Source organism: Schistocerca piceifrons, chromosome 1 (assembly GCF_021461385.2).
Source record: "Schistocerca piceifrons isolate TAMUIC-IGC-003096 chromosome 1, iqSchPice1.1, whole genome shotgun sequence".
NCBI lineage: Eukaryota > Metazoa > Arthropoda > Insecta > Orthoptera > Acrididae > Schistocerca > Schistocerca piceifrons.
In genome coordinates this window covers 259,362,931-259,651,288 of record NC_060138.1, presented here as the reverse complement: position 1 = coordinate 259,651,288, position 288,358 = coordinate 259,362,931, and positions in this window count along the sequence as shown.

Genomic DNA, 288,358 nt, shown 5'->3' with positions numbered 1-288,358 from the left:
ACATTTAATAAGCAGCTAAAGGGTTTGCAGCATGGTTCTTTTTTTTACTCACACATACAGTTTCTGAGGTCAAACACGACTAATGTCTCTAATCATTTTACACATCCACGGATTTTGTACTGTTCTTTGTCTGAGTGATTTTCTCCTGCTCAGTCATACGCAAGGTTCCAGTTATTCTTGATATACAAACGTATAAATAATTCTAACTTCAGAAACTCATTCACCCTCAGATATACAACTACATAAAATGTATCATCTGTTGTGCAAATTTCCTAGGGCAGTGAAATTGTCTCTTTGATCACATAGACCTTTGAAAATCACTGTCCTTAAATTACTTAACAATTACTTGACAAATTACTTACGTTAGATTATTTGTAAGAGCTTCACAAGGAAGTACACTGGATTACATGAGTGGTTCAAAATGGTTCAATGGCTCTGAGCACTATGGGACTTAACATCTATGGTCATCAGTCCCCTAGAACTTAGAACTACTTAAACCTAACTAACCTAGGGACATCACACAACACCCAGTCATCACGAGGCAGAGAAAATCCCTGACCCCGACGGGAATCGAACCCGGGAACCCGGGCGTGGGAAGCGAGAACGCTACCGCACGACCACGAGCTGCGAACGATTACATGAGTGACCGAAACATGAATTGTCCAAGTACTCCCTCCACAAGGGTTCCCGAGGAGATATGTTGCATTTACAAAGACACACAGATGGAACATCGCACTACACAAACACAAATGTTCCCTGGGCCAGCTGAAACATCGAGGTGCCGCAAGGTTGTGCCAATGTGATGGTCGCTCTTCGCTCAGCATCTAATGTAGAAGCAGCAGCGGATCAATCTGGTCGCCCATCTGGTTCATGACAGAATAACTGAGGCAGCTGGGCTGTTGGTATCATCTCGCACTAGCAGCGATTGGGCACTCTGCCAATGTGTTGGGGATGACCAAAATGACACCTTGTGGGAGGGAATTAGATACTGGTGTGGTTGTGTAGTGCCCACAATTTCCAGTTCAGGTAGTGATGTGTCAGCCTTTGTCTCATCTCCCTATCCAATAGCTCAAAGAGTGCAGTCTCCCCTGGGATTAGTGGAGAGATGGCGTTGCATTTTGTGTGCAGACCATCTGCTAGTGAGGATTTCTTCTCTCCTACTGCTCCAGTGTATCAGTGGCCAAGCAAGTGGTCCCGACAGTCGGGATACCAGTTACTTTGGAATAAGGCTGGGCATCTCGGACATACTCTGAGTCGTGGTCACCTTTGTGCTCATACGGCTAAGACTAGTAAACCCACCGGTTAGTTCCTCAACCGTCAGGGGTAAAACTCAATGGGACTCAGGGCAAGTAAGGCTGGCAACCTGCTTCCCTGGTACTTTAAATATGATGTTGGCAACAATCAGAGCAAAATGCCTCGGACCTTTGGAGGTGATGGAGTCCCACCTCTAACTGACAAACCAGGGACTCCTAAGATACTACTTGGCAAACAAATGGTAATGAGATGGGGAGCTATTAATATCAATGGGGGCTACTCTGGGAAGAAGGTATAGCTGGCAGAGGCTGCAAGTAAGATGGGGCTGGACGTTTTAGCTCTTAGTGATATTCGGGTAAGGGGTGAGAAAGAAGAGGAAGTGGGAGAACACAAGGTCTACCTGTGAGGAGTCAAAGCAGGAATAGCACAATGGGGTGTATGGCTTTACATCAGGAAAGAAATGGAACCAAGCGTAGTAGCAATAAGGTATGTAAATGAAAGACTGATGTGGATATATTTGACAGTGTTTGGCAAGAAAATTAGGAATGTGTCAGTATATTCGCATTGTGAAGGGACAGATCAAGATAAGATGGATAGTTTTTATGAGGCACTCAGTGATGTAGTTGTTAGAGTAAAGGACAAGGACAGTGTTCTGCTCATGGGTGATTTTAATGCCAGGATTGGAAATCGAACAGAAGGGTGTGAAAAGGTTATGGGTAAATTTGGAGAGGATATCGAGGCCAGCAGGAACGGGAAACAACTCTTGAATTTCTGTGCCAGTATGGGCTTAGTAATCACAAACTTCTTTTTTAAACATAAGAACATTCACCGGTATACTTGGGAAGGCAGAGGAACCAGATCTGTCATTGACTACATAATAACAGATCAGGAATTCAGGAAGGTTGTGAGGGACACACGTGTATTCAGGGGATTCTTTGATGACGCTGATCATTATTTAATCTGCAGTGAAGTTGGGATTGTGAGGCCGAAAGTGCAGGAGGTCAGGTCCATATGTAGGAGGATAAGAGTGGAGAAACTTCAGGATAAGGAAGTCATGCACAAGACCATAACAGCGATCTCAGAAAGGTACCAGTTAGTTGAATGTAGTCAATTACAGTCATTGGAAAAGGAATGGAAAAGGTACAGGGACACAGTACTAGAAGTGGCTAAAGAATGTCTTGGAACAGTAGTGTGTAAAAGTAGGATGAAGCAAACAGCTTGGTGGAATGACACAGTCAAGGCAGCCTGTAAAAGGAAAAAGAAGGCGTATAAAAAATGGCTACATACTAGAACTCAGGTAGACAGAGAAAGTTATGTTGAAGAAAGAAACAAAGCCAAACAGATAATTGCAGCATCCAAGAAGAAATCTTGGGAAGACTTTGGAAACAGGTTGGAGACTATGGGTCAAGCTGCTGGAAAACCATTCTGGAGTGTAATTAGCAGTCTTCGAAAGGGAGGTAAGAAGGAAATGACAAGTATTTTGGACAGGTCAGGGAAACTGCTGGTGAATCCTGTGGATGCCTTGGGCAGATGGAGGGAATATTTTGAAGAGTTGCTCAATGTAGGTGAAAATACGATCAGTAATGTTTCAGATTTCGAGGTGGAATGGGATAGGAATGATGATGGAAATAGGATCACATTTGAGAAAGTGGATAAAATGGTCAGTAGATTGGAGTGCAATAAAGCAACTGGGATGGATGAAATTAAGTCGTAACTCATCAAATACAGTGGAATGTTAGGTCTTAAATGGCTACACAGGATAATTGAAATGGCCTGGGAGTCGGGACAGGTTCCATCAGACTGTACAAAAGCAGTAATCACACCAATCTTTAAACATGGAAACAGAAAAGATTGTAACAACTACAGAGGTATCTCTTTAATCAGCGTTGTGGGTAAAATCTTCTTAGGTATTGTTGAAAGGAAAGTGCGAGTATTAGTTGAGGACCAATTGGATGAAAATCAGTGTGGGTTTAGGCCTCTTAGAGGTTGTCAGGACCAGATCTTCAGCTTGCGGCAAATAATGGAGAAGTGTTATGAGTGGAACAGGGATTTGTATCTATTCTTTATAGATCTAGAAAAGGCATATGACCGGGTTCCTAGGAGGAAGTTATTGTCTGTTCTACGAGATTATGGAATAGGAGGCAAAATTTTGCAAGCAATTAAAGGTCTTTACATGGATAGTCGGGCAGCAGTTAGAGTTGACGGTAAATTGAGTTCGTGGTTCACAGTAATTGCAGGGGTAAGACAAGGCTGCAACCTGTCTCCACTGTTGTTCATGTTATTTATGGATCATATGTTAAAAACAATAGACTGGCTGGGTGAGATTAAGATATGTGAACACAAAATAAGCAGTCTTGCATATGCGGATGACTTAGTTGTGATGGCAGATTCGATTGAAAGTTTGCAAAGTAATATTTCAGAGCTAGATCTGAAATGTAAGAACTATGGTATGAAGATTAGCATCTCCAAAACGAAAGTAATGTCAGTGGAAAAGAAATATAAACGGATTGAGTGCCAAATAGGAGGAACAAAGTTAGAACAGGTGGACGGTTTCAAGTACTTAGGATGCATATTCTCACAGGATGGCAACATTGTGAAAGAACTGGAAGCGAGATGTAGCAAAGCTAATGCAGTGAGCTCTCAGCTACGATCTACTCTCTTCTGTAAGAAGGAAGTCAGTACCGAGACTAAGTTATCTGTGCACCGTTCAATCTTTCGACGAACTTTGTTGTATGGGAGCGAAAGCTGGGTGGATTCAGGTTACCTTATCAACAAGGTTGAGGTTACAGATATGAAAGTAGCTAGGATTATTGCAGGTACTAGTAGATGGGAACAATGACAGGAGGGTGTCCACAATGAGGAAATCAAAGAAAAACTGGGAATGAACTCTATAGATGTAGCTGTCAGGGCGAACAGGCTTAGATGGTGGGGTCATGTTACACGCATGGAGGAAGCAAGGTTACCCAAGAGACTCATGGGTTCAGCAGTAGAGGGTACGAGGAGTCGGGGCAGACCAAGGAGAAGGTACCTGGATTCGGTTAAGAATAATTTTGAAGTAATAGGTTTAACATCAGAAGAGGCACCAATGTTTGCACTGAGTAGGGGATCATGGAGGAACGCTGAAAGGCATTATCAGTCTTAAATGATGATGATGATACAGCTCCAGCGGTTAACTCGTGATGTCTCCACCGTTTCTGGTGCCCACCTTCTTATGGTACATAGCTGCGGGAGAAACTCATCCTAATCGTGGCCATCTGATTCTACACGCCATGTGTGGAGGGGGTTTTTCCAAGTGGGGAATCCCGCTGGGCCGTGTTGTGGCGTCAGCTTGTCTGCAGATCCTCCTAAGCATATTGTGACTTCAGGCAAGTGCTCCCAGTCCAGCAACCCCATTCACAACCCCTTAGAGGGTGGATGCTGTCGGTTGGCTCTTACTCAGCTCTTGGCCCGTCTGCCAGGCTTTTGACGAAGTGACATGGCATCAATGGCAGGTCACCCTTGCCTGGGGCGCCACCTACATTCACTGTCACCCAGGGCTGGGTGGTTTACAGCAGCCACAGCGTGGGGCACAGCTCATCTTCTGCTCTCACATGCGCATGGCTGCTAAGGCGGCAGGCAGCCCCCAAGCTGCCCTGTCACTTGTACAGTGCTGGCGACCGGCACTCTACTCGGTAGCTATCTGGGCCGTGCCGCCTCCGACGTTTCCGTTCAGGCTTCCACGTGGTCACTGTCGCCAGCCGCAGAGTGTCGCCTTGCGACGCCCTCAGGATGCCTCGATGGTGGGTTCGACAGCTCACAAAGTCAGCACAGTTCTCGTAGTACATTTCAGCGCCTATAATTTACGAAGTTCAGTATATATATTTCCTTATGCCTAAGGTAGAAACCCTAAAATAAGTTCTATGAATGCATACATTGAAATTCCCTATAAAATTACTTGTGTGACCTGAATAACAAAATAAATGAAAACAAGAAGTATGTGTTACCACATAGATTAAACATGACGTCCTTAACATTTGCAATTATCCTAAATACACACATCCAAAGAAGTTTTCCATCACCCCGGTTCCCAGAACGCCCGAAGATAGGTGTTTACTGTGGATATTCACAGACACAGTCCCACTGATTTTTCAGAGATGTCGCTAAGCCCGCCCAAAGGTATAAACAACCATGAATGAGCAGTGCCTATTAGACGGAGGGAGACCGGCAGCCGATCAGTTCCAGTCATTCCACCAGGAAGGAGGTACACGGCTCTTGTTGTCAGTAGTTCAACCATGCCTAGACGTCAATACCGTGGTTCGATCGCGTCCACATTGTTACTTTGTGCCAGGAAGAGCTCTCAACAAGGGAAGTGTCCTGGCGTCTGACAGAGTACCAAAGCGATGTTGTTCGGACATGGAGGAGGTACAAAGAGACTCAGACCGCCCAAGGGCTACTACTGCACTGGATGATAGCTGCCTACGGATTATGGCTCGGAGGAAACCTGACAACAACGCCACAGTGTTGAATAATGCTTTGGGTGCTGCCACAAGACGTTGTGTTACGACTCAAACTGTGTGCAATAGGGTGCATGATGCACAACTTCACTTTCGACCTCCATGGCGAGGTCCAGTTTTGAAACCACGACACCATGCAGCACGGTACAGATGGGTCCAACCTACGTCCGCAATTATTTGCTTGACGTATTCCAAACTCTGTCTTCCTCTACAGTTTTTGCCCTCTACAGCTCCCTCTAGTACCATGGAAGTCATTCCCTCATGTCTTAGCAGATGACCTATCATCCTGTCCGTTCTCCTTATCAGTGTTTTCCACATATTCCTTTCCTCTACGATTCTGCGTAGAACCTCCTCATTCCTTACCTTATCAGGCCACCAAATTTTCAACATTCGTCTATAGCACCACATCTCAAATGCTTCGATTCTCTTCTGTTCCGGTTTTCCCACAGTTCATGTTTCACTACCATACAATGCTGTATTCCAGACGTACATCCTCAGAAATTTCTTCCTCAAATCAAGGCCGGTATTTGTTATTAGTAGACTTCTCTTGGCCAGAAATGCCTTTTTTGCCATAGCGAGTCTGCTTTTGATGTCCTCCTTGCTCCGTCCGTCATTGGTTATTTTACTACCTAGGTAGCAGCATTCCTTAACTTCATTGACTTCGTGACCATCAATCCTGATGTTAAGTTTCTCGCTGTTCTCATTTCTACTACTTCTCATTACCTTCGTCTTTCTCCCATTTACTCTCAAACCATACTGTGTACTCATTAGACTGTTCATTCCGCTCAGCAAATCATTTAAGTCTTCTTCACTTTCACTCAGGATAGCAATGTCATCAGCGAATCGTATTATTGATATCCTTTCACCTTGTATTTTAATTCCACTCTTGAACCTTTCTTTTATTTCCATCATTGCTTCCTCTATGACAGATTGAAGAGTAGGGGCGAAAGGCTACGACCTTGTCTTACACCCTTCTTAATACGAGCTCTTCGTTCTTGATCGTCCACTATCATTATTCCCTCTTGGTTGTTGTACATATTGTATATGACCCGTCTCTCCCTATAGCTTACCCCTACTTTTTTCAGAATCTAGAACGGCTTGCACTATTTTGTATTGTCGAACGCATTTTCCAGGTCTACAAATCCTATGAAAGTGTCTTGATTTTTCTTTAGCCTTGCTTCCATTATTAGCCGTAGCGTCAGAATTGCCTCTCTCGTCCCTTTACTTTTCCTAAAGCCAAACTGATCGTCACCTAGCGCATTCTCAATTTTCTCTTCCATTCTTCTGTATATTAATCTTGTAAGCAGCTTCTATGTATGAGCTGTTAAGCTGATTGTGCGATAATTCTCGCACTTGTCAGCTCTTGCCGTCTTCGGAATTGTGTGGATGATGCTTTTCCGAAAGTCAGATGGTATATCGCCAGACTCATATGTCCTACACCTCAACGTGAATAGTCGTTTTGTTGCCACTTCCCCCAATGATTTTAGAAATTCTGATGGAATTTTATCTATCCCTTCTGCCTTATTTGACCGTAAGTTCTCCAAAGCTATTTAAATTCCGATTCTAATACTGGATCCCCTATCTCTTCTAAATCGATTCCTGTTTCTTCTTCTATCACATCAGACAAATCTTCACCCTCATAGAGGCTTTCAATGTATTCTTTCCACCTATCTGCTCTCTCCTCTGCATTTAACAGTGGAATTCCCGTTGCACTCCTAATGTTACCACCGTTGCTTTTAATGTCACCAAAGGTTGTTTTGACTTTCCTGTATGCTGAGTCTGTCCTTCCGACAATCATATCTTTTTCAATGTCTTCACATTTTTCCTGCAGCCATTTCGTGTTAGCTTCCCTGCACTTCCTATTTATTTCATTCCTCAGCGACTTGTATTTCTGTATTCCTGATATTCCCGGAACATGTTTGTACTTCCTCCTTTCATCAATCAACTGAAGTATTTCTTCTGTTACCCATGGTTTCTTCGCAGCTACCTTCTTTGTACCTATGTTTTCCTTCCCAACTTCTGTGATGGCCCTTTTTAGAGATGTCCATTCCTCTTCAACTCTACTGCCTACTGCGCTATTCCTTACTGCTGTATCTATAGCGTTAGAGTACTTCAAACGTATCTCGTCATTCCTTAGTACTTCCGTATCCCACTTCTTGGCGTATTGATTCCTTCTGACTAATATCTTGAACTTCAGCCTACTCTTCATCACTACTATATTGTCATCTGAGGCTATATCTGCTCCTGGGTACGCCTTACAATCAAGTATCTGACTGGACTCGCATTCGGGAGGACGACGGTTCATTCCCGCGTCCGGCCATCGTGATTTAGGTTTTCCATGATTTCCCTAAATCGCTACAGGCAAATGCCGGGATGGTTCCTTTGAAAGGGCACGGCCGACTTCCTTCCCCGTCCTTCCCTAATCCGATGAGACCGATGACCTCGCTGTCTGGTCTCCTTCTCCAAACCACCCAACCAACCAGTATCTGATTTCGGAATCTCTGTCTGACCATGATGTAATCTAATTGAAATCTTCCCGTATCTCCCGGCGTTTTCCAAGTATACCTCCTCCTCTTGTGATTCTTGAACAGGGTATTCGCTATTACTAGCTGAAAATTGTTACAGAACTCAATTAGTCCTTCTTCTCTTTCATTCCTTGTGCCAAGCCCATATTCTCCTGTAACCTTTTCTTCTACTCCTACCCCTACAACTGCATTCCAGTCGCCCATGACTATTAGATTTTCGTCCCCCTTTACATACTACATTACTCATTCAATATCCTCATACACTTTCTCTATCTGTCCATCTTCAGCTTGCGACGTCGACATGTATACCTGAACTGTCGTTGTCGGTGTTGGTCTGCTGTCGATTCTGATTAGAACAACCCGGTCACTGAACTGTTCACAGTAACACACCCTCTGCCCTACCTTCCTATTCATAACTAATCCTACACCTGTTATGCCATTTTTTGCTGCTGTTGATATTACCCGATACTCATCTGACCAGAAATCCTTGTCTTCCTTCCACTTCACTTCACTGACCCCTACTATATCTAGATTGAGCCTTTGCCTTTCCCTTTTAAGATTTTCTAGTTTCCCTATCCCGACTCGTAGAACGTTATCCTTTCGTTGATTATTCAATCTTTTTCTCATGGTAACCTCCCCCTTGGCAGTCCCCTCCCGGAGACCCGAATGGGGGACTATTTCGGAATCTTTTGCCAATGGAGAGATCATCATGACACTTTTTCAATTACAGGCCACATGTCCTGTGGAGACACGTTACGTGTCTTTATTGCAGCGGTTTCCATTGCCTTCTGAATCCTCATGTCGTTGATCATTCTGATTCTTCCGCCTTTAGGGGCAATTTCCCACCCCTAGGACAAGAGAGTGTCCTGAACCTCTATCCGCTCCTCCGCCCTCTTTGACTAGGCCGCTGACAGAATGAGGCTGACTTCTTATGCCGGAAGTCTTCGGACGCCAATGCTGATTATTCATCAAAATTTAGGCAGTGGTGGGGATCGAACACAGGACTGAAGACGTTTTCGTTATGAATCATAGACGCTACCCCTAGACCACAGTTACCATCAGTGCAACCATATCGGCAGCATATTGGCGAGGCATTCGTCTTTATGGACGATAATTTGCGCCACCATCGTGCACATCTTGTGGATGACTTCCTTCATTATAACGGCATCCTTGACTAGACTGGCCAGCATGTTCTCCAGTCATGAACCCTATCGAACATGCCTGGGATATATAGAAAAGGGCTGTTTAGTTTTGGTCGACGTGACCCACCAACCACTCCGAAGGATCTACTCCGAATCGGCGTTGAGGAGTGGAACAATCTTTACCAACAGTGCCTTGATGAACTTGTGGACAGTATGCCACGACGAATGCAGGTATGCATCAATACAAGAGGACTTGCTACAGGCTACAGAGGTACCGGTGTGTTCAACAGTTGGACCACCAACTATGAAGGTCTCACTGTATGGCGGTACAACATGCAATGTGTTGTTTTCATGAGCAATAAAAAGGGCGGAAATTGTATTTATGTTGATCCCTATTCCCATTTTCTATACAGATTCCGGAACTCATGGAACCGAGAGGGTGCAAAACTTTTTTTGATGTGCGTGTTATGTATGAACTGTGTCTATTCTGTAGGTGAGAGTTGTATTTCTACCACTTCCCATTATGCATTATCCCTATGATGGTCTGCATCCACTCTTTACTTAACTTGCTGTCTTCATACAACATTTAGTATTGACTAATTCTCTTTGCCCAACACCCGTGAATTTTATTTCTAGGCCCTGTTTTCCTTTAGATTACGACTATAATACTTATACTCCTCCTGTCTTGGTATTTCCGGCACCATTGACACCCGATGATGATGTGGCCTGGCACCATGCTTCCATTTGTCTGTATAGATGCTTTTTCTCTGGGCCCTGCTCCTGCATCCGCTGGTCTGAAACTTACAACTGTGAATGGATCCCACTTACTTGTTGCTCCGAATTTACAAGAACCCCTCCAGTTACCTTGTGTGGAATCGCCACTGCAATAACATACAAAAAGGTAAATTTGGTTCTCCTATGTAGGTCAGTGCTCATTCTTAGCAATAGTCTCTTGACTGCTGTTGCTCTTCTTTATCTGAACCTGGGGTACCTACCGCACAGTGACTCGCACTGTACATTCTCATTCGTCATAGTGTGCTTTGCCTACGGCTCTATATAGGGGCCAGCAAAACGCAAAGACCTCGAGAAAGACTTCATCGCACCACGGCGATGGTCCAGAATCCCAGTACACTTAGCGCCTCCGCACATATAACGTGTGAGGAGCTGATGCCACTCATAATACATCCGGAAATCGAGACAAAGATATGCAGTGGCATGGCCGCCATCTCATCTTTGCTAAGTAGCGGAAAGCAACGTACACCAGCCTCTTGGAAAGATAACGCCGTAAAAGGAAAGAAATACTCTCACAGGCCTTAGTAACCTTACGGAAGACACTACTACGGGAATTACACAGCTGACTTTGATGTTCATAATGCAGTCGTATCTTTAGTAACATTCTTATACTCCTTGGAGTGTGGTAAAGAACAGCGACAGTGCGGTCCAAAGTCACTATGGCCTTTTTCGCATAAATGAATGCAGTTTGGGCCTCGGGCTCACTTCAGTCACGTGTAGAAGTTATCATTCTATACTGAGGTATCACTTAATACGAAGAGCTCTCAGTTATAACGCATTTCTGTACAATCCTGACTTTTTCAAGCAGGAGGTGAACACATTGGTATGATGATGTAACAGCTACGCTACATACTCGACCATATTACTCAAGGAGTCTTACCATAATCCATGGTATAGCTTATGGAAAAGTTTTCTGGGGTAACTCACCACTTAGACATAAAGTATTGATTCCACAAAGGAGAGCAGTGAGAATAATTAGTGGCGTTCACACAAGGACGTCATGTGGGCACGTATTCAAGGAGTTAGGTACTTAAACTGCACCATCAGAGTACATATATTCGCTAATGAATTTCGTTATGAATAATCCATATCAATTCGCGAAGAACAGTGATGTTCATACGTACAGCACTAGAGGGAAAAATGACCTTTCCTATCCGTTATTGAAGCTATCAGTTGCCCAAAAAGGAGTTCATTATTTAGCGAATAAAAATTTTTGATGCTTTGCCCAACGACATAAAGTGACTGGCAGGTAGCAGATCAAGTTTAAAATCTAGCTTAAAATCATTTCTTATGAACAACTCCTTCTATTCCATTGACTAAATGCGTATAACTAAAAATTTGAGTAATATGAATAGTGCTATTTATATGTTGTAATCTGGCTTGTTCCACATCATATCGATAAAATAATCGTGAAAATGATCTACGGAACATGGCATAATTAAAGTAAACTAAACTATTACAAATATCAATTTCAGAAATTCTATAAACGAATGATGTAGACTTTTTATAAAATGTGTTTAAACCTTCAGATGTTTATTTGGCCCATTAGTCATCTACCGGTTTCGGTGATTAACCATTATTCAGGATGTTGGGTGCAACAGATTTGTTGAAAGCATCCTATATTCCTCTGAACAGTATCGAAATTATCCAGTGAAATTGTAGATACACTTGACATAATTTATCTTAGAATACCGACAGTCATATCCCATCACAGAACGTTTGCGACCTTGTTTTGAGCTGTGTCCGTAGCAGCTAAGCGTCATTTTCTATTTATGGTTTTCCTTCGTTCCCCAGTGACCGGGTGGGTGGCATAAGCTCAATATTATGATCTTGTTAGTTTTCTTGCTGCCATCAAGTTTTGTTCTCCCAGGTGCTTCTTTGCTGCTGTGGTTCACCAGTATCCCACTGGACCTGTTGTAGACTTCGTTGTTCTCCCCAGTTTCTTTTCTACCGTTCGTTGTGATTGTCTTATCTACTCCTGTTTTCCCATGGTGGCTGGTTACTCCCTCTGTGGTTCCAGTTGTTGCTTTCCTGTTATCGATAATTTGCCCCACTTCGTCTGTTGCCGTTCCCTGCAGACGAGCCTTGCCAACTGCTGTCATTATTTATGTTTCTGTGTCTTGCGTTTAGTATCACGATAGCATTATTTAATTCGCGTAGCGTGCTCTTGAAGGATTCAGTGGGGAATTGTTGGTTGTGTATAGGTAATTTGACCATTCTTATCAGTTATCGACTCAAAGAACTTCTCCTGACTACGGAATCCTGATACTTCTAGATCTCTGACCAGCATAGTCACCTGCTTGATTCTTTCCTGTTTGTCTTGCTAGCAATATGCGTCAAGGAAAGCGTCCCTGAGGTCTTTATACGAGCGGCAGACCTCAGGAACACTGCGCATATGTTCTGCAATCGATCCCTCTAAAAATCCGCTGGTAAATTCCAACTTGTGTTTCAGTGGCTACGATCCCTGTGGCACTTATTGCACTGGCCTATCCAACTTTTTGGATCTAATGTAACCTTATTATCTTTGTGCACTTGGAAGTACGAACGAATTTTCCCTCGTTTTTACAACGCGTGTCCATATTTCGGTGCCCAAGCGATGCTTGTCCACTGTTAGGGCATCCTCATATGTTGACGGAGCTTGCTCTGACGTGTTCCCTATGGCGGCTGGTGTGATCTCCTGCGGCATTCGCCTTTCCGCCGATAAAGTAGCCTCATGTTGCGGATCGAAATGTCGTAATGTATGCTCCTCCCTCCTTTGCTGATCATGAGAGAATGCTGCTACATGAGGCCGTGATTCTCACTGTGCAACCCACTGACATACTTGCCGTACACCTTTTGCTAGCCCACTTTGATGTGCGGTGATCTGTGTCTGCTCTTCTTTAACCTCTATATTTCGGCCTGTTTGCTCTCGGTCTGCTAATTTACTGCAGTGAGTAGACTGAATTTCAACATGTCGAAACGGAAGTCTTGTAAAGGAAACCTCATCTGACTGTCACAGAATGTGCGATCAATTGAGGATCACCGCAGGCCCACCAAATTGCAAGAGTACACTGGACTTGCGGCATGTTTTGGAAGGCGACAGACGACTCTTCGTTACCGCCCTGACTACCTTCCCCTTGACTTCATGTCAGATGCGTCTGTTAAATTGATGTTACCCTTCAATTGTGTTTCGTCTTAACTGCCTTCATCAGAGGACACACAAGTATCAGAACCTAAATGAACGTGACTACTAGAACAGTGTCATCGAAATGGTAGCCCAGCCTTTATTTATGTCAATTGTTGATGGCTGATTAATACATCAACACAAAATTTCTCGTTTGTAAAAGTTATCACACAAGTTTATTGGTAGAAATTTAACAAAAGTACGCGTTAAACGTGATGACGAAAATAATTATAATCTGATGGTAGCACAAATATGCAGCGAGCAGTTGACAAACCTGTATGGCGGCTGGTTGGCAGACACCAAGGTTTGTTTGACTGATGCATTTACTCTGGCTCTAAATATGGATAACACAATCTAGAATCAACTAACACTGAACAGATGTTGATGGATTTATTCTACCCGGAAGTTATACTAAGCTGGTGCAGTTGGTGAGATTGTGATCTTGTTTGCTCTATCAAGCCAGAGCACCAATCCATTTATCCCTTTCTCAATTTGCGGCGCAGTTTTAGATGATGTTCGTGGTTCCACCGTCTGCAAAGCAGCAATGTGTGGCATCTGTAATGCCCTACCGTGGGCTCGAAGTATGCAAAGCTGAGGTTAGCAGTCTGTTAGACGGATCGTAATTACTGTACAACGGAGCTCTGAAATCTCGGCAGATTCCAGCGTGTGACACTTCTTTTCGACCGTCATACCGTGGACCAATTAACTCACTAATATGGCAATGCATTCAAGGAGATCAAATGTCGGAGTGGCAGACTGTCACGAATAAGGGTGCCCTCGGCACAGTGAGTTGTCGGAGATGACTGAGGTCTTAACCGTAGGTAAAACGAAGTCCTCATCATAGGCTCCCCGTATAAGAGCAGTGAAATTATAATGTCAAGGCAAGTTTCCTTAGTGCACCCCACTTATAACAAAACTCCAGACCAGAATCCTTTCCAGGCCAGAGTCAGAAGCAGATGACCCACTCCAGACTGGATTCAAAATCTGGAGACACACTCCAGACAGGAGTTTGAATCATCAGTAAAAAAAGTACTCCCACAACTGTCTCCATAGAGGATTCGTGCCACTCACAAGATTACGCGAGCTCCATGTCTCTCTCTAACTTGTCTGCTCCACTCATCGACCCAATCGTAATCAAAGGTAAGCATATTCTTTTCTTTTCACGAGAAGTGGACAATCCAAGACTCGAAAATTCCCGTGCAGAGTGAAGGAGACGTTGTGTTCCCGACTTTTTTCCCAATGGCCACCGTAGGCAGCGTTTTATTTTGATTTCTGTAAACTTCTAAAGCGAGAAACACATTCATCAAGGAAATCATTGCTGTATGGCCTAAACATTACGGCGTGTCTGAACAGAGCCCCGGCTAAACCAACAGAAGTGGTTTTCTGTCACAACATAATTCATTTCAGAGCTGCCGCAAATATTTTTTTACTTGTAAAACTGTTCTTAAGGCTTGAGGCATCGCAGAAATCTCATCAGGCTTAGGGCCGTATGATACCACCAGGTGGCTGCCGCGATGATGTCCCACTGACAGTGAATAGGGAAACTGTTCAAAATAGGCGTTTACGATGCTATCATAATGAATTGGACGGGTGACCTAGATTTCTTGCACACACCCTGCCTCTGCTGTGGCGACAGGTACCAACCACGTAGAGGCAGGTAGGCAGGTCTTCCACCTCGTTGTCCAAATGCATTGTCTGCACAACGTGGGAGAAATTATTGGACCCGCCATTCCGTCACCAGTAAGTGCCTCGAGATGTTCCTTTCCCTGATAGCTGCACGTGGGTTTCAAGCCCCAAAACACCACTGCAATATTTACTGTTAAATAACGAAACCGTCTGCTTGTTATCAATATCAGAAAAATTCTATTCGAAGGAGATCCACCACAAAGACCCCACATGCATTAACAATGTGCACGCTTCCATCAATGCCTGCTCATGCTGATAGCTTCCTATCGTCTTACGAACACGATGTCTTGGTTGAAAAATTAACATTAAATTGTGACGCTGAATGTGGAGGACAGTGAGCGAGTGACCCGTAGTCTGTCAGCCTGTATACTGCCCGGATCCAACATCTGAAACGTGGGTTCATCCTTCATGGAGACAACTTCAGACACTTATACTCTGTAAGACCACTCATCAATAGGTGAGCTCGTTTTACATACCGAAATCCCTTGGCTTTTCTTTGGCGATTGGCTACATAGACTGTGTGGTACTGGCTGAGCCTGCTGCAGTGGACGAGCGGTTCTAGGCGCTACAATCTGGAACCGCACGACCGCTACGGTCCTTAGGTTAGTTAGGTTTAAGTAGTTCTAAGTTCTAGGGGACTGATGACCTCAGATGTTAAGTCCCATAGTGCTCAGAGCTACTTGAACCATTTGAACCATTTGGTACTGGCTCCCCCACCCAATTACTGGCCTAGGTACACTAATCCCACTGAACCCATAGCTAAATTCTTCTACGTTAAGTTTCCTAGGATGTTTGATTTTGTACGAAGCGTGTAGCTGACAATACTTCTGATCTGAATGTCCTCGCTCTCACTTCATGTTCCAAAAAACTGCCGTTCTATGACACTTCCTCCTCGCCTCCCCTCCTCGAAATGTAACCAGGAGTCATGTGTGGCTAAACATGCGCTATATTGCTGCTCTCTTATTTCGTTTGGTTACATCATCGACAATTTAATATTTTTCTGATGTTGCATATGGAGTATGTTGATGCAGTTTCTGCAGCTATAGTAGCCGTAGATTTTGAATAAAGTACTGGAAACAGTTGCACTTTTCCATTTAATTCCGAAAATTCAGACCTCAAGGCCATCATCCAGTATTGTTTACTTAGTATCGAAAAACGATGTATGTTGGAATTAGTCCCACAGACAAGAATGAAACAATAGGCATTATCAACAACAAGCATAATACAATAATGTTGAAAGACGACTCGTGCACAAACTCCATTAGAGAAGCATTACATAATATGCTGCGTCAGCTGCAGTGGGAATCAGCATGGAGACAAACAAGGAAGGAGAAAAGTTGCGGTGGTCGGAATCCCACAGGATCTGTGCATTAAACTTTCTCATTAATAAGACAGTTTCTTTCTACAAAGAAAATAAACATAACTTCACCTGCTTCCTGTGCCTCCTGTATTCAAGCACTCTTCAGTATTACTACTCGCAGAACGCAGGCTAAGTATCGGCTTTCTATTGCTCATTATTGGTACTGCCGAAGTCTGCAACCGAACTGGGCGACCAGTGAAAGGTGCAGCGGGTTAAATTAGCTGTGACAAGGGCACTGAACTCTTGTATTCCTAGAGCTGCGGCTCTGCCTGCTCTTTCCATTGGCGCGTGGATCAGCACCTTCTTGATTCTGCTTCGGAGCGATGTTCGATGTGCAGTCGGTTCTTTAGGAGTGCATAAAATAAATTATATTGAAGGCCTCTTTCATTTGCTAACTCCTTTTGCTATTCTTATGTGTAATCTAAAGGAAATAATTAGAAGGTATATTTTGGGCCAAATCAAGATTATCGCCTCTCTACGAAGCCACAGAAGAGTATAGTCACTGTATAACTCATCGACGAACGAGAAACTCCGTCGTAGCCACCACATCTTCTAGGGCTTTGTTACGCCACTGTAGCCTATGGTCTACTTACAGTGGAACAGAAGAACGCCAGCCCAGTTTGCAATCATCAATCAAGATGACGGAAGTCTTAGATGGAACTCCAGTGTATTAAATGTCTTAGACAGAAATTAATTTTTGACATCATATCAGTTGTTCTCTGAGTGAAGAGTCTAGTAAATTTGTCTGCATCAAGTGATACATTAATATTCAGTGACACCTCTAAACACACGGAATCTCTTGAAACAGATTGTACAAAGTGAAGTATATCTTTCTGTCTATATAGTAATAGACTGAACTAGCAACTTAACATTTTAAATTTCCGCTCAATATCCTCCCGGTGCAACCCAAAGAACCAGCTGTTGGCCGGAGAGTGTATTTTTGTACGGCTCCACAGAGACTATTAAATGGAATATGGCTCTGTACTTTATTTTACTTTCAAACTACTGTATCTATGTTCTTATCATTGCTTGTCTGTCACTGCTTACCTCCCTGACCCTAAGAGACCCTCCCTGTAAATTGTCCTTCCTCTAAGCTCCGCCTCCTCACGCGTCTCATCAGTCGTTCTGTTTTCTCTCCGGACGTTTGCGTTTGTGGCCACGTTAACTACATCGATCTGCTAAATTGTAGACGAGTTTTAACAACGTCAAAATATGCCGTTTTTATTATGTTTCTTTACGAGATGTCCTTCTGCTTGAGTTAGCTTACGTTACATGTCCCTGTTTCTACAATAATGGGCAAGATAAGCCAATACTATGTTGTACATTAAGATCCTCTTATGAAATTTGTGGATGAATTGAATTTCAGCATTATTTTGTTAAACTTGCGGTTCATCATACTTATTGCTACATTCTTCTCTGTATGACTAATTTCACTGTACTTTTTTCATCGATCGCATGCAGACATCGCTGGTTAATAACTCTGGGGGCTGAAACTAAACACTGTGTTCAAAATGAAAAGAGGAATTGTTGCTGGCGTTACATTCAAAACTTTTATATAAGATTAAAGTTGCCTCATAATCGTAAGTCCAGCTTTGTAGTGATGAATCGAAATATTCGTATCACTGTTGTACGAATATTATGTCAACAGGTTAGAGCTTGTTTCTGGCTTCTGGAGACCTATTACGACAGTGAGCGTTCCAGGTTTCAACAGGATGGAGACACCTCGCACATTGGCCAACAGTCTAAAACACTTGCTTTAAGTACCACGGAATCTTAGGGGAAGCTATAACGCCTCCAACCTTTACACTAAATTTACCCAAACTAATGCAACTATGCCAAACACTTCTGGATAATATATCCCTAATTATACACATATCACAGTGTGTAATTAGTATAAATAGTCGTGAAAATAGGGAACCTGTCTTTTCTTTTTTTGCTCTGCTGTTTTGCTCTTTACTTTTTGTCATTCTGATTGCTCTCTCAGTTAGCTTGATTGATGTTACGGCATTAATTTTGCGCATCCTGCGAAATGGTAATTTAAATATAAAAGTAATTCACAATCCGAAATTGCCTGTCACATTAATTCCAAGTAAAATAATTAAATCTCAATTAAAGGGCGGTGACGTTAAAAGGCTAACAATACTCGGTTTCCTCTGCCTCCAAACCTTACGGACTGTGACTTTATTTAACTGGAACATCTCCAGAGCGTCGTTTATCAGATTACATTAAAAAACCTGACTCATGTCAACACACATATAGAAGAAAACATCCCTGGTGACCGATTACTATGTGCTATGCCATATGTACACGAACGACGGAATGAATTTGTGCCGGACAATGGACAGAATTTAGTTGATAGAATGCTTTAAAAATAGTGCCTGATGCATTTTCCAGTTATGTAAAAATATTTTGAGCCTCGAATACTTTGGTAACGTTGTTTTTTAATTTTTTTCTAATAATTACAGATTTCTCCGTTTCTCTGCATCTGTACTTGTTCCAAGATGCAGAGCACTTCAATGAAATGCGCGCAGTATGAAACTGAATAACGCCCACACGGTCATCACGGAACCGGTGAACTATCGCTGCCGGAGGCTTTGATTTGGATCGGCCAAGGTTAATTAAACGGCAGTTCGGACTCGCACGCTCTGCTATGCCAATCGAGCGATACAAAGACGGCTTTAGACACTGCGTGTGTTCAATCACTGCGCAGTCGGGAGATGAAGTTACAGTGCATTCATTTGAAGGATTCACGGTCGTACAATTCCGACAAACGTTTCCAAAATTAAATTTTCTGTCCTATTTTTAATCTGCAGTATTTATTATTGTAAATATTTCTGTTTTGGATTAAAACAATCGACTTCATTTCAGATGTTTTCAAGTGGAAATTCAATAAAACTGCATTCAGGAACCAGCAACACGTAATTGAAGACGGAACAGTTGTGTGTCTATTGGGTGGCGGTCATGCTTCGGTAACGCTTTACAAAGAACTGTCTAAAATGTTGACAATGCAGTGGACGATTTCACGCGTAGTTCACGATTATGCAGTTTATTTCCCTTATATTTCTCTTGCACAAATTTCAATAACCACTTAGACGAATAAAGACACTCGGGAGAGTATTCATGATCCACCGACTAATGATGCAAAAGTCCTTTGCACTGTATATCTGTTTAAATGTACCTGTGTCGATAAATGTTTCGAAAGTAGTTAAAAATATTGGACAAAACGTAGCAAAAAAATCTAGAACTAAATATATTTTCATTTCGTTCAAATAACGACATGTCATACATCTCTTGATGGAAGTCGGTGGTCTCCGGCTGTTTGCCGGCCTAGTGGCCGAGCGGTTCTAGGCGCTTCAGTCTGGAACCACGTGACCGCTACGGTCACAGGTTGGAATCCTGCCTCGGGCATGGATGTGTGTCATGTCCTTAGGTTAGTTTGGTTTAATTAGTTCTAAGTTCTAGGGGACTCATGACCTCAGAAGTTAAGTCCCATAGTGCTCAGAGCCATTTGAACCATTATTTTCTCCGGCTGTTTAGCGTTTGTCAGATTCGGAATGTGTCTCAGCGCTTTGGTGCTCAGTTGTTATCTACAACTATGCATAGAGAAGCCTAATCCTCATCGTTATCAAGTGTTAAAGCACAAACTCAGCACTCTCATCATAGAACTAAAAAGCAAATGACGACGCGTTTACCTGAAAGACGGGTTCTTGGAGTACGCAATATAGCTCTAGAGACGACTTAGCAGATAAAGGATTTATTTCTTTGAGATTTCTGGCTTGCAAAGCTGCTATGTAGAGAGAGGTCACAGTATTAAAAAAATGCTAAGAAATATAAGACGATTTCAAGTAGATCAGCGTTTGTTCTATAAAGTAGCATTTCATTAAGCGAAAAAGTACAATAAAACTTTGCAGTAGAGAGGCTACCCGACAACGTCTGATTTGACAGTTGTCGATTACTCACTGGCATCGATTCGATCGTGAAGTGAATAACAGTAAGTTTTGAGAACACTTAAAGACAAAACACCAGTCTCAATTGTACAAAATGGAAGACAAGTAACTGGCTGACATGAATCAGAAGAATCCTTAGGAAGCGTATTTCACTTACCCGGAGGTGGTTTACAGTACACTTCATCGACGAGGTTTCTGCTATTTACTATACTGAACTTTCCAAGTTGAAGTAACGGGACAGTTCAGTTAGCTTGAGAGGCTCACAAACATTGTGAAAACTCTCAGTGGAAGATTCTGAAAGGAAGGCGTTGGGTATTCCGCAGAGTGTTACAGCCATATTTCCGACAACCTGTTGCATTTCGTGATTTTTTTTCCGTTTTCTCATTCCCTACTCCTGAGAGTTTGGCGGGCTTTTATAGAACCACCATTGTTTTATTGTTTATATTTGCAGACATTGTTCCTCAGTTGCTAACTTTATTTACGTTTATCACATACGCAAGAATAAATGTTATCCGTCTTGTGCAGTTGAATATTTATTTTACTGTAACCAAACATGTTTCATCTACTTACACAAAGCCATATCAGGGCCTATGGAGTAAAGAATATTATGCAATGATACATATTTTGTTACGAGATACGTACTGTTTCATGGCTAAACATTTAAATTATTTAACTCTCTACAATTACGAGGTAGAGAACTACAGGTTTCTGAAAATGGTTGCACTTCAGCAACTGTGCGTGAAAGAAGTTCAATGGATTGGAAATAACAGCCAACTGGTCGCATAAAACACGTTTGTTAAAACTGCTTCATTTAAATCATGTATTTTAACTGATGATTAAGCGGAGTATGAAGCTGTTGAAACCAGAGTGAAAGTTTAGTAAACCTGTACTTTTGCAACTGGTTGGCTGTTATTTTCAATCTATTGAAGGTAGTGAATTATCTATTTGCCTCATTTTGCTAATACGTGCGTGTGAAAAATGAAGTAGGTGATAATATGAATGAAATAATTATATACCCTTGGTTGAGCTCCCAGGAAACACAAGCACAGAAGGACTCCGTCTTGGGAATGTTTTAAAGAGAGCTGTTAGTTCCGGTATTCGCATGATAACTGATGGGAAGCCTCCTTAACATCTTGGTCGTTATGGCCTACAGCAACCATTACAATTTATTTACCCGTTGACCATTGCTTCTTTTAAAAATTTATCCTTGTGACGTATTTCATTCTCAACTCGTCGTAGTAGTAAGGAATCTTGTGGGACTTCATTCTATTCAGATAAATATCCCACCTGTCTGTCAGTGGAATAGGAAGAATCCCAACTGGGGATATTTGGGACTGTGTTTGCCAGCTGCAGAACTAGCTTGGTAACCAAAGTTGACCTCCACTGCCGGCTGGTGGCCGTACGGTTATAGGCGCTTCAGTCTGGAACCGCGTGACCGCTACGGTTGCAGGTCCGAATCCTGCCTCGGGCATAGATGTGTGTGATGTCCTTAGGTTAGTTAGGTTTAACTAGTTCTAAGTTCTAGGCGACTAATGACCTCATAAGTTAAGTCGTATAGTGCTCAGAGCCATTTTTTTTACCTCCATTATTCATTGATCGAAGCAGAAGCCTGAAATTGGTTTAGTTTACTTCTAGGTGAATTTTGACTACTGTCCAAACCAAAAGTTAACTACTGCATACTGTCATTAACAGGTGGTGAGAGTAGACCTGGCTGTTGCAGGACTTCGTTCAATGAAGGTAAATATTTAAACAGGTTGGGAATGGGGTAGACAGAATCTCCATTATTGTAAATGATTTGGAGTTGATTATTAGTGAGAAGTGACGGTTAGCTACTTTCATATTAATTGATGAAATGTATCATCTGTTCTTCATGCTTGTGACGCTATATTGAGTGCGCCATGCTAGGTGCTGGATTCGAATTCCGGTCGGCACACATTTTTGACCCTTCCTGTTGATTCCTGTCAACTTCCGTACACAGCTGATGTTTCTAATTGACTGAAATTTCGTTCTTCATGGCTGTCACGATCCGCCATGGTGCCTGTTCTTTCTTACATATCCGAAAAAGCAGACACTATACACTTACAGTATAATTGGTGACTTTCGAATTTAACAAATTTTGCATTCTCCCACTCCAGAGTACCGTATTCTTTGCTCACTGTCATCTGTGTTTGAAACATCAGTCATAATCTAGCAGAGATGCGTGACTCTCGGGTTTCTACAAGTTATCTAAGATGACCATCATGCTTCCGTCCCATGCGCAACCACCACGACATTTCCTCCTCGCATGAGTGAAATCAGATGTGTTTACAGAAGAAATATGTTAGAGGTACCACAGCTAACTGTGCAACGTTTCACTAATCATTCATTTTGCTTGATCTCGATCTGGTGTAGTTGACGATTTCTCTAATAATCAACGATGTCTAACGAAAGCTTTGTAATGCTAAAGCAATCAGAGATTCTCCTCCACGCCATTTTTCGCCACCTGCACTCAAGAAGTCGTGGACATTGCGCTAGAATTTGATTATTACTACTTAGGCCTCAATTTAATCACTCATCCTAATTTCCCAAGTCGCAGGGAAGGAAACTGAGCTGGAGGAGCAAACATAAATTCATATGCCATTTAGCATATCAAATTGAAAGCCCTTTTAAAACCATTACATACTCGGCATAAGTATATTCAGCGCCGTTTTCCTAGCAGAATGAATTTTAAAGAAGGAACAATAGCCTTTCACTAGTTCCGGCATTTGCCTGATAAACAAAGGAAACTTCTACAACATATCGGTCAGACAGCGAGGATGGAAATATTTTAACTGATCTCTGTCTTAATATTTACCATTCTCCCAGTAAAAATTTAATTTCTTGTTTCGTGTTTCATATACAGCCCGTGGGAGCAGGGGGACTGTCCCAGAACCTTTTCTATTCAGATAAGTATCCCAGAGACCTAGGAGTAGGACAGTGTGATTACGATTGTGGACGTTTGAAAGGAAATTGCCAGTTTCATCAATTGCCTGATAACCAATGGAGACCTTGGGCGGAATGTGTGATGGAAAATTTTTATGTTCACCACAGTCCCAGTCTTAAGTTAATTCTTTATACGCCTTTTATTCCCAGCGCGTGAGAGCAAGGTGGACTGTTGTAGAGCTTCGTTCTGTTCAGATGAACTTCCTAGCAGGCTGTGAGAAGGAGAGAGCTTGACCTAATTGGTATGTTTCGGAGGGAATCACCGGATCCGGAGTTCGCATGATGATGAAAGGAATTCTACCGAATACCTTGGTTGGACTGGAACTAGGTAACGTTATTTCTGGGACATTGTACCTCATTATGTTATGGAAATATCGAAATGTACTGTATGTGTATGTATCTCATCGACAAGAAACATGAAACTTCTTCAGTCTTGCGTCTCCTTTAATCACTAAGAGAGCTTATTAGCACAAGTTTGTACATGTACCAACATGCAGAGACAACTCACCTTACCGCGCATTATCTTTTAATGGAACAATAAGAAGGTAGTGTGGGGTGAAGAAGTGTTCCAGGTATATCTTGAAGTCTTCGACACCGCATATTGTTAGTGCCGATTACACATAAGCGCAGACTCAATTTTCTTCATGTTTCTGAAGTAAATCACTTTTTTATTTGTATATAATTTAACTAGACCTTTGACTAGCCATTTTACTTTGTTAGTGCCTGATATTGAGTCATTTCTTTCCTTCTGTTTTTATCTAATATTTCTTTGCGGTGTCTATCATTTGGGAACAGACTCCGATACAGTTCAGCGAAACATTTTTTTACGTTTTTTATTGTTGTATCAAACATCCAAGGCTTTATTTCTTTCTCTCTGGAAAATTCCCTGCTTATGATGAAATCAAGGACGCTGGAAAACCTTGCTTTCAAGCTGTATACTCTGTAACTTGATAACAATATGGCTGCTCTACAGAAAGAAAATGGACAGGTTAAACTTCCATTGAATTGCAGTAAGTGAGTGCGCTGGTAGATTTTTTTGTTAGATGAATCGAAGACATTCTACACATGTAAAATTGGAACGGGTATCACCTACTACAAATACCACAGTGAACGCATTATCACAACAAAGATCGACACAAATACAAAGCTCATTACAATAGTACATGTGCCTGCTAGTTCAGCAAATGAAGATAAAAATGTAAATGTGGCGGGAATTTCAGGTCAATATGGGGACGAAAAATAGCACAGGAAAATTAACTCGGGAAAAGAAATTGGGAAGGAACCCGTCTGACGGAACTTGCAGAGAGCCTAGTGTAATTATTACAGACACGTATTTTAAAAACCATAACAAACTGGTGTACACGCGGGAGGTATACGGAGGCAATGGAAGGTTTTCAGGTAGATTATTTAGTGGTTAGATTTAAATACGAAGAAGCAAATTTTTAATTTTTGGACCATTCCTACTATTTCATATGGACCCTAACCGTAAGTTATTGACTTTGAGCTGCGGGTTGAAAATGGAGACTTTTCAGAACGTTTGGATATTAAAGAGATTGGTTTCGTATGAAATGAAAGAAGCAGAGGTTGATGAGAGTTTCAGAGCCAGTATTAACCAACAACGTAATGAAGCAAGGCAAAGGAACAGGGTAGGAGACGTATGGCTAGCCCTGTGGATAAAATAGTGAAGGCATCAGAAGATGAAATAGGTGAAAGGACAAGGTCTAGCAGAGATCCTAGGAAAACATGGTAGATATCCAATTGAGTTGACGAAAGGGGAAAACATAAAAATGTTGCAAATAAATGACGCGAAAAAAACACAGAGATCTGAAAATTATATTGACAGAAAATAGGAATAGATAGAGACCAAATGCAAAGCTATTGAGGCATGCATGACTATGAGAAATATAAATTTCTCCTAAAGCAAAATTAAAGATGGATTTGATGGAAGGAGTATTAGTTACATTAATATCAAAAGCTCACATGGCAAACTAGTACCAAGCCGGTTAGTGCAAGGAATAAATTGCAGAGATATGCTAAGAAAACGTACTAGAAGACAATATTTAGAGAAGGAAAGGAGAAGTGGATGAAGATGAGAAGCAAGATACGATACTGCGAAGAAGTTTTGACAGAGCGCTGAAAGGCCTTAGGAATAACAATGCATTTAGAGCTTTTGAAAACGTGTTTGACAATGTTATTGGGAAAAGCCTCTTTGGAATTCTAGCTGTAGCAAGGATGAATTACGGGGAGGTAAAATTTATCGGCAGCATTTACAGGAATCGTCATGTAGTTATAAAAGTCAAAGCCCATGAAAAAGAGGGTAGTTGAGTAGAAAGTGATACTGGTTTGTTAATGCCTACATTGAGCAAGAAGTAAAGGAAACCAAAGAGAAATTCGAAAGGGAGAGCTTTGAGAAGAAATCAAAACTCTCAAGTTTCTTGATTACATTCTAATATTCCTAAAGCCCGCAGAGTGCTTTGAAGATCATCTGAAAAGAATGTATAGTGTCTTGTAAAAAGATTATACGTTGAAAATGAATAAAAGTAAAACGAAGGCGCTGGAATGTAATATTGTAATCGAAACAAGTTGGATGATGCTATTGGAATTCCTTTACCGAAAAAGATACAGAAAGCGATAGACGATTTCGGCTATTTGTATGGCAAACTAACTGGCGATGGTAGAAGGAAAAAGGCTATAGAATGAACAAGAAAAACTTTTCTGAACAAGTGAAATATTTTAATATACCTTATAACTTTGTCCGAAAGTACCTGTCAAGGGTATGTCTTATACGGAAATGAATCGCAGGGAATGAATTGTATAAACGAGATGACAACAGCAGCTTGAGGAATGTGGTGTAGCTGAATAATTGGCAAGTTGTGCAACTGATGGTGCGGTACAGAAACTTATGGTAGAGCTTAACGAATAGAAGGGACCTATTGGTAGAATACATCCTGAAGCAGTAAGCCGTCGCCAGTTTTGCAATGGAGAGTACTACTGTGGGTAAAAACTGTAGAAGGTGACGAAAGATTGGCTACAGTTGGCAGTTTCGAACAGATATAATTACGCTGAAACGAAGACAACTGCATTTGATTGAATGGCTACAAGAACTGCTTCAAAGAAATCTTGGGACTGAAGACAGCTCGAGTGAAGTTCAACAACCGATGCTCATTTTTGTTCTACAATCTTTAATATACATATAAAATCACCTTTTAGGGTGCTTCAGATTTGATGTATCTTTCGCACCTACATACGATTTGTAACAATTCAGACAGAGGCAGAGCAGTGGAACTTGTTCGCGGTAAAAGAATGCATTGTATGACAATGAGCGCTGTTGGAATCTGGATAAACAGAGCCGAAACGCCAGGAAGAGCAGAAACGTAGCTACGTGATCGCCCACGATTGGAACGTCCTGTCATAGCTACTGCTCCTGACATGGTGAATCGAGCTGATGCCATTATTCGTCCATACCAGCACAACGTAAGTCGAGATTTGCTTCTAAGCAAATCGGCGAGCATTGGCAGGGAAGTGTGTGTAGAATGATTAAGATTTTTGTAAATTCAAAGGCAAGTTCAATTCGGGTTCCTCGAATGCTCGAAGTAGACCACATGTTTCGAGGGAAAAATCTAATGGGGCAGCTGTCATAGAACGCTAGGGAGGGCTAAACCTGGGTGCATCACTCTGAGCGAAAAGAAAAAAGGTAGTCACTGGAGTAGCTCAGCCCGCAATCACCAAGAAAGATGAAATTCAAGGAAGCTCCCTCTACTAGCAAAATCTTGATGGTGGTGTTTCTGGATGGTTATTGTGTCATTTTTGTTAGTATGTTGCCAGAACAATCAAGCATTATTCAGAGATGTATGTGAAGCGTCAAGAATTATTCCATTCCGTTTCCGACGAGTTGGGAGTGACAAGAACTCAAAGGAAATCTTGCTCCAGCAGGACAGTCAAAGACTGTACACATACTCGCCTTCCCCTACCAGGTGTTACACACATTCACAGCAAAAGAAAAAAATACTTCACATTTATTTATGAAGAAGAAAGAAAGAGAGAGGGAGATTGAACCATGTCAAGAATACACGTTCGTGCTGGTTGGGTGACGCAAACACAGAGGGACGTGGGGAAGCAGTGGGTTATAAGTAACAAATACTGTGCCAAAAGAAACGTTAAGTGACTGACCGAAAATGGAAACCGAACTGAAGCATAACTTGATGTTAAATAGTGGTTGTATTATATTAAATGGCGATAATATTAAGTTTTCGTGAAATAAGATATGAGGAAGAGGGTAGGACTTGAATTACAGTTTTGTAAGATGCAACGATGTGCTGATTTTGCAAGGAAAAACGGAAATTGTTTCTTAAAGATTTTCGGTTTTATATATGGGTACAATCAAGTTACTTTACATCATGATAGATCCTTCTCGTATGAGGCTTGTTACTTTGAATTATGAAAACTGATAAACCGATTAGATAATTTAATGGTAGGCAGGTAGGTGGTCTGGTCACAACCACCATTGGTATGTGAGCCACTGACGAACTGAAACATTTTGCAGACGTTAGCTAACCATGAGGAATTTTCAGTGGTGTCGTGTTTGCTTACACCAGAAGCAATGAATTAACTCTTTAGCTATTGTTTGTTAGAGTACTAAGCCCTCGAATGTAAGTTACGAACGTATATTCGTTCATTTCATCCCTTGTTATAAGAAAAAAAAAAAACATCTGCGGACACTGTTATGTTCACCATTTAGGTTTCTAGAGCAACACAAGGGAAATATTATTCTGAGAAAGATAAATTTCTCATTGAAAATAGTTAATAATTTGACCGTAGCCAATTTAAAAGTCTCATCTAAAGTATTCGTAAATAAGGAGCAAGTTCACTGTAGCCACCAAGTTAGAGAAAGTTTATTTAATAAAAAGGGATATACTGAACGAAAATACGCTCATAACCTACATTCGATGGCGTAGTACTTTAACATACAGTAGCTAAAAGTTAATTAATTAATTAATTTATTCATTTTTGTGCAAGCAAACACGACACCACTGAAAACTCCTCACAGTTTGCTTACGTATGCAAACTGTTTCAGTGCGTCAGTGGCTCATATACAAGGTAATATTTCAGCCAGCTCGTCATTTCTTTTCAACCAAAATGTAATAAATCTCTCAAGAGACACAGACATCGGCAAAATTTTTAACCTTCGGGACGGAAGCTTCACATTCTGCTTTTACCCTGTGAGACGTGACTAGATAGATGTCTGACGCACGCGACAGCGCTTGTGACGTTGTTGCCTTTAAAACATTACGGCGTGGCACCCTTGACGCTTCTTACGTTCCACTCTCACTTGTCAGAGAGGCTTCGGCGGCTCCGTTCTCAGTCGCCTCCTGTCCTCGTCTACCTGTTTTACCTGAAATGTGGCACTCAGAAGACAAACGAAACCCCTCCTGGGTGCCAGGCCTGACGTTTTTGCCGGAGCACCATTATAGGATGTGTCGGGAATTTCGCTGCCATTTATGTTAATGACGTCACATATTCACTTTCGTGGAAAGGAAATGCGGAAGAACGGGACCAAACGACATAGCTATGTTTTACTAGACATGGAACACACATATCAGTGTTAAAATAGTGTTGTGCATTGTCTGCACCTGTTTCATTAAGTTTCAAAACATTATTAGAAACACTGGGAAATTTTAATTTAATTTATTTTGAGACACCATAAAAGGTGAATATAGTATAACAATTATCGAACGTGAATAATATTACCATTAAAATGAAATGGAGTGAACAACCTGTTAAACAGAAACCATAATGGTAAGATAGTAAACGATATTTCGTATTAATGGCCGCAGCCCGACTAATTATTTTATGCGGCGTGCCAAAATCAATGCTTGGACTGAAAGAAGTGAGTTTTCTTGTGTGTTGTTTATTTGATTTCTTATTAACGTAACATTTAATAAATATTTGTTGATGAACTATTTCTTGTCCCGCAATACTCGATTATGGAACGAATGTTATATTTGCACAAATGTTATTACCTTCAATCATCTTTGGTGGCATGTATCTATCAATAACAGTCAGTAAACGTGAACATTCTCCAACAAATTACCTGTACACTCAGTTTGGCAAAGTATTTCCTCCTAAACAGAAACAGCTATTAAAAGAGTCAAATATCGTTACGAATCTGCAATACTATGATGTAGTTCATCACTAGACTCCAGGCACGTAGAAGTGCTTATATGGCATATGTAATTAATATTCCGTTACTTAATCAGGTATGTCTTTATTATATTCAGATTGAGTCGATGTGACTAGGCAACCGATAGGAATTTTACACGCTATTTATTCTACCTTTTTTTCTTATTCATTGGTGTCATCAACGTTTCCACTCGCATACTGAACACAGGTTATCTTGCCGTAACAGAAATATAATCTCCCATACATTCAGCGTGTTGAGAGTATCAGTGTATAACTACATATTTTTCTATTAAATACCACAGTCATTCGGACGTCTCTCGAACAAACGATCAAGTAACCTGCCATGGTCCGAAAAAACAAACGTTATTCAAAGCGAGATTAGAGCATTTTTAGCGGGGTTCCTTCCTTATCTGTGTATACGAGCTGTGTTCCTCCTGCCCAGTAGTGGTCTACAATCCTTATGACGTTTTCAACATTCTTCTAAATTCCCTCACTCCAATCTATAGCATTATATTTTCTTTATCGTCATGCCCTACAATTTTTCCCAATTATTTTTCGCTATTCCATACATCATTGAACTTGTATTCTACAATTACATGGTAGTAGCACCATGCCTTTTCTTACTATTTCTTTACTGCCATTCGTATTATGTGAAATAAACTTAACATAATGTTACTGGGAGTGACATTCCTGTGATTCCTACGTTTCTAACTATAACTGTTAGAGTGAAATGTAACCTGAGTAGTACGCTATTTGCATCATGAAATTTAAACTGAAGCTCTTATCCCAAAAGATATTAATCACGCCAAGAGGAAGAGACAACTGGAAGCAAAAAAGAAAAAAGAAATCGCGTTTCCTTCTTCTCCAAACACAAGTGTCAAATCTTACCGAAACAGTGAAATACCGCCACCACACGAGGGTTCAGATTGTTCACGTTCGATTTTTTTTTTTTTTTTTTTGTAAAAACAGTGATTGAAAATTATTGTGACAATGACAGGCCGGTTCCCTTCATTTAGCCACTTGAGTTTCATGTCTTATTGGCAGCTGTTGTATGTATCGCGCCGTTAAACAAATTACCTATCGAAGGGAGAGGATATTCATCCACGATAAAGTCATCTGTGCCTTCCATCCCCAGCCTTGTACAAACAGTTCGTCGACGCTGGAAAATTTCAAGTGTTACAGGCTGTATACTCGTCCCATTTTCTCTCGTAAAATTATTGCGTTGTGACTGTTCTAATTTCAGTCAAACATGACACAAATATTTACTGCATGAGTATGATAGAGTATTGAATCAGTAGATTTGGGAATGCTTGGCTGATTTGTCGTTGTCTCGATGATATCAAATTTTAGTCGAATAGACTCGTCAAAACTTTTAATAGTTTATAACCTGTCAGGTTTTTCTTACTTGACTTAAAATCTCCGTCCCTGTGTATCAGGTTTTACATCTCGATTAAACTGTTTCAGAATTGTAGCGTTTGTTCCAAGGCACTAGTCCCACAATATTTCATTTCATGATTACATTGCAGACAGTGTTCGGTGTCAGCTGATTTGGATGGTTGTTTTATTCTGGCGCGTCGCCGACGGTCCTTGCATCTTCCCTCATCATTATTAATAGCCTGTCATATTTAAGCAATGACACATTCACATTACAATCAGTTTCACGGTCTGAAAACTTATTTCTTCGGAACATTATTCGTAGGTGTTCTAAATCTTCGGAGGGGCATTCATTGACTGAAAGTTTTCAAGCTCTGAGGAGCAAAGTCTTTAGCACCGAATATCTTGGTGACACATGGTGATGGGTCCTTTCCCAAGACTGTCATGAGCAGATTCCAAGGGATGATACATTTCAGTTCTAGCTGTAGTGTTATTTGGGCACCTTTCCCCCGTATAACACAGTGAGGATTGTTATAACTGCTGTCTGATAAACGTGCTAAGGTTTTCTGTACCTACTGTGGAACAATTACTTGTAAAGGCATTAAGTGCCCCAACTCATTTTCAGAGGCTTTAATTCGTAACACTGTCATTACTACTGTAATGATCTTTACCAAGAGAGCTAATTGTTGAGTCCGAAGCAGAGGAGTCGGGTTCTGCAGTAGAAAACTTAAGTATCTCCTTTTTAAACCACGGTAACGTAGCCTGTTGCGCTCAATCTCCATAAGTATTTCTTAGTCTGTCCACGAGTCGGTAAAAAGTGGTATGAACGACTTGCAGTAAAACTGATCGTTTCTCCTCACTTGAGACTGCAAAATTAAAGATACACCTTCCCTGAATTACCGATGTCAAACGCCGGACACAGGTTCTTCCTTCCTGTTCTGTTCCTTGCTGGGGTAGGCCCTTGTCTTAGATCTCGTAACTTAATGCATTCTTTCGTAGATGCTTGAAGTGTACATACGTAGCTATCGGCTGTGCGACAAATATATCAGATTTGGAGTTCATCCTAACGCTGACCGACATACCTGACACGCAAGAGGAATTTCTAGACCACTGCGAACAACAGTGGAAAGATTCGTACGTTCTCGGTAGAATATTAATTCATTTACTTACTGATATAAAACTTTTACTGCATAGTGGAATTGTTGTAAAAAGCGTCAGTAAACTTAGGCTCCCTTTCGCATTTATAATGTCACAATTTGATTCTAACAATTAATACTAGTTTTAATTTCACGCCTAATTGAGTAAATGTCGGTATTTCCTCTTCGTTTACTTACAGAGACTCTCATGGCTTGTTCCAGCTCTCCATCCCATTGGATGGAACACTATAGCAAATTTATACCACCGTTTAAGAGAGTGAGTTATTATGCTTACCTTGAACGTTCCAATACAGTGCTAGAAAAGCTAACAAATGGTGTTAAAATCAAGAGGAATCTGATAACAATTCAGTACCGCAACAAAATATCAACGTCGATTTAGAACAATTGAATACTATCGGTGCTACCTTTTAAGGATCTTCGCTTCTGCGAGACGTATCTTCGATTGAAGAAGTTCCCATGGCTCTGAACGTACGGATTTTGGAGCCCATGTCTACTACACGATTTCATATTGTTTTGATGCACACTACTTTCTGGCAAAATACTGTATGAAAATCAAAGAGCTTACACTAGAAGAGATGAGTTTCACAATCACATAACTCTTAAAATGTGCATTTTAGAGTCCATGTTTGCAAGAGTTATTTGTTTCGAGTGATCGTTCTTGCCGTATCCCTGAACACGACTTTGTCCTATAGGCCAAAACTATTGAACAGCCAACGAATTCCTAGTCCTACGCCGGCCAGAGTGGCCGAGCGATTTTAGGCGGTACATTCTGGAACCGCGCGACCGCTACGGTCGCAGGTTCGAATCCTGCCTCAGGCATGGATGTGTGTTATGTCCTAAGGTTAGTTAGGTTTAAGTGGTTCTAAGTTCTAGGGGAGTGATAACCAAAGAAGTTAGGTCCCATAGTGCTCAGAGCCATTTGAACCATTTGAACCTTGTACTACGCGACTCACTTCTGAATCTCCCTGTATAATTTTTTTGAGTAATAAAAGCGGATGGAGGGCTGTTGTTTGGAAATGTTATGTAGACACTGACTTTTCTTTTGTTAGAATATTGTGTGCAAAAATTGCACTAGAAATAAAACTGTAGATTTCTACAACAAACATGGAGAGGCTGATCTTTATTTATAGGGATGCGTGTGCGCTGTGAGATGGACGGCGTGGTCGTTTGAAAGACTTGATGCATTTCAGCTTTGTACACTCGTTCTTTCATTGTTGAGCTTGCGATCTGCAGGGTTTACCGCCTGGTCTCTCAGAAATGCAGCGTCATTCGTTGTAAGCGTCACATTCGTATCGACTATTCAGACTGGTGAGGGGAATCGAGTTTTATTTATGTCGTTGATTTGTTTTCAAATTGCTTTCATGAACTTAATGAAAACAGGCATGTCAGTTCCGCGGACCCTTCGTTTGATCTCCATGGAACCCCAGGGTTCCACAGAATACGGATTAAGGAATGCTGATATAGATTATAATACTTGGAAAATCAAATCAGATTAAAATTGTGAAACACTGTATATTAAGTCTACAACTTTGCTTCAGCCGTTTTGCAATAGACGGCAGTAGGAGCAAGTGGGGTCCGGGTGGTTGGTCATAGGTGGGATAAAATAAGCTTAGGCATATGTAAACATAATGCCATAAAATAATTAGTCGATTTATGATTGCATTGTAAGGTTATTTTCGATTAAGTACGTCAACTTACGTACCCATTTCTCGCCATTTGCGGGAAGTTTCAATTTTCTGCTTTAACAGGACGAAATCTGTGGCTGTGGCTCTTAAAATGCTGTGTGAGTTGTTGCCCACAGTATCCTAACAAAATGAAAGTCAGTGTCTACATAACATTTCCAAACAACAGCCCTCCATACACTTTTACTACTCAACAAAATTATACAGGGAGATTCTGAAGTGATGTCGCGTAGCACAAGGTAGAAATGGCGAGGGAGCCATTAGTGGAAGAATGTGCAGATAATGTTTCAACGCCTTAAGAACGGTGATTTTGATGTCGAAGACCGGCATGGCGGTTGAAGACAGAACGTTTCCGTAGCTACTGAAACAGACGAGGACAGTCATAGGACATCATTATCGAAAGCAATTGATGCGTTCGAGCCCAGCGCTGGAACACAAACAGAAACAATACAGCGATAGACACGTGAAGGTAATTTTGCTGCAGGTCAGTGATCGACCCCATGTCGCAAAACCCGTCAAAATATACATGGAAACGTTGAAAAGTCCTATCCCTCCCTCCGTATTCTCCATACCTTTCTCGAAATGGCTCTGAGCACTATGGGACTTAACTTCTAAGGTCATCAGTCCCCTAGAACTTAGAACTACTTAAACCTAACCAATCTAAGGACATCACACACATCCATGCCCGAGGCAGGATTCGAACCTGCGACCGTAGCGGTCACGTGGTTCCAGACTGTAGCGCCTAGAACCACACGGCCGGCTACCTTTTTCGATCAGTGGCATACAGTCTGGATGACCAGCACTTACGATCACATGAACAAGTGCAAAATCGAATCGACTCATGGATCCCCACAAAAGACGCCTAGTTCTTCCGCCACGGGATTCCTATGGTATCCGAAAGATGGGAGAATGTAGTGGTCAGAGATAGGCAATACTATAAATCATAATATTTTTCTAAGTTTTCACAATAAAGCCCCAAACTTCGAGGAAAACGATGGAAGCAAAGTTGTAAACCTAATGTAGACTTAATTGTAGATCGTATCATAAGCACAAAAAATTTTAGCTGCTTCTGTAGTTTGTGAAGTGTTGGTTCATGTCACACTATTAACCAAACTTCTACAGAAAAAAAACAGTGAACGTAGGAGTTGGATCCATTTATCAATGGCAGGAAAAGCAGTATGCCGTAGGAGGCAGTAGCAATGCAGAGGTATCGTAAAACTGGAATCAATAGCACAAGCGAAATTCCTGCACGTCTATCGGTGATGAATCTTGCATATCGGGGCCGCCGTGCAATATTCATGGCACGTAATATGCATTGAGCGGTCGGCGCGCTGCGGTGCGACGTGGCGCGGCTCTGTATTGGCTGCGCAGGCAGTAGCCCGAGGCTAAATATCGCAATCAGTGGGCCACTAGGTGTCGCGTAATGGAGACTTACGGCTGCCGTGCGGTCCGCGCTGTCATCGAGCCGCGATTTGCGCGCAGCGCGCTCCGCCCGTGTCAACAGCGCAATGCCGGGGATTCCGCCAGCAAGTGTTTGCCACGGCCCGTTCAATCTCCGCCACCCGCGTCGCAGACAGGCGCCCTCGGAAACCAGACACGGGCTAGAATGTGGAGGGCCAGGGGTCCCGACGTCAGAGCGGAGACTTAACGCTTCGGGCACGCGAACACAGATATCGGGGCTTCCGCCGATAAGCGACAACAGGCGAAGACGGCCGATCTCAACGTCCGGACATGCAGACATCTGACGACGGTCGGACAAGTTCAAATCGGATTCTTTTCTTCGATCGGATGGAGAGACGTACCAACTCGCAAAACATGCGTTGAAGGAGACGTGTTAAGAATAATACAGGAAAGAAGAAGTTTTTGGTATACCGAGGATGAGAAACATCATTAACAGACTTATTCCTCGGAATACATGGTCTGGAACAGGAGCCACAGGAATATTTCTGAGCCTGAGCTTCGGAAAGATTCAGATACCCTACATGCACTACATGGAGCTCAAATTTCTGATTTACATGGTATAACAGATATTTATTTGCACGAATTAGAAATATCTTTTCTACATTGTTAAATAACTTAAAAATTAGAGTTCCATATATCTGTATTAAAATAGCTTTCGTTCAATCGCCGCTGAAAAATTGCAGCGTTAATTTTTTTGCTGCCTGCGAAATGTATTTACCATAAGAAAATTACAATTTCTCGTAGCCATTATCTCACTGCATAAATTGAAGAACGTAGGTGATTTGCGAGCCGGCCAGAGTGGCCGAGCGGTTCTAGGCGCTACAGTCTGGAACCGCACGACCGCTATGGTAATAGGTTCGAATCCTGCTTCGGGCATGGATGTGTGTGATACCCTTAGGTTTGTTTGTTAGGTTTAAGTAGTTATAAGTTCTAGGGGACTCATGACCTCAGAAGTTGAGTCCGATAGTGCTCAGAGCCATTTGAACAATTTTTTTGATTTGCGGGCTCATTCAGTTAAAAATAGTTTCCTGTTCATATTAAACCACCATTTCTAATGTGAGGTACTGTTTCGAATACTACTTGACTGAAATAGCGGTTAATAACATACATAAAGCAATCTCAATTTCTTGGCCATGTTATTAAGCAGAATGAATATCATACGGTTAAGATAAGCTTCTATTTCACCGAAAAGCGTTTTGTAATGTTGATATGCTTTTAATTAAGAACATATCATCTCGAGTATAGCCTTTCTTTCCTGAGTCTGATACATTCGTAAAACCTGTGAAAGCCCATCTGGCATTTCTAATGACTGAGAAAGAAGTGTATGTCTATGTATTGTCCACAATTCTTCTTGCGACAGATATACTTAGCTAATTCACATGCATTCGGCGCCTTTATGATAGAAAAGGCATCAATTCAGAATTCGTCTCTCAGCTCAGAAGGTTCGTGACATCCATCCCTGCAACAACTGACAAAGGAGGCCGGACGCATTGTGACCTAGCTGTCGGCCAAAGCTATCCGACTACCTATGGACCGAGCGAGGTGGTGCAGTGGTTAGCACACTGGACTTGAATTCGTGAGCACGGCGGTTCAGTCTCACGTCCGGCCATCCTGATTTAAGTTTTCCGTGACTTCCCTTAATCGCTTCAGGCAAATATCAGAATGTTTCTTTTGACAGGGAACGGCCGACTTCCTTCCCCATGCTTCCGGAGACCGATGACCTCGCTGTTTGGTCTCTTCCCCAATCAAAACCCCAAATAACTATGGCGATGAGGGTGATGAAAATTTATTAAAAATTAATAAATGACAAAACCGAGTTATAACACATAGAGGTGTTGAAAATACAATCATGATATGGTGAACAACGTCAAGTAATATCAATAAAATCAGACAAGCATAATAACAAGATAACACCAAGGATAAAATATCAGGACGGACACGGTGAAGAAGGGGACTTGAAAATCATGGGTCACTAAGCTAATCTATGACACATCAGAAACTCACACCCAAAATTTTGAGAAGATGTCTAGACATCACACAAAACCACAAAATCTTAAAACACGAACCACACTAGCCGCATTATCAATTAAAATTAATGCCATGTCCTGTGAGAGATCTATATATGCTGAAACGTCCCCTTTTTAGAACAATTATACCAGACTGTGCTTAAACTGATACACAATATTTTTTAGCGCAACGCAATCTGACTTTCAAAAATCCCTACAAAAGAATGGCCCTGACTAACATTAACCTATATGTTTCACAAATCACTTACCTCACAAAAATCTTCGTTACTCGAACTACTGCAGTACAGCGAGCGCCACTACTGCCAGCTAAATAAAAGATTCAAACTACGGAAGGCACTAACTACTGACAGGCATAGTTAACAAATGAAAGATTTTGATAGAGAACAAACAATGTATTTACCTTACTAGTGTTCAAAAGTCATAATATATATAGCAGTTCATGACATCCAGTCTTACAAATTTCAAAACTCCTCCATTTCTCTCCCCACATCCACCACTGCTGGCGGCTCACCTCCAACTGCGCAACGCTACGAGCTGTTAACAGCCAACTGCCCAATGCTACAATGGCGAGTATTACAACAATGACAACCAGCCACAGACTGCACACAGCACAGCCAGTGATTTTCATACAGAGCGCTACGTGGCATTACCAACAAGAAAACCTAAACAGCCTACTTACATAGCCCCCATACTCCCCACAAAAAATTTTACGAATTCACTAACTACTGGTAGGCATAGTTAACAAATAAAAGATTTTGATAGAGAACAAACAATGTATTTGCCTTACTAGTGTTCTAAAGTCATAATATATATAGCAGTTCATGACATCCAGTCTTACAAATTTCAAAACTCCGCCATTTCTCTCCCCACATCCACCACTGCTGGCGGCTCACCTCCAACTGCGCAACGCTACGAGCTGTTAACAGCCAACTGCCCAATGCTACAATGGCGAGTATTACAACAATGCCAACCAGCCACAGACTGCACACAGCACAGCCAGTGATTGTCATACAGAGCGCTACGTGGCGTTACTAATAAGAAAACCTAAACAGCCTACTTACAAAGCCCCCATACTCCCCTTTTTTTTATTGGTAACGCCACCTCTGTATGAAAATCACTGGCTGTGCTGTGTGCAGTCTGTGGCTAGTTTGCATTGTTGTCTGCCATTGTAGTGTTGGGCAGCGGCAGCTGGATGTGAACAGCGCGTAGCATTGCGCAGTTGGAGGTGAGCCGCCAGCAGTGGTGGATGTGGGGAGAGAGATGGCGGAGTTTTGTAATTTGTCATGAACTGCTATATATATTATGACTATTAAGGTAAATACATTGTTTGTTCTCTATTAAAATCTTTCATTTGCTAACTATGCCTATCAGTAGTTAGTGCCTTCCGTAGTTTGAATCTTTTATTTAGCTGGCAGTAGTGGCGCTCGCTGTATTGCAGTAGTTCGAGTAACCAAGATTTTTGTGAGGTAAGCGATTTGTGAAATGCATAGGTTAATGTTAGTCAGGGCCATTCTTTTGTGACACTTCCACAGAGATTATCTTACAGCAAGACGCACATTTAGCGCTACTGGACACGCATTTGAGTGATTAATTTTGTACTTAAAACATTTATTTATAAAGATATTTGAAGTACAATGATACATTTCATTCGATTGCTGTAATCGGTAACACCTGAGGGTATTATTCATTAAGCGTCAGAGGGGTACACGCCTACTTTGTGTATCACGCGTTTGGCAAGCACAAGGAGCCCTGGCTAATATGGTATTTGCTTATACAACTTTACACATCAGTACCATATTTCTCTAACACAGAATTACACAGCTATCTGATTATTTGACAGAGAAACAAACATTCTCTTTACTACGTCAGTGACAGATGTTTACATAATTACACAGTAGGATAACTTCACACTTATGAAATTGTATTTTGTCTGTACTTTGTGAAATGCTTACATTTTTCGGAACCATTGTGATACTATGAGAGCTTTGAATGATGTATTTGGTATGGGATTATGATTTTTAAAGTGCGTTTGAGGCAGATGACACTTTTGACATGAGCAGAGAATTTTTTTAGGTTTTGAAATTATTGGAGGAAGCTACGACGATTTTGAGAGTTGACTGAGGTGTTATGATGTTATTATTACGATGACTATGTGTATTATGCTGTTGCGGTATGTTTATGATCAGTAAGCTGATGCTATATGAGTTATTTGATTATGCTACATATCTGTTATGATGAAATATTGAAGAAGTGTTGACAAATAAGGTAAGGAATAATGACAAGTGGTTAGGGACTCTGGTTTGTGAAAAATTTTGTTGGAAACCAAGAATCGTACTTTAAGAGTTATGAAATGTGTGTGTATATCCGTGAATGTATCACAATGCTGGCGAAAATTTTTTGGATGCTGTTATATTTACAGGATTTTGTTTCTACACATTTGCAATGCAAATTCTCGACCTGTGAAATATTTTTATATGCGACTGTCACTGTAGCGAAAACTGCTGTCGTAAATATTTCGGTGAGAAAGGTAAGTGACCGTGACGTAATTCGTTGTGAGTGGCCAGGTGTGCCAGCCGCCTTGAGAAAAAGCCATTAGGTGGTAGAAAAAAAAAGGAGGCCAATATTCTCGCTATTGACATTACTTTGTAGAAAACACCGCAAATACGACACGCTCATTACTTGGAAAGATACTTACATCTGCACACCTGATTATGACAAGCTCTTTCTCGAGAATTGAGAGAAATTTTACTGCCTTATGAAATGCCATATGGCTAATGAATGATGTTTCATGCCGTCCTTTGTACATATTTGCTCATTTTCTTTAATATCTAGTTTCTAGCTGTACTGCAGCATTGGCTAAAATAAAATTCAATATATGTACTAATATAGTTATTTTATGCCTACAGATCCAGTCAATAACTAATTTACAATCTACTCCCAAGAAAACGAGGGCACATAAATAGACATTTCCCTTCACAGGAATTGCATAAATAATTTCTTTACGATTTGGTAACTTATCTGCTAGTGTAAGTTCTTGTGATGCTTCACTCTAGTGTTAAGATGTGACATAGGTATTATACATGGCCATTTTTAGTGTACTATTTTTTCTGCTTGAGCTTCGTCATATTTAGGTATAAGTTATTTCATTTTCTGCTGCTGGTTGCCAGGCATAGTGCTACTAAATTTCACTTTGTATTATTCTTTTAAGCCAGTTTTACTACTGATTTATTTTTCTTGTTTGCTGCACAGTGTCTTATATTAGTTGTAATATTGCAATTGCTTTGCCTATTTAAATTTTTTGTCATTGATTTTTGTGTTAATTGTTTTGTGCTGCTGCATTGCCTCGTCCCTTAGTTTAGCATCTGAGTTCAGTAGATTTAAGTTAGCTTAAGAGGGGGTAGCCTATAAGAGAATTAGTTGTGATGAATTTGAAGAAATGCACTGAGAGGTTATATGAGAAAAATACAGAAAGCATGCTTGGATAGGATTTTTTTTGGTGGAAGCAAAGGTTGAAATAATACGAAAGATCTATGGAATGAAGTTTTGGGTTGGACTGCAGTACCAAATATTACACTGAAAACAAACCCTACCCTTTCCTCTTGTGTTATTCTGCTATGTGTTTGTGTACACTTGTGTATTTGTGTTTTTCCTGTCTTTATCTGTTTAGCTGATGAGACTTACGTTGTAGAATTTTTCTAATACTATGTTATTTACTTTGTAAAGATCTTTAGACATTATCTATCTGTTCTGTTTTGTTGCTCATTTGTGAAGTTGATGTTTCAAAAGTTATTCTGATCTTTTATGTATGAACTTATGTCATAATACCTGTAACACTGATGTATAGGTATATTTCTATTCTTTTGTAAAGCCTGTATTACTACAAATGTTATCTGTATTGCTATGTTTTTAATGATGTTTTCTGTATCTTTGTAATTGTATCCTCATGTTATAAAATAGTAATTGTCACCAGTTCATCATATTAAGTAACTTGTAAGTTACATTTCACTGCACACGTTTCTGTTGGTCATAGTATATGGACAATATGTGAGAAGTAGAGACTGTTAGTGTTTGCACATGTGTTAATAATTCAGCAAGGGACTGGATAACAGCATTGCTGGTTCTAAGGACAATTCCAAAAAACTTCGTGAGTGTACAAGTGGTGGTTTATGGACTTGCTATATTGTCTGCAAGACTTCTAAGGACAATTCCAAAAAACTTCGTGAGTGTACAAGTGGTGGTTTATGGACTTGCTATCTTCTCTGCAAGACTCTTCGATGGTGCTTGTGCACCTGCACAGTCGCAGCAGATGGCTGCTGGCCATCTCTACAAGGACTACATTGGGGCTGCATCTTTGATGGCCCACCAATACCATTATTTCTACAAGGACTACAGTGGGTCTGCACCTCTGGTGGCCCACCAATATCGTAATCTCTACCAGTACTACAGTGGGTATGCTCTGTGATGACCTACCTACCAATATTCTTCATAACATCAACTGACTCTGCTGTGGGTTTGCTCTGTTGTGGCCCATTACCTGTCTGCATGTCAAGAGTCAGCACTGTCTTTCCGTTGGAAGGACAACACTACTTCTTCAAGACTGCATGGAAATCCACTACTTCCGTGTGCATTTTCTTTTACTGCTCAGACTTTGAGAAAAACTGTGACGAATGAGCAGGACTGTCTTTATGGACTGTGAAAAAATTTTAGCTTTGACCAACAATGTATCAATAAGTGTGTGCATTTGATATCTTTGTTACTGTAATTATGAAAAATTTTATCAAATCATTATTGGCCACTGCCCAAAACAATTTGTAAAATTTTTTGTGGGGAGCATGGGGGCTATGTAAGTAGGCTGTTTATGTTTTCTTATTGGCAACGTTACATAGCGTTCTGTAGGAAAATCACTGGCTGTGCAGTGTGCAGTCTGTGGCTAGTTTGCATTGTTGTCTGCCGTTGTAGTGTTGGGCAGCGGCAGCTGGATGTGAACAGTGCATAGCGTTGCGCAGTTGGAGGTGAGCCGCCAGCAGTGGTGGATGTGGGGAGAGAAATGGCGGAGTTTTGAAATTTGTCGTGAACTGATATATATATTATGACTATTAAGGTAAATACATTGTTTGTTCTCTATCAAAATTTTTCATTTGCTAACTATGCCTATCAGTAGTTAGTGCCTTCCGTAGTTTGAATCTTTTATTTAGCTGGCAGTAGTGGCGCTCGCTGTATTGCAGTAGCTTGAGTAACGAAGATTTTTGTGAGGTAAGTGATTTGTGAAAAGTACAGGTTAATCTTAGTAAGGGTCATTCTTTTGTAGGGATTTCTGAAAGTCAGAATTTGTTGCGCTAAAAATATTGTGTGTCAGTTTAAGCACAGTCAGGTATAATTGTTTAAAAGGGGACGTTTCATATGGCGACCCTGTAAGACTTATACCTAAACATGACATAGCTCAAGCAGAAAGAAATAGTACACTAAAGATAACAATGCAGATAAGGGAAATGTCTATTCACATCTTAATATCTATGTCATTAAAGTGGTGCACCACAAAAACTAATTCTACAAAAAGTTACCAAGTACTTGAAAAGAAAATTATATATGCAGTTATTGTTATGAGTCCCTTCTTATTGTTCTTTCCATTCCAAGACCTCCCTTTTCGAAGAAGGTGGATCATAAACTAATTATTTAATAGATCTTTTGACAGAAAGTGTTCACATTAGCAAATGCATCTAAGTTTATTTTATAAAACTAATGCTGCAACACAGCTGGAAACCAGATATCAAATGAAATAAGCAACTATGTACAAAGTAAAGCATAAGAACATCATTCAGTAGTCATGAGGCATTTCATAAGTTAGTAGAAAAATTTCTCAACTAGAGAGACAGTAGTCATAATCAGGTGTATAGACATAAAAATATTTCTCGTCATTTCATTAGGCATTTCAGTAAATATCATAAATTAAGAGCTCCACAGTGTAATCATATGTTTTCAAGTTCGACCATGTCGTTTTTGCGATGCTTTCTACAAAGGAACGTTTAATAGCGAGGATAATGGCCTCCCCTTTTTTTTTTCTCCACCTCAGGGTTGCCATATGAAACTTCCCCTTTTTAGAACAATTATACCAGACTGTGCTTAAACTGATACACAATATTTTTTAGCGCAACGCAATCTGACTTTCAAAAATCCCAACAAAAGAATGGCCCTGACTAACATTAACCTATACGTTTCACAAATCACTTAAATCAAAAAAAACCTTCGTTACTCGAACTACTGCAGTACAGCGAGCGCCACTACTGCCAGCTAAATAAAAGATTCAAACTATGGAAGGCACTAACTACTGATAGGCATAGTTAACAAATGAAAGATTTTGATAGAGAACAAATAATGTATTTACCTTACTAGTGTTCAAAAGTCATAATATATATAGCAGTTCATGACATCCAGTCTTACAAATTTCAAAACTCCTCCATTTCTCTCCCCACATCCACCACTGCTGGCGGCTCACCTCCAACTGCGCAACGCTACGAGCTGTTAACAGCCAACTGCCCAATGCTACAATGACGAGTATTACAACAATGCCAACCAGCCACGGACTGCACACAGCACAGCCAGTGATTTTCATACAGAGCGCTACGTGGCGTTACCGATAAGAAAACCTAAACAGCCTACTTACAATGCCCTCAGGTGATCATATAAGACACACTCAATATGAAAATTTCGTATCGACACCCGTTTCCGACATCTGTGATACTGTGATAATTGTGGCAGTTGGGGAATTTCTTGCCATGATGCCCCTCATTTGCTCCAGTAACCTCAGGAAAGCAAATATTGCGTAATAAACTGAAAACTACTCTGGTAGCCCTATCCTGAGGACGCTGTCGGTGTATACTATTCAGCAACAAATAAAATCCTCCTGCTTACATCCATCCTGTCGTTGTATACTATACAGCAACAAATAAAATCCGCCCGCTTACATCCATCAGTAGGAACGGTAATAAAACCTGCGTTTCAATGTAATATCTCGTTAAATATAATTTTGAAAATATGGTTGGTTATAATTCTTCTTCTAAGCAGTCAATTCGAAAATCAATCTGAGCCGCTTCAGTAGCCTGGCAGATCCCCTGGCTTAGAATCTTAATGCCGTCCATCTGCAGTAAATGAAGGATCTCTCTCACACGAATCCCAAGTAATCTCGTTGCCATGGACGGTCGCTAAACAGTCATTTCAATGGCGGCGCTGCCACGGAGATGGATGCTAGTGATTTAGAAACGGACAAAGCCTTGCATGCCGGCCGTACCATGTAGAGGAGACGCCGAACAGACAACAGAGATTCATCAGTCATGTGGCAGATTGATCCAGATGACGAAGCATTCGAGTCCATGAAGGACGTCATCCACTTCCCACTGAGGAATCTCTATCGGAGCAGGCGAGCAGGAGAAGAGGTCTATCGCTTTAGTATAGACGACTTTTAGCTGAGCTGAAATGGCTAGATATCAGTTTGTATGATATCCTCGGGTATATGACTTATTAGGCAAGAAGTGTGGTATCCCCTTAGTGTATGGGGCGGTTCAGCGACAAGGTATTTGAGGAGCTCACGGTCGTTGGGCTCGTTTAGTGAGGTTGTATAGGGAATACATCATTACATTAACATGGATCATTATGCCAACGGCGAGGGCTTGTGGTCATGTCGTTAACTGCACAACTCAGGAATGGAATGTGTCCTTGACGAACACCACAGCTCCACCTTTCGCCCTGTCAGCAGAATCGTCGTGTTTCCAGAGAAGGGATAGCCTCCATATATGGGAGATAGCCTACCTGTACAAATACTCGAAGTTCCTACAAGATGAGTCCTGTATCTATTCACATTTCATTGGAGTGTGGGTGCCATTTCAGCGACACAGTTTCATTTTAGCTCTATATTGGTGTCCATATGATGAAGCACTTGAACTACAATTGAGTGGGAAGAGGCTGTCTGGATCGAGTGACGAGTCAGCTAACTCTAAATAAGTGATACAAAACTGCAACCAGTCACTTTTTTGAATAATTATGTTTTATTCCATGAACCGGTTTTCGAACCGATTCAAGTTTATCTTCACATGGTTTCAGGAAGTTACATCATCAATGCTAGCATAAAGCTGGGTGCTGGCTCTATGACGAAAAGTTGGAACACACTTTATGTATCGCCATGACTATAGCTTATCTGTCGATGTGAATGTAAATTTAGTTTTTTACTTACTGCGACAGTATAGGCGGCTTTTCTCGGTTAGTGTCCATCTGTCTGCCTCCATTTTGATGTCCAGTTGTTATATCACTACACACACTTCCAAGCAAACTATATTAATTTACACTCTGACAGCGAGACTTTTCTAGCATCCAGCATGTGCTTTACAACTATTTCTTGTAACAAAGATCTTGACAGAAAGATATGGCATAGGCCTACTTTCCACAGAGATGTAATTTGTTCTTCATTACAGGGCTAATATTTTAATCAGACTGTCGATAACATGAGAGTACAAAATAAAGTAAATAAATAAATTACGACACGAAGAAACTTCAGGTGATCTGATATCTTATTTCTATTTGTATATTACATATAATACAGGCAGTTTTTAGCATTTTTAAACGTGATTGGCATTAACATGAATACCCAGGAATCAATGATACAGAGTTATTCTATCTGCAGTGAGATGCAGCTATCTGTTAGACTAGAACCTTTATCTTTAAATTTAAATTAATAACAAACCTTCAGATGAACTGTTGACTTATTTCTGTTGTTATGTTAACATGATCTGGGGTATTAGCAAGAGCAGATTCTGTTTATTTCAGCTAAAGGTATATGTATAAAAGTTATTGTAATTGTAATGGACTAAAGCTGTTTGTATGGCTGTACACTTTAGACTTAAAAAACAATGAACAAAAGTTCTTTAACTGTTGACTTATTTTTATTCTAGCATTAAAGTGATCTGATTGTTCCAGCTCGAAGTAATATGTATAAAAGTACTTATTTATGTTAGCAGTAGAGGGCTTTAACAATTAGAAATATAGTACAGGTTTTATTCTGTGGTAGGATATTACATTGACACCAGTGTGGTTACGATGTAAGGAGAGGGAAGGGGGTCGTTGGGGGAGGTGACGGGGAGGCAGTGTTGTGTTCGTTGAGTGGTTATTTGTTTTTAGCTAGTAGATCTTCAAAATTCTGAAGGAATAATTTGTTTCTCAGTTCAATTTGATCATTGATTAGGGGGTCAGGTGCTGTATTTGTGTAGATACATATTTCAGTTTCTTCCAGAAGGTCAAGTACTGTGCCTTTGTCGGCAAAGTGAAGTATTTTGAGATTCTGTTCTATGTTGTTTGCAGAATGATTGTGTTGAGCAAGATGTGAGGCAAAGGTGGACTTATTCAGGTTGTTAAGACGGAGTGCACCTATGTGTTCTCTAAATCTTATTGTGAAGCTTCTACCAGTTTGTGCAATGTCAGAGCTTGGACATGAGTTGAAAATGAGCTTGTACACACCTGACTTTTGATACTGTTGTATGGTGGTTTTGGTGCTGAGTATGATTTTATTTTGTATTTTGTTGTTGGTGAAGAAACTTATTTTTATGTTGTATGTCTTGAAGAGGTTGGCAATTTGGTGAGAAATCTTCCCCAGGAAAGGCAGGCTTATTAGTGTGTTCTTCTTGTTTGTGGGTGGTTGTTCAGCAGTTGGTTGATTTAATTTTGCTGTATGGAGTAGTTTATCTATTATTGCAGTGTTGTACCCATTGCTGGAGGCAATTGATTTAACAATATCTGTTTCTCTTTGTCTTTCATTTGTGTCCATTGGGATTTTAAGCATGCAATTAACCATTGTTCCGAAGAATGCTTTTTTATGCTGGTTTGGATGGCAAGAGCATTTGTGTATGGTAACATTGGTGGTTGTTGGCTTTCTGAAAATTTGAAATTTATGCTTTAGATTTTATTTGAGCTTGTTAGTTCAAGATAGTTAATGCCTTCTGATGTTTCATGTTCTACTGTGAACTGAATTTTATTGTGTATTTTATTAAGTTCTTTGTCTATATTATCTATTTGTTCTGTTGTTCCATTGAACAGAATGAGAATGTCATACAAATAGGAATAAGATATCAGATCACCTGAAGTTTCTTCTTGTAGTAATTTATTTATTTATTTTATTTCGTACTCTCATGTTATCGCCAGTCTGATTAACAACTGGACATCAAAATGGAGGCAGACTCGTCGACACGAACCGAGAAAAGCCGCCTATACTGTCGCCGTAAGTAAAAAACTAAATTTACGTCCATATCGACAGGTAAGCTATAGTCATGGAGATACATTAAAGTGTGTTCCATCTTTTTGTCATAGAGCCAGCACCCTGCACGCTAGCAATGATGATGTAACTTCCTGAAACCGTCTGAAGATGAATCTGAAAAGGTTCGAAAACCGGTTCATGGAATTAAACATAATTATTACAAAAATGAGAGGTTGTTGTTTAGTATAACTTATTTACATTCAGTATACAGTCACGGTTCTAAAATATCCGTAGCGGATAAGTATAATTCTATTGTATTTCCTCGTCATCTATTAGACATACCATGATTGCGTCTGACGTCGTCCGGGACGGCTTTGAACCCGAACGCGATGATCCTTTTCCTACCGCATTTCGCTTTGAGGAAGAAGAGGGAGGGTGATGTAAAGAGGCACACTGCTGTTGGGGTGCCTTTTCCACATGTGCTGTTAAAGTAGTACATTCCTCTTCATTCGGAACTACCCGGATGGCAGTATTTTACTTATCTGTCCATTGGCAATGTAGGTCGTAGTGCAGGTGCTGATGGTGGTTAATAGGACGCTTGGACGTCGTCTGCGTCGAAGCGTCTACCTTCGGGACAGGTTTCTTCATCAAGGAAGCGAAAGAAGTGGCAAAGTCACGGGGTTTCGTCTCCTCATATTGTTCCTAGGCTTCTGCATAATGGATCTGCTTTGTCACCTTTGCGTATTGAGTTTTGCGTTCCTCGGCGAGAACTTGGCAATCTCGGCTCTAAACTTTGTGACTCCCAGAGCAGTTGATGCATATTGCTGAAGACGTGCAGCCAGTGCCAGGATCACGTTCTGCCTTTCCACACTTCCCGGAGTTCGCTTCACATTCGGAACTCAAAAAAATGGTTCAAATGGCTCTGAGCACTATGGGACTTAACATCTATGGTCGTCAATCATCTAGAACTTAGAACTACTTAAACCTAACCTAACCTAAGGACATAACACAACACCCAGTCATCACGAGGCAGAGAAAATCCCTGACCCTGCCGGGAATCGAACCCGGGAACCCGGGCGTGGAAAGCAAGAACGCTACCGCACGACCACGAGCTGCGGACTTCGGAACTCAGCGTTATGTGGTAGAATCACTGGAATTTGTAAGATTTTATAAACTTGTGTATGTAAGGCCCAACCGCAAGTTGGAGGGACACTGCCCTATCTGTTCAGGCAATGTAGGAACTATGAAGGTGGGTGTCTACTCAATCTGTCCATTAGTTCTTCACTGCCTTTGTTCGACATCGACTAGCCTATTTTATGTCCATTTGTCTTTCAGCTGTGTTACGTTCACGTCCACAAGGATGTGGCGACATCCTTGCTAGGGTTGAGAGAGGTGAGAGATCCAGCAATGATACCATACTCACCCAACTCGTGAGACTTCATAAGAGGCTAGACCTCCTTTGAAGTGTTAGTTAGTTTCGACCAACGAGGAATTATTACGCAATCATTTAAATGTCTTTAAGGTTCCAGCAAGCCCTCCGAAGCCTGTACAATGATAGAAAGGGGACATTTTTTCTAACGCCCAGCCTGCCGGAGTGGCCGTGCGGTTCTAGGCGCTACAATCTGGAACCGAGCGACCGCTGCGGTCGAAAGTTCGAATCCTGCCTCGAGCATGGACGTGTGTGATGTCCTTAGGTTATTTAGGTTTAATTAGTTCTAAGTTCTAGGCGACTGATGATCTCAGAAGTTAAGTCGCATAGTGCTCATAGTCATTTTCTATCGCCCACTCCTTCTTCTTGATCACCAGAAAAAATGTTGATTTATGACTCGGTGATCCCCGTTACTAATGATCGACTGGTTATTTGGAGGGCTAGTCCCTCCTCATTCGTTTTGATGAGTAGGCGTGACTACTCCCGAATGGTACACCCACCACGCTCAGAAATGAAGTGCAGTATGCATTCTGTTATTAAATACTGAAGTAATCTTAACAAACTCAGAATCTAGACAGCTAGTCACAAGAGTCCTGCTGAGCGACTGGGTATCGGTACCTACGAGCGCCCACCCATTCCACTGGGAGGGGGACGAGAAAATTTCGAGGGTTTCGTCTCGGTCCACGAGCAGCTATGTAAATAAGAGTCTTCTGAGACAGAGCGCCTATTGCCTGAGTAAGCCTTATAAAAATGAGATGCGACAAGTCACTAGAGGTCCTTCGCTAAAGAATCTTCGGCTTCGAAAGCCGTGTGTCTCATCGGTTCGCAGCACGCCTTAGGACTGAAGATTTATTTACAGAGGTCTCTACCGTCCTTGAGAGCCAAGCTGTTAAGGCGAGATTGCCGCTTGATGTAGCACACAATGTTCCACCGCCGAGCCGCGCGAGGGTCGCTGAGTGTTACGAATGCAGGAAACACGCGAGTGGCGAAGGGATTAAAAGGGTGATTCAAATTAAAGACATACTACCACACAAATGTTTGAATGCAGAGCCGGCTCACAAATTAAAGTGATCGAAAATAGCACATTTTTCACTGAAAAACAATTTTACATCTATTATCTACACCCATACTTTGCAACCAACATTATGGTGTTTGGCAGACGGAGGGTTTTGCAGCACTCTCACGTCACGGCTTCCCCGATGCAGTCGCGAATGGTTCGTAGGAACGGCACTTCTTGGAAAGGCCCTCTCCGAGTACCGATATCCCTAATTTTACCGTCAGGGCCTTTCCGAGAAGAAAGTGATAGGGAGGAATACAGATTTTACAATTGAAAGTACTTGAAAATATATCATTTACTATAACATATTTATTGGGAGTCGCTTTCGCAGTGCTTAGTGCCGTGTCACTGGAAAACAGAGCACATCATTCCTATAAACAACAGAGATAAAAGGTAATATACGTCTAATTACAGACCAATATTGGTGACTGTCGTCTGTTGCAGCAGCATGAAGCATGTTCTGAGATTCATCTTTAACGCATAATCAGAAACAATCGTCCATGTGAAACATAGCTTCCTTTATTCATACGCGTCATGTTGCAAACAGTGCATGCGATGAACGAGTAAATTTCGTCTTTCTATATTTCCGAAAGAGTACACGCAGATAAAAGAGTACATTTCGTCTTCCTATATTTTCAGAAAAACATTCAAGACTGTACCATGTAGTCGTCTAATAACGGATGTATCATCATAAGAGAATATCTTCTCAGAAATGTGGACAAAAATATATAGACACCAAAAACACAACTCATTACCATGACTTGTAGAGTGTAGTGCAATCTTACTCTCCCACACATTACTATTAAAATTCTCTTAGTCTCTTCTTTATTTTCAAAAGCTTCGTGATGCGTAAGATATACAAAAGAAGTTTTTTTTTTTACTTATGTTAATTTCCTCTTGCTGCAGTGGGCTGCAGTTATTGTGTCTAGGGGTACATTCTTGCTGCTGAAATTTTGATTTAATGTTGTGGGTTCCTAATGACTAAATAACTGACGAAAATTTGCCTGCATATTTCTTGAATTTTGCCGGCCTTTGTGGCCGTGCGGTTCTATGCGCTTCAGTCTGGAACCGCGTGACCGCTACGGTCGCAGGTTCGAATCCTGCCTCGGGCATGGATGTGTGTGGTGTCCTTAGGTTAGTTAGGTTTAAGTAATTCTAAGTTCTAGGGGACTGATGACCAGAGATGTTAAGTCCTATAGTGCTCAGAGCCATTTCTTGAATTTTATTCTTTGTCACATTATTAAATATCGCACCAGTTTTACAATTTCCACTTCATATTCCAAATTACGTTGTCAGTGTCGAGTATATAAATACGTCTGTCTCCATAAGAGGCATGCTCACTACTCCTTACATTCTGCGGTTCTCACAATATTCCAAAGAGTGTTCAAAGCAAAAGAGTTTAACGTCTTTCTTCTCAAAAGAAGAATCCTCGCCAGAATACATAACTACTTTGTAAATGAGTCTAGAAATAAATTTCATAATTATCACCAGATTGTGCAATTAATAACAGAAAATTTAAGTATACCACATATTTCGTGGTTTCAAACATTTCTAAAAGAAGAATTTCTTTTAACCGCACGTACAGATGGTAACAAATTAATTTCTTTTATACATTTTAGCCTGAAATGTAATACACCGCATTCAAAATCAAACGAAATACTATTAGTAACACAGCCGGGAATGTTCACATACAGATGGTAACAAATTAATTTCTTTTATACATTTTAGCCTGAAATGTAATACACCGCATTCAAAATCAAACGAAATACTATTAGTAACACAGCCGGGAATGTTCAACGACACCCGAATCGCGAATGGTGATCCATAACAGTATGATACCTGCTAACACTCAGCTTTCATTTTCTTTATTTATATTTTATTTTATACTGCAATTCACTTTAGAGGTGTGGCGGTGGGACTTGTAGGAACGAAATACTATTAGTAACACAGCCGGGAATGTTCAACGACACCCGATTCGCCAATGGTGATCCATAACAGTATGATACCTGCTAACACTCAGCTTTGTATGATACCTGCTAACACTCAGCTTTCATTTTGTTCAACGACACCCGATTCGCGAATGGTGATCCATAACAGTATGATACCTGCTAACACTCAGCTTTGTATGATACCTGCTAACACTTAGCTTTCATTTTCTTTATTTATATTTTATTTTATACTGCAATTCACTTTGGAGGTGTGGCGGTGGGACTTGTAGGAATGAAATAAGAATTTCTTTTAACCGCACGTACAGATGGTAACAAATTAATTTCTTTTATACATTTTTGCCTGAAATGTAATACACCGCATTCAAAATCAAACGAAATACTATTAGTAACACAGCCGGGAATGTTCACATACAGATGGTAACAAATTAATTTCTTTTATACATTTTAGCCTGAAATGTAATACACCGCATTCAAAATCAAACGAAATACTATTAGTAACACAGCCGGGAATGCTCAATGACACCCGAATCGCGAATGGTGATCCATAACAGTATGATACCTGCTAACACTCAGCTTTCATTTTCTTTATTTATATTTTATTTTATACTGCAATTCACTTTGGAGGTGTGGCGGTGGGACTTGTAGGAACGAAATACTATTAGTAACAAAGCCGGGAATGTTCAACGACACCCGATTCGCGAATGGTGATCCATAACAGTATGATACCTGCTAACACTCAGCTTTGTATGATACCTGCTAACACTCAGCTTTCATTTTGTTCAACGACACCCGATTCGCGAATGGTGATCCATAACAGTATGATACCTGCTAACACTCAGCTTTGTATGATACCTGCTAACACTCAGCTTTCATTTTCTTTATTTATATTTTATTTTATACTGCAATTCACTTTGGAGGTGTGGCGGTGGGACTTGTAGGAACGAAATACTATTAGTAACACAGCCGGGAATGTTCAACGACACCCGATTCGCGAATGGTGATCCATAACAGTATGGTACCTGCTAACACTCAGCTTTCATTTTCTTTATATATATTTTATTTTATACAGCAATTCACTTTGGAGGTGTGGCGGTGGGACTTACAACACAGCCAGGAATGTTCAACGACACCCGATTCGCGAATGGTGATCCATAACAGTAAGATACCTGCTAACGCTCAGCTTTCATTTTCTTTATATATATTTTATTTTATACTGCAATTCACTTTGAAGGTGTGGCGGTGGGATTTGTAGTCCTGTACCACTCACCTTTCAGTGTTCACAAGATTCTTATAGCGCCATTCCTACTAAATAGCTGCAAGTTCAAGTTACAGTGTCAGACGTGGATCGTGATCTCGCAGTCATATCTCCTGAGTAGAGCACAGAGGCTCATTAATATTTAGTTATGGCGACTGTGGTGGCCAGGGGATACGCAACCATTCACATTCGGGCTCACAAAACCAATACCAGTCCTAGACGGCGCGAGTCTTGTGAACTGGACTAGAGTCCTCTTGGAATCATCACTGGGAAACAAGGAGCGTACCATGGGATAGACTTGATTACCCAGGATCGATGGATATGTTGGGATGGGCGCTCGACAGCAAGGTCTTCAGTGCCCATGCTGAAACAATTAAATTCAAGTATCAGAAAAGACTCGAAACAGTAGAATTAACCATCATGGAAAATAAAAGGAACACAATGCCGAAAACGATGTTTGACCCACACAGAAGCACGAAACTATAATGGCAATATTAAGGCATTAACGAAACGAAAGGAAGATACAATGTATCAGATTGACGTGGCATGCTGACCGCAAAGATACAAAAGGAGGAGCCAGCCACTCTGCAACACTAAAAGCTACATCCTAAAATTTTAGACCAGAGTCCATACACATCACGAAACTTTAATACTTTAGTGACACACGTCTCACCATCAGGTAAAGTAGAGGGCAGATCCCCACCGACATTTGCCTCTGCCTTTGCATCACGGTATAATGTGATCTCTGTTAAAATATGACGTACTGTGATTTGCACGCCACAAGCATCTCGCTGTAGTAAGAAGCCATGTATAAGAGATCAGTGCCCGATCCGGAGACGTATGAGGGTCACTTGACCGCGCCTGAGCAACAGGCAGGAGGAACGCCATGACCTGATAGTTGACTTCACCAACCGCAGCTTATCGTCCGTCACCGCCATCAATTCCTCACTCCAAAACTGCATGAACTCCCTGTATAATTCAGAAACGGCAGTCTGCAAGGAAATAGCAAAGTATGCTACATCTTGCCAACAGCAGGCCTCCTTGGCAGCCCAATTGGCCTCTTCGTTTTCCCACATTCCCCATATTCCAGAATGATACCTGCTTTCCTTGCCATTGGAGCAAGTATAGTTGGTCATATAACAGATGGGCCAACACCTCAGCTAGATACAGATTGTGTAAGGACTGTAAGGCACTGAAGGAATCGGAACAGGAGGGAAACCGTTTGCCTTAAATACGACGCATCTGCCCCAGTGCCTTCAGGATCACTTGGAGCTCCGCTAAGAAAACGATGTAATCGTCAGAAAGGCGAATCCTGGTGACATGGTCGGGGAAAACGACAGAGCAGCCAAGGAAATTCCCTTTTTTTGAGCCATCAGCGTACACTAATGTGAAACAGTGATGCATTCTAAAATATTAACAAACAGAGATTGAAATGTAAAATCTGGCCTACTATCTTCCTTAAAACTGGTGAAGTCTAAAGTAAATTTGGACCTCAGGAGAAGCCAAGGTGGAAATCTGTTCCAATCGCTTTATGCAAAACATGAAGACCGGCCACTTCAATTTCTAGAAGGCAATTTTGTGCATGAATCCCCCAGGGGCCTCGTTGCTCGTTGACGGTTATTAGAAAGCCTGTGCCAGCAGAAGCCGAGCAACGGCATGGTGTGGACTGTGTTTAAGTGCCTAGCGCACCGTAGGTAGCTGTCACCGGATGTGAGATGGCTGTTCATCAGTCTCAGCACACAGGCAGCGGCCAACCGAATCCCTTCATGGTGCACCACGTCCAAAATTTTTAAATAGACCCACATACCGAACACACATAATCGAGCCGAGATCATACAAATGCCCTGTAATACTATATCATACTTGTTCATCCACCATGGCCACAAAAAACCTTGGTAGTAATGAGGCATTTGCGATTGACCATGGGGAGCATGGAATACCTCGGTCTGACTGCCCAGATCACCACCGAACGTCTTCCAAGTACCATGCTGTGGACGTAAACTCTTTCACAATTAGGACACAGGGTGAAACATGACTCATCTAACAAAATCACTCTCCCATTGCTTCATAGTCCCTGTTTTATGGCTTCAATATCTGAAGTGTGTTCCAGCGTCCATTTAAAGTTTATTGTTGTATTAATAGTAGGATGAACCCGCCCGGCAAGCCGCGCGGTCAAACACGTGGCTTCCCCAGCGGGAAGGCGTGCCGGTCCCCGGTGTGAATACGACCAGCGGAGTAGTGACGCGGTCCGGTGTGCCGGCTAGCCTGCGGATGGTTTTTAAGGTGGCACTAGGTGTAATACAGACCTTCAGCTTCGTAAATTAAAACAAACATTATTAACATTGTGTACCTTTATTCTTTATTTCTCAACATTGTAACAGTGGCGACAAACACATTTCTATCAACGAGAGGCCTGTTGCATGATACCGTCACTGTAGATTGTTTAACGTTGTTCATGGAGCCATAATCCCATCTCTGCTTGCACAGCTTCACCACAACTAACTTGAAGTCCCGGAAGCTGTGCTTTAATTTTCGGAAACAGGTATAAATCGGAGTGGGGGAAACCAGGACTGCATGTAAGATGATCGATGACTGTGAATCCAAGGCCACTGACTGTTACAGATGTAGCAGCAATTATGTGTGATCTTGCATTGCCATGCTGAGGAAGAAGGTGATCCATATGTAGACGAAATCTTCGAACTCGATATTCTATAGCAGCACGCTGTTTCTCACTCACCTATATAGCCACATTGCACGTCACCATGTTAGAAACAACAATCCAGGCTTCCTAGTGGCCGGGGGCTGCAAATATGTAGATATCGAGAGTTAAGATGCAGAATGTTAATACAGTGTCTTTTACAGAAAAATCTTTAAGAGTTTTCAAATAAAAATTTCGAGGACATTACTTTTCAGCACTTTCACATACACTAGGTGATTAAAAGTATCTGGACACGCCCAAAAACATACGTTTTTCGTATTAGGTGCATTGCGCTGCCCCTTACTGCCAGATACTCCATATCAGCGACCTCGGTAGTAATTAGACATCGCGAGAGAGCAGAATGGGGCGCTCCGCGGAACTCACGGACTCCAAACGTGGTCAGGTGATAGGGTGTCACGTGTCATAGTTCCGTACGCGAGATTTCCTCACTCCTAAACATCCGTATGTACACTTTTCTCGATGTGATAGTGAAGTGCAAACGTGAAGGAACACGTAGAGCACAAAAGCGTACAGGCCGACCTTGTCTGTTGACGGACAGAGACCGCCTACAGTTGAACAGGGTCGTGATGTTTAGTAGGCAGACACCTACCCAGACCATCACACAGGAATTCCAAACTGCATCATGATCCACTGCAAGTACTATGACAGTTAGCCAGAGGGTGAGAAAACTTAGATATCATGGTCGGGCGGCTCCTCATAAGCCACACATCACGCCGGTAAATGCCAAACGACACCTCTCTTCATGTAAAGAGCCTACACATTGGACCATTGAACAGTGGGAAAACGTTGTGTGGAGTGACGGAACACAATGTGGCGATCCGATGGCAGGGTGTGGGCATAGTGAATGCCTGATGAACGTCATCTGCCAGAGTGTGTAATGCCAACAGTAAAATTCGGAGGCGTTGGTAGTTGTGCTTTTCCTAGAGGGGGCTTGCATCCCTTGTTGTTTAGCGCAGCACTATCGCACCACAGGCCTACATTGACGTTTTAACCACCTTCTTGATTCCCACTGTTGAAGAGCAATTTTGGGAAGGCGATTGCATCTTTCAACACGATCGAGTACGTCTTCACAGTGCACGACCTGTGGAGGAGTGTTTACACGACAATGACGTCCCTGTAATGGACTGGCATGCACAGAATTCTGACCTGAATTCTATAGACCCACTTTGGGATGTTTTGGAACGCCGACTTCGCCCCATTCCTCACCGACTTACATCGATACCTCTCCTCAATGCAGTACTCCGTGAAGAATGGGCTGACATTCCTCAAGAAATCTTCCATCACCTGACTGAACGTATGCCTGCGAGAGTGGAAGCCGCCATCACGGCTACTGGTTGGCCAACACCGTATTGAATTCCAGCATTACCGATGGAGGGCGCCACGAATTTGTAAGGCTTTTGATCACACAGTGTATAGTTAACATATTTCACATAGATCTGTGCACATGTGTTACTTGAGTCTCTAGTGAATTTTGCCCTTCAGTTTAGTTTTCACGCAGCTCATTGTTTATAAGGTCATTTCTGCTGGACCATGTGTGATATGTGGATGTTTGTTTTGCATATACATCCAGCAGTACATGGAGATACTGTCAGCGAAATGAGTTGCGAATGGAGTTTGTAGTAAAGAAGTAGTAAATTAAAAGGTCGTGCTTAGTGCGGCAGTTTCACCGCATGAACAACGAAAATGTAGAACGGGTCAGCTACAAACTTTCGTCATTTTGTAAGGGACAGCATGGTAAAATTTAGAGCTTTATAGAAAGTTTGTTGCGAGTAATTAAATGCTTTCATTCTCAAATATTGAATGAATATTCTCTAGCTATTGGCTATTTATTAACCACGTCATCAGATGTAGGTGATGGCAAAGAAAGGTATGCAAAATGTCTCCTCACGGTAAGAAGTTGCTTTACATGGCACATTACACTCCAGATTGCAGTACAGTACTAACCGTGATGCTTGTAATGAAGTCAGTCACATATGTGGAGAAAGTAGGACTTTCCATCAAATATCATAAAGAAACTTCTTTTGCAAAAATATTCATAAACGTAGTTGCTAAGGTTGTGCGATGTCGACCGAGCCACTCCTGAATCAGAGTTGTACAAGTGGCTTCCCCACCTGGACCAGCGGGCTCGACGGATGGTTCAATGAACTCAGGTGTGAGTATCGGATGGCTACTAAACTGTGAGTGAATTTGGCGTTAAATTGCAACAGAAGACGGGGCCCAAGTAATTGGTTACGGTGTCGGATAAAGTACATTGAGTCTCTTGTCAGGCTATTCGAAGGGACCTTCAAACAACCAGTCTTTCAATGTCCAGTTAAGATTACACATTTATTGACAAAGAATCACTTACAAGGTTCCAACAGAAATCAGCACAATGAGTAACGCAATGTCAGTAGCGATATCGAAAGTCACACTCAAGCACTGATACAAGTAACCATTATAATATATATTTTGCAAGACTATTCGTTAGATGCATATAGTAGGGGGATACTAACATGCTAAATTCGCTTTGATGCAATGGAGCCCATGCATTTAACAAATTTGGTTGCGTAGTCTGACTGCGATTTTAAATCTACCCCCAAGTGCCAAACCGGAACCATGTTACAGGTGAGCCCCGAGAGCACTGAAATTGGGAAGAAGTGATAGCTACCGAATAACACCCCATGACGTAATCGTGTCTATCTTTAGATTTAGTTTTGAGACACCACGCCACAGACACAGCTTACGCTAAATGTGCTACTACTGCTGCCACATAGGATGAGCTGCTGCCGTCGAAACTCCGCCACATGCCAATGGTGTGATGGCCAGTAGCCCAAGTCCCCGTCCTACGGTCTGCTCTGCAGTACCACAGTGCCTGTTATCTTAAAAGTCGCTACCTCTCCCGGGTTGGTTTCCAGAAGGGCCAAATACTGAAGCGCTTTTACTCAAAGAGTGCCTAAGCCAGAGCCCTCCTCTCAAGAGCTCTCCCAGGCTCCACCGGAGATCTATCCAGTAATTGCTTTCCACGTCCTCAGCCAGTCAGAGCGGAGGTTGCAAGCCGCGCTTCTTCTTCCACTGGCCAGAGAGGTTGCTGCACAAACGCGCGAAGGTGCCATAGAGTCCGACCTGCTATTAAAAAGCCGCCACTTCCTCCGAGAGAGTATTCCGCAATCACCTATCTATGAGGTTTCTGAGTACGTAGAGCGCGAAAACCGCTTTCTTATCATGGAAACCAGTTTGACACCTTCCTGTTGTCTACGGTGGAAAAAAAATGCAATATTACGAAATCTGTAACTCCTCTGGCAACCAGTTCTGCAGTATGTGCGGCCTTTCAGCTACACGGTACAATTCCATCTGCTGCCTACACAGACAACGCCAGCTGGTGGTTATAATTAAATTGCGGCTACTCAGGGTGGTACAGAGTGGGATGCAAGTATCGTATGGCAGCGAAACTTGACAGCTAGAGAGATGCGTTAATGTGGAACCGATTTCAGCTAAAAAGAAAACTTATTCCAATTTTGCCAGCAGGTACATATCTGGTGCTGTACAACATCTCTTCGACGTCTTCTATACTTATATTGAACACATTCATATTTTGTAACACTCTTGTTTATAACAACGTCAACATTATGCCTTTCCGCTCGTTTGACTTTCTCTGCCCATATCCCACGTCCTAATCCCTTAGCTTCAAATGGTTCAGATGGCTCTAAGAACTATGGGACATAACATCTGAGGCCATCAGTCCCCTAGTCTTAGAACTCCTTAAACCTAACTAACCAAAGGACATCACACACATCCATGCTCGAGGCAGGATTCGAACATGTGACCGTAGCAGCAGCGCGGCTCCTGACTGAAGTGCCTAGAACCGCTCGGCTACCGCAGCCGAGAATTCCTTAGCTATGGAAACATTTCTATTCGCCTTTTTTTACATTCAAAGCGCCACATTAGGACCTGGTGGCCAAAACTGTGATTAATTTTTTCACCTGAAATCGGTTCCACAGTAATGCATTGGAGTGCCTACCAAGTTTACCTGCCATATTCTATTTACAGCCTACACTGTACCTCTTTGAATGTGTGTGTGTGTGTGTGTGTGTTTGTGTGTGTGTGTGTGTGTGTGTGTGTGTGTGTGTTTCGATCAGCGATGTCATCAGCGCCCTTATTGAAACATTTATTGAAGCAAACGAATATGGAGATGATCTAAAATTATTGTAAACGCATGCAGTCATTCTATCTCACACGCACTCCCTCATGTATTAAAAGCAATTAGGAGGGAAGATAGCTAATCAAGGAATTAAAACAGAGGGAAAACAAAACACAGAAGACCCAAAATAAAACCACAGGGAACTGTGATTCGCTGACCAGGTACAAAAAACTAGTGACCCAGCCATCCTGTTGACGCATTAAAAACACCTCCCCAAAATCTTGTAAAAAACGTTGGATAATTCATAAAACTTTAAAACTCCAACCACATTCGTTTGATCATTTTGTATAATAGACTGCCTATCCGCCGGCAAAGCCACCTCAGTCCGCCGGTCAGCAAATAAAATGCAGTTCCATAAAATGTGGAGCATCGTGATCTGTACGCCACAAGCACCGCTCATTGGAGGGTCTTCTCGCCGGAGTAAGAGTCCATGTGTCATAGGGCTGTACCCTATGCGAATACGAGTAGAGAGGGCCTCGTCTCGTCGACGTGGCTGGAAGGAAGTACACCATGGCCGAGTTGTGGGCTTGACGACACAGAGCTTGTCGTCCGTCACTTACAGCCGCTGTTCTCCCATCGACATAGAACTCTACCATCAACAGCTAGGTGTCAGAATGGAGGGGAACAGCACATCGAAATCCCTGACAGTCATGACACGCCTTCTCGGATGCCCGATTCGCCCTTTCGTTCCCCACAATTCTCATGTGCCCTGGTAGCCAGCAGAAAGACACCTCCTTCCCCAGTCGATGTAGTTGGAGGAGGGCGTCCTGGATATTATCTGTTACTTTATATGCTGGGCACGAACGTTGGAGAGAACAAAGGGCGCTCAGAGAATCTGATGAGACGAGAAATCTAACACTGGGAGAACGTTTCAACTGTTCCAGTGCCCGCAAGATCGCATACAGTTCTGCAATGTTAAATTCTGGAGGTAGTCTGATTTATACCTATCTATAAAAACGGCTTCATGGTTGCGGTGCTCAGATAAAACGGCAGAAAACATCGCATTATGAGCGGAGGTAGGAGTGTTATCTCTCCCGTACTGTTCCATAACTAAAATCACTCCGGTCATCTCCAGTAACCAGGGTGGTAGATGGTTAAAACCCTTGATTTGGGATCGAACTGGCTCCACACCGAGTCACATGCTGCATGCGAATCCTAAATGGCATCGTGGCTTCTAGACGAGTGGAAAAAAGGCGCCCCAGATGCAGACGAGCAACGGTATGGTGTGCGGCGGAAGTCAGAGCTGCGGGGAACTTACATGCTTGACTCATCATGAGGAGCTGGCACCGGATGGTAAGAGGAGCTTCCCCCACCTCATCACAGTGGCTCGATATGGGACTGGTCTGATAAGCAGTCGTGTCCAGCCGAATCTCCTCATGGTGGACAGTGTCAATGATGCGCAAATAAGAGAAAACTGGAGGAGACGCTCCCTGCCTGCTCCCCAAGACCTGTGGCTAAGGCACGTGATGACGTTCAAGATTACGGCTTTAAGATCTCGCAGGTGTGGGCAAACATGCAAATCTGGAGTCGAAAATTAGCCCCAGAAAGAGCACTGTGTCTCTACAATGTAGGATGACGTCCCCAATATACAAGGCAAGCAAATTAAAAATACGATGAGAACGATTTAAGTGAACATACACATACTTACCCACAGAAAACTGAAGAACCCTCTTTGCCACAAACTCCCCTAACCTCCACACTGTAAGTTTGAACTGACAACTCACCGTTGCGGCACTGGAGGAGGACCAGAAAACAGCAAAATCGTCCACAAATAAGGAGCATTCTGCAGGACTTCTTACCATAGACGTGATACTGTTGATGGCTATGGCAAATAAGCTAACACTTATAGCACTACCCTGAGGAACAGCATTCTCCTGCTCAGACCGATCAGACAGCGGGTCACCAACTCAGGTCCTAAAAACCGTTGAGACATGGAAGACCATATGAGAACGTGGCCAACAAAGCCACATTGATGCAGCTGTGTGGGAATACAGTGTCTCCAAGTAGTACCATAAGTCTTACTTATATCAAAGAATATGCTGATACAGTGATGCATATGGAGGAAAGCCTGAGGAATAGCTGCCTCCGGGACGGTCAGATTGTCGACAGTGGACCGAAATTATCTGGCCTCCAACAACCAGACCAGACGACAGTTAATCATTCGCTCCAGAATCTTTAGTATGCAGCTTCTTAAGGCGATACTCATGTTACAACTGCAAGATGTATGGATCTTTCAAAAGAAATGTCAGAGCCGCCTCCCTCAACGTGTTTGGGAAGTTGCCTGTCTGCCATATAAAATTAAAACATTTGAGGAGGATTTCCTTTGACGCCACTGACAAATGGCGAAGCATGCAGTACCGTATTTGGTCGTGACTGGGAGCAGTATCACGAGTCACAGACGGTGCCGATTCGAGCTCCCGAATGGAGAAACGAGAGTTGTAGGCCTCAGAAAAATTGGACCTGAAGTCTAATTTGCCACCCTCGACAGTTTCATGGTAGCGACTAAATGCCAAATTCTGGCTTCCATCAGCTGTAGTATTCGCAAAATGTTTCGCCAGTGTCTGAGCGATGGCTCTGGGTGTCGTCTGGAGACGCCCATGCTTCAGCCTTGCCTCTGTTGGTAAACGATGGTTTTTATTAGATATCCGCTGGATGGCTTCCCATACTTTTGTAGCAGAAGTGAAATGGTCGATGGAGTCCAGAAACTCTTGCTATGAACGTTTTTTGCTCTCCTTGATGATGTGACGAACCTTGGCCCTCACTATTCGAAAGGCTGAGAGGTTGTCTGTTGTTAGGCGTCATTTAAATCGATGAGGAGCCGCACTCTTGTCCTGGATGGCTGACTGGCACTCTTGTGTCCTCCAAGATACAGGTCGCCTCCGGAGAGGACCAAAAGACTTTGGTGTGGATAGGTCAGCATCATGATGGATCACATGTGTGATGTGCTCCACCCATTCCTGTATGCCATCACGATAATGAAAATAAGCCACCTGGCTGACCAGCGCCCAGTTAGACCTCCCAATAATCCATGTTGCGGATTTCTGTTCCGGCAATCCACCGTCCACTAGGTGAATACAGATTGCGAAGTGGTCACTGAAATAAAGGTCGTCAAGAACCTCCCAGTGAATAGCATCAGCGAGGGATCCAGAGCGGAGAGAGGTCGGTGGCTGAGAATGACCCAATAACAGTACAGAAATGAGTGTTTAGGAGGCAAAGCTCTTGAGATGTCAGGAGGCTCTCCAAAACTTGACTCTGAGGGCAAGTAGAGATGGAGTCCCACAGGACATGATGAGCATTGAAGTCTCCCAGAAGGAGAAATGGTCAGGGGAGTTGTTCCATAAAATCTGTGAGAGCCTCAGAGTCTACAGCATCCAGTGGAGGTAAATAAAGAGAATAAACCGTAATCCTCTGATGTGCATGAATTTCAAATGCAACTGCTTGCAGGTCACTATGTAGGGGAGAGCAGAGGAGTGGAGCCCGTTATTGACAAACACAGCAACTCCTCCTTTGGTCATTTCCCTAGCCAGGTCATCCTTGTGATATAGTACAGGGGCATCAGATGCCTTGAAATGTGTTTCCTGTAAACATAAGCACAGGGGGCGTTGCTGTGCTAGGAGTTTCAGGTCCTCCACATGTGTCCTGAATCCATTCATGTTACACTGCATAATGGGAGCCATCTATCACGGGGGTAGTATTTTCATCCTGACTTTCTGCTGGGAAGGGGAGCCCACAGAATGTGGTGGCTCAGTTTTGTGGCGAGATGATTTCCCCAGTCCGACATCGCTGAAGAAGATTCGAAAGAAATGTCAGACAGGATGACATCAGTATCATTGGACTGTGTACCTACTGTCTCCTTCAGTGGGCGATTCTTTGATTTCGATTGCTTGGTCTAAGGTGGCTGTGGAGCCACAAGCTTAGAGGCTGCAGTGAGTGTAGCAGCGCTGAGTGGTGGACAAGACTTGACCTGTGGAAGGTCAGGAAGGTCGACGATGTCAGCAACCACGGCCTTTTCTGGAGTTGTGGGGGAGAGGCACGTTTCAAAGGAACTGCTGCACCACATGTGCATTGACAAACACAGATGTTGATGCTGGCAGTAGCAACCTCCATTGGTGTAGCTGCATCAGTTTTCGTGACTGGCTGTTTCAGAACGGAGGGAAAGAAGGCAGTAAACGTGAGTGGCTGCGTGGACTTGTATAACTTCTTGCGTTCATCATACAGGATGTGCTATGTCGTTTTAATCTCCTAAGTCTTCCATTTCTCAGGGAAAACTCTGCAATACCTGCTCCACACAGCGTGATCCCCAGAGCAGTGGAACACTTGGGAGGCGAGGAGCAACCAACTCCGTCATGGGCAGCCTTACAACATGTCCTGCAAGTGGCTTGTCCTTTACAGCCAAGAGTAGTGTGTCCAGAGTCCTGGCATTGAAAGCACCACATTGAATTTGGGTTTTAGGTAGCTTGGTCCTGTTAAAAGTAGGGATTAAAGACTCTGATTTTGCAAGATCGCCATTCACCCGTTTCATAACGTGTTGCACATCGACAATGCCTTCCCTGGACCATTCAGCTTTCAGTTCTTCTCAGGGTATGCCACCTAGACCCCTGCAAGTCCCAACACCTCTGCTGCAGCTCAAGGTGTTTTGCAATTTGGTTTTGATCGCATACTCCCCACGACACTGAGCTTTCTGAAAGTGCTTGACTTGTTAGAAGTTAGATGTTTCAACCACCAGGGTCCCATTATGCAACGATTAACAGATTTGAAAGTGCCGGCAGTGCCTCCTAAGTTTTTGTGTCTGTAAAATGGCGGAAGTTTCTCGAAACTTCTTTCTCTTCTTTTAACTACGAGAAACACTTTCTGTAAAACCGCATGCATTCTGTTACTACTGATCGAATCAGGAGGACTGGCTACACGAGCCCTCTTGTTAGACCAGGTGTTGGTAGCTTCCAGGAGTCTGTCCATTCCGATGCGACGGAGTAAAGAAAACTTCGGAAGATACATTTTGGTCCCACGAGCAGTTAGGGAAATAAGAGTCCACTGAGACAGAGCCCTGCGTGCCTGAGTAAGCCTTATACAACTGAGGTGTGGCAGGTTCCCCAGAAGTTGCCCACTAGTGACTGTTCTACCTCACCAACCATGCATCCCACAATCACGCAAGACACCCTGAGATTGAGGGGTAAATTATAGAGGTTTATTCCATCCTCGAGACCCGGGCGGTCAAGCCAAAATCTCTATTCCCTGAGACACACAACGTTCTACCGCCGCGCCGCACAGTGGTCACTGAAGCATGCCTACAGCTTACAGTGACCGGAGACTGGTGGCACTTACTAGTCCCCAGTCCCCAGCTCAGTAGCCCCGGGGTCGCCAAGTCCATACCCCGAAAATGAGTGCCGAGCCCCTGGGCGCACTTGAACTATAACTACCCGGTAATAATGCCCCCCCCCCCTCAGCAAACCACTTATTGTCTGGCTGTGCAAACTGTAGGGAGACGCCTGTGGCACCCCCAGAGATACACCTCTCTGAACGCCCAGTTGGCCGTATCGAGTATTGTTTGCAGAATCTTTCTTTCAGACAGGAAAAACTCCTTCCTTTCCCCTTCCAGCTTCCATCTTCGTTGCTCTCAGATCAGTTCTACACCTTTATGCAAGACATTTACAACAGATGTTATTGGAGGGAAGTATTTCACTCACGTAACTAACGTGAAGAAATAAACAGGTACATCATTAACACAGTGCTATTTTTGCTTCATTCCCTACCACAGCTCACTCAGAAACACGAAACCTACATGCGTTTGGCTTTACGAAAACTTGCACTAAAGTTACGCATGAGTGTAAGAAATTTAGGAGGTGAAGTGAAATGAATATGCCATAAGACCATGCAACGATTTTCTGGTACTTCTGAATTAAATTTATTGTTATGAATTCCACTTGATTAATTACTCCAATTATCGTATTATGGAAGGAAAAGAAGTGAAAAAAACATCGGGAGGGGGGGGAGGGAAGGGGGGCAGCCAGCCTGTGACAGTCACCTTACAAGATATGCTTTACTGCAATAGTGAAACACACTGTTACTTAAAACGCAGACAAGTTCCAACTCTATTACGTAAAATAAGTGGTGAGTAACTTGCATTGTTGACTAAAATACGCCTTTAACGAAAAAAAGTGCCTTATAAGCTTACTGGCCAAAAAATTATTCATCCCCACAGGAATCACTACAAGTGTCATTTAGTACATAGTAATTCTGACGCTATACTTAATGCTAGCCTGGATTCTATTAGGACGCGAGGCCACAAAGTTGTGTTGGAAGGTGACATCCAGGCCTAGCCACTTGCTGGGGATTTGATCACGCCATGCTGATGTCGACGTTTAACCAATTGTTCTAAAGTGTCCCACAGCTTTTGTATGAAATTTACGTCAGATGATTTTGCAACCAGTCTAGATGTAACAGGATGGGGAGTGTTCAGACAACCAGTGACATATTCTTCTAATCAATGAACTTTGCTGTTATCGCCTTTATATGCCTGTGTGTGCAAAAGCCTCTTGCGAGATGATCGACTCAAATTGTCCACCGTATGCAGTTCCCATGGCAGAGTTCTCTGGCCAACATAATGGGATGAACCTTCATTCACTGTGTACAGTGTATGATAATTTTTTATAATAATTATGTGTTATTTATAGTCGTTCTAAGCAGAAAAATACGTAAAGACTTATTATAGGTTAAATGAAAATTTTGGAGACTTTGACACATTAAGCCACAATATTCGAAAGGAGCAGCAGTCGAACAAGGACGGCCGTCACGTGTGTGACATTGGTGACGTTTCTGCCCAACGTGAAAAGGCCGATGACCAGCGCGTTTGGCAGCAGCAGTCAGCACTTCGAGGCAGATCAAAGACCGAGCAGTCGGGCAATGCTTCCGGAACAACGACCAGCGCTGTTCGCCCATCAGTGGCCAATGCTGCAGGACCTGTCAAAATAATGAACTCTCGAGCGTGAGGTATCTGGCAATGCGGACGGGGACGACAGGGCAATGCCCGACCACACCAGCACAGAGGGAAAACAGTGGAAAGCCGGTACTTCTGTCGACATTGGTCACGTTTCGGTCCAACGTAAGAAGCATAGATCATCGACCGAAGCGTCTGTCGCCGCCCTAGAAACTTCGCAACATTGGCCAAAACACCGAACAAATACCTCCGACAAACCGGCCCTTTGAGATGGTCCTTTGGAAGGTCCTTCGATGGGAGAAAGAAGACACGATGAAACGTCACCTGGACGAACGGATCAATGGTCAGTCAGCGGACGTCATACTTCGCTACAACGACTTACCGTTAAGCCGCTCGACAGAAGAAGATATCGGTAGCGCGCCTGTAGGTCAACGCAGAAGACACCATTCTAGCTATTAACAGAAAGAAGTTCGTGTGGTATTTACCTAGGTGGCTGGTGAAGACGAAGGAACTGCGGTCTCATCAAATGGATCGCCTGTGATCTTAGAGGCTGATGAGCTCCGCCAGAAGACGCCGAACCTGAAGATCACTGGTTCGATTCCGGGACGGAGCACTCTACGTCACCCCTTAGCCGCTTGTTAATAACGCCACGAGCGAATTCACAAGGAGTAGGCCGTTCCCCCGCAGCTCAGCTGTCACCATAAGCTCCGCCGCTCCGCAGTCGTGAGGAATTGACAGAGTTAAAACACAACGTAGCTGTTTGTTTAAAGGGCATTATGTCTCCACAAATTACTGTTTCACTCACACAGCACTCACTGAGCTAAGGAAAGAGTCCACTCCAACGCCCACAAAATGTCGCCTACTTCCCGCCATCCCTGACAAAATAATGACCTTTGCTCCCCTCTGCCACTGACGTTCAATATGTAGAGTCACTAAACCCAGACCCGTTACAAATGCGTGCATTAATTACTTTAGTGGTTGGTGGCGATTTTGATTAACAAGAGGTGAAGCACGTCTGCGGTCACTCTTAGTCATTATCTTCTTCCGACCGCAGTTCTGACGTTGCGTTTCATGGCTACGTGTGCTACACCACTGTTTGTAGGCACGCTGAACAGTCTGCAACGAAATTCCACCAAATACAGCACTTCACACACCATGTGGCCACGTGCACATCCAAACACAATTGCCCTTAATTGCAACTATGTCACGTCCTTATGTATACCATGTTTACGTACGATGTCCACGTGAAACACAGATTTCTCATGATCGCTTCTGTCTGACTTGTATTTTCGCTCAAAAGGGAGTGCTCGCTCGCTTGAGCACTGACTCCATCACTGAGCTATCTGTAAGGTCTTAGGCCACATCCTACGTTAACGATACAACACAATAGCTCGGTAGTAAGGCAGCAACAATGGATTTATTCTGGAAAATAAGGCGATAATGGAGCTTGAGCCTTGGAAAAAATTGCTGTTTTGAAATGCGCGCCGCAGCGCGTAGTGTGAAGCAGTCTCCCCCCGTTTCTGGCGGTGGCGCCGCTGTGGCAATCGCAGCTTTGGTGTCTCCCTCTTGTGGGAAAGGGGAAAGGTAGCCTGTTCACGTGCATTTAAGGGGCGCTGTGAGCTCCCCAGTCAGTCATTCTGGGTCAGTCTCTCGTCCCCAACTTGCTAGTCTGTTTCTCGTCTGCATTTGTTAGACAGTTAGTGTCTGTCCGTCGTTCGGAGTGCCAGTATGTCTGTCATTCGGATCAACCTTTAAAGTCGGCAAAATGAGAGTATTTCCACTCCGCCAGTAAGAGAACTCAGCGAGTGGTCGCCCGGTCGGGGCTTAGTTCCTGCATCTGAGTCTGCGCGTTAGGCCGCCAGTCTGCTCGAGTTTGCTCAGGCAATAGTCATTGGCGGTTGGATCGATCGGTTGGTCGGTCGCGCACTGAGACACAAGATGGCTTGTCCGTCTTGAGCGTCGGCGCTTGTGAGGTCGTCACGTGAGTCCAGTGGGCCGCGGCGTATAGCGAGGGGTAGCGACTTCGCGGTCGAAACGAGAGCAACAGGAGTCAACCCATGACATTAGTCTGGCTGGTGCGATCTGCGACGCTGTGAGACGGGAGATCGGCGCGCCTTCCTGCGTCCGTTGAAGCGGCTAGCAGCGGACGGTTCGGGAGAGCGATTTGGGGCTGCTGCGCCAGGTCTTCTTGAGAAATCGCAGTTTATTAGAAGTTAAGTGATTGGTGATATGTTGTTTGATTTACTCTTGTTAAATTCTTCTTGTTTTGAAATTTTTGGCAGATTAAAACTGTGTGCCGGACAGAGACTCGAACTCGGGACCCGGTCACAAAGTTTTAATCTGCCAGGAAGTTTCATACCAGCGCTCACTCCGCTGCAGAGTGAAAATCTCATTCTCTACTTGTTTTCTTGGTGAGGTCACCAGCGTTTTGCATTGGGGTCGTCCCACCATTCTTCTTCGTTTGCCCACCCGCGGGAGGGTGGTTGTTTATAAATTGGGTGGTCCGTTTTTTCCCTTGTGGAGTAGGGGCGAGTTAGAGCAACCTGCGTTTCGGGTTGTTCGGTAATCTCCCTATCAATCTACCGTACGTTAGTAGCTGCCTCTGTCGTGTTTGTCGGATTTGGTGTGTTAACGAATTTATTGCTTGTAGTGTAACGGCCTAATACCTGAAATATGTTTTGATCTTTGGAAACTTTGATATTATTGCTTATGATCTGTGTACTGTAGAGCATCTTAACTATTGTTTGGCCAACCTTGTAGAATTTTACATAAGATTGAATTTCATGGGCTTTTATTTAAATGATCATTTTAGTATATAAAGTTGCCACGCTTTCACCGTAAGACTTTTCTTAGAAGTTAAAATCAAGTTGCGCGTTAGGTGGTAAAGTTAATATTTTAATTGTTAGTGTTTTGTACCATTTTCATCTCTACTACGGGGGTTGCATAGTTTGTGTGCTTAGTTTAAAGTTATATGGTGTGTTGCAGATTTGCACCAGTGTAGTCTTCCAGAGGCTGTTGTGAGCTGTCGTAAGTACGGCCGTGTAAAAGGGAGCGGGAAGATTCTCTGCCTGAAAGATCATACAGTCAAAACTTGTTTCTTTCTGCCTCTGAATAAATTGTATCTTTGACATTTAGAGGGTGCTTTCTAATTATAATTTTAAATATGTTTCTTTAAAAAAATGCTTTTAGGCATTATTAAAGTGAATAAAATTCCTATTTGTTAAAAGGAATTTGGTTATGATTTCATCAGTTACTCCCTGGAAACTACTTCCATGCTTACATAGTGTGATTAAATGTGTTAATGTTCTTGATGAATCGCTAGTAAATAAAATAAATTCTTAAGAATACTATTTGAAAATAAATCACGGTTCAGACCTCTGTGATGAAATTTACGAAAGTGTGTATCTTCCTGGAGAATTTCATAGTTTGTATCTTCAACTATGGAAATAACCCAATTTTGCTAATATACATTGTTCTGTATGTGAGTTCGAGCAACATTCAAAGTAATATCAAATGTTTCTCTGATGTATTTTATTTCTGGGAGACAACTCATTTTACAAAATATTTTATTTACTTCTTTCACTCTCTTTATTTTCAAGTTTTAATAAGGAAGTAGAGTCTAATTGAAACCTCATTTGCCTTCCTAGCGTCGTTTGTCCTTGAAATTCCTAAATTTTAGTAATTGACCCTAAGGAAGTCTTTTTAGCGGTTAAATATCACTCAAATATACATGTTTTTATGCGCTAGATAGCTAGTTCATGACCAGATTAACTTTTTGACATAATACTTTGTTTTATTTAGCTAAAGTGAAATACTTAAATTTTTGCTTCTATAAGTAATTAAATTTTTCTCGGTTACTCTGATTACATTCAAGCAATTAAGTATTCTCTTGCAGACTAGACCACACGCTGGTGACTTCGATACCCCACTTGCCCATTTCTCATTCTTCGTTTGTCATGAAAATCCAGACAAAACCTCATTGTGCAACTTATAGGGAGCCTTGTTTTCTCTCTGCTCAAACATTTGACAAAAAGATATCGAGTGGTAATCGTAGGACAAAATACGTTCCTTTTGCATACTATCAGTTCCAAAGGAACCCGTTTTGATATTTGCACCGCTTATGAAATACGACTACTTTTACGATCACTTGAATCCCGATGCGCTGAAAAGGGTTCGGGCGCAACCCAGTATCTCGAGAATGAAAAGAGATATCATTCCACTCTTTACTTTAAACACAGTTTCGATTTATTGGGTACCTTTCAAAAGCAATAATGTATGGACTAAAATGAACTAAACGCAATGTCTATGCAATGTGATTTTACCTCTGCAAACCGTTAAAAATTTCGAGCAGACATTTACTTAGTTTCCTGCAGCGCAGTAGCTATGACGAAAAACTAAAATAAATTCAGTTCTTCAGCGAAGGTATGAAATTTGAAGATGCCGAAAAATCAATATTTTCATCTAATATGTTTCTTAAAATCGGATGAGAAGTATCTCATAGTAACCGGCGCGTTTTCTGCAGTGCTTTGCCGAGAGGACTCGTAGCTGTCGCTCTCACCGTCACGCGTGCTGCAGCGACAAGATTCAAACATATTCGAATTCAAACGTAGCAAGGTGTGGCAAAATGACAGGCAGCGCCATAGACTACGCTCACCTAGGACGCTTCCGTAACTGTAACTGCAGTCGCCGGCCGGTGTGGCCATGCGGTTCTAGGCGCTTCAGTCTGAACCCGCGTGACTGCTACGGTCGCAGGTTCGAATCCTGCCTCGGGCTTGGATGTGTGTGATGTCCTTAGGTTAGTTCGGTTTAAGTAGTTCTAAGTTCTAGGGGTCTGATGACTACAGATGTTAAGTCCCATAGTGCTCAGAGCCATTTGAACCCTTTTTTTTTTTTTTTTTTAGCTGCAGTCGTGTGTAGCGGGTTAGCAAATTTTTTGTCTGGTGAGCTTAGAACTATTTTAGTGTCATTGACAATGAGCATGTGCAAAACTTTAATTTTCGTAACATACATTTTCTTTCATTGTTGTTGGATATGCCTGCCCAAACCATCACTTTTTCAAATTCTTACAGCCGATAGAGAGGGTTAGAAAAATGTGTTGCAAACGTTTATTCTGAATTCAGAAGTAAATATCTTTTCAGATACGTGCTACATATCTTATTTACAGAATGTTCTAAACTGAATGGTGTACAACGTGTTCAGATTCAAGTTACCTTTTCACGTATCGTTACCTGTTTTGAGCTCTGTGTTATTCCACTATATTTTGTCCGTTTTAGCACATACACTGGTATGTTTGCTATTCCGTACATACGCTTTATATTTCTGGTGATCCTCTGTTTTATTTTGGCTACTAGTGAGGAGGGATTCACAGATAAGACATAATAAGCTACCAAAAAAGTCCCGAATTGACAGATAGAGTCTACCGAACGACCACGGAAACAGGAGATTAGTCTCGTTATATTATCACTCAGCGGACATTGTGGGTGACCGACTAATAGGACTGTACACTTCACCGAACGCATTAATATATCTAGGTGATAAATTCGTCACATAATTTGAGTGCAGGAAGATAATTTTTTTAATTCACGACAGAGTACCATATGGTAGCACCTACACTAATACTTAATCAATTATGGATGGGGGACTGGGTGTTTGTGTTGTCATCCCCACTTCATAATCATCATCACCATTATTCGTAACAGTGGTTAGATTGGACTGTGTAAAAAAAAAATTGAGTGTGTAAAAATTGGGTCTTTGTACAGGTGCTGATGACCACACAGTAGAGCGCCCCAAAAACCAAACTTCATCATCACCATCAGCGATGGATAGATTGGTCCGACAACTCCCACACGTTATAAGAGTGTCTCAGGTGTCACATGCATGTGAAAAGATCCAGACGCAAACCAGATACGTTCACTTAAGCTCGAGATACTTTGTGTAGGATAGCAGAAGCTAAGCCCATTGACTACCTCTTACAGACTCGGCAGATGGGTGGCTGTAATAGTACAAAACTTGCTGTACGTCAACAAGTCTTTGTCTCCAGACAAATAAGACATTTCTTTATAATTTTTGACAAATTGACTGTTACACCCTATAGGAATGTGCGTAATCCTTCCTATTTAACAATTATTTCCTTGAAATGTACGTATGTTCTATTCTCTACATCGCCTACAAGATCTCGGTACTCCAGAGATTTCTTTTTGCGTCTCAGACATGAATCATATTCTTTTTCGAGAGGCTTCTGTATATGCGTATTAGATGTACTAGAAACTCGTTTTTCGGATGTCATTCACATTCTTGATGATGTTGGAGCAAGCATTGCCTTTGTTGGACGACATAGGCCTGTATCATTATGCAAGTTCGATTTTTGTGGATCCTGCGATTTAGGAAATATCTCTTCTCCATGTAAAGTTCTAACTTCAGCATCAACAAGAACTTCTCTCTGACTAAGTCTGTCTGGAAGTTTTCTTTCTTCCTCATGCCCTGAATCTCCATTACACAAGATTCTGAATTATGTGGGGCAATAAAAATGTCTGGCACATGATGTTCATCTCAATATCGTATGTCAAAACATCCTGACTGTCGAACCTATCAACTTGAAACTTAAAAACGCATGGCTGCAAGAAAGAAGAAAGGCACGAAGCTTAAGGATGAAGAAGTTTTTGAAAGATTAGAAGAACAAGAAATCATTACTAATTAACGGCTGCACGCCCTCCTTTAGAGGGCGAAGAGAAATATAGGATGAATCATGTAAAACTTGCACCGCAGATGTTGCGCAAAAGAAAAGAGCTATTGATGTGCGATCTCGACAAAATGGATTGTTCGTCCAGGATCGTATTGTTGGCCAATCAATAGAAATTAATCGTACTGACAAAGTGCACTTTTGTCCAAACATACGCTATTTATAAAGTTTAACAATTTTTATTGTCATGAAAGAAATTTTAATGGGGTAAATTATAATGTCAGTGCTGTTTGTTGCAGGATTCGAGTGCGAGTCGTTTGCGAGATATCTTATTTTGAAAAGTTCTCACACGTGCTCTTGTACAATACCTGTGGTAGCACACACTAAAGAACAACGAAAGTGATGCAGTAGTTGTGTGGATTCTGACCAGTAACGAGACAATTCACCATCATAGGTTGTATTCAAAATGACCACCGACAGAGCGACAATACACGATTCCAGTCAGGTATGAAACGACTGTTGCACGTGAGCTATTATTTCAGTGGAGATGTCCGGGAGGCTGCAGTAATACGACCATGTATATCACTGGACCAAATTGATACGTCAAAAATAAAACTTACAGGTCTCAAATCCGGGGAACTGGCTGACCAAAATACTTGTAGTCCTTTGTGTCCAATCCCACGATTCGGAAACTATACGTGAAGACATGCTGTAACAGTTCACGCACTATGGGCCGGACAGCCACGATGCTGTTGCCACGCGGCTGCTACGGTCGCAGGTTCGAATCCTGCCTCGGGCATGGATGTGTGTGACGCCCTTAGGTTTGTTAGGTTTAAGCAGTTCTAGGTCTATGGGACTGATGACCTGAGATGTTAAGTCCCATAGTGCTTAGAACCATTTTGTTGCTACAACAGACTCCTCCTAGTCTGCATCCACGAACAATGGTGTTCAAAAAATGGTTCAAATGGCTCTGAGCACTATGCGACATAACTGCTGTGGTCATCAGTCGCCTAGAACTTAGAACTACTTAAACCTAACTAGCTTAAGGACATCACACCCATCCATGCCCGAGGCAGGATTTGAACTTGCGACCGTACCAGTCGCGCGGTTCCAGACTGTAGCGCCTAGAACCGCACGGCCACTCAGGCCGGCGACAATGGTGTCTTAGGAGGCTGCGACACTTTTGCGCGTTCAGTGTTCCTTCTGTGGAACACGGATCTATGAAATGATGCTTCAATATTCCACACCACACGTTTACACTCCATGGATACTGACGTTTCATCTGTAGAAGCCAACGGGGACAGCAACGGACCAATAGTGCGAGTTTCGGCAGTCAGCCTGGCCATGATTGGTAAGCATAGCTCCATCGCCACAGATATTATACATCTGGTGTATCCTGTCTTCAAGCCCATGTATATAAGTTAACACTATTCTCGTAATCGTTTCCATGAATTCCTTGATGGGGAGGGATGTGATAGAGTTGAACCAATGTCGATGGAGAGTGCTTAGGAGACTTGCTGTTCCTCGTGCGATTGCGCGGGAGCTAACGTGTGGATGAACTGCACCAGGATCCAAAATATTATTTTCGCCGTCCTCTGTCTGTTACGTTATCTAGGTCTTATACTATCACGTCACGTAACACTATCACTTGCGCGGAACTATCTGAATACGTTGATAAATAACTGCTGAGATGGCTGACGTCTATTGGGATGTCTTGCCGCATGCAGCTTACAATAACGAACTGCTGTCTTCCTACTCTCTCTATGCACCGTATGTCGGATTTTGCTACATTGGTATATCCCATCGTCCATTCACGACCTACCGCTTGGTCTCTCACCTAATAACTGAGTTGCAAGTCACAGTGCGCTGAAGGGCCGGCCGTTGTGGCCGAGTAGTTCTAGGCGCTTCAGTCTGGAACTGCGCTGCTGCTACGGTCGCAGGTTCGAATCCTGCCTCACGAAAGGCTGTGTGTGATGTCCTTAGGTTAGCTGGGTTTAAGTAGTTCTAAGTCTAGGGGATTGATCCCCTCAGATGTTAAGTCTCATAGTGCTTAGAGCTATTTGAACCATTTGCTTCGAAGGAACATACAAACCAAGCTGTAAGCATATGAGAAAGAGCTACCCAAGTTGACCCTGTCACTAAAGGCTTGGTCTATCTCTGTACCTTCTTGCAAACAGTTATTCGACTAGGCATTGATTGGTAGAGATGTGTATATCCTCCTGAGAGATAGTGTGCCAAATTCTCTCCGACTGGCGCATTAAATCGTCAGAATCGTGAGCTGGTTGGAGTGTTTTGCCGATAATGCTCCAGGCGTTCTACGTTGGGTAGGGATCTGACGACGTTTCTGGCCTATGTAATGTCGGACAGACATGAAGACAAGCAGTGTGGCAAGCGTGAAGACAAGAAGTAGAAACTCTCACCGCGTGCGAGTGGGCATTATCAGGCCTAATTACAAGGTTGGCTTGCCACGAGGGCCGAAGAATACAGTCGACGTTCTGCTACTCTGTAAGGGAGCCACGGATGTCAGCCAAAGAGTTCCTCCAATGGAACAAAACGGCGCCCCAGACAATTAGTCCTCGTAGTCAGACCGTCTGGCCGTATTGAAAGTGGCAGTTGTATTGGTGTCCTACCACTGTCCAGAGCCTCTACAGACAAGTCTTCCTAGTTCATAGGGGCTCAGTTGGAAGAGGGCTCATCCCTCACTGAAGACAATTTTACTCAGGTAAGTGTGTCCGTTACCACTGCCAATGAGTTTCTCGGTGTGCTCAAGTCAATGGTAGTCGGTGCAATGGGTGCTATGAGCCGCCTATTAATGGCCATGCAGGGTGTCTAAGGCATCAGCTGCACGTCCGATCGATAATACTGACGAATTCGGGGCTCTGAGTGACTGTCTGACGATTGCTCATTCCTCACGGTCTGTCCTCTCCCTAGTTCGACCACTTCCTTCTTCACATCTGACTACGTTCGGTCATGGTTCAACCATTCCTGCCAGCATCATCTAATAGTGGCAACCTTCCTATTGATATGTCGAGCGGTCAGCCAATTAATCCATATGGCTCCTTTGAGCCCAACTACACGTCTTCGCTCAAAGGCTGAGATCTGCGTATATTATCCAAGCGCGTATCTGCAAGGCATAGTTACTGTCCAGCCGATTACTTGGAATGAAACTCGCTAAAATTTTGTGTCCTTGTATGGACGTGTCCCCTGTTTACTATCCCTACCAGCTGCACTATGAAACTGCGCTACAGCGTCACACATTCATCCATCGCCCGCCAAAGTTTACAATTTTGTATTTTCTGTCAATACATCTACGAATATCAGTTTGTGACCAATTTGCATAACTCCTTCGTGATGCGCTGTTTTTTATTTTTTTTATTTTTTGTCTTAGAGTGTATATTAGAAAATACCAATAGTAGTAGGCAAATGAGAATAACGCGTAAAAATTATGAAAGTGTTCGCGTTTGTGTTTAGTGTTACTTTTATATAACGCTGAAAATGTAGGATGTGTCCCTGCATTACACAAAATGCTGGACAAATTCAAATAAATAAATGCCAAGAAGCCGCTAGTTTATTGAAGATCTGTTTAGGTAAAGCATTTTGATTTTTATACTTACTGTAACTCTATGCTTCGATGAGATTCGGGCACCACAAAAATGTTTAAGCTCAGTTACCAACTCTCCCTAATACCAACACAGGAATGAAAGAACAGACATCTTTAAGGATGTTCATTGTTGACCAAAAAAAGTCTAAAATACTACAGTCCGATCACCTGTTTTGCACTTGGGAGTTAACAAAGTTTGTCAGGCTTATTTTCGAGCTCGTAACGCACATTATTTCATTTCATTATTCAGCAAACAATGTATATATTTATTTCTATGCCTTCTAGCGAATTTACTTCTTACCAGTCACAGATTCAGAACACTTCCAAGTGCAGTAAAAAAAATGTTCACTTGTTTCGTTATCAAACATTACGACGGAAATATAAAGCACTGCCAGTTTCCAAGGCTGTCTGTATGTCACGAGACCGAGGTTTGGTTCATCCGTTGTTTAGCGACTTTTGAAATAACACGGTAAGTGGGTGAGGTGGAAATTGGGTGGGCTGAGGCAGGGCGGTATAGGCGGTTAGCCGACCCATTGAACAGGAATTAATCTCGGCCTCCCGGAGCCCCGGAGCCGACGGCAAATCCAGAGGCCACAGTGCAGCGCTCGGGCAATCTGGAACAAGTGGCTCAAAGCGGCGCTGTGTGGCGCGGCCCGGCGGACCGCCGTCAGTGTGTTCGTGCGCTGCCGCCCTGGTTTACCGCAGCACGGGGCCCTGCTGTGTCACTCGCCCGCAGGGAGGCGCACTCAACCGACCATTCGGCCACAGCGGCGCGTTTTGAAGTGCTGGCCCTCTACTGCACGTGGTACAGTGTCCGGGTCGCCACGTAATCGCTACAGTGCCGCCGACGAGACAGGATGATGACGGAGAGCTGCGGAAAAGATGAAAATCTGAGAGCAGATCCAAGTGGATAAAGCGGGTACGCCGGCCGCGGTGGTCTAGCGGTTCTAGGCGCTCAGTCCGGAACTGCGGGACTGCTACGGTCGCAGGTTCGAATCCTGCCTCGGGCATGGATGTGTGTGATGTCCTTAGGTTAGTTAGGTTTAATTAGTTCTAAGTTCTAGGCGACTGATGACCTCAGAAGTTAAGTCGCATAGTGCTCAGAGCCAGCCAAAGCGGGTACGGAATAACATCGCAAGCCATCCTATATATTGCTTTCTATCAGTGTAGCTGAATGCGGGCGTATGTTATCGTGGAGAAACATCACTTCACGCAGTCTTCCCGATCGTTGTTTTTGTACTGCATCCGCAGGTCGTTTCAGTTGTTGACAATAAATGTCGGCAGTGATGGTTTCACCTCGGTGAAGCAATTTATAGTACAGCACACCGTCGCTGTACCACCACATGCATAACATCTACATTTACATCTACATGGTTACTCTGCAATTCACATTTAAGTGCCTGTCAGACGGTTCATCGAACCACAATCGTACTATCTCCCTACCATTCTACTCCCGAACAGCGCTCGGGAAAAACGAACACCTAAACCTTTCTGTTTGAGCTCTGATTTCTCTTATTTTATTTAGATGATCATTCCTACCTATGTAGGTTGGGGTCAAAATCTTTTGTGGAACAGCGCGGATCTTTGTCTACATTTACATCCATACTTCGCAAGCCACCTGCCGGAGTGTGGCGGAGGATACCTTGAGTACCACTATCGGTTCTCCTTTCTATTCCAGTCTCATATTGTTCGTGGAAAGAAAGATTGTCGGTATGCCTCTGTGTGGGCTCTAATCTCTCTGATTTTATCATCATGGTCTCTTCGCGAGATATACGTAGGAGGGAGCAATATACTGCTTGACCCCTCGGTGAAGGTATGTTCTCGAAACTTCGAGAAATGCCCTTACCGAGCTACTGAGCGTCTGTCTTGCAGAGTCGTCCACTGGAGTTTATCTATCATCTCCGTAACACTTTCGCGATTACTAAATGATCCTGTAACGAAGCGCGCTGTTCTCCGTTGGACCTTCTCTGTCTCCTCTATCAACCCTATCTGGTACGGATCCCACACCTGTGAGCGGTATTCAAGCAGTGGGCGAACAAGTGTAGCGCTGGATTAGCCGAGCGGTCTGAGGCGCTGCAGTCATGGACTCTGCGGCTGGTCCCGGCGGAGGTTCGAGTTCCTCCCTCGAGCATGAGTGTGTTTGTTTGTCCTTAGGATAATTTATGTTAAGTAGTGTGTAAGCTTAGGGACTGATGACCTTAGCAGTTAAGTCCCATAAGATTTTACACACATTTGAAATTTTTTTTGAACAAGTGTACTGTAACCTACTTCCTTTGTTTTCGGACTGCATTCCCTTAGGATTCTTCGAATGAATCTCAGTCTGGCATCTGCTTTACCGACGATTAATTTTATACGGTCATTCCATTTAAATCACTCCTAATGCCTACTCCCAGATAATTTATGGAATTAACTGTTTTCAGTTGCTGACCTGCAATATTGTAGATAAATGATAAAGGATCTTTCTTTCTATGTATTCGCAGCACATTACACGTGTCTACATTGAGATTCAAATGCCATTCCCTGCACCATGCGTCAATTAGTTGCAGATCCTCCTGCATTTCAGTACAATTTTCCGCAATTACAATCTCTCGATATACTACAGCATCATCCGCAAAACGCCTCAATGAACTTCCGATGTTATCCACAAGGTCATTTATATATACTGTGAATAGCAACGGTCCTACGACACTCGCCTGCGGCACACCTGAAATCACTATTACTTCGAAAGACTTCTCTCCATTGAGAATGGCATGCTGCTTTCTGTTATCTAGGAACTCTTCGATCCCATCATACAATTGGCCTGACAGTCCATATGCTCTTACTTTGTTCATTAAACGACTGCGGGGAACTGTATCAAACGCCTTGCGGAAGTCAAGAAACACGGCATCTACCTGAGAACCCGTGTCTATGGCCCTCTGAGTCTCGTGGACGAATAGCGCGAGCTTGATTTCACACGATCGTCTTTTTCGAAACCCGTGCTGATTCCTACACAGCAGATACCTAAGGGGAGCTGCTGCTTTGTTTGAGCTCCATCATTTAGTTTTTTTTTCCTTTTGTTTGTATAAAGACACCACTTCTCGTCACCAATAACGATACAGGATGGGACTGGTCAGCGTTGTTCAAGAGCCAGTTGATGATGAGCAAGCAGAAATGCACATAGGGCCACCAGCTGATTTTTGTGATTGTGGCTTAATGCATGCACTCGATTTTTGAATCTTCCCTATTGCATATAAATCTCGCACGATGGTGGGATGATCATAGTTCACGAAATTTGTCATTTCTCTATTACACTTACGTGGATCATTGTTGGTAATGCGGCTGAACGATCTTCATGAAACAGCGGAGATTTTCCTGAATGTGGAGAGTCACTAATGCCAAAACGATTTTCCTTAAAACGAGAAAACCATTTTCTTGTCGTGCTCTCCTCAGTGGCATTATCCACCTACAAGGCGCTAAAGTTTCTGGCTGCCTGCACTGCTATCATTCCTCTATTGAACTCTAAAAGAAGAATATGTCGGAAATGTTCCGATTTCTAGACTTGACTCTCTATTTTATAGCAGCCACAGCTCCAGTCACAATGTACGAACAACAATATGTAAACCCAAATAGCAATAGTGAACAACAAATGAAAATCGGTGAATAAACCCATTGTAACCGAAATACCAACAAGCAAAACACAAACGCCATGAAGTTATGCACCACCCTAATAATGTCAGATAATAACATTCACCGAGACAACGATTTCTATATGAATTAAGTCTCTGTAGGAGCTTCAGAGCTTTCGTGCATGGGGATACGCATGCAAGGTGAAGGTGATCAAAGAAGACAACATTGCCAGGGAACCTGGCCACCTGATTAGTTCTTTCAGAGATGCTGCTGAACACACAATACGGTTATAAAACTAGAGCTGCCTACTTAGGTGACAATACATGTTTTAAACTGCAACCAAATGGAAACGTGGGCGTTATTTGTTGTTGGAACTCAGGTGAGAAGGTTTTCTAGAGACATGTACTGACGTGTGCTTGAAATGTAGGACATGGAAGATTTTGGCCGAGTAGGAATTACTTTCCGAATATATACAATATGTACTTATAATTAATCAAAATTATATTTAACTCAAACAGCACTTCTACCACTCAGTTCGACCACGGTATTTCCCAAGCTGTATTGTTCACGTATGAGGCATACAGAAAAAGTGATAGTGTTGTCAACCAGCGTGGTATTGATCAAGATTAGAGGATGGTCGCATCTGCCTCGGGCAGTCTTTGTAGTCAAGAACTGTACAAAATCACATTTGAGAACCTGGAACATGCTTTGTGCTCCGTCTCTAATGACCTTCATGTGGACGTAACGTTAAACCCAATCTTCCTTCTTTCTTTCTAAACTTGCTTTTATTTCCTTCGTCGCTTTTTCGACGTATAGATCGATCAGGGAAAGGGACAGATTACTACCCTGCCATCCGCTTTTTGCAATAAAATTACTTCTCTCCTAGTCTTCTATTTTTATTTTTCCCGTGTGGTTCTCGTACATACTGAATATTAGCCGTCTTTCTCAACAACCTAGATTTTTTCTTCTTAATATGTCAAACATTGTGCACCACTTTGACTTGTCAGACACTTGTTGTAGGTCAACAAACCGTACAAAATTGCCTCGATATTTCTTAATTCTGGTAGCCACTACCAAGATCGACGTCAGAATCGCCCTTCGAGTGCCTTTCCTAAATCCAAGCTGCCCGTCAAGAAACAGACATCTGAACTTTGTTTTCCATTCTTCTTTGTATTACTCTTAGCAGTAACTTAGATGCATTTGCTATGAAGCTGACTGTTCCCTAACTTTTACCTGCCCTTACTATCTCCAAGATTGTGTTGATGATATTCTTCTGGAGGTCCTACGGTATGTCTCCTTTCTAACAGATTTTACACTCTAATCAGAAAAATAGTGTGGTGGCCACTTCTCCCAATAATTTCAGAAATAACGAAAGAATGTAATCTATTCCGTCTGCCTTGATTGTATTGCTCTAATTCTTCCTCACCAGTTCGAAACTATAAATCTGACATTAGTTCCGCTACGCCTGCCAAATCGATGTTCATTACTTCGACTATTAGACAATTCCTTTCCTTCGCAGATCTCCTCACGATACTTTTTCTACTTATCCGCTTTCTCCTTCGAATATAACAGTGGAGGATGACCACAAACCTTTTTAGTTCCTTTATGTTTTTCATGCACGTATTTCACTTTGTCTACCTTGCACATCCAGTTGATTACATGCCATTGTGATTTATGTTCTTTCCTTTTCCTGAACATGTTTTGTATTTCTTCTTCCGTCGATCAATTTCGATGTTTCTTTTTTTACCCTTCTTATTCTTATACTTATCTGTCCAACTTGAGTGTATCTCTTTTAGAGATGCCCATTCTTCCTCATCCGCGGTATCAATTCGCAAGATGATAATCCTATTGCAGAATTGTTGTCAGTAACACACTGTTCGTGCTACCTTTCTGCTCATCTACAACTACATCACTACTCTGCAGTTCACACTTGGTGGCTAGCAGAGGATTCTTAAAACCACCTTCACGTTATTTCTCTACCGTTCCATGCTCTAACAGCTCTTTGGAAAAGTGAACATTTAAATCTACTTCTACGACCTCTGAATTCTCTTATTTTGTAGTAATGGTCATTTCTCCTTGTAATTTGGTGACAGTATAACATTTTCACATTCAGAAGAGATTGCTTATTGAAATATCGTGAAAAGTTCTCACTGAACAAATCAAGCTCGATGAAAGGATAATAGAAACGGTTCTGAAAAGCTCAATTATTTGAGCAAGACTGATACTAACCTTAACTTGGTCTGACAGGTGTCAGACGTCTGGTTTCTGACTACATAGCTTAGCGTCACCGTCGACTGATGCGAAAGTATATCAATAAATGAGTTATGATGATGCTCTGTTAACAATATAGATCAAATTATCACTATCGATAACCTACACCGTCGGAAATACAGCTACAAGCCTTGTGGCTGGTTGCAGTGTTTCCGAGAGTGTAATTCACGAAAACAGTTGCTGTGTTTTCCAACCAAAATGAATCAGATAGTGTCGACAATAATCCGGTCAAAGTGATAATGCCCAGCTGACCAAAGTCCGCACGGAAATAAGACTACTGCATCAAAATACACTGAAGCGTCAAAGAAATCAGTGTCGCAGGTTTGAATCCTGCCTCGGGCATGGATGTGTGTGGTGTCCTTAGGTTAGTTAGGTTTAAGTAGTTCTAAGTTCTACGGGACTGGTGACCTCACCTGCTAAGTCCCATAGTGCTCAGAGCCATTTGAACCAAGCCAAACCGGTGTAGGCATGCGTATTCAAATACGGAGATATATAAAAAGGCAGCATACGTTGCTACCGTGGGCAGCACCTATATGTGACAAGTGATGTTGTTAGATCTGTTACAGCTGCTACAATGGCAGGTTATCAAGATTTAAGTCAGTCTGAACGTGGTGTTACAGTCGGCGCACGAGTGATGGGATACACGCAGCATCTCCGAGGCAGCGATGAAGTGGGGATTTTCCCGTACGACCGTTTCACGACTGCACCGTGAATATCATGAATACGGTAAGACATCAAATCTCTGACATCGGTTCCGGCCGAAAAAGGATCCCGCAAGAACGACACCAACGACGACAGAAGAGAATCGTTCAACGTGACGGAAGTGCCACCCTTCAGCAAAATGCTGCAGATTTCAATGCTGGGCCGTCAACAAGTATCAGCGGGAGAACAATTCAACGAAACACCATTGATACGGGCATTCGGAGTGGAAGGCCCACTCCTGTACCCTTGGTGACTAAACGGCAAAATGCTTTACACCCCGCCTGGGCAAGTCAACATCGACATTGGACTGCGACTGCAAACATGTTGGCTGGTCGGACAAGACTCGTTTCAAATTGTGAAGAGCGGATGGACATGTACGGGGCATGGAGACAACCTCATGAATCCATGGATCCTGCATATAAGCAGGGGACTGTTGAAGCTAGTGGAGGCTCTGTAACGCTGTGGGACGCGTGCAGTTACACTGATATGGGACCCCTGATACGCCTAGGTACGACAGGTGACACGTACGTAAGAATCCTGTCTGATCACCTGCATCCATTCATGTCCATTGTGCATTCCGACGAACATGGGTAATTCCAGCAGGACAGAATTACTACAGAATGTCTCCAGGAGCACTCTTCTGATTTTAAACATTTCTTCTGGCCACCAAACTCTCCGGACATGAGCATTACTGAGCATATCTGGGATGAGTTGCAACGTGCTGTTCAGAAAAGAATTCCACCCCTCGTACTCTTACGGATTTATGGACAGCCCTGGAGGATTCGTTGTGTCAGTTTCCTCCAGCACTATTTCGAACATTAGTCGGAGCCGTGCCACGTCGTGTTGCGGCATTTCTGCGTGCTCATGGGGCTTCTACGTGATATTAGGCAGCTATAACAGTTCCTGTGGCTCATCTTGGGCTTCACTGATAAAAAAGGGCAGTGCAGCTGCGGGGCTTCTGAGAGCTTAAATTATTTCTGTAATCGTATCTTTTGCCATAAGATGTACTTTGCAATTTAAAAAAAAAGAACTAATGCCTTACATTTGATCTTTACTTCTTTGTATAAAGGTATTAAATTTTGATCTTGGACTCCCATCCGTCGTTTGTATTTTGCCGCTAAAGTGCTGTGCAACTTGTCTATCGGGCTGCTATTTCACATTGTGTGCCCACAGACGGCTTACTGGGGGTAAACAGAGCTCTTGTGTGTATGGCGTAACTTTTGTACACCACACCTTTAACTGTTAGATAGTGAGCAGTCTACCACTCAGTTATAATCTGCCGCGAAATTTAAATACAGCACGCGTGCGGCTGCAAGAATGAGAGATTCATTCCCCTCGCAGACAATAACTAACGACATTGTAACTCAAACGTTGTGCTTAATGGTAGCATTAAAATAAATCAAAAGTATATCAGTTTCATTAGGCTTGTGAAACGTGTCGTTACAATGACGATTTGGGAGCGTTTGTACTGTTATAACATCAACGAACTCCTAACTTCTGGAAGTAGCCGCAGCGAATAAAAGAAAGAAAAGCCTATAGCAGACTGCCTCTCGAAAAGTTCGGTCCTAAGACTGGTCTCATGCGCCCTCCATGTGTGTTCCGTATGTGTTCTGCCAAGTTGTCCCACTAATTTCTTTTCTCCTCATTTCGATTCACAATTACCTCATTACTTACTCGAACTTGCTTGCACGGCGTAATGCACAGCATGCTCTTTTGCAAGGCAGGAAGGTGAGCCAGAGAGGTATCGAGTCCGTGTGACGCACAGACAACCTTGTTATGGTACACTGGCCTGCCTAAGTGTGGTTTCTACATGGTTTCGCACGCTCGTTTCGACAAATTATTCGCTGGTACGCAAGCGATACACGAGTATACGATACATGAACAGTTAAAATCTGATAACTCATGAAACAAATTTTACCTGACTGACAGACAGTGTCCATATTACTTTCTTCCCTTAAGTTATCTTGACGACTGTGACTGCACGAAGGACAACAGGGCCCAAAGATAAACAACAATATATATATATATATATATATATATATATATATATATATATATATATATATATATATATATATATTTGTCATAGCCATAAAAACCTGAACACCCTACTGCACGCTATAAACGCTAAGACAAAGAAAGAAAGAGAAGGCTGTGTAGAAATTTGTTCGACTTAGCCATCTAATCTACAGCATTCTTCTATAGCATCCGATTTCAGACTCATCCGTTCTCTTCTTGTCTGAACTGTTAATTAGCCACGTTTCATGTCGTCACAAGGCTACGTTTCACGGCCACACGAATATCTTCAGAAATGACTTCCTAGCGCTTCTGTTTACGTTTGATGTTAAAAAATTTCTCTTTTTAGGAAACGTTTTTCTTGCTATTGCCGGTTTGCAGGTGATAACCTCCCTTTTTCACCCATTCCAGTTAGTTCTCTGCTAATTTTCGTTTACCATTAACTAATGTAATTGCCTCTGCATTATCTTCCTTCAGACGACTACATTCCATTACCTTGGATACGTGTTTGACAAACGTTCGTCTTATAACCTCTGTTCAAGACACTATCTATTCTGTTCAGCTGTTCTGCCAAGTATTTCACAGTCTATAACGGATTTACCATATTATCGGTCAACCTCTAAATTTCTATTTCTTCTCCCTTAATTCTTTCCCCTTTTCAAATTTGAGCTACGTTTACTTTACTTCTAACACAGTGTACCGCTGAATAACGTCAAGGGCTGGCTACTTCCCAGTCTGATTCCGTTCTCAACTTCTTCCACGTCACGTCCTACCGGTATTACGACTGCAGTCTGTTTCCGTACCCGTTGTAGATAACCTTCCGTTCCCTATGTACTATCCATGCTGCGTAAAGAATTTCAAAGAGTGAGTCCAGCCAACAGATATCACTAAATCTACCACGGAGGTGAATGTAGATGTGTCTTCCTTTACTTTGTCTTCCGAGATACGTAGTAAGGTTACTGCTGTCTCGCGTGTTGCTACATTTCTCTGGAAATCGGTCTTACCCAAGGTCGTCTTCCATCAGTTTTTGCGTTCTTCTGTAAATTACTCTTGTTAGTGTTTAGTAACTTTGACTTACTTTTCTGATGGTTTACTAATATTCACACCTTCCTTCTTTGTAACTGGTATTATTATACACTGTTTTCAAGTCTGAGAGCACTTAGCCCGTTGTCCATATCTTGCATGCAGGGTGAAATAGTTTCGTTATAGGCCGGCCGGGGTGGCCGAGCGGTTCTAGGCGCTACAGTCTGGAACCGCGCGACCGCTACGGTCGCAGGTTCGAATCCTGCTTCGGGCATGGATGTGTGTGATGTCCTTAGGTTAGTTAGGTTTAAGTAATTCTAAGTTATAGGGGACTGATGACCTCAGATGTTAAGTCCCATAGTGCTCAGAGCCATTTGAACCATTTTGAAGTTTCGTTATACCGGGCTCTTACACAGATACATTTAAATCTTAAGAAATTTCGCCTGATTTAGGGGTTCGTTCGCTATGTATCTGCTATCATTCAGTGAAATCTATGCCATTCTAATTAGTATCATTAACATTATTTTTTGTTTCTGAATCGCTATCCGTCTCAATGCCGAGCGGTAGCATATGAGAATTTCACTTTCTTATCTCACTGAATTCGGACAGAACAACTTGATGTCGTGGCCAAGGTCTCTGACAGTAACTATGTATGCTCACGTGCGCCCTTCCCACAGGTAGTACACTTTGAATAAGCTCCGATAATTGGTTCGCTGTAATACACTATCCAGCCATGTTAATGTGACCTACCGTCAAGAACCTCAATAATCAACTTTTGAAGCGTGCACAGTTACGTGACATGCAAAAGGATTTAGGTAAGATATCTGTATGGTGCAAAAAGTGGCAATTGACCCTGAAAGTGCGAAGTTATTCACATGAGTACAAAAAGAAATCAGCTAAATTTCGATTACGCGATAAGTCACACAAATCTGAGGACTGTAAATTCAACGAAATATTTAGGGATTGCAATTACAAATAACCTAAATTGTAACGACCAGATAGATAATATTGTGGGTAGAGCAAAACCAAAGACTGCGATTCATTGGCAGAACACTTAGAAGGTGCAACAGCTCTACCAAAGAGACTGCTTACACTACGCTTGTCCGCCCTATTCTGGAGTACTGCTGTGCGGTGTGGGATCCGCATCAGGTGGGACTGACGGATGACATCGAAAATGTACAAAGAATGGCAGTTCGTTTTCTATTATCACGAAATAGGGGAGATAGTGTCACAGAGATGATACGTGAATTAGAGTGGGAATCATTAAAACAAAGGCGTTTTTCGTTGCGACGGGATCTTATAATGAAATTTCAATTACCAGTTTTCTCCTCCGATTGCGAAAACATTCTGTTGGCAGCCACCTACATAGGGTGAAATCACGATAAAATAAGAGAAATCAGAGCTCGCGCGGAATAATTTAAGTGCTCGTTTTTCCCGCGTGCCGTTAGAGAGTGGAACGGCAGACAGACAGCATGAACGTGGATCATTGAACTCTCTGCCAGGCGCTTTATTGTGAATAGCAGAGTAATCATTTAGACGTAGACGTAGAAGTAGACGGTGCAGGAAGAGAGTCAGAGAGATTCAGAAAGGCATCGAAAGGGAGGTGGAGCTATGCCGTCTAAACTACTGTTTGCAGATGCCTTATGCTCCTCGGTTGTAGATTCATGGCACCCTGAGCCTGATCGAAGCTTTCCCACAGATTCTCTATTAGGTTTAAATCCTGTGAGTTTCGTGGCCAGGGGAGTATGGTAAACTCATCCTGGTGTATGTATACTGTAACCTGTGTGGTACGTTGCATTGTCCTGCAGGCAGACACGATCGCGCGGGAAAAACGAGCAACATGTAGTGGTGAATATGGTCTCCAAGGATGGATGCATACTTGTGTTGGTCCACTGTGCCTTCCAGAATGAGATCACCCAGAGGAGGCCGCGTAGAGATTCCCCAAACCATAACGCTCTCTCCTCTGGCCTGGTGCCTTCCGACGATTGTTGCTGGGCGTTTTCTTTCATTCAGATGGACCATAAAACACGATTCGTCTACAAAGGCCAGTTGTCGTCCTTCGTGGAAGTCCTGTTGCAGTGTTGGTGTGCTAATTCCGGCCTTCTTCGACGATGTACAGCAGTCAGCATGGGTGCACGAACCAGGCACCTGCTGCAGAGACACTCACGCATCAACGTTCGCTTAACACTGTTGGCAGATCCTTGGTTCATCTGTGTGATGAGTTGCTCAATAGTTGCTCGTCATTTCGTCCATACAAATCTCCGGAGCCGTCCTTCGCCCCTGTCATCCATGGCCCGCGGTGCACCACAGCTGGTTTGTCGCTGGATTTAGATAGCACCATTTTGCTTTTCACCGTATGCTTTAACCACCGCAGAAATCGAACAGTTTGCAAACTTGTCCGTTTCTGGAATGCTGACACCCTTGACCCGAAACCATATGGTCATACCTATTTGGACATGCTTCCGTTTTCGCATTACGACAACGACACCACTGTTTTCCACCCCCCCCCCCCCCCATCGTCACCTCCACTGCTAGGGCTGCCACATGCTGTGTGTGACTTGTTACTACACTTATGATGATGAATATAGGTGGCGGTCACATTAATACGAACAGAATGTGTAGCTGAAAACACACGAACCGAAAAGTCACAAACATACTGGAAGCTCTGAACGTTTTCTGGTATGTTTCATTACAAGGACAAAACGAAAGTCGAAGCTAGTAAATTACACGTACAATAGGCTACAGACACTATGTGGAAGTCTTATGGACCCCTCGACGCCTCCCCCCCCCCCCCCCCCCTCATGGACCTCGCGGCGCTAGGGTGGCTTCAGTGCCTCAGCGATACAGACAGCCGTTCCGTAGATGAAACCACAACGGAGGGGTATATGTTGAGAGGCGGGAAAACATGTGGTTCCTGAAGAGGGATAGCAATCTTTTCAACAGTTACAGGGGAAACTGTCTGGATGGTTGACGTATCAGACCCTGCAACAAAACGGCCTTGCTGTGCTGGTACTATCAAGGGCTGAAATCAAGGGGAAACTGCAACCGTAATTGTTACCGAGGGCATGCCGCTCTACTCTATGGTTAGATGACGATGGCGTCCTATTAGGTAGAATATTGCGGTGATGAAATAGTCAACCATCCGGAATTCCGGGCGGGGGGTAAGCTGAAGGATGCCGGTATTAGGAGAAAGAAAATTGGAATTCTGCGAATCGGAGAGTGGAAAGTTAGATTCCTTAGTTGCGCAGGTAGGTTACATAATTTAAGAAGAAAAATGGATACCTTGAAGCCTGATATAGTAGGATTTCCCGAAGTTCTGTGCCAGGAGGAACAGGCCTTCTGTCCAGTCGAAAACAGAGTTATAAATAGAAAGTCAGATAGGGGTAAAGAAAAAGTGGGTTTAATGCTGAATAAGCAAATAAGAGTGAGGGAAAGCTACTATGTACAGGACAGTGAGCACATTATCGTAGCGAAGATTAACACAAGCCCATGTCTACGACAGTAGTACTAATTCATATGACAACTACTTCCGTAGGTGAAGAAGAGGATGAAGGGATATATGATATGATAAAAGAAATTATTCAGATAGTTAAATGAGACGAAAATTTAATTGTTAAGAGGAACTGGAGTTCGATAGTAGGAAAAAAAAGTAGGAAAAATAGTAAGTGAATATGGGGTGAAAGAAAGGAACCAAAATAGAAAGACACCTCGTAGAATTTTGCACAAAGCGTTATTTAATCACTGCTAATGTCTGGTTTAAGAATCAGAACAGAGGTCTGTTTACATAAACGTTACCGGGAGACGAAATGGTTGAAATGGCTCTGAGCACTATGGGACTTAACATGTGAGGTCATCAGTCCCCTAGAACTTAGAACTACTTAATCCTTACTAACCTAAGGACATCACACACATCCATGTCCGAGGCAGCATTCGAACCTGCGACCGTAGCGGTCGCGCAGTTCCAGACCGAAGCGCCTAGAACCGTAAGGCCACCGCGGCCGGCGCCTGGAGACAGGTTGATTATGTAATACTTACACAGTCATACAGCAACCTGATTTTAAGTTTTAAGACATTTCGAGGACCACATTTGGGCTATTTATTCGTAATGAACTATAAATTAAACCTGAAGAAATTACAAAAAGGTAGGAAATTATGGAGATGTGATCTGGATAAGTAGAAAGAGTCAGAGGTTGTTGAGAGTTTCAGAAGTACCATTCAGTGAGCTGAGCAGAACAGGGGAAAGGTATACAGTAGAAAACGACTGGGTAGCCTTACGAGATGAAATAACAAAGGCAACATAGATTTTTGGACAACATGGTTGTGGAGATGAAGCAGCGATTAGTATGTTTACTAATCGCAGAATTTATTATTATTATACCGCCAACCGGTTTCCACCCGACGTAGGGGTCATCTTCTGGGCGTTTACACTGTGAAATTATAGATATCCGTCCATTTTACAACAGCTAAAATTACATAGATTTAAAATATGTTACCCATTGGTCGACTGCTGGTGGTGTCACTCCTGTCTACATAACGGCAGGAAACTATGCGAGACTAACCCTTCGTATGGGCTTAAATAGCGTGCTGAGATAACGTGAATAGACGGCAACACCCCCAGCGGCGATCAACGGCATTTAATACAGTTTATTATATGTAATTACTAGTCACCTTGGTTTAACGTAAATTTAAGTGATAGTAAATAACAGAAACCGTAAAAATTCCATTTAAAAAGCGTTACAATTATAGTGTTAATTGTAAAATAATAACAAATGTTCCGTAGTCAACTCGTAAAATTTGTAAAAGTATGCCGGCCGGTGTGGCCGTGTGGTTCTACATTATGTGCCATAATATAAAGTAAAACAATTTGTGACACACAAAAACTGGTGTCGTCTTATATTATATCTATTCGCGCATTTACGTACAAAACATTGGGTCAGTTTACTAAAACGGCTAATATGGAAGTACTACAACTCCCTCGCCTCCTTGTGTTGAGGATTATAAAGCGTATATCACGCGCTCTCTAGTCTGTGTAGCGAGGACGTCGTCGTCATGGTAGCTGCTGGTGTGTTCGTCTGGTGTTATTTTTGCCCTGGCCACGGCGTCCGTTGCCGTGGTAGTGGTATGTCGTGGCTCTTCATCCACAGAGAAGTTGTCACTTATTTGAGGTTATGGAATTGTCGACAGTCAAGGATAACCTACAAAATCTAAAGGTAGGATAAAAGTTTACGACACTTTTGTAGCACCCATTAAATGAATTAAAGTATTAAAATAACAAAAGGAAAAGTAGCAACATTGTGTTCAACTAACATTTTCGAATAGCTCGGAAAATTTTTTATCGTAACTTCTCTATTTGTTCGTTCAGCATCGTTGCCGGATTCCGTTTACTATGTATAAAAATTTCCAGGCTCTCTACAGTATCCATCATAGGTCCTTTTTGGGTTACATGCAGTATCTTCACATTTTCCATTATATTGCTGCATGTTCTTTCATATCTAAATGCTGTCCGAAGAGTGACTTATTACGTGCTGTTCCAGTAGTATGTTCTTTAAATCTGGTATTAAAACTTCTCCCTGTTTGCCCAATGCAAATTTTGCTACAGTCTTTACAAGTCAATTTATAAATTCCTGATTTAGCAAGCATCTTGTTTTTAACATCTACTATACTATGCCTAAGACTATTAGCTATGGTATTTGTAGAGAAAGCAATCGTAACATCCGAATTTTTAAACAGTTTGTTTATCTTACCTGATACAGTCCCCATACACACCATTTTCGCAAAAGTTCTCTTTTCGAGCATTTTCGCCTGTCTGACGTTTATTTTCTGTTGTATCGTCTCTACTATATTTGCGTTATATCCATTAGATATCGCAATTTGTTTTCACATGTTAATCTCCTTCTGTCTTTGTTCCTGTATTAGTGGTATTCTATTCAACCTATATATCATTGTGAAGAAGAAAGCTTTTTTATATCTATTTGGATGGCATGATTTTGCAGGGATAATAGTATCTGTAGTGGTAGGTTTCCGATAGATGCCAAAATTGTGGTGTCCATTATCGTTAAAAATAGTTAGGTTTAAATAATTTATAGCATTATGTTGTTCATGTTCAACCGTGAAAGTAAGTTTCCGTTAAATTATTTATCTCCTCTATTGTACCGTCAAAGAATATTAGAATGTCATCAACATATCGCTTTTAGTATATAATTTTCTGGCGTATGCGCGGATGATCTTTCAAAAACATAACATCTTTATTATTGACGAAAATGTCGGCTATCGTTCCTGCCAGTGAATTGCCCATAGCTAGGCCGTCTTTCTGCTGATATATCTGATCATTAAACGAAAAATAGTTAAAACTTAAGGTTGTCTCAAGAAAATTCATTACTTCAGCTATTTCATCGTATTTAAGGACCCTATGGCGTATAAGGTTTTCTCTAATAATTTCGATTGTTTCTGCCACCGGAACATTGGTATGCAAGTTTTAATGTCTAATGTGGTAAATCTGGCTGTTATCAGTATGATAATATTATGTATTCCTGTTACTAACTCATAGGTATTTTTCACTGAAAAATGCTCGTCATATGTATAGAACTGTTTTAACAGCATATTCAGTTTCTTATTAAGATTGTAAGAAGGGCATAAATGACAGTTCCGCCAAAGCACTGCCCTTTTACATCTTGTGCACGCGATAGTTCCACCAACTATATATACGCATATTGCTGTCCTATAACATTATCAGAACAGTGTAATTTGAGTCCTGGAAATAATCAACTCAAGTAAGGGGCCACCGAATGCACTGAAAAATCATTGGCGTGCCCACCCTCTTTGTTCGGTAACAGATTTAGAGGAACTATTAGAACGATGAATAAAAGTTTCAAGCTCCTCAAGGACGTCCCAGTTCAGACCTTTGGGCAGAAACGCAAGATTTTTAAGTTGTCATTAATCGCGGGTAGAGCTTGAATTTCATTCGCAAAATTTGATCCCAGAAGACCGTTGGTTTTATAAATTATTCCTTAAAATGCATGGGAAAATCCCATTCAGTCTGTCCTGTATAAACATGTAGTACACGAACCAAAATTAACGTTTGCTGCTTGTACGTCACGCCATACAGTGAATATGAAGCTCCACATGTTCTTCGGTATGTTCATTTCAGTTTATGTTCTTCTAAACTTTTGTCAGGTCTATTATTTGGTAATAACTTTTCAAAAATCTGTGTTTCTCATGATTTTTGTAACTATTCTGCAGATATTCTGAAGGTGAGTTTATTGGAAATGCGGTGATTATGTTGAGTTGCTAAACATCAAATGACTAAATATTTCTCCGACGACCACAATATATCAAACTTTCAGAGAGTATATAGATGGCGCAGTAAAAGAGCAGACAACTCGAATAGAAAACGAGGAAAATGTGAAAGTAACCCAAAAAGTTGTGCATACGTAGCGTAAACGCAAAAATATTAGCCAGAATGGAGAGATTTTCTCGGTTGTATTGGGAGATTCCAGTGGAAGCCTTCTTTTATATCCTACGATTTGTGTCAGCTGCCGTTCTGAAAACGGCTTCGCAGGAGTAGCAAACTGTGTCGCTATTGAATTTCAGCGGAGAGGTGATTCACAGCGGATGCCTCTCCCTTCAGTACAGGAACAGGAAGAGCTGAACCGGGCAATAAAAAGGCGTGAGATAGGGAACCGCGGGGAGCCGAGTTTAGCAGGTCAGCGGACCGCAGCGCTAATGGCCGACCCGGCAGCGCAGCCATCAGCTCCAGGCGCTCCGGCGTTTCGCTCGTGGGCTCCAGAGAGACGCCGGCGGCGCTCGCTGTGGTGGTAGTGGCCACGGTCTGCTGGGCTCATTTGGCCTCAACTGCTGGAGAACAGGGAGCCATAGCAGTCCGTATAGTGACAACACAACATGCTTCCGGCGTCGTTTTTGTGCGCAGTATTCACAACAAGTGGCGGTGACTTCATTGTTGTGCATTGCTGATGTAATGCAGGGACACTTGGGCCAGTGTTGTTTTAGTGGTCTTCAGTCCGAAGACTGTTTTGATGCAGCTCTCTACGCTACTCTATCCTCTGCTAGCCTCTTCATCCCCGAAAAGTTACTGCCATCTACATGCTGCTGATTGTACTTACTGTATTCGTCTTTTGAACTTTTGGGGATGGTCTTTGTTTTACATATATACTACATATCCAGTCTCCACTACATTCTGCTTGTATTTCGTTAATGCACATGTGCTTTGCAATGGTATATTTCAACCAGCACCTTGACAATTTGACAATGACTTTCCATCATTCGAATTTTGGCATTCCATAACTGATCAATTAAGATTTTTCTCTATTTAAGGTCTGAAATATGGTTGCATACATATCTGTGACTTTTCGCTTCCCACGCCCGGGTTCGATTCCTGGCGGGGTCAGGGATTTTCTCTGCCTCATGATGACTGGGTGTTGTGTGATGTCCTTAGGTTAGTTAGATTAGTTAGGTTTAACTAGTTCTAAGTTCTAGGGGACTGATGACCATAGATGTTAAGTCCCATAGTGCTCGGAGCGATTTGAACTAATTTTTTATCTGTGGCTTTTATCAGTATTACATGTTATTAAACTGTTATTTATTTTAATTTTGTACTAAATTATGTTATTCATTGTTTGTAAGTGAGTGTAATGGGTAAAGTGTGTCCTTGGGCACTTCTGTTTCCCTCCTGGCCCTATTCTTAACCATACAAACCTTATTTTATCAGTGCAGCTTTGTTACATTCAGCCTTTTTTAATATATATATATAAATATATATACAGTGGTTTGACTGTATTCTGACTGTAATTTTTTGTTTACTTCGTTCTTCATTAATCTTATCATAGATTTGAGATTCAGTCTTTCAATATTCTTATAATTTAACATGAATCCCATAAATGTTATCTTTATTTTCTTATCATCTTTCTCATAATAGTAACTTTTTGGGCCAGTTGAAGCCCAGCCCATAACCCAATTATTTCCTAATTCATCACTCCATTCACCTAACATACAACCTGCTTCCACAGTATTTACACCATTATCACTACGTACCAGGGTTGAATGAAAATTAATGCCCCCACCTTCGTTATTTGGGTTTGCATGGGAATATTTTAATAAATCAAATGCAGAAATAATCCTTAGAATATGATCTTTAATTACCATAATTCACCTTTCTACATAACCACCAGGCAATTGCATACATTTCTGCCTATAATGAACAAGTTTTCTGAAACCATCACGGAAGAAGTCGACATCCTGTTTCCGCAACCATAGTCTCATGGTTCTCTCAACGTATTCATCAGAAGCATAATGATGACCACGCAGATTGTCTTCCATTATTGGGAACACATGGAAGTCAGATGGTGCTAAATCTGGACTGCATGGTGGATGCCGTACAGTGAGAGGATTCAAGATCTGAAGTTCCTCTGTGGTGGCACGTGAAGTGTGTGGTTTGAGATTGTCATGCTGGAGGGAAAAAATTTCCCATTTCGTTTCAGACCCTTGTTAGCTGTTGCTTCAGAGTTCAGAGTGTTTTGATGTAACACTCTGAATTTATTGTTGTTCCACGATCAAGGAAACCAACATCTGCATCCCAGAACACTGTGGGCATGATTTTTCCAGCTGGGGGCTGTGTCTAGAATTTCTTCTTCTGGGGCGAGTCTCTGTGTTGATATTTCATAGACTGACGTTTCGTCTCTGTGTCATAATAGTGTACATAAGTTCATCTTCTGCCACAATTGAATCAAGAGGGTCGTCACCTTCATTCTCATAACACGAGAGGAGTTATTCGTAAATATCAAGTCCATGCAATTTCATTTCAGCAGTCAGCATCTTGGGTACCCATCGTGCACAGATCTTCTGATAACCAAGCAAATCTGTAATGTGACCAACACATTCTTGTTAAATGCCGATTGTGCTTGCAGTTTCTACCTAAGTGATACGACGATCATTCTGAATCAATCTATCAAGATTTTCCCTGTGAAGCTTCGTGGTTGCTGTCAAAGGCCGTCCAAAACTTTGTTTTATCACGCAGGCGAAATGTTCCCACCTCAACATATTTAAACTTACTCGCACAATGACGCACAGTACTCACATCAGCACAGTCGCCATGAACTGCTTTCCATCTCTGATGAATCTTCTTTGGGGTGAAACCTTCTACTGTCAAGTATTCAATGACTGCACGTTGCATCAATCACACTGATCGACCTTTTAGGCAAGGTTCCATACTTTACACCGTAACAACACAACTGTTCAGTGCTAAGGCTTCCCACCAACTGGAGTGTAGAGAAGGGGCTATGGAGAAGCCAGTAGCTGCTACTTACCAATACTGGCCACTATTGAAGAGTTACAAAGTTGAAGGCATTACTTTTCAGTCAACCCTCATACTGTGCTGTCTGTATCAACATATATAACAGATTCTCCTAGTTTACTCAACATATCACCAAATCTAAACCTTGCACTGAATGTAGTGAATGCAGTTATAAAATTATTTGTAGCTGTATTGTTTTCCACGTTATAATCGTTCAAGTTACACTTCATGTGAACCACATTTTCCTTAAGAAAGTTTATATGTAAATTATCGAATCGATTAATCAAATGTATCCAGTAAAATTGCTGTAAATTGGTTACATATTCTGTTTGAATTATATTTTGTCTTTTCCTAAATACCTCAATAATGAATTAAGACATATCTTAGCAACAGCTCGTTTTCCTGGATTTTCTGTTATTTTGTCATGATCTAAGCCAATATCTAACTTCCTTTTACTGTTTACATATACTCTTTATCAGTTTGAATATTATGTGAACTAGTTTCAAACTTTATTTTCAGGAAATCTAACATAATTTTTAACACCACATAGCTTTAGTTTCTAAAATCCCATAGATCACAGATATGTAAAATTTTACATCAGTTTTCTACAGCTTTCTTCAGTTCATCAGTCATCCAAGTTACAATTAAATTTCTTTTGTCATAACTATGATTGCACTTATTGATTTTCCCAGGAACACATGTGACACAAAAAGGAAACTACAGTTTCTCATTTATTCTTACTGGTAAAACAGGATGATACAATCCTTAGGTGGCACTACTTTACATTTTATTAAACCATACCAATTTCTAGAATAATATTTTGGTCAATAAATTTTTCATTGATCTTTTACAGGATAAAAGTCATTAAATTGCACAGTAGAATAAAGACTGCAAAATCTATGTATTTCATTTTTGTGCTAACACTATCTGATTCAGCTCTTAATTTTATTGCCTTGGTTTGACCACCATAAAACACATTTCTTGGATTAAATAGTTCAACAATTTCAGGTAACTGTTTAAATTTCTTAAGCTTTTCATACTCAGTGTGTTAAGTCAATCACATTCCCCCATCTCCACTGAATTATATCCCACATTTCGTACTTCTGCACTTATTTTGTTAAAAGTCATCCATTGGTTCTCTATTTTAATTGTTAATCGTCTCACTTTTAAAACATTTTTTAAAACCTGCCAAAATGAACCATGGTATTGGTAAGGAGTATTAGTTTCTATATCAAAGGATCTAATCTTCGACCAGCTATTTTCACTGCTCCATAATTAACATTATGCAAGATATATTATTATTGATTAGACTGTTTACAAGGCTATAGTTTCTTTATTACAATTATCTTTCAGTTCATTATCCAATGCAGCAATAGTATTTTCAGCTAAATATTTAGATCTGTAAACAGCCATATGAACTCGAGCGATTGTCAAATAACAGAATTGTTCAAAGTTAGCTGTGTGTAGGGACTGTTTTTTTAGTTCTGAACCACCTCTTCTCGAAATATGTATACCAGAATTGCAGTATTCAACAATTACTTTCTTTATGTTGATCACATAAATTTCCTCAACTATGGGGCTGTGGCATTTGAGATATGCTTCTCCATCTTTTGGTATCATATTACTTTTTACTTCCAATTTTATCTCTAGGAATTGCAATCATTTGAATGTTAAATGCAGTATCTGATATACCAATAGTCTCATTAGATGCTAATATAGGCTATCTAGGATTTTTTCGCAAATCTCCAACAGACTCTTGTGTAATATCTAAGGCTTGATATCCTGTAGAAATTGGATAAAGCATTTCTGGATTTTTGGATGCTATATTCGACTTATCTCCTTTTCAAAAATAAATAAGTTCGTTTGTTGCTATTTGAATCATAAACATGAGTGCTTTAGTTACACAATCTATTTTCTCACTACTGTATTGAGATTAGCATTATTAGAATCATTAAAGAGAATTTTATAAGCAACAGACAAAGCTTAAAATTATTCATTAAATCTCAATCTTATTTTATAATCACAAATAAGTGCTTTTTACATGGCTCAGGATCTTTTTCAAGCTCAGATAGTTCCCTAGTGAATGACTATATTTGATCTAGTATCATTATTTCCTCTTGTCTTGGTGGTCAAGTTTTTCCAATAATTCCCTCATCAAAATTGTAAAAATAATTTATACTAGGTACACGTTTTCGTCTTGATCTAGTTTTTTAGATGAAATTGAAACTCCTTAACTATTAGTGTTAACTAACTCTGATCTCTATAATTTACAGTAACCTCTAATACGAAGATTCGCCCAAACTTTGCATTCCCTTACTGTTAAAATCTCGATGGTCCTTGAAGAAGTAGTTAAACTGAAACGAGTACATTAAATAAACCATTTTTCCAAATATGGTGTAGACTTGTAAATTATTTCTTCTAGAATAATCATGAAGTTGTGTGACTGTAAACTCACTCACTGAAGCTTCCAATTATGTAGAATAAAAAGCATTAAGTTGGCAAAAAATGAGGTGAAAAATTTAACAAGATGATTTCCAGTGCTTGTCTGAGAGGAAATGTCTTTTTAGACTACTTGTAATTATTTGTTTTCGACATTTACACAACATTTATCTCTTTAGCTTCTTTTCCAGTTGGTAACTCCTACATTTACTTGAGATTTTGTTTGTAGATTTTGGTTAAAGTAAAAAGAACTAAAATATTTAATTTCTTCACAACCTATACATTTTTTGTAGAATTATCACAATCATAATTTTTTATAGGTAACAATATCTTAGAATGCACCTCATACCAAAATTGTCTTAAATGTGTCTTACAATATTCAGATGAAATATACTTTCCACACATCTTAAGAGCTTCAATACTCTTATTTTTGTGATAGTTTATCCTTTGTGTAAATGTATGAATAAAATATATCAACAGACTTCTCTTCTTTGCATTTCCACACTGCTTAAACGTCTCTATTTATAAAGCCAATTTTTCATTAGATTAATTAAAATTAATCCTAAGAAATGAATCCAGTTTCTTATTGCTGTGGTGTGGATATTTGTATAGTATTTATAATTTTAACTTTTTGCTGTCACTAGCATTTTTTGGTGTATTTTTTATTTGGTTTATGAGTTTGCAAATACCATACACATTTCATGAAAAAGAAATTGTGATCGATAATGGCACACTGCTGAATCCTGGCTCAATGTTTTTATAAAATAAATTTTTGCTGTATGGAGAAGGAGCCAATACTGAGCATATATAATGCTTTTTGTGGTTATGAATCATCTATCATGTATATATTTGAAATTATTAGAAATAAAAATTGTCAGTTAAATTTAGGAGCTTGGTTTACAGTTATTTGGGTTCCATTGCTCGAAGAGAAAAATGTAATCATGAAAACGATATTTTAAGTTTTATTAGGTATGGGACTAAAGTGCAGACAAGTGTCAACCCTGAAAATATTAAATGAATAAAAACGAGCTTTTTAATTAAGTATGGAATTTCGGGTTCCCTGACTGTGGTACCTGCAAAACTTAATAAAATAAAAGGACATTTATTAGATACTTTAGAAAACTATAATTTAACATATTTAGAAATGAAATACTATGATCCTCTTGCTATATAATACAAATAACACTACTGAAACATGCCTAAATAATTATATAAAAAATATTTTAATTCTATCCAAATGGAGTTCATTCCAGAGACAACTGAAGCAGTCTTTGGATTGTGTTCAAGTATATCTAATATTGTTTGCAAATCAAAAAATTCTACAATTATTATATTTGAATTTATTAACCATAACTATCATCAGCTAAATTTAGGAAGTTACTTTAAAGACATTTGGATTCCATTGTTTGAAGAAATGAGTGTGTTGATTACAAGTAATATTTTACCTTTCCCATATGTAATTCCTGGTGAGGAAAATTTCCTGTGGAAGACTTACAGAATATAAGGGAGATTATGTTAAATTTCCTAAAGATAATGAAATGCCATACAAAGATATGCAACACAGAAATCAATTAACCTTAGAGTCTGAATATATTCGAAACGAAATTAAAACAATAAAAGACCAAACGATCTTCTTAAAAAGAAATGGATTTTATTAAGAGTAAGAAATTTCAAAATTTAGTAATGACATACAATAAAAAACCATGTAAACAAGTAAATTAGAAGTAATACTACTTGATTGTCTGAAGGTTAGAGGAATTGTTAAAAAAAACTCAAAAAGTTATTGAAGAACTAGTAAAAGAAACATGAGCAAAAGACAAAGAATTTCTACAACTAAGCAATATAATTTCTAATGTAGTAGAGATGAAGAAAGAAGAAATTATCTATATCGCCACATCTAAGGAAAATGTCAAGAAAAAGTATTTCAAACCCAGTGGTGTATTGTAGAAAAATCATCTTTGAGGAAGATTATCCAGTTCTAGTAGTGGAAGACATTAACAATACAAAATATTTTCTGTCAGACATTACGAATATACCAATCACACATTAGTAGAACATATTTTGATGTACAAATAGTAGATAAAAGTAAAAAAAGTACAATATCGACTTAATTGTCCCTCTTATTTCATCGATAAAGTATGGGATCAGTTTAATGACTCTGTTAATGAAATATATGAAAAGGAAACAAATATTTATCATTCAAATAATGAATGTGCCCACTATAGGGTTTTAATTTCTCAAATATGTTTTTCTTCTATATAAATGGAGTCAATCATAGACCTTGTTAATAACAAGTTTGCATGTAATGATAACCAAACATCTGTTATTATTGGTGATAATATTAATTCGTGGTTTAAGCCAAAAGATATTGTTGAAATATTAGAATATAAAGAGGCTTAATATGTGATTAGACAACATTTTGATAAAGAAGATAAAATAATATATGTAGATTTAAACTCAGAGGCCACCTGAGGAATTGAAAGGTAGTAAAAAATCATCAGTATTTTTCAGTGAACCTGACTTATATTATTTAACTCACAAATCGCAAAAGAAAGAAGCAAAATATTCAGAAAATGGGTTACACGTGAACTATTACCACCAATTCATGTACATGGAGAATATAAGATTAGAAAAGAAATGATAAATTAATACAGAAACCAATGAGAAAAAAGTAATTGCATAAAATATTACTAAGTTCACTAAAAAACGAATAGAAAATTTTGGAGAAGGTACTGATAAGGGTTTTGATGTAAAAAACTGAAGTAATGAAGAAAACATACATTATTACAACATATTGTTGCTCAATTAAATGATGAAAATTTAAGATCAAATTTTGTTATAAATAAATATGAATATAATGTTATTTGCACACAATTTAAGAATGTACAGAAGAAAAACATATTATCAGAAATGGAAATCTAAATTGAGAAGAATTTTTAAGAATTAATTATGTATCAAAATCGGTAAATCACCGACTTAAAGAAACTTAAGGAATTCAACTTAAAGGAAGTCACCAGTCATAATAAATGACCATTGAGAGAAGTCACATAGCATAAATAACCTAAAAATAATAATTAGGAATAAATAGCTGCATCTGAATTTATTTAGAACAATAACTGGAGTTTTTATGATAATAAAGAAATTTTTGTGATTTGAGTTAAGAAGTATAATCTGTACTTTAAGGGAAATGATACAGCAGAACTTTAGAATACCAATGACCACGAGATGCTATCCAAGTAAATGTTGATGAATATGATAAAATATGCAAAGTAGATTTAATAAATTTAAGTACCACTTTCAAATCTCTTTATTCAAATACACATCCAAATACTCCTTTTATTAACGAATCAGGACTTTATTCCTTAATTGCATCATGTAAACTTCTGGCTGGAAAGAAATTTAGAAAATGGCTAACCCATTAATTTCGGCTGTCGATTATAAAACATTGTGAATATAAACTGCCATCAACAACTGACAACTTACAAGAACTAACTGGTGTTTTACGGATTGAAAAATAAATGGGTATCTGTGTTCTGAAGAAGGGAAGAGTAAATATTCAAAAATTAAGCAAAGAAATTAATGAGGAAGGTCATATAAATAGAGAAAAACAAACACATGTACTTCCAATTCATGATTTTAATTTGAGTACATGTTTGTCCTTTTAAAAGTACTTGATGATACATTTGAATATACTAACTGTATCATTAGAACACAATGAAGAAATTGGAAAAAAACGTTTTATGGACATATAGATAGACATGCAAACTGTGAAGAATGTTGAGACTTGAATACCATCCTAACTTAATAAATTTATACCAAAGACTGAAAGAAACTTCATGGATTGTTCGCTGACACAGTATTTTAATATTTTGGATAACTATTTACAAGAAGAATATATTAATGATGTAATGAAGAAAGACGTTTCAATTTATTCATTGACAAAACAAATTTTGTCTCCTTTGAGTGTGAATGAACAAGTCAAACTTTCATCAGTTAAACGATTTATGAATGTAGAATTCTCTTTATTCAGATAATATACCGCTAGAAACAATGGAAGCGCAAATTTTTGCATTCTTTGTGTTGCTATTTAAATAGAAAATTTTTTACTAACATTTTTATAAATAAGGTATCTTTCATTTTGTATACTACTGGTATTACTGGATTAGACTGAATATGATCTTCAATTTCAAAAATTTCTGTCGAACATTTGGCAGCATATCCTTTTTCAGAAAGTCCTTTATGTTTAATTATTCTAACTTTAACACTATATCTAAAATTTACTTCTAATTAGGCATAATAGTATTTGGGTTTATAATTTTTTCATTAGCTTCTGATAGTTTCATTTTTATAGCTGAATATTTTGTGTTATTATGTTCATCAACTAATTTCGAAACTGGATCAACCGATTTATAATTTTGTTTTTTCCTTGTATTATCTTTAAGTTTTCTGTTAAATCGTTCAACAACAGTTGGCTTTAATTCGCTAAAAGCTGCATAATGATTAATGTTAATTTTTCATTTTTTCTTGAAATTCTTTATTATAAATTTATTTGCCATTACCTGTTTTAAAATCTTTTGGATTGCTGCCCCTTCTAAATATTTTTCCAAAACATTCTACTATCTTTTACTTCTCTTATCCATAAGCGGAATTCACCAAGTAAATTTTGAAACAACATATATAAAACTTAATAAATTGTTACATCATTTGATTATTTTTTAAATTTCTTTTAATTTTTCAGAGTCCATTTCACCTAAATCAGATTACCATCGTTCGCCCATACAAGCGAAAATTTATATCTTCCTTTAAAATTTTTGCTATTTGTTATAAATGAGTCTATGATAATATCTTCACGAATATATAGACCTTCCCCTACAAAATTTTGTTAACGAATTTGCCCTTTTTTGTATGACAACCTGTACAAATTTGTCTTCCATTCTGAAGTGTTACTATGTGTGTCAGCTTGTCACACTTGAAACAGTAGATATGATCAAGATTATAAATTGGAATAGAATAAAAATTTATCCAACTTTTAATTTTATCCCAAAGATATTCTGCCTCTAGATCCTTAACAACTTTCTCACATAAATAATTAATTTTCGAATCTAATGCCCTACATTTTTTTACAAAATATAAATTTATTTCTTTAGTCTGGTGTTCATCATAACATCACAAATATTATTTCTTTCGCTTATATCCATGAGCATTTTGCTGTACTCATTATTTATAACAAGGTGATTTAATTCTACTTTATTAACATAGTTAAGGAATTGCTTTAGTTTACTTTTATAGTCAGGTTTTGTAACAACATTTGACAACACATTCTGTTAATATTGTTTGTTCTGTACGTCTTTTGCATCAGTTGGATCATTTATAATTGCCATTCTTGTGTCTTAAAAACCAATGACATCTCTAGCAACCTCAATAATTGAATTAAATTTTCTGAAATAATTTAATTACATCAATTATTTTTATGCCTACCGAATATTTTAGATTACATTATTAATTTAAGTATCTACTGACTGAAAATAGAAACTGTTTTTGTCTTGTTTCCCAAAAATGTCCATATATTAAAGTCAAAATATCATTAAACTTGTAATTATCTGACAGAAGTTTTAACACAAATAGGCACATATGACCAAAAATTACTTCACTAAAATTCAGTATTCTCTCAGCATTGATTTATAGACCATTTCTTGCCGACAGTTAACTATTTTGATAGATATATTTCCACCATATGAATCAAATCCAAATTTTTACCCTTTTGTTATAACAACAAAACCAACAAGAACAAGGTGATCAGATGCATCTAAATTAACTATTCCTGATTTGTGTTCTCTAGGATGATTTGGCAATTCGTCAGTCACAAAACTGCTACGAAAATATTTAACTTTAAATTGTTTAACTAGTTTTCATATCAAAATACCTTAATGAATTAAGATACAAATCGATTTATTTTTTAATTTTTTCTGATCCAGCAGTTTTATTTCCATTGATTGATTATGTCTTTCTGTTCTTCCAAATATTCCTCAGCTGTTTTCTTGTTTATTACTGAATTTTTGAATGCAGCATAACCAATGGCAAGTAATCCAGTTGTTGCTTAATAGGGTAATGCTACTAATAAAAACAGTAAAAATCCATTTTCAAGCTGTGTTAGTTCTTTTCCTTCTTCCTTTTTTGTTCGATATTCAATAATCTCTTACACAACAGGAATACCTAACATAATAAGTGGATTTCCAGCAAACGTTTCTCATTCTTTCTGCTTCGATGGTCAGTTAAAAATGTTTGAATACTATTTAATTGTTCATTGCTCAATTTCAATTTAGTTGATTTTGATTTGGGCTTGCAACATGTTAGCAAAATATAATCAGTTGAAATGTTATTCATTTATATAGATTAAAAATTTATTAAAATTAATAACTTGTACACTCCCCAAACACTGTCATCCTTACCTAATCCCATACATTAACTCCTGTTTCTATACCTTTTTGCTCCCAATTAAACAGCAATTGCATGCATTATTTCTTCAGCAGTCTATTGAATTTCTTCATTTCTTTATCTGCATCATGTATTTTGGTTAAACGTTTATTATCTCTATATGCCACATTGCGTTTTTCCATTCTCTAATTTATTTATTCCTATATCACCACTTGCTAGTCTTTCTTCTAGGTTAATAAAAGGCCAGCAATAGAAATATTTTGATAGATGTATCTTTGGCATTGGTAAAGTATTTAAAATCCAATTTATTAATCTTTTAACATGCTTTTAAATTTCTATGATATGTGTACAAGATAATTCAAAATTATGATGAATACAGAGTTTCTTTTGCATTGTTGATGATAAAATCAATAAATATATTTGTCAGCATTTGCTTATTCCCACATTTTCCATGCAATAATTTTTATTTTCTGATAATACTTCACCATGGATTACTGCTAATCTATCAGTTAATTGACAGACATCATTCACCCTAACATATTCTACTGATTTTTCTCAATATTTTTTTACTACACTTTCACCAACTTTTTGTACATCGCTTTGCAATGAATGATCTAAATTTTTCTGTCTCATTGCTGGAAAATGCCATCAACCATTACTTTTATCAAATATTTATATTTCTTTCCTCTATTTGGCCTTACTTTATTTGGATTATTTACCGTATATAATGCTCCTGACTGATGTAATAAATCGGCATATTTTGGTAAATCAGAACTTGTAAATGGTCTATTCCTATCCTCTGCCATTATCTTTTTTTTAGTTACTAGATTCATTAATCTATCTGTAACTTCTTTATGACCAATCACACCAGTACTTAATTTACCTCCATCATATTTTGTTGGTAATTTATCAAGCAATTTAAATAAGCTAACAGGTCTAATGCAAAAACATAGTCTTCAATGTAATTAATATACAGCAACATCCTTTCATTTGTGTTTGTTTTTTTAATATTTTTATCCTTTTTCCACTGTTTTACACACTTAATAAATTTTCTATTTCTGAATCATTTGGGGGTAGAGTCGTACTGTGCAGTTTATTTTGTTTAGTTCTTGGTGAATCACTAAACACTCTAACTGAAAATGAGATTAAGGAACAATTTTTTTTCAAATTGCCTATTTCCTTCAATAGCTTTCAAAGCATTACCACCAAATCCTTCGATCCCTTGTTTCATTTACTCAACTGCATCTATAACTGGTTGATATTTAAAATTTTTCAGATTCTGTTTCTAGTTCATTTACCATATTTAATTCTTCTTATAATTGTTGTTTCACTCTTCTGTTTCACCTAGTTTTTTAACAATTTCTAGATCGTATTTTTCAACATATCTTAGCGGTGAAAAACATTAAGTAAACCTTTTCAGCATTTATGTTTAACTTTCTCTATTTTATTTCTGAACCACCGTCATTCATTTTTGCAGTCATGTCTTGTAAAAATCCAAACTGTTTAATCCAAAATTTACTCTACATTTCCTTAATATCATCCAATTTTAAATCACCACAAACAAATTCATGATAAATATGATTTAAATTTGTAGAAAAAATATTAAAATATTTAAATTTGTCTCAATATTTGATAAAGTAATATTATCTGTAACTAACTATTTTGCTATTTTGGAATAAGTTTGATCTAAATAACTACAATCTATTCATTGTGTCTTCCTATAGTAGTACATTTGCTAACTACATCTTGATTATCAAAAATAAGCTCATCAAATACTGCTACTGAATTATCTAGTCATTGGTCTAATAGTATAGTCTCATCATTATTTTCACTGAAGTACTAATTTTTTTATTACACTTATGTTCCATTTTCAGATATTTTAATAATTGACAATAGTCGCATTGATCTAAACTTTATATTTATTATTATCAAATATTAATATTAAAGAAGATAAAATATTTAAGAAAACTTTTACCGAAATTGGTAAACAGTTATAAATAGAAACAGAAGAAAGTAACACTGCAAGTGTTTTAGGATTTAATAAGAAAATTGCGATGGAAAAACAATAGAGATTCACGTAGGTAAATATAGTTTCAATATATATACGATTAATTTTGTTTCAGTTCAACTTTCCAGGTTCTAGAATATAATTATCGATCATTAACACCGTTTTTTCACTATGACTTGGTCCTATGGTTGGACATCGAGCAGAATTTGGTGAAAGTTTATCATGTTCATTTTTTATGTCTTTCTGGAATTCTTATTATTGTTTACCAATCTGTGCAAACACTAAGGCAATCTTGACTAAGTTTCATTTATTTAATAAATTTTTAATACTAAATTTGCAGATTATGTCAACTGAGTAATGGAAAGGCAAATGAGCATTTTTCCTCATTGGCCAGGAGGCCCCTTGCGGGTCAGGTCCGGCTGCCATCTTATTACATTGGACCCCACATTGGGTGACCTGCACGCCATATGGGGATGAAATGATGATGAAGGCAGCAAAACACCTATCCCTATGCAGAGAAAATCCCAGACCCAAAGGGGGAATCGAACCTGGGCCCATAGGATGGCAATCTGTCATGCTGACCACTCAGCTATTGGGGCAGACAAATGAGAAATAAACCATCTGTTCCAAAAAACAGATTTACTGTATCTATACGAGATAGCTTTAGTAATGTTGCTCTGGTTGGTTTTCATTTAACTTTTTTAACTCCAAATATTATATCGAAAGGTAAGAAAAGTATATATCAATGGTGAAACAATAGAAATTCCTGTAGGTCAATATAGTTTCAAAACTTTAGACAAATTTATCCAATCGAAAAATCCAAATATTAATATTAAAGAAGATAAAGTATTTAAGAGAACGTTTACCGAAATTGGTAAACAGTTATAAATAGAAACAGAAGAAAGTAAAACTGCAAGTGTTTTAGGATTTAATAAGAAAATTATTGAATCTAATCAAAAACTGCTGCTAAAGACGTTCCTAAAAGTATTTCATTCGAATTCGTTACTCTAAATTTTAATTTGGCTAATGGAATGGTTGTTAAACATACTGATCATTTTCGTCAACAAACTAATATTATTGCTTCATTCAATCCTATTGAAGAGTTTGGTGGACCAATAATTTATCAACCACATTGTCTTGTGTATATTCTATTTTTTCAATCTGTTCAAGATTTAGAAATTACTCAAACAGATAAAAATGGTAATGTGGTTGATTTCAATCATGCTCCTGTAACAGTTATTCTCGAAATGTGTTTTAAATTTTTTCCTTAATAAGTCATGAACAAAATAGAGAGTTATCAGTTTTATTCATTACCTGTGAATGAGAAGACTAATAATAATCTAAATGTCCCCAATAAGAACACAGAGATTAATATAAATATAGGAGATGTTTGGGTTCATCCTAATCATGCTCAGAGAGTTTTAGTATTACAGGGGCTGATGGTACTGATTTCCCATCATATAATGGTAAACCCATTGATAATTAATTAATAACAATTTGGCAAAGTGGTTGACAGTCGTTACTAGAAAGAAAGGAAATTATTTTGCCCAGAATGGAACATCCATTCATTTCTTCATCTGTCCTCAGAACATTAACTTCCGACTACAGCTCATGAGTTAACCGTGCAAGGTCATATCCTTAATCATTGTAAGATAAAAGTATGAAAAGTGAAATACTTTATCCACAAAATTTTTTTCATGGATTTTTCAAATATTATAAAGAAGTAATGTGTGAAGGGGATTTAACAGTTTTTTTTATGTGGAGTTCAAATGCTGGAGACACTATTCGTAGATGAGCTTATTAAAACGATCCTGGAATTCAACTGAAAGGTACACATTCCAAAAAAGGTAACATTTTATTACAATCTATGGAAATTCATGTTCCTCTCTTAAAATATGAACCGGAATATTCGCTAGAGTTGGAAGGAGAATGACTGAAAAATTCAAGAATTCCGGTTCCTTTCTTTGTATCACAAAAAGTTGAATTAACTCCATTAGAATGAAAAAGAAATTTTGAACAAGATATTACTGATTAATATAATTAATTACCTTTGTTTTAAAAATAATGAACTAATCCATTCTTCTTTACTTGATTGTGTTAAGTTACAAATGGTCTATGAGAAAAATCGAAGAGAAGAAGTTTTTCCTCAAGAATTATGGAATCTTCACACAGTTAATAATTATCTGGTTTCCTGGATTTTAAGGGAGCTGCTCATTTGAATTATGATGACAATGTAAATCCCTTCAATTTTATTGAAAATTTTTCTTCTTTTCATTATAAATATGTCTAGAAGAACGAAGGTGTTACCAACACAGAGAACTACAATGAAATTAGTTGCCACTTTTAATGATAAAATTCCGAAAGATACAACTTCCTACATAGTCATGTATGGTAAGAAAAATTTAACACATGATGCTCAGCATAAAATTATTAATATTTTAATTTCTTACTGTATTTAAATGGATACCCTACTGATGCAGCTTAATAAAGCAAGCAATTCTAAATTTTTATAAAGATTAGTGAACTAGAAGTAATAGGACTGTAATATATTATGGGATGCGAATAGTTAAAAACTAACTTTGACTTTCAGTTTTTTGAAGATGGTAACACTAAGCTAAAGCATAAAGGAATTAATAGAAATAAAAATAATGATAACAAATTTCGTGATCTTGAGTTCATTGTGTGAATATATTTTTATTGATTTAATTTTTTATATTTTATTTTTGAGTATGAGTGGGTTTGCTTAATAAACTATCTTCTTGTGCTCTTAATGGGCCAACTCACTACAGAAATTGTTTCCTGTTTCGGTTTTTCTCTTCCTGGAATTTACTTCTTTCCATTCCAGAGTCGATTTGACACTTATTTCATTGACAGTAAGCCGTTCCTGATACCACAGCGCAACTTGAAACTCCAGAGAGCGCTCGTATCCAGCCGAAAAAGCGGTTCTAGAAATCTAGAACGTCCTTCTCCACTTACAATGGTTACAGTAGGATATGTCTTTCTGCTGGATGCTATCGTCTCGCTGTCGAAGTGCAGTAATGCGTCGAGGTGGGAAGATGAGTGGCTGGAAGTGACAGATAGTAAGATCCATCTAGTAAACCGAACAACGCGGCCGAAATTTACCTCCTGCTACCCTCGCAGGTGGTACGAGGTTCACCTTACTCATCTTCACATAGGCCAAAGCTCTGTGACACTTAGCATCATGCTCCGGAGGTAAAAGACTCAAGCGTGTGGAGCTTGGGGCGTAGCAGATCACCATACGCCACATTTTACTAAACTGTGTTTTATTTTTAGACCAGAGGACAGTGGCAGATTTGGCCACAGATCTGCCCATTATTTTAAGTAAAGTTCAAACGAATGTGGTGAGAGTTCTTAAGGTTTTGTGATTTTAGGGACATTTTCTTAATGTCTCGACAGGGTGACTGGCTCCCGTTTTTCTTTTTTTTTTTTTTTTGTATGAGGTGAGTAAGTGACCATTCCCTGTGGCATTCTTTTAGCTCCCCTGTCGTTTTACTTCCGTTTTAATCTCAGATATAGTACCTTTCAACCCTTCTAAATTGTTTTAAGCCATTCCAGGTAGACTGATTATATAGGACAGCGCGAGTTAGGTGGTAGTGAGTGAATGAATGCTGTTTTCTAGATTTCCTTCTCTCTGTGTAACAACAATTTTGGTAATTTTATCCACATTCGTTTCTCTGTATATGTGTAAGTGCACTGACAATCTTGCCATTGAGCGCCCCCATGCTCCAAACAGCCACATCCACGAAACACACACACACACACACACACACACACACACACACACACACACATAGATGCGGGTAGGCTTGCATGAGTAATAGTGTCACATCTGTTGACTGCCGAACGTGTACAGTCATGCGCACTGAACGGTACAACTCGAACCAGAGCTGTCATAGTGTGATTTATTTACCATTTGCAGCCGAAGCCCATTTACCTCAAGAAGCCTAAAGCACGATGTATTAGTAAAATTTTCCTTATCTATTTATTTATTTCATGGGCTTGTTCCCTGTGTCAGTAGCATACTGTCGAAATTTGACTTCATTCTGAGAAATGGTTGTCTTTCAACAGCGTATGGGAAACTTTAATTATGAGCACATTTACATACTAGGATTGCTAGACAACATTATCCTTTGTAATCAGAAACAGGGCTTGAACACCTACTAAGGAAGAATGTGAAGCATATTAACAAATCCACTCGAAGATCACTGTCAGATGTGGATCTAATTCCCCCTAAGTGCCAGTCGAGACTTGGCTACTACACTCATTTTCGATTATTAATGCAATACCCTCTGTTAATTGACTGTGTGTAAAACACCTTACAAGACTTTTCGTTAGTCTGTGATTTTAGCGTATATTTTATTTACTTATATCATAAAAGCTGTCGTCATTGTCATTTTCTGTAGGCCTTAGTCCCACTTCAACATGGGGTCGGCCTTGTTACTATGGATTTGGCTATGTTAGTGTCAGAGAGTCTCAGATGCCCTTCCTGTGGCCACCCCAAACAGCCTGGGAGGGAATTGGTGTACCCCAGCTGTCTGCATCTAGTGTTAGCCATGAAAGAGTGTGAACGATTTCAAATGTCTGCGAGTCGTGCAACTGAGGTGGAACATGCGGACCAGCCCTGTATTCACATAGTGGGATGTTGAAAACTGCCTAAAAACCACATCCAAGCTGGCTGACCTAGCAGCCCTCGTCGTTAATCCGCTGGGCGGATTCGATCCGGCACCGACGCACTTACCCGAGTCCAGGAAGCAGCACATTGGCGCTCTCGGCCAACCTGGCGTGTTATATCATAAAACCTATATATCTCAACATCAGCCACGTCTTTTATAAGTAAAATTATTAAACAACAGTCTGGTTTTAACAGACACTGATAGAAAATATGATTGGTGTCGGCCTCTAGTAGTAGGACATCTTCAGATAATGATCTGTAAGGACAAAAATTAAAAGTGCTGATTTACACAGGGAATTCAGTCAGTTCTTTGTTATCATATCTCTTATCCAATTTTTCACTGTATCTTAGTGTGGTTTTATATAGCTTGACATGTGATCATTGAGAAATGAAGCCGGCTGCGGTGGCTGAGCGGTTCTAGGCGCTACAGTCTGGAACCGCGCGACCGCTACGGTCGCAGGTTCGAATCCTGCCTCGGGCATGGATGTGTGTGATGTCCTTGGGTTAGTTAGGTTTAAGTAGTTCTAAGTTCTAGGGGACTGATGACCTCAGAAGTAAAGTCCCATAGTGCTCAGAGCCATTTGAACCATTTTTTTGAGAAATGAAACTCATAGGTGTTCTCTCAGCTTTCCTGGTCGTGAAAGAATAATGGTTTACTTCGTAATGCACAGCTTACTTTTTGATTCCACTTTATGTACAACATAAATGTACTGATCAAAACCGTCATCCTCTAAAGGTACTGCTAGTTATAATTTCACTCCCACCTCCGCCTGCATTCCCACCATTCTGCTTGGCGTCCACACAGCGAGTACGCATAACTACAGTGATTGTTGTACCTGAAGAACCTCTCTCGTTGAATTGTAGAAACATTGATCTTATAAAGGGATCAAAAATTAGGCTGAACACCTGAAAGTACACTAATGAAGTACTTCACTGACAAACGGAATCAGTATGATCTAAGACTTAGCTTTTGATGTAAACTTTACTTGTACTCGTAATTTTAATATACGTGTTTTACAGACAGAATTTGTCAAGTTACAGCGATTAAAAAAAAAAAGCCACCTTCATGATCCGAATGGTGCATGGGGGCTTACAATCAGAAGAATTCCAAGGGACGATCCGAAGCAGCGGTCGCCACGTGCATGGGGGCTTAATTAAATATAATGCAAATATTTTTTTAGTTTTTGGTAGCTGTGTGTCCGATTACGCTGTCTCGTAAACGGTTGGCCCTGACTAGTATTTGTACGCAATCTGACTGCATAGAATAACAACAAACAATGAAAGAAAATTTTCGTTAACACAATTAATTAATTAAGTCCCCAGCAACTACGAAACCTACGAAACCAAAGCACAAATGTAATTGTTCTGTGTGTGGCAGTGTGACTCAACGTACACATCTGGCACGGTTCTTCTTCAACAAGACAAGAAATTTCAAATACCATTTATACTGACGTGATATAAAAAAAAGAAAATAGAAATACTATAATTGCGTAAGGAAAGCAGAATTACACTCTAATACAAGAACACAAGCCAGATGCTTTGTTGACTGAACCTGTAATGACGCATTATTCAGGACATAGAAATAAAGAGAAAAGAAGAAACGGAGTTTGTTACCTCATTTATATTGATGAAAATCACTCTAATCCTTACAATATATCTCTACACCGACTCTCTACTACCACATCTCAATAAGACTCTTCAGTATCACATCTCAGCAAGCACTGCCTACTAGCACATCTCAACAAACACTCTCTGCTATGAGTTCTTAACAAGCACTGACTACCACGAGTCCTCAACAGGCACTGACTATTACGAGTCCTCGACAGGCACTGACTACTACGAGTTCTCTCCAAGCACTGTGTAGGCGGCTTAATAATACTCTTTGGCGCAATCTCTGGCGCAGTGGCTCAGTGTAGCCACCTTTCATATGCCCCTCCTCCACAGGCTAGAATTTGATGGTATTTTTGCCAGCATTGGTGGTGAAAATACCACCAAATCCGTCCACAAAAATACAGACAAAACAAAAGATAATATTAATACCTAAATATCACATAATTAGTAAAAATTTTGGCTTTGCACTGACCTTTCAATAACCTAATATATAAAATACAGTAGGCAATACAAATTCTTTCATACATCTGGCATTACATAATAGTTTACACAATACACAAAAAAATCAGTTTATACAAATGTTCACATAAAATGCTTTCAATGATTAGTTCCAGCAGTAGCACCCAGCGATGGTCAACAGGTGCAAACATCAACAAGTGACATCATTTTAGTAAAAGCAGTTTCATCAGTGGCACCCAGTAAAGTTGAGCAGGTACACACAGCCACAAGTGACATTATTTCAGTAGAAGCAGTTCATCAGTGGCACTCAGTAAAGTTTAGCAGGTACACACAGCAACAAGTCACATATCTCAGCAGAAGCAGTTCCATTAGTGGCACCCAGCAATGTTGAGAAGGTGCAGACACCAACAAGTGATATCATTTCAGTAGAAGCAGTCCATCAGTGGCACCCAGCAATGTTGAGCAGATGCAGACACCAACAAGTGACATTATCTCAGTAGAAACAGTTCCATCTGTTGCACCTGGTAGTGTTGAGCAGGTGCAGACACCAACAAGTGACATCATTTCAGTAGAAGCAGTCCATCAGTGGCACCCAGCAATGTTGAGCAGGTGCAGACACCGACAAGTGACATCATTTCCATAGAAGCAGCTCCATCTGTGCACCCAGTAAAGTTGAGCAGGTGCAGACACCAACAAGTGACATAATTTCAGCAGAAGCAGTTCATCAGTGGCACCCAGCAATGTTGAGCAGGTGCAGACACCAACAAGTGACATCATTTCAGTAGAAGCAGTTCCATCTGTGGCACCCAGCAATGTTGAGCAGGTCCAGAGAGCAGTCTATAATATTCACTATCACTGATCACACTGTTCATCAGAGTTTATTAGCAGAAATCAAACATGTCCTAGTGGCACCAATCATGTAGAAAAAGTACAAGTAACAGTCCATAATATTCACTATCACTGATCACACAGTTCATCAGCAGAAATTAAACATTTCTAAGTGGCACCCATTATGTTGAAGAGGTGCGGGTAACAGTCCATAATATTCACCATCACTAATCAGACAGTTCAAGGATGAACAATAGTTTGAATACACATACAAATGCTTTTACAATGCTCTTACACTAAACATACAAATTCTAATAAACACACAAATGATATCAGATAATTGTCATATTAACTATTACAATTACACAAATATCAGTAAACCTATAATATTTATGGGTGTCAGTGCAAGCCACTACAAACAAATAAAATAATATTTAGGAGATAAGTGGGTAGGATTAGGAAAGGAAAACACACAAAACACACTCACTCATCTTTCATCCACATTAAGTACTACTGTGTAATTGAATAGTGTTAACTGTGTAAATGCAATTCTGTCAAAATTTGATGTTCATCATGTGTATCAAGTAGTAGTGGCAGCAATGTATAGCAGTCAATAATAGTTAAGTCAACGGCATAGTCATCATGTCAAGACCAATGTTTGCCAAGCCAGATAAAAATGTATTGTTGCTGAACAACTGTCAGTGAGCCAAGATATGCAAATACTTCCTCTCTTAAAAAAAAGTTATATACTGCTTGGTGATTTAACAAAGTGTGTGTAGACAATCTTCCTTCCACTTTAGTGTTCTAGTCTGCTATCTTCATCTTCCTTGTTCCATATAGACCAACAAAAAAAAAATGCACCTCACTTACTTCACCTCTTATACACCAAAACTCCAATAATCATTAGTATCACATAATCTCAATACTTCAATAATACCTCTTACGTCGATACATATAAACCTTATCATTAATAGCATTTACCTTACCTCTTGTCCACCAAAACTCCAATAATCATTAACTTCACATAATCTCAATAATACCTCAATAATACCTCTTCAATACGTCGATACATATAAACCTTATTACCAATATCATTTCACCTCCATAACAACTCTTTCCTCTAGTCAGTCTCCTCGAACAAGTACAGATAAAATCCTAATGCAAACCTCATCATCCCATACAATCCGAAGACACACTGTCAACACACAACCTCTGTGTAATCCATCTGACCAAAATCTTCTAGTCATTATGAATTATAAACGAAAGAAATGCATACATGACGTCTAACAGACTTAGTTCGAATAACTCTCAGTAATTAAGTACGATTACGGAGTGTGAATGATCATAATATTTCACAGTGTGTACACCACTTCAAGAATTATGGCAAACAGAAGCAAACATGTGGAGTATTTCTTGTGTCAAGTGTCACTTCCTATTTCAATTGCTCACGAAAAATGCAGTGTAATAACTGTCAATGGTCCAAACCTAGTTTTGGTATGTCATGTCGTTCGCTTCCTTCCTATTAGCATAAATTTATACAGCTTTCATAAAACCTCAGCTCATGTGACTTCTATGAAGTTTCTTGTACTAATGTCGTTCGTCGAATTATAGCAGTTCATTTTCTTATCTTAAAAATATAAGGCACTGAGCGTAAGCAAGACATGCAATAGCGAGTAAATATACCAGTAGAGAACAGAATATCAACAAGTGGATGCAGCACAATTCTCACAACGAGGCTCTGCCAAGCGAACAATCTGTAACCTATACCATAGTGTAACCTAAACTCTATGTTCGTACACTGTACATCAGCACTGCTATATACCAAATTAAAGAGTAGTTGTGACGACAAACAGAAATGTATAAATATGCAATCCATACGCATAGCAGTAAACATATGTTATCTAACATAATAAACAGGTCATTAGCATAATATCAGCGTAAGCAAATAAATGTTCATATGTCATCTTAATAAGTAAACATGAAGGCGCAAGCAGATAAATCACAAAGTATAACTTACATACATATCAGCACAACTAATCAGGTGACAATTACAATTTAAATAAATAAGCACAGCAGGCACATAATTAAAAAATATGACATCAGTGAAAAAGCAGTGCAGCCAAGCGATGCATAATATATACAAATAACAATCCTGTTCATTAATAAAACATTGACAAAAATCAGCAAATGTACGCAAGCACGTCGCTTCACAAGTAATTTCATAGAACATGAAATTAGCACAAAGTATGAATCACGTAATCGCGAGCAGCAAACTACGTCCAAAGTACGTACCTAAGTGGAAATATGTTACCTCAAAAATAAACTCTATTAATAGTTACCTTTTTAGTTTATTAGTTTCTTCTTGGAAATTACATTCTTTCTGAAAATTTCTCGATAGCAAGTCGTCTTAACGTCGGGCACGCACAGAATTTTTCCTGAAGTTCTTAAATATTTTATAGAACCGTATCCTGAAAAATACTGAATGTTAATAACATAATTCATCAAGTCACTATAGCTTTATACTGAATTTAATCGGAGAAATTAAACTGTGTATTTGTTTATAGCTGTCAGTGCATTCGCACTGAGCGCTCGATCAGCTGTAGGCGCGTGACGTAGGAAGCAATTGTTTGCGGTCAACGACTGCCTTGTGCGGCGCGCAGACTTGACTGTTGCTTTGAGTATCCGCCGCCACCAAAACACAGCGCGGTATCCTTGTACTCTCCGCATGTTTACATCTAGCTGTTAGTTTCTCACCAGTTTGTCATTCCACAAAAATTTTTCAAACGTATATCATTTCACAAAAATTTTGGGAACTACGAACCTCACGTTTTGTGGTAGGAACAGCATAATTACGAACAGCGTCTAAATTTTCTGGATCAGGAAGAATACCTTCTGTAGAAATAATGTGACCGAGAAATTTCACCTGAGAACGACCAAATTCAGATTTTTCTAAGTTCACTGTAATGCCGACTCTTGCAGAGATACGTAATAATGAGTCCAAAATTTTGTTGTGTTCACTCCAAGAACGTTTAGCAATAAAATGTCGTCAACATATGAAGTAATATTGTCGCGAAGATAAATAGGTAAAATTTCGTTTAAGCTGCGAATGAATGCTGCAGAAAATATAGTAAGTCCAAACGGTGATTTCCGAAGTCACTTTTGGGTAAATTAGTCATGTCAGGTTATTGTTTACTTACTCACTAGATAGACTGATAGTCGAAGAGTTGTTTTGACAGATGCAAAGAATAGTAAAAGAGTAGGCAGCGGTGCAGAAAACTAAAAGAGAAATAGCACCACTACAGCTCGGGGCCCTATGCTCGCTACGGCACATATTCACTTAGAGTAGTGAATCCCCTGAGGACTTTAATAGCCGCACATAATTTCTAGTTTGTGTCTTAGTGGCCAATTTGGCGGAAGTGCGTACGTAAATTGATCTAACCATGCACATGGATGTATGTCATTCTTAGAATTGCGGAAGATCTTAAATTTCCGAACAGTCAAAAAGTGTATATAGTCAAAGTTTTCTCCTCGTGGCGACAAAGACCTACCGCGTCTGTCCCAGTCCCAATGACGATTATTGTTAAATTCACGCGCCTGGCGCTCTTTTGTCGCATCCCGCAAATGAAACAAATTATTTTCTTCAAACCCCTCTGCTATCTGTGATTCTAAATTTCTTCTACTGTCTTTTCCTACAATTTCGCCTTCGATCTGTTTGACTTGCTTTCGTAATGCCTCAACTTCCCTTTTAACGTGTTCATTAAATTTTCCCTGATTTTCAACATGTTTATTTATGTTCTGGTACTCTTCGGTTTCTGCGAATGGTAATGGAGCCGTATCATCCGAATCTCTGTCCCCATGTAAACTAAGATTTGTCAATTTATCTGATATCTCCTCAACTCTTTCCGCTAAATCACCTATGTTTTCTTTCTGTTTATTTACGTCTTCCGTAAGTGTCGCGACTCGGGTTCCAGTATTGACACATTTGTAGTTAACTGTTCATATTGTTGTGTTAGATTATTTATTCTGTCATTTGGTACGGATTCCTCGATTCTCTCAAATATTTCTTTCTTATCGTGTGCAAGTTGTAAATTTAACTCTGAAAATTTTTGTACTATCACGCGATCTCTTTCTTCCTGTTCTCTATCCTGTTCCCTTTGTCTAATCTCTACTGCAATTAATCTATTATTGTGAGAATTCAAAATCGGTTGCACTTCTTCTCTGATTTCTTTCTTTAACTCATCTTTCATATTTTTGAAACATGTCCCTATTCGTGAGTCTAACCGTGTTTCCAGTGTTCCCATATCAGTTTTTAATTCAGTTCCCAAGGTTCCCATCTCGGTTTTAATTGTTCCTATCTCTGTTTTTAATTCAGATCCAGCTTCCTTCGTCATAGCTGTAAAGCTATCTGTGTTCGATACTATTTCAGAATCTTCTATCGTTAATCTCGTATTCTGTGAATTTTCTGATTGAGAAGAATTTTGAGATGGTTCCGGACTGTCTTCCCGACTTATTAAATTGTTTTTAACTCCATTATTCATCATACTGTTGTCCTGTGTTGGCGAGTTCGCCATGTCAACAATTTCGTCATTCTCACTATTCATCATTTTTGCCTTTTTCATCGATCGCGTAATCATTTACAAAATATACAAAACTCGTCACTGTACGAAAATTATACACAATGGCTCTTTATCTCCAACAATACCATTTACATGAAATGTTTCCCTCAAACACGGTTAATCGAACAATTGAAACAATTGCACTAAATTGTCAAAGGCAATAAAAATTAAATTTTGAAAAATACGATTAGAAGAATGCCAATTACCAAATCTACACATGCAAAATAGACTACAATTACTAAACTACAAATTACTACAACAATACTTCTGTCTACTATTTTTACAATCAGAAGAATTTCAAGGGACGATCCGAAGGAGCGGTCGCCACGTGCATGGGGGCTTAATTAAATATAATGCAAATATTTCTTTAGTTTTTGGTAGCTGTATGTCCGATTACGCTGTCTCGTAAACGGTTGGCCCTGACTAGTATTTGTACGCATTCTGACTGCATAGAATAACAACAAATAATGAAAGAAAATTTTCGTTAACACAATTAATTAATTAAGTCCCCAGCAACTACGAAACCTACGAAACCAAAGCACAAATGTAATTGTTCTGTGTGTGGGAGTGTGACTCAACGTATACATCTGGCACGGTTCTTCTTCAACAAGACAAGAAATTTCAAATACCATTTATACTGACGTGATATAAAAAAAAATAGAAATACTATAATTGCGTAAGGAAAGCAGAATTACACTCTAATACAAGAACACAAGCCAGATGCTTTGTTGACTGAACCTGTAATGACGCATTATTCAGGACATAGAAATAATGAGAAAAGAAGAAACGGAGTTTGTTACCTCATTTATATTGATGAAAATCACTCTAATCCTTACAATATATCTCTACACCGACTCTCTACTACCACATCTCAATAAGACTCTTCAGTATCACATCTCAGCAAACACTGCCTACTAGCACATCTCAACAAACACTCTCTGCTATGAGTTCTTAACAAGCACTGACTACCACGAGTCCTCGACAGGCACTGACTATTACGAGTCCTCGACAGGCACTGACTACTACGAGTTCTCTCCAAGCACTGTGTAGGCGGCTTAATAATACTCTTTGGCGCAATCTCTGGCACAGTGGCTCAGTGTAGCCACCTTTCAATGGTTTCCGAGATACAACACATTCAATGAATATCCAAGACACCACACTTCAGCAGACACCGAATTTTCTTCATCAGTCGGGAGTTCTAACAACATTCTACGTTGAAATCGACGTGTCGGAAAGCGCTGACGACAGACTCCACAGCCGGCCGAAGTGGCCGTGCGGTTAAAGGCGCTGCAGTCTGGAACCGCAAGACCGCTACTGTCGCGGGTTCGAATCCTGCCTCGGGCATGGATGTTTGTGATGTCCTTAGGTTAGTTAGGTTTAACTAGTTCTAAGTTCTAGGGGACTAATGACCTCAGCAGTTGAGTCCCATAGTGCTCAGAGCCATTTTGAACAGTCTCCACAGAAGCAGGTGCACTAACAAGGCAGAAGCCGTAAATATACACCACATCTGCACATTTCTTACCTGCGTAGATACGTGGAAATCCAGCAAGTGCGTCTGCAAATACAGCTAAAAGATGCTTCTCTGTAACACACTCTCAATCCCTCGTGTTGCTTCACTCACAGCACACTGGACAGCTGCGTGTTCAACGTGCTGGTTTAATGATACAAAGACATTCCGAGAAAAAAGGTTGAGAACAACCAGGTAGGTATGGTCTGTATAGTGCGTGGAAGAGTTCAGGTGGGTAAAACACATGCGCACGCTACTAGCCAAAAATAAATGTACATTAAACGTATTTTGTCACTGAAACCATTCGGAATAGGGCTTTACCGGTATGAATATTTTTGCTTCAAATTAGCGTTTCTCTCATATCCCCCGATACTGACTATTTCTCCTCGAACACCCTGCATAACTGTAAGTGATCTCAGAGTGGACTACCTTTATAAGTGTACTAAACATTTATATGTATTCCTTATCATTTGCAGTTCAAATGAGTGTCGCGTTCAGTCATCTCTGTGTATTCAAAATTTTTCGCCCTGTCCAATCCTTCCCAAGCTTCTGTTCACCATGGGAGTCGTTAAAAGTTGTGGCGTGTTATATCATAAAACCTATACATCTCAACATCAGCCACGTCTTTTATAAGTGAAATTAGTAAACGACAGTCTGGTTTTAACAGACACTGATTGAAAATATGATTTGTGTCGGCCTCTAGTAGTAGGACATCTTCAGATAATGATCTGTAAGGACAAAAATTAAAAGTGCTGATATACACAGGGAATTTTTTTCTCTGAAATCTCTCCTCCATTTGATCTAGCGTATTCAGAAGCCTTTATTACTTCCCTGGTTCATTTGTACTGGGTGAGCGAATTCACTATTACATTTGAAAATGTCACTTCAGGTGTGATGAGAGTTTAAGCGCCGCTCCTGAAATGGGGAGTTGTGCCATCCCAGATCGAATCCGCCCTGCTGATTAAAGATGACGGATGGTATGCTAGCTAGCCTGGACGTCGATTTTAGGTGGTTTGCCACATCTCAGTAGGTGAATACTGGGATGATACAGAAGCTTCATCTCAGTTACACGATTCGTAATCATTAACAGAGAAAGAGCTGACCATCGCAAAAGGCAACGCCACACACAGACAGTTGTACATGTACTCCAGGAAGGGCATCCAGCGAAAAGGAGAAGGGAACGAAACTCAACTGACATGGCCTGAAGACGACGCTGTAGTCGACCATTCTATCATCCTCAGCATTCATCGCCTAATGCAATATGGAGGAACACAAGGGCAGCACACCGCTCCCACTGCTGTCGATGTTTCGACCTTGGAGTAGCTGCCTCTCAGTTAGACAGCTGCTCAGTTGAAATTTCATGGCTGAGTGCAACCAGGTCTAGTCCTCCCACCACATATAAATCCCTGGTAGTTTTGGGAACCAAAGCTGCGTCTCCCACTGAGCCTAGGGGGTGGATAGAGTCATTCTTTAAGCTAATCATTACAAATACGTTAATAAACATCCTGCCCCGATGCAAGACAAAGGAGTATGAAATAGAAGGAAGAAGAGCTTAGATATGATCTCAAACATCTTAAAAATTTATTCCATCAGTCGCTTCTCATCAATCCTAGACAGAAGGCAATAAAATGTTAAACTTCTTTTTCGAACTAATCCAGTTAATCTATAATTTTCTTTGTGAAGTTATTCATTTCCTTGCAACTCATCTCATCTTCCCACGGCCTTTGGGACCATTGTCTCGTAGAGGGTTTTACTCTCAAACATCTCAGCCACTCTGAATCATAACGAGTCTGTCATTTAGAACCATAGACTAGCATACAAACACTTGGTTTTAAGCACTATGTTGTAGTGTTTCAGTTTAGCTCCCCTTCAGATGGCTTTATTCATGTATGGAATATGTATCATGGGAAAACTAGTGTCCATTATTTCTTGGCTACTGCTGTAAGCATCTCATGTGTAAAGCATATGTCCTGCGAAAAATCACGCCCATATTTTCGCAGCTAGTGTTAAAGGCATTTCTTTCGCTAGTTTTCAATTGTACTGGTTCTCCAAGATATTTAGAACTGTCAATCCTTTCTTACCATTTGTTTTGTTAATGAGAGCCTATTTATTGTGATCCAAAACATGAGTACATACTACTATATACTACTATTACATATTTCTATCTCCTAAAAAACGAGTAGCTTCTGCACTGGATGGCGGTACATTACAAATTCCACTTGGCATAGCTTCTTCTAGTCCCTCGTACGTTCCACAGGTACGTTGTACAAGATTGCTATTCAAACGTCTCTCAGATCCCGTATATTACAAGCCGGTGGTTTATGGGTGGGGCCTGGTGCCCAGAAATGTCCAAGATCTATCCAGGCGAATTTGTTGGTCAAAACATTAAGTGTCTTCAAACCACCACATGAATCTGGCCTTAATATGTGGACATCTAACTGGAACAAGCTATCACCTCCGGGATAAATCTCAAGCAAGCATGGCTGCCGGTAGACCAGAATATTATTCACAAGATGTCTTCGATTATTACCACACATCGTATGGAAGCCCATGTGAACGTCCCCTATAGCTTAGTAGTACCCCACTAGCCTGTGTCCGTGGAGTAGGTCAAGTCTCGAGGAACTGTTGCCCTCGATGATGTGGTGTCCAAACACGACCAGCGCCCTGATGTAACAAGAAATGTGATTCATCAAACCAAGCAACACGTTTCCATTGATCCACGGTCCAGTCTTCTCAATTATCTCACTCTCACAGTGTACGTAAATGACGAGGCTACTGGTTCAACAACGGAACATCTAGTCGTCGTCAGCTGTGGTGCCCTACAGAAGACTTGCGCCAGTACGAACGTTGTTCTTCATTGTCAGATCTGCCAAAGATCAAACGTGTCCTGCTTTACAGAGTGGGAAAGCCTCAGACTAGGACGTTCTGTGATGAGGCGTGAACATCCAACACCCGTCACCTATTCGTGGTTCCCCTCATGCCTCTTGACAGTTTCAGGCTAACAGTCGACCACCCTTACCGTTCTGAGACGTTCGTTCCCAGAGAACAAGGCATAACAACCTGCACTCTGCAAAACTCGAATATGTTGGTGGGTTTCTCCATTTCCGACGGGCATCGTTGTTAGAATGAGTCCCCACTCCCAGCTCAGCTCTACGTTACTGTTGAGAATACTGACACACTCGTCCACCATTTGAGGTACCCAAAGGTATGCCCCCACTGGGTTCCACAGCTGTTAACAGAAAGTCATAAACGGCAACGAAAGACCATCTATTTGGCGCAATGGAGGATGCAGTACGTGGATGACAGGGAAGATATTGATCAGCAAGGCATTGGCTCCGACGTCGAGAAGTAGAGCGGTACCATGGCGGCATGCAAGCCCTCCCAGTAAGAAGACATAAGGCCGTCACATTAAACGGAGATTATTGTGAAAATAAGGTTTTCGTGGAAAAGAGAGTTGGGGAATAATAAGGTATCCTGAATAAAATCAACCTGCAGGCAGAAAAAAGGTGTTACATTACCTGTTGAACGCCCTTCGTATTTATCTACCCTGTAGCTGAGTTATTGTTGTTATACATGCTCGCGAGATAGCCAATACATGGCGTTTGAGGTTGATATCGCTTGTGCGTTCTTGAAAGCACGGTTAGACCAGTATTTCTTCTCTGTCCAATTGTTTTTCTTATTGGCTGATGATAATGATATACAAACCGCTGTCGAAGAGAACTGGAAACACCCAACCACAATGTCTGACCCCTTTTACAATATCATATTGCTTGGAGAGCACATGCAACTCCCTCCCCTCCTGACTGTTACTTTCAAACGAATCCTCGTTTAGACCTGCTTGATAATTATCATTTATTTATGGCACATGTCGAACAGTGTTTTTCTGCTCTACGTAAAATACAGTACTTGTTAAAATTTCGAGAATTATTTCTTGTCTCTAAGTATGCTACACGCATGATCATTATTGTCAGAAGTCCATTTCGTAATCCTCAAGTTGATGACATATTTGTCCCATAGGTCCTAACAAAACAATAGGCACGAGATTTTTCGAATCTGATTTGTCATCTATAATGGGGAGGTTGTCATGTCCTAGCAGAGGATAGAGTGATAAAGAGGTCACGGCTCAGTCTCCTGTTCACAAGGGGTTAGGACGAAATGCAGGACGACTAACTCCCAGTGATGGCATTGCTTGGATTAGTGCCAAACACTGTCATAGGGAACCTACTAGAGGCGTGGATTTTGAGACTTGATAAGCTACTCGTAGGGGACGCAAGGGACTTAAGGGTCCGAATGAACTTATAATTTTCTTCACACTAGCTGATACATTGTGTGCCGGTTTTAAGCGCTCTAGAAGCAAAGTATTTAACTGATTACACAACAACAATCAGTGCTTGAGTCGCTGAGGTGGGAGCTACCAGAAGTAGCAATCATTAGCAGCACTGTAAGGTAGACAGATTGAGAGCAACCATTTATGTTATGAAAATAGATGTATCGGACAGACAAACACAGGTACATAGAAAATAGCTGCGAAGAAACCATGGGTATAAAAAAAAAATTAAACTGATCGACGGAAAAAGAGGTACAAAAATGTTCAAGGAAGGACAATAATGTAAACCACTTAGAAACGATATAAATGGAAAGCGGAGAAAAGGAAAGGGTAAATGGCTGCAAAAAAATGAAGATATTGAAAAAGAAATAATCGTCGGAAAGACTGACTCAGTGGAAATGACGAAACAACCTTCGGTGAATATAAAAACAGGGTGTCCTAACGGCTAACAGGGCAATGGAAATTCCACTGTTAAACGCAGAAGAGAGAGCGGTTAGGTGGATGGAGTACATTTATGGCCTTTATGAGGTGAAGAACTTGCCTGACGAAGTGACAGAAAAAGAAAAAAAGAATGGAGTCGATTTGGAAGGCATAGGAGATTTAGCTTTAAGATTCAGAGCTTAAAAGAGCTATGGAAGACTTGATACAGAATAAGGCAGAAGAAATAGATAACATTTCATCGGAACTCCTTAAAGCAGTGGGGCAAGTGTCTACTAAGTGAGAAATCAAGTTGCTGAGTAGATTCTGTGATACTGGGACATGCGAACAGATTTTCAGAAAAATTTCTTCCAAACAGTTCAAAAGACAACAAGGGCCGTTAAGTACGATAACTATCGCACTGTTACGTTAACAGTTCATGCATCCCAGCTGCTGAGAAAAATGGTATACAGAAGAATGGAAAAGAAAATTGAGGGTCAGACAGATGACGATAGTTGGGCTGCAGAAAAGTAAAGGCAGCAGAGAGGTGGCTCTAAATTCGTGCCTCTTATTGGAAGCAAAACTGATGAAAAATCAAAACATACTAATAAAATTTGTCTGCTTAGAAAGAGTGTTCGACAAAGTAAAATGCAGTAAGATGTTAGAAAAATTCCGAGCAAAAGAAGGCGACTATTGGAAAAGATGGGTAGTGTGCAGTATGTGCAGCAACCAATACGGAACAAGGAAGGGAGGAAGGAACGTAGGGTTTAACGATCCGTTGAGATAGAGATCTTTAAAGACGGGGAACAAGCATGGATTGTGTAAAGAACGAAGAAGGAAATCGCCGTCCCCTTTACAAAGGAACCATACAGACATTTTCCTGGAGCGAAATAGGGGCATCACGGAAAACCTAAATCTGGATGACCGGAGCGCGTTTGAACTGTCGTTCTCCCAAATGCGAGTTCAATGTGCTAACTATTGCGCCATGTCGCTACATAAGAACGAACAGTAAGAGTGAATGACCAAGAAAGAATTGCTCGGATTAATAAGGGTGTAAGGTAGAGATGAAGCCTTTTTCCCCTACTGTTCGGCCTACACTTCGAAGAAGTAATGATGGAAATAAAAGAAATGATGAAAGGTGAGGTTACAATTTAGGAGCCAGCCGTGGTGGCCGAGCGGTTCTAGGTGCTACATCTGGAAACTCGCGACCGCTACGGTCGCAGGTTCGAATCCTGCCTCGGGCATGGATGTGTGTGATGTCCTTAGGTTAGTTAGATTTAAGTAGTTCTAAGTTCTAGGGGACAGATGACCTCAGAAGTTAAGTCCCATAGTGCTCAGAGCCAGTAGAGCCACAATTTAGGATGAAGTGATGTCAATAATAGCATTCGCTGATGAAATTTCTATCCTCAGTTAAACCAAGGACCTCTTCTGTGGAATAAATAGCTTAATGAGTATAGGATATGAATTGAGAGTAAATCGGAATATTATTAATGTAATGAGAAGTAGTAGCAATGACAGTTGTGGGAAACTTTATACCGAAATCGGCGATTATGAAGTAAACGAAGCTAAAGTATTCTGCTGACTCGGAAGAAAAATAGCCCATGAAGGACGATGCAAGGAAGATACGATGAAAATACTATCACAGGCTAGAGAAGTCTATTGGTATCGACTGTATCCTTTAATTTATGCACGAAATTGTTGAGAATGTATGCTTGGGGCAGAACATTGAATTACAATGATTCACATACTGTAAGAAAACCGGAACAGAAGACAAAGAAAGCACCTCAAACCGACAGAAGAACGATGATTGAGAAAGAGAAAATGAACACGAGGTGTCGTGGTCACGCACTAGTCGCCGTTTGTGGTGAGGTGAGACAGGCACACAGAGACCGGATGGCTACAACGCTTGTCCCCACAGCTGCGGCCGCCACCGTCGCCGGTATTTCGGTCACGTGGCGCAGGTTTGCTGTGCGCCCGTGTGATCTCATTTGTAATGGCGGCGGGCCCGCTGGCTCCTATGGGATCCTTCTCCGTTCCCAGCGGGGTAGCCGGACGCCGGCGGGGATCGCCGCCTCCTCGATGGCCGCCCAGACACGCATTGTGATTCCCGGTCGCCCTCCGACGTTCTCTCCCCTCCGGCGACGCGGCACTGTGCGCCAGGCCAAGAGCCGAGGATCGCCCACGGCCGGACGTGCCCGGCTTCAGAGGACAGCCCCAGCCAGCAGGTGGCAGAACCTGCGCGGTTGCCGGCGGTCGTGCCGAAATCCCCACCGAGCACACGGACGGGGTGAGTTTGCTTTTATTCCTCGTCTATATGGAACAGAAAAAACAGTACCCAGCTAACTGCAGCTTTTTAAGAGTTTTAGAGTACGTTTCCATTTGGAATCATTGGTACCTCAAGTCAAAACGTTACACTACTGCGTAGCGGAGAACAGGATGAATGGAACAGCCAAGCAACACGGAAGAGAGGTATCTATCCCCTTTTAGTTAACGCTCTCTCGTTGGAATGTTGTATGCTATTTTCCGGAGTTTCCACGATACTGTGGTTTGAGTGTCACCTCATTGCCAGCATTGCAGTCTTCGCTGTTAAATTTCTGCTTTTAAGTATCCAACCATTTCTATCAAATATTATTCGTGTGTCTTAAACATTGTCATTGACTGTTACGTACAATCGAGAAATATTAGCTTATTACACGCTGGAAGTCATTTACATCTACACCTACATCTACGTGTTACTCTGCTATTCACAATAAAATGCCTGTTAGAGCGTTCAATGAACCACCTTCAAACTGCTTCTCTCCCGTTCCACTCTCGAACGGCGCGCAGGATAAACGAGCACTTAAATTTTTCTGTACGAGCCCAGATTTCTCTTATTTTATCGTGATGACCATTTCTGCCAATGTAGGTGGGTGCCAATAGAAGGTTTTCGCAATCGGAGGAGAAAACTGGTGATTGAAATTTCATGAGAAGATCCCGTCGCAACGAAAATCGCCTCCGTTTCAATGATAGCCACTCCAATTCATGTGTCATGTCTATGGTACTAGCTCCCCTACTTGGCGACAATACAAAACGAGCTGCCTTTCTTTGTACTTTTTCGAAGTCATCCGTCAGTCCCATCTGATGCGGACCCCACACTGCACGTCAATACTCCAGGACTGGGCGGACAAGCATGGTGTAAGCAGTCGCTTTAGAAGACCTGTGATACCTTCTAAGTGTTCTGCCAATGAATCAAAGTTTTCGGTTAGCTCAACCCACAATGTGATCGTTCCAATTTACAGTATTTGTAGTTGTAATCCCTAAGTATTTAGTTGAATTTAAAGCCTTCAGATTAGTGTGACTTATCGCATAATCGAGATTTAGCTGATTTCTTTTAGTACTCACCTGAATAACTTCACACTTTTCTTTATTCAGGGTCAATTGCCACTTTTCGCACCATAAAGATATCTTATTTAAATCACTTTGCAATTTTGCTCATCTGATCACTTTACAAGACGCAAATGACAGCATCATCTGCAGACAATCTAAGACGGTTACTGAGATTCTCTCCTACGTCATTAATATAGATCAGGAACAATAATGGGCCTTGGGGAACGTCGGATATTATTTCTGTTTTACTCAATGACTTTTCTGTTGGCGGCTTTAACGAGATAAAAGTCATTTCCCCACGCTGGCCTATCACGTTATGTGGGACATATTGGAGTTGTGATCCTTACTCTTATTTCTTCTGCGTTCACACCTTCTTCATCAGAAACTTTGATTCTACCCTTGTACATATCTCCACACCATAATGTACCATCCACTCACGTTAACGAGACCACCAGTCGAAAGCCTGAATAACCATCTTTTGCAGTGCGGCCCGCTGCGACACATTAAAGAAGAGAGTCTGTTAGGTTCTGGAAGTTACCGGCAGTTACGTAGAGCCACGCATACTCCAGTGCAGTGCCAACTGCGCTAGGCGTCTCAGATGAGGCTCCATGGCGCGAATAGTCCATCGAGATGATCCCACAGACTCTGGACTGTGATTAAACCCAGGAAGTTTAATTATTACAGGATTATGGTAGACTCACCCAGGTCCTCTTCAAACCACGCACTTACACTGCGAGCTGTGTAGCACGTTAAGTTGCCCTGCTGGTAGATGCCAGTACACCCAGGAGAAACAAACTGCATGTAGGAGTGGAGGTGGCCCCAAATTAGATGCATACTTGTACTGACCCATCTTGCATTCAAAACGCAACGACGAGATCACCTAGGGAGTGCCACGAAAACATTCCCCAAGGCATAAAGCACGTAGCGACTTCGTTTTCAGACGTCCGATGAAGATTACAATTTCATTCATCATAATGGACCACCAGTCCCATCCAGTGCATGTACAGTTGTGGTAATGGCGTGCGAATTCCAGCCTCTGGCGCCGATGACCAGCACTCAGAATAGATGCGTGAACTAGGCGCCTGCTACGGAGGACCATACGCAGCAACGTTCGCTGAAAAGTCATTACGTAGGCGCTGTTGTTAGCTCCTCGGTTTATACGAGCGGTCAGTTGACCGACAGTTACTCATCTGTTCGCCTGTACGCGTCTCTGCAACGGTCGTTCACCCCTGTCATCTATGGCTCGAGGAAAGTGGAATTGAGCGTTTGGCGTCATTGGCGGGGAGGTTCCTTACGGAGCAGCTGCGGCCGCCTTGGGGCAGGTCCTATTACAATCGACGCCACATTGGGCGACCAGCGTGCCGGATGGAGATGAAATGATGATGAAGGCCACATACTACCCAATCTCTGAGCGGAAAAGATCCTTGACCCAGTCGGGAATCGAACCCGGGCCCCTTAGGGCGGCAGTTCGTCACGCTGACCATTCAACTATCGGGGCATGGCTAGAGGTACTGCAACACAGTTTCCTCGGCGCCGTTTTTCGATAGCGGCCATTTTGCCATGTACTGTTTGCTTCAACCACAGCGGCCCTCGAAGGGTTAACAGACTCAGCCGTTTCGGAAATGCTTCCATCCTTGCCCCGAAAGCCAATGATCATACCCTTTTGGACGTCAAATACTCGTATGTTGCTCCATTTGGGCATTAGGACTGCAGAGTTTCCAGCGTCCCCCGACACACTTTACGTAGCTTCCTTGCTAATGCTGCCACCTGCTGTCTGTGAGTGTTTATTGCACTTTGACGTCGAAATTGTTACTGCACTGCATAGAATGCTTGTAGAAAAACTGTGACGACGTCTGTACTGACGTATTGTCCATAAAAATATCAACTAGATGTCCAACCAACGGCTGATCAACGATGCAAAGATAACGGACGCTCCTAAGGTCGAAAAGTAAAAGGCCAGAACCAGAAACCTCCAGAAATAACAAGAGGTACAAATTCTTTAAGAAATAGCAGTTTCCCTTTAAGCATAACTCAAGTGGCAACGAACAGGTGTACATCGCGATGTACCGTCCAAAAGGGATTTCGTCCAGTCTGTTGCATTTCGTCCAGTCTACTGCACCGTAAGACGACTTTGCTGAATGTGTCTGAAAAGATTTTTTTATTGGCTGCCTTCTCTGATATAATTTATTAAAGTTATTGGTTTTTATCGACAAGTACTATCCTCAGAAATGAGTCCATCGGTTACCAGAATAGTCCTTGCAACTTATTTGCAAATTTGACAGGCTGTGTCATTCGTATCCTGCGAAATAGAAAGTAAAGTTTGCTGATAGGTGTATGGGTTGTATTGTATTGTATGTTAACCGGGGGCCTAGATACGACTGAGAGGCTTCGTCCCCGCCGCAGCCGCAGTGGTCCACAACCCCACGCCGCAATCCACTTCACCCCTCCGCCGCCACGCACCGAACCCCGGGTTATTGTGCGGTTCGGCCGCCGGTGGACCCCCCCCCCCCCCCCCTCCCAGGGAACGACTAGACACATCTTTCAGCCCGGAAAGCCGTGCGTTAGACTGCATGGACAACCGGGCGGGCTTGTGGATGGGTTACTCGGGTAACCGACACAGCCAAATCCCAGTGTAGTTAATGTTAAAATGAAACCGGTCATTCTTCAAAAAAGAAACTCAATCGGGACAATGTAATATCTGTTTCGGAACTACTAACTACGAAGTATACTGATCAGCCAGAACATTATGCCTACAAACCTACTATCGATATAAACCCGTCGAGAAGATAGCAGTGTCACCTAACGAGGAATGGCTGCTAGTCAGACACAGGCACGGTGCATGTTTTAGCAGTGAGCGTGCTGCCAACGTGTAGAATGGGGAAAGCGCACGATCTGTCTGTGTTTGACCGAGGGTAGATTGTGATGGTCCGGAGGCTCGGCACTAGCATTTCGCAAACTGCACGACTTTCCGAGTGTTCGAGGAGTGCTGTTGTGAGCGTCTTCAACATGTGGTGAAACGAAGGTGGAGTCACCTCCTAATGTCATGGGGTTGGGCAGCGACCACGAATTACAAGTGTCGGACGCCATTAGCTCGGTAGATTGGTTGAACAGGACAGGTGGCGAACTGTTGCGGAACTAACATCAGACCTTAATACTGGGCAAACTTCAAGTGTGTCTCAACACATTGTGCACCGAACATACTGCACTACGGGCCTCCGCACCCGACGACCCATCCACGTGCCGATGTTAACACCACGTCATCGGCAAATGCGACTGAAATGGGCCCATGACAATCAGCACTGGACGTTGGCGCTGTGGAAGAGCGTTGGGGGTCTGATGAATCCCGATATCTTATTCATCGTACTGATGGGAGTGCGTGAATTCGTCGTCTTCCAGGGGAATAGCTGCTTGACACCTGTATTGCGGGACAGAGACAAGCAGACGGCGGCTCCATTATGCTCTAGGAAACATTTACAAGATAATGCAAGATGTCAGAAGGCAAAGAGTGTGATGCAGTGGTCCGAGGAACAAAGTGGTGACTTCCAGTTAATGTGCTGACGTCCCTACTCACCAGAACTAAATCCGATCGAACACATCTGGGATGTGATTGAACGTAGCGTTAGAGCTCATCGCCTCCTCCCGCAATTTACGGGAATTAGGTGACTTGAGCGTGAAGATTTAGCGCAATTCCGTCCAGCGTCTTGCCAAGGCTTCATTGCTTCCATGTCCTGACACTTTGTCGCCGCTATTATCGGTACCAAATGTGGACATAACGGCTATTAGGTAGATGCTCATAATGTTCCGGCTGATCAGTGTATATTAATATTGTAGCAGAATATTTCTTCTGCGAAAGATACTTATTCGAAGATAAACATGGAAATTTATGAGTGTTACTTTTGCCTTAATCTCTGTGGGATCACCTCGATTGTTCTAGTACAGAGAAGGAAGACTGTGATTTCTCTAAACAAAATGAGCGAAGCATAGTGCCATTGTGTACACCAAAATGCAAACTAGGTGGTGTATATTTCTCGAAGCATCAGCTGTTATGTCTGTATTTTGAAAGATGTCATTCCAAAGTGGAGACGACATCCCACCCCAACAAGTGTATAGAAGAACCGACGTAGGGAGCGAGGTAATGTCAACAAAGTGTTGATGTAGGAATTTATCCAAGTATGGAGGTGTGCCACAATATATGGTAGACATTGATATCATAATGACGTGGAGCGAGTCATTATACATTCATATGACAAATTAATTTGTACATACGATTACATTCTGAAAATTACGATTTTCTTTTACAAAGGAAACACACATACAGAACTAAGTTAGTAATTCCTACCCACCAACTTTTACACATTACAGTAATAAAAACTCTTCTGTGGAACAGAATAAGTAGTCAAGGACCAATTTTCTCAGTTAGTTATCAAATTTTGCTTTACTGTCGGTCAGACATTTTGTATCACTGAGAAAATGATGAAAATTTTTTGTTGCAGCATTGTGTAGCCCTTTTTGTGGTAAAGACCACCTTACTGTCAATAATGAATGTAATTTTTCCTTCTGGTGTTGTAATTATGTACCTCATATTTCCTGTTATCTGTAGTGGATTATTTACAATAAATTTTATGAGGGAATAAATGTACTGGGAGGCCGTAATCAGAATGTCCAACTGCTTAAACAGTTGCATACAAGATGATGATGGGTGACATTCTGTGGTATTCTCAGTGCTCACTTTTGCACAATGAAGACTCTCTTTCTTAAAGATGAGGTACCCTAAAACGTTATTCCATATGATACTGTTGAACTGAAATATGTAAACTATGTCAGTTTACTGATTTGTCTCGCCCTGAGATTTGCAAAGATTCTGTGGCCGAATTAAGTTGTTTTATTAGTTTCAAAATGTGTTTTTTTCCTATTTAGATTCTCATCAATATGAACCCCTAGGAATTTTTAAGTTTCCTCCCTATTTATTATTTCAGAAAAAAATACAGACCTATTTAGAATTTGGTACACATGTGACACGTAATTCTTCCCTAAAAAATAAAGACATATACTTTAGAGAAAAATCAGGATTATGTATTTATTACACACAAACACACACAGTAGTGTAGTGTCAGTGGCCTTATACTGCAAGAAGTGCTACAACCTCTTTTACAAGAGTATAAATATGTCATGTGCAAGAGCAGTATGGTAGCCTTATCACAAGGTTCTGTAATAGAAGGCTACCCCTCAATCCTCTCTTTGAGTTGCATGTAATCCAAAATGCATTGATATTGCAAAGTTTAACCCACACTTATGCATCCTTTATAGTAGTCATCTGAGAATTGTACATTTTGTAGGAGTACCTAATTAATAAAAAGCTTAAGTGGAGAGACAATTGTTTATGACCTTCATGTGTCTTGGTGGACTTCTACAGCACCCACATATGATGTAAAATGAAAGTAATAACAGCCCTCGGTCACTAAAATTACTTTGTAAATGGTCGCTGAACCAGCAGCCATGTTTAAAACTTCAATTATGATGTGGTGTTTGAAGAAGCTGATGTGGACCATGTAGTGTAGACTTCAGTTCCTACTGTGGTACAGATTTTATCAAGTCTTGATACCATTACTGCCAAGACATACATGCCCTTCATACTCCTACACCAATCATGATTTAAACTGGCCACTGAAGGGATTTGCAATTTTTTTATCTGCAACTCTTGAAAGGTGAATTAGGTACTATCTGCCTTCATAACAACCCTCAATATCTGTTATGTCACACGAACAAGAACCTGGATTGGATGAAATAAATGTTGGCCCAGCTAAAATGTAGGAGTTATGAGTAATAACGATGTTATCTCTGCTAGGAATATCCTCCTAGTTAATAGTTATACGATTAAAACTATAGGCAGATAGAGAATTACTCCTGTAGAGGTTGCAGGCATGTAACTATGATTTTCATGAAATGATCATCTATAATACTGCTGAAAGACCCTTCACTTAAAAGGGAACATTCTCAGTTTCAAATAAACGTCACTGATGAAATTTGGTGGGTACATACAGGGGTCCAAATAATACAGCAGGTATTTCTTTGTTTTTGTCTAACTTCACTTTTGAGATGTAAAACATACCCCAAAGGGTAATTTGTCATTTTAAGTTTACAAGTAATGTCTTCAAAACCATGAAATGTATAATACGTGTTTCATATGAAAGCTGAAATACAAGTAACATTCTTGATAACATTCCAATCAACTTGTGTAGTGATTTTAAATTTTGAAAATTGCTCACAGCCATTAATTAATTTTGATACATGAAAATATTTACTGTAACATAAAGTAAAGAAGATTTCTCTCCACAATCATCCAAATGCAATAAAGCTGATTTCATAAATGCCATTTGTGGGAAATATGTAGTTCACAGTGTGTTGTTAGAGAGATTTTAACTCATGTATGTAATCATTCATTATTATTGTGAATGTTAAGTTTCTGATCTGTATTTGTTTTATGTTTTAAATTTGTTTCTTAGTTCTAAATTAATGTTTACTGTGCATATTTTTCTAACAGAGAAAAGTAAATAACTTATTGTTGTGACACATAATCATTCCAATAATAATAATCTACAAAAATACTTCAAACATAACTTTCTTACAGCATATACGTAAAATGAAACGAATTTCCTTACATGAAATACATGATGGACAGCAAAATTGTGTACAGTCTTTTGTATAGCTGTAGAATATTACATCCACTCACATATGTCTCATGATATCATGGCATTTGGATAAGTATTTAGGTTGGTGGTAGTACCATACCAAAGTACATTATCAAGTAACTGGACTATCACATGAGCTGTAGACGATCGCTCAATAAAAGTCAATGTCATTTATCTGCAATGTCTACTGTAATAATTCTCTGCCTGTCTATAACTTTAATTGTATACCTATAAACTAAAAGGGGCCTCTTCATGCAGATAACATCGTTTTTATGTGTGATTACTATATTTTAATAGGCCTAACATTTCTACTCCCAGTCCAAGAATTTGTTAATGTGAAATAGCAGCTATAGAAGTTCCATATCAAGAAATACAATATCTAGAGGTGACAGATTAAAAAGCGGTGCCACCCTTCTGTGGTGCACTGAAAAGCATGATTTGAGGCTTGAGCATGAGATATGTCATTAATCATCTTGCTATTACATATATGTTTTCCCAAGAGAAGTATCAAGGCTTGATAGAATCTACACCACAATGGCAATTGATCTACAAGGTTTCTATGTCATCCATACAAGCTTCTCCATTCATCACGCCGTAACTGGCTGGTGTAGAAGCACATCTTGCCAACAAAGAACCAAAGAAAACTGCTACCTGTCCAATCATAGATTTTATTTTTTAATATAAAATATTGTAATCTGATACGTTAACTATAGAGTATGCATAAACATGGATTAAGTGAGGACACAGGGAGTAAATCAAATGTGTCCCTCTCCAAGAAAATTATCTAGTAAGGCTAGCACATTAAACAACAATACCCTAGGTCAAGACAGACAGTATTAGTAGAGGGATGCATCTTATAAGTGTGTTGCAGTTATTGATGTGCTCTTTCACACGACCTAGACACTCTTGTGTATGAAGTGGGAGCACTCCTTGCAGCATATGGCCGTTCTTCATGCACAATTATATTGGGTGTGTATGTGTTTGTGTGCACATGTGTATGCATTCACAGCTGTGTTCACACGCTGTCTCCATCATTCCACCAGGTTAAATCGTCATTACACAACACACACACACACACAATCAAAAACGTACTTAAAAGCAGTTATTTTGAAGATATTTGTACTTTAATAGATGTACTATGTGCTATCCTAAATTCCCGATGCGTGTATGTCCTCATTTCTTGGGGTGACAACATAATATGTGTTTGATCTATGTACCTAAATCTAAACTGTCTGTGTTGTTTTGTAAAAATATTCATCATGGTTTAATAATCATTTCTTAAATATAGTAGAAGGCATATGTACTAACAGTTAAAAATTTTGAAAATGTAACTTTCATAAAATGCAATAATGTAACTGTATCATCTTCTCCTTCTAAAATTAAGAAAATTATACGTTTTCTCAGAAATAAAAGCTCATCTGGGTTTGATGGTGTTTCCAACAGAATAACAAAGATTTGTTCCCACATATTAATCATCACATATTAAAAAGCCTATATTTCACTGGATTTTCTCATTTTAAGCCTATACTTCGCTCTATCTAAGTCACTCATTTCTATCACCTCTACACAAGGTATACGAAGGATGGAAGAGAATTATTGCATACTCTACTTCAAGCACCAATTACAAAGTGTATTTTTCTACAAAGGTAAGAAACCAGTCCAGGGACTGCATATGCAGGTGTCTAAACAGCCATAAGACTGAACCAAGAATCTGACAAACACTCACAATCCATACACACAACTCCCAGCCAAGTCAATCAAGAATTTTGTTTTTCTAGCACCTGCTACAGTGACTAACGCCCTCTCTCCAAGAAATTCTCAAAATCTCAGAGAGGGAAACGTTCGCAGATCCTGAGAGTTCCATAGCATATTACTTGTACCGGCAATCTCATCTAACCTCTGTGCAATGGGATACATCATCACTGACTCCTTCATTGTCTCGCCAGGGCCACAGTAATCGTGCATGACTCACATCAGGACAGCGAAGCTCTCTCGCAGCCAACTAGCGTGTGCCTGTGGCTATCCTATTGTATTAATATAATAATGTGTGTTCTGTAGCAAATACTATTTCTGTAAAGTGGCAGATTAACTCCTATCGAGCATAAAGGATATACATGTATAGTGCCACTGTCGGTCTGCAGTAATAATATCTTACGAAATTTGTTTAGTGTAGCAGTAGAGCTTTCAGACAATCACGACCCAGGTAATGTTATAAGCTATGCTCTGTCTGCCTATGGTCTTAGTTGCTTTATTGTGAACTACGTGTATCATTGTTGTTGTTATTGTTGTTGTTGTTTCTGATGTCTCTCCCGTAATCCTATGATACGAAAAACACCATTCTTTGTTAATCCAGCTTGAAAACTGTGAAAGGGCAATTAACAGATGCTCACAAAAAGATCGATCTCACAGGTATTTAAGAGACCACTTCGTTCTAGGATGCTTAAGTACTCTGCCTTAAGTTTCGTGCAAATGAATCGAAACCAAGAATATGCTTCAGCTGGTTCCATTGCAAGTATTTTATGAAGATTAATGTTTCCAGTTATAGTGTCAGACAACAGCACTGGATATTTACCATTATTTTGGAAGTAGGATAAGTCTGTTGCTTCCTCTCTCAACAGTCAGGAACAATAATGACGAGCCTATTGTAATAATAGGAGTGGATGAGAGGTAGGGAGCTTGATTCTCTTGACCTAGAGTGGAAAAGGGGAAGGGTGACCTCATCCTAGACTATTATCTGTTCAAGATCTCGCATAGTGGTATGTTGGCCTCACTTCATGTCGTTGAGCTGCCATAGGAGTAGCAGCGTTCATAGGAGTGCTCTTTGATTTACAGCAGCAGTATAACTAAGTATAGGAAAATTCAACTTCTAGTTCCCTAATTACATCTAATATGGGTAAATATAAATCATTTACAAAGAGTGTTTTGTCAGTGCACCAAGAGATTCGTTGATTCACTAAATTTCTTAATGGGCTCCATTTAAAATCGACCATGCAGAGTGAAATTCGAGGAACTTGAGATGCTGCGGACATGTTTTCCTGATGATCGAGAGTCTATTATAGTTAGAAGGAATTTTTTCCACATGAATATTAGAGCAACGAATGAGCATGAGAGTAATGAATTGATTTTACTGCAAAAGTGCTTACCTTTACTTGAAAATCTTAAAAGTTTATTAACAGGCAAAACAACAACTCAAAATGAGGACCAAAAGGGTTACAGTGAATTGAATGTGTTCCTATATATAACATTTGGAGTCTATTCCGAGTTTACTTTGAAAGTATAGATTCTACTGTTAGCCGACGTGCTCAGAAACTTTCATAAAGCATATGAACTATGCACTGCACATTACAGTACTTCACCAGGTATGGCATGGAATGCATACATGAAAACTGGTAAAGCAGAATAGCTACTTGCTACTGATATTGTCCAAATATAGTTTGTTTAGCACAGCATCTGAGGTGTTATTGTTCACTGTTCACATATATATGAAGTTGCAAACAACATGTACATGTATGACAGTGATGGAAGTAAGGACATCTGATATAATATTCCTTGATGTTAAAATTTTCCAAAGCTGGTCCATTTTTTAACATCCAAGATGGAACATTCTAAGGTGGCATTGTTCACTGTTCACACATGTATGAAGTTGCAAACAACATATACATGCATGACAGTGATGAAAATAAGGACATCTTATATAATATTCCTTGATGTTAAAAAATGGACCAGCATTGCAAAATTTTAACGTCAAGGAATATTATATTAGATGTCATTTTCATCACTGTTATACACGTACATGTTGTTTGCGACTTCATATATATGTGAACAGTGAACAATACCACCACAGAATGTCCCTCTTGCAATACATACCACTCATATTTTGTATGGATATTTGTCGAGGATTTTGGTGAAGCTGCAAGCTGCAGTTTAGGCTTAGATCTTGGATATTCAGAAAATTTGCTTGGACTTCACTTTCATCTACCATTATGTCCATCATCAACAATCTGGAAATTCCAAATATGCTCAAATCCACATTACAGAATATGAAAAATTATGTGATTCATTGTGGAAATGTAAAACTGTGTCTGAAGGTTAATCTTGTTCTCAGTAAATTTCCCAGACATTGTCATTCTCTCAAGCTGTCTGAATTAAACGGCATATTGATGTTTTTGCTGAGAAATGCTTGATGCGAAGAACGATATATGAAAAAAAATCCTTAAACTCATAAACAGTGGTTTTTCGGGAAAAACTATGCAATATGTGAGAACGATTAATGATGTCAAGCTAGTAAAAAGTTGGGAACCTAGATATTGAGCTCTTGCACTGATTACAAGACTGAATGTCAAGCGCAGTCTCATACTTAAGAAGAATGAATTAAGTCAGCCTAACAGTAAACGTATTGCTGTAGGAATGGCTGTTTGAGATATTTCAAAGGCAATGCATCCAGATTTTCATATGCTGAAGAAGGTGGGGTCAAAATATGTGAAAATGTGTGACACAGTAAAATATACCGTAATTTATAATCGAACCACATGAAACATTGATGATGAAATTAAGAGCGTTGTGTGTAGATGGTTTGAAACTTTGGATTACCCTGATGATAACATTTATAGCATCCTATGTGTCAACAAAAGTAAATAGTGTTTAATGAATCGAATTGTCAAGACGGAATATCGCTGAGTTTATAGGCGAGAGAGCCAAATGTTCACTCTTAAAAGTGGGTCACAACACGTAATCCTTACAGCAAAATGCATGAAACGGTTATCACTAAAATAACTCGCCATTATCAATTACTTAGAAAGTGTGTTAATTGATAATGAAAAATTGATTGTGCAGTGTTTAATTTGTTAAAAACTGCAGTGATTTTTAATAATAAGGCAAGGAAGGTCAGCCCTTTTGGAAAAGATAAAAAGCACTTCAGTGCTACAAATGAGGTGCATACTACCACTTGGAAAATGATATGGAGATGTCTCATTTAAATATGAATAATGTAAGTGTGTGTGTGAAAAACAATGCAAAGTGTTGTTTTGTAATGGTTTCTGTTGTGTATACATAAAAGTTAAAAGTTAAATTGATTTTGAAGTATATGTGGAAAATGTAGCTTATGTAGGGTATGTATAAGAATTTTATAAAATAATGTGTAAGTGCATGCTGCTGACCAGGGTGCATCTTACTTTTTTCAAATATAATCATTTTACATGTATTGTTATATTGCAAAAAAATGTGAAAATGTTAAATATGATTTGATTGTGTATGTATGAAAATATTTTTAAAAAATATGGAATGTGGAACATTGTACAAATGAAAATCTGAACATCTCTAATTGTTGGCTAGAATATATGTAATACACTGTGCTGAATGATGCATATAAAGGTGTGCAGCCAACCATATGGGTCTTTAAATTTTCTTTGCAATGTGTGTTTTTAAATCTAGGGTATTTCTTGTATTGTGAGAAAATTGTAAAGAAATGTGAAAAATTGTGAAAAATCTTTAAAAGTGAAAAAATATTGTTCAAATCAACTCAGAATGTCTGTCTCGTCATAGCTACAATTTATGAAAATGTGTGCAGACACAGAAATATGAATCTAACTTTTCTTTGAATGTAGTTTATGTGTTACAATAAGTTTTATATCTAGAATTTTTGTAAATGAGATTTTTCGTTTCCTCATCCCCACAGTAACACGTTAGACAGAGACGATTTGTACAGAACATTATTTGGCATAAACAGAAAGGTATGAAACATACTGATGACGTGGCAGTGCAGAATTTGGCATAAATATTAGTGATAAGAGAGAGAGAGAGAGAGAGAGAGAGAGAGAGAGAGAGAGAGAGAGACAATTTACTGCCAAGACAGAAAAACGTTTGATGTAATCATTACATATGAAGACGAGTTATCATAAAAGGAAATAAATTTGTTGATGAGGTTACTGCATTTGAATTAACTCGTGTAAGCGTATGCTGAATCACGCCACATTCAAGCAGTTCAAATGAGGAAGCTTATGTTCGGGAATACTCTAACATTGCCATTTATATTTGAACGTGGCGTCAATTCAAGAGTTATATATTTTCCAATATGGCAGAACTACAGTATTTGTCACGCACGTTGTATTTGTTCTGGAGGTATGGCTAAACATCATACCAATTACGCTTCTGTTAAATGGATCATGCAGGAACCTGCTGCCTTGGCTGCGAGAAGAATAACTTTCAGGATAACGGTTTCTGGCGATAGAGAGGATGGCTTGCTGCACGCTCGAAGATGAAGGCCCTGGGAATGTTGGGTCGGCCGAAGTGGCCGTGCGGTTAAAGGCGCTGCAGCCTGGAACCGCAGGACCGCTACGGTCGCAGGTTCGAATCCTGCCTCGGGCATGGATGTTTGTGATGTCCTTAGGTTAGTTAGGTTTAACTAGTTCTAAGTTCTAGGGGACTAATGACCTCAGCAGTTGAGTCCCATAGTGCTCAGAGCCATTTGAACCATTTGAACTCCTTGAGTCATTATTGAGCCCTGGCGGCTGTTGGAACACCGAGGCTATTTTAGGAACACAAAGCGGATGTTTCTCGGCAGCTGCTGAGTGTTGTCTTCTATTCAACTTTACAGGGACACTCATCAAGGAGAAGCAACAGATGTAGCGGTATGGGGGGGGGGGGGGAGGGTGCAGGGGGCAGTGGGAAATGAGAGACCAATGAGAGTAAGTTCCAAGAGTGGAGAGGCCAGGATACGCATATCAGGTTCCGGGATCTGAGAAAACAGCGAAGACAGTGCTTATTGTCAAAGTTAAAGCGCCACAAAAACATCCTGTAGTTTTATTTGTATATGGGCGCAAATTGTTGAAATTGGTTGAAAACTGCAGGATATGTCGTTTGTCTGCTTTAGTAGAGTAATGAAGGACAAGAAGTGTCTAAGGGTGTTAGTGAGGCTAGATTAAACCTTAGTTATCGAAGTGTGCGGAGGAAGAAGCGTTTATTGAAGAATATAAATACACAGGCTGGATTGAACCCCAGTTGCCAAGTGTTAAAAAGAGGTAGAAATGGCTATCAAAGGATGTAGATAAACACTTTTCACTGTTAACCTATATCGTCTTATTCTTCTAACAGTTGGACTTTCCACCTGTAAGTGTGTTTATGGCTCAGTCTGGAACCGCGCGACCGCTACGGTCGTAGGTTCGAATCGTGCCTTGGGCATGGATGTGTGTGACGTCCTTAGGTTAGTTAGGTTTAAGTAGTTCTAAGTTCTAGGGGACTGATGACCTCAGATGTTAAGTCCCATAGTGCTCAGAGCCATTTGAACCATATTTTGTGTTTATGGCATATGTCTCATCATATCATTTTCTGTCTTTCCTGTATTGTTTGTGATAGTTTAAATTTATGAAAGGTTAATCCTCATGAATGGACACTGGGTCGCAGCGACTGCCACATAGACCTATGGTTTCTACTGAAAATAATTATCATTTTCTCACGGATGATCTTTTATACGTATTGCATTCAGGGTCATTGTTAGTGTCCCCTGATGTTTTCGATGTCATAATTAAAATTTTTTTCACTACATGCGTATGTAGTACGTAGGTATACTACCACTTATGTTTATCTTTTTCCCTAGACAAGCTGCAGCCACAAGCCAGAATAATATTACATCAAGACTTTTATTATGTGTAAGATGTATATTCTTGTTACACGCTCTTGTATGGCCACTTATTGTTTCCTGATAAGACGTCGCAACATGTTGCAATATTTAATAACGTAATAATGCTAAAAATCACTGGAAACGATTGCAGTACCGGGAAGAACTGTTGCTAAGCCCACACGTTTTGGAAAGTTCTGCGAAAGTTCTCGGCTGGACAAGAAACTGAAATACTGGGAAGACGTGGTCGGATACTAATGCAAATTCATACACTAAACACCATTAGTGGATATGTAAATGAGTAAAGTTATAGTTCTCTGTGACAGAAAGAACTCCAGGGTGCATTACTGTTGCTCGATTCTAGTGTTGTTACCAGATTTGGTCGGTTATATAAGCGGCGTTAAAATCTTCAAATGTTGTACAACTGTGATGGACACGGCGAGGCCACGTGACCATCCGAGATAGCGTTTTGAGCACTTGACAGAGGATGAAAGGTGCCTCACTGTAGATTTCCTTTTGGTCAGCTGGCCGAATTATGTAATAATCGGATCTGTAGGGGATACGTTTGACAATGGGGAAATTGTGAGCTGAATAGGAATGTGAGGACATTCCTACTCGTCATTTACTTACCAGCCAACCATTGCTGACCACCATCAGGAAGATCGCCGTATCGCACAGGAACACGTCCTATAACACCCTCACATCGGCATCTGCCATCTGACAACATGTAAAGGATGCGCTGAAAACTCCAATGGCTGCGTTTGGAATGGTACCATGACTGAGAAACATGGACTGTTACTGAATAGCATCGCATAGTTTTTATCGATGAATCGTGGTTCTGCACTAGCATGGTCTACGTTCGTCAGCGAGTACAGGGCCAACAAAGGGAAAGGTACCATTATTCCAATGTTTTGGAGAGGCACAGACTTGTTACAGCCAGTGTGATGGTGCGAGGAGGATTCTGGTATAGCTTCAGGTCACAAGTGGTAGCGATTGAAAGATCCCTGACGGATAATGGTATGCCACAGACATCCCGCATCCTCATGTGTTACTCGTCGTGCGATGACATCGTGCAGGACAATGGTCGTTCACACATGGGACATGCATCAATGAACTGTCTGGGTCATGCTGAAATACGCCCATGGCCATCAAGATACGCACATCTGTCCCCGATAGAACCTGTGTGGCGCCAGATCCATGGTCAACTCCACCCCACCGCCACTGTTTAGGATACCTACGACCAATTAAAACAGTTTTTACAATTTTGCTTAAGGAGAGGATACAATGGCAATAGTGCACTTTTCGCAGCCGAGTCAGTGCAGGTATACATATTAGAAGATGTGCAACCTCACCGTGTTAAGTAGGCCCATACTGGTAAGCCCTTTGACCTGATTTTATAATCATTGTGGTAACATCACATGCTCTCTCAATCCATAAAGTTCCATTACGTGTCCTCCACAACCTCTTGATGCTTCAAATTTTGCCGGCCGGAGGGGCAGAGTGGTTCTAGGCGCTTCAGTCTGGATCCGCGCAACCGCTACGGTCGCAGGTTCGAATCCTGCCTCGGGCATGGATGTGTGTGATGTCCTTCGGTTAGTTAGGTTTAAGTAGTTCTAAGTTCTGGACGCAAACGTAGAACAAAACAAATACATTTTCAAAAGTGCAAATACAGTTAAGATGAGTTTATGCAGAAGTGAACATAATTGGAGCAAAAAAGCGATCTTGAACCATAAAAACGCATACTCCCTTCGATAGAAAATTGTAACTGATACGGTGTAATCACCACCAATATGAGGCGATTATATCGTTTGTTATCTTTCGTCAAGGACGAGATTATTTTTCCTGTTACAACTTTGGCTATGCCTCTCTATCTGCGAGATTTCATTGATAGGCATCGTGGTGACGACGTCTCAGGTAATCATTTTTATCCATTCCGCATCCAGTACATTAAACATAAAAATGTATGTGTTTTACTATTTCTGAATTTCTTAATACCCATCCAAAACATCTTTCACACGTATTTTGGTGCACTGAACCCTTCATTTTTTTCATTCTCGTGATTGTTGATGTTCAACGTCTGCTTTGAAAACTTGGGACGATATTTTTCTCTGGCATTTCCTCTCATTCCACGGCCAACTATGCTCTTCAATAATTTTTTTTTTTACTATTACGCTTGTCTGTATGAAGTCATTGGCATTTCCCACCACGATTAACAACTATATCACGTCGCCGATGAATCAGACTTGACACTCAGTTGCTGGCAGGAACTTCGACCATTATTTTACGAGTAACTGGGCAAGAAATTATTTTCCTTTTCTTTTGTTTCATGATTTTCGCATTCTCTTATGGAATGCTGTGTAGAATTGAAAACAAAGTTGCTTTGCTCAATCAGATATCAAAGAAAAGCTGCGTTATATACACAGAAGCGCAAAATAAACTGGTATAGACATGTGTATTCAAATACAGAGATGTGTAAACGGGCAGAAAGCGGCGCTGCGGTTGGCAACGTCTATATGAGAAAAGAAGTGTCTGGCGCAGGTGTTAGATCGGTTACTGCTGCTACGATGGCAGGTTATCAGGATTTAAGTGAGTTTGGACGTGGTTTTATAGTCGGCACACGAGAAATGGGGCACAGAATCTCCGAGTCAGCGATGGATTTGGGATTTTTCCGTACGACCATTTCACGAGTGTACGGCAAATATCAGGAATCCAATAAAACATCAAATCTCCGACATCGCTGCGGCCGAAAAAGATCCTGCAAGAACGGGACCAACGACGACTGAAGAGAACCGTTCAATGTGACAGAAGTGCAACACTGCCGCAAATTGCTACAGATTTCAATGCTGGGCCATTAACAAGTGTCAGCGTGCGACGAAACACTATCGATGTGGGCTTTCGGAGTCGAAGGCCCACTCGTGTACTCTTCATGACTGAACGACACAAAGTTTAACGCCGCCCCTGGGACCGTCAACATGGACATTGCACTTGTTGCCTAGTCGGACGAATCTCGTTTCAAGTTGTATCGAGCGGATGGAGATGTACAGGTGTAGGAGACAACCTCATGAATCCATGGACCCTACATGTCAGCAGGGGACTGTTCAACCTGGTGGAGGCCTTGTAATTATCTGCCGGCCGGTGTGGCCGAGCGGTTCTAGGTGCTTCAGTCTGGAACCGCGCGACCGTTACGGTCGCAGGTTCGAATCCCGCCTAAGGCATGGATGTGTGTGATGTCCTTAGGTTAGTTAGGTTTAAGTAGTTCTAAGTTCTAGGAGACTGTTAACCTCAGATGTTAAGTCCCATAGTGTTCAGAGCCATTTGAACCATTTTTGTAATTATATGGGACGTGTGTAGTTTTAGTGATATGGACCCTTGATACGTCTAGATGTGACTCTGACAGGTGACGCGTACGTAAGCACCCTGTCTGACCACCTGCGTCGTTTCATGTCCATTGTACATTTCGACGGACTTGAGCAATCCCAGAAAGACAATGCGACACAACACACATCCAGAATTGCTACAGAGTGGCTCCAGAAAATTTCTTCTGAGTTTAAACACATCCACTGTCCACTAAACTCCCCAGAAGTTAACATTACTGCACGTATCTGGGACGTCTTGCAACGTGATGTTTAGAAGAGGTGTCCACTCCCTAGTACTATTTCGGATTTATGGACAGCCCCGCAGTATTCATGGTGTCAATTCCGTCCAGCACTACTTTAGGCGTTAGTCTAGTCTATACCACGTCGTGTTAGGACACTTCTGCGTGCTCGCGGGGGGCCCTACGCGATGATAGGCACGAGTAACAGTTTCTTTGGCTCTTGAGTGTACAAAAACAAGAAGTAGTACATCCCCCATATATTGTATTGCTCTTCCTCTTCGTCTTCCTGATGGCGTTCTGAGAAGTCTGCTTCGAATTAATCAGCACCTGGATGCAAAGTGACTTCATAAACGTACAGATTATCGAACGGTGTTTTAATTAGAAAAGGTAAAATTCTGTACAATAGATAGAACGCCCACCAGGTCGAAATAATGAAGTTGGTTTCTAATATTGTTACCACGCCTGATAGGGTATAAAAGCAGTATGAACAACGCCGGAAGGTGCATGATCACTGTGAAGGTTGCGGAGACGCCATAACTCTTGGCAGACAGAGTTCATAAGACGCTCTCCGATGTTGAACTGAACGGGAAAGTGAAGGCAGGAATACCGAGTGAAGGCTTAGGTCGATCGCGATAAGAGAGAGTCGCTCTAATGTGGACGACGCGCAGTTTAACCTTTTGACACGTACTCCAGCCACCTAGGATCAAGTAATGGAGTCGCTGAAACATTCTTTCATCCCGCACCAATAGTCGGAGTCTGTCAGCAGCCAGACTAGGAAAATGGTGAAAGCTGCCATTAACGATACCGCGCGAACTACATTGTCTTCGGTGGTGCCGTGACGGACAAGCATGATCGGTTATGAACGGCCCCGCCTTAACTACGTTTACACGCGACACATCTCCCGTGACACGAAAACCAAATTTTGAAAACTGTTTTCCGTTGCCTAGTTTCCATGTTAAGGTCTGAGGCGGATTTGCTACCCCAGGTAAGTACGGCGCCTGTAAAACAGATACTACAATTTCCGGTCTAGTCAGCGCAATCGCTATTTCTCTTCAAATGTACTAGGTGAAAACCATTCGTCTAATATTTGTGCCTATCCCTCGCTATACAATAAGCCACTCCGTCGATATTAGCTGAAAATTTTTAGAAACTGACAACTAGAAACGGATTTCTAGAATCAATCTTGAAGTGCTTACGTGACCATCCAGAAGCTGTATTGGGAAATCGGTTGACGCAACCGGTTTAGGGAGCCCCATGTAAGCGGAGTGATTGTGTTCAACGGTGAATCACCGTTCTACGCTATTCGAGACGAGAGTCGTCGGATAGTGTGGTGGCGTCCTGTGAATAGGTTTGAAGTTTCCAAAGACCTGCAGAGGCACAACGATGCTACTCCTAGCATCACGTTGTGGAGAGGCATCGGGTCAGGGCTGGCAGTGGTTGAGGACAATTGTGACGGACAGCGCTCGTCAACACATTGAAACTGTACCTATGGACCGGGTGGTTGTTGCTGAGATGCTTCCGTGGCCAGCAATATCCCGAGATCTTCCGTTACGTTACATAACATGTGTGGGACCAGCGCGGATGTCAACTCCGTCTGTGATGTATCTAGGATATCATGTACCAGTTACAACTATGTGGGCCAGGTTGCCTTAGTACAGGATTCAATGGCTCTATGACATTCTTCGCAACCGAATCAGTGCGTGTATCCAGGGCTGGCGATATGCACCGACGTAAGTGGGTACATATTGTCAAGCTATTTGTAAATCTGACTCGACAGTGTAATCACTGAAATGACATACGCTTTCAAACGGTAAAGTTTCTTTCTGTTTCTTCCCTCCTTGCTCGGCACTTCATTTTTCTGTGAGGCAGTGTACTTCGCAAGGATCTGTGAATTGCCAGTCACTAACACAAAAATGGAAATAACACAGCTTCTATGATTTGTAAAAACTATTTAGTTCGGGGAACGAGGAAATCGGATCGAAAGTATCGCAATACGTTGTGCTACAAGCGAAAAACTTACTGCGTATCAAAATAGAGTTAAAACTGCAAACATTTCGGCTATGGCTTGTGCATCGAGGAAAAGGGAGAGGAAACTGGTTCTCCTCACCCCCTCTCCGCTAGAAGTAAAAGGTACTCTTAACTAACAAAACTGGTACCCTACACTGCAGACGGATAGTATCAGTTCCAAAAGGACTAGAACACATAATGGCTATTAATTGTTACCGTATCTACTCTAAGCAACTAGGGTGAATTCTCAAGACTATTACTCATACATAGCAAAACTGACATTACTTTCACTCCCCCTCTCGTCTAGCTCCAGTACAAAATGGCTCTAAGCACTATGGGACTTAACATGCGAGGTCATCAGTCCCCTATACTTAGAACTACTTAACCCTAAGTAACCTAAGGACATCACACACATCCATGTCCAAGGCAGGATTCGAACCTGCCGTAGCAGCAGCACAGTTCCGGACTGAAGCGCCTAGAACCGCTCGGCCACAGAGGTCTGCAGCTCAAGTAGAGGCTACGCTCTTGAGTTTGGTTGTTTCCGTTTTATCACTTGTCCCTTACAGAGAGACAAAATTTCTAGATTATGTTAGTTTGGGAACCAAAATAACCCATCGAGAAAGCGTTCTTGGATCTGAGCATGCAAATAACGACGGACTAAGCCTACTAGGCGAAACCTATACAACAGTGAAACAGATATCGCATCAGAAAAGTTACTCCTGCATCATTTGGTAGTCTGCTGGAAAAAGGATTTAGATGTGAATTCCTTTCGACGCTACTGCAAAAACCACGGTAGTGGCACTCTACAGGTGTAAAATGACGAGTCGGGTGTCGGCTTGCGTGTGTAAAGCGGTGATCAGGCGCGGCTCACGCTGTGTACATACGAGCGTCGTAATACGTTGCCACCGTTCTCCCCCATCTCTGGCGCCGAGAACTCCGTTTGCAGCATCGCCCTGCGAGGAAAGCCCGTGATGTCACAGGTCTCTGGCGAAGGTAAAAGGGAAGAGCTGCGAAGAAGTGAGCTGGGTGGGTAGGTAGGACAGAAGCAAGGAAGGAAGGAAGGAATGAGGAGAGGGGAAAGACGGGGAGACGAGCGATCGCGGCGCAGTCTGCCGGCTGGCTGTGTTATCTCGGCGCGCCTCGCGTTACTTCTCGGCTGCGCCCCACGCCGCAGCGGCCGATTTCTTCGAGGCGGATCACACCCGTGTCATGACCAGATGCTGCCGCGCGCTGCTTCTCAGAAAAGCACTGGGGAACGGCGCGAGCAGCCAGGCGTTATCGCTACCCGACCGCAGCCCGCCTTCCTCACCGCTGATTGGACGAGTTGCGACAGTGACGATGTGACAGTAGCACCACGTCATATTATCAGAAGAAATACAGCAGCCAGCCACTTTCTGTATAGTTTTCATTCATGCCAGGGCGTGTTCGGGTCTTTGACTTATTTCATTTGGCTTAACATATTTATACACTGATCAGCCGAAACATTATGCCCAGCTACCTAATATCCGGTACGTCCACCTTTGGCAGGGATAACAAGGAGGGAGTTGGGACCATATCTGCACACTCCGTGAATTCCGGGGAGGGTGCGATGAGCTTTGATGCCACAGTAAATCTCATCACAGATGTGTTCGAGATCTGACGAGTTGGTGGGGGAAATAAGTGCAGCAACCGGGATCATCCGTGAACCACTCCATCACTCTATTGCCCGTATGACATGGTACATTATCTTGTTGAAAAATGCCACTGCCATCGAGAATCATGATCGTCATGAAGGGTGTACTGAGCGACAACCAGCATGTTTCCATCTCGCAGTACAGGTGTCAAGGAGCTCTTTTCCTGGAAGAGACGGACTCACGCTCTCCCATCGGCATGGTGAAGAAACTAACGGAATTCATCAGACCACGCAATGCTCTGCCACTGCGCCAACGTTCAGTACTGACAGTCAGGTGCCCATTTCAGTCATAGTTGCAGATGTTGTGGTGTTAACGTTGGCACATGCATGGGTCGTTAGGTGCATAGGCCCATCGTTAGCAATATTCGGTGCACTGTGTGTTCAGACACACTTGTGCTCTGCCCAGGATTACAGTCTGATGTTAGTTCCTCTACAGTTCGCCGCCTATCCTGTTTTACCAGTCTGGCCAACATACGACGTCCGATATCTGTAATGAGGGATGGCAGCCCAAACCTCCGACATCCGAACGTGGTTTCACCTTGATTTCTCCACGTGTTCAAGACACTCACCACAGTGCATCCTCGAACACCCCGGCAAATCGTGTAGTTACCGATATGCTTGTGCCGAACCTCCGGGCCATAGCAATTTGTCCTCGGGCAAACACAGATAGATCACGCACCGTCCTCATTCTACACACGGGCAGACAGCTGACTGATACTACAAGCACCGTGCGTGTGCCTAAGTAGCAGTCATTCCTCGCCATGTGACGCTGCTGCCAGTTGGATGTACTTATACCGATAATAGGTCGGTGGTCATAATGTTCTGGCTGATCTCTGTATTTTCGTCGAAATAACGCTTGTTTTATCGATAACAGTTTGAATACAGCAGCAGCCCAGAGCAAAATAACAATAAGTTTCGGTACTACGCTCCTCTACTTGTCATACTGAGCTACAGTTAATTACATTCTGTGTTTTGAGCCTTACGTTTCCGCATTTGCACGTATACCGGCAGTGAAATCAAAACGACGTAGATGGAAAGAAAGTAAATACACTGGTTACTACGTTAAAAGTAATAGCCACAGCTGTTAGTACACTTACTCCACTGTGAAACAAAACGACCAGTGCCTTAATGGCAAAGTATTAGCGGTTGCCTACGGAACCATGATTCTACCAAGATGTGCGCCTGTTCGTCTGGAGCAAATTGAGGGACACAAATATCTTTCTTCAGGGCTCTAAAAATATGGAAATCGTATGATGAGAATGGAAACACCACCAGGAGATAGTGAAATTAGCACTGCGGAGGATAAGTGCAGAAGTACAGAGGAGAAAGGAAAATCAGAGAGGACCAAGAAGAGAGATGAATCTGTGGGGGATAAAGTTTTGTTACGATCATGGGAGCAATGAAAGAAGAGCAAATATCTAAGCCGCAATCTTTTATTTGTATTTCGTGGACGTTGCCATGTTTGAAAATTGTTCATAGCAGTATCGTAGAATTAGAAACTCGACGAAGCCGCAAATCAATTGGAAATCATCACATTTCCCTAGTCGAGATATTTAAGGAATGAGAAGTTATGCGGATATGAGGAATGACAGCCCGTCGTCTCAGGTCTGTTGTAAGATGCTGTCGTAATAACACTAATTAATCTCACATAAAAAGGAAACAGAATCATGAGGTCATTAGAGACAGTGTTCGTGTGGGACAAGTCCAAGTGTCAACAGGAGAAGTTAGGAAGATGGTGCAGGAAGTGAAAATAGAAGCATTAAAAGGGTCATTCTCTGTTGTTGCCCATTGATGAAGATATGCATATTGGCGTAGCTTTTATTTTTTATATATTTTCAACAGATGTGGAAGAGCATTGAGCAAGAAGGCTTGGAGATTATTGATTTGAGTTTATCTGAGTGACGTTAGGCAGCAATGAGGTGATGACAGTTTGATAATAGCAACGTGAAGGCACGCTGTATTGTGAAGATTTAGCAGGTTTGAAGGAACGCTGAGCTATGAGGGCATGCCAATGAGGAGTTTTTGCTGGTTTCATGAGACTGTTATGTGATAATTAATTTTTTTATTTCCAGATACTCTTGAAAGGGTAAGTACCTGAAGTTATGGAGGAAATCCGTGACGAAATAAATAGAGTAAGAGATGATAAAAGAGAGAAGGAGCACAACCCAGGTTAAAGAAAGGATTAGTTAATCGAGAATTTGCAGAACACACAGTGCAAGAGATAACATGAAGTCGTAAGAGGCAAGGTGAAAGACTAAATCAGACTTAGAGAGATAATTGATGAAATGTAGCGAATGAATAGAATAGAAGATGGATAACACGGTGAGGTAATAGAATATATGGGGAGATCAAGTAGATTTGGGTGGCTGATAAACTATTGCAACTGCACAGGTAACTGTGTGTCATCTACCAGGTATTGGTAGAACTCTCTTGTTCTGCCAACGTGAATATAAATAGCTCCATGAAAACAACTAAGAAGTAACATAAATCTGCCTAAGGTCCCAAGCAATATTGACAACACTGTCACTACGTAAATAAAATAAAGTGTTTCAAAATTTTGAATAAGACAGAATTACGACTTAACATTCAGGTTGTAACTTCTGAAATTTTCCCGGCGTATTTCTTCTTCTAATAATTTCCGGGTATGCAGCCGGATAATGTCGACGGGATCCGGCTGCATACCCGGAAATTATTAGATTCAGGTTGTAAATGAACTTACAAAGATAGATCTTTGAAAAACTGAAAATCCATTTAAGATTTAACGGCAATGAGTAATAAAGATTTGTAAAAGAATAAGATACTCATTTGTAGTATTGTTACACTGGAAGGGAACTGCGAATTTTTCATTCTTGGAGGAAGAATAGTAGAGGTAGAAATACGTTTGTAATTACCTCTAAAAGTAATACATTAATCTATGTATTGTAATATGTTTGAGGCTTCACCAGTCACACACTGGAGGAAGGCACGAGAGACTTCCAGATGGAGGAGGGCACCGTAGAGTTGGAACACATAACCAAGGTATTGGGGCCCAGCTGTTTGCTCTGACGCTCTCCCAGTTGCATAAGAAACCTGTACTTCAGGCTGGCCAGCTGCGGCAGGGGCTGTGCCACGGTCTCTGTCTGCCAATCCGGACAAGCTGCCGCATGGATAATACGCTCACCACCAATTTGCTTGCCGCTGAATGAGGCCGTCGAGCAAGCTGCGATCTCAAGGGAACTTCGGAAACCCGTCATCGACTAGCTGCGAGCGAATGCACAGTGGTACTGCCGAAATTTAAGTACCACAAGACTGGTGTTCTCCAGTACCCACGTTTACCTATGCAAAACAATGACTTCAAGTGGAGACTGCTTGTAGATACTGTCAACAAATTGGTAGTGTTGCCCGAACAATAAAAGTACTTTCTTTCATACATAATGAACACTGAGATATTCACAACCACACTCACGACTCACAAGGTATTGTGTGTGAACGACACACACTTCTGACTTTAATGTAGAACCTCGTGGCTGGGGTGGATCGTTTTATCAAGTGAAAGGGGGTTACCGACTGTTTCTCAGCTGAGCACTGATCACAATGCACAGTGTTGTGCGAATGATAATTTCGTTGTATCTTGGGACATTGTAAATTAAGAAAGAGACATTGTTACCAAACACGAACAGTGGTGATCGTATCAGGAACGTAAGCTCATTTAAGATGGATTATGGTCACCATTACTGTGAACACTTGAACTACTGATTTCATACGTGTGTACAACACAGACTGTAGAGACAAACTGAACGTTGAGAACAGTCTTGTATTTTAAACAACTCATCTTCTTGTGCAGACAGCGTTAATGTGCCATGTGAAACTGTACTTGCCACATTGAATTTAGAACACTGACACTCTTGTAGCAAACATTAACTGTGCCGGTCTTATATGAAGAACTATTTTTGTGCCCCAAACCGATGATAATTCCATGTGTTTTTTTCTTCCAAGTAGAATTTAATCTTTTTTGTGAGTATTAAATTACTCTTGTAACAAAGTCTGACCTGTAGGTCTTGATATTAAAGAATATGAACACTATTATGATTAATGTAAAACTTTTGTTCTTTTAAATTGTTGTTTAACTATGATCTTATATGGAAGACATATGTCTGACGAAATATTTGACTCCATCGTCTTCATATTTTAGTTTGATGATACTATCTGTATCACTATTTACCGGTGTGTACACTATTTTGATGTACATTGACACAGATGTCAATTGTGAATGAAAAACTGAATATTTTTGGGTATTTCTGAAGATTTGCCCGTATTCTGTCCCAACAACGTATTTGTGTATCTTGAATTTCGTGTATATCTCTTACTACGAATGTTATTTTGTGACTACGTACTGTCAGGTTTCTTCTACTGTGTTTACCGTAGCAAGTATATATAATTGCAAAAATTGTGAGAAAGATACATTTTAAAAATGATTTAAATGAGGGGCAACGTCCAATTCTTCTCCTAACAAACTGTGTCACAGATGTACATATACACCCAGTGCCACTTTAGGTAAATTTTTTTGGATGCGCTTAGGCTGTAACAAACTCTGAGCACTCCTGCATGTGCATACATTTAAAAACGACAGGAAGGGATAATGTTACGCAACCGTTTCTTCCAAACTGTTCCGTAAACTGTTATATAACTCACAATCCTCTACCCGGCGGCGTCGTTTTTCCTAACACGAGCGGGCGAGCGGTGTACTTTACATACGTGAAGAATAGTTGTCTTTATGTTACAAAGATAAACATGTGTGAGTAAAATCATAGTTTTAATTAAAAAACGATAAATTAAACTTACATGATACGAGCTAAAGCGTTATTTAATGAAACAGCAATAAAATGAAGTTGCATTATACCACATTGTTGCCACGTGCAAGTGGTACTCACAATGGAGACCCATTGAAGCATTAAACAGCGCAGTTTCATCAGATCCTAGCTAAGCGTTGACTTGATTACTAGTTATCTCATAGATGCCTGCCTCAACTCAGTATGGGATTGTGCCGACAGCTGGTAACCTGAGTAATTTTCTTGTACGGATCGTAAATTTCTTCTCACTGGATCGCTGTTTATTTTATGTTACTGCTGCTAAATTGCAATATGACGACACGACTTATCACACTGTTAGCTGAAACAATGATGAAGGAATAGATAATGATTCTCGATTGTAAGGCAACAGTGAAAGGGTACAAGGCATTGTGTTTTGTGGTTGGCGCACTTTTTACGTAGACGCACCCACTCGAGGAATATGTAAATCCAAAAAGGAAGTCATATCAAATCAGAATAATTTATTCTCCACGGGAACATGAAATATGTATCGGAACCAATGATTCCCATTACGTAACTCAAAATGGCTCTAAGCACTATGGGACTTAACATCTGAAGTCATCAGTCTCTAGACTTAGAACTACTTAAACCTAACTAACCTAAGGACATCACACACAGCCATGCCCGAGGCAGGATTCGAACCTGCGACCGTAGCAGCAGCGAGGTTCCGGACTGAAGCACCGAGAACCACTCTGCCACAGCTAGCTGCCATTACTTAACTACCTAGATTATAATTTTCTTTGTTTAATTGCATGTACACCTAAACAAAAAGCCATTGTGAAAGCATGTTGCAGTTGCTTGAGGATGAGGGGATGAGCTGTAGAGCAATAATATCGATAGTGAACCAGCGCCAACGGTATTCCCGAACTGCCACGAACCCACTTGCAAAGGAGCGTAGCTGTCAGTGGGACCAGACAATATTTTGAAGGAAAGCTTCTTTGACGCCGGCTGATCATAGTCACAATACAGACTACATCTCTTGGATGTGCAGGGACAACGGAGATTGTTTTGGTGAGCAGTGTGTGGTCAGGGAATGCATGCCATTATTGGCAATTCCCAAAAGGACTGCTTTTGTGGAAAGTGTTGTGGAATGGGCGTGTTCACTTGATGAAAATCTCACCGTCGCTGAAAAAGACTAATAAAAGTTTCGTGGTAGGACGGAAGCGTGGGTTCGAGGGTAGCACACATACAACGAAACTAATATGGAATAGTAAACAGTATAATATATTACTCAAGTTTGGCAACTCTGGTTACAGCAGTTGTACAATGCTGGATCCGTCTGTCATGCGGAGTCAACAGTCCCACGAACCCAAACCAAATAATGTTCTCTGAATTAAAGTCGAAACTAACTCTACTCACTTAAATCTCTAGGCAGGCCGTCTCTGTCCATACGCATTAATTCTACTGATGATTCAGTTTCTACTGAGGACTAACCATTGTCTATCTACTGGCAACTGTACCTATCTCGCCCGACGAACGTTCTGCTGGAGCCCGGACTGACTTAGAAGTTGCACCTAACAATATCTGTTCGTGCACGGTTACTTAAGCGCGGCCGGCCGGTGTGGCCGTGCGGTTCTAGCCGCTTGAGTTTGGAACCGCGTGACCGCTAGGGTCGCAGGTTCGAATCCTGCCTCGGGCATGGATGTGTGTGATGTCCTTAGGTTAGTTAGGTTTAAGTAGTTCTAAGTCTAGGGGAATGATGACCTCAGATGTTGAGTCCCATAGTGCTCAGAGCCATTTGAACTATTTTGAACTTAAGCGCGCGTGTAACTTCCTGGTGGAGCTGCCGCTCAACGGCCGTGGTCAACGCGGGTAGCGCGACAGGTTTCCGGGCAGTGATGTTACTGCTGCGGACGGACGTCCACGGTACTTCCGGTACCAACCGTCACAAGCGCTTCTTGTGTGGAATCCCAGTAGACCACAGAAAGAACTACACAGGATAGACTAGCAAGGAGAAATACATGAAATCTGTCTCTGTGCAACAACTACAATGTAGAGAACAAGCACCTGAAACAAGTCAGTCTGCTAGGGTCTGTTAATTGACAGCCTGGCTGGTTTCATATTCTTCTTCTCATGCCTCACTGATAGACAAAGGGTGAGAATATCTTCAGAAATGAGATAAACAGTGTTGTGACTTGGCAAGACCGCCAAGCCACTAGGAGAGAAAGCCGAAAGGCACGCGTTTAAGCTCACGCAGGCTGGCGTGAGGTCTGGAACAGGTAAGGGAATTTATAGTAGTAAAGAACGTAAGTAACTACTGGATTACTTAACTTTAATTCATAATTGGTGAACATCGGTCTGACGGTACATGCATCACAAGATAAATAGCAAATGATAATGGCGCCTTGCTAGGTCGTAGCAAATGACGTAGCTGAAGGCTATGCTAACTATCGTCTCGGCAAATGAGAGCGTAATTTGTCAGTGAACCATCGCTAGCGAAGTCGGCTTTACAACTGGGGTGAGTGCTAGGACGTCTCTCTAGACCTGCCGTGTGGCGGCACTCGGTCTGCAATCACTGATAGTGGCGACACGCGGGTCCGACGTATACTACCGGACCGCGGCAGATTTAAAGGCTACCACTTAGCAAGTGTGGTGTCTGGCAGTGACACCACAAACAGTGGCACGGACTGTTAAATAACACCACTTACCATGTTGTTAGGATCCATGTCTGTGGATCAGTAGCTGAGCAATAGTGTGATAATTCATGAAATAAATACTTTCTCGACCTTCTCTTACAATTTCGTACGGGCACATCACTAATGCGCAGAGACATTCCCCTCCTTTTCAGCGTGCCGGTCTGGGGGCCCCTTTTTTCCCCTTTCCGCAAAAGGGTGATTGTATCTGCAAGGCAGGAAGGGTTAATCTTCCAGAAATCTGGCGATTTTTGTGGTTTGTGCGGTGAGTTGGTGCCCCGATGGCCTGAGCTACTGCCGAGAGCGACATGCCTTTCCGTTTGTCTACCCGGAGACCAGTAACGTAAAAATCTAGGGACTGTTTTCGTAATAAAACCAGCGCCAAGTGCTTGCATGGTCATGCGCTGATCAGAAAGTGGCCGAATCCATTCTTCCAGCACTACACATCAGAATGGCAGCCTGGTGGCCGAACAGACTATAGTCGTAGTTACGCAAGCATCAAACATATATTAAGAAATAGATAGTGGCAGCAAAACTACTGTTGTCGAACAAATTAGCGCCAGAAAGATTAATAAACAACAAAAATTTCCATTCATGAGTGGAATAATCTAACTGGATACTCGCTAAATCTCGTGAGGAAGAGGATGCCAACTTCGCGCCTCTCTCAACTGGTTGATGGAGTGGCAGTTATACGATTTTCATTGGAGAAAGCAAGCTACGCATTTTTCTTAGGAGCGGCTACGTGAGTCTGAGAGGAGGGATAGGGAAAACACTCTAGTGCAAAGATCCACGTGGAACAGGTGGAGCGACTTCGGGCCCTCTGAGAGCAGAGTCCGACGGATGTTGACGCTTTCACCACTCGACGACGGCGGGCGTCAAGTACGGTAAGCACGGCCTCGCTAAATAGAGTATAACGATAGAACCGAGCCGAGTTTGTGAAGCTTCGCAGAACTCATGGAAGAGTGCGTCTCACTTACCTTCATTCCGATAACTCAACTGTAAGCATCTCTTTAACTCATGTAATGATGATACATTCGCGACTGCTTATACATTGCCCAGCAGATGTCATTTCATCCCAAGCGTGCTTGACTGAAATTTTCCATAGGAACATATGATAAAATCAATTATTTTTGTCCCATCAAGGGGCGTAGTTTCCGGTCGAATTAATTCTAAGTGACATCTTCCGTTGCTTGCAACCCCACTACCGACGTATCATGTCTATTTCTTATGGCCTCTCAAGGTATTAATCAATACAGATGGGTCCAAAATAATGTATCAACCGTGTGTAGCTCGAGGATATATTATATTGTTTTATGTTTTTTATAACCATCACAGTAGCCGTAAATACTTTACAAGACATTCCCATCTCAAAGGGCCGTCTAAATACAGAGGGGTCCAAAAAAATGTATCCACTGCTTAAAAAGTCCATAACTGGCAAATTAATTGACGGAGTTGTCTCATTTTTGGTGAAAGTGTAGCTTAAAGTCCAACTTAAAGATATCACTGTAGGTGTTCGAAATGGACACCATTGACATCCACACACAAACGATGCCGCCGAACTGCAGCACTAACTACTGACTGCAACGTGTTCAGTTGGATATTTGCACATGAATGTACTACGGATTCTCGAAGTTCATCCAATGTGCGTGGCTTTTGTCGATAAACGACGCCCTTTAGTGTTCCCCACAGGTAAAAGCCCAGAGAAGTTTGGTACGGGGAACGTAGTGGATACTCCACAGCACCTCTACGGCCTATCCATCTTCCTGGTAGATTTTCGTCGAGATACGCCCTAACACGATTTTGGTAGTGGGCTGGGGCACCATCTCGTTGAAAGTAAACTCTTCCGTCTCCATACAAGTCTCTGATGGCAGGTAAAATGGATGTTAGAAGCTTCTGAAGGTACACCTCACCGGTAACTGTGCCGTCAAAGAAGAATCGCCCAATGAAGCCCCGGTAAAACAACCCACACCACACATTTACTCCTGGCAAGTCCACGGCTTTGTCTACATGGACGTTCGGATTTTCAGCTGCCCGGTAGATGCAATTGCGGCGATTTACTGTACCAATGAGTTTGAACTGTGCCTCATCAGACCACACAATCATCTCTGCAAACTCTTCATCGCTGTTCACCATGTTAGTAAATCACTCGCAGTACTCCATTACACGATTTGGGTCGTCATCGTTCATTGCGTGTAGCAATCGCGGAATGTAGCACTTCCACTTTGCTGTCTTCAAGATTCGCCGAGCACTTGAGTGACTCACTCCGGTTTCACGGGCACTCTGTCTCACAGACTTCTGTGTGAGCGAGTGAATTGTTCTAACACACGACGGGAAGATGGATAGGCCGTAGAGGTGCTGTGGAGTATCCACTACGTTCCCCATACCTAACATCTCTGGGCTTTTACCTGTGGGGTACACTAAAGGGCGTCGTTTATCGACAAAAGCCACGCACATTGGATGAACTTCGAGAATCCATAGTACATTCATGTGCAAATATCCAACTGAACACGTTGCAGTCAGTAGTTCGTGCTGCAGTGCGGCGGCACCGTTTGTGTGCGGATGTTAATGGTGACCATTTCGAACACCTACACTGATATCTTTAAGCTGGACTTTAAGCTACACTTTCACCAAAAATGAGACAACTCCGTCAATTAATTTGCCAGTTATGGACTTTTTAAGCAGTGGATACATGTTTTTGGACCCCTCTGTATTTAGACGGCCCTTTGAGATGGGAATGTCTTGTAAAGTATTTACAGCTACTGTGATGGTTGGAAAAAACATAAAACAATATAATATATCCTCGAGCTACACACGGTGCAGTCACATTAGTGTAACCACCACCTATGTTCCACGTTGACGTGCATAATATTCATAGGTGGCAGTTAGCAGCACTAGCAGTGGAGGATATGCTAAGCATGTCGAGACGGTGCGAAAAAGGGTGCAGTCGTTGTCATAAGGCTAAAACGGAACCTTTTATCTGACAGGCAAATGAGCATGATCATTGATTACCAGTTCAAGGGTGGATGCATTTCCAAAACGGCTAAGTTTGAAAGTTGTTCACGTCGCTAAAGTATACCGTGTGTGGCAAAATGCTGGTGTCCAAAACCAGCGCCGAGGCAACTGTGGTGCGGTCTACAGACGACAGGGGTGAACGATGGCTGCCGAGATACGTACGGACGAATAGACTAGCAGATGTCGAGCAACTGGCCACCGAGATGAGCGAAGGGACCCAGCAACATTGTCTACTCAACAACGTTCAGCGAACTGTGCTGTGCATGAATCTCTTCAGCAGGCACCCGGCTCAATTACCCACACTGAATGCTGTTCTTCGGTGACGAAGGCAGGAATTTGCACGCTAGTATCGTAGGTGGACATCCACTAAGTGTCGACAGACGGCCTCTCCAAATTAAAAGTTGTTATGCTCCATCAGACAAACGATCGTTGGTGTGTGTAGCTTAAAACGCCTGAAACCAAACATCCTGCAAATTGGAGGGAGCGTTATGGTCTGCGGAATGTTTTCGTGGCATAGCCTGGGTAATCTCGTCTTTCTGGATGACACAGTTGAACATAACAGGTATGCATCCATCCTTGCGTCCGCCAGCCGCTGTGGCCGAGCGGTTCTAGGCCCTTCAGTCCGGAACTGCGCTCGCTGCTACGGTCGCAGGTTCGAATCCTGCCTCGCGCATGGATGTGTGTGATGTCCTTAGGTTAGTTAGGTTTAAGTAGTTCTAAGTCTAGGGAACAGATGATCTGTGATGTTAAGTCCTATAGTGCTTAGAGCCATTTGAACCATTTGGACCACGTCTAGCCCTTCATGCAATTTGCTTTTCTTCGGCACGAGTGACCTACCAGCAAGATAATACAATCGTGTCACACAGCTCGCAGCGTACATGCTTGCTTTGAGGAGCACTGGAGCAAGTTGGTTAAGGTGCTACAGTCATGGACTGTGCGGCTTGTCCCGGCGGAGGTTCGAGTCCTCCCTCGGGCATTGGTCTGTGTGTTTATCCTTAGGATAGTTTAGTTTAAGTAGTGCGTATGCTTAGGGACCGATGACCTTAGCAGTTAAGTCCGATAAGATTTCACACACATTTGAACATTTGAATAAGTTGGTCGTACTCCTCTGGCCATCAAACACCCCGGATTTAAACCCAATCGACAATCTGTAGGACCAACTCGAACGGGGCTGTTGGCTCCATGGATACACAACCGAGAAACGTAGCGCAGGAGGTCACGGCTCTGGAGCCGGCATGGGTCCACATCCTTGTCAGTACATTCCTGAAATTTATAGACCCTCTATCTTGTACGGCTCGCGCTGCAAAAAATAGTTATTCAGGCTTGTGACAGGTGGTCACATTAATGTGACTTGGTAGTGTAGTTTCCTTTAAGTAGTTGCAATGAGCACAAACCCGTTTCTCACGTTTAGATTCACTGATGCTCTTATCCAGTGCAACATCCGCTATGTTACGTGACTTTTCAGTTTGTTTATATAGTAAGTTATGTTACCGATTCCTTAAGTATTTAGAAACTGCTTCTGAGGTCAGTTATGTTACAGACATAATACTGATGGCCTTAAAACAACTGTGTTATTAGAAAGATACTCGTAGGGGAACATATGTGCTGTTACGATTACGGCAATCATTTTTAAAGACTGAAAATGGGATTTACTAGCAATGAAAATTAATAGTTATCTACCTAGTGGAGTAGTGAGAGAGTAGCTGTGTTTATAAATTTAATTGAATGTACCCTAACTGGACTTGGATTACATAACTCAGTGTTAGGTGTGTTTGCATTTGTAGGAGTGGGAAGTCGATGACATGCTCTCCACATTCACTTCAGGAATGGTGATCACGTCAATTACATACTCCGATTTCTCACTGTTGCGTCTATCACGTTGGTTATTTGTCTGCTGGAGAAAAGACTTTATTCCAGAATTTTGTTGACAGAGATCGTAAATTGCGTGCATTATATCACACAGCTACTGTTGTATCAACTTTATTCATCTGAGAAGTCTTGCACACTGAACTACAGACATTTTTATGTACATGGCCTATAAATAAATACAAAATAGTTGTTGTTGTGGTCTTCAGTCCTGAGACTGGTTTGGTGTAGCTGTCCGTGCTACTCTATCCTGTGCAAGCTTCTTCATCTCCCAGTACCTCCTGCAACCTAAATCCTTCTGAATCTGTGTAGTGCATTCATCTTTTGGTCTCCCTCTATGATTTTTACCCTTCACGCTGCCCTCCTATACTAAATTGGTGGTCAATAGATGCCTCAGAATACGTCCTACCAACCGATCCCTTCTACTAATAAAATAGAATTTCGGAAGTACATTTACATTATTTGGGCTTCATTGAGTGCACTACGCATTGCATTTTTTTTCTAGCAATGCTAATAGGAATTGAGGAGTATATTAATTGGATAAAGCGCCAAGAAATTTCACTGTCAGTTTTATAAAGGTATCTGCCTGTATTTCATTCGATACAGTGATGAAATGTCTCTGTAAAATTCTGTAAGTGCAATCTAACTAACATATGCAATGACACCTAATTCGAAAAAAAGAATTGTTGTGCCTTTCAAATTTGTGACTATAGGGCCCGAACCTACACAATACAATGAGTAATTACATTTTAACTGTTTTTCTCATATGGATGTTGGTTATATCTTGTTCCTTCATGAAGAGAAATTAATTGAATGAGTTAGGTATCATATGATCGATTATGTTTCTCGTAAGAATTCAACCAGGAGTCCAATCATATAACATGAAAATTGGTTGAAGTATATAATAAATTACATTTAAATTAGCTGTTATCTTTGTGGTGGCATATTCTAAGAGTTTGGTGATGTACGGGGAAAATAAAAAGATGTTGACACGCTTAAGCATACTGTTAGTAACAAGCAAACTATTAGTAACAAGTAAAATGAAAAATAAAATGTACTCCAAATTTTTTAATTTTTTCTGTATTTGGATTTGTTTGAGAATCTAAAGCAAACGATTAAGGCGTCAATTTCTCTGTAATCGTTCTGAAAATAACAATAGCTTGACGTGGTAAATGGGGAAGGAAAAGCCATTTCAGTGGGCGTTGATAACGAGCTTCTCAAAAGTCTGTAGATCCATGTGGAAATTAAATTTCCACGGACGTATTTGTGGGCACATACACGCCAAATTTTGCTTTTATATTCGCGTAAACAATGGTTGGTGTATCTTGTAATACCTGATGGAGGACACGTTTCCTGGTGTACCCTTGTCGTAACTTTAGAGGAACTGTTTCTGTCGCCAGTTCTGCGAAGCGTCCTGTACAATGAAGTTTGGAGTGTGAAAAGTAAGTGACGTTTGGCTTCACGAGGCACAGGCACGCCACCTGACTTTTCGTCCGCTGCAGAGGTGTTCGTCCGTCCCCTCGAGGGAGAAACGCTGTCTCCGGGTTGGAAACGCCGCAGTCACTTCAAGTATACGGCCACCGAGAAGACGGCACCACAACGGCAGGGTTTTGTAATTGAGACAGACGTGGGGCTCGCCAGCCGCTCCCACTGTTGGCCATGACACTAGGGAGAGCAGTAAGATGTGGAGAATTTTTATCAGAACTGGTGCCTTCTTGAGGGTTGCACAAGAGTTGTGACGCGGTTGGGGAAAATTGTCGAGCTGCCAGGCAACTTTAAAGGGCATGACATTCGCATAAATGAGACTCATACATTTTTGTCAGGTTCAGAAGTGAGCCAGAGCAGGAGACCTTGAGCGGTCTCACGATGCAGAGCCGACAACATTTAACAAAGCATTTTTGTAACATACTGGCTCTTTGGTAATGTACAGTTGTATTTAGCTGTGGCAATAGCTGTCAGAAAATTTCCCAAGTACAGAGGGGACACATTGACGGACTGAATAAGGTACTGAAGACGTAATACTCGAGTTGCATCTGATTTTATTTTAATGCCGGTCCTCTGGGTTCCCTGAAGGATGAGAAGTGTTCGTGTTACCATAAATTTTATGTTACCAAACCGGATGGCGGCAGGAATGTTTAAAAGCTGTAAAAGCCTAACAAACAGTAAAATGCTCAAAAAGCCTAATAAACTTAAAATAGTGTAGTAACAGTTACAAAAGGAAGAAATTACGTAGCCGGCCGCGGTGGCCGAGCGGTTCTAGGCGCTTCAGTCCGGAACCGCGCGACTGCTACGTTCGCAGGTTCGAATCCTGCCTTGAGCATGGATGTGTGTGATGTCCTTAGGTTAGTTAGGTTTAAGTAGTTCTAAGTTCTAGGGGACTGATGAACTCAGATATTATATCCAATAACGCTCAGAGCCACTGGAACCATTTTGAAATTACATAGAGGACAGCATGGCTGTCTTAGCTTTCAGGACCGAGGAGTAAAATTATTTGATAGCCTAAAACTTACAACGAATTCAAATCCCTCATTGTGCAAATGTTAATTGCCCTCTTGCAAGGGTCGCAGAATGTGTTCCTCCCTAGCAACAAGATTAAACATCAGAACCCAGTCACTTGGAGCAGTAAATATTCCATACTGAGAGACAAGCTAAGGTCAAGAACAAGAGTATGTGACTGTGATATTGGTCAAACACAACACACTTCTTCTGTCCAAGAACACCGGTCTGTCAAGACAAAACATTTTTCCAGGTCGCTGAATATCTGCCCGGAAAGCGGCACTGGAGGAAGCAAACAGAATGTAATAGTTAGGAACGACCATACATACAGGTCTGTTAGACCGTTAATGGACCTGCAGGCACGTCTAAAATTCGCAGAGACGACCTTGAGTGTCGGCACGGTGACAGAACTTTCCTCTTTCCTCATGATAATATGCGCACTCATGATAAAATTCATATCCAGCTTCAAAATGCTCTCGCCAAAGTATGAAACAACCAGTTACATGAGAAGAATATGGAGTCAACATCTTTATTCTCAGATTTGTCCGGTGTCTAACCTGAGCTGCAACGTCCTTGCCGCTGTGGATACAACGGTTCCCGTGAGATCAACGAAGTTAAGCGCTGTCGGGCATGGCCGACACTTGAATGGGTGACCATCCAGGCCGCCATGCGCTGTTGCCATTTCTCGGGGTGCTCTCAGCCTCGTGATGCCAATTGAGGAGCTACTCGATCGAATAGTAGCGGCTCCGGTCAAAGAAACCCATCTTAACGACCTGGATGGCGGTGTGCTGACCACACGCCCCTCCTATCGGCATCCTCACCTAAGGGTGACACGGCGGTCGGATGGCCCCGATGGGCCACTTGTGGCCTGAGGACGGAGTACTGTAACCTGAGCTGGTAATACGATAAGTCCACTTACGGTGCCCTATTTGACACAATGACTGAACGAAATATTGCGGACAGATGGGATCATACTAATATGTAAAAGAACTCAGGTGAAAGTGGCAACCCTTTTACCCAATCAAGTCACATTAATGCGACCACCACGTATATTTGACGCAACATGAAATAACTTATCTCTGACGGCGGGTGGTAGCGATAGCAGTGGAGGGTATAATTTTAAAGCGTGTGGGTTCGCACGAAAAAACACTGCAGTCGTTGTCGTAATACGGAAACGGGGCGATTTATCTGACGACCAATAGGGAAATGTCAATGGCTTTCGATCCAAGAGCTTCCGAAACGGCGCTATCCAAAATCGGCGCCGAGGTAGGTGTAATGCACCACGGAAGATAGATGACGCCGGTGAACGACAGCTGTGGATATGTGTACGAGTGAACACAGGTGAAACTGTTGAGCAACTGAGTACTCAGGTGAATCAAGGGCTACCGACAGAATCTTCTTATTGAACTGCCTATGGGAACCGCACCACCATCTTTTACTGCAGTACATCGGCGACGAACTAGACGTTCACTGAATGGCGATAGGTGGTCTTTTAAGATGAATCACATTTTATTCTCTGTCAGACAGATGACCGCTGGCAAGTACAGCGAGAAACGTCTTAAAGCAAACAGCCTTTACGGTGGATCAACACAAGTATGCATCTGTCCTCGGCGGCCAAGTCCAACGCTTCATGCACTTTGTGATTCCTCGCCACGAAGCATCTATAAGCGAGGCAATGTAACGCGTCACACAGCTCACAGAGCCTGTAAGTGTGTCGTTCGAGACGAGTTAACCGTACTGCGCTGCACAACAAACCACCCTAATTTAAAATCATGGCCGGCCGAAGTGGCCGTGCGGTTAAAGGCGCTGCAGTCTGGAACCGCAAGACCGCTACGGTCGCAGGTTCGAATCCTGCCTCGGGCATGGATGTTTGTGATGTCCTTAGGTTAGTTAGGTTTAACTAGTTCTAAGTTCTAGGGGACTAATGACCTCAGCAGTTGAGTCCCATAGTGCTCAGAGCCATTTTTTTTTAAATCATTCGAGAATCTGTGAGACAATCTCGATCCGGCTGTACGCAGCATAGATCCTCAATGGCAAAACCTAGTCCACATCTCTGTCGGTACCTATCAGAACCACACTGACTCCCTTGCAGCACGCCTCGCTACGATTCGCATTGCAAAAGTTGGTTATTCGGGCTTCTGACAGCTGGTTGTACGCTGCTGATCATTACAATTGCTGCACCACGAATATTACGTGCTACAGACGCGAAATTTAACCGACAGCAAGAAGATGCTGTGATATTCAAATGATTAGCTTTTCAGAGAATTCACACAAGGCTGGCGCCAGTGGCGACACCTACAACGTGCTGACATGAGGAAAGTTTCCAACCGATTTCTCATTCACAAACAGCAGTTGACCGGCGTTGCCTGGAGAAACGTTGTTGTGATGCATCGTGTAAGGAGGGGAAATGCGTACCATCACGTTTCCGACTTTGATAAAGGTCGGATTCTAACTTATCGCGATTGCGGTTTATCGTATCGCGACATTGCTGCTCGCGTTGGTCGAGATCCAATGACTGTTAGCAGAATATGGAATCGGTGGGTTCAGGAGGGTAATACGGAACGCCGTGCTGGATCTAACGGCCTCGTATCAATAGCAGTCGAGATGACAGGCGTCTTATCCACATGGCTGTAACGGATCGTGCAGCCACGGCTCGATCCCTGAGTCTACAGATGGGGACGTTTGCAAGATAACAACCATCTGCACGAACAGTTCGACGACGTTTGCAGCAGGATGGACTATCAGCTCGGAGATCATAGGTGCTGTTACCCTTGACGCTGCATCACAGACAGGAGCGCCTGCGATGGCGTACTCAACGAGGAACGGCAAAACGTCATTTTTTTGGGATGAATCCAGGTTCTGTTTACAGCATCATGATGGTCGCATCCGTGTCTGGCGACATCCTGGTGAACGCACATTGGAAGCGTATATTCGTCATCGCCATACTGGCGTATCACCCCACGTGATCGTACGGGGTACCACTGGTTACACGTCTCGGTCACCTCTTGTTCGCATTGACGGCACTTTGAACAGTGGACGTTACATTTCACGACCCGTGGCTCTACCCTTCTTCATTCGATCCCTGCAAAACCCTCCGTTTCAGCAGGATAATGCACGACCGCATGTTGCTGGTCCTGTACGGGCCTTTCTGGATACAGCAAATGATCGACTGCTGCCCTGGCCAGCACATTCTCTAGACCTCTCACCAACTGAAAAGTCTGGTCAATGGTGGCCGAGCAATTGGCTCGTCACGATACGCCAGTCACCGCTCTTGATGAGCTGTGGTATCGTGTTGAAGCTGCGTGGGCAGCTGTACCCGTACACGCCATCCAAGCTCTGTTTGACTCAATGCCCAGCTGTATCAAGGGCGTTATTACGGCCAGAGGTGGTTGTTCTAGGTACTGATTTCTCAAGATCTATGCACCCAAATTGCGTGAAAATGTGTTCACATGTCAGTTGTAGTATAATATATTTGTCCAATGAATACCCGTTTATCATCTGCATTTCTTCTTGGTGTAGCAAATTTTAATGGCCAGTAGAGCATTAGTCGCTGGGCTCTGTTTACATACAGGGTGGTCAGAAAAGCGCAAAAAGTCAGCGCCAAATATCTCGGACACAGTGCGACGAACTGATATTCTTTCTTAACACCTATTTGTCAGCACAACCTGCACTGCAAAACCCTTTCTAGCTTTCCGGATTGTTCTGACGAAAATTTTTATGTGACCCTTTGACTAACACCCAGGGTTTGAGCTGTTTGTTTTCTTGTGTGTACGCTACTGTGTAACGAGCACACCACGAAACTTCGAAGTACCATTTCGTTACCTGCAGATTTCTGCCAAACACCCGACTCGGTACCTGTCGACTTTCTTAGTAATGGTGGGTCAAGTCATTAATGACGTCGAGTACCGAATACGTCGTTTCAGTCGCCATGTTTACTTGGACGCGTGCATTTCGTGGGCGGCTGCGGTTGAATGGTTGTTATTCGGCAACTCTTCAGTTCTTTGCCCCAAAGTAAATTTCGTAGTCGTCCTGGTGAATGTAAACGTCTTGTGCGATGCATACGTGGCTTGAGAGACTTTTGCATTAATTGTGTTCCTCCAAAACAAATTACTTTGACCTACAACGTTGCGTACAGAGATCTGCGTTCAGTTAAAATGTGATCTGACCTGGAATGAGATTTTCACTCTGCTGCGGAGGTGCGCTGATATGAAACTTCCTGGCAGATTAAAACTTTTTGCCCGACCAAGACGCGAACTCGGGACCTTTGCCTTTCGCGGGCAAGTGCTCTACCATCTGAGCTACCGAAGCACGACTCACGGCCGGTACTCACAGCTCTACTTCTGCCAGTACCTCGTCTCCTACCTTCCAAACTTTACAGAAGCTCTCCTGCGAACCTTGCAGAACTAGCAACACTGTGATCTGATCTGAATTACCGCTTTTCTTCCTACAGTAAGTGTAAATATTTAATGACGTGTATTCCAGCCATACTAGTTATTTTAAAGCACAGATAGCTGAACTCATCTACTACATGTAGTGTCTCATTTTCTAATCTGATGCTTTCAGCACCAGCTCTTTTTTCTGGACTACTTCCCACTACGTGTTCATAAAAGAAAGACCAATAGTCATCTTCACTTGATAAAGAAACGTTTCCACACACAAAGCAGGTGACCATTCAGAACTGCAAACCGTGTATTGTGGAAGTCTTGCTCGCAAATTAATTTATTGATGATATTCGATGCGTCATCACGAGACATAAGAGGAAGTTAAAAAAAAGAACACATGAAAGTGGGCACTTAAGGTACTGAAAATGCAGATGTCATGTACGTGGAGTTAGGTCCCAAAATCTATATTTGGCACGGACTATAGATGTCTTCAGAGTACAGATACCTACGTTTCGGAATACGGAATTCAATTTATATTAATGTTTCAAGACCCTTCAACTGGCTGAGAGAGGCTACGAAGTTCACTCTCTTAGAATATCTTCGCTTACGAAATTATCAGTAGTATTGATGATTATTGTAGGTAACTCCTCAACTCATGCCCGTCGAGACAGGAAACATCAAACAACTGATTGCTAAGGACTACCACTACAGAACTGTACGGTGTTTAAGTAGTTTTCCGCCGAATAGACAGTACAGTTTCTCTCGAAGGGCCATATGTAGAAGAACGGTAAAACTTCACTGTCGGCAGCGATACCCAGGTTGCTGATTGAGACTAGGTACACGTTCACGCAAATGCAGCATTGATACCCGGGCAGCCAACCCAATGTATCCGTTTACAGAACAATACAATACGACGGAGAGTGAAAGAAAAATTCTGGCCTTCGGCCTATGCAAGCTACAAACGAAAAATAAATTAAATATCTTTGGAAAAATTGTTCTTTATTACATAACTACCCAGGTATCACATGTCAAACAGCAGAAAATCCAGGATGGAATGTAACAATATACAGGGAAAGGTACAAAGGCGAGCGCGTTAACACGTCTAGAGGAGTTAAAGGATTATGGAAAGGATAACTTCTACTTACGATAAAGCGGAGATGCAGAGTGGCAGATAGGCGCAGCAAAAGGACTGTCACAAAATAATCCCAGTCTGGCTTCAGCTGCCAGAGACTGTGATCATGTGTGTGTGAACTGCGTCTGCCTGATTGTGTGCCCGTGTGTGTGTGTGTGTGTGTCTACGGTCTATTTTTGACAAAGGCCTTTGTGGCCGAAAGCTGATTTTGTGACGGTCTTTTGGTTGTACGTACCTGCGACTCAGCATCTCCGCCATATGGTTAGTAGCAACTATCCTTTCCATGATATTCTTACAATTATCAGATGTTTCATTTTATTATAATTCTTTTTAATTTGTTGTAGGTAAGATGGCAGTGGGCAACCACGTTTATCCGTCTATGGAGTTACGAAGCGTATTGATGACATAGTTTCTCCAGAGATTCAACTCTGTTTAAAACTTAGTGACTCATTTCGGGCCCTAGCATTTCTCCATTGAACGTTAAGTGGTTCAAATGGCTCTGAGCACTATGGGACTTAACAGCTATGGTCATCAGTCCCCTAGAACTTAGAACTACTTAAACCTAACTAACCTAAGGACATCACACAACACCCAGTCATCACGAGGCAGAGAAAATCCCTGACCCCGCCGGGAATCGAACCCGGGAACCCGGGCGTGGGAAGCGAGAACGCTACCGCACGACCACGAGCTGCGGACGAACGTTAAGTCTCCATAATATGCTCTATAACATCGTCAGACACGGCACAAGCGATGCTGTCATTAAAGTGTTTCTTTAGGGTCGGCGAATATCCATCAAAATATAGATGAGGTACTTGACACGCCCCACGTACGAGTTGATGTCATCATTGACAATACCCTAGACAAGGGTAAATGTGGCGAAATTAAGTCGTCACCACTTGCGGCGACTTGAATTCCCGCGGCGACTCCTCGGGACCTGTTGCGGCGCGGTGCCGGGAGCGGTGCGAATGTGGCCAGCCGGTCCTTGCCGAACACATCGCGACACCTCCCTGCTGATCCAGCCATCCGTCTACAAGGGTCGATGAGTCAGCTCGCCCTCCTGCAGCACGCCGCTCGCCGTGCCGCTACGCTAACCTTTTGGTCGATAACTGTGTCAGTGCCTCTGCCACTGAACTTTGCTATGTTTTTATAAGTGATTAAGAAAGACTTTCTTTTGGTTGTTTGAACCTGTGAGTGCTACTGAAGGACTTAGGCGATGAATTTTAGCGGGAACTGGGATTGCACTGGAGCTCATTCGTTGTATTGGTAAACGGACACGTACAATGGGCTACCTTGGGCACAGAATTTTTGTGGCAGTCTTGTTCATGAAGGCAGTTCTAAATACATCGTAATTTAAGGTGGTGCACTCTCAAAACCATTTATCTGTGTACCAAATGAGCCAATTATACGTTCGACGGATCTAAGTCATTGGCATCAACTGTTTGAAAGTGCGTGTCATTATTTGTGTCATTCTCATTCATTATATCAAAAACTGTATGAAGTACACTCCTGGAAATGGAAAAAAGAACACATTGACACCGGTGTGTCAGACCCACCATACTTGCTCCGGACACTGCGAGAGGGCTGTACAAGCAATGATCACACGCACGGCACAGCGGACACACCAGGAACCGCGGTGTTGGCCGTCGAATGGCGCTAGCTGCGCAGCATTTGTGCACCGCCGCCGTCAGTGTCAGCCAGTTTGCCGTGGCATACGGAGCTCCATCGCAGTCTTTAACACTGGTAGCATGCCGCGACAGCGTGGACGTGAACCGTATGTGCAGTTGACGGACTTTGAGCGAGGGCGTATAGTGGGCATGCGGGAGGCCGGGTGGACGTACCGCCGAATTGCTCAACACGTGGGGCGTGAGGTCTCCACAGTACATCGATGTTGTCGCCAGTGGTCGGCGGAAGGTGCACGTGCCCGTCGACCTGGGACCGGACCGCAGCGACGCACGGATGCACGCCAAGACCGTAGGATCCTACGCAGTGCCGTAGGGGACCACACCGCCACTTCCCAGCAAATTCGGGACACTGTTGCTCCTGGGGTATCGGCGAGGACCATTCGCAACCGTCTCCATGAAGCTGGGCTACGGTCCCGCACACCGTTAGGCCGTCTTCCGCTCACGCCCCAACATCGTGCAGCCCACCTCCAGTGGTGTCGCGACAGGCGTGAATGGAGGGACGAATGGAGACGTGTCGTCTTCAGCGATGAGAGTCGCTTCTGCCTTAGTGCCAATGATGGTCGTATGCGTGTTTGGCGCCGTGCAGGTGAGCGCCACAATCAGGACTGCATACGACCGAGGCACACAGGGCCAACACCCGGCATCATGGTGTGGGGAGCGATCTCCTACACTGGCCGTGCACCACTGGTGATCGTCTAGGGGACACTGAATAGTGCACGGTACATCCAAACCGTCATCGAACCGATCGTTCTACCATTCCTAGACCGGCAAGGGAACTTGCTGTTCCAACAGGACAATGCACGTCCGCATGTATCCCGTGCCACCCAACGTGCTCTAGAAGGTGTAAGTCAACTACCCTGGCCAGCAAGATCTCCGGATCTGTCCCCCATTGAGCATGTTTGGGACTGGATGAAGCGTCGTCTCACGCGGTCTGCACGTCCAGCACGAACGCTGGTCCAACTGAGGCGCCAGGTGGAAATGGCATGGCAAGCCGTTCCACAGGACTACATCCAGCATCTCTACGATCGTCTCCATGGGAGAATAGCAGCCTGCATTGCTGCGAAAGGTGGATATACACTGCACTAGTGCCGACATTGTGCATGCTCTGTTGCCTGTGTCTATGTGCCTGTGGTTCTGTCAGTGTGATCATGTGATGTATCTGACCCCCAGGAATGTGTCAATAAAGTTTCCCCTTCCTGGGACAATGAATTCACGGTGTTCTTATTTCAATTTCCAGGAGTGTATTTCTCTCACATGTGACCTTGGTATTTTAAAATGTTTCCTGTGTTCAAAACTATAATAAACAGAAGTTGTTCAAAAGAATGTCACGCCCACTTCTTCCAAGCCCTTCCACCCACAGGTTCTACCACAGTAAGAACTGAAAATTCGAGACAATAAGAGCTATTTTTCTCCATTTTGATGCTACAAATTACTTCTTAGCTACAAAAGTATCTAAGGCTAACTCCTGGCTCCAAATTGAGTATCCCGAAAGCAAGCGACGGTCAGAATAATGACACCAGAGTAGCTGCCCGCGATGAAATCACTTCCGCGACCACAAATCTCATAAAAGCTTCAGTACGTCCAGTTTTTTGGAGTAATATGGTATGCTACTGAATATATACTTAGAGTCAGTTCCATAGGAAGGTGTGCGCTGTTATCTGTATGAAATAAAAGACGCTATTATAAATATATGTTTACATCAAAATACATGTGATTACTAATCGCAGAATTACCTAGTACTTAGTCCTATCGCCGCTATTGTTGATTATAGCTTGGCAACTTTTAGCATTCTTTTCATGAGATTTTCTCTGGGTAACGATCTCCATATCGTTAGGATTTTATATGACAGCTACTTCGAAGTATATTTTGACTTCCCATTAAGCTTCCTCTTAATATACGGCCAAACATTCGCGATCGGATTTGCTTCCGGAAACATTTCAGGCCAATCCATCGTGGATACCCCATTGTCTTTGTTTCCACGCTGTACAGAGACAGCTGCGGCCTTTCGGATCACTATCCTCTTGAAACATCCAGTTTGCCTCTGTCGAACCAAGTGTTTTCCAAACGGACTTCTGAAGGCGTTTTTGATAAATATTGCACATTTTTCACTGCGTCGTGACGCATCAGATGTTTTCCTCTCATTTTAAGCTGCAGACGACAAAACAAAACATTCAACTTTCAAACTGTTTATATATACATTGTGCAAAACCGCACTGAGTAGAGTTTCGAGACCACTATCAGAGATGTTGCTGCGGCCGTTATATTTAGAATTATAGCTTACACATTTTTGTGGATTTTACTGTACCTGCCGATTGTATTATAACCGGAGAGCATTGCTTCAGGAACAAGCAACGGTACAATAACAAATTTTCATCTATTTAGAATCAGAACAAAGGATAGCTCATTTTTTTAACTTTAAGGAAAGTTTCCTCGTGGAGAAAACTGCAAAGAAATTGCAATTTGTTGCAATATAATGCCCTCAGACTTCGATGCAAAATTACCTTTCGCATGGTGAAGAGTGAAATAATTCAGACAGCGGAGAACAGCGTCCACTGAAACGGAAAAGTATTCTTTGTAGCCTTAACGTTACTGTGTAAAATGTGGTGTATGTACAATCGTCAATGAGAACTATAAATGATGAATGTTAAATTGATAACAGACGTTAGTGAACATTCTTTACAAAAAGTTATTATTACTTTAGTATCTGAGTGTTTCAGTGAACGACAGCATCAGCTAAAATTGTACTGATGGTGTAAAATTCACCTCTGAAGGAAATAAATGATAGGAATTCTCTGTTATTTATAAGAGGGTACAACTTTTTTCCTTCTTTTCTTTCTAAACAAAAAAAAAAAAAAACACTTGGACTCTGTTCGAGTGAATGACTCAAATTCAATATGATAATTTGCTTTTTCAAAGACGAAGTGCTTAATTATGCTGGAAAGGAAGCACAAGTATGACCTTTGCCCGTAAGAGGCTAGTTAGAACATTGTAGTCCTTCACACAACATACTTAAAGGCTCTGAGCACTATGGGACTCAACTGCTGTGATCATAAGTCCCAACATACTTAAACAAGAAAGATAAGACACCACATAAAGTGGAGCAAATAAATTGCAATGGGCTTTGTTTGTGCTGATAATATAGCAGATTCACGGAACTATATTAAACGTTCGAGAGCATTTAATTAAACTTTCTTCCTGTCCCGTGCATCTTATGGACGGTGGACTTTATATGAAGTTGTTTTGGCTTGTAAAAAAATATTTTGTATGCATTTCATCTTTCCTTCCCGTTACACACCGTGCGGTACCACGAACTGCTATACTGTACATACATAGTAGAAAATTATTTGCTGGACCGAATATGTATGTGGCATGACCCAAAGATGTTTATCTTCGAAGATGTATGTCTAGCTACGGTAGGAAAGAAAAGCAACGTTAAGTACTGTTTAGGTACTGAAGATGCGGCTGGTCCCGGCGGAAGTTCGAGTCCTCCCTCGGGTACGGATGTGTGTGTTTGTCCTTAGGACAATTTATGTTAAGTTGTGTGTAAGCTTAGGGACTGATGACCTTAGCAGTTAAGTCCCATAAGATTTCACACACATTCGAACATTTTTGGAGGTACTGAAGACTGAACGTAAGGCTACTTACATAATTAGTGGAAACTTTTTTAATTCAGAGTAATATTACTGAACCTCAGAAGTGTGTATGTGTGTGTGTGTGTGTGTGTGTGTGTGTGTGTGTGTGTGTGTGTGTGTGTGTGTGTGTGTGTGTAGACCAATATTACTAACATTCATCTCGTCCAGTGATATGGAGAGAGACTAGGAGAGAAGCAGCAATATTACTTGTGTGACACGCAGTTCCACGTTCGACAGCCTCGCAGGAACGAGGCTCGGTTCCATCGCTCAGTGAACACGATTCCTCGGGACTCTGTCACCCATCCTCCTGAAGCTTCAGGCAGACATTCCTCCAGGAGGTTATGTTTGTGGTGTCACCGCCAGACACCACACTTGCTAGGTGGTAGATTAAATCGGCCGCGGTCCATTTAGTACATGTCGGACCCGCGTGTCGCCACTGTGTGATCGCAGACCTAGCGCCACCACAAGGCAGGTCTCGTGATACGAACAAGGACTCGCCCCAGTTGTACGGACGACCTAGCTAGCGACTAGATGTACGAAGCCTTTCTCTCTCATTAGCCGAGAGCAGAATAGCCTTCAGCTAAGTTAATGGCTACGAACTAGCAAGGCGCCAGTAGCCTTACAGTGATTGTAATTAAAGTCTCCTGTGTATAGTCAAGAGCGATGTAGCACAATGATTGATTAAAGATAAGTATTAATCCAGCTACGTACTTTTCTCATAGTATTAATTACGTAGCCTGTTCCAGTAATTGACGCCCGTCGGCGTGTGTGTACGCGTGCCTATCCTACCGGCTACTTCAAGTGGCGTAACAGTCTTGCTACGTCACAACAGATTGGCGACGAGTCTACAAAGGATCTTGTGTTTTACTTTGCCCTAATTTAATTGTGTCATGGCTTCGCCACATTCTCCAGATGTACTGTCAGAATTTTATCGCTTGCAGAATCAGCAGACGCAGGCGTTATTGGATGCCCTTGGACAGCTCGTCCAGGGTCAACGTGCCATTCAAACCGATGCGGCCGCCGCCGCTTCACCGGTACCGCAGCCACAACCTGCCGTTGCACCACCATTTCGAAGTTTTGATGCAACCCACGAGACTTGGCGGGAATGGTCCCGCCAGTTTGCCTTCCACCTCGCCGCCTACAGAATTCAAGGTAATGAGCGGCAGCCGTTTTTGCTTTCTTGTGTCGGTGTGTCCACCTACCGTGTGATAGTGAAATTGTTTCCCCGACGCGACGTAGCAACTCTGCCCTACGAGGAAATTTTGTCTGCTTTAGATGCCTATTTCAAAGAAACACTTAATGTGGTTGCAAAACGGTATAAGTTTTTTCATACAAAACGTACGGCAGGTCAAACTAATAGGGAGTGGGTAGCAACATTGCAAGGACTTACTAGGGAGTGTTCTTTTGACTGTGACTGTGGTCTTTCTTATTCAGATACAATGGTACGTGATGCAATTGCACAGAACGTTTCTGATGTTCGCATACGGGAGGAAATTTTGAATCTAGTTAATCCCTCCCTTCAACAAGTGATATACATATTGGATAGACAAGACACACTTGACAGTGCTCAGGAATCTTTTGAAACTTCGCCAGCAGTGTGTAACATTAACCGGCCCGCCGGGCGAGCTGCGTGGCCCGGTCAACTGCCCTCGCGCAAACACACGCAGGTGCCGCCGCGCTATAAACCAGGTGTGCCGCGCCAGCCCACAAATGCAGTGAAATCATGCCCGCGGTGTGCTACTAGACATTCGCGTGAACATTGCCCGTCACGCCAAGCTATTTGCTTTTTCTGTAATAGGAAAGGACATGTTTAAAGTGTTTGCCATAAAAGCTCCGATCAGACAATCACATTCATTCCAGGCCCTTTGCTTCGCGCCGGAATCGAACCAAGGACACTCAGGCTCGTGGACCTTCGCCCATGGACATTCATGTAGTTAATTCCGATTCGTCCAGTGCAACTTTCTCTAACAGTGACTGTGTTCATCCCACAAAAACTGTGCGTCGACGTCGCCGGAAATCACGTCACTTAGCAAATGATTCTGTACCAGTGTCTATTCAAATTGCACAAAACAGTCGCTCTTGTCGTCAGCAGGACAATAAACTTTTTGTGGACTTAGACTTTGAAGGCAAAGTGATACCATTCCAGCTCGATACCGGAGCTGCAGTTTCATTGCTCAATCACGACACGTACAAACAACTGGGCGCACCTCCATTGCGTGCCGCTAATGTTCAGTTAAAAAGTTATTCCGGACAGACAATACGTGTGTTAGGACAGTGCACTCTTCTTGCAACATATAAGGGACAAACAAAACTTGTGTCATTTTACGTTCTTCGTTCTTCTACTGCAGTGAACTTGTTTGGTCTAGATTTGTTTCAGTTGTTTAACATGTCTATTGTAAATCAGGTCCTATCAGTGAATCAGACTGTGCCTTCAGACAGTGTTTCTCGCTTAGGTGACGAATTTGCAGACATTTTTGCACCGGGCTTAGGTTGCGCTAAAAACTATGAAGCACATTTGGAACTGAAGGTCAACGCGCAACCGAAATTTTTCAGAGCGCGCAATGTTCCTCACGCATTGCGTCAGGAGGTCGCAAGAACATTGAACAATGTAGAATCACAAGGTGTGAGTGAATGTGCGCAATGCCTCTTCTCCTTCAGCTCCGCTTCATCGCGTACGCCGTGCAGGTGTTCCGTTTCTCTGGACGACGGAATGCGAACGCGCTGTTCGCCAGTTGAAATCGGCGTTGCTTTCTAATACTTGCCTTACGCCTTTCGATCCCCAGAAACCCCTTTTGTTGATGGTAGATGCATCGGATTTCGGGATCGGTGCTGTGCTTGCGCACAACGTTGGCTCGCATGATCGCCCTATTGCCTTTGCGTCAAAATTGCTCTCGTCTGCGCAAAGAAATTACTCGCAGATAGAGAAAGCAGCTTTGGCTCTCGTGTGTGGTGTTACTAAGTTCCATGATTTCTTGTATGGTCGTCACTTTACCATCATCACAGACCACAAACCTTTGACGTCGCTTTTTCATCCGAACAAGCCTGTACCTCCGCGTACAGCGCAGAAATTCATTCGCTGGTCTATTTTTCTCTCGCAGTACCGCTACGATATCTTGTATCGGTCCACTGCTAAGCACGGCAACGCTGATGCGTTGTCCCGTTTGCCTGTTGCTGAGGATAAAGCATTCGATTCTTCCGAACTTGCTTGCATGTTCATTGATTCGGAAACCGATGAAGTGGTCGAATCGTTTCCGATCGATTTTCGTCGTGTAGCTACCGCCACAGCTGCTGACCCTGTCCTTGCTACTGTTTTACGTTTTGTTGCTACGCAATGGCCTTTGTCAAAGTCTCGGATCGAGGATCCGTTGGTTCGCCGATTTTTTGCTCACAGGGAGAGACTTTTTGTTCGACGTGGTGTTTTGTTGTTGCGTTCTGATAATGATCAGTCCAGAGTCGTGGTCCCACGTTCGTTACAGTCCTCTGTCTTACGGCTTCTTCACCAAGGACATTGGGGTATAGTGCGAACGAAACAACTTGCTCGTCAGCACTGTACTTGGTTCGGAATCGATGCTGCGATTACGAATATGTGTTCTTCTTGCATGGCGTGTGCCGAACAACAATCCGCACCGCCGCGGAAAGTCTTTGCATGGCCAAAAGCCACTTCCCCTTGGCAACGCTTGCACATTGATTTTGCAGGTCCATTCTGGAATGCTCGATGGTTGGTTCTGGTCGACGCCTTCAGTAATTTTCCTTTTGTTGTCCGGATGTCTTCCACGACGTCCTCCGCCACCATCCAAGCGTTGTCTGCTATCTTTTGCATTGAAGGTCTTCCGCAGACTATTGTTTCCGACAATGGCCCGCAATTCATGTCCGCAGAATTTCAGTCATTCTGCCAGGCCAATGGTATTCAACATCTGACATCCGCGCCGTTTTCGCCTCAGTCAAACGGTGCCGCTGAACGATTGGTCCGGACTTTCAAGTCACAGATGTTAAAGTTGAAAGAGTCGCATTCTCGGGAGGACGCGTTGTTACTCTTTTTGTCCTCGTATCGCTCTCAGCCCCGAGATGGTCGCTCGCCGGCTGAGTTGCTCCACGGTCGTCCTCATCGCACCTTGATGTCTTTGCTGCATCCGCCGCATCAGGTTCCTTTGCAGCGGCAGACTCCTGCTTTTGCTCCAGGCGACGTTGTATTTTATCGCAACTATCGAGGTTAACGGCGTTGGCTCGCAGGGCGCATTCTTCGCTGCCTCGGCCGCGCAATGTATTTGGTTTTGGGGGCCTCTGGTGAGGAGCGTCGGCATCTCAATCAGCTGCGCCTCTGTAGTCGCACGGGTTCTGCCGCTACCCGTCTGCTTTCAGCGACGGTGCGGTCCGGTCAGCGCCCTGGGGACCCATCTACTGGCTCGCCTCATCCCCAGGTGTTACCGACGATGCCTTCCATTTTGCCCCATGGCGACGCGCCGCCGCAGCAGCCGCCGCCGCCGCCGCCGCCGCCGCCGCCGCCGCAGCCGCCGGTCCTCCGGCCGGCGCCGCCCGCATTCGACGCTTCGCTGCAGCCGCCAAGCGCCTCCCAGGGTCACGCGCCGCCGATCGCTTCCCGTGACCAGCTGTACTCCGCCATGGAACTGCCGCCCGCTCCGGACCGCATGACGTCATCGCGCGTCGGCTACCCCGACGCAATGGAGGTCGACCCTTCGGCCCCTCCTGTTTCTTTACGGGCGCATACCCCGCATGTTGACGTGCACCCTGGACTAGATTTTCAGGCGTTTCCTAGCTCCCCTCGGACCGAATGGCCGGGTGCGAGTGGCACAGCCTCGCCTGTTGTTAGGCTCCCCACCTCATCGCATACGTCAACATGGGGTCCTCCCCACGGCGGGCGGAAGCCTTATCTCACGACCGTTCGCCGATTTGCGGAGGAGGAATGTGGTGTCACCGCCAGACACCACACTTGCTAGGTGGTAGATTAAATCGGCCGCGGTCCATTTAGTACATGTCGGACCCGCGTGTCGCCACTGTGTGATCGCAGACCTAGCGCCACCACAAGGCAGGTCTCGTGATACGAACAAGGACTCGCTCCAGTTGTACGGACGACCTAGCTAGCGACTAGATGTATGAAGCCTTTCTCTCTCATTAGCCGAGAGACAGAATAGCCTTCAGCTAAGTTAATGGCTACGAACTAGCAAGGCGCCATTAGCCTAACAGTGATTGTAATTAAAGTCTCCTGTGTATAGTCAAGAGCGATGTACCACAATGATTGATTAAAGATAAGTATTAATCCAGCTACGTACTTTTCTCATAGCATTAATTACGTGGCCTGTTCCAGTAATTGACGCCCGTCGGCGTGTGTGTACGCGTGCCTATCCTACCGGCTACTTCAAGTGGCGTAACAGTCTTGTTACGTCACAACAATGTTAATGTGCTTTTGGTTCATTACTCATCAAAGACAGAAATGCTGCTTCACGTAAGCGAGATGCACCCTGAATGGAAAGTTAGTCCTTAAGGCTGTGTTATGTAACTCTGCCAACAAAATGAATGTAGACAGCACCTGCCATATGGGCACAAACTCAGTCAGAGGGATGGACATTTCGGAGCAGTTCCAAACGACCTCCTTGTTCACCTGGTATTTTCCCCTTTTACCCATACGTTGGCAGTTGACATTGGCACAAATGATGTAACAGTCGTACTCCAGGAAAATACAGACTCCTCTGCAGTAATGATGGTACCTGCTTATCAACAGTTCGGGTTACCAACACTTGGGCTGTTTCAAAACCAGCTGAAGAGTTTAGAGCAATAATGACGTTACAGTGATGGGCCAGTCTAGTCCTACAATCCGGTGTGAAACGACAAACCTAACAGTCAGATTATTAGTCGTCGAGACGAAAAGAACCACCATCATTTTACTGCGGGACCTTTCTGCCGAAGTAAGTCTCGATATGCACGACTACACCAATCAGATAAGGGTCTTCTGTTTAGCATGCGTCTTCAGGACCTCCTTATAAAATGTGCTTCCATTTGTAAAGGTCAGACGTCAAACATCATTGCGACTATATGCGGTTCCTAGTTTTTCCAAAGGAAGAACTGTTTTATTAATAATAGTGTCGTGTGACGAGGGCCTCCCGTCGGGTAGACCGTTCGCCTGGTGCAAGTCTTTCGATTTGACACCACTTCGGCGACTCGCGCGTCGATGGGGATGAAATGATGATGTTTAGGTCAACACAACACCCAGTCCCTTAGCGGAAAAAATCTCCGACCCAGCCGGGAAGCGAACCCGGGCCGCCGGCAGCGGTGGCCTAGCGGTTCTAGGCGCTTCAGTCCGGAATCGCGCGACTGCTGCGGTCGCAGGTTCGAATCCTGCCTCGGGCATGGATGTGTCTGATGTCCTTAGATTAGTTAGGTTTAAGTAATTCTAAGTTATAGGGGACTGATGACCTCCGATGTTAAGTCACATAGTGCTCAGAGCCATTTGAACAATTTTTTGAACCCGGGCCCTGAGGGTTGACAGTCCGTCGCGCTGACCACTCAGCTACCGGGGGCAGACAACTGTTTTATTCAACTTAAGGGATTAGGTTGGAGCACCAATGGTTACAGAACAATTGAGTCGTAAGTCACCTACTTAACCGTTTGCGCAAAGAAGTGAAGTTGGCTTTGTCATCCACTTAACAAACAGCCTGCCAAGTCCTTAAGCAGGATCTCCTCCAGCCTGCAAGTCCTATAGCTTATGATCCCCAGAAATTGATATTAGTTGTGACAGACGGACTGCATTACAGGTTTGTAGCAGTTCTTTTCCACAAATTATGTGGAGCGGAATGCCCTATCACCTTCGCGCACAAACCTCTTGTGCAGCCCCAGCATAATTACAGCCACACTGAGGAAGAGGTCCTGGGAATCAGTTTTTCTCTCAACAAATTTCATGAATTATTGTATGACCACAGATTCGAACTTTATACATCTGACTGATCACAAGTTGGTGTTCTCCATTTTCTGTATGAGTGTGGGTGTTCCCCCAGAAAAAAACGGCTCGCGCTCCAACGTTGGGCCATTTTTTGTCCAAGCACTCTTATGTCGTTCAGTACCACTACACCAAGAAACACGCGAACGCAGATACCCTCTCCCGTCTTCCAGCAGGTCAGGGTGCAACTTTCGACACTCTGCCCGATGTATGTTTCTATACTGACTAAAATTCTGCGGAAGTGTCATATAGTTTCCGATCCACATCAAGTTACTTCCGGGCGTCTCAGTCCTGCATGATGTGGCACATTACACCACAAACGGATGTCCTACGGACAGGAAGTTAAACAGCAATCAGGATGTGACAGCATAAAATCTCTATTTTCGAGGGGGTTCTCCTCCTGTAGGGGGCAACAGAAAACAAGAATGAGTATTCCAAAAGTTCTGTAAAAATACATTCTGGACTCACTTCATGAACGCCACTGCGGCGTGGTCTTGACGAAACGAATGGCCCGTGAAAGTTTACATGACGAAGCGTCGACAGAGATATTGAGTACACCGTCGCTCATTTCCGACCATCCCAACATAACCAGTAAGGTCCTATGTAGAAATAAATCTCATTGTCTCAGTCTTTCTTGTTTAACTGACTTGCAAAGTGGCTTAGTCTGTTGTATTCGCAATTGCCTTACGTTGTCTTGTTTTTTAGCTGTTTGAGGTGTGCAGTTTCCTTCCCTTTAATCTGTCTTTCCATATCATCATTTCAATTGTTTTAATTTGCTTGTTGTGTGCCTATAATTTTAATATCTAACTCCTTTTGAGACGATTCTTCCTATTATAGATTTGATACTCTCCAATTATTTTGCAGATCCTTACTCTCTTTTATCTCGTCATTTTAATAATTCAGTCTATCCTGAATTAGTTTTCTAGCGGACGATTCTTTGAATATGTTGGTTATCAAATACTTTTGGTCGCTACTTTCATCAGACTTAAATTTCAGCCTGTGGATTAATCTACGTGTTGTTCTATAGCTCCGTATAGTTTTACATTTCTAAATAGCAAGACAACTTTTTGATTGGCAAGGAAGTAGTCAGTCACCTATTGAGTTTCACTCACTGGCCAGGTTATATTCTACATTTCAATTACGCTTGAAATACTTATTCAGAATACGAAAGTTGTTGAAAGATACAAAATCTCTCAGAAAGTTTCTCTATTAATCCCCTTCATGTTATCAACTAGGATATTTTCCATTCTTCCAGTCATACAACCAACACTAATGACATAGTTTTTTTATAGCGTCGACTGTTTCTTGGAACGCTTCTTAAAGATTTTGTTTCTTCCTATTTCGTGGGAGTACTACATATAAATATCTTCTTTCTACTCTAAATTTTATGTATACATTATTAACCTTGTGTGCGAGGGTATTAATTTTCCATTTTTCATTTATTCAGTTTACTGTACCTGCTAAGGTTCTAACTTCTTTGGACGCCACTGCATAAGCCGAAAAATGTTCTTACGTTTTCATATGCCTACCGTTTCTTTTCTGGATTTTTTTTATGAAACAAGTATCTGTCTTGCTTTTTTTCAACATCCTTAGTACATCAATAGCCTGTTGTTACACTCCTTTCAGGTACTATATGGTACTAAGACTCTTGTTATGACCTTCAATGCAGAGTATTGATGTTCCACAATACAATTTACTTTATTATTCGTTATGAACCGGCTTGAGTGTCCTGAGCCATTCTCAGACAACGTAACACTATACACAGAGTCCACATTGTGTTAGGGGGAGTTTATAGCTGTGCAATGACTTTTTTCCCGGTGATGTGTTACTTTTTACAATTATGTATCTATACATATCTATATATCTACAGAATCTGTAGACACCTATACATATATAAGTATAAAAGGTCACGTATGTTTGGAAAAACAATCTTTGTACAACTACAAACTTCTGTTCATGTTGTGTCGACTCTCCATTTAGTCTAACGTTGTCTAAGGATGCTCTAGAAAACAAAAAGTCGGTTCATAACGAATTAAAATATTATTGTGGAACACAAATGTTCTTTACTTATGTTTCTGACACTTTTATTTTGCTCCCGGTAACGATGAAACATTCTATAAACGTTAAAACTCCTGTCTTTCTTGCGTTTCCGTTCGTCATTGTAGTTCGTGTTCCAGTTATGTGAGGCTTTATTTCCATTAGGTCAAATGTCTCACAGTAGCGTTCGGGCGCTGCGATGTGGTACCCTTTTGATAACGCTTCCACCTCAGCGACTTCAGGCAGGCTAGGCTTTCTGTCTGGGTGTAGACTTCTATTGTCTGAAGATGCATCTTCCCTGTAAGACACCGATTAAGTTGCCCCTCTACTAGATCTCAAAGCGATCTTTCGTTATTGCTGCTGTGACGGCCATCGTTGCATCTTTCCCCGTTTCTTTACGGGGTCCCTTTAATGACCTAAACTGATGTTGTTGTTGTGGTCTTCAGTCCAGAGACTGGTTGATGCAGCTCTCCATGCTACTCTATCCTGTGCAAGGTCCTTCACCTCCCAGTACCTACTCCAACCTACATCCTTCTGAATCTGTTTTGTGTATTTATCTCTCGGTCTCCCTCTACTATTTTTACCCTCCGCACTGCCCTCCAGTACCAAATTGGTGATCCCTTGATGCCTCAGAATATGACCTACCAACCGATCCCTTCTTCTAGTCAAGTTGTGCCACAAATATATCTTCTCTCCAATTTTGTTCAATACCTCCTCATTACCTCCTCATTCTACACAGAGTACGTGAAAGAACTTGCCCCCCTTCTAACAGCCATGTACCGCAAGTCTCTAGAGGAACGGAAGGTTCCAAATGATTGGAAAAGAGCATAGGTAGTCCCAGTCTTCAAGAAGGGTCGTCGAGCAGATACGCAAAACTAGAGACCTATATCTCTGACGTCGATCTGTTGTAGAATTATAGAACATGTTTTTTGCTCGCGTATCATGTCGTTTCTGGAAACCCAGAATCTACTCTGCAGGAATGAACATGGATTCCGGAAACAGCGATCGTGTGAGACCCAACTCGCTTTATTTGTTCATGAGACGCAGAAAATATTAGATACAGGCTCCCAGGTAGATTCTATTCTCCTTGACTTCCGGAACGCGTTCGATACAGTTCCGCACTGTCGCCTGATAAACAAAGTAAGTGCCTAGGGTATATCAGACCAGCTGTGTGGCTGGATTGAAGAGTTTTTAGCAAACAGAACACCGCATGTTTTTCTCAGTGGAGAGACGTCTACAGAAGTTAAAGTAACCTCTGGCGTGCCACAAGGGAGTGTTATGGGACCATTGCTTTTCACAATGTATATAAATGAAGTAGTTGATAGTGTCGGAAGTTCCATGCGGCTTTTCGCGGATGATGCTGTAGTATACAGAGAAGTTGCAGCATTAGAAAATTGCAGTGAAATGCAGGAAGATCTGCAGCGGATAGGCACTTGGTTCAGGGAGTGGCAACTGACCCTTAACATAGACAAATGTAATGTATTGCGAATACATTGAAAATGAATTCCTTTATTGTTTGATTATATGATAGCGGAACAAACACTGGTAGCAGTTACATCTGTAAAATATCTGGGAGTAAGCGTGCGGAACGATTTGAAGTGGAATGATCATATAAAATTAATTGTTGGTAAGGCGGGTACCAGGTTGAGATTCATTGGGAGAGTCCTTAGAAAATATAGTCCATCAACAAAGGAGGTGGCTTACGAAACACTCGTTCGACCAATACTTGAGTATTGCTCATCAGTGTGGGATCCGTACCAGATCGGGTTGACGGAGGAGATAGAGAAGATCCAAAGAAGAGCGGCGCGTTTCGTCACAGGGTTATTTGGTAAGCGTGATAGCGTTACGGAGATGTTTAGCAAACTGAAGTGGCGGACTTTGAAAGAGAGGCGCTCTGCATCGCGGTGTAGCTTGCTGTCCAGGTTTCGAGAGGGTGCGTATCTGGATGAGGTATCGAATACATTGCTTCCCTCTACTTATACCTTCCGAGGAGATCACGAATGTAAAATTATAGAGATTCGAGCGCGCACGGAGGCTTTCCGGGAGTAGTCATTCCCCCGAACCATACGCGACTGGAACAGGAAAAGAGAGGTAATGACAGTGGCACGTAAAGTGCCCTCCGGCAGGGTTAGCGGTGTATAAATGTAGATGTAGATGTAGATGTACCCATCTAATCTTCATCATTCTTCTGTAGCACAACATTTCGAAAGCTTCTATTCTCTTCTTGCCCAAACTACTTATCGCCCACGTTTCACATCCATACATGGCTACACTCCATACGAATACTTTCAGAAAAGACTTCCTGGCACTTAAAACTATACTCGATGTTAACAAATTTCTCTTCTTCAGAAACGCTTTCCTTGCCGTTGCCAGTCTACATTTTATATCCTCTCTATTTCTACTATCATCATTTATTTTGCTCCCCAAATAGCAAAACTCTTTTACTACTTCAAGCGTCTCCTTTCCTAATCTAATTCCCGCAGAATTACCAGATTTAATTCGACTACATTCCATTATCCTCGTTTCGCTTTGTTGATGTTCAACTTATATCCTCCTTTCAAGACACTGTCCATTCCGTTCAGCTGCTCTTCCTGGTCCTTTGCTGTCTCTGACAGAATTACAATGTCATCGTTGAACTTCAAAGTTTATATTCCTTCTCCATGGATTTTAATACCTACCCCGAATTTTTCTTTTGTTTCCTTTACTACTTGCTCAATATACAGATTGAATAACATCCGGGGTAGGCTACAACCCTGTCTCACTCCCTTCCCAACCACTGTTTCCCTTTCATGTCGCTCGACTCTTATAACTGCGATGTGGTTTCTGTACAAATTGTAAATAGCCTTTCGTTCCCTGTATTCTTCCCCTGCCACTTCCAGAATTTGAAAGAGTGTATTCCAATCAACATTGTCAAAAGCTTTCTCTAAGTCTACAAATGTTAGAAATGTAAGTTTGCCTTTCCTTAATCTATTTTCTAAGATAAGTCGTAGGGTCAGTATTGCCTCACGTGTTCGAACATTTCTATGGAATCCAAACTGATCTTCCCCGAGGTCGGATTCTACCAGTTTTTCCATTCGTCTGTAAAGAATTCCGGTAAGTATTTTGCTGCCGTGGCTTATTAAACTGATAGTTCGGTGATTTTCACACCTGTCAACACCTGATTTCTTTGGGGTTGGAATTATTCTATTCTTCTTGAAGTCTGAGGGTATTTCGCCGGTGACATATATCTAGCTCACTAGATGGTAGAGTTTTGTTAGGCCTGGCTCTCCCAAGGCTGTCAGTAGTTCTAATGGAATGTTGTCTACTCCTGGGGCCTTGTTTCGACTTAGGTCTATCAGTGCTCTGTCAAACTCTTCACGCAGTGTCATGTCTCCTATTTCATCATCATCTACATTCTCTTCCATTTCTCTAACATTGTCCTCAAGAACATCGCCCTAGTATAGACCCTCTATACACCCCTTCCACCTTTCTGCTTTCCCTTCGTTGCTTAGAACTGGTTTTCCATCTCAGCTCTTGATATTCATGCAAAAAAATGGTTCAAATGGCTCTGAGCACTATGGGACTTAACTACTGTGGTCATCAGTCCCCTAGATCTTCGAACTACTTAAACCTACCTAACCTAAGGACATCACACACATCCATGCCCGAGGCAGGATTCGAACCTGCGACCGTAGCACTCGCGCGGTTCCGGACTGCGCACTTAGTACCGCTAGACCACCGCGGCCGGCATATTCATGCAAGTGGTTCTCTTTTCTCCAAAGGTCTCTTTAATTTTCCTGTAGGCAGTATCTACCTTACCCCTAGTGATACGCGCCTCTACATCCATACATTTGTCCTCTAGCCATCCCTGATAAGCCATTTTGCACTTCCTGTCGATATCATTTTTGAGACATTTGTATTCCTTTTTGCCAGCTTCATTTACTTCATCTTTATATTTTCTCCTTTCATCAATTAAATTGAATATCTCTTCTGTTTACCAAGGACTTCTACTAGCCATAAGCTGATACCGCTCGCAATTATTGTTATAAATATAGCCGAATATAAATATAGCTCTCAGTTTCATAAAAGAAATTACAACAATTAACCAAAATAAGTTCCGTCTGCGTCCACAAACCATCAGACTGTATTACAATGCTAAACTTGTATCCATTGTCGGTTACGCTGCGGGCTCGCAGGCGTTTAGGGCGGGAGACCTTAAGTGTAAGCAAGCTCGATGCATAGTGCACAAACGCGCACATAGGTGCACACCAAGTCACTACGGTGGAAGCTTTCTTTGTAATTCTAAAAATACCCCCCTGGTGATGAGGATGGAGGAACTCCAGTGGGTGGTTACGAAGATGAGTCACAAAAAAATATTATAAAGTTATTGACCAAAGAAGAAATTTCAGGATGGGAGTAACTTCGTGTGTAATGAAAGACTGTCAAGACGGCTCAGAAGCAGGTACAACTGGGTATCTGGCCTGCGACTCCTTTTTCAGTGTCGGGGAAAGGTGTTGTATGAAATACATTCGTTCCTCGCGTGCTTTACTCCATTTAACCGCAGGACGTATGGCTTCGAAAAATATCTGAACAAAATTGGACAACAGCTGAGACGTACCTGTGCCTTCGGAGGAACTAGAACGACGATTCGTGATAATCGGCCATGCATTCACTTCAGAGATATCATCGAAGATGAAATGGTGGAAAGAGGCTATGAAAGAATAGGCAACCTCATGTGGCAGTATGGAATCATGGTGGGGGAACTTAAACGAAATAGATGAGAAAGTATCGAGAAGATAGCTGGAGTCTTACTTTCAAGAAAAAGAGAGAATCTGAGTAATCATAAGTAACTAGCTATATAAGTCGATGTGACAAAATGTCGCCTTGGAGACTTTTGTTCATATGTGTATTCTGTGGTGGCAGGTTTTGGAGAGTGCCAAAGAAGGTATATTCGGGAGGACGACTGTTCAATCCCGCGCACGGCCACCCTGATTTAGGTTTTCCGTGATTTCCCTAGATCACTCCAAGCAAATGCCGGGATGGTTCCCTTGAAAGGGCACGGCCGTCTTCCTTCCCCATCCTTCCCTAATCCGAGATTGTGCTCAGTCTCTAATGACCTCGCTGTCGATGGGACGTTAAACACCAATATCCTCCTCCTCCTCCAAAGAAGATACAGCGCTTATGGTGTCACACAGCGTGGCTGAAAAACAAGTGCAAATCTATTGCCAGTCAGAGGAAACTCTTGAGTTGGTACCGGTATCACGAGATTCAGACTGTTTAGCCGTAACGAAATCTACTGGATACCAGCAACTATCTACTGTCTGGGATCGCAAAATTGGTGGAAGCTGTTTTCCAAGTACCATCCAATTAAACATTTTAAACGCGTTACACATAATCAATTTATAACAATTATTAATATATTTAACATTTGCAGTCATGTACAATCCAAGTTTAGAGCAAAATAAATGGAGCTAAGAAAGTTAGTATGCAGTTAATTCGGTTAGTAGGTAGAGTTGTAATAGTTATTAAGTGTATAGATGTGAAACATTACTTCCCAGCAGATCATTATTAAATAAAGTTTTGGGATGATACAGAATAAAAAAAATTATAAGCAATGAATAGTTACCGTCCACTGTAGATTTTACATAGCAGACTGATATGGACAGCAGTAAATCGTAAATAAACAGCCGTAAGACCAAGTGAGAGGAAAAGTTTACATTAGCGACCAAAGTTTGTACGCAAGAGACGTGTGAGTCTAAAGCATTCCCACAACTGGATATGGACCTTGGTTAGTAATGAAGTGAAACATGGCCATGAGTGGTTACGAATGCTTCGTCTAGCGCTGGACCAAGTTGTTTGGCTGGAATTAGTGGACCCTTTCTTTGGACTTTGTTCTGTGTCTTACCTCCTATCACATTATGGGACAATTCTTGCTTAGTGCAGAATGTTTGACAGATGTTTACCTTCACTACCTTTATGTGTTTCCCTTAGACAGAGAACATTGCTCCACTATCCAGACTTTTAGAATAGAATTCAAGAACCACCAGAAATGCGTTCACCGTCTTTGTTCTGTAGTCCTCCAAAGCTTCATCATCACTGCATTTAGTGCAGGTCAGCCATTGGCCGCACCCGCCTACGCCGCATAGGTCCCGACAACAATTAACAAAATCGCTGACTTACTTTCATTAAATGAGCATTACTAAGAAGTTAGAGAAATTCAAGAGGGTAACGGATTTCGCTTTTAGAGAGCTGTGCGCCGTTGTCAGGAACTGACACAGGCACTCGACAAGCCACTCTGGCTCACACGGCGTCAAAAGGTGAATGCAGTTCCATTATTGTGGATGTCATCCTGCTTACAGTCATGACGTTCTTCCTAGGACTTCGGAAGTCTGGTAGCGTACGATTTACGGAAAACCTTTCGAAAACATAAGATATGCTATTATCTAAATGCTTGCTCGTGTACATCATTTATTGTGTTTCTAACTTTGCATGCCCGAGAGAGGCACAACATATTTTAGACGGTCTTTAAGAATTTACACGAGTTACAGAACGTAGCTATCGACAAGAAGTCAAATACACACGTAAGCGAAAATATCAACTTACAAAATTCTTTAAGGTATTTTTTTTCTGATTATGAAGTGTGGTATTTCTTGTGCCTTCTATGCCGGAATATTTTGTATACTGCATGTTTTAATTGTAGTGCACAAAGCAGTTGAAACATCCCCTTTGAAAAATTAATGAATTACTGTGCTGACGAACCTCTCCGTTATTTGGTTTTCAAACAGCTGAGCAAAACTGAACGTACTCTGTCATTACTCTCTTTACTTATTCTGATCAACACTAAACTGACACACAATATTTTTATCGCACGCAATCTAACTTTCAAAGATCCCTACAAAACAATGGCCCTGACTAACAATAACCTATATCTTTCATGACTCACTTACCTCACAAAAATCTTCGTTACTCGAACTACTGCAATACAACGAGAGCCATTACTGCCAGCTAAATAAAAGATTCTAACCACTGAAGGCACTAACTACTGATAGGCATAGTCACCAAATGAAAGATTTTGATAGAGAACAAACAATGTATTTACGTTAATAATGTTCAAAAGTCATAATATATATCAGTTTATGATATACAGTACTACAAATTTACTCTTTCTGATGGACACACGTCCAGATCGTCCGCGCTCAAAATTCTGCCACCTCTCTCCCCACATCCACCACTGCTGGCGGCTCACCTCCAACTGCACAACGCTACGCACTGTTCACATTCCGCTGCCCAACACTACAATAGCTAATATTCCAACAATGCTAACCAGCCACAGACTGCACACAGCACAGTCAGTGATTTTCATACAGAGCGCTACGTGGCGTTACCAACATAAAATCCTAAGCAGCCTACTTACACAGTTTTCATAATTTTAATATAGTATGTAGTGAATTTAACAGTATAAATTTATATATTGTATTTATTCTAAGACTTCTTATAAAATGCACTGGTGTCCTAAATTAAAGCAACAAACCACTTTTTCGCTGTCCTGCGACTGATTCGCGATATAATCATACAAACTGTCAAAATATATTCGTACGATCGTCTCCTGCACGGAAGGTGGCATCCCGGTCAACGGTCAAGCAAGCTAAAGATGACGTGAGGGCACCTATCAAACGGGAGAGTGTTTGCCGGGTAGTGCCTCCTCCACAACCGCTGTATACGTAGTCGCACACGGTGCAGTATGGCACAGGAAAGACGCCTACAAGCATCTCTGCGGTGGAGGGTCATGGAAGAATGGAATCAGTAGAGTCGCTAAATGTGGCCCTACGGCTTAATGTGAATCGTTCTGTTGTTCCTCGGATGTGGCGAGAGTTTACAGAGATCGAAACTTTTTCCCGAAGAACATGGCGCGGCCGACCAGGTGTAACATCAGAAAGAGAGATCCGTTGCTTGGCTGAACGGAATGTCTTAGTACTGCACAGCAACTACGTCGCAGCATCCACTGGATGTGTTGTAGTCAGGCAAACGGTGTACATAAGGATTCGGTAGAGTGGCCTTTACCCTCAGGGACCTGCTGCATGTGTACTGCTTATGCGTTTCCGTTGAAGGGAACGTCTAGAGTGGAGCTGTCCACTTGCCATCTGGATGTCCAAACAGTGGGCCAATGTTATTTTCACAGATGAGTCCCAATTGCTTCTGGACAGTTATTCTTGAAGGATTTGCATCTGGAGAGAACGTGAAAAGAACGCCACTGTGGCCGAGCAGTTCTAGGCGCTTGAGTCCGGAACCGCGCTGATGTTATGGTCGCAGGTTCGAATCCTGCCTCGGGCATGGATGTGTGTGATGCCCTTAGGTTAGTTAGGTTTAAGTAGTTCTAAGTCTAGGGGACTGATGACCTCCGATGTTAAGTCCCATAATGCTTGGAGCCATTTTTGAAGAACGTGAAAAAGCATTCCGGCACCCAAACATTATGGATAGAGACCGATGTCGAGTATGATTTCTAATGGTGTAGGAAGGGTTTATGTTGACAACTGGAACACCTTTTCGTGCAATTGCGCTGTTAAGTCGGCAAGGTTTAATTGCTGTCAGTTATCATTTCGAGACCTTGGGACCTCATGTGTGTTTGTTGCGACGTGCAGTGGGCTCAGACTTCGTATTGCTGGATGATAACGCTCGAGCTCATGAGCATGCGGTATTGAAGTTTTCCTGGAAACGGAAAATATTGCGATACTGCATGCATGGGATGGCGTGCTTGCTATCTCGATATCAGTCTCATAGAGCACGTCTGGTATGCACTAGGGTGACCCGTTGCAACCAACCACTCTCCAAGATTTGTGAGCAGCGCTGCAGGAAGAATGGGCGTTATTTCCTCAATGTGAGACTGATGACATCATTCACATCATTCCCCGTCGTTTGTCAGGCCTGTTGTGCTGCTAGATGTGGTCACATACCATACTGAGCACATTAATCACTTGTCGGAAAAAACGAATATCATATTTTTCTACCAGTGCATGTGGCAGTTGTTTATGTTCTATATTCTTTATATTGTTTCTACTTTACAATATTCCGATTATTCTGTTTTGCGGTAAGATAAATACAACCTTTCAAAATTTCGGTTTGTTGCTTTAATTTTTGACACCAGTGTAATTACCACAAATAACAGAGAAGGATCGTTCTGTGTTCAAAATTTACTTTTGAGTTTGTTCATCTTTCTTGCTGGTTTCTCTGTCTGAGACACGCTGGTGATGCTAATTTCAGGTTAGGTGGAGTACAATGCCTGTATAGTACGGGTCTCCCTTCTCTCACTGCTTAAGCTCCGCTAGGTTAGGGGCTTAAGAGCAACTTTAAATTTTATCGTTCAACTTCCTTTAACAGTTTACAAGTTGAATCGCAGTTTACGTTAACACAACAGAATATTAATCTGTCACAGAATCGCAGTCCCAAACTATTGTAATTGGGAAGTTCCCTGACTGAGTTCAAGATAAGGTAGGCACCAACATTCGTGCATAGTCAGTTCTCAAGCGGCTGTATTATGTGAAATATTTAAATGATTTGATGTAGACACGAAATTTTCACTCTGGTAACTATATGTAATGTGCAATATTCTCCACGACTCTGAAAGAATTACATTTAGAGTAATATGTCACCATCAGACGGTTAACAGTTTGTATAGAAGAAATCTAAGCACATACCGCAAGGAAGAGAAAAAACTGAGCTCTAATACTGTTTCCTTCAAATCACATCAGTGCTTCAGAACAGTTACCGCTAAATGCCGGAGCAAACGTGGAAATTATGTGTCACACATAGGACACAAGATCATAAATTATTAACGAAATTTGCGTCTAAATCGAATGATTATGACTGTTTATAACACAAATTGAATGTTTATTGAGCTGTTACTAACGTAAAAGTATCCTACTACATTTGATATAGTAGACCCTAAAAAACGTTAATGCATTGAACGTTCCTCCGTCGTCCACATCTAGTGTTGGTTGCAGAAGCAAAACAAATATATTACATGTGTCGATCTGTTTTGTAATTTACGATTATGATTATTATTCCCGTTTAGAATATGAATTTTACAAATTTCGTGATATCCAACATAGAATTGGGAGCCCTGTCCGCAGTTGCGTCATACTGTTGTCAACATACTTTCCTCTTAGGCCACCTGCAAGTCAAAGTCCTTGGAAGGTTTGGAGCTTCATAATGTAGTACTGTGAAGTAACAGAGACAACAATACTCGTTTCCTCAAAAATATACTTGCCAGTAATACCCTTCTGTCCAATTTCCTACCGCACTCTTACGTTTAGTTTACGCTGAAGGAACTCGTGTCCTGGATTTTCGTTAGACCATTAGATCAGTATCTTTTATTGACGAGTCGTGAACATTCACAGCTCTCGTAAAGATAAGTGTTGAATTGAGTAATAACAATTAACTAAGGCAATATTACATCATAATTAAGTAGATTAAAACCTGTTGTAACCTATCAGTTGAGGGTTTCACATTTTTTGCGTATTTTCAGAAAAAAGAAAACATTTCATTGGTGCGAATTTTGGACTAGGATTTGTTTACGTTGTGATATACTGTAACTTACGTGATTATTTCAATAAAGTAAAGTTTGTGCTGTTAGTATATTCTTATACGCTGTCCATTTCATTCTCTAGTAAGTAGACGAAGTGGAAAGTTCCAAAGTAAGTGAAAAGTTTCTATAGAGTAGGCTCAGTTCTTTGTTTACGTTTTGTTTCGTCTGGTAAACAGTGCAGGTTATATCGTGTTTGTTTATCCAAAAGTTCTGAATTAGTATCCGAACTTTAGGACTAAGCTTAATGTATTAATTGAGTAGTCTACGAAGTTATTCTCATTTTAACCTAAGACTAAAGCTAAAATTTGTTTGCCACGAGTGAGAAGAGTATGACTTGCCCTAGGACTGTTAGTTCCGGGGTGTAGTGTGAGGAGTGTTGCAGTTTCTTTCACGTGGGTGACTGTAGCGACGTGGGAATTTGGGAAATAAACAAGGCTCACTGGTTGTGTAGGATTTGCTGTAGAGATAGGAAGATAGTGGAGCGGGAGGAGAAGATTGCTGCACTTCAGGCGGAACCAGGTAAAGCGAAAAAAGATCTGGATACGTTAAGGGGGGAGAAGGGGAAAGAAAGGTGGGAAGTGAAAACAGGTTATAGAAGAAATAGGAATAGGACGGTCTCAGATAGTGTAGTTGTAAATGTAGAAAACAGATTTGATCTGTTGTCACAGTTGGAAATTGATGAGTCACAAATAGAGGTAGGAGCAGACAGGACACAACAGACTTTCAAAAAAGTGTTTGAAAAGTAAGAAGTCAGAAAATCTGTGAAGAAGAAAGTTTTGTTGTTAGGTAATTCATGTGGTAGAGGTGTTGGCCAAGTGTTACAGGATGAACTAGGGTCAGGTTACCAAGTCACAAGTTTTTTTTAAAGCTAGTGCAAGTCTGGGTCAGGTGATAGAGGATGTAGGTTCACTTTTCAAAGACTGCACAAAGGAAGACACCTTGGAAATAGTGGGTTGAGTGGGCAACAGTGTAGTGACCTGGTAAAGATTGCTTCAGCAACGAAACCTACTATTGTTGGGCTTGTGTCTATTCTGAGACGCCTTGACCGGCCTCATTTGACTCTTCTGTTACGAGATTTAATTTAGGGGTGGAACAGCTACTTGGATCAGATATGGAGTCTCATATCAGTCAGTGTGGTTCCTGTTGACTCTATCAGCAGGTGGGACTACACTAGGTATGGCATTCACCTCAACAGGAAAGGGAAGGGAAAACTGTCTGAGCTAATAGCAAATAACTTCGGGGGGGCGGGGGGGGGGGGCATTGTCACAAATGGTAAAGTACCAGTGGTTACAAGTGACAGATGAGCAGTTTTTTTAAGGCAGGGGGGGGGGGGGCAGAAACAAAAGATGTTCAGAGGCAGGCCGAAAATGACATTCACATTGATGAAACAGGCTTCCAGAAAGCAAATTTTAATGTACATAATTCATGCAGACAGCCTCTGATTGTAACTAGAGATACTCCAAAATTGGCAGGAAAATTAAGTTCAACCAGCTGTAATTCAGCCAGTGCACATATCAGTTATCGTTATTGCATCGAAATATCCGAGTACTAAGGGGTAGGATTAATGAGTTGTTTATTTGTGTTGAAGAACTAGTCTTGAGACAACTAGCTGATATAATCTGCCTCTCTGAACATCATGTGTCTACTGGTATAGATATGTTAAATGTTTATGTAAAGGTTTTTAACTACCGCTACCAGTCACATAATGTGTAAAGTGACGTTATACTCATTTACTGGGTGAAATGGTTCGAGGGATTACCTCATCATCAGACTGTATGGTATCACAAAATTGTTTTCGTGATCGTATTTCCAAGTTACTTGTGCGTTTGTGAAAATTTGTGAACAGTTATGAAGAAAGTCAATAGAACCACAAAAATGCAAACATCTCAGCTCATCCCAACGAGATTTCTACGTCATAAGAACAAAGTGAGTGACTGTTACAAAACATTTTCATGCAAACATCTATCCAGCTTACAAAGTGAAATCGCCTCTTGCTGGGTTTTCTCTTCTTCCACAGGTAACCACAGCATTTATTAAAAGACTGTTCAACATCTGTATGATCTTATTGTGAAATTATGTTTGTAATACCATATAGCCAGATGATGAAGTATTCCCTCGAAACATGTCGCACAATAAATAAATAACGCATTAATTAAGAAATGTGGTGACTGGTAGTGGTAGTTTAAAACTTTTACATATTTATGAGACAGACACGGCCGACAAAATTGTCTAAATGACTTCAAAATATTAAATGTTACAGGATTCAAGTTAGCTTCTTACTTCTGTAGAGAAACTATGGAGAAAGGAGAAGTTGCCACATTTGTCACAAATTGTTTTCATTTCCAAAATATTGATTTTAATAAAATTTTGCTCAGTGCAGCACTTACAAGCCTGTGCAACAGATGTAGTATTTCATTATAAGTCCTTTATAATAGTAGGTATATACAGATCACCTTCAGGAAATTTTAATCTCTTCGAAAAAATCTGGCTGCTCTGCTATCCCATCTCATAGTAAAAAACAGGGTGTTAGTGATTTTAATGTATATCTATTGAAATGCTCTGTCAGTGAACAATTATTGAAGTCAGTAACACAATCATTCAGTTTAGCTCCTACTGTGAACATTGCTACTAGGGTATGTAAATGCTCTCAGACTGCTATTGATAATATTTTTGTAGCCAAATCTATGGAAAAAGTTATATCACAAAACCAATAGTAAATGGGATATCAGATCATGACATGCAGCATCTTGTCTTAAATATTGAGACTGGTCATTATAAAAAATCTAATGAATCTGAGTAATTGCTCAAAGACATAAACTGGATAGATGTTTACAATACTTCTGACTCAAATGGACAAACAGGGCATTCTTTAATAAAGTTACCCCTACTTTGAAAATTATTTTCCCCTAAAGGAAACTTAAATGACAAAGAAGTAAAAAAAATAAACTGTGGATTACACAAGGAATAAAGATAACATGCAGGATAAAAATGAGACTATATCTACTATCTACGAACAGCTCTGATGTTAGAACTGTAATGCATTACTAAGAATACAACAAAATATTGAAGCATAATCCAGAAATCAAAGCAGCTTTATTATGAGAAATAGATAATTACATCAGACAACAAAATAAAAGCTGGATGGGATATAGCGAAGACAGAGACTTTGGTAACAAATGCATGTAGTGCTGCATACCTCTTAAACATACTTCTTTTCCATAACAGCAAGTTTCGGGTTTACCAAGTTCGATGAACAGCGCAGTGGAGTATCTGTGATCAGTCTTTAAAAGTTACTTCAGTAAAATGGAAATGACACTTACGTCACCCAAAGAAGTAGCATCCATCGTAAAATCCTTAAAATCTAAGTATTCCATTGGGTATGACAAAATATAAACGAAGGCAATCAAAGTGTGCTCATGAAAGTGGATTTCTATCTTAAGTTATTTGTGTAATCAGTCTCTTATCAGCAGAACATTTCCAGACTGGCTAAAATATACTGAGTTAAGCCTCTTTACAAGAAGGAGGATAAAGAGGTAGCATCAAACTATCGACCAATTTCACTTTTGCCAGCTTTCTGAAAAATATTTAATGTTACGTTCAAGTGTCTCCTTTAGCATCTGATAACAAATTATATATTGTCTAAGTCACAATTAGACTTTCTTAAGGGTTCTGTTATCGAGAAAGCTGTTTGATAATGATGGGGCGCTCAATTGCACGGTTATCAGTGCCCGTACAAATTTCCAACATTTTGCTCAGCCCAAATTCGCCACTTTCAGGAACGATGATGAAATGATGAGGACAACACAAACAGCCAGTCATCTCGAGAAAGCCATTTACACCTACAGCTAGAATGTACTTAATTCATTAGATAATAAAGTAGAGGCTACTGGCATTCACTGTGACCTGTCAAAAGCCTTTGACTGTGTGAACCACAACATTCGCTTAAGTAAATTAGAATATTATGGTTCACTGGCAATGCTGTGAAATGGTTTGAGTCTTATCTATCTAACAGGGAACAAAGGGGGTCATTGAGAAATACCTGTGCAGTAAGCTGTCAGTCTTCATTTGACTGGGAATTAATTACATGAGGTGTTCCTCAAGGTTCCATTGCTTTATCAGGTGTAAATTAATACCTTCTCATCTGCTACATTGCCATATGTTAAGTTTGTTTTGCTTGCAAATGATACAAGCATTGTAAGTCAAGTACAGATTTAGAAATAACTGCTAATCAAATTTTTACTGACATTAATAACTGATTTAAAGCTAATTCACTGTCAGTAAACTTTGAGAAGAGCCACTATATGCAGATCAGAACTTGTGAGGGATTTACTTCCAACATGTCTATAAAACATGAAGACATAAAGATCGAAGAGGATGACAGTGTTAAATTTCTGGGATTACAGTTCGATAATAAATTCAGTTGGGAAGGGTATCGCATAGAGATGCTTAAGTGTCTAAACAAGTCTGTATTTGCAGTGAGAAATATGTCAGATGTAGGAGATATAAATACAAAAACACTTGCATACTTTTGTTACTTTCATTCTATTATGTCATATGGGATCATATTCTGGGGCAACCCATCAAACTGATCAAATGATTTTAGTGTGGAAAAGCATGTAATAAGAATCATTTGTGGTGTAAATTCAAGAAAATCATGTAGAAACCTGTTCAAGGAGCTTTGTATTCTATCCACTGCTCCTCAGTATATTTATTCCTTAATGAAATTTGTTGCAAGTAATTCATCTCTGTTTCCAACCAATAGCTCCCTACATAGTATCAATACTAGGATAAAAACAATCTCAATACTGGGAATAAGAACAATCTACATAAAGACCTAAATTCACTTACCTTGGTTCAAAAAGGGGTTGCCAGCAACAATTAGAAATTTGGTTTCAGAGAAAATACATTTTAAACAGAGTTTGAAAGACTTTTTGATTGGCAACTCCCTCTACTCTATAGATGAATATCTTAACAGGGACTGTTAAGCCACCTTAAGTAATAATGTGTGTGAGATTTCAGTTTTGGCAGCAGGATAGGAAATATTATATTCAAATGTTTCCGATTTTTATGTTATACTTTCTGACATGTTCCATATCCACGAGAATAATCTCATTTTTGAGTCTACAGAACGAAAACTGAATCTAATCTAATTTGATCAATCTCTTACATTTGTTCATTTATATGTAAATGGGCTTCATCATGTAAGAGGAAACTCATGTTCTCCTTACTGAGCATAGTTTTACAAAAGATACAATTCTGTTCAAAGCCCCCTTGCTAAGTTGTTGACACTCAGGAATTCTGACCTGGTGATAACGAGGATACTACTACACAATCCTTCTCATTACTGACTCGTTCATTCCTAAATTCACAACACTCAAGTGAACGGACCGCTTAGAGATCTGTATTGCAGATGCCATAACTCGCTCGATGTTTCCGGGCAGATGGTTTCTTCTTCATTATATAGCTAGTTACGTTGATATTTTCAACTAATCTGAAAATGGTTTTGTGGTATGGAATAGATCGCAGCACTGAAATGCTACAATGGATGCGAAAGTCACGTTGTTTCTGCGTCACAGACTAACGTTTACGAAACACTAGACAGCGAACGTACAATACTCTACATCCGACGATATCGCAACAACGAACCTTCCCACTCTAATAGACAAATTAATTCAACCATCCACTCTTTGAGGCTAAGCACCCACCCATACTATGCAATACAGAAACAAGTGGTTCCCACGACAGAACCAGTAGCATCTTTGTTGTGTTGACAAAAGACAAATGAATCGACACAACCAAAGTAAGACATGGTTGTTAATTGTGCCTTCGAGAATTTCGATCGTAAATTATTACTCCGTATGTCTGCTATTGTGGCTGCCAGGCTCATAGGTAAATTGTACATCTGATAGTAATACTTGTTGCTGAAAATAAAAATAATAAAGGCATAAATTTAATCATTTCCACTAATTATAACACTTCACCTATGAACATGCTTAATTGTTGTAGTAGATCGTCCTTAATAATTCCTGCAAATTCTTTCATAGGGGTGTTGACCCCTATGTTTTACATATTTTCCTTATAAGAGGAAGTAGAAACAACTTTATTTGGAGTTTTTATATTCCCTTATTTTGTGGATGGAAGCGGCACTATTTATAATATTGTAAGAAGTTTTCAAATGAAGTTGTCATTCCACTTTTTGTTCAATTCACGATCAATTATATTTATATGACAGTTTAAATTACTAACTACTGGCCTGATTGTTTCAACACTTAGTGTACATTAAGTTGTGGACGTATATTTGAGGGGCTTGGATTCACTAGTTTCAAGAATTATTCATCCGTTTTTAAAATAAAAGTTTTGGTCTGTAATCTTTTTTCTTGAAACTGCCTTGAAATTATCTGGTTCGATCTTCGTTTTCCTTCTTTCGTGCATTTCTTTACTAAATCGTCTCACTTTAATGTATGTATTCCTTATAGTCATTGAGAACTAGTGCATTACTTTTGTCAGTTTTTTGTAAAACAGTCTTGCCCTGTAGCTTTTTATTTACCTTTTGTATCGTTTGGGCCACGCGGGGTAGTCGTGCGGTATCGGGCGCCTTGCCACGGTTCTTGCAGCTTCCCCCGTCGAGGTTCGAGTCCTCCCTCGGGGCACTGGTGTGTGTGTTGTCCATAGCGTAAGTTATTTTAAGTTAGGTTAAGTAGTGTGTGAACCTAAGAATGACCTCATCAATTCCGTCCCATAGGAACTTAACACATATTTGATATTTGTATCGTTTGATTTTCATGTACTTCCGTTTGTCGTCACTTCTGCCCACCCTCAAGAATTTTTTTTTTCCTCATTCGCAGTAACGCTAAATTCGCAGTATTTTGTAAGTTTCCTTGTATCACTTGGTGCTATACAAGTTGTCCGTATCTGTTTCTCCGACATGCCTGTCTTGCTGCTGACGCCTGCAAAAACGATTGATTATGATGTAAATGAACCAACAATCAGAGTGAAAGCGACCTCTAGTGGGAATTAGGTAAAATCATATTGTGGATTACGAATTTGATCAAATTTACATTGTGTAAGGAAGCTAGTCGTATGTGAAATAACAAATCAAACATGCTTTAAGCAGAATATTCATATTCCTCAATTTAACGGAACAGTTTAACACACGTAATGAGTTTTTACCACTTTTATAACCACCACTACATGTCGACAATGGATGGATTTTACTTTCGATTCTTATATATATATATATATATAAAAAAAAAGTAAAAGTAGCGCAGTAGTTTGACGTTAGCGTCTGTACATAACCTACTGTACAGAAACATGCATGAGGAGCTTATTACTGCATTATTTTATAATGATAAATGAACTTCAAATATGACGTTTTAGATTATACAGAGCTTCGAATTCTTAGATTTAGGTCTGAAGATGACAGCTTGAGACAATTGAAACTGGTAATCTGAAAATATACTTCTGATAGTCTTAGAAAAATAAAACTTTTTAATTGTGAAGCAACCGTCGTTTAACTGTCAGAGGAAGTTACTTGGAATGGGTAACTTCCTCGTAACGTTTTTCGTTACGAAGACATGAACCGCTGTACACCTTTCTTAAATTAATTTTGTAGATTGATTCAGCAGTCCGCTTCATCTCCTCGAGACCTATTTCAGCCCGTATTACTGTGCACCATACAAGTAAACATGACGGTAGTACAATCGAAACACATAACTGACTCTGCAGAGATGATTCAGCTAAAAGTCCCACAGTGTGTGTGTGTGTGTGTGTGTGTGTGTGTGTGTGTGTGTGTGTAGACCAATATTACTAACATTCATCTCGTCCAGTGATATGGAGAGAGACTAGGAGAGAAGCAGCAATATTACTTGTGTGACACGCAGTTCCACGTTCGACAGCCTCGCAGGAACGAGGCTCGGTTCCATCGCTCAGTGAACACGATTCCTCGGGACTCTGTCACCCATCCTCCTGAAGCTTCAGGCAGACATTCCTCCAGGAGGTTATGTTTGTGTTGTCACCGCCAGACACCACACTTGCTAGGTTGTAGATTAAATCGGCCGCGGTCCATTTAGTACATGTCGGACCCGCGTGTCGCCACTGTGTGATCGCAGACCTAGCGCCACCACAAGGCAGGTCTCGTGATACGAACAAGGACTCGCCCCAGTTGTACGGACGACCTAGCTAGCGACTAGATGTACGAAGCCTTTCTCTCTCATTAGCCGAGAGCAGAATAGCCTTCAGCTAAGTTAATGGCTACGAACTAGCAAGGCGCCAGTAGCCTTACAGTGATTGTAATTAAAGTCTCCTGTGTATAGTCAAGAGCGATGTACCACAATGATTGATTAAAGATAAGTATTAATCCAGCTACGTACTTTTCTCATAGCATTAATTACGTAGCCTGTTCCAGTAATTGACGCCCGTCGGCGTGTGTGTACGCGTGCCTATCCTACCGGCTACTTCAAGTGGCGTAACAGTCTTGCTACGTCACAACAGATTGGCGACGAGTCTACAAAGGATCTTGTGTTTTACTTTGCCCTAATTTAATTGTGTCATGGCTTCGCCACATTCTCCAGAAGTACTGTCAGAATTTTATCGCTTGCAGAATCAGCAGACGCAGGCGTTATTGGATGCCCTTGGACAGCTCGTCCAGGGTCAACGTGCCATTCAAACCGATGCGGCCGCCGCCGCTTCACCGGTACCGCAGCCACAACCTGCCGTTGCACCACCATTTCGAAGTTTTGATGCAACCCACGAGACTTGGCGGGAATGGTCCCGCCAGTTTGCCTTCCACCTCGCCGCCTACAGAATTCAAGGTAATGAGCGGCAGCCGTTTTTGCTTTCTTGTGTCGGTGTGTCCACCTACCGTGTGATAGTGAAATTGTTTCCCCGACGCGACGTAGCAACTCTGCCCTACGAGGAAATTTTGTCTGCTTTAGATGCCTATTTCAAAGAAACACTTAATGTGGTTGCAAAACGGTATAAGTTTTTTCATACAAAACGTACGGCAGGTCAAACTAATAGGGAGTGGGTAGCAACATTGCAAGGACTTACTAGGGAGTGTTCTTTTGACTGTGACTGTGGTCTTTCTTATTCAGATACAATGGTACGTGATGCAATTGCACAGAACGTTTCTGATGTTCGCATACGGGAGGAAATTTTGAATCTAGTTAATCCCTCCCTTCAACAAGTGATAGACATATTGGATAGACAAGACACACTTGACTGTGCTCAGGAATCTTTTGAAACTTCGCCAGCAGTGTGTAACATTAACCGGCCCGCCGGGCGAGCTGCGTGGCCCGGTCAACTGCCCTCGCGCAAACACACGCAGGTGCCGCCGCGCTATAAACCAGGTGTGCCGCGCCAGCCCACAAATGCAGTGAAATCATGCCCGCGGTGTGCTACTAGACATTCGCGTGAACATTGCCCGTCACGCCAAGCTATTTGCTTTTTCTGTAATAGGAAAGGACATGTTTAAAGTGTTTGCCATAAAAGCTCCGATCAGACAATCACATTCATTCCAGGCCCTTTGCTTCGCGCCGGAATCGAACCAAGGACACTCAGGCTCGTGGACCTTCGCCCATGGACATTCATGTAGTTAATTCCGATTCGTCCAGTGCAACTTTCTCTAACAGTGACTGTGTTCATCCCACAAAAACTGTGCGTCGACGTCGCCGGAAATCACGTCACTTAGCAAGTGATTCTGTACCAGTGTCTATTCAAATTGCACAAAACAGTCGCTCTTGTCGTCAGCAGGACAATAAACTTTTTGTGGACTTAGACTTTGAAGGCAAAGTGATACCATTCCAGCTCGATACCGGAGCTGCAGTTTCATTGCTCAATCACGACACGTACAAACAACTGGGCGCACCTCCGTTGCGTGCCGCAAATGTTCAGTTAAAAAGTTATTCCGGACAGACAATACGTGTGTTAGGACAGTGCACTCTTCTTGCAACATATAAGGGACAAACAAAACTTGTGTCATTTTACGTTCTTCGTTCTGCTACTGCCGTGAACTTGTTTGGTCTAGATTTGTTTCAGTTGTTTAACATGTCTATTGTAAATCAGGTCCTATCAGTGAATCAGACTGTGCCTTCAGACAGTGTTTCTCGCTTAGGTGACGAATTTGCAGACATTTTTGCACCGGGCTTAGGTTGCGCTAAAAACTATGAAGCACATTTGGAACTGAAGGTCAACGCGCAACCGAAATTTTTCAGAGCGCGCAATGTTCCTCACGCATTGCGTCAGGAGGTCGCAAGAACATTGAACAATGTAGAATCACAAGGTGTGAGTGAATGTGCGCAATGCCTCTTCTCCTTCAGCTCCGCTTCATCGCGTACGCCGTGCAGGTGTTCCGTTTCTCTGGACGACGGAATGCGAACGCGCTGTTCGCCAGTTGAAATCGGCGTTGCTTTCTAATACTTGCCTTACGCCTTTCGATCCCCAGAAACCCCTTTTGTTGATGGTAGATGCATCGGATTTCGGGATCGGTGCTGTGCTTGCGCACAAAGTTGGCTCGCATGATCGCCCTATTGCCTTTGCGTCAAAATTGCTCTCGTCTGCGCAAAGAAATTACTCGCAGATAGAGAAAGCAGCTTTGGCTCTCGTGTGTGGTGTTACTAAGTTCCATGATTTCTTGTATGGTCGTCACTTTACCATCATCACAGACCACAAACTTTGACGTCGCTTTTTCATCCGAACAAGCCTGTACCTCCGCGTACAGCGCAGAAATTCATTCGCTGGTCTATTTTTCTCTCGCAGTACCGCTACGATATCTTGTATCGGTCCACTGCTAAGCACGGCAACGCTGATGCGTTGTCCCGTTTGCCTGTTGCTGAGGATAAAGCATTCGATTCTTCCGAACTTGCTTGCATGTTCATTGATTCGGAAACCGATGAAGTGGTCGAATCGTTTCCGATCGATTTTCGTCGTGTAGCTACCGCCACAGCTGCTGACCCTGTCCTTGCTACTGTTTTACGTTTTGTTGCTACGCAATGGCCTTTGTCAAAGTCTCGGATCGAGGATCCGTTGGTTCGCCGATTTTTTGCTCACAGGGAGAGACTTTTTGTTCGACGTGGTGTTTTGTTGTTGCGTTCTGATAATGATCAGTCCAGAGTCGTGGTCCCACGTTCGTTACAGTCCTCTGTCTTACGGCTTCTTCACCAAGGACATTGGGGTATAGTGCGAACGAAACAACTTGCTCGTCAGCACTGTACTTGGTTCGGAATCGATGCTGCGATTACGAATATGTGTTCTTCTTGCATGGCGTGTGCCGAACAACAATCCGCACCGCCGCGGAAAGTCTTTGCATGGCCAAAAGCCACTTCCCCTTGGCAACGCTTGCACATTGATTTTGCTGGTCCATTCTGGAATGCTCGATGGTTGGTTCTGGTCGACGCCTTCAGTAATTTTCCTTTTGTTGTCCGGATGTCTTCCACGACGTCCTCCGCCACCATCCAAGCGTTGTCTGCTATCTTTTGCATTGAAGGTCTTCCGCAGACTATTGTTTCCGACAATGGCCCGCAATTCATGTCCGCAGAATTTCAGTCATTCTGCCAGGCCAATGGTATTCAACATCTGACATCCGCGCCGTTTTCGCCTCAGTCAAACGGTGCCGCTGAACGATTGGTCCGGGCTTTCAAGTCACAGATGTTAAAGTTGAAAGAGTCGCATTCTCGGGAGGACGCGTTGTTGCTCTTTTTGTCCTCGTATCGCTCTCAGCCCCGAGATGGTCGCTCGCCGGCTGAGTTGCTCCACGGTCGTCCTCATCGCACCTTGATGTCTTTGCTGCATCCGCCGCATCAGGTTCCTTTGCAGCGGCAGACTCCTGCTTTTGCTCCAGGCGACGTTGTATTTTATCGCAACTATCGAGGTTCACGGCGTTGGCTCGCAGGGCGCATTCTTCGCTGCCTCGGCCGCGCAATGTATTTGGTTTTGGGGGCCTCTGGTGAGGTGCGTCGGCATCTCAATCAGCTGCGCCTCTGTAGTCGCACGGGTTCTGCCGCTACCCGTCTGCTTTCAGCGACGGTGCGGTCCGGTCAGCGCCCTGGGGACCCATCTACTGGCTCGCCTCATCCCCAGGTGTTACCGACGATGCCTTCCATTTTGCCCCATGGCGACGCGCCGCCGCAGCAGCCTCCGCCGCCGCCGCCGCCGCCGCCGCAGCCGCCGGTCCTCCGGCCGGCGCCGCCCGCATTCGACGCTTCGCTGCAGCCGCCAAGCGCCTCCCAGGGTCACGCGCCGCCGATCGCTTCCCGTGACCAGCTGTACTCCGCCATGGATCTGCCGCCCGCTCCGGACCACATGACGTCATCGCGCGTCGGCTACCCCGACGCAATGGAGGTCGACCCTTCGGCCCCTCCTGTTTCTTTACGGGCGCATACCCCGCATGTTGACGTGCACCCTGGACTAGATTTTCAGGCGTTTCCTAGCTCCCCTCGGACCGAATGGCCGGGTGCGGGTGGCACAGCCTCGCCTGTTGTTAGGCTCCCCACCTCATCGCATACGTCAACATGGGGTCCTCCCCACGGCGGGCGGAAGCCTTATCTCACGACCGTTCGCCGATTTGCGGAGGAGGAATGTGGTGTCACCGCCAGACACCACACTTGCTAGGTGGTAGATTAAATCGGCCGCAGTCCATTTAGTACATGTCGGACCCGCGTGTCGCCACTGTGTGATCGCAGACCTAGCGCCACCACAAGGCAGGTCTCGTGATACGAACAAGGACTCGCCCCAGTTGTACGGACGACCTAGCTAGCGACTAGATGTACGAAGCCTTTCTCTCTCATTAGCCGAGAGACAGAATAGCCTTCAGCTAAGTTAATGGCTACGAACTAGCAAGGCGTCATTAGCCTTACAGTGATTGTAATTAAAGTCTCCTGTGTATAGTCAAGAGCGATGTACCACAATGATTGATTAAAGATAAGTATTAATCCAGCTACGTACTTTTCTCATAGCATTAATTACGTAGCCTGTTCCAGTAATTGACGCCCGTCGGCGTGTGTGTACGCGTGCCTATCCTACCGGCTACTTCAAGTGGCGTAACAGTCTTGTTACGTCACAACAATGTTAATGTGCTTTTGGTTCATTACTCATCAAAGACAGAAATGCTGCTTCACGTAAGCGAGATGCACCCTGAATGGAAAGTTAGTCCTTAAGGCTGTGTTATGTAACTCTACCAACAAAATGAATGTAGACAGCACCTGCCATATGGGCACAAACTCAGTCAGAGGGATGGACATTTCGGAGCAGTTCCAAACGACCTCCTTGTTCACCTGGTATTTTCCCCTTTTACCCATACGTTGGCAGTTGACATTGGCACAAATGATGTAACAGTCGTACTCCAGGAAAATACAGACTCCTCTGCAGTAATGATGGTACCTGCTTATCAACAGTTCGGGTTACCAACACTTGGGCTGTTTCAAAACCAGCTGAAGAGTTTAGAGCAATAATGACGTTACAGTGATGGGCCAGTCTAGTCCTACAATCCGGTGTGAAACGACAAACCTAACAGTCAGATTATTAGTCGTCGAGACGAAAAGAACCACCATCATTTTACTGCGGGACCTTTCTGCCGAAGTAAGTCTCGATATGCACGACTACACCAATCAGATAAGGGTCTTCTGTTTAGCATGCGTCTTCAGGACCTCCTTATAAAATGTGCTTCCATTTGTAAAGGTCAGACGTCAAACCTCATTGCGACAATATGCGGTTCCTAGTTTTTCCAAAGGAAGAACTGTTTTATTAATAATAGTGTCGTGTGACGAGGGCCTCCCGTCGGGTAGACCGTTCGCCTGGTGCAAGTCTTTCGATTTGACACCACTTCGGCGACTCGCGCGTCGATGGGGATGAAATGATGATGTTTAGGTCAACACAACACCCAGTCCCTTAGCGGAAAAAATCTCCGACCCAGCCGGGAAGCGAACCCGGGCCGCCGGCAGCGGTGGCCTAGCGGTTCTAGGCGCTTCAGTCCGGAATCGCGCGACTGCTGCGGTCGCAGGTTCGAATCCTGCCTCGGGCATGGATGTGTCTGATGTCCTTAGATTAGTTAGGTTTAAGTAATTCTAAGTTCTAGGGGACTGATGACCTCCGATGTTAAGTCACATAGTGCTCAGAGCCATTTGAACAATTTTTTGAACCCGGGCCCTGAGGGTTGACAGTCCGTCGCGCTGACCACTCAGCTACCGGGGGCAGACAACTGTTTTATTCAACTTAAGGGATTAGGTTGGAGCACCAATGGTTACAGAACAATTGAGTCCTAAGTAGTTCTAAGTTCTAGGGGACTGATGACCTCCGATGTTAAGTCACATAATGCTCATAGCCATTTGAACCATTTTTTGAACCCGGGCCCTGAGGACTGACAGTCCGTCGCGCTGACCACTCAGCTACCGGGGGCAGACAACTGTTTTATTCAACTTAAGGGATTAGGTTGGAGCACCAATGGTTACAGAACAATTGAGTCGGAAGTCACCTACTTAACCGTTTGCGCAAAGAAGTGAAGTGGGCTTTGTCATCCACTTAACAAACAGCCTGCCAAGTCCTTAAGCAGGATCTCCTCCAGCCTGCAAGTCCTATAGCTTATGATCCCCAGAAATTGATATTAGTTGTGACAGACGGACTGCATTACAGGTTTGTAGCAGTTCTTTTCCACAAATTATGTGGAGCGGAATGCCCTATCACCTTCGCGCACAAACCTCTTGTGCAGCCCCAGCATAATTACAGCCACACTGAGGAAGAGGTCCTGGGAATCAGTTTTTCTCTCAACAAATTTCATGAATTATTGTATGACCACAGATTCGAACTTTATACATCTGATTGATCACAAGTTGGTGTTCTCCATTTTCTGTATGAGTGTGGGTGTTCCCCCAGAAAAAAACGGCTCGCGCTCCAACGTTGGGCCATTTTTCGTCCAGGCACTCTTATGTCGTTCAGTACCACTACACCAGGAAACACGCGAACGCAGATACCGTCTCCCGTCTTCCAGCAGGTCAGGGTGCAACTTTCGACACTCTGCCAGATGTATGTTTCTATACTGACTAAAATTCTGCGGAAGTGTCATATAGTTTCCGATCCACATCAAGTTACTTCCGGGCGTCTCAGTCCTGCATGATGTGGCACATTACACCACAAACGGATGTCCTACGGACAGGAAGTTAAACAGCAATCAGGATGTGACAGCATAAAATCTCTATTTTCGAGGGGGTTCTCCTCCTGTAGGGGGCAACAGAAAACAAGAATGAGTATTCCAAAAGTTGTGTAAAAATACATTCTGGACTCACTTCATGAACGCCACTGCGGCGTGGTCTTGACGAAACGAATGGCCCGTGAAAGTTTACATGACGAAGCGTCGACAGAGATATTGAGTACACCGTCGCTCATTTCCGACCATCCCAACATAACCAGTAAGGTCCTATGTAGAAATAAATCTCATTGTCTCAGTCTTTCTTGTTTAACTGACTTGCAAAGTGGCTTAGTCTGTTGTATTCGCAATTGCCTTACGTTGTCTTGTTTTTTAGCTGTTTGAGGTGTGCAGTTTCCTTCCCTTTAATCTGTCTTTCCATATCATCATTTCAATTGTTTTAATTTGCTTGTTGTGTGCCTATAATTTTAATATCTAACTCCTTTTGAGACGATTCTTCCTATTATAGATTTGATACTCTCCAATTATTTTGCAGATCCTTACTCTCTTTTATCTCGTCATTTTAATAATTCAGTGTATCCTGAATTAGTTTTCTAGCGGACGATTCTTTGAATATGTTGGTTATCAAATACTTTTGGTCGCTACTTTCATCAGACTTCAATTTCAGCCTGTGGATTAATCTACGTGTTGTTCTATAGCTCCGTATAGTTTTACATTTCTAAATAGCAAGACAACTTTTTGATTGGCAAGGAAGTAGTCAGTCACCTATTGAGTTTCACTCTCTGGCCAGGTTATATTCTACATTTCAATTACGCTTGAAATACTTATTCAGAATACGAAAGTTGTTGAAAGATACAAAATCTCTCAGAAAGTTTCTCTATTAATCCCCTTCATGTTATCAACTACGATATTTTCCATTCTTCCAGTCATACAACCAACACTAATGACATAGTTTTTTTATAGCGTCGACTGTTTCTTGGAACGCTTCTTAAAGATTTTGTTTCTTCCTATTTCGTGGGAGTACTACATATAAATATCTTCTTTCTACTCTAAATTTTATGTATACATTATTAACCTTGTGTGCGAGGGTATTAATTTTCCATTTTTCATTTATTCAGTTTACTGTACCTGCTAAGGTTCTAACTTCTTTGGACGCCACTGCATAAGCCGAAAAATGTTCTTACGTTTTCAGATGCCTACCGTTTCTTTTCTGGATTTTTTTTATGAAACAAGTATCTGTCTTGCTTTTTTTTCAACATCCTTAGTACATCAATAGCCTGTTGTTACACTCCTTTCAGGTACTATATGGTACTAAGACTCTTGTTATGACCTTCAATGCAGAGTATTGATGTTCCACAATACAATTTACTTTATTATTCGTTATGAACCGGCTTGAGTGTCCTGAGCCATTCTCAGACAACGTAACACTATACACAGAGTCCACATTGTGTTAGGGGGAGTTTATAGCTGTGCAATGACTTTTTTCCCGGTGATGTGTTACTTTTTACAATTATGTATCTATACATATCTATATATCTACAGAATCTGTAGACACCTATACATATATAAGTATAAAAGGTCACGTATGTTTGGAAAAACAATCTTTGTACAACTACAAACTTCTGTTCATGTTGTGTCGACTCTCCATTTAGTCTAACGTTGTCTAAGGATGCTCTAGAAAACAAAAAGTCGGTTCATAACGAATTAAAATATTATTGTGGAACACAAATGTTCTTTACTTATGTTTCTGACACTTTTATTTTGCTCCCGGTAACGATGAAACATTCTATAAACGTTAAAACTCCTGTCTTTCTTGCGTTTCCGTTCGTCATTGTAGTTCGTGTTCTAGTTATGTGAGGCTTTATTTCCATTAGGTCAAATGTCTCACAGTAGCGTTCGGGCGCTGCGATGTGGTACCCTTTTGATAACGCTTCCACCTCAGCGCCTTCAGGCAGGCTAGGCTTTCTGTCTGGGTGTAGACTTCTATTGTCTGAAGATGCATCTTCCCTGTAAGACACCGATTAAGTTGCCCCTCTACTAGATCTCAAAGCGATCTTTCGTTATTGCTGCTGTGACGGCCATCGTTGCATCTTTCCCCGTTTCTTTACGGGGTCCCTTTAATGACCTAAACTGATGTTGTTGTTGTGGTCTTCAGTCCAGAGACTGGTTGATGCAGCTCTCCATGCTACTCTATCCTGTGCAAGGTCCTTCACCTCCCAGTACCTACTCCAACCTACATCCTTCTGAATCTGTTTTGTGTATTTATCTCTCGGTCTCCCTCTACTATTTTTACCCTCCGCACTGCCCTCCAATACCAAATTGGTGATCCCTTGATGCCTCAGAATATGCCCTACCAACCGATCCCTTCTTCAAGTCAAGTTGTGCCACAAATATATCTTCTCTCCAATTTTGTTCAATACCTCCTCATTACCTCCTCATTCTACACAGAGTACGTGAAAGAACTTGCCCCCCTTCTAACAGCCATGTACCGCAAGTCTCTAGAGGAACGGAAGGTTCCAAATGATTGGAAAAGAGCATAGGTAGTCCCAGTCTTCAAGAAGGGTCGTCGAGCAGATACGCAAAACTAGAGACCTATATCTCTGACGTCGATCTGTTGTAGAATTATAGAACATGTTTTTTGCTCGCGTATCATGTCGTTTCTGGAAACCCAGAATCTACTCTGCAGGAATGAACATGGATTCCGGAAACAGCGATCGTGTGAGACCCAACTCGCTTTATTTGTTCATGAGACGCAGAAAATATTAGATACAGGCTCCCAGGTAGATTCTATTCTCCTTGACTTCCGGAACGCGTTCGATACAGTTCCGCACTGTCGCCTGATAAACAAAGTAAGTGCCTAGGGTATATCAGACCAGCTGTGTGGCTGGATTGAAGAGTTTTTAGCAAACAGAACACCGCATGTTTTTCTCAGTGGAGAGACGTCTACAGAAGTTAAAGTAACCTCTGGCGTGCCACAAGGGAGTGTTATGGGACCATTGCTTTTCACAATGTATATAAATGAAGTAGTTGATAGTGTCGGAAGTTCCATGCGGCTTTTCGCGGATGATGCTGTAGTATACAGAGAAGTTGCAGCATTAGAAAATTGCAGTGAAATGCAGGAAGATCTGCAGCGGATAGGCACTTGGTTCAGGGAGTGGCAACTGACCCTTAACATAGACAAATGTAATGTATTGCGAATACATTGAAAATGAATTCCTTTATTGTTTGATTATATGATAGCGGAACAAACACTGGTAGCAGTTACATCTGTAAAATATCTGGGAGTAAGCGTGCGGAACGATTTGAAGTGGAATGATCATATAAAATTAATTGTTGGTAAGGCGGGTACCAGGTTGAGATTCATTGGGAGAGTCCTTAGAAAATATAGTCCATCAACAAAGGAGGTGGCTTACGAAACACTCGTTCGACCAATACTTGAGTATTGCTCATCAGTGTGGGATCCGTACCAGATCGGGTTGACGGAGGAGATAGAGAAGATCCAAAGAAGAGCGGCGCGTTTCGTCACAGGGTTATTTGGTAAGCGTGATAGCGTTACGGAGATGTTTAGCAAACTGAAGTGGCGGACTTTGAAAGAGAGGCGCTCTGCATCGCGGTGTAGCTTGCTGTCCAGGTTTCGAGAGGGTGCGTATCTGGATGAGGTATCGAATACATTGCTTCCCTCTACTTATACCTTCCGAGGAGATCACGAATGTAAAATTATAGAGATTCGAGCGCGCACGGAGGCTTTCCGGGAGTAGTCATTCCCCCGAACCATACGCGACTGGAACAGGAAAAGAGAGGTAATGACAGTGGCACGTAAAGTGCCCTCCGGCAGGGTTAGCGGTGTATAAATGTAGATGTAGATGTAGATGTACCCATCTAATCTTCATCATTCTTCTGTAGCACAACATTTCGAAAGCTTCTATTCTCTTCTTGCCCAAACTACTTATCGCCCACGTTTCACATCCATACATGGCTACACTCCATACAAATACTTTCAGAAAAGACTTCCTGGCACTTAAAACTATACTCGATGTTAACAAATTTCTCTTCTTCAGAAACGCTTTCCTTGCCGTTGCCAGTCTACATTTTATATCCTCTCTATTTCTACTATCATCATTTATTTTGCTCCCCAAATAGCAAAACTCTTTTACTACTTCAAGCGTCTCCTTTCCTAATCTAATTCCCGCAGAATTACCAGATTTAATTCGACTACATTCCATTATCCTCGTTTCGCTTTGTTGATGTTCAACTTATATCCTCCTTTCAAGACACTGTCCATTCCGTTCAGCTGCTCTTCCTGGTCCTTTGCTGTCTCTGACAGAATTACAATGTCATCGTTGAACTTCAAAGTTTATATTCCTTCTCCATGGATTTTAATACCTACCCCGAATTTTTCTTTTGTTTCCTTTACTACTTGCTCAATATACAGATTGAATAACATCGGGGGTAGGCTACAACCCTGTCTCACTCCCTTCCCAACCACTGTTTCCCTTTCATGTCGCTCGACTCTTACAACTGCGATGTGGTTTCTGTACAAATTGTAAATAGCCTTTCTTTCCCTGTATTCTTCCCCTGCCACTTCCAGAATTTGAAAGAGTGTATTCCAATCAACATTGTCAAAAGCTTTCTCTAAGTCTACAAATGCTAGAAATGTAAGTTTGCCTTTCCTTAATCTATTTTCTAAGATAAGTCGTAGGGTCAGTATTGCCTCACGTGTTCGAACATTTCTATGGAATCCAAACTGATCTTCCCCGAGGTCGGATTCTACCAGTTTTTCCATTCGTCTGTAAAGAATTCCGGTAAGTATTTTGCTGCCGTGGCTTATTAAACTGATAGTTCGGTGATTTTCACACCTGTCAACACCTGATTTCTTTGGGGTTGGAATTATTCTATTCTTCTTGAAGTCTGAGGGTATTTCGCCGGTGACATATATCTAGCTCACTAGATGGTAGAGTTTTGTTAGGCCTGGCTCTCCCAAGGCTGTCAGTAGTTCTAATGGAATGTTGTCTACTCCTGGGGCCTTGTTTCGACGTAGGTCTATCAGTGCTCTGTCAAACTCTTCACGCAGTGTCATGTCTCCTATTTCATCATCATCTACATTCTCTTCCATTTCTCTAACATTGTCCTCAAGAACATCGCCCTAGTATAGACCCCCTATACACCCCTTCCACCTTTCTGCTTTCCCTTCGTTGCTTAGAACTGGTTTCCCATCTCAGCTCTTGATATTCATGCAAAAAAATGGTTCAAATGGCTCTGAGCACTATGGGACTTAACTACTGTGGTCATCAGTCCCCTAGATCTTCGAACTACTTAAACCTACCTAACCTAAGGACATCACACACATCCATGCCCGAGGCAGGATTCGAACCTGCGACCGTAGCACTCGCGCGGTTCCGGACTGCGCACCTAGTACCGCTAGACCACCGCGGCCAGCATATTCATGCAAGTGGTTCTCTTTTCTCCAAAGGTCTCTTTAATTTTCCTGTAGGCAGTATCTACCTTACCCCTAGTGATACGCGCCTCTACATCCATACATTTGTCCTCTAGCCATCCCTGATAAGCCATTTTGCACTTCCTGTCGATATCATTTTTGAGACATTTGTATTCCTTTTTGCCAGCTTCATTTACTTCATCTTTATATTTTCTCCTTTCATCAATTAAATTGAATATCTCTTCTGTTTACCAAGGACTTCTACTAGCCATAAGCTGATACCGCTCGCAATTATTGTTATAAATATAGCCGAATATAAATATAGCTCTCAGTTTCATAAAAGAAATTACAACAATTAACCAAAATAAGTTCCATCTGCGTCCACAAACCATCAGACTGTATTACAATGCTAAACTTGTATCCATTGTCGGTTACGCTGCGGGCTTGCAGGCGTTTAGGGCGGGAGACCTTAAGTGTAAGCAAGCTCGATGCATAGTGCACAAACGCGCACTATAGGTGCACACCAAGTCACTACGGTGGAAGCTTTCTTTGTAATTCTAAAAATACCCCCCTGGTGATGAGGATGGAGGAACTCCAGTGGGTGGTTACGAAGATGAGTCACAAAAAAATATTATAAAGTTATTGACCAAAGAAGAAATTTCAGGATGGGAGTAACTTCGTGTGTAATGAAAGACTGTCAAGACGGCTCAGAAGCAGGTACAACTGGGTATCTGGCCTGCGACTCCTTTTTCAGTGTCGGGGAAAGGTGTTGTATGAAATACATTCGTTCCTCGCGTGCTTTACTCCATTTAACCGCAGGACGTATGGCTTCGAAAAATATCTGAACAAAATTGGACAACAGCTGAGACGTAACTGTGCCTTCGGAGGAACTAGAACGACGATTCGTGATAATCGGCCATGCATTCACTTCAGAGATATCATCGAAGATGAAATGGTGGAAAGAGGCTATGAAAGAATAGGCAACCTCATGTGGCAGTATGGAATCATGGTGGGGGAACTTAAACGAAATAGATGAGAAAGTATCGAGAAGATAGCTGGAGTCTTACTTTCAAGAAAAAGAGAGATCTGAGTAATCATAAGGAACTAGCTATATAAGTCGATGTGACAAAATGTCGCCTTGGAGACTTTTGTTCATATGTGTATTCTGTGGTGGCAGGTTTTGGAGAGTGCCAAAGAAGGTATATTTGGGAGGACGACGGTTCAATCCCGCGTCCGGCCATCCTGATTTAGGTTTCCAGTGATTTCCCTAGATCACTCCAGGCAAATGCCGGGATGGTTCCTTTGAAAGTGCACGGCCGACTTCCTTCCCCATCCTTCCCTAATACGAGCTTGTGCTCAGTCTCTAATGACCTTGTTGTCGACGCGACGTTAAACACCAATATCCTCCTCCAAAGAAGGTACAGCGCTTATGGTGTCACACAGTGTGGCTGAAAAACAAGTGCAAAACTATTGCCAGTCAGAGGTAACTCTTGAGTTGGTACCGGTATCACGAGATTCAGACTGTTTAGCCGTAACGAAATCTACTGGATACCAGCAACTATCTACTGTCTGGGATTGCAAAATTGGTGGAAGCTGTTTTCCAAGTACCATCCAATTAAACATTTTAAACGCGTTACACATAATCAATTTAGAACAATTATTAATATAGTTAACATTTGCAGTCATGTACAATCCAAGTTTAGAGCAAAATAAATGGAGCTAAGAAAGTTAGTATGGAGTTAATATGTTTAGTAGGTATAGCTGTAATAGTTATTAGGCGTATAGATGTGAAACATTAGTTCCCAGCAGATCATTATTAAATAAAGTTTTGGGATGATACAGAATAAAAAAATTGTAAGCAATGAATAGTTACCGTCCACTGTAGATTTCACATAGCAGACTGATATGGACAGCAGTAAATCGTAAATAAACAGCCATAAGACCAAGTGAGAGGAAAAGTTTACATTAGCGACCAAAGTTTGTATGCAAGAGACGTGTGAGTCTAAAGCATTCCCACAACTGGATATGGACCTTGGTTAGTAATGAAGTGAAACATGGCCATGAATGGTTACGAATGCTTCGTCTAGCGCTGGACCAAGTTGTTTGGCTGGAATTAGTGGACCCTTTCTTTGGACTTTGTTCTGTGTCTTACCTCCTATCACATTATGGGACAATTCTTGCTTAGTGCAGAATGTTTGACAGATGTTTACCTTCACTACCTTTATGTGTTTCCCTTAGACAGAGAACATTGCTCCACTATCCAGACTTTTAGAATAGAATTCAAGAACCACCAGAAATGCGTTCACCGTCTTTGTTCTGTAGTCTTGGAAGACTGCATTTAGTGCAGGTCAGCCATTGGCCGCACCAGCCTACGTCGCATAGGTCCCGACAACAATTAACAAAATCTCTGTCTTACTTTCATTAAATGAGCATTACTAAGAAGTTAGGGAAATTCAAGAGGGTAACGGATTTCGCTTTTAGAGAGCTGTGCGCCGTTGTCAGGAACTGACACAGGCACTCGACAAGCCACTCTGGCTCACACGGCGTCAAAAGGTGAATGCAGTTCCATTATTGTGGATGTCATCCTGCTTACAGTCATGACGTTCTTCCTAGGACTTCGGAAGTCTGGTAGCGTACGATTTACGGAAAACCTTTCGAAAACATAAGATATGCTATTATCTAAATGCTTGCTCGTGTACATCATTTATTGTGTTTCTAACTTTGCATGCCCGAGAGAGGCACAACATATTTTAGACGGTCTTTAAGAATTTACACGAGTTACAGAACGTAGCTATCGACAAGAAGTCAAATACACACGTAAGCGAAAATATCAACTTACAAAATTCTTTAAGGTATTTTTTTTCTGATTATGAAGTGTGGTATTTCTTGTGCCTTCTATGCCGGAATATTTTGTATACTGCATGTTTTAATTGTAGTGCACAAAGCAGTTGAAACATCCCCTTTGAAAAATTAATGAATTACTGTGCTGACGAACCTCTCCGTTATTTGGTTTTCAAACAGCTGAGCAAAACTGAACGTACTCAGTCATTACTCTCTTTACTTATTCTGATCAACACTAAACTGACACACACTATTTTTATCGCACGCAATCTAACTTTCAAAGATCCCTACAAAACAATGGCCCTGACTAACAATAACCTATATCTTTCATGAATCACTTACCTCACAAAAATCTTCGTTACTCGAACTCCTGCAATACAACGAGAGCCATTACTGCCAGCTAAATAAAAGATTCTAACCACTGAAGGCACTAACTACTGATAGGCATAGTCACCAAATGAAAGATTTTGATAGAGAACAAACAATGTATTTACGTTAATAATGTTCAAAAGTCATAATATATATCAGTTTATGATATACAGTACTACAAATTTACTCTTTCTGATGGACACACGTCCAGATCGTCCGCGCTCAAAATTCTGCCACCTCTCTCCCCACATCCACCACTGCTGGCGGCTCACCTCCAACTGCACAACGCTACGCACTGTTCACATTCCGCTGCCCGACACTACAATAGCTAATATTCCAACAATGCTAACCAGCCACAGACTGCACACAGCACAGTCAGTGATTTTCATACAGAGCGCTACGTGGCGTTACCAACATAAAATCCTAAGCAGCCTACTTACACAGTTTTCATAAATTTAATATAGTATGTAGTGAATTTAACAGTATACATTTATATATTGTATTTATTCTAAGACTTCTTATAAAATGCACTGGTGTCCTAATTTAAAGCAACAAACCCCTTTTTCGCTGTCCTGCGACTGATTCGCGATATAATCATACAAACTGTCAAAATATATTCGTACGATCGTCTCCTGCACGGAAGGTGGCATCCCGGTCAACGGTCAAGCACGCTAAAGATGACGTGAGGGCACCTATCAAACGGGAGCGTGTTTGCCGGGTAGTGCCTCCTCCACAACCGCTGTATACGTAGTCGCACACGGTGCAGTATGGCACGGGAAAGACGCCTACAAGCATCTCTGCGGTGGAGGGTCATGGAAGAATGGAATCAGTAGAGTCGCTAAATGTGGCCCTACGGCTTAATGTGAATCGTTCTGTTGTTCCTCGGATGTGGCGAGAGTTTACAGAGATCGAAACTTTTTCCCGAAGAACATGGCGCGGCCGACCAGGTGTAACATCAGAAAGAGAGATCCGTTGCTTGGCTGAACGGAATGTCTTAGTACTGCACAGCAACTACGTCGCAGCATCCACTGGATGTGTTGTAGTCAGGCAAACGGTGTACATAAGGATTCGGTAGAGTGGCCTTTACCCTCAGGGACCTGCTGCATGTGTACTGCTTATGCGTTTCCGTTGAAGGGAACGTCTAGAGTGGAGCTGTCCACTTGCCATCTGGATGTCCAAACAGTGGGCCAATGTTATTTTCACAGATGAGTCCCAATTGCTTCTGGACAGTTATTCTTGAAGGATTTGCATCTGGAGAGAACGTGAAAAGAACGCCACTGTGGCCGAGCAGTTCTAGGCGCTTGAGTCCGGAACCGCGCTTTGAAGAACGTGAAAAAGCATTCCGGCACCCAAACATTATGGATAGAGACCGATGTCGAGTATGATTTCTAATGGTGTAGGAAGGGTTTATGTTGACAACTGGAACACCTTTTCGTGCAATTGCGCTGTTAAGTCGGCAAGGTTTAATTGCTGTCAGGTATCATTTCGAGACCTTGGGACCTCATGTGTGTTTGTTGCGACGTGCAGTGGGCTCAGACTTCGTATTGCTGGATGATAACGCTCGAGCTCATGAGCATGCGGTATTGAAGTTTTCCTGGAAACGGAAAATATTGCGATACTGCATGCATGGGATGGCGTGCTTGCTATCTCGATATCAGTCTCATAGAGCACGTCTGGTATGCACTAGGGTGACCCGTTGCAACCAACCACTCTCCAAGATTTGTGAGCAGCGCTGCAGGAAGAATGGGCGTTATTTCCTCAATGTGAGACTGATGACATCATTCACATCATTCCCCGTCGTTTGTCAGGCCTGTTGTGCTGCTAAATGTGGTCACATACCATACTGAGCACATTAATCACTTGTCGGAAAAAACGAATATCATATTTTTCTACCAGTGCATGTGGCAGTTGTTTATGTTCTATATTCTTTATATTGTTTCTACTTTACAATATTCCGATTATTCTGTTTTGCGGTAAGATAAATACAACCTTTCAAAATTTCGGTTTGTTGCTTTAATTTTTGACACCAGTGTAATTACCACAAATAACAGAGAAGGATCGTTCTGTGTTCAAAATTTACTTTTGAGTTTGTTCATCTTTCTTGCTGGTTTCTCTGTCTGAGACACGCTGGTGATGCTAATTTCAGGTTAGGTGGAGTACAATGCCTGTATAGTACGGGTCTCCCTTCTCTCACTGCTTAAGCTCCGCTAGGTTAGGGGCTTAAGAGCAACTTTAAATTTTATCGTTCAACTTCCTTTAACAGTTTACAAGTTGAATCGCAGTTTACGTTAACACAACAGAATATTAATCTGTCACAGAATCGCAGTCCCAAACTATTGTAATTGGGAAGTTCCCTGACTGAGTTCAAGATAAGGTAGGCACCAACATTCGTGCATAGTCAGTTCTCAAGCGGCTGTATTATGTGAAATATTTAAATGATTTGATGTAGACACGAAATTTTCACTCTGGTAACTATATGTAATGTGCAATATTCTCCACGACTCTGAAAGAATTACATTTAGAGTAATATGTCACCATCAGACGGTTAACAGTTTGTATAGAAGAAATCTAAGCACATACCGCAAGGAAGAGAAAAAACTGAGCTCTAATACTGTTTCCTTCAAATCACATCAGTGCTTCAGAACAGTTACCGCTAAATGCCGGAGCAAACGTGGAAATTATGTGTCACACATAGGACACAAGATCATAAATTATTAACGAAATTTGCGTCTAAATCGAATGATTATGACTGTTTATAACACAAATTGAATGTTTATTGAGCTGTTACTAACGTAAAAGTATCCTACTACATCTGATATAGTAGACCCTAAAAAATGTTAATGCATTGAACGTTCCTCCGTCGTCCACATCTAGTGTTGGTTGCAGAAGCAAAACAAATATATTACATGTGTCGATCTGTTTTGTAATTTACGATTATGATTATTATTCCCGTTTAGAATATGAATTTTACAAATTTCGTGATATCCAACATAGAATTGGGAGCCCTGTCCGCAGTTGCGTCATACTGTTGTCAACATACTTTCCTCTTAGGCCACCTGCAAGTCAAAGTCCTTGGAAGGTTTGGAGCTTCATAATGTAGTACTGTGAAGTAACAGAGACAACAATACTCGTTTCCTCAAAAATATACTTGCCAGTAATACCCTTCTGTCCAATTTCCTACCGCACTCTTACGTTTAGTTTACGCTGAAGGAACTCGTGTCCTGGATTTTCGTTAGACCATTAGATCAGTATCTTTTATTGACGAGTCGTGAACATTCACAGCTCTCGTAAAGATAAGTGTTGAATTGAGTAATAACAATTAACTAAGGCAATATTACATCATAATTAAGTAGATTAAAACCTGTTGTAACCTATCAGTTGAGGGTTTCACATTTTTTGCGTATTTTCAGAAAAAAGAAAACATTTCATTGGTGCGAATTTTGGACTAGGATTTGTTTACGTTGTGATATACTGTAACTTACGTGATTATTTCAATAAAGTAAAGTTTGTGCTGTTAGTATATTCTTATACGCTGTCCATTTCATTCTCTAGTAAGTAGACGAAGTGGAAAGTTCCAAAGTAAGTGAAAAGTTTCTATAGAGTAGGCTCAGTTCTTTGTTTACGTTTTGTTTCGTCTGGTAAACAGTGCAGGTTATATCGTGTTTGTTTATCCAAAAGTTCTGAATTAGTATCCGAACTTTAGGACTAAGCTTAATGTATTAATTGAGTAGTCTACGAAGTTATTCTCATTTTAACCTAAGACTAAAGCTAAAATTTGTTTGCCACGAGTGAGAAGAGTATGACTTGCCCTAGGACTGTTAGTTCCGGGGTGTAGTGTGAGGAGTGTTGCAGTTTCTTTCACGTGGGTGACTGTAGCGACGTGGGAATTTGGGAAATAAACAAGGCTCACTGGTTGTGTAGGATTTGCTGTAGAGATAGGAAGATAGTGGAGCGGGAGGAGAAGATTGCTGCACTTCAGGCGGAACCAGGTAAAGCGAAAAAAGATCTGGATACGTTAAGGGGGGAGAAGGGGAAAGAAAGGTGGGAAGTGAAAACAGGTTATAGAAGAAATAGGAATAGGACGGTCTCAGATAGTGTAGTTGTAAATGTAGAAAACAGATTTGATCTGTTGTCACAGTTGGAAATTGATGAGTCACAAATAGAGGTAGGAGCAGACAGGACACAACAGACTTTCAAAAAAGTGTTTGAAAAGTAAGAAGTCAGAAAATCTGTGAAGAAGAAAGTTTTGTTGTTAGGTAATTCATGTGGTAGAGGTGTTGGCCAAGTGTTACAGGATGAACTAGGGTCAGGTTACCAAGTCACAAGTTTTTTTTAAACCTAGTGCAAGTCTGGGTCAGGTGATAGAGGATGTAGGTTCACTTTTCAAAGACTGCACAAAGGAAGACACCTTGGAAATAGTGGGTTGAGTGGGCAACAGTGTAGTGACCTGGTAAAGATTGCTTCAGCAACGAAACCTACTATTGTTGGGCTTGTGTCTATTCTGAGACGCCTTGACCGGCCTCATTTGACTCTTCTGTTACGAGATTTAATTTAGGGGTGGAACAGCTACTTGGATCAGATATGGAGTCTCATATCAGTCAGTGTGGTTCCTGTTGACTCTATCAGCAGGTGGGACTACACTAGGTATGGCATTCACCTCAACAGGAAAGGGAAGGGAAAACTGTCTGAGCTAATAGCAAATAACTTCGGGGGGGCGGGGGGGGGCATTGTCACAAATGGTAAAGTACCAGTGGTTGCAAGTGACAGATGAGCAGTTTTTTTAAGGCAGGGGGGGGGGGGGGGCAGAAACAAAAGATGTTCAGAGGCAGGCCGAAAATGACATTCACATTGATGAAACAGGCTTCCAGAAAGCAAATTTTAATGTACATAATTCATGCAGACAGCCTCTGATTGTAACTAGAGATACTCCAAAATTGGCAGGAAAATTAAGTTCAACCAGCTGTAATTCAGCCAGTGCACATATCAGTTATCGTTATTGCATCGAAATATCCGAGTACTAAGGGGTAGGATTAATGAGTTGTTTATTTGTGTTGAAGAACTAGTCTTGAGACAACTAGCTGATATAATCTGCCTCTCTGAACATCATGTGTCTACTGGTATAGATATGTTAAATGTTTATGTAAAGGTTTTTAACTACCGCTACCAGTCACATAATGTGTAAAGTGACGTTATACTCATTTACTGGGTGAAATGGTTCGAGGGATTACCTCATCATCAGACTGTATGGTATCACAAAATTGTTTTCGTGATCGTATTTCCAAGTTACTTGTACGTTTGTGAAAATTTGTGAACAGTTATGAAGAAAGTCAAGAGAACCACAAAAATGCAAACATCTCAGCTCATCCCAACGAGATTTCTACGTCATAAGAACAAAGTGAGTGACTGTTACAAAACATTTTCATGCAAACATCTGTCCAGCTTACAAAGTGAAATCGCCTCTTGCTGGGTTTTCTCTTCTTCCACAGGTAACCACAGCATTTATTAAAAGACTGTTCAACATCTGTATGATCTTATTGTGAAATTATGTTTGTAATACCATATAGCCAGATGATGAAGTATTCCCTCGAAACATGTCGCACAATAAATAAATAACGCATTAATTAAGAAATGTGGTGACTGGTAGTGGTAGTTAAAAACTTTTACATATTTATGAGACAGACAAGGCCGACAAAATTGTCTAAATGACTTCAAAATATTAAATGTTACAGGATTCAAGTTAGCGTCTTACTTCTGTAGAGAAAGTATGGAGAAAGGAGAAGTTGCCACATTTGTTACAAATTGTTTTCATTTCCAAAATATTGATTTTAATAAAATTTTGCTCAGTGCAGCACTTACAAGCCTGTGCAACAGATGTAGTATTTCATTATAAGTCCTTTATAATAGTAGGTATATACAGATCACCTTCAGGAAATTTTAATCTCTTCGAAAAAATCTGGCTGCTCTGCTATCCCATCTCATAGTAAAAAACAGGGTGTTAGTGATTTTAATGTATATCTATTGAAATGCTCTGTCAGTGAACAATTATTGAAGTCAGTAACACAATCATTCAGTTTAGCACCTACTGTGAACATTGCTACTAGGGTATGTAAATGCTCTCAGACTGCTATCGATAATATTTTTGTAGCCAAATCTATGGAAAAAGTTATATCACAAAACCAATAGTAAATGGGATATCAGATCATGACATGCAGCATCTTGTCTTAAATATTGAGACTAGTCATTATAAAAAATCTAATGAATCTGAGTAATTGCTCAAAGACATAAACTGGATAGATGTTTACAATACTTCTGACTCAAATGGACAAACAGGGCATTCTTTAATAAAGTTACCTCTACTTTGAAAATTATTTTCCCCTAAAGGAAACTTAAATGACAAAGAAGTAAAAAAAATAAACTGTGGATTACACAAGGAATAAAGATAACATGCAGGATAAAAATGAGACTATATCTACTATCTACGAACAGCTCTGATGTTAGAACTGTAATGCATTACTAAGAATACAACAAAATATTGAAGCATAATCCAGAAATCAAAGCAGCTTTATTATGAGAAATAGATTATTACATCAGACAACAAAATAAAAGCTGGATGGGATATAGCGAAGACAGAGACTTTGGTAACAAATGCATGTAGTGCTGCATACCTCTTAAACATACTTCTTTTCCATAACAGCAAGTTTCGGGTTTACCAAGTTCGATGAACAGCGCAGTGGAGTATCTGTGACCAGTCTTTAAAAGTTACTTCAGTAAAATGGAAATGACACTTACGTCACCCAAAGAAGTAGCATCCATCGTAAAATCCTTAAAATTTAAGTATTCCATTGGGTATGACAAAATATAAACGAAGGCAATCAAAGTGTGCTCATGAAAGTGGATTTCTATCTTAAGTTATTTGTGTAATCAGTCTCTTATCAGCAGAACATTTCCAGACTGGCTAAAATATACTGAGTTAAGCCTCTTTACAAGAAGGAGGATAAAGAGGTAGCATCAAACTATCGACCAATTTCACTTTTGCCAGCTTTCTGAAAAATATTTAATGTTACGTTCAAGTGTCTCCTTAAGCATCTGATAACAAATTATATATTGTCTAAGTCACAATTAGACTTTCTTAAGGGTTCTGTTATCGAGAAAGCTGTTTGATGATGATGGGGCGCTCAATTGCACGGTTATCAGTGCCCGTACAAATTTCCAACATTTTGCTCAGCCCAAATTCGCCACTTTCAGGAATGATGATGAAATGATGAGGACAACACAAATAGCCAGTCATCTCGAGAAAGCCATTTACACCTACAGCTAGAATGTACTTAATTCATTAGATAATAAAGTAGAGGCTACTGGCATTCACTGTGACCTGTCAAAAGCCTTTGACTGTGTGAACCACAACATTCGCTTAAGTAAATTAGAATATTATGGTTCACTGGCAATGCTGTGAAATGGTTTGAGTCTTATCTATCTAACAGGGAACAAAGGGGGTCATTGAGAAATACCTGTGCAGTAAGCTGTCAGTCTTCATTTGACTGGGAATTAATTACATGAGGTGTTCCTCAAGGTTCCATTGCTTTATCAGGTGTAAATTAATACCTTCTCATCTGCTACATTGCCATATGTTAAGTTTGTTTTGCTTGCAAATGATACAAGCATTGTAAGTCAAGTACAGATTTAGAAATAACTGCTAATCAAATTTTTACTGACATTAATAACTGATTTAAAGCTAATTCACTGTCAGTAAACTTTGAGAAGAGCCACTATATGCAGATCAGAACTTGTGAGGGATTTACTTCCAACATGTCTATAAAACATGAAGACATAAAGACCGAAGAGGATGACAGTGTTAAATTTCTGGGATTACAGTTCGATAATAAATTCAATTGGGAAGGGTATCGCATAGAGATGCTTAAGTGTCTAAACAAGTCTGTATTTGCAGTGAGAAATATGTCAGATGTAGGAGATATAAATACAAAAACACTTGCATACTTTTGTTACTTTCATTCTATTATGTCATATGGGATCATATTCTGGGGCAACCCATCAAACTGATCAAATGATTTTAGTGTGGAAAAGCATGTAATAAGAATCATTTGTGGTGTAAATTCAAGAAAATCATGTAGAAACCTGTTCAAGGAGCTTTGTATTCTATCCACTGCTCCTCAGTATATTTATTCCTTAATGAAATTTGTTGCAAGTAATTCATCTCTGTTTCCAACCAATAGCTCCCTACATAGTATCAATACTAGGATAAAAACAATCTCAATACTGGGAATAGGAACAATCTACATAAAGACCTAAATTCACTTACCTTGGTTCAAAAAGGGGTTGCCAGCAACAATTAGAAATTTGGTTTCAGAGAAAATACATTTTAAACAGAGTTTGAAAGACTTTTTGATTGGCAACTCCCTCTACTCTATAGATGAATATCTTAACAGGGACTGTTAAGCCACCTTAAGTAATAATGTGTGTGAGATTTCAGTTTTGGCAGCAGGATAGGAAATATTATATTCAAATGTTTCCGATTTTTATGTTATACTTTCTGACATGTTCCATATCCACGAGAATAATCTCATTTTTGAGTCTACAGAACGAAAACTGAATCTAATCTAATTTGATCAATCTCTTACATTTGTTCATTTATATGTAAATGGGCTTCATCATGTAAGAGGAAACTCATGTTCTCCTTACTGAGCATAGTTTTACAAAAGATACAATTCTGTTCAAAGCCCCCTTGCTAAGTTGTTGACACTCAGGAATTCTGACCTGGTGATAACGAGGATACTACTACACAATCCTTCTCATTACTGACTCGTTCATTCCTAAATTCACAACACTCAAGTGAACGAACCGCTTAGAGATCTGTATTGCAGATGCCATAACTCGCTCGATGTTTCCGGGCAGATGGTTTCTTCTTCATTATATAGCTAGTTATGTTGATATTTTCAACTAATCTGAGAATGGTTTTGTGGTATGGAATAGATCGCAGCACTGAAATGCTACAATGGATGCGAAAGTCACGTTGTTTCTGCGTCACAGACTAACGTTTACGAAACACTAGACAGCGAACGTACAATACTCTACATCCGACGATATCGCAACAACGAACCTTCCCACTCTAATAGACAAATTAATTCAACCATCCACTCTTTGAGGCTAAGCACCCACCCATACTATGCAATACAGAAACAAGTGGTTCCCACGACAGAACCAGTAGCATCTTTGTTGTGTTGACAAAGGACAAATGAATCGACACAACCAAAGTAAGACATGGTTGTTAATTGTGCCTTCGAGAATTTCGATCGTAAATTATTACTCCGTATGTCTGCTATTGTGGCTGCCAGGCTCATAGATAAATTGTACATCTGATAGTAATACTTGTTGCTGAAAATAAAAATAATAAAGGCATAAATTCAATCATTTCCACTAATTATAACACTTCACCTATGAACATGCTTAATTGTTGTAGTAGATCGTCCTTAATAATTCCTGCAAATTCTTTCATAGGGGTGTTGACCCCTATGTTTTACATATTTTCCTTATAAGAGGAAGTAGAAACAACTTTATTTGGAGTTTTTATATTCCCTTACTTTGTGGATGGAAGCGGCACTATTTATAATATTGTAAGAAGTTTGCAAATGAAGTTGTCATTCCACTTTTTGTTCAATTCATGATCAATTATATTTATATGACAGTTTAAATTACTAACTACTGGCCTGATTGTTTCAACACTTAGTGTACATTAAGTTGTGGACGTATATTTGAGGGGCTTGGATTCACTAGTTTCAAGAATTATTCATCCGTTTTTAAAATAAAAGTTTTGGTCTGTAATCTTTTTTCTTGAAACTGCCTTGAAATTATCTGGTTCGATCTTCGTTTTCCTTCTTTCGTGCATTTCTTTACTAAATCGTCTCACTTTAATGTATGTATTCCTTATAGTCATTGAGAACTAGTGCATTACTTTTGTCAGTTTTTTGTAAAACAGTCTTGCCCTGTAGCTTTTTATTTACCTTTTGTATCGTTTGGGCCACGCGGGGTAGTCGTGCGGTATCGGGCGCCTTGCCACGGTTCTTGCGGCTTCCCCCGTCGAGGTTCGAGTCCTCCCTCGGGGCACTGGTGTGTGTGTTGTCCATAGCGTAAGTTAGTTTAAGTTAGGTTAAGTAGTGTGTGAACCTAAGAATGACCTCATCAATTCCGTCCCATAGGAACTTAACACATATTTGATATTTGTATCGTTTGATTTTCATGTACTTCCGTTTGTCGTCACTTCTGCCCACCCTCAAGAATTTTTTTTTTCCTCATTCGCAGTAACGCTAAATTCGCAGTATTTTGTAAGTTTCCTTGTATCACTTGGTGCTATACAAGTTGTCCGTATCTGTTTCTCCGACATGCCTGTCTTGCTGCTGACGCCTGCAAAAACGATTGATTATGATGTAAATGAACCAACAATCAGAGTGAAAGCGACCTCTAGTGGGAATTAGGTAAAATCATATTGTGGATTACGAATTTGATCAAATTTACATTGTGTAAGGAAGCTAGTCGTATGTGAAATAACAAATCAAACATGCTTTAAGCAGAATATTCATATTCCTCAATTTAACGGAACAGTTTAACACACGTAATGAGTTTTTACCACTTTTATAACCACCACTACATGTCGACAATGGATGGATTTTACTTTCGATTCTTATATATATATATATATATATATATATATATATATATATATATATATATATATATATATATATATATATAAAAAGTAAAAGTAGCGCAGTAGTTTGACGTTAGCGTCTGTACATAACCTACTGTACAGAAACATGCATGAGGAGCTTATTACTGCATTATTTTATAATGATAAATGAACTTCAAATATGACGTTTTAGATTATACAGAGCTTCGAATTCTTAGATTTAGGTCTGAAGATGACAGCTTGAGACAATTGAAACTGGTAATCTGAAAATATACTTCTGATAGTCTTAGAAAAATAAAACTTTTTAATTGTGAAGCAACCGTCGTTTAACTGTCAGAGGAAGTTACTTGGAATGGGTAACTTCCTCGTAACGTTTTTCGTTACGAAGACATGAACCGCTGTACACCTTTCTTAAATTAATTTTGTAGATTGATTCAGCAGTCCGCTTCATCTCCTCGAGACCTATTTCAGCCCGTATTACTGTGCACCATACAAGTAAACATGACGGTAGTACAATCGAAACACATAACTGACTCTGCAGAGATGATTCAGCTAAAAGTCCCAGCCACCACCTCTCCCCACCTTATCAGCTTAAGGTCTCACGTAACGAACACGTCATCATAACGCATTCAAGAGGTACGACGTTACTACTACGATGTCGACTCGAACGGGAGGTCACTAACAGCTTTTGACCAGTGTGGATAGTCCTACTTCCATCGTACTCCCATTGCGGAGATTTTTCAACCTGAATTTGAAGAGTAACGGTTGTATACACTTGCATGATGTTCATTGTATTATCCGTTTTCTAACTGGCTAAATGCTGATTATCTCAATTTTCGGTACTGTGCTGATATGTTTACCTCAGTCTACATCTTACATTTATCTCTGCTGCACCCCAGTGATAAACGAAAATATTTTGACCACTTGCTTAATAGTGTTCTGGTACAACCTTAGAAAGCAATACAGTAGCGATTCTGCATGATAGGAATTCACCAAGTTCTTGGTAGGTTTCAGGATGTAGGTTGCAATTTCGGGAGGTAGGACTTAACTTCTCAACAACGTGAGGGAGTGGTTGGTTGTAACAACGTAACCGATCACTCGAGAGTTGTACTTAGCTAGCCCTCCGCTACTCGCGTGGGTTTTGAGGACACAGACACTCGCGCGGGGTACAAATGTACTACGCCACTTTTTTGTTAAAAATACATTTCTTCTCTATTTAATAATTTTTTGTACGTCCTTTGCGATGCATGAGTACATACGTTACTAATAATTTTCAAACGAGGGAAGGAATTAAACATTTAATTTGTCAAACGCAAAACGAGTTTTTCTCACTCCACCCATTTATTACTTACTACATGCTACATTGCACATGAAGTAATTAAACTACTCAAAATAACTTTAATGAAGAAGCTCACAATACACAAAAAAGTAATCACAGTAGTTATGTACAACAATAAATCACGTACTATTCTTACAAACAACGCTAGTTGTCGAGTGTTCAACACAATCTCCGGTTTGTTTTTTGAACTGGTGGACTCGTCAATCGCTGCATCATTGTGCATACTTGAGAGTAAAATTACTGCTTCCCTTTTCATTTCGCTGTAGGGTACAAGGGTTGCATTATGACTAAAGCCGAAAACAGAAATGTTTATTCCTCGAGATTTTCTGGGTAAGAATTCCTGAGATTTTTCTGTCTGATTGTTGCAACGTAAGTTGACTTTTTATCAAGCAGTTCTTGAGGCAGAGGGTAGCTAGTAAACCAATTAACGCCCCTGATGTTACGTCCTGTGCCTAAAATTGGTTTCGCAATTCTCATGGCGACGTCCTTTCCTGCATGCTTAGATCAAAAGGCCCCGCCGGCTGTTTTCCACAATAAATTTCCATATTCGCAGTATACATTATTCTACAATTGACTAATGCAAACACCTTCAGGCCATAGCGAGCAGTTTTACTGGGTATAAACTGTCTGAATGGACATCTTCAACGAAAACTAACCAGCTGCCCATAAATTCTGAGGTACTCCCGAGGAGTATAATACTCTCCAACGCAAAATCCTTAAATTTTCGTGCTGGTGCCAATTTGTTGAGCTTTTTTCTCTCATTTCTGGTGCTTACGTCTGAAATCTGACGCAACGAAGCAAGAAATGAAATCTATTCCGTGACGTAGTCAAATAGACTCTTTCAATACCACTGCCTCTCTCATTGTCCCATATTTTGCAAGTATTCAACTTGGAAGACCTTAGCATACCAGTGAAAAAAAGTATACCAAGAAGGGCACGCATTTCACATTTATCTGTAAATTTTGCATCTCGTTCTGTAGAAAATTTGTGTCTGATTGTTTCTATAGAAGTATTGGAACATTTCACGATCAACTGTACTATTCTGTCATCAATAGTCAAGTTAATGCAATCGATTTCAGATTTTGCGTTTTTGCCTCTCTTTTTGGACCAGGAACACGAAGAACGATATTGCTGGAATATATTTTAACATTAGGACGAGGCGGCAGTTTATTCCATTTTATTTTATTTTTTCCGAAATAAAAATCAGATTCTTCACTTGCTTTCTTGAAGTTCTCTTCCTAGTCGACATTATCTTCTTCCGATTTTTCTTCACTTGCCTTGTTGAAGCTCTCTTCCAAGTCCACATTGTCTTCTTCCGATTCTTCCACAACATTGTTTCCAGTTTGCTCGTCTGGTCGATCATCATCCTCGCTTGTATGTCCATCCCACAGATGAGAATCACAGTCGGAAGGCTCATCAGTCTGCAGTTCTTCCTCTAGCCATTGCATCCAATTCCTTTCGTCAGAAGTGCGATCTACGACTATAACTAAATAATAACGATAAATTAATACTACAATAGCAGTCTAGGCATATATCAAATATAACGGAAACAAAAATTTTTACTTATCGTATAAAATATATGCTGGTACTTCGATACTCGCATGGAGTACACGTGTCCGCCAAACGCGACAGGGAACACTCAAGACTCTCCTATGAGAGTATTCGTGCAGGACGGCGCAAGTCACTTACTGAAGGTACAGGTTAGGAAAAGAACGCCAGACTTAGAGAATCTTAGCCGCTCTACTCTTGCCAACAATACGAAAATAAGGTTTAGAACGACAATGGAGTACATTTGTCGCGGACATGTACACGTCAGTCGCACGTCGCTCGAGTTCCGATTCCTCACGTTGCGCCGTCTAGAATTGCGTAGTCATGGTCGTGGTTCTCGTGATGATTTGGTTCTGAGAATCTGTTAAGGGTGATGTGTGCGTCTACTTTTCAGGAGTACTTAGTTTTTAAGGGGTACTAGAAATTTTTATGTGTTGCAGTGGTTGGTGCAATCGCAGATATATCTTGCTACACACACGCAGCTTAATGATAGTAATCTGTTCTAAAATGTTATACGCAGTATTGCACAATGGAGTATACGAGCTTAAACTCTGCGCGTTTCACTAGTGACGTCATTAAAGACACTGGAAGCCAGTGGCTCCATCCATCTTCCGTAAAGTTATACTGGAAACGGCCATACCAGTGGCCAGGAAGGGCAACGCTGCCATTTTAAGTTTTGGAACAACCTTCGTGGTGGACAGGAATCAAGCTGTACCTAGCAATACCACGAGACGCTACCACCACATAGGCACATCGATCGCTAGGTGCCTTCGCCGTTCCGAACAGCCACGTCCAGATGACGCTCACCAGTTTGGAGATTACCTTCTACTTCCACCGCCACGTCCATCAGCGAGTCATTTCATTCTGCCTATGGTGTCGCCAGTGATCAGAGAGAGCGTTGTGAACCGTGGACACTTCAGTTTCTGTGTTCTGACACAGGCGATGATCCATCCCCAAACAGACACGAAAGGAGGCGCGTGCCAAACACTAATTTCCTGCAGTGTACGTAGTTCCTAAGGGCCAGAATTTCCTACAATTACGCTATAGCACATAGTTCTGTGAGTTGCAGTCAGATGGTAACAGATCCGACTTGGCAGCCAGTATTTCCAGAATAATACTAAGAGAAAAGGATTAGTGCCTCCATAACACATTCAGTCGTAGTGACATTATCGTTGATTGCCTGGAGATATCAACTTATTTTTAATTTCGTTGTATTGGATACAGGACAATCCACCTGTGTAGCTGAGTGGTTAGTGTAGATAGCTGCTTTTTGGAGGACAAATGTTCGACACTTAATACTGCCAAGGATTTTTCGTTGGTGGGAAGAATGGACCAGCGTGTACTCAGCCTAGATATGCCGACTGAGAAGACACGAGACTGAGAGGCAGAGACTTCAAGATATGAACGTCGACAACGGCTGGAAGATCGGTGCGCTGACCCCATGCCCGTCCATACTGCATCTCTACGATGCCACATGGAAGAAGATGACACGGGGCTATTCCACATTCCTTTGTTTTCTGTGCCTGATCGTGGAGTCTCCTTTTTTAGGTATAGAACATCAGGTGCCATGTCTCAAACTGTTACCAAAGTTAGGTGCAGTTATGTATCGTAACTATTGTTAAATACTGTTGGATATTTAATATTTTGTTGCCGCATTTCTGTTCTAGTGCTGCCCTAATAAGTAAGGGTTACGTAGATTTAACTGGCGTCCGTAGTGGTAGATTTAACTAGAATCCGTACTGCCACCTTACCAATGAACTGTATTTGATATGCAGAACGATAGCTGGGCCTGCAGAGGATTGCGGGAAGACTATTTCTAATGTCGTCAAGAAGTTTTACTGATTCGAAGTGGAGAAGATACCAAACATATTTTCTCAGATAGTAACACAAAGTCGAAAACTGCGCTAGGAAAAGTTTTATTGCGAATGACCAGAGCACGGATGTCTGAGACAGAGCAAATATCACTTTTTAACACCTCAAGAAGTGATCTAACAAGCTGACTCTAAGAGTTCGGTCATTGGAATTTAAACGAGCGTGTCGCACCAGAAATTGGTGAAGGGACGTAGAAAGCTGAATTCAGTACATCGCTCGAAACAGCTATACACGTAATTTTAGCTTTTCGGACAACAGAAATCTGATCGCCATAGACTGCTGTATACTCGTTTCAATAGGCATAATAGGTACATCTGAATTCATCCAAATATACAGTAGGAAACAATTCCGGCAACTTTAGCGGAAAGAATACCGTGCAAGCATATTAAATGTACTGTAGTTTCAGTTGCTGTGTGATGAAGAGAGAGGACTAGAGAAATCCCCTCATGAGTCACATAGAGTTCCAGAAGCGCCCCAAACATCATAGGTAATTGACGACCAGATGAAGAGACACTGAGAGAGGGCTCCATGAAAAAATAAATTCAGAGCTCCATAAAAAACTAAATTCAAAGACGGTAATTTTATAATAATTAGTAAATATATGGCAGCAGTCGGGAAAGGCTACATCCCCAACTAGTCTACAGAGATATTCTAACTTCTAGGAATTCAGGAGACCAGCCGAAGAATATATCTGCTGGAAGATTACATGTCACAGTCTATAGTAGGAGGTTTCGTTTCGACAGCATAGAATTACAAAAAAAGGGAACTCTGCATCCAAATATCTAACTAAAAACATCATATGACGACAAACACAAACACACACACACACACACAGAGAGAGAGAGAGAGAGAGAGAGAGAGAGAGAGAGAGAGAGCATTTGGTATTTGGATTGTAGCTTTGCGCTATAAGAGCAGAAGAGGCTTCACAGCTGGAGCGAGGTCTGCATGTAAACGTACGCGCGGGCGCGCACGCATGTGTTTGTATGTGTGTGCGTGCGTGTGTGTGTGTGTGTGTGTGTGTGTGTGTGTGTGTGTGCCAATTTACGCAGTTCAGAGATAAATGACTCTGAACATAGCGTTATCTTATGCCACTCAGAAGCAAAAATGTTTGAGCATGAAGTCATTTAGAGTGAAGCTTACGTAATTTTTTTCCAAAATTATACATATTTTCAGTGCAATTTTCGTGCAGTTCAGCTACATGACTACTAAATTTTAATATCATGCTTAAATTGGCTTGAGACAGGTGTACAAAGCACAACGGGCAAGACCGCCATCGTGAGTATGATGTCCACCACCATCTTTCTTCTTTTTAAATTCTGCGCTGGCTAGTTGCAGAAAGTTGAGCTATGTGCTTGAAGCCATACAACATGAGACCACCCAATGAGCGATGAGAAAACGATCTTCTTGTAAACTTCGATGCCTTAGCTCCCGATCATAATGCTATAAGCTACGCAATAGTAAGATTTAAGCCAGGGCTTCCCAACGTGTGGTCCGCGGTCCCCTTAGGGGTCCGCCGGCTCTTTCTAGGGGGTCCGCGGCCACCTTTCTCCAAATCGTGTAAAATAATGAGTAAAATTATTGAATAAAAATGTGAATATCAAATTCATCACTATTTTTTTCGTATGAAAAACATGTGCACTTTTACTTCAGGTTGTATTCCCAAGCAGCATTTGCGGTTCCTAAGTGAGAACGCAAACACAGTTTAGTGCCGGAGAATGCGGTTTCTCTGGTCGACTGCTTCGCTACAATACAGGGGTCGTTTTTGCGCCGGGTCATGGCTCTAGATGCGCTGAAACCTTTTACTCATGCGCGGAGCGAGCTTTGTCGACCAACCACAGCGCTGGCTGGCACCTATTCGGCCCCAGGCTTAATTAAATGTTAAACTTGCTCTGTCAGTCCACTACCTATTTCATAAGTCGATTTTTGACCAGTTTATTACTTCTAATATGGATCGGTGCCTGAGGTCAGGATCATTGAAGAAGGGTGCAGTTTCTTCATCGCCTTCACAACAAGGGAAGTTTCCAGTTGAAATGAATTGGGAGGGAGGACGAACAAAGGAAGAACAATCACAAGAAGCTCCACAGCCGGATTTATTATGTGAAAACGCTGCAAGTACTCCAATGGTTGCAATATCCTGTGGAAGTGGAATAACCAAGTAGCGTAAGTACAACTAAATCTATTTAGAAATGGGCTTTATTGAGACACAGGAGGCTAAAGCTCAGTTTGTAATACGTGCGCGAGTCCTTCCGAACAGTTCAATGATTCCAGTTAAATTGCGCCGTCATTTTGGAGGCACTCACCCGGATTTCCAGGCTAAAGACATCGGTTTTATCAAAAGGAAGAGTGCTGAGCTAGCTGCTTCTCAGCATTGCATGAAAACCCATGCAAAAATAATTAATGAAAATTCATTAAAAGCTTCTTTCTTGGTTAGTTATCGAGTGGCAAAAACAGGCAAAGCTCATACCATTGCAGAAAATCTCATAAAACCGTGTGTTAATGGTATTGTTTCTTGCATGCTAGACGAAAAGCAGTAAAGCTTGTATCTACCGTACCATTATCAAACAATACTGTCAAGAGACGCATTGTTGACATGTCAAATGATGTGAAAGACACTCTTGTTTCTCGCATCCAACACAATTCATTTTCTCTGCAGATAGATGAATCCACTAATGTTGCAGGATTAGCGATTTTATTGCCTTTTGTCCGTTATGAATATTCTGGATGTTTTGAGGAGGACCTCTTACTGTGCAGATCACTGCCTGCCAACACAACAGGTGCTGAAATAATCCGTCCATTGGATGATTTTTTTAAGGACTAACGAAGTTTCATGGTCTAATTGCATATATGTGTGCACAGATGGTGCAAAAGCTATGACGGGTCCTACAGTCGGAGCAATAACGAAAATAAAACAAAACGCCACGAATTGCAGTAGTAGTCATTGTGCTCTCCACAGACACGCCTTAGCTACGAAACAAATGCCTGTTTCGTTCAAGAAAGTTTTAGACGAATCCATTCAAATCATTAACTACATAAAATCAAGGCCGTTGAAGTCAACGACTTTTCACAATACTGTGTGAAGATATGGGAAACCTTCATCGTTACCTGATTCTCCACCCAGAAGTGCGGTGGCTTTCACGTGGGAATGCACTCTCACGGCTGTAGGAATTAAGATTGGAAGTCTCAGCTTTCCTTTTGGAGGATAACACCAAATTAGCAGACCTTATTAAAGACGAAAATTGGCAGTGTATACTTGCCTATTTGTCAGATATTTTCTCCAAAATAAACGAAATGAATTTTTCACCCCAAGGGCAAAGTGAAGCAAAGGTCACTGCTATTGACAAAGTTCGAGCATTTCAGAGGAAAACCAATTTTTGGGCAGTGGGTGTTGAGGAGGGGGAGGTCGAGTGTTTTCCTCTTCTCAAGGCGTTTTTGAAAAACAAAACATTGGCGCTTGGGAAGAATTTGTTTCATCAAATCCTGGAACATCTCAGAAGATTGATGTCATTGTTGGAGCATTATTTCCCAACAGCTGAAGATAAGAAGCTGCAGAAATGCGAATGGGTGATCAACCCATTCACTGTATCCAAGAAACCCAACATTCTATCATCAAATGAATATGAGTTGTTGATAGAAATTGCCACAGACCCTTGAAATCAAGTTTTGACATTGACTGATACTCACACTTTTGGACCCGTTTGGATAACAAGAAATACTACCCCCTTGTTGAAAAGGCAAAACGTGCACTTCCTCCGTTTGCCACAACACACATGTGTGAATCTGGATTCTCGATCTATGGTGCCCACCATACTAAGTACCGAAGCTGTCTAGATGCAGAACCAGACATCCGTCTCCAGTTGTCAAGAATTGAACCCAACTTTTCAAAATTGTGTCATCAGAAGAACCCTCAACCATCACATTAGGATTCCATTATTATTCCTACATACTCATCTATAGTAAAGAAGAAAACATTTTTCTTCGTAGATGCTCAGCGAACGTGCCTGAACTATAACTCTGTGGGAATTTTGTTTTTGTCTTCTATCATTTACAAAATAATTATTAATTTGATTCCTTTGGCATTGATATTTTTGTAACGAAAATTTAAATGATCTCTGAAGCTAATTTCTTTTCTTTATAAGATATTCCGTCCTCTCAGTTAAAAATATGGCCTGCCTATTCTTCAATTACAATTACTTGCTATTACTCTGACACTATATTGTGGTAACTGGCTGCGAGAGTAAACAAATGAGGACTTTTCACGTACCACCTTGTAAAAGGTAAACCTCCCCTGACAGAACTGTTTCCTTTGAGGAAAGAAGTCTTACGTTCTGTGAATTGCTTTGTCTTCTTATATAGAAATAAGAGAGTCTGTTTGTTTTCCTAATTTGTTTACATTTGAGGCTGACTGCCACGATATAGTGTCTAAGGAGTAGTTGAAGTTGTCAGCTGTGGCTAAACTGTTGCCACGGTGCCTGCCCGTTGCCAGCTACCAACTGACAGTACAATGTTGCAACGCCGCCTGCTAGCTGCCGACCATGGACTGACAGCTGCCGTTCAGTAGATACGCAAAGACGTGAAAATAATTAGACCTTCTGATTTACATGGCCACGAAAATCTATTGTGGAACTGCGAAACGGCTTCATAAAAGCAGATTTCCAGAATCGATTTTGAAGTGTTTACCTGACCAACCAAAAGCGGAACTGGGACATCGGCTTAGGAAATACGGTTTTGGAAACGCATGTAAACTGGGTAAATGTATTCCCACACATTGCACAACAGATGTCACAATAGTCCTTTAAAGGCAATTCCTTGGTCTCTTTTCTTTCGTGATGTGTTTGTATCCCGCATCATGGGTCTGCCTCTTCACAGCCGCGCGGAATGGCCGCGCAGTCTAGGGCACCATGTCGTTGTGGATTGCCCCGCCGCTCCCACCGGAGGTTCAAGTCCTCCCTCGGGCATGTGTGTGTGTGTGTGTGTGTGTGTGTGTGTGTGTGTGTGTGTGTTTTATCCTTAGCTGAAGTTAAACTTAGGTTAATAGTGTGTGAGACTAGGGACTGATGACCTCAGCAGTTAAGTCCCACAGACTTTACATACATTTGAACATTTTTCATCGGATTTCACGAGAACTCCCCCCACCTCCACACACACACACACACACACACACACACACACACACACACACACACACACGCGCGCGCGCGACTGTTACGAAATATGCATGCTCCTGAAGCAACAGTAGCCAAACTGTGGACGTGAACAGATCACAAGCAGCAGCTTGTCAACAGCGAACAGTTCCGACGTGACGTTGATTGCTCTTGGAGGAAGGCAGCTTCAACGTGTGAAATGGCAATTACCAAGTAATTTTAATCAGGCTGTAGTGTGTTGAACAGAGGGAGTAAATCCACTAGTAAGTGTCTGGATACAGTGGTAATTCAAATTGGATCGTTAATTTCAAGTTCTTTTCATTAATCTCTAAACCAAAGACTATTGATACTTCGGGGGGGGGGGGGGGGGGGTCATTGGGAACATGGCACATTCATTAAGAAGCTTTCAGTTCCCATGGGTTTCGCTCTTAAATTTAAAGTTAGTGTGCGCTTGACTTACTAGAGGTCCGCCGTGGATTTTCGACTGAAGAAGGGGTCCGCCAACTGAAAAGGTTGGGAAGCCCTGATTTAAGCCATACTGCACAACATTAGACACTGCACTATATCAATCACACGTAAATTATTATTGTTATTTACATTTTATGGTTCATGGGACCACTCTATCCAACTTTACACAAAGAGGTTTCCAGTTTTCTGTCAGTCCAGTACTTCTTCATTCCTCGGATCTTATCCTTCTTTCTTCATCGGAAATCATTCTTCCTATTGTCTGTTTGTTGATTCTCGTTCAGTCCGGTTTGTTTGTCTGTCGGTTTTCTAGTTTTGTCAGTTTTGTTTCTTAGGTCTTCCAATGTAATCTGCAGATCATCCATATCTTCCTTGATTTCTGTAATCCACTTAATGTTGTACTTACTAATCCACAATTTTTCTATTATTCTCCTTATGATCCTGTTCTCTGGCGTTCTGATTAGATGTTCGAAAAATTAAATGCGTTTTATTCCTGATTGTCTCATTACCGGTTCTATTTCCTTATAGACAATTTCATTTGTAGCTACTCTCCAGTGTCCATCTTTCTGGTAAGATCTATTGATACACGTTTTGGCGATTCTTCTCTATATTTTGAGTATTTTGTCTATTTGTGCAGTGTTGGTTGTTTTGAAGATGGTTAGTGAAACCATCTTCAAAATGTATGTTATTTCTGGCTGAGTGACTGTTCTGTAGTGTTTCAATTTTGTTGCTATTGACAGGCTCCTTTTGTTGTAGGTGCTCTTGGTGATATATTGTGCTCTAGCCAATTTGTTTATTCTGTTATGCCATGTTGGCTTTTCATTGACGTTATATGTTATGATTTCTCCCAGATATTTAAATTTATGTACAATTCTGATTTCTTCATTTGTTGTGGCAATTTTGTTTATGAATGGTGGGTGAGTTAACATGATGACTGTTTTTTCAAAGGATATTCCAAGACCAATTTTCTGTGCTATTTCGTGCAGTGAGATAACTTATTGTTGGGTTTCCTGAATACTGTTGGACAAGAGATCAAGGTCATCAGAAAATCCTAGACAATTTAAACTTATTTTGTCTTTGGGTCTTCCAGGTTGGATGTTTTTTGGGTCAATCGTGTACCATTCCCTCATTATGTATTCTAAAGCACAGTTGAACAGCAGGGGTGCCAAGAAATCTCCTTGTCTTAAACTTGACTTTTGATATAGTGTTGGTTAGGGTGGGTTCTATCAATTTGATTAATTTTGTATGGAGCCAGAGATTTTTCACATTGAATGTCTATGGATACAGTCATATGCTTTTTTAAAGTCTATGAAGGTTATTACTACAGGTTTATTTCGTTTCTTGTAATATGCTATGACTAATTTTAAAGTGATGATCGGTTCTGCACAGCTTCTCCCAGGTCTGAAGCCTCCGTGGTGTTCACCTGATTCTTCCTATAGTTGCTCTTTGATCCTCTTGTATAGGATTCTGGAGAAAACCTTGTATGTGCAGTCTAACAGAGAAATAACTCTGTAATTATGTGGGTTACTTTTATCTCCTTTTTGTGGAGTGGGTGGATTAAGGCTGTGGTCCAATGTTCAGGAAACTTTTCTGCTACCCAGATTTTTGTTATGGCTATGTGAAAGGATGTTCGAACTGCATCACTGGCATATTTCCACATTTCTGCAAACACTTGTTCTTCTCCGCATTCCTTATAATTTTTCCTCTCTCTGAGTGCCATTTCCACCGATTGGATTGTTAGAGGATTTAGGAGATCAGGTGGAGTCTTGATGGGTTTGTCTGTATTAATTACTAAAACTTCTTGGGGTTTCCACAGTTCAGAACTTTACGAAATGCTTTTACCATGATTTCGACATTTTCCTTCTCATTATGTGCCATTTTTCCATCTTCCCTTCTCAGCATTAACGTAGGGGGGAAAATTTTTGTAATTGTCTTCCAAACATTTTGTAAAAGTCTCTGGAATTGGTTTTACGGTAATTTTCTTCTATTGAGTCGATTAGATCTTTTTGTGATTGTCTGTTGGTTAGCCTGACAATTTGTGCCAACTTTTCTCTGATACTTTTGAGGTTGGTTGAATTTTCTTCTGTTTTGTGTGTTTGAAATTTTAACCATGCATGATGTCTTTCTTTATGAATTTTGTCACATTCTTAGTTCCACCAGACATGTCTTTTACGTGGGGTCAGTGGGGCTAAATTTTCTGCTATTTCCCGGAGAATTGGAACCAGTTCTTCTAAATTACCTGTCAGTTTTATATATTGTGTGCCTTCTCTATATTTATCATTTCTAATTAATTGGTGGGGATCGAAATTCCTCTTTCGTTTATTTCATTTTGGCTTCCTTTTTAGTGGTGTGAACTTAATTTTGATTTTGACTGTCTAATGATCTGAACCTGTATCTGCCCCTCTTAATACTTTAGCATTGTATATTTCTCTGTGGAAGAATTTGTCCATAAATTCATGATCCAGTTGCCATTTCCTTTTCTCCAATCAGGATGCTTCCAAGTTTTGAGTTCGTTTGGCCTTCTTTTGAGGTATGTGGATTTTGGGATCATATCATGTTCCCTACAGAGTTCAACAAGTCTTTGAGCATTCTTATTTGTTTGTTTATGTGGAGCCCATTTCTGAATGATGTCCCAGTATTCCTTTTCTCTTCCGAGTCCCCTAACAGGATCTTAACATTGTCAACATTTAGTAGGTTTATTGTTGGGTCAAAGAGATCCCAAAACTTTTTCACATCTTTCCTAGTCTTTGTTAGAAAATTCTTTTCGTTAGCAGGGGCATGGACATTAATGATGGTATAAATTTTGTTGGATGCTTTTAAACTCAAAGTTGCAATTCTAGGGGACATGGCTTGAAAATTGGTAATCGAATCTATTATTTTCACATTGACTATAAACCCTGTTACAAGTTGGGGAGATTCTTTCATAACCCTTATTCCAGGTTTCCAATGGTAAATTGTGTATCCTTGTGATTCGAATGCTTGTTCTGTAGTATTTCTCATTTCCTGGAGTCCTACTTCTAAAATTTTCTTTTTATATAATTCATCCATCAAATTCTTCAGTTTTCCTGATTTAAATACAGAATTAATCTTATGAGTTGCAATGTAGCTGATCTGATTTTGTTTGATCCTGTTCTAATGAACTGGCATAAGAATGGGTGATTGCCAATGCTCCGGCTCATTGACGCCTAGAATCCTTTTCCTGCGTTCTTGGACAGGGTGGTGGAAATTTTTTTCGTAAAACACCTTTCCACTTTGACTTTCGAAGGTAGTTAACCTTGGGTGGAGGAAGCTCCGATTTACAACTACGGTTGTTGACCACAGAGGCACTACCCTAGATGTTCACGGTTTTGGGTTGGCATTTCCTCCAAACCCACTAAGAAGGTATGATTTCCCTGCCAATACTCGAGTGGCTGATTGCAGTGGTTTCCCACTGGGCGATGGGGTCGCCATGTCCCTACGCCACGTAAATGTTAAGACTTAGCGCCATATATCTACTTGAGGTCTGGCATTTCCAGTATGTATTCGCCAGTCATTTGTGAGTGCGGACCTGGTGCCAAATAGAGTTCCAGATTTTTTTAACGAAGACACCATTATTTCACTGTATTATTGTTTATTTAATTAAGACCCAGGCTTCGGGCTTTTAAGCCATTTTCAAGTGACTGAGTTTATGCCATTAACATATATTGCAGGACATCAAGCTCAAAATTGACCATAAATTAGGAAAAATGTTGGCTCTCCACGAATGTTGGCTCCCCACGAAATGTCACTTGAAAATGGCATAAAAGGCTGAAACCTGGGACGTAATTAAATAAAGAGTAATACATTCAAACAGCAGTGTGTTCAATTAAAAAATTTTATTCACTGTTGGGCAGCAACACCAAAAACTGTTTGGTTACAGATTTGTTCAATCGGAATCACACAAAGGGAATCTGGTGGCTATCACGCTCGTCTGTCTGTCTGAAACATGGATTTTGTCTTGCTGGATGATATCACTGTTGTGGCCACATGTATTAAGCGTTGCTTTACGCAGTGGAGAATGGCAAAAACAGAGGCATGCCAGCTACCGAGGCGTTGCGAAGTAGGCAGGCACATATAGCCTTGCTGACAGCAGCAGTCTACCAACAGACTGACGCAAGGACGCACACAGACCGAGCGCCGAGCGAAGCCTGGAGAGTGCTGGGTAAGGGGAAGTGAGGCCAGCACGCTAAGTTACGGTGCAATATACTGCGGGAGTAATAACAAAAAGATACCACCGAGGGTAAAACACGTCCTCCTGCTGGATATAAATATTTGAGTGCAGGCAGCAACAGACAGAAGCCATTAGGAAGCAGTTCCGAACTGAGGACGGACGTGGTCCGTCTCCGAATGTTCAATCTTTGTAGGTGACGATTCTGGAAGTCTGTTCCACCTCGAAAGAGTTATCCATTCGCCACAGGATGTCAGCTTCAGCTCTGGAGGTCGGCCCGGGTTCGGTTGGCACCATGGCTGACTGACTACAGTGAGAACTTCCAGCAAAACTTGCCACAGAGTGGTCTTGGTCACGGGCGCCGCCGGGGACTAGCGCCCGGACTTCACGGCAACCCAGCCCAATGGCGCGTGGTCCGTCCATGACGGGACGTCACAGACATCGCGACTGACGGCTTCCCAACCGCAGGTGCAGCAGGCGTCGGCAGCTGACCTCATGGCGACGCGGCTCTGTGGACGTGCGCGTACTGAGGTGCCAAGTTGCGACGAGTTCATCTCAACCAGAGGGCATCCTGGCTTCAGTGGAGCACTGGTGGCCTGAGGCTCCCAAGTGCGGTCAGCAGTTCGTGTTGTGTGCATTGTCGGAGAACCTACACAGCAACAGCCAGGCGGAGGGATCCGCAGGGCTGGACAGCGACGACGAGGGAGAAATTGTAAAGAAAGTTCAATAGATAATTTTAAAACTCCACGCCGTCTCAGTCTCTGACGCAGCCACTGTATCTGCTGCTAACAAGTGGTGCAGAAGTCGTAACACTACCGCCGTCTGGGTGAAGGAATGCATGTGGTCAGTAAATGTTCGCTTAGTCCACAGCTGTCGTGGTGGCTTAAGGTTCCATGGAAGCCCATGTAATTGTCCCCCACAACATAATAGTGTACCCAATAGCCTATGACTGTGGCGCAGGGCATGTTTCGAGAAGCCGTTCGCCTGGCTGATGGCGTAGTTCCAAGAAGACTAACGATCTCATGCAACAAGAAACGCGTTTCATCCCCATTCAGGCAACACGTTTGCACTGAACTAAGTTACTATCTTGATGATCGTGTTCATGCTGCAATCATGTTTCATGGTTTCGTCAGGTCGAAATATGAATACATAAGGCTAGTCTGCTGCAGAGCTCCATTTTAACAATCTGCTGTAATCAGTTTGCTCCAAAACACCTGTGCCAGCACCAGAATTGCACTCTGTCATGAAATGTGCCTGAGATCGACGTCTATCCTGCTTTACAGCTGGGAAAGTCTCTGACCGCCACATCCCGTCCTGAGAAGTCAACGTTCAAAACCTTGTCGAATACTAGTGGTTTCACTATCTTTCAACAGCATTCCGCAGACACCCACAGCAGTAACACATAAACAGCCGAACAGCTTCACCGCTTCTGACTTGCTCGTTCCCCAGCGCTGAGCCATATAAACGTTCCAGACGTCAGAGTCTGTTGTCAGTGGAATTCCTGTTTCCCGGCCCGTATTGTTGACAGAATGTTACCTCATGATATGTCTTTGCATTTATTACATAGTTTCCTTGCCGAATCAATGGCCCGCGACTCCCCTAGGAGATATTCATACCCGCGGTCGACAATAGTCATCAGTATTTGTGGAGCCACTGCTCACCCATTATAATTATTGAAAGGTCTGTAGACACCTTTAGGGAAAACGGGGTATAATCTAAAAAGTGGTTTCATCGTGGCGACAAAGGGTGAATGAGTATTAATAAATCACATCATGTGTTAGTAGCCGGATGTTTCTTACGATTGCACCTATTTTAGCTGGCTCGCTAAGTAATGTTAATAAGAGTCTTTAGCCCACATTGACATCGATTTCTTCTAGATTCTTACAACATATTTTGAGATCTAACGTAATGATTTATCTCGAAAGCAATGACCTCCAGAACGGATCGAACCAGAACGGATTCGGAAAATATCAGTCATGCGAAACTCAGTTCACTCTTTCCTCACGTATTACTCCGGAGGCTTTGGATCAAGGCGTCGATTTCCGAAAAGCATTTTACTCAGCATCACATGTACGATCACTGTCAAAATTATAATTATATAGGGTATAAAGCGCAAATTGTGATTGCTCTCAGGACTGTTTTTGGATAGGGAAGACGAAGCATGTTATTTTGGATGGAGAAGTAACTTCGGATGTGCTGCAAGAGGCCTGCTCGAACTCTTGCTGTTCACGTTGTGTACCAGTAACCTTTCAGACGCTATTAACAGTACCTCAGATTTCTTGCAGATGATACAGTTTTCTATAATGAAGTACTTTATGAAAGCAGCTGCATAAATAAAAGCCTGCCTACTTCGTTTAAATGTTCAGAAATCTAAAACTGTGCACTTCTCGAAACGGAAAAAAACGTTGTATCCTATAACTACAATATCAGTCATAGCTGGAATAGGGCAACTCATGAATATGCCTGGACATAACACACTGTACGGATATGAAATGTAATTTTAACATAGACTCAGTTATAGATAAAGCAGGTGGTAGACTGCCGTTTATGGGTTGAATATTTGGGAAATGCAATTAGTCTACAAAGGACACTGCTTATGAATCACTAGCGTTACCCAGTCTGGAATACTGCTCAAGTGTGCGAGAACCATACCAAATAGGACTAACACGGGAGACTGAAAGTATATTGAGAAGGTCGGGACGAATGGTCTCAGGACTTTTCGACCCGTATTAGAGAGTCACAGAGAGTCTGAAGAAACTGCACTGGCAGACTCTTGAAGAAACACTGCTTAAGTTTCAAGAACCGGCTGTCTACAAATATGTATTCCAGCCCCCTATGTATCGCCCACATAGAGATCATTAGGACTAGATTCGATTAATTACAGCACGATCACAGGCATTTAATCCATGATTCTTCCTTCACTTCATATGTAAGAGGAACAGGAAGCAACGCTAATAACAGGTGCAGTGGAACGTACCCTCTGCTATGAAAATCACGGTAGTTTGTAGGGTAAGGATGTGCATGTAGATAAACATTTCTCTTGGATATCCAGATCTGAAATACTTTCTTACGAATCTGTACATAAACTGTGAGTACACAATCATCTGTTGAACTGTAGATAGTCCTAAGAGATAAAGAAACAATTTAAGGAATGTTTAAATCGAATTCAAAATCTCTTAGAGATTGCTGCTGCTCGAATGTCTGAACGCCATGCATGCTTGTACATCATCGATTCGGCTGCAGTTAGTGCTCAGTGCATGTACTTCATCTTCCAGGTACCGAACTTGTATTCCGTAATGGGCTGTCTGTTAACTCCAGTCGCTACATTTAATAACAATATTATATTCTTGATCCAATGAATTTTTACTAGCTTATTTTGACAAGCTTATTGTAAGGCGTTAGAAGTGATTTGAATTTAAAATACGTATGCCGTTGTCCATACCCTATTAGGATGAATTATGAAGCATGCCCCTCAGAAATGTAAGCGGGCCATAAGACGTCCGTCAGTAATGAAGCCAGTGTGACAGCAGTCTGAGAGAATCATTAACTACGTGCAGATTTCAAGTTTCACACAACTAATCTTTCAGAATTTCTTTTCCTTCGTTACACAGTGGTGCGAATGAGTATAATGGCATGTGGTTATTTTTGAAAAAAAACTCTGCTTACGTATTTGGTGTTGCACACATTTTCCCCGCACATTATACAACAAAGCAAACCAGAATACATTCTCAGTTTACCATCAGCATTGGTACATAAGAAATTTAAAGAACCAAGACAACCTTAAGTGTGAAAATTGATACAAAGGCACTTATCGTCTCTGACACAACTATGAAGCTCTTAATTTCTTGTCCCTGAACTTTAATTCCTGCTCCAGATTTTTCTTTGGTTCCCTTCACTGCTTGTTCAGTGCAAATACTGAATATATTCGAGGATAGTTTGCAACACCGTCTCACTCCCTTTTCTACCCGGCCTTCATTTCATGCTACTCAAGTCTTATAATTCCCATCTGTGTTCTTTAGAAGTTGTAAATAGCATTCCGTTCCCTCTATTTGAACCCTGATACCTTCAGCATTTCAAATAGAGCACTTTCTCTAGGTCCACAAACGCTATAAATGTATGTTTGACTTTCCTTAACCTATGTCTTAAGATAAGACGTAGGGACAGTATTGCCTCAGACGTTCCTACTTTTTTCTAGAGTCCTACTGATCTTCCCTGAGGTCTGCTTCTACCAGTTTTTCCACTTTTCTAAAATTAATTCGTTTTTGTTTGTTGCAATCATGACTTATGGAACTGACTGTTCGCTAATTTTTAAACTCTTGCCACCAACTGCTTTCCTTTGAACTTGAATTACTACATTCTTCTTGAAGGCTGAAGGTATTTCGCCTGTCTCTTGCGTCTTGCACGCCAGATGGAAGAGTTTTATCATGGTTGGCTGTCCCAAGGCTATCAGTAGTTCTAATGGACTATCGTTTACTCCCGGGGCCTTGTTTCAACTTCGATCTTTCAGAGTTTTGTCATATTCTTCTCGCAGTATGATACCTTCCATCTCATCTTCTTCTACACCCACTGTCTAGACTATTGCTTTCAAGTTCATCGTCCATGTATAGACCCTCTGTTCACTCCTGCAGCCTTTCAGCCTTCCGTTCTTTGTTTAGGGCTGGTTTGCCATGTGAGATCTTGATATTCATAGCACAGATTCTCTTTTCCCTAAGGGCCCCTTTGATTTTCCTGTAGGCGGTATCTACCTTTCCTCTAGAGAAATATGCTTCTGATTGCTTACATTTGTCCTCTAGCCATTTCTGCTTAGCAGTTTTGCTCTTCCTGTCCATCTCGTTTTCCAAACATTTGTTTACCCTTTCGCCTGCTTCATTTGCTGCATTTTTAAATTTTCAGCTTTCATCAATTAAAATCAACATCTCTTGTGTTATTGAAGGATTCCTACTACCCCTTGTCTTTTTAATCTACTCTATCCAGTGTGGCCCTCACTATTTCATCTTTTAAAGCTACCCATTCGTCTTCTACTATATTCCTTTCCTCTGTTTACGTAAGCGTCGTCTAATGCTCCCTCTGAAACTCTCAACAACCTCTGGTTCTTTCGAATCATCCAGGTCACATCTATTTAATTTCCTAAATTTTTCCAGTCTCTTCAGTTTTCATCTACTGTTTATAACCAATAAATTGAGGTCAGGGTCTACATCTGCCTCTGGAAATACCTTACTATTTAAAATTTGGTTGCTAAATCTCTAACTGGTATATAATCAGTCTAGTACCTTCTGGTGTCTTCAGATCTCTTCCATGCGTACAACGTTCTCTTATGAGTCGTAAACCAAGAACCAAGTGTTGGCGATTATTAAATTACACTCTGTGGAAAATTCTACCAGGCGGCTTCCTCATTCATTCCTTTCCCCCCAGACCATATTCACCTACTATTTTTCTTTCTCTTCCTGTTCCTACTACCGAATTCCTGTCCCCCATCACGATTAAATTTTCGTATCCATCTGAATAATTTCTTTGACCTCATCATACATTTGTTCAGTCTCACCATCATCTGTGGAGCTGGTTGGCACTTAAACTTGCCTTACTGCAGTAGGAATGGGCTTCGTGTCTATCTTGTGTACGAAAATGCGTTCACTTTGCTGTTTATAGTAGCTTACCCGCATATCCCAATGTTATTGAGTTGGAATAGCAAATTATCATCGTCAGGTCTCTCATACGTTCGACCCAATTCAATTTCGAGCATTCCTGCATAACCGTACAACTTCATTTTGAGGTGCACATATGCTATGCTGGACGTGCCTTTAGCACAAAATGTTGTCCAGATCTTATTGCTGCCACCACTAAAGGTTCTACTCTTCCGAGAGTGCTCTTATTGATGGAGATGATGTCAGTAACACTGAAAGCCATAGGGCACATCCGCGTTAAACTTCTTTTCATTACTGAAAGTTACTTTGTTCCATTTTACGGTCCACGACATATCTTCCGCAAACTTCAGGCGGGTCTCCTAATGTGCATTGTTTAAAACTTGCTTATGGAGTCGTTTATTGAATGCCAGATTCGTGTCTTGAGCCAGAATTTGTCTAACTCGTTTGGAAGTGGCTGATAACTGCAAATTTGTCGCTATTTGAGAGGAACACAAGCCACTGATTTTTACTTTGCACAGAATGAAACGCGTATCTGATGCTGATAATTTTCGTGTCCGGCCACATTTGCCATTTTTACCGTGGTGTACGCAGAATCTCACAAAGTTTTCAGTAACACAACTGGGACGCCATAATTTCCTAGCAATCCAGCGATTATACAGTCCCTCATCCTTGTACGGGTTAATACTTGCTTGCTCTTCACGCAATAGAGGCTTTCCACGTAACATTCTCACATTAATTGGCGTATGACGTTAGCAGACACACTTCTAGATTGTAAGTGTAGCAAACTGTTGACATTCAACACTGTGCGCGTCATCTAGCGGACCTATCTTTATACTAAACTGCTCCCCTTCCTACCCGAAAGACCGAATTTACTTAAATTTTTAAGTACTCGGTATAATTCTAATGGTGAAATGAGTATGTATTTTGTTTACCTTTGCTGTAAACTGAATGGGAAAAATTCGTGCAATATTAAATACGTAAATAAACATGTCTTTCCAAAATAGTGACTTGCCTTTATACTAATTTCCGCCACTATACTTTGTTGTAATGTTCGTCTGTCAGTAATAATAGCGTTCTTAATTGAATTTTGAAAGTACGCTAAGAAAGACAACATTTCGCGACGTCAAGTCAGCGAGAGCGGGCGTAGCATCAGCCCTCAGACTTTAATCCTCCTGGCTGCACTATTTCCTCGTCTGCCACAGGGCAGCTCTCATTAGCTCTAAGACCTCTTTTTGCTAGACGTCCGATTCCAGTGTTGTAACAGGGTCGCTAGAACTTTAATTAAGGCTCTGATCCGCTTGCGTTCTCATCCTTTCTTCCTTCCCTTGTTTGTTCTAGATGTGGTGTGCTGTGGAAGGGCTACATTACCTGAAGATGATGTCTGGCAGATACTACAACACACACACACAAATTTTTAGTAATTTATTAAAACTTGACCATGGAAATTTCTTAACTTACGAAACAGTTAGTATCCCCAGATGTGACATGTATTTAACACTGTGGTTGACACTTATAACATTTAGCACCACCTTCATTGTAGAATCGAAGTTTCACATTAGAATACAACTGTCTGTGCCGTGATACAAAGCTCCGAATAACTGTTATATTAGCACGCAGGCGTATCTTTGGTAACGCGATAGGGTCGTCGTAAGCATTGACGACAATTGGTCGCTGATTACATGGAGACTAAACGATTACATAGACAGTGGGCTCAGCGGTTTTGGTTTGAACATTAATAACTTTCCGGCTGTGGTGGCGTAAGGAGAAAGATCGAGGCGTGTCTACGATCACGTCTCCGAGTCTTTGATGTGTCTGACGGCTACTGTCTTTACTTGTGGTGCCCTCCGGAGGTACCTATATTAGCACCTCACTTCGTTCCTCAAGCAACACTTCATGAGATTTATTGCCACTCGTTGCTAATTCTGTCCCACTTCTTTAAACCATTCCCCAAGGTTATGTTTCGATTTACGATGGTCAGTTACTGTATATTAGAGATGCTTTACATATAGGCGAAAGAAAATCCATAGGAAGATCTTTGGTTTATTCTGTCTGGAAAGAAGGTTCAGTATCTTCAGATCGCTATGAATCGCTTTCTTTGTTAGTAGTAACCGTTAGACCTTTAGGACATTTACGATACTTTCGTTCCAGAGTCTTATGATAGCCTGAACTTTAATTAATAGGCGTTAGGTTTCCTACGCTTTTCTACTTCTGAACATCTGAGATTATCTAGTCTGTTACATCCACCCATTAATATGTGAACAGCTGTGTTTCTTGAGAGACGTTGTTCCACTGCAATAAATTAATTTGCCCTAATTTAATAGTGATAGTACAGTAAATAGTTTTATGAAAATATGGTACTAATTTATTTCTATATATTATTTTTCAACCTACTGGTCACTTGCCTATCAACAATCAATAATGAAATATTTGTTATCCAAATTACTGACGTTGTATTAATTAGTGTCACCACCAGTGGATGGGATTTCTAAATAGATTTCTCTTTTTTAAATGCTACATGCAAAGGAAATCCATGACTTCCATTTGTCTGAAATATTTTCATATTACATAACATCCGTTTCATAAAATATTAAGGCATTCCATGTATCCATTTGTCAACATGAATTTAAAAGTAATATGCATTTACATACATTACTAGATTTATAAAAAGCGCATTCAAAGTTCGAACTGTTAATACGTCATCTCACCTCTATATTATGAGTATCTAGCTGCCAGTTTAAATTGAAATAAAGTTGTAATGAGGGAAGGTGTATTAGAGCTTATGGTCTCATGAGGGGAAGAACAGTAGAGGCAGAAACTGCCTTGTGCCGTACTACAAAAATCTGAAATATTTGAATAGATATAATTAACAGTACATCTTCCCCCGAATAGCCCATAATTTTCCAGTATTAATGTCAAATAATTTTCTGATAATTAGAAACTTATATTTTCGTCTTTACATCCCTACTTACTTGTTGGGTGTCAGACAAATAACACACCTTCCATTGAATTTCACAAGCAATTACGGTTAAATTCGTATGTCACATGATATAGTTACGTAAAAATGAATGAATTTTATTGATATGCAAATCGAATAAACAAGTCAACATCTTGTGAATATGAACCACTGACTCTCATACGCTGAATAGCATGCAAGTAATTTCCCATACCAGAGGTATAAGACGCAGTCATGAGTAAAGAAGAATTTTCTGACAGAGCCCATCCTAGCCGAAACCTTAACAGTAGGACATCCAGCGGATGCAATACGAAACTGCAGTCACGACGCAGGGCGGCGTAGAGAGCCGCCCTTGTCTTTGCTTTTAACGACAACCCTTTGGAAAGTCTTTCTGCAGGAATATGGCTGGCGATGGCAATAGAGGTCCGTTAGAAACCCAATCAAATCACTATAGCCACCTGTGTTAAAACACACGTCAAAGAAACCAGTTTGTCTCAGCATTACACAGCAGAAGTTAAACTCAAGCCTAAGCGAAGAACGATGCCATTGATAGGCTACAGAAACTCTAATGGGTGGTATTATAGCAAGTACAAACACTCTGACTTGCAAGAAAGAAAACAGTGTGGATACCAGCTTAGATATATGCAAAATGCAGACAGAAAAGTTCGCTCTTCTCTTGCAGCAAATCGCCAAGTGTCTGGGCAAGGTGACTCGCGCTGCGCTGAGATGATTGCGAGACCAGTTATGTGACACCTGTTCACAGGCTAGTCTTAACTCAATTCAATTGACACTCAGAACTGCCGTTATCTCCGCCCCTCTTACTTTTTTCCATGTAGTTTTTGCCCTGTAGTTGAACATATTTACGGTTGAAGCCGAAACGAGAGATATCCGCTTTCATTAAGAGAACTGATCCGCCACTGCCGAGTGCTTTATACTCTGAAGTTATTGAACTGTTTTAACTGTGCGACTATATTTGCAGCGATATTTACATACCCTACACAGCCCCCCTTCACATTTGGGTAATTTTATTGTGCATTTTAGCTTAATTAATATCTTTAGCCCCAATTGTATTTAATATGTTTGTATTTTATCGCCCTCTCCGTCGTGGTCATCAACCATCATGTTATTAAAGAACCTTAGAATAGAATTTCGCGTCACAGTTGTGAAAACCCAATATCAATATTTTACCATCCTGTTGGTATTATAACTATGATTACTATGTCATGAAGTAACACTTAGAGTAAAAATAAACATTAATAACGAAAATCTACACTCATTTCTGTTAACAATGTTTCCTTTACAGGCAGGGTAGTGGAACCTACATTGAGAACATTGTCTGAGTACACTGCTGTCCATATTGCTGCACTCTGCAGAACTCTGCATGAAGAGCTGGTTCCTTCTTACTTTTCAGGCTGTGGTTTCAACACAAATTCCTTAAACACTCACAAAGCGTCCTTCCGCAACTGTGATAGGAAGATAGATCAGACGCAGTCCCACGCCTGTCAGACACAACTTAATCACAAAACAGCTAATTACATATCTTTTGGAATATCACCTGTTCACAGGCTCGTCTTAACTCCCAAGGAGTTACACTGCAGAGTCTCCTAGTACGGAGTATTGCAATGAGCACCGACAGTTAATGATTGCGAGCAATTTCAGAGCAACGACGTACGCATTGTTCCAGCCAAATCGCGTGTACCATGCCAATTAACTTAGCTTGGGAATAATTAGGAGTCTCGGCTTCACCGATGACGTAGGAAATGTATCAGACTAGTGTTTAACAGTTGAGAGAGATTTAGAAGGGATTCTCAAGTCACAGCTCGCTCCGACAGCAGCCATTGCCACCGCCAACGAATGGTAAACAGGGGCGTTCGTGCTACGCCAGCAAGTGATATTCAATTGACACTCAGAACTGCGGTCATCTCCGTCCCTCCTATTTTTTTCATACATTCAGCCATGCCCTGTAGTTAAACATATTCATGATTGCCGGGCTTCATTTAATCAGAAGCGCGAGATATCTTATTTAATGGAAAGAACTGATTGGCCACTCAACAGTGTTTTATACTCTGTAGTTATTGAAGCGTTTTAACTGTGCAATTATATCTGCAGTGACATTTACGTATCCTATACAGGCCCCCATTTACATTTAGGTATTTTCATTGTGCATTTTAATTTAATTGATTACACTGGCCACAATTGTATTTAATTCTTTTCTATTTTATCTCCCTCCCCAGACATGGTCTTCAACCATCTTACTATTAAAGAGCTTTAGAATAGTTACGAATTTTGCTTCAAAGTTGTGAACACCGAATATCAATATTTTACCATCCTGTACTTCTTATGACTATGGTTACTATGCCATATAGTCACACTTAGAGTAAAAATAAACCTTAACAACGAAACTCAAAGATTTTCATTTTTGATAACATATAGTTACACCTGAACCCATACACTGATTTCTCTTAGCGATAACGTTTCCTTCACAAGGAGGGTAGTGGAACCTACATTGGATCATTGTCTGATTCCATCACTGTCCATATTGCTGCATTCTTCAGAACTCTGCATGCTCAACTGGTTCCTTCTTTCCTTGTAGGCCATAGGTTCAACAGAAATTCAAAACACACTCACAGAGCGTCCTTCGGCAACTGTGGTAGGAAGACTGATCAGAACAAGTGTCACACATGTTAGAAAATGGCATCCATCCAGGATGGTAAATACCATGGTAAGGTGGTGGACCATATGTAATTAGTAAGACAGAGAAGTATCCTCTTAAAAAATTTTTCCTAATAAATTTTTTTCTGTTGTGTCAACCATTGGTAAATATCAGTGTCTACTGACAAGTCAATAGGGAGAGTCATATGCAGTATCCTCGTAGTATAGTTGTAACACCATCATTAGCTTGAAGGGGAACCACTCGTGAAAATGACAAAAAATTGCAAAAAAAATTTTCTTGGTCTATAGAAAACAGCATTTCATGGTGATTTTTAAAAAAAGTGTGGTTTATGGGCATTATCATTTTCCGTTCGTTCTTACATTGAGACTGAGCATAATGTTGCAAGGACCACGCCCATCTGTCAGTTTGAAGTGAGTCAGAATACGCATTGCATCATTTTGACCTTCCATTTTTTCCATCGTTAGTTAAGGAATGTTAACACAGGTGTATTTTGGAAGGCACTGACTCCCGGAACCAAAGTACAAGCATGTATAGCAGGCTATGTTTCGAATGTAAACGAAGATCTGAGAATATATGATTTCGGAATTTCATATGCGTGTGGTTTTGTAGTTATTGTGTGTTGTTTTGTTTCTGTGTGTGTGTTTCCTATGCTACAAATGCCGATAGTAAAGAAATTTATCCCCAAATGAAATTTTCGCGGCAACCATTTCCCAACACAACCGAATAACACATATCAGTTGCTTCAAAAGTCGCCCACAGAAACTGTGTCTACGGCCAGTGCTTCTAGACGTAAACTTTCGATTTCTGAATGTAATAATTACAGGGCTAGTAGTATTGTGAGCAGCAATAAGGACGGAAATGTTATTGTGAACCTAAATATGCTGTCAATACTTTTGAAGAGTGCTGTGAAATGTAAGTACTACAATTGTGAAGGTAGTATTGACGCTTCTGAGGACATTTAAGGAAGAAATGGTCTTTCAAGTCGGTTTGTGATTGCCTGTAACTCGTGTAAGATGCACAGTGATATTATGACACCGCCGGTGACTAATAGTCGACATTACAGTGTCAATATTCAGTTTGCTTATGCAATGCGATGTACTGGAAGGGAAAAGAGAGCTACCCAGGCTTTTTGTGCAGTGATGGATTTGTCTCACCTGCACTGAGGGTTCACAGACACAATAAATTAATAAATAATGCTTTACGTGATGTAAGTGAACATTCAATGAAAAGAGCAGCAGAAGAAGAAAGAGCCTTGTCTGAGAATACAGAAAAATGTAGCAGCATTTGATGGATCTTGGCAGAAGAGAGGTCATACTTCTCTGAATGGGGTTGTAACTGCCTCATTTATTGGAACTGGTAAGATACTAGACTAAGAATGTGCAACAAAGCACTGACAGGGGTGTTCAAGAAAATTTATTGGCGCCCATGTTTGTGTAAAGAACTTTGATTGCCCAAGTGTAAACATGGAAACGAAAGTAGTTCAAAACATTTTTAGAAGATCAGAGGTCAGTCGTGGTGTGAGGTATGTAGGCTACCATGGGGCTGGAGACTGTAAAGGACACACTACGGTTGTTAATGACAGACCTTATCGAGACACACTGATACAAAAGCTTGATTGTGCTGGGCATGTACAAGAAAGATTAACAGTTCTGCTGAGAAAATTATGTAAAGACTTCAGTGGAGAAAAATCGTCTTACGAAAAGTGAAATTGATTCTTTGACTCAATATTATGGACTAGCAACAATGAGAAATGTAGGAGATTTGGAGAACGTGGGACGAGCTGTTTGGGCAACATGGTTTCAGAGTGTGTCAACAGATGAAACCCCACACCATGGTTTGTGTCCAAATAGGGAAGATACGTGGTGCAAGTACTGGTTGAGCAATGCTACAGGCGTACAAGATACACATAAGCATTATTTACCACTTGCTGTAATGGAGATAATTGGGGCTAGATATAGGGAGCTGTCAAATAAAAATCTATTTAGGAAATGTATTCCCTGGTCTCTCTCAGAATTCAAATGAAAGCTTCAACAGCTGTATATTGGAGAGAATACCCTAAACTATACTTGTTGGGCTGCTGAAGATTGTTGTAACGGATGCAATTATAACATTCAATGATGGTGCAATTTCAAGGATTAATGTTATGTAAAAAACTGAACATCCAGACGGTAAGGAATATGGCTTCAGCTCTAACTGCTATTGATAAGCGATGGGTAACCGAAGTTAAGACAGCTGCAGACTGCTACCAAGGAGTCAAGGGTAAAGAAAGGAATGAAGAGAAAGAGCATGGAGGAAAAGGAAACAGGAGGAGGAGAACTGGAGTATGCAGCTGGAATGTTCTAAACGAGCGTAGTGGTAACTTAATAAATCTGTAAATCTTCTTTTGCGATTTACCGAAAACTTGAATTTTTCTCATGCAGGTACACTTTTCCTAAATGACTGAAGTTAAACTCACAAAATTAGGTATAGATATTTAGAATGTCCTCCTCTACGGCCCTTGTCTACTATTTCCTAACAAATTGATAACATGATGTTGTAGTAAAATAAATTACTTGTCTTTCTCACAGGTAAGCATCAGGGAAGGAAATTGGAGGCATAAAACACTTATGAGAATGTTGTCTGTACTCTGACTCTTTTTCCAAGCTGTGCAGTCAGTGGTCCCAAAGAAAATGGTACCGCAGTGAAATAGTGTTCCATTTTTATACTATTATAAATATTGTTGTCAGTACCAAAGTATAATAAATATCTCAATGATTTTTGGAGAAATGCTTTGATTAATGACGCTAATTGTGCGTATGAATTTTGAGCTATGTCTCATATATATCAGTTGCACTATGAGGGTGAAGATAATGCTAAATATCTAGGCCGTTCAGGGGCGTGTCCCCTTACGTTTTCCTTGCAAGTGCACTGGTGGCTCACTCAGTGTTGATAAATTTGTTGCGTTCGTAATGGTAAGTGACCATCGTACATAGCTCTTATTGTCTCAAGGGAATTATCAACAGTAGAGAAAGTGTGATGGAAATAACGTTATGAAGCGAGTAAGGTCGTATGATCGCATTATTACGCGAAGAAGGGCGCGTCAGTTAAAATTGTGAAGACGGGAACCTGAGAGATTAGCAGTGGCAGATGGAGACCTTGACCGAATAGAGGTAGAAACCCAGCAAAATAACATATGGCAACCACAGGATAGAACAACAGGCAACACAATGCTGTGAAAAATAGATCAGGGCGCACATCGGGACGATAATGCACTACAAGGCGCCGAAAGCGGCGGTCAACATATTGCAGAGGGCAGGAAGATGGAAAATGGCTTGAATACATCGACCCCATGGTACATGTAATAAGACCTCCCTCACAACCCATTACAGGCAGAAATGTGTCACCACACGATTCAATGCAGTCAGTCGTGGAAAGACATGAGACTGAGAATGTACACTCATGCTCATAAAATAAAGATAATGCTGATACATGCTGAGACAACGCTCTGGTGGGCAGTTTGCGGGTTTAAATCCCCTCGGCATATGACCATGCAGTGCATTTGACCTGAGGTCGTCATACGATGGCGCTGGCAGCAGTCCACATACGCTGGGGTGTGTTGGTGCGTGGTCAGAGTACAGTGTAGCGAGTAGGGGTGCAGACGTTTTCAGACTTGTGAATGGCTACTGTGTGTTGAAAATGGCTCAAAGAACAAATATTGAGGGCGTTATGAGGGGTAGAATACTAGGGCGACTGGAGACTGGTCAAACACAGCAGGTCGTAACACGGACCCTCCGTGTGCCACAAAGTGTGATCTCAAGATTATGGCAAGGATCGTGGCAAACAGGAAACGTGTCCAGGCGCTGCAGTACGGGACGTCCACAGTGTACAACACCACAAGAAGATCGATATCTCACCATCAGTGCCCCCGCTTTGCCTTGCCTTGCCTTGCTCGGGACCTTACTGCAGCCGCTGGAACAGTTGTCTCCAGACACACAGTCTACTGATGACCGAACAGACATGGTTTATTCGCCCAGAGACCTGCAGTCTGCATTCCACTGAACCCTGCTCACAGGACAGCCCATAAAGCCTGGTGTGAAGAACACAGTACATGGTCATTTGGACAGTGGTCCCAGGTTATGTTAACGGACAATTCCAGGTATAGTCTGAACAGTGATTCTCGCTTGGTTTTCATCTGACGTGAACCAGGAACTTGATGCCTACCCATTAATGTCCTTGAAAGGGACCAGTATGGAGGTGTGGTTTGATGGTGTGGGATTATGATTGGTGCACGCACACTCCTGCATGTCTTTGACAGAGGAAATGTAACAGGTCAGATGTATCGGGATGTCATTTTGCACCAGTATGTCCACCTTTTGAGGAATGCAGTGGGTCCCACCTTCCTCCTGATGGTAGATAACGCACAGCCCCACCGAGCTGCCATCGTGAAGGAGTACCTTGAAACAGAAAATATCAGGCGAATGGAGTGGCCTGCCTGTTCTCCAGACCTAAACCCGTCTGGGTTGCTCTCGGTCGAGGTATCGCTGCACGCCTTCAAACTTCTGCCACACTTCAGGAGCTCCGATAGGCATTGGTGCAGGAATGGGAGGCTATACCTCAGCAGCTGCTCGACCACCTGATCCATAGTATGCCAACCCGTTGTGCGGCCTGTGTACGTGTGCATGATGATCATGTCCCATACTGATGTCGGGGTACATGTGCAGGAAACAGTGGCGTTTTGTAGCACATGTGTTTCCGGACGGTTTTCTCAACTTATCACCAATACTGTGGACTTACAGATCTGTGTCGTGTGTGTTCCCTATATGACTATGCTATTAGCGCCAGTTTTCTGTAGTGCTACGTTGTGTGGCACCACATTCTGCAATTATCCTTAATTTATGAGCATGAGTGTAGAACGAAGGTCATTGGAAGATGAGATTGTAGGATCCATTAATTTGTCGGATATACTCCATCAATTAAAACGTAGCATAACGACACAAAATATGGAGATAAAGAGACAAATTCGTGATCAGAACGCATAAACAATGAAACAACTAAGTGAAATTCAAAAACAAAACATAGAGCTCAAAAAACAATTACATCACATTGAAGAAGAGGCAAAAGAACCTCGAGATGTGATCGAAAATTTAATAATGGGTCGCACACAGTTAAGAAAAGATACTGACAGGGTCCCACAGGACGTGCAGACATTACGGGATGACACCCAGGCCGAAATAAAAACGTTGCGTGAGGACACTCAGGTTGAAATTTAAACATTACATGATGACGTTAAAACATAATGTGATGATAACAAAACATTAGGTGATGATACTCAAGGTGAACTTGCAAAGATAACCTAACATTTCATGCAAGTACACGCCAGGCAATGGGTACAGCACGACAAATAGTTGAAGATAGTGCGTTGCGAAAACGCATCACAAAAGCACTTCCCAAGACGTACGATACTCGCATCGTTAGAATACAAGCGAAAACAAAGGAGCAATTCCAAAAATTCAAGGAAGAACTTGCGAACTATACAAGAGCGGAGTGATCAGGGTTATAAGATCTCAGAATCTGCAACAACTTTCCGAGTCAATAACGTCATCAGAAAAGCAAGAAGTTTCCGCAGAAACGAAACAGGATTTTACGCAAATGCGTTTCCGATCATCGGCGGAAGTGAAATTACAAGGCGTATGGTGACTGGTAACAGGACAGGCACGTTTCGAAATCTTTGAAGTTCATTCAGCAATACGAAGACATCGGGTACCATAAGCATAATTTTTGGAACAATTTATACCACTTCGTGAAGCAGCAAGGTTAGCCAGACACGACATTGAGCCAATAAGTGACAGGCAAATGGAAGTGCGGGAAGGTTACAGAGTAATGCATATCGCCACTCGCGCTGAGCCAATGGAAGAATGTCACTGCGTTCCTTTGCAACGATATCATGCAATAGTGGGCGAAAGTCACAGTGGGAAATATCGAATGCATTTGCCACAACCTGAAAGACTGACACTTGAAATCATCAGAAACAGAAGCGGTGAGGATTCTAGTATTTCGTACGGTACCATGACGAGGTATGACAACGATCATTCCCTCATTGTAAGAAAGCTTCATGTTTGAATGTGCCATACTGCGATTGATTAAATTGTGTACCATGAAGCTACCACTAAAATACCAACAGTCATTGATAGGGCGCGAAGACAATGACCTGTAAGCCTTCGAGGAATTTTGAGAGAACTAGAATTCATATTCATGGAAGACAGGCAAGAAAAAAGCGAAACTCGCATGAAAACGTGTTAGAAAAATCACGGAATGCACCGGATACTACACGAAGGAATGTCAGCTTTTACAAATGGCCTTATAACTTCGCACTGAGAAGTGACAATAAAGTCCAACAAAGAGAGGGTTATGGGAATGGTAATAAGTATTACCGGTACAGCAAGAATAGCAGTAACTGCAGCGGGTATTGAAGGACAAAAAGGTCGTCAAATTACCAGCAACGAAACCCGTTTCACGAAGACGAACAAAGACGGTAAAGACCGAAAGAAGACGTGGAGATAAGGCCACCAAACCCGGTTAAACATCTGAATGGGCGACAGAGCACCCAAGCTAAGGAGAACGGCGCACCTACCCAAGCAAGCACCAGCAACGTAACGAGAGGGAAACACATCTTATCCCGAGAGATAAAAGATGAAGGAACAGAACCGCAGGGACCAAAAGAAGTCGAGATACTGCAAACGTGAAATTGGACAGTAATTACTTGAGATTATTTCGTAAAAAAAAGCAAAATGAACTACCGGAACAAAATGAAGCAAGCATAATGGAGGTCGAGGTAAAAGGCAAAGCAGTTAGCATTGTAGAGTTATTTAATACTGATACTTGCGATAGCCGATTCTAAGAAGATAATGTACCATTGAGAGAAATAAACATTTGGTCAGGAAAGGTAATAAATAAGGAAATAGGATCTAAGGGCTCAAACAAAGGTAGGAAAACAAGAACATCATGCTGGGGAAAAATTAATTTGGAGGATACCGACGAAGAAAATGTTAGCCAGAGGCAGGTCAACGGAAGAAGAGAATAGGGACGGAGAAATTAAAATTTTTGAGTTATTTCAGGCTGAAACCAGTTAAGGAAACATCAGGAGGATAATGCACAATTGACGGAAATTGAAACTAAATTAAAACTGGGCACAGATCCCAACATGTACAATGATGGAAGTTACGGAAATATAATAAGTGCATTTAGTTGCGATTATTTGGGTGTTTCCACGAAGAAAGAAGAGGCAGATGTTGTTGAGTTGAGGGAACACGAAAATAAATGTGAAGAAGAAATTGTAGACAAGAGAGGTTTAGTGGTCAAAGCTTATCCTACAAAAGGTTCGAATTCGCAGGTAAAATCCTCAATAGCGGATACTATAATGCAGGGAGATGAAGAAGAACAGAGCAAACCAGTTGAGATTCAAGCAGCTGTGAAGGCCATGGTAGCAAAAGTCCCAGTTAATGTAGCGGAAGTGACCTAACCGTGATTTTGGATAACTTACTTAACCAACACAATGTTAGTGAAGAATAACGGACTTTGAAAATGAAGAAGATTAAAGTGAAGGGTCCCATCAGAAATCATACTGCCGTTGTCAATAAGCAAACAAGGCTAACTCTTTCGTGCCAAGGTCAAAAGAACCAAGCCAATTTCGTTGACATACCGAAATTAACAGTAGGCACGACAATATGTGCGGATTTTCTACATCAAAGATAGACTGTGATAAACATGGGAAAAGATAGCGTTACTTCTGAGAACACTACGGTGATCTCTGAGCCAGGTCTGTATAGTGTCAGACAAAGGTGGAAGAGGAAGAGCCTTCCAGACCTGAGGAACGATGTTCCACCACTCAAACAAAATGGTTTAGACAGAAAGAACTGAGCATAGAATGAGATAGGGAAGGGTTTAGGACTTCATCAAGTAAGCCATATTTAAAGGTATGATGAATAATCTCTTACAGGCATCAGAAAATAATATCAAAGAAGCTGTCAAGTTTGTTTCCGACAGGACTAGAACCTGGAGTGTGAGGAAAAGAAGAGACGGAGAAATGAGAAGTACCTCAAAATATTGTATGTAGAAACTAACATGATATGTAGACTTTGCAAAGGTGAAACAAATAAGTCATGATCAAACAGCATAACACAGAAACGTGCCACTCCATGGCACCACACATAACGAACATAAGGAGTCTCATTAGTTTAAGATAGAAGGAACAAATAGGAAACTGATAGAGAAACTAGAACTTTAACGCATATATAGGGAGCTGTAGCGTGTAAATAATTTCTTCAGATGTGTAAATTAGACATTAGGCTTAAGGTAGATTATAAGAAAAGGCATGGCGAACAGACAGCAGTAGAGTGACGTTGGATCCAGGACTTTTGAAAATTCACTTTCGACCAATATTTAGAAAAAAAGGAATACATCTCAAATCGCACTGTCGCCAGTAGACCGCGATTTGTAGCGAACTACAGAGCTGAAGGAAAATCAGTCAATGCTAAACTACCTGTCCTACTCAACGATCGAAACACTAACGAATGTAGAACTTCAAAGCAACTCGTATTCAATACCTTCCTATATCCAGGCCAGAGAAGAGAAAAGGTTCAAGTGTGAAGAAATGAAGAAACTAGGAAAACAGAAGATGAAGAGTCCCAAGGCAGAGACTGAAGAGAGAAGATGGACGAAAATATTTCAAAATACACCTTTCGCAAAATCCATCCTATTGCAGACTAGTTGTCTGCAAAGTGTTACATAATTATAAACACCTTTAGCAATGCCTTGGTAGAAATACACACGTTTTTAAAGCCAATAACCCACGAGACTCTGCACTAAAATGTCCTCATTATTATGAGGCTACAAAAAACTACAGCAACATCCAGTTGCTAAAAAATCGATGAAGAACGACGCTGTCCACCCACAAGTTGCCGACAATCACCTCGCTCAAGTCCACTTACCTCGCCTGAAGAAATTCGCCAACCTCACACAAGATCATTCGTAGATATCGTGTGAAGATAATTGTTGAAGTAGTGTAATGATCATTGTGAACGACGCTGTCCACCCAGAAGTTGCCGACAATCACCTCGCTCAAGTCCACTTACGTCCCGCGAAGAAATTCGCCAACCTCACACAAGACCATTCGTAGATATGTGTGAAGATAATTGTTGAAGTAGTGTAATGATCAGTGTCAGACAGTTAAAAAGGCAGCAAAAAAAAAAAAAGAAAGAAACATAACCATTAACGTAGGACTTCGATGTGTTAATATCGATTTGATGCAGTTTACGTCTCTCTACACAATATGTGTAAGCATCTGAATAATAACTGTATAACGCTCCTTCTGAAGAAAAAGAAACTCTTCCTTTATGAGTCACGCAGGAAAAACCGTTTTGTAAAATAATGTTTATGTACTTACAGTGGTAATTAAAATAATATCTTAAAAAGAAAATCCTTTAATGTATATTGTGTCCTTTTAATTTATGCATAATTATCAATGCTACATTTCTTAAAAACCACATTGTCTGTTAAGATAATGTTTTTGTTATAGAATCACGTGGGTGTACCAATGTTTGTTTGTGACTATAATATTTTAGAAATTTGTATGGTTTATTAATATATAATTTCTAAAAATTTATATCAGTTGAATTTACTAAAAGAATATTTTTATGCTTGACTGTTTGTAATAATTGAATGCAGACATTTTGTTGTTTTTATAGTGTGTGAAGTCATTTAAAGTTTTAGGTAAATTTACGGATAAGAAAGAAAACTAGAATTTGAAGTCATTTGCTAAAAGGTTTGAGATTAATATTAGAAGACTAATGTGAAACGCTCCTCATCTTCAACATAAAAACTTAAAAATACACAACACATCTAATTAAATAAAGAAAAGGAAATTGATATCAGCATTAATAAAAAAATTATATTCTTCTCTTAAGGGAGACAGTTAACTCATTAACAGAGTTTCCTATGTTAAAAAATAGAGTATATCAACCAATAGAATGAAGTGGAATGAGGACTTGACCAATTGGTTGACCAGTATTCATTGCTTGAGAAAAACTATAATTTTTGGCTGGCTTGGATAACACCTCAACCATTGTCTACCCACAGCATAAGAATTATCGCGGAGTGTTGGTGATATGTAAGGCGTCAGACAAATAACACACCTTCCATTGAATTAGTGGAACGATTCTGGTTAAATCGGTACCTCACGGGACATAATTATGCGGAAATGTACAAATTTTATTCATATTCAAATCGAATAAACAAGCGAACATCTTGTGAATATAAACCACTGACTCTCACACTAGAAAATACACGCAAGTAATTTCCCAGGCCCCAACTATGACATGCATTGCTGAGTAAAGAACAATTTTATGATGGCAAAGCCCACCCCATGTTCAGCTGAAATCTTCACAGCAGGACATCCATAGACACAATAGGACGCTGGAGCCATAACGCAAGCCACATTAGGAGGCCGCCCTTGTCATTGCTCTTAACGATGACCCTTTGGGAATCCTTTCTCCAGGAATACGGCTAGAGATGGCAGATAGGCGTGCAGAAAAAGCCCATACAAAACACTGTAACCACCTATGTTAAAACCCAAGTGTCTCAGTATTACGTAGCAGAAGTTAAACTCAACCCTAAGAAAAGCACGATGCCATTGATAGGCTACATACACTCTAGTGGGTGGAGTTATAACAAGTACAAACACTCTGACTTGCCAGAAAGAAAACAGTGTGGATACCAGCTTTGATATATGCAAAATGCAGACAGAAAAATTCGCTCTTCTCTTGCAGCAAATCGTCAAGTGTCTGAGCAAGGCGACTCGCGCTGCGCTGAGATGATTGCCAGACCAGTTGTGTGGACACCTGTTCACAGGCCAGTCTTAACTCCTAAGGAGCTACACTGCAACGTCTCCTAGTACGGAGTATTGCAATGAGGATTGACAGTTAATGCTTGCGCGCAATTTCAGGGCAACGACGTACGCACTGTTCCAGCCAAATCGCGTGTACCATGCCAATTAACTTAGCAAGGGAATAATTAGGAGTGTCGGCTTCAGCGAAGACGTAGGAAATGTATCAGACTGGTGTTCAACAGTCGAGAGAGTTTTAGAAGAAATTCTCAAGTCACAGCTCGCTCCGACAGCAGGCACTGCCGCCGCCAACGAAAGGTAAACACGCACCCTCGCGCTACGCCAGCAAGTGATATTCAACTGGCACCAGAACTGCAGTCATCCCCGTCTCTTCTATTTTTTTTCCTACTTTCAGCCATGCCCTATAGTTAAACATATTTATGTTTGTCGGGCTTATTTGAAGCCGAAACGAGATATATCCGATTTAATGAAAAGAACTGATCAGCGACTGTAGAGTGCTTTATACTCTGATGTAATGAACTGTTTTAACTGGGCAACTGTATCTGCAGTGATATTTACATACCCAATACAGACCCCCTTCACATTTGGGTATTTTGATTGTGCGCTTTAGCTTAATTAATATCTTTAGCCCCAATTGTATTTAATATGTTTGTATTTTATCACTCTCCCCAGTCGTGGTCATCGGCCATATTATTATTAAAGAACCTTAGAATAGTTACGAATTTCGCTTCAAAGTTGTGAACACCCATTATCAATATTTTAGCATCCTGTGCTTGTTATTACTATGTCATGAAGTTATACTTAGAGTAAAAATAAACATTAATAACGAAAATATAAGATTTTCTATTTTGATACCATATAGCGACGCCTGAACCCGTACACTCATTTCTGTTAGCCATTAAGTTTCCTTTACGGGGAGGGTAGTGGAACCTACATTGACATCATTGTCTAAGTACATCGCTGTCCATTTTCTGCAGTCTGCACAATTCTGCATCAGGAGCTGGTGTCTTCTTACTTTGCTGGCCGTATGTTTAACACAAATTCCTAAAACACTCACAGAGCGTCCTTCCTCAACTGTGGTAGCAAGATAAATCAGAACCATTCTCACACGTGTCAGATACTACTTAATTACATAACAACAAATTACGTATCTTTTGGAATATCATGTGCGGTTCACTTCTGAAACGTTATTCTCTGCTTTGAGAATGGGTTTCTGAAATAAAATTTAAGTTTTTAGCTTGAGCACTAACACTTCCCAACATGTGTAACGGGTCACCATCGTTATGCCGACAGCCATTTCATAATGGCGGGGGAACGGTAAGGGCTTCTCATCAATCTGTTGGCCTTGGGGCGAGAAATAGCTCCTTAAAGACGGAAGAACAGTGATGAATGATAGTGTGAGGGTGCAGAAGGCAATGGAAACCAGTACGTTAAAGACAAACAATGTTTATCATTAGCACACGTATTATGCAATGGAGAAAGTGTCATATTTATCTCTCTAGGGGCAAATGATTCCTGATTGGCCACCATTCTGATCTCCAGGACGGAGCTGCCAATGGGGATGTAACTACGAGAATAAGAATGAATAACCAACGAAAGGGTAACATACTCTGAATCGATTAGTGGGATGTCACAGGTTTGAACGTGTTAGTGAGTCCAGAAAATCTCGAAGGAGAATTGCAAAACTCAGTCTACATAGAGTGGTGGTCAGTGAATTGAAATGGAAAGAGGATAAGTGACTCTGATCACACGAATATAGGACAACATCAAGAGCAGCAGAAAATAGTGAAAGGTGGTAGGTTTTGTTATGAACACGAAGGTAGGACGGGGTAAGAGTTACTGAGAACAATTCATTGATAGGAATTTTTCTCATTAGATCGGCAGCAACCAGTACCAATATCAATAACTCTGGTATTCATGCTGACGTTAGATGCAGAAGTTCAAGAGGTGGAGAAAGTATCTGAGCATATGAGTTATGCAGTATGTTATAGCAGACGATTATTAGATAATCATGGAGGATGCATATGCAGTATTTGAGGAAGAAATAAAAGAAACAGTTGCGGAAGAATACGAGCATAATAAGAGGAATGAGAGAGGAAAGAGGTTAATAGACTTCTCCAATAAATTTTATTTATTAACAGAGAACATACTGAAGAGCAGGAATACTTGGCAAAGGCTGGAGATACGGGAATATTACAGCTTGATTACGTCATAGTCAGACAAAAATAAGACATTAGATTGTAGTGTGTACTCAGGAGTAGATACAGACTCGGATCACAATTTAGCAATGACGAAGAGTAGGCTAAGGTTTAAGTTTTCTTATGCCACAATTTCAGTGCGCCGCACACTTCACTCACAGAACATCAACGTAAAATTACTGTTCTGTTCATGTACGTGTCGGCATTGTAGCATAAACACTTCTTACTGTGTCGCTGATTTGTGCATGAAGGGAAGCAATCTCACTGAATGGTGTCGTTGATCTTTGATGTAACAACACTAAAATTAGACTAATGACGTCACATCGGGAGAGCGATTGGGCCAGCATGACCCACCAAGCTCACAGCAAAGTGTCTTTCAGCACATACCGCGCTTTCAAACTTCAGTGACGGTCGGATACAGCATTTAGAACTGTATCAGCCGGAACTGTTCGAGTTTGACGAGATAAACCATTTCCGGTTTCGTCTTCTCTGCGAAAAAATTAAATCATCGCTCTATCTTGCATTAGGCTGCACAAACAAATTATGCTTCCTGCTATCATGGATGTGTGTTGTGTGGGTTTTTGGAGCCCAAATTCTAAAGGTGTCGTAGTTCAAATGTCCAGAAATGTGGAATGTTAATTCCTCTGAAAGCAAGCGCTTTTTGATGATTTGTGCATGAAGGGAAGCAATCTCACTGAATGGTCTCGTTGATCTTTGATGTAACAACACTAAAATTAGACTAATGACGTAACATCGGGAGAGCATCTTTGGAGACCACCATGGAACACGCAGATGCATATTGCATAGAACACTCATGTGGCTGCAATGCTTGGATCATTTTCATCTTGTACGCAAAACGAGTAGCCGCCTATGTAATAAGTTATGAACAGTTGACCTTGAATCCTGCAATTGTCGTGATACACGACAAATTGACTTCGGGAGGCTGAGGTGAAATGTTACCATGCGCTTGAGACAGAGGGAGACTACCACTTTGAGGGAAATCGTCAATTCACTACCTTTCTCTTTAAATTTTTTGAAGCTCCTCTTAATGTTTGTTTTTGGTGACGGTGCCCTTCCATAAAGGCGTCTATACTTCTGTAGTATCCTTGTCAGTTATTAGAATTCTGCACACCAATCGACGCATTACGCGTTCTCGTAGTTTGTCGCCGTTTTTCCAAAGAAATCCGCAACAAATACCAAGGAAAAAATCTCTGAGAGCTCCTAAAAATTTACAATACACCACCATTCCGAATTTACAATAGTTTCCAAATCAAGAACTGTTCCAAATTTGGACTCCATCTATTTGCAAACCATTTGACATAGCGATCGGTGAGGAATAATCAAATAATTGCTTCTAAAAACTGATGGACAGCTCAGAGAATTATTGCTCATGTGCCTTTCCGTGTGCAGTTTGACATACTCGTACACACAAGATGTAGATACCTTGTATGATTTTTACTTCCTAATGTTTTGCGTACTGATCACAAACTATAAAAAAAAGACTTTTGCTTCTTCAATATTCTTTTAGTTTTGGTAACTTTTTAAGCATTATCATAAATTACAGTGGTGCCCTGGCTGTAATCGTAATGAAACCACACTATGCACTTGATATTTGGATACACAGAAATAATTATCGTCCACTGGTGCCATTTTGCCCACCGATATAATTTTGGCCCATTTGGCGAAGAAGTTAGCTCCGTTGACTGTAATGAGTAACACGACTGCTGGAATAACGGCAATTACTGTAGATGTACATTTAACTTCCGATTTTGGCATCCCCGAGTAGTTTTCACTTGTTAATTGTGTTCATAGTACTTTTACGCAAGCACACGAGTTCCACGAGCATAGATATTTTCTGCTGCAGACCACAAAATAAGTATAAGAAAATCACAAATTCATGTCACTCTAATAAATCTTACTTGCTTCCTTTATTCGTTACAGTGAATACAGCATCTCAGGCTAGCAGAAATGTACCAGAATTTTACTGTTGCATGAGCGTCAATCTGACCGACAAAGCCTAATGGAAAGCTTTTACATAACATCTCGAGAATCACTATGAGCTACTTTTTTATTCCTACGTGGATAGTGGTAAGTCATGGGTATCAATGTTGATATGATTGTCAAAGGATTTCCAGGTATTCCTTTGAATAAGGAAGGCGATAAGAAGAACCAGCTGGTGCTGGGAGTTCTTTAGCTATGGCAGGAGCAAAGAAATCTCTCCAAAAGCAAATATTCATATATGGTGAACATCCCAGTATTCTCCTACAAAGCTCCTGCATTTATGAAGTATCTGTATGTTCCCTCAGTTTCTAAAACAATTCCACATGATCTGGTCATTTGTTCAATACCATTAGCACCTGTAGTTGATGAGGAAACGTAAAACGGCAGTGCTGTTTTGGTTGTTAACAACTACTCGGGCTCTGATTAGCAACCTGTTTACGATATACGTCTGACAAATGATGCTGAAATCCACTACGTCGTACCGGAACTGGCTCTAACCTATAGACATGCAAGGACACTTTGTTCACTTCTTAAAGAATTTTACTAGCTCGCAAGAGGTATAAAAACTTCAGGTCAACGGTATTGGAAGTAGAATTGTTGTAAATGTGGAGATTTGAAACAAATTACTGTTCTCTAAGAAATACAGGCAGGCTACCACAAGTACCGTTGTTTCGTCATAGAAAGAGGTAGCAGAGTCAAAATCACCACTATATAAAAGAAAAGGTAATGGTCGATCAGAGATATCCAGGAAGGAAAAATACACTTGGTGTGCCGTAGTAATAAAGATATAATGATTCATTTCATATGAAACAGGGCTTATGAAAGCTGTTAAGAACACTGGGGGACGGCGTGTATTATTTTCAATCAGAAAGGTTCCCAACAATAAGTAATAAAATGATATTTATAAAATATGGTGAAATACTCAACTTCTTGTGAAATGTCCAGCACAGTTAGACACATGAATTTATTACAAGTCCCGTAAAATATTAAAGTCCTGTCACTGTGCCTCTTAGTGCTGCCTACGTAATGTCCAGAGGTGCTCTAAGATGCCTCAGGAGCCGAAGTGTAGGAGACGACGGACGAATCCTGCAGCTAGTAGACCCGTCACTGACTGGACGCTGTACGCAACTCGGCGCACTGTAGAGAACTGTCCGCCGAAGCTCCGTGCTCCGGTATTTATCGTGGCTTCGACCAATTGCTCTCCACACGCATGATACTCCTGGGTTGGCAGCTGCTGGCCCTGGCGGACCTCGGTATATTTCGGACAGCCAACCAATACAGCTGCAGCGGAACTAGCGTTTTGAGCGTGGTTTTTCGATTCGGGTGCAGTAATCCCTGGAGTCGTGAGTACCGTCACCACAAAGACGACACATCATATCTGTGTAAAAAGTTTCAAGAGCTGAGTTATGTGAAAGTTAATGAAGTTTAGTCACTTCCAAGACTTAATGAGCAGAACTAAATGACATATATGTGTGGCATCCAAGCCAATGGTAGCCATTAGCTAATTATATTAACGTTGTGCGTAAACGTTGTCGGCAGTACAGGCAGTTCTATTAGAACACGTCACGGAAAATCCTGTCTCACATCAGCAGTTCTTTGCCGTATGTCTCTTATTGTTTCATAAATATGGTCGATTTAGTGGAGAGATATTAGTTAGTGAATGTTTTCATCGCGATATCTCTCTGATAGATTCATGCATCTATGGTTGATTCAGTGCAGTGATGTTGGTTAGGTACTGCTGGACGCTTCGGTGAGAAGAGCCAAAATTTCAACACAAAAGGAAGTCTACAGCCACTAAATTCACACAAGAAACAGCTTTTGCTAATGCCGTATGTTCCATATGAAATGATTGTGTTTTCAATTTATGTTATACTTACAACCATTTCCATTGGTACTCCAAGCAGTAATAAATAATGTAGCTAGATTACTGCCTGTGTGTCATACTTTTTTGGATGCGTTCCGTGGTCCCAGATGGTCTGACTTGAAATTGTCCCCAAGCATTTGAATATTATCCTAGTGTCGGCTTTATGACTTTTACCAAAGCAGTGTGTTTCAGTAACAAATCGCAGTTTTTAAGTGCCCCCTTAATTATACAATGCGTGCTGCTTTAAACATCTATAGCCGAATAGATGCAATCGTTCGAAGTCACTTAGCTATACATTATTACTTTCAGAAAGTTTTAGCTACAAGTGGCTCCAATTATTATTCATTAATCGTAGACTTAAGAGCTGAGAGAGTATTAGGTTTAGTGAAGTACATATTAAATTTTTCTGCATCAAGACCCAAGAGCCTTTTTTTTTACTTTCTTGGAATTTATTCGACATTTATTTATTATTTGGCTAATAAAACTTCAGCCTATGAACCTTTGGTATCTTGGTAGATCCCTGCAATGCAATTACACACAACAACAAAAATTTTTGCATTACCTCAGTTCCCAGAACTCCTGAAGATAGACGCTGACTGTGGATATTGTATCACAAACACAGTCCCTTTGGCTGTTCAGAGACGTCATCAAACCCACCCAAAGATGGAAACAAACTTGCATGAGCAGCGCCTATCCACCAGGAATGAGGCTCGTGTCTGTAGTTCTACCATGCCTAGGCGGTCAATACCGCAGTTCGATCGCGTCCGCATTATTACTTTGTGCCACGAAGGGCTCTCAACAAGGGAAGTGTCCAGGCGTCTCGGAGTGAAACAAAGCGATGTTGTTCAGACATGGAGGAGACACAGAGTGACAGGAACTGTCGATGATATGCCTCGCTCAGAGCTACTAATGCAGAGGATGACCACTACCTACGGATTATGGCTCGAGGAACGCTGACAGCAAGGCCACTATGGTGAATAATGCTCTTCGTGCAGTCACAGGACGTCGTGTTACGACTCGAACTGTGCGCAATATGGTGCATGATGCGCAGCTTCACTCCCGACGCCAATGGCGAAGTCCATCTTTGCAACCACGACGCCATGCAGTGCGGTACAGATGGGCCGAACAACATGCCGAATAGACCGGTCAGGATCGACATCACGTTCTCTTCACCGATGAGTGTCGCATATGCCTTCGATCAGACAATCGTCGGAGACGTGTTTTAAGGCAACCCGGTAAGGCTGAAGGCCCTAGACTGTCCAGCGAGTGCAAGATGGAGGTTCCATGATGTTTTGGGTGGCGTTTTGTGGGGCCGACGTACGCCGATGATGGTCAAGGAAGGCGCAGTACCGGATATACGATGATTGAATGCCATCCTCCGACCAATGGTCTAATGATATCGGCAGCATATTGGCGAGGCATTCGTCTTCATGGGCGACAATTCGCTCCCCCACTCTGCACATCTTGTGAATGACTTCCTTCAGGATAACTACATCGCTTGACTAGAGTGGCCAGCATGTTCTCCAGACGTGAACAATCTCGAAAATGCCTTGGATGGTTTGTATGGGGTTGTTTATGGACCACGTGAGCCACCAACCACTCTGAGGGATCTACGCCGAATCACCGTTGAGGAGTTGGGCAATCTGGACCAATAGTGCCTTGATGACCTTGTGGGTAGTATGCACGACGACTACTGGTATGCATCAATGCAAGAGGACGTGCTACTGGGTATTAGAGGTACCTGTGTGTACAGTTGTATACACCACCACCTCTGAAGGTCTCTCTGTATACTGGTACAAAATGCAAAGTGTGATTTTCATGGGCAATAAAAAGGGCGGAAATGATTTTAATGTAGATTTCTGATCCAGTTTTCTGTACAGGTTCCGGAACTCTCGGAACCGAGGTGAAAAACTTTTTTTGATGTGTGTAATTACATCGACATAGTCAGCTATACAAGTGGGTCATCAACGGACTTATCGCATCACCTTGTGCAACCTGTAGGTTACAGGAACAATGTCTATACCTAGAAAAATGTTTTATTTTCTGCTGTCTAACAGCTTCCAGGCCAGGCGTATAGTTGGTTACACATGGCGATGTCCAGTTACGGCAATCGATCGTATCTGCGTCAATTTGGCGCTGTCCCTTTCAGTAGTTTCCGCTAATCTCATCTCGAGAAACCGCTCTACTACCAGTAGGACAGTGACCGTTTCCTGACACTAGCGAGCAATTTTATTCTGACATCCGCTATTGAATTACCCATTAGTGTGCAAGATGTATTTCGATGCTGGGTAGAATCACTTAATTCTAGGCAGGATGAGTACATTCTTGGCGCACATGACAGGGAAGCTCCAACTGGGCATTCGTGGCGTTGTGTGCTGAAATCTCATATCGTATGGATGGCAGCAGTAACAGTACACTAGTAAAGGAGGGTGCTGAGGCTCGCCTACATTCAAGCAGAGTACTGGTTCATGTACTCCGTTTCTGATGGATATCTCGGAGAAACTGAATTCCAAAGCTGATTAGCTTTCTGTTCAAAAAATGGTCCAAATGGCTCTGAGCACTATGAGACTTACGACCTGAGGTCATCAGTCCCCTAGAACTTAGAACTACTTAAACCTAACTAACCTAAGGGCATCACACACATCCATGCCTGAGGCAGAATTCGAACCTGCGACCGTAGCGATCGGGCAGTTCCGGACTGAAGAGCCTAGAACCGCTCGGCTACACCGGCCAGCCTAGCCTTCTGGTGGTGCGCATTTTTTTTCTCTACATCTACATCCATACTCCGCAAGCCACCTGACAGTGTGTGGCGGAGGGTACCTTGAGTACCTCTATCGGTTCTCCCTTCTATTCCAGTCTCGTATTGTTCGTGAAAGAATGATTGTCGGTATGCCTCTGTCTGGGCTCTAATCTCTCCGATGTTATCCTCATGGTCTCTTCGCGCGGTATACGTAGGACGGAGCAATATACTGCTCGACTCCTCGGTGAAGGTATGTTCTCGAAACTTTAACAAAAGCCCATACCCTGCTACTGAGCATCTCTCTGCAGAGTCTTCCACTGGAGTTTATCTATCATCTCCGTGACGCTTTCGCGATTACTAAATGAGCCTGTAACGAAGCGCGCTGCTTTCCGTTGGATCTGCTCTATCTCGTCTATCCACCCTATCTGGTACGGATCCCACACCGGTGAGCAGTGTTCGAGCAGTGGGTGAACAAGTGTATTGTAACCTACTTCCTTTGTTTTCGGACTGCATTCACTTATGATTCTAAGCAGAATAATCATACTGTACTCCACCCAGCAGAATATGGTGGGGTCTGTCTGTCGAAGAGGCAGTGTGCGACATTGAACCTGTCCAATTCGTGAAACCATTTGGACTGAACCAATTCCTTGTCACATCAGACTCACTAAGTATGGGATCATCTGTCAAAACCCAAAAAATACTGAGGGACAACGAAGTTCATCCTACCAACAAAAAGCAGATGGTGACTCAGCGGCAGCTATATGGGACGTTGGTGATCATTCTCAGCATTCATTCGCCTAAAAGAAAACAAAAATGCAGACTTGCTGTAGACCTGTAAACAACAAAACTGCGATCGTCCGCGAGGGTGATGCCCTGCCTTCAGTGGTTATAGGGGCATAAAACCTAGGACTTAAACTAAATATGATCCATATCTAATTAATACTACTATCCCATCAGAAAGTAACGAGTCCTGACGTACGCAAACAACTGCCTCGTACTCTTCTCGATAATATTCCAGTACCTTATCAAAATACTTTCTTTTGCCACTAATGCCTTAACAAGATTCAGAACATATTCCCACAGTATGTGATACGTAAAATTGTGTAGTCACTCTGTGGTGTCACCGCCAGACACCACACTTGCTAGGTGGTAGCCTTTAAATCGGCCGCGGTCCATTAGTATACGTCGGACCCGCGTGTCGCCACTGTCAGTGATTGCAGACCGAGCGCCGCCACACGGCAGGTCTAGAGAGACTTACTAACACTCGCCGCAGTTGTACAGCCGACGTTAATAGCAATGGTTCACTGACAAATACGCTCTCATTTGCCGAGACGATAGTTAGCATAGCCTTCAGCTGTGTCATTTGCTACGACCTAGGAAGGCGCCATTACCAGTTAATATTGAAATTATAAAAAATGTACCGTCAAGAGCGATGTTCTCCAATCATGGATTAAAGTATTACATCAACTACGTACTTTATTTGCTACTATTAATTCCCTTAACTGTTCCAGACCTCGCGCCAGCCTGCGTGAGCTTAAGCGCGTGCCTTTCGGCTTCCTCTCATAGTGACTTGGCTGTCTTGCCAAGTCACAACACACTCATTCTAGCGAATCTCCTCTATTGCGATGTAAACCAGCAGAGCACGCGTTGGGCGAATACAAGCCTGTTATAACTAATCACGAATGCTTGCGTGCATTCCATCTATAATATCCGTCTATCTGACCATATCATGCTTCATATTTCAGTTAGGTTGACTGCAATCAGACTACTTACGTGACTATTACACGTTACGCTTACTTCGTCACCTCCTCAGTGCATACTCATTCCACTACCTTACATCATACTCGATACATAAGTTTCACTTACATAGTACCGTTTCAGTGTCGATCCTTAAAAAAAAAAAACAATCGCTAATTCCTTCTCTGTTACCAACTTCTGCCTCTGCAAAAAGTTACGCTGCCCTATGTATGCAAATGATATTCTTTTTTTTTTTGCTGTCAGAAATACAGAAATAGTAAAACGGATAAATTAATGTTAAATACCCTGTTGATTTAAGAAGTTAAAACACTTTCTTTTGTCAACTACATAGCGTTTCCTTAAGAAACGTATCTGGCCTCATTTCCTCTCTCTCCAACAGTAACGTAAATGCTTCACCATTCCCGTAATTACTCTCACCACTGTTGTCTTCTACCGGTGAGTTGAGTCATTTTCTTTTCCTCCATCTTCATTAATTGTGTTGTGTGAAATTCCTCTTTCTCTTCAGTACCTTCTCTTACGTCCACTGCTCCTAGTCCTCATACTTTAAATCTAACTCCATGTAACTTGTCGCTACTGTTGTACTCATGAACGAATGTAGGCTGTGTTTATTTCTCACTCAGCATTATAGGAATTACTAAATATTTTAGAATGTCGTGTATTATATGTAACTTATGAAAGGCTTATTATAATGAATGGAATCCGCAATATGTGAATTGCCTGGCTAGATGCAAAATAGGGCCAGGGGATCCTTAACTTCCCAGTTTAAATAAATAAAAATTTAAAAATCATACATAAAGGGAACTTTCTTATCCGACGCATCCATCGACATGTTTTAACTTTAATCACGGGCATAGAAACCAAAGAAAGAGAAGTGGGGAGACACGCTATGGCCAAGAGCCCTCCAGTACTGTAATGTGTAGAGTGCTTTTCTCCAGAAGATTGTAGATTACGGATTGGACATATTCCAGTAATGTCCGATTAATATGACGGCGGAATCATAAAGAAATTTCACGAGATATTTGTTAGAGACTCCATAATAATGTCCATGTGTCTGCTCATGATACTGAGATTCAAACATAAATTAGTGTGTGGGGCAAGCCTATCAGAAAAATCATTTTACAAAAGAGAACTAGATATCTGAAACACAAATTTACCATTCATATATTAATAGATTTGGATCACAAAATGCAAAACCTACATAATTGTATTGTATTTTTAATCAGAATTTCCTATGTGCTCTGCACTCATTAACACAATTTTCATCAGATCTACTACTGATGTAATGTGACGCAGGCTGTATAGCGTATACACAGAAAGCCATTAAAAATAACTAAAACCGTATAGCGGCGTATTTAAAATTCAGCAGATTGAAAGACAAGAGGTGACCTCCCTACGGTAGAAGGGACAATAAAAACTCACATTGAATACAGTATGCAGTCGTTGCTACACCGGAAGCTGTACCAGCCGGCTCCCACTAGTTGGTTGACACTGACGACTCTCCTCTAGGGTCAGTTCAATCCGTCGCAGCCTTCAGATGCGAAGAGCAGCCGAACTGTTGCCCAGTAACGACACAGCTCTGTCTTTCTCCCGTCTGCATTGTTGCGCATTGCAGTAAGCTCGCGCTAGTGCGTCGTCTGTTATCTGACTGAATTAAGATCTTTTCCAAAGGGCGGATACACATTATTATTCATTCAAATCCAAGTCAGCGCTCTCTCTTTAGTATACTCGCCTACAGTGGGTATCGACAGTGACTTACACTCAAACCTCCAGATGGCAGACACTCAGATAAATACCAAAAGTTGTATATCGAGAGAGTATCAATGAAAACATCGGTTTAGTTCGTGCTGTGTGCTGTCGTCCAGTACAACATGCGTAAACTGTAACATGATAATGACGGGGCACAGGAATAGGTTATCTGTGAGAGATTGTTTCGCAGATCTCGCGTGGGTGATCTGGAAGAGCGTGAAGTCATCGCAGTGAAGGTCCCACGTTCATATCCCGCTGATGACAATTTGTTTGAAAACTGTTTACGCGTGAAACTGTTGTATGGGAGAAAATTTTCCTGACATATCAACGAAGTTTTCGGAAAACTTTGAGCATAGCTGCTAAGGTTCAGTGACCGTGTCAGAATTATATTGTATCAAATAAGCCCTCGGTCACAAATATTAAGTCAGAATTGACCTGGTTTTGACGCTACTATGAGCGTCGTCTTCAGAATTAGACTAACTGTACTAAAACATAAGGTATATAGTACATTAATAAAATTAAAGTTTGTACTGACTCGAGAAGATGCAGTACTTACAAGTCACATATTAAAAAAGATCTAAGCCGGAAAGGCGACGTCATGAACACTTGTGAGATGGCGAGCCGCTAAGGGCTGCTCGTACTGTGAACAAGGGTTGCAACAAGAAGTTTTCGGAGTTTGTAGCAATGGTTCTTTGGCAGTCTGCGTTCGCTTCGTTAGTTAAAAGTAGCAAACCTATAGAGTATATCTGTATAGACAGGTGTTGTGTTCTGTCGGACATGTGCGACCGACCACCGCAACTATCCATACAGATGTGCTCTATAGGTTTACTACTTTAAATTAAGGAAGCAAAAGCAGACGGCCAAAAGAACTTTGCTACAAACACCGAAAACTCCTTTCACATCCCAAGAAAATGTTCTCCCATGTAATAGTTTCACGCGTAAACAGTTTAAAAAATGGCTATCGTAGGATTTGATCGCGCGATCTTTGGCACGATGCCCTACCAATTCAACCACACGAGATCCTGGACGCAGATCTTCATAGATACAATTTTTCTGTCCTCCATTGTCTGGTATTGCATTTAATTACAGTTTACGCATGTTCTACTGGACGACAGCACATAGCACGCACTCAACCGGCGTTTGCAGTGATATTCTATCGATATGCAACGTTTGGTACCCATCTTGGTAAGGGGAATATCTGACACCTGAAGGTTGTCAGATATGCTATACGCCGCTGTTGAGGCGCAACAGGCGTGTCACGTGTGCAACGCCACGATGTCTAGAGAAATGCACACATACAAAACTACGACAACCTGCTTCTCGACTGGTACAGCGGTCCTATCCCCCCCCTCCCCGTCCTCCACCAGAGCTGTATGGACGTCGCACTGGTGGAAACATAAATCAGTGTTACCTTGCCTCCGAAGCGACGACAAAACATGGTGTTGAAGGTGAAAATAACGGTCTATGTTTTCTAGTCTACAAACAAGCAGATAGCATTGTTCCGATTCAGAATATGCCTGAATTGAAGTATAATGCTTCCTTACACGTCTCTGCACTACACATCTAAAACATATGGGTGTTTTTGAATGACATTTTTATACCAAATTTGGTAGCATACGTTTACATTTAACATTTTGGAATGTGATTTATAAACGATTTTCTAGGATACTACCTTCATTTTAATTATTGGAACACAAGTTTAGTTTGTCGACTTAAATCACAACATATTTTCACACTGCATCCACGAAATACTGTATCCCCATCTAGCACTAATAGAACGACTGGTCGTCTGTAAATTTCGCATCTATCTCACGAAATTATCGGAATCTGAACATACATTTGCAGCAATACTAAGTTACGTGCTGATTGAAGTCTAAAGATTTTTATGATTTCTGTTTCTGTTGGTTTATGTAAGAGGTCTCACACGCCCAAGATTCAAGTAACAATGAACTAACACGAAAAGAATAGGTATTAGCAAAATTAAAAAAACGTACAATTACCCGTTTATAAGAGATGCTTGAAGTGGTGCCATGGGCATCAGGGCATCGCTGGCTTCGTGTGATGACGTTACCAGCAACAAGCTATAATTCTGTAGTCATGATGTTGTTAATTTGTCTAGTAATGTTCCGCATAAGATGCTCTAATGTGTGAGGAATGTCAGCGCACACTTTGCTTTTTTGTCTGGCCCATAAATAAAAATCACACAATGTTAAGTCCGGGGTCCTATGAGACCAGAGGCCTCTATTGACAAATCTGTTTCCAGAGAACATGTTGGTGATGTGAGACACACTTTGGTTGGTTGTGTGAGTAGTTACTCCGTATTCTTGGAACACACCATATAGCTTCTCCACATACGTAAATCGGGCTTAGGAATGGTGAAACCCCTCTAGATATCTGGCACTGTTGAAGGTGTAGTTGAAAAATATGAGGCCAATGATGTGTATGCTGGACAAATCAAAACAAACACATATCTTCTCTGAGTAAAAAAAATGGCTCTGAGCATTATGGGACTTAAGATCTGACATCATCAGTCCCCTAGAACTTAGAACTACTTAAACGTAACTAACGTAAGGACATCACACACATCCACGCCCGAAGCAGGATTAGAACCTGCGACCGTAGCAGTCACGCGGTTCCAGACTGAAGCGCCTGGAACCGCTCGACTACACCGGCCGGCTCTCTTAGTAAAGAGGTTCTTCATGCAGAATATGTTGGATGTCCTGCTGCCATTATCTGCAATACTTCGAGATTAAATGACCTGTCAAAGGAAACCAGGCCTCATCTCTTATAATGTAAAGCAAAGGGTCCTAGTAACTATTAGCAATTGATGTTAACAGCCACATACAATACTGTACAATTTTCTTCCTGATCCTCAAGTTTCAACTCTTGCACCATAATCACACGATAGGCCTTTAATTTCATATCTTTTAGTATACGATGACACGATGTACGAGATACACCAGCCAGATGTCATAACCTCCTTACTGACTTGACGGGAATCTCGTAATATTCACGCGAATTCTGTCCGTAGTTTCAGGGGTCCTCACCATCGGTCGGCCATTCCTCTGCACCTTCTGAACGGATCCCCCAGAACTCTGCTTCTTGTACAGATCTAGAATAGGGCTGATCGTGGGGATTTTCCTACCAGGATACCTCGCCTGAATCGTTCCTTCACATTCCTTGATGGAGCTTGTCTTTCTGTACCACTCCACAACATCAATTTGCTATTCGAATGCAAACTGTCCCATTTCTGTAACAACTCAGTAATGCGAGCTTCTCAAACAACTGACGCACGATCATCTAGCTGCACTCAACTTTTCGATAAAGTGCAGTATAGTCGACGTTCGAGACATTGTTGCCGGTTCACAAGCGATTGGACTGCAGATGATTAATCGGTATGTGAGTCGTATCGTTTTATGTGTGACGGCCTGTATTTGCGTATTACTCTGCCGTAACATTCGCCTTCATGTCATACGAAATAAGAAACACAAAAGGAAAATTACTGATTCTTCGCTTTCCTGTAATTATATAAAACATTGCTCCGCAACAAACACTACTGCTTGGCAAATTTTCATGAGAATTATGCTGCTAACGTTTTCTGATATGCAACAATAAACGTCACTCAACCTACCTTCCTATCGCCGGACCATTCACTTACTACTAATCTTTTCTCAAGTGTAACTTAACTTCTAATTTGTATGCTTTCTTTCTCCATTCTGTTTTTAGTATTCACTATATACGTCGTTCTTGTCTCTCAGCGACATATGTATCTACAGTATTGGCCATTGACACTGCTACACCAAGAAAAAATGCAGATGATAAACGGGTATTCATTGGAGAAATATGTTATACTCGAACGGACATGTGATTACATTTTCACGCAATTTGGGTGCATAGATCCTAAGAAATCACGACTCAGAACAACCACCTCTGGCCGTAATAACGGCCTTGATACCCATGGGCATTGAGTCAAACAGAGCTTGGATGGCGTGTACAGGTACAGCTACACATGCAGCTTCAACACGATACTACAATTCATCAAGAGTAGTGACTGGCGTGTTGTGAGGAGCCAGTTGCTCGGCCAACCTTGACCAGACGTTTTCAGTTGGTGAGGGATCTGGAGAATGTGCTGGCCAGGGCAGCAGTCGAACATTTTCTTTATCCAGAGAGGCCCGTACAGAACCTGCAACATGCGGTCGTGCATTATCCTGCGGAAATGTAGGGTTTCGCTGGGATCGAATGAAGGGTAGAGCCACGGGTCGTAACACATCTGAAATGTAACGTTCACAGTTCAAAGTGTCGTCAATGCGAACAAGAGGTGACCGAGACGTGTAACCAATGGCAACCCATACCATCACGCCGGGTGATAAGCCACTATGGCGATGACGAATACACGCTTCCAATGTGCGTTCACCGCAATGTCGCCAAACACGGTGCGACCATCATGAAGTTGTAAACAGAACCTGGATTCATCCGAAAAAATGACGCTTTGCCATTCGTGCACCCAGGTTCGTCGTTGAGTACACCATCGCAGGCGCTCCTGTCTGTGATGCAGCCATGGTCTCCGAGCTGATAGTCCATGCTGCTGCAAACGTCGTCGAACTGTTCGTGCAGATGGTTGTTGTCTTGGAAACGTCCCCATCTGTTGACTCAGAGATCGAGACTTGGCTGCACGAACCGTTTCAGCCATGCGGATAAGATGCTTGTCATCTCGGCTGTTAGTGATACGAAGCCGCTGAGATCCAGCACGGCGTGCCGTATTACCCTCCTGAACCCACAGATTAGATATTCTGCTAACAGTCATTGGATCTCGACCAACGCGAGCAGCAATGTCGCGATACAATAAACCGCAATCGCGATAGGCTACAATCCGCCCTTTATTAACGTCGGAAACGTGATGGTACACATTTCTCCTCCTTACACGAGGCATCACAACAACGTTTCACCAGGCAACGCCGGTCAACTGCTGTTTGTGTATGAGAAATCGGTTGGAATCTTTCCTCACGCCAGCACGTTGTAGGTATCGCCACCGGCGAAAAACGTGTGTGAAAACTGTGAAAAGCTAATCATTAGCATATCACAGCATCTTCTTCCAGTCGGTTAAATTTCACGTCTATAGCACGTGATCTTCGTGGTGTAGCAATTTTAATGGTGAGTAGTGTATTTTTTCTTTTGTTATTGTTTTTGTTTTTGACTCCCGTAGGTTTTGTTGAAGGGAAAGAAACTGATGAACAAATACTCAACATAAGGCAAATAATGCAAAAATCACGAGAGTTCTGTTCAAAATGGCTCTGAGCACTATGCGACTTAACGTCTGAGGTCATCAGTTGCCTAGAACCTAGAACCTAGAACTAATTAAATCTAACTAACCTAAGAACATCACACGGATCCATGCTCGAGGCAGGATTCGAACCTGCGACCGTAGCGGTGACGCGGTTCCACACGAGAGTTCAACCTAAGAACATCACACGCATCCATGCTCGAGGCAGGATTCGAACCTGTGACCGTATCGGTGACGCGGTTCCAGACGAGAGTTCTGTGTTTCTGTTCTCATCTGCATCCTTGGCCATAGGAAAGCCTTTGACTGTGTTGTCTAGGAAAAGTTGTGGCAGGTGCCTGCAGAGTTGTGTTCCCCACACCGCTTGGTAACATTGAGCAAATTTCTATACAATAATCACTTCGCAGTTGTAAATACAAGTACTGGCAAATCTGATTTCTTCAGAGGTAGGTTTGTGTCCTGTCCCCACAACTGTACAGCACCTATGCAGAACGTGTCATTAGAAAAACCCTTGATGCTTGGACAAAAGGCATCTCAATTGGTGGGAGAACTGTAAAAAACCTCCGTTTTGCTGATGACACTGTGCTCTTCGCCAACGGCGAAGATGAACTTGCTGAGCTACTAACAAGAATAAAGGACATTAGTGTAGCGTATGGATTAGACATCGACCTCAGCAAGTACAAAATCATGATCATTGATCGAGAAGAACAGATCCAGCTCACAGGTCGATTAAAGGAACTGGTGGACGTGCATTCCTTCATCTGTCTTTGATCAACCATCTACAGCACGGGAAGTTGTGAAGATGAGGTAAGAAGACGGATCATGGTAGGGCGAGTGCCTGTGAAGAAGCTCACCAAGATCTGGCAGAGCAGAGCAATAAGAAATAGCACAAAGATCCGGCTAGTTGAATCACTGGTGTTTTCTGTCTTCTTTTATGATGCGAAACATGGACACTCTGGGCCATAGACAAACAGTGCATTGATGTGTTTAATCTTTGCTACGCATAAAATGGACCGAAAGAAGAACAAACGTGTCCATTATTGAACAACTCGATATCTCCAGGTGCCTTTCTTTTCAAGTTACCGAAAAAATTCTCCTGTTCTTTTGCCACATTGTGAGAAGAGATGGACTAAATTTAGAGAAAATAGTCTTGCAAGGAATGATCTAGGGCACGAGACCAAGAGGAAGAACAACGAGCAGATAGATAGATCAAATCAAGAAGATCTCAAGTCTACCTCTTCAGCAGACAGTAAGAGAAGCTGGTAACCGTACGGAACGGAGACGCTTCGTTCATGGGGTCACGACGCTCAGCAATGAGAACGTCTTTTGATGATGAAATAAGAAAATTGCAAAATATCGCGTTTCTAAATGAAAATGCAGATATATCTATTGATGGCTTAATTGTGGCTTCAGTATGTAGCAGGATAAAAAATTTTGTGTTATTATTTCTGGTGGCCCCTTGTCTACTGACGGTATTGGGAAAGACGTGGATAGGATAGATTGAAAACGGATATTTGCGGACACCACCAACTCGAGGAAGGGATGCGTACCCAAACTACCCGCAATAGGTGGTGTCCGCAAATCTCCGGCAGACCCTGCTGTCCTGTTGTTCGCAAAATAAGTATAGCAATAGCGACAAGTTACGGGAATATAGATTCAAAGTATGAGTGCTACGAGCAGCGAACGTGAGAAAAGCTATTGAAGATGAAGAGGAACGTTATAAACCATAATTAACCCAATCAGCGCTGTAGAAATTATATCCCGCCGCGCTCCACTTTCCTCAGGGCCTACGGACATCCTTAGCCGCTGCAGTGGTAGTTCCCATGGGCGCTGCAGACGGCATTCACCGTCGCGGCATGGCCGCTACCTGAGTCGTGTTAATGGTTTTTACTGTCAGCTGGTTCCACTACCTGTAATCGTGCGGACATCTATACCCGTTCAGCGACAGTTCCGTGGTATGTAGCAGTTGCTGTTCGACAGTTATGCTAGCCGGTTGTGTGATCATCTGCATTCTGCTTCTGTGGTCTCATTTAGCTTTCTGTCTATTCATCAGGATTTTTAGATTTTAGAGTGTCATCACTTTCGAGTTCCACCAACAAAGGGCACGTCGGCGTGGTTGCACTGACGAGTAGATACTGGAGATACCCACACGGAGTGACAGTAACTGAATAATCATCAATGACTGTAGTGATGATGATGATACTCCAGAAGAATCTCGTAGTAATACGCGTCCACATATTTTACTTAGTAGAGCCCACCGGTATAGTTCCCCTTCAGATTCTGAAAATCGTGTCGATTCGTAAAAGGCCACACAAATTTCTGCGGAGAGAACCCCGACCAACAGCATTTGTCGATGAGGTAAGATCCGGCTCGAACAACTATAGCTCACTGGTTAATGTATCAAGCATTGTGACCCACGATACTCAGAAATTATTTCGTAGCACACGAATGTTCATGACACCCCACCTGACTATCCACTTGTTGAAAGGCACATATAGCGGTCCAAAACTTAGTATAAATTGTTCGTCTTTAAAGTTCATTTCTTCATATGGAGTTGGGTTTCCAATGAAAATTCATATACGGAATGAGTTACAACAATATACACAACATGATAGCTTATACCAAAGGCTTACATTCCATCCTAAAATGTCTTTAAATTTTAATTAACTGGGTTCTGATACTACAGTTTGTTTGTTATCTTCATCTTCTCTTCATTCACATCACATATACAAATTAATTACATAACATCTACATCTACATCTATACTCCGCGAGCCACCTTACGGTGTGTGGCGGAGGGTACTTATTGTACCACTATCTGATCCCCCCTTCTCTGTTCCATTCACGAATTGTGCGTGGGAAGAACGACTGCTTGTAAGTCTCCGTATTTGCTCTAATTTCTTGGATCTTTTCGTTGTGATCATTAC